The sequence below is a fragment of the Gobius niger genome (genome assembly GCF_951799975.1).
Source record: "Gobius niger genome assembly, chromosome: 18".
NCBI lineage: Eukaryota > Metazoa > Chordata > Actinopteri > Gobiiformes > Gobiidae > Gobius > Gobius niger.
The window spans coordinates 21,373,996-21,619,689 of NC_136869.1; the positions used below are offsets into that span (position 1 = coordinate 21,373,996).

The 245,694-nt window shown below is 43.0% G+C and overlaps 1 protein-coding gene and 1 long non-coding RNA gene across 3 annotated transcripts; both read right to left on the reverse strand.

Moving 5' to 3' along the window:
• Window positions 1–86,404: 86,404 nt before the first annotated feature.
• On the reverse strand, window positions 86,405–210,940 carry LOC306977557 (MAGUK p55 subfamily member 7-like). Of its 2 annotated transcripts, XM_079575934.1 has the most exons (18): window positions 210,858–210,940; window positions 192,386–192,504; window positions 177,524–177,601; window positions 169,700–169,780; window positions 159,418–159,549; window positions 140,652–140,733; window positions 139,392–139,477; window positions 138,093–138,167; window positions 136,055–136,251; window positions 135,060–135,127; window positions 123,866–123,886; window positions 123,070–123,102; window positions 115,544–115,714; window positions 107,473–107,553; window positions 101,387–101,480; window positions 97,629–97,737; window positions 93,990–94,133; window positions 86,405–87,510 (listed from the first exon to the last, which is right to left on the reverse strand). In XM_079575934.1, exons 1-18 carry the CDS (start codon window positions 210,892–210,894, stop codon window positions 87,331–87,333), a joined length of 1,788 nt encoding a protein of 595 aa, XP_079432060.1. In that variant the 5' UTR covers window positions 210,895–210,940; the 3' UTR covers window positions 86,405–87,330. The 2 variants fall into 2 exon arrangements, with proteins under 2 accessions (XP_079432060.1, XP_079432061.1); XM_079575935.1 differs by lacking the exons at window positions 123,070–123,102; window positions 123,866–123,886.
• On the reverse strand, window positions 210,932–238,322 carry LOC306977609. Its single transcript, XR_013793843.1, has 3 exons — window positions 238,219–238,322; window positions 221,583–221,766; window positions 210,932–211,047 (listed from the first exon to the last, which is right to left on the reverse strand). It is a non-coding gene; the product is annotated as an uncharacterized lncRNA (long non-coding RNA).
• Between the last annotated feature and the right edge of the window lie 7,372 nt (window positions 238,323–245,694).

Sequence of the window (245,694 nt, forward strand, 5' to 3'; positions counted from 1 at the left end):
ACATGAAAAAAAAAAAAAAATCAATGCTGAGGTACTCAAGGGCAAGTTTGATCCATCTCAACCAAATGTTGCTACCACTGCCTGGTTGAAAAACCCGGAGGAGCCGCCGATATCTGGGTTATCTCTGAGTTATGGTGAAAGTAGAAACTATGACAAGATGGAGAAACATTCTTGTCAACAGTTCCTTATCTTATTTGCTTATTTGGAAACAGCATCAGGATGTAAATGTTACAAAAATGCTCAAAACTGTTTTAGTCCAATAACAAATGACATTAATTACAAAACCTTTAGCACCATGCATTTGGACCTTTTGTATAATTCAGAGTGCAATGTGCAAAATGAAATTGTCCGTTCTGAAAGTGCAGCACTTGCATCTTATTGTCCACTTTGAATTCTCCAGAAACTGGATCCGTTGCGCGCCGAGAGCCTCGCGGCTCGCAATCAGCCGCAGGTTAACGTGGGACGGCCCGTAATGCCTTGCTGCTGATTTGTTGATTTGCTCGCTATTCCCCTCCGCGCCGGTGATAACTTGATGAAAAGAGCTTGATGAAAACTCTGGGATAATATCATTTTTGGTGCGGCGCCATGTGCGGAGAGCCCGGGTCGGCCGTGGGTCCAGCGAGAGGGAAGCCCGCGGCCCGACTTCTGGCGCGCAGCTGTTGCAGGAGCGGAGCCAGTGCCGATTCATCACCGTCTGCCGCGTTAGCCACTTGGCATCCGGGGGGCGGGGGGGGGGATCTTTACGAGACGTTATCCCGTGTCTGCCAGTGAACCCGACAAACTGCTGGCTATCACTTGGGTGTCACTTCCAGCGGAGCGTGACGGCGAACGGCGCGGTCTAGAAACCCTGTGAACACCGGATTAGATTATGTCACGTTAAAGCTCTGCTGCAGCCTTTCCTCGTCGTAATCCTCGGAGCGGCGGGTCAGAGAGTGGGGATTGCGAGATGATTTCCACAAAACACAAACAAGTCAATCCTTTAGCCCAAAGTCAAGTGTGTTAAAAAGTCCTACAAGTGGCACCTCATCATCCTCATGAGGAGCCCTCACATGTGAAGCGCTGAGTTTTAATATGTTCTTGACACTGCAGTGAAGACAAAACATCACCATGACTTAACATGGCCGTAAGTTTTGCGTGGGGGACCATGGGGACCAACTTCATGTGGAGATCTTCCCATTGTGCCATCTTTCACAAAGACTTGATGTAGCTGTGAGGACTTTAGGCACGGAGAGAGGACGATCGGCATCACAACACTTTTAGTTTCGTGTGGATTGGTCAAATATATTTGTCGTCTCGAACCAGAAAACAGAACAATGATGTGTGGAAGATCTGCACATGTACAAGATCAGTGCCATTGCCAGATTGTCACCGTTTCGCGTTGCAACTGGGCGAAAACACGCTTTGTCTGTATAGCAGAATTACTTTTTGATTAGATGCTTTACTCAAAAACACTCTGAAAATAGTTGGGATGCTCTTTCCATCAAGGTAAAGTGTGAGGGGAGAGTGACATGCTTCTGTTTCTTGGTTTCTGAGCGTCGCAGAGAGGGAGGGGCCCAGGGTTGCCAGGTCTCAACAGCAAAACCGGTCCAAAATGATCTGAAAAACCACGCAAAATCCGCTGACACTCAGCACGGCTGGACTTTTCAATGTTTTTTTTTACCATTTTACAGAGCCAATGCGCTCCTGCTGAGAAACCGCCGCTTTCTCCCTCTCTCACTGAAAAAGCAGCTCTGAGAGTCTTTTATATGAGATTTTGTCATTCGAAATTGTGATCTTTATCTACGTTATAAAAAGCCAGTTTTACATTGTAAACAGCAGGGCAAACAAACGCTGACAATAAATAAAGCTGCCCAATCCTGGAGGGGCCACATGGCTGACTTTTAAGTGTCAAAAAAAAAAAAATCAGATTAAATTGTGGACTGTTAAAGGAACCACCCAACGTTTTCCCATTATGATATGTTCTTACCTGAGCTTGGACTAGTTGATACGTACCTGTCTGGTCTTTGTGTGTGCCCGTAAAAGAGCGTGGTAGCTTCCAACTTCACCCCCATTTGGAGCTATAGGAATATACTGGGAGAGGCTAAATGCTAACAACATCTTTGGTCGTTGTGAGTGACTAAACTCATGCAGAAAGACCAGACAGGTACGCATCAACTCGTCTAAGCTCAGGTAAGAACATGTCTCAAATTTGACAAGTCTGAAGGCATTATCTTCTTAGCGTTTTTATTGGGAGAAGGGTGTCCCCAAACCTACATAACACATGTTTTTACACAGGCATGGGGTCGGAGCTAGGGATGGGCAGATCGATTTATTTATTAATTATTTTATTTATTGGTTTATTTGGTCAGGAGAGTGCATGTTAATGAACATACATGGGTCTCATGCATGTAAACACGCCACGCCGGATTGTAGCCTAGCGCTGATTTCCATCCGTCCTCCCCCATGCGCACTCTCAAACACACGCTCATTCATCCTGGCCTGTTGTACAGAACATCAAACTCCACACAGAAAGGTCCCGTCCAGGCTGGAACTGAACCCGGGACCTTCAAGCTGTGAAGCACGAGCGCTAAGTTTGACCAGTATTGGCAACGGAGGATTCCAGAGAACAGAAAACATGGCTCAGACCCGAACTACACAAGAAAACCACCACAAACAGCTTAGAAGCTCACAAAACAATATATCACCTTTAAAACCATGGGGTACCACTTTATGACATCAGCAGGTGGCATGGCAAGGGTTTTGAGCTCTTGAGAAAGGCGACAGAACAGGATCTCAAAACCTTCCTTTGAAAAATTTATGTTGAAAATCAGTGTTATTGTCCTAAAAGGCTTCGATTTCACAATTTCCTCAATTTTGTGTAAAACAACGGGGGGATCTGTTAATGTGTCTGACAGGCATGGCCCGCGGACGTGAGCCTCAGCAGCACATGCGGAGGAGACAGCTCCGCAGAGTCCGCGTCGTTCATTAAGTCGTCTCTGATGTTGAGTGGCGTAACAGACCGAGATGAGCCCATATGAGCAATCAAGGAGAAACAGTCCTGCTCACTATCGGCCCGCGCTTATTCATGTCAGAGGTATGCAACACAATACACAGGCAAGTGCGGTTAGGGGGGCGAGAACCTGGCTGCGTTTAAAGCCAGGTCATTACAGAGCTGAAATAAATGTCCTCAGCGAATGATCAGGAGCAAACTCTGGATTCATGCGATCAGATAGAGTTCTGGATATATCGTCCAAAGACTCATATTAGGTAAAAAACATCAAAAGTTGTAGTAAAATAGTTGAAAGTAATATAGAGACAATATCGATTCCATGTTCCGTACAGCCGAGCGAGGAGCATGTTTCTGATCAAAGACTCATATCCAATCACCTGTGTGTGAGTCGCTGACAGGTGGGCATGTTCCCATCATGCACCGGGCCAGAGCCTCTGCAGTTGCTCTTGGGCAAAGGCGTGCTGGGTAATAGGGTGAGTCAGGACGTTTCCCGGTGGGCCGTGGTGCTTTCGGACTGCCAGAAAAAAAAAAATCTTTTAAAAATGGACACTCACAGTTGTATTGTCACAGGTCCATAAATAAAGTTAGTTTTTTGTCGTGTAAATCAATCAAATAATGATCCAGGTGTTGAAATCAGATAGAAAGTTTCACATTGCGCTTTGCATTCAGTGCGATGCCATTGGACGCTCGTTTGAGTTTTCTACCGCCACCAACGAGGTCCCAGACTGATGTCCTTCTGTATAAAAAATAATATAAATTACAGAGGGATATCATTCTGTTCTCACCAGGCTAAAGTTGCACACCCTTGCGAGTTGGTGTTGAGTTTAAGTTGGTGCAGTCCAGCGGAGATAACGCTGATGGGTCTGTGCGAGTAAATAAGTGTCAGAAAAAAGGCAGGTGAGGAAAAAAAAGATTGCATAAATCAAAGTAAACTGTGGAGATGTGTCAGGCAGCAGGCACAGATTGTGTGCGGAACGGCCGATGTGAAAAGAGGGGGAACCGATCGCGCAACTTGCCGTACTCTAAGCTGATGGTGTACGTGGTGATTTTTTACATATCTGGAGATATGTGGCCCAGTTGTATAGAATGATAAAACTCCCACATGGGCCTCCGACAACAACCCGACGCTCTGTTCCTCCCCAACAAAAATACGGATCAACTCTATTTTCTGCTCCGTCAGAGTCTGGCCGGATCAAGCTCCAAAGTACTGTGGGAATCAGATGTTTACACTACGTATTTAAAAAGAAACATGTGCATTTTTTTTGTCACTGTCTGACATAAAACCAGAATTAACTTTTACTTTTTTAGGTCAATTAGAATTTTCAAAATTACTCATTACAAAAACACACTACAAAAACAAGTCAGAGGTTTAGATACACTAAGATTTGGGAAAGCCCAGAGGACGATGTCATGAAAGCACAAGTCTGGTTCATCCTTGGGTGCAATTTCAAGACGACTGAAGGTGCCAGGTTCATTGGTTCAAACAATTATACACAAGTATCAAAAAGATGTAAATGTCCAGTCATCAAACAGATCAGAAAGAAGGCGGGTTCTGTGTCCCAGACATGAACTTGTGTGAATATCAACCCAAGAACAAATGCAAAAGACCTGTTGAAGATGCTGGCTGAAACTGAGAGTGAGTCATTGTGGACTGAAGTGGCGGAAGTGTTGATGTTGCTGTTATACAGAGGCGTCTGGAGCGGAGTGGAGCTGAGGAGGCAGAGGATGTGGAATCTGGGGGTAACCAGCCTGCACCTTGCATTTGCAGGCGCGATCGAAACTGAACCCTCTGGCTCATGTTGAACAATCCTAGTGCTATAGTAAAAAAAACCTTCTCCAGTGTCCCGACTCTTCACACGATGAGCGGGACTAGGACCTGCAGGGGGCACTGAACGCTCTGCTTCGTTTTCTTCAATACACAATAAAAGAAAATAAGATGGCATCCTGATGTTTGGCACAGTCTGCAATTAGTCAACTTTCTGATCAGGTCAAGTAGTTGTCATGCCGGTTTGCACTTAACTCTGCCCGGGAGGATTAACGACGCCTATGAAAGCGTTTTTTAAAAATATCCCGTGACACCGAGCGGGGCTGTAGTGAGGACGTCTGAACAGAAGCCGTGTTCAGCCCTGTGAAGAGCTGTTGTGTACATGCATGTTTTTAATGGCAGCCCTGCAGGCGAGCCGTGCGGCCGCGGTCACATTTTATATTAAAAAGCAGTCTTTACACTCGCTGGGGGACGGAAAGCCACTTCTGATATTTGGAAACAACTTTTACTGTTCATTACGGAGCACGGCCGCCGCGTCGCTGTGGGAACGCTTCAAATGAGCACAGTTACAGTTAATATCGCGACGCAGCTGTCATTGCGGAGGCCGTCACGCCATAAAGTAAGTGAGATATAGAGTTATGTCCACCAGAGACACTCACAAGGCTCGGTTTGCACGGCCTTTTTCCACATTTGAGTCATCTGAAATAAACCTTCATTTGTGTGGAGGATACAGGAGTAAGCCAGACTAAGCCAGACGTTCAGTGATTTGGCAGGTTTTCATCCTCACGCTCGAGCAAAAACAACAGCCTCGAGACGTGCACCCCTCCCCTTTGAAAAGTGCTGCCTTTTCTTTCACAAAACACTTATTTCAGACTCATTGTCATTGCTATATGTTCCAACGTGTATATAATGCTAAAATCTATAGCCGAATTGGGCCCATTTAGCTTTAAAGCAGTGCCAAGTAACTCATGCCCTAGAGGCCATAAGCGCCACTGCAGGTGTCGTAGCATGTTACGTTTTTTTACTCATTATTTGTCCTTGAGAGTAAATACTACGCTGACAGAAAAGGTGAAGGGAGAGAGGGATATTGTTCATCCAATTACACAATGGAGATAATTTTTTTCACTCAAACTTGGCTGTAAATACTGTTTAAAGTGGCGCTAGCCTGCAGTTAGCTTTGCCCGTTAGCCTGCTAGCTTTTTTGTGATTCCATTAGTGTGTATTGGTTGCTCCGACCCAGTGGCAGAAAAGTTGCAATTGTGGTTTTCTGGCCAGAGACACCAGGGGGATATGAAAGACCCCCAATCATCCCATTAACACTTAAAGTTACTTTGTACTGTTTTAAAAGACGAAGCGTGCTCCAGCTGTAATTATGTGTAAAACCCAATAATGTAGTTTTTATTATCAATGTTCATAGGGTTGTGTTCAAGGGTTGTGTTTTTGACATGGAGGCTGTGCACTGCTGGGTAACAGAGGGAACAATTCCAGGCTAAATTCAACATTTTGACAGGTTAACTTCTTGATCACCTTTAGTCTACAACTGTTTTTAGGCACATTTCACAACCTGTGGGGTCACTTTTCAAGGTCACTTTGACAGAAATGGCAGAAAACTAGCCTGTAAGTTCATGAAATAGACACAAATGCTTTATCATTAGATGCACTATGTTAATGCACTATTCACAGTTTACAAAAAACAAAGGAGAACAAAACAATTTTTCCAGTACTAGAAAAAAAAAATCAGGTACAGTGTCTGACTAGTTCAGTCTCACGAAAACATGACCACATTTTTCCAATTCTGGCTGTACTGGCTCCCAGTCCGCTACCAAACTGATGTTACGACTCTTTTACTCACTTCTAAAGGCCTCACTGACCCTGTGTTATCTGTCTGACCCGCTGGTGTCACACCGCTCCGACTCCCGAGGCTTGTTATGCGCTGCCTTTTTTCCACATCTCGCCTTTGTGTAATCTGTAATAAAGCTGGCAGAGAGCGGTCACATCTATCAACGGGACACATGGACACACGTCTGAGGTGGGACGGGTTGAAGGCCAGGTCAAAGGACGTCACCCCCCCTGCAAAACAGATGCGACGACACGAGGGATATCCCGGTGGCTATTCCGGGCACGATTCCGTTACGCGATGAGAAGCATGCCGTGTTTGACTGGTGACCCGGGGCTGGACGTAATTGCCGCGTGTAGTCAGTGGAACCTCTAATTTCCGATGAATAATGTGCCCGCGTCAGACAGCGGGGCCAAAGAAAGTTGCTTTTCTCAGAGGCTCTGTGGCCCGACTAATACACGCTTTATGAGCTATGGGCCTAAGTGCAGGTCTCCACTTCCTCGGGCCGCTCCCAACGCCGCTCCAGGTTCAACGACGGGGCCACGCTCGGACACAGCATTACCTCCTCAACATCTGAGTGTTCGCATTAACACAATGGGATGTGATCTAATGCAGCTTTCTTGGAAGGCTATGGCCATTTCCAATATGTCATCTTCACATGAACTCCTATTTGCCCTTCTCTTATTGTACGTTCAACATCCAGTTTTAATAATGTCCGGGTAAAAAATGTGCTTTACATTCCCAAACTATGCATTAAATATACTGAGGGGACTGTAACCACTGCTGGTGTTTGAGATTCGGAACTGTGGACCCCAACAAATGATGTCGACACACTGCAAAAAGTAGTGAAGTAGATTAGTATAAATATATATAAAGTATCAATTTGAGCATAATAATCCGAATTTGAGATGTTTTGACAATGAAAGGTGTAGGTGGGCTCCTGACCCAGATTATTTCACTTGTTTTGAGACGTTTCTGACTCGTTTCAATACATTTTGTCCTTATTTCAAGTAATCTTATCTCATTGGCAGTTTTACTTTCTTATTTCAAGTGAGATTTACCTTAAAATTTGTCACAAACGTCCTCAAAAGAGCAACATAAACTTGGTCAGATCAGGAATAAAGTCTAAATGAGATAAAACTGCTTTAAACAAGAAACATTTCCTCAATTCAAGACATTTAAGCCAATGCTTGATATTCACTTTTTGCAGTGCAGCCGGGTGTAACTGCCGTCTTAAAGGAACAGGCCCCCGTTTTTTCATACTGAGATTATGTTCTTACCTGAACTTACACTGCAAAAAGTGAATATCAAGCATTGGCTTAAATGACTTGAATTGAGGAAATGTATCTTGTTTTTTGAGCGGTTTTCACTCATTTAGACACTTTTCCTGATCGGACCAAGTTTACTTTGCTTGACATTTCAGACCAGTTCTGAGGTAAATCGCACTTGAAATAAGAAAGTCAAATTGCCAATGAGATAAGACCAATTTTCTTACCCCATTGGCAAAGAAAATGACCTGAAATAAGGACGAAATGTATCGAAACGAGTCAGAAACATCTCAGAACAAGTGAAATAATCTAGGACAAATGCCCAAGAACTTCTTAACTAGTCAAAACAGCTAAAATTGGATGGATTATTGTGCTCAAATTGAGATGTTTATACTGATCTAGTTAATTACTTGTTGATGCGTACCTGTCAGGTCTTCGTGCATGCCCTCAGTCATGCAAAACGACCGAAGCTTTGGCCTCTCCCAGTATACTCCTATAGCTCCAAACAGGGGTGAGGTTGGAAGCTACTACGCTCTTCCACAGGCACACGGAAAGACACAGACGGGTACGTATCAATTCGTCTAAGCTCAGGTGAGAACATATCTCAGTATGGAAAAACGGTGGCCTGTTCCTTTAAGACCTGCCGTGATGAGGAAACTCTTGAGTCGTACCTCGTGCAGTGAGTCAGTGACAAAGATTAATGAGTCATTCCACGAGAACTGTCCACGTTCTCGCAGCGGTGTTGATCTCTTATCAAGCTTGACATGAAAAAAAACACGACATTTTTTACTTTCCCTGCACTTTTCTGTGGAAATAAACACCGCTAACAAGCCGCTCCGGTCTCGGCGTAACACATGTCCGGAGCCTGGAACTCGATCAGAACAACGTTGGTCGTAGCTGCAACTCACATCTTCGAACCATTGCCCTGGGGAGATGATTGCTGACCATTTTGCGTTTTAAAAATCCCATAACATACAGTAAGTTCTTCCGGTGCAAGATCTTCGAGTCAACAACAATAATGTCGCCCATTGACGTTGCCCACCTCTGCTGTACGATACATGTCCGGGATTTCCAAACTCTTCTTGTAAAAGGGAATTGCTGCCTGTGCTCATTTAACGCAGCAAAACATTTCATTTAGCAATCCAATTTAGGATTGTGTAATTCTGTGCATTCTCATTGTTCCATTTTCATCACTTGGAAAACATCTTGGGACGACCTGCTCCGCGCCTGCCCCCAGGGGACGAGCGATAGACGCCAAAAAAACCCCAAATGAAACGCAGCTGACAGAAAACATTAGCGAATAACAGGAGGCGAATGCCGTAAATACACAATGGGAGCGAGAAGCTGAGCTCATAGCGCCAGGTCCGCGGCCAAAACCAACCAGGATGTTGATTTCGCCGCCGCTGAATCATCTCCTCCGATCCGCCGAGAACAGAAGCCCCGTCGCTTTCTGCACGGAATTAAACCGCTATTAATCAATCCAGCCGGCGATCGAAGTAGAACTCTTGGCTTCTCCCCGTTTTGTTTTTTTCAGAGCTTTGTTTCTGAGTAATCAAGTTAGCGCTCGCCCCGTCACTTTCCATCCCGCGCTCCGCCGCTGACCCCTCGCGAGCCAGCTGGGAGCGTTTAGACTTCAAACGGCGACGCAGATTCTCCACCGCATATTTTCAATGTTTTGCTAATTTTCTATTTTAGCACGTGGCCTGATATTAATGATGAAAGTCCCCCGGGGGTTTAGGCGGGCTGCGCGGCTCGAGCGCCCGGGAGCTTTAACGAAGACCAGGACGCGCGGATCACGGAGAAGGCGAGGAGACCGCGTCCGACATCAGCGCTCGACATGTCTGTTTGTAATAAATAGGAACAGAGGACAATGGGGAAGACACGTCCAAATCAGCGGCAAAAGAGGCCAGATTCACGAGTGATTGCTACGGCTGTCTCGGTGCGACGCGGCCATCGGCATCTGTTGCGCATGAAGCGATAAGGAGCGCGGCCACGGACCGTTACGAATGATGCTACTATCCAAGCTTTGACAGGAATGAAGCTGCAGCCGTGTTCAGGCCGACCGCAGTTTCATGTGTGCGCTCAGGTCACGGGTTTACAAGAGCTCGGATAACTGGAGGCCTTGTCACCATTCAAAAACTTAATTGTTATATTGTAGTGTTATTTGTTGACATCATTTCATCATTTTGTACCTAAAGTGTTTGTCGTCAAAAAAGGCCAAGATTTCTGGGATCCTGAGACTCCAATTTCATATTTAGAAACTTAGTTAAAGGGGCTAGATGCAATTTGGCCATTTTATACTCACTACTGCCACCTCAGGTCTTGCGCGTAACTGCAGGTTCTATATTAAGCTCGTGCATGACGGCATTTCGGACCCGAAGTAACACATTTTTGAGTGACAGTGCAGGATTTTAGAGGCAGTTGTGGTGAACAGGTCTGAGCTCATTCTACACATTAGGACATGGCTGGAACATGTAGGGGGAGGAAAATACATAATTTTGACATTTTTAAACTCTGTATAGTCCCTTTAAGAAGAAGATCATTATTTATAGTGCCTTTCACAGACATCACTTTTTAGGTTCGTTTTGCCAGACACTAAGGTTAGAGATGTTAAAGATCTTTTACCTTTACATGTTTCAGCCGCCATCTGCAGGCCGTCATCAGAAGCATCACCGGCGTGCGGTGACGTGTCACTTATCAGCTGTTCTTACTTCCGAGGCGTGACCAGTGTAAAGGTAAAAGATCTTTAACATCTCTAACCTTAGTGTCTGGCAAAACAAACCTAAAAAGTGATACTAGAACACAAGTAGACACAATGAACGTTACGAAACTTTCACAGACATGGTCACAAAGCGCTTTATGAGAGAATTATACATTCATTCCATTCTCGGTGGTGGTAAACTACATTTGTAGCTTCAGTTTCCCCTGGGGGAGACTGACAGAAGCGCTGCACACGTTTGCACCAACGGTCCCTCTGACCACCACCATACATGTACGCACACACATCTTTCATCCTGGCCTATTGTACATGTTTTTAGTGGTAGGGGAAACCGGAGTACACGGAGGAAACCTACGCAGACACACTTGAAAAACAACAATGAATAAGTGAAGTATGTGAATAACTATTCATTATGAGTTAGGCATTAACAGTAGTAGTTATTAAGTGTCAACTAATAAAATGTTCATGATGAATTAGTTAATTAGTGTTAACGCTGGAACAGTCTCTCCACTGTCACCACACACTTAACTTTTCTCTCACATGGAATCAACAACGATCTAACACTCCGGGACCAAAATCTTGTTTGCTTCAGACCTTGGATTTACATTAAGGATGATGGAAACATCACAGAGGAGCACAGATGAGGCCAGGAGTAGAGTGGAGCTACCAGAGGAGAGGAGGGAGAGGACGCGGTTTTGCAATGTTTCTGGAGATGCAAGGAAAACACTGAGCATTGCCTAAAATAGGAATCGGGAAACAAGCCACTATATTTGAACTCAGAAAATAAGCGGATGTATTTGGACGTGGCGTTTTTCCTCCACTGTTATGTTGCCGTCGTCACACGATCAGTCGACTCAACTTAAACTACCTGGTGAACGAAGTCGACCTTCAAAAATCTGTGGTCGTCCAAGTCCTAGAGGTAAGCGACTTTTGTGGACAGAGCTGCCCATTGGGATAGACTGACGGAAGCAAGCCTGCCAATCTGTGCTCTTAGTCATTCCTTCTGGCCTATTGTACATGTTTTTGTGGTAGGGGAAGAACGTGCAAACTGTACACAGACCCTCTGGTACTCAGACCGCTGACCTTTGGAGCCACTGTTGGCATATTAGCAGCACAACCATTGGTAATACAACGTCCTGTGCAGCCAGCTTTAAGTAGACTGGGTTTATATCAGCTTGTGTTTTTAGAAGTTTAAGATAAGCCAAAACTACTGCAGAATACCGGATGTGTGTGTGACAAGGAGAATATAAAACCACGAATGCACGAATGAAATTATTACTGAAATTGAAAAGTGAAATGAAAGTCATATCGGCCAAAGCAGGCTTGTATCTTCATGTTTCCCCCCCCGATGTTTACATTCATGCCCTAAAGTTAAACAAACTGCAGGAGGGCCCGGCAGCCGCGCAGATATACGGTTTGTGTTTAGAAGCTGCGGTCGCGTGGGGAGAAGGTGACTCTGAGACTGCATGGGCTGTTTGGCTCCAGATCAAACACAAACAAGAGAAAGTATTTACTCCCACGTCACGCCGGAGCGGAGGGTGCTCGCGAGGAGACGTGCTTCCTGAGATGTTTGGAAGCGCTCCTGATGAGGTCATTGATGTGGCTGCACAGCGCGGGGACGGGCCACAGCGGAAGAAAGCTGAAAAATAAACATCCAGTGCTCGTATCAAGTTAAAACGACACAACAGAAACGTTTCACTCTCATCAAACCTCCTGGCAAACTTGTTGGGTTCAACTTTGGATTATGGCACACATAGATGGGTCTGCATGTTGGCTCTATGCTCTGAACCCTTGCCGACTTCTTCAAAACATCTTTTAAACGTGGTCCAGACTGAGGTGTGAACATGGAAGGCACATTTTTGTAGAATTCAAACACTTTTAAAGCCATTTCACCCAATACATAGAATAAAATACAAGCATTTATTTCTTTACAGATATTTCTCAGCTCTCCTTAGACCTGGCTGGCTGCTAACAGTGCTTCTCTTAAACGGTGCAGCACCTCCTGAGTTTCCCCCTCTACAGAGCGTGGTGTCCTGCACTGGTCAGCTCCTCCATCTCCTCCTTCCTCTTCCTCCTGCACAGCTCCCTCCGCGCCACCACAGTCTTTCACCATCTTCAGGGAAAAGCGTTGCAGATGAATATAATCTGTGTTATCGTCCACTGAACGAACATTTAGTGGACGATATTTAGAACAATAGTAGGGATGGAAGATTTGTGTGGGTTTGCTGCAAGTCTTGCCCGGATACCTCCTCGTTTGTCCCTTTTTTGTTTCCTATAGCATTTTCTGTTTCGACATTAGGAGCATGTTTTGTTTTGTATTGTTGGAAAGATCCAATCCAACATGTTACTCGGTGTGCCTTTAAAAATCTCTCAAATAGTAATGCAAATCAAAATACAGAATAATGTGTATAACGTCTTGCCCAATTTGTACACAAGGCAATTCAAAGTGCTTATATCAAATTACAAGAAGGCTGATTAACTCAATCCAAAAAATCTAAACATAATCAGGAATTCCTTAGAATCGAAGAATGCAGAGAGAATACGGTCAGTGTCAGACCTAAACTGTTTTCAACCTGGATTTGAACATGGTAAGAGTCGAGGCCTGTCTCTCATCTTCTATCTGGAAGAGCGTTCCAGATTTTAGATGCGTTAAACTGAAACACAGCCTCAACGTGTTAAGTCCCGACTCTGGGACCACCATTAGACCTCTCCCTGAGGTTCTCAGAGCTGAGATGGTTCATATGGCTCTGGCACCAGAGCTGTTTTAAAGTCTCTTCTTGGAGTGACAGAGTAACCGTGCAGAGACCTGAGCACTGTGAAATGTGCTCACATTTCCTGGTTCTGGATGTACTGCAGCTTTCTGCTTTTTTTACAACACTGTTTTAGTTGTGCGAGGAGTCTATCATCAACGTAAAAACCAATGACTCCAGTGCATTTCCCCCAATCTAACTGATTCCAATGTTTGATAATGAGACACAGACCATATCCAGTGATCTAATTTTTCAGAAATTGCTGCTTTTACAATAAACACTATGGAGAAAAAGAAGACTTTACTCGAAGGAAAGAAGTCTGGCACAGGTGCTTGACATATATATTTCCAGTTAACTCTTGTTTTCCATAATCGTACGTAGTTTGCTAATCTGACAAACAATCCATGTTTGAAAGGCTGCAGCTCACGTCCCTTTGCATGTCTGAAGCGTGGCTCTGCTAAGACCTTCCAGCTGCTCCAGCACATGTTCTGAGCTCCTCCACATTCAGAGCCCCACTGCACAGGCTCCGCAGCTCCAAAGGTCACACCGCAGCCCTCTGTTAGCGCCTTGTGTAATAGTCCCCCTTTAGATCTTACTGTAGAAGGTGTTTCCAGAAGTCTGCAGCTTTCCAGGTTTGGTGGGAGTGGACGTAAAGTTGGTCAATATGCAATTTGAACAGCTAAGACAAGGAAGTCACACATTGTTCCCACGTCATGCACTTATGTTTCGTAGTCTGGAGCCCACAGTCCATCACTTTGAGCAATTCTGCGCTCAAAGTGTGTTCATCGCCGAGAAGAATGTTCTGAGGCAAACCATCTTCGACTCTTAATGAGTGGGTAGTGGGCGAAATAACACCCTGAAATCATTTAGCTTAAGGTGAGACAATGCAGGAGACATGTTTGGGATCTACATATCAACATAACGTAACACAAATGGCGACCGAGATGACGCTGTAATCCAAACATGGTCATTTCCTTTCTGGGAGACATCGGCAGTTAAAGATGGGAGAAATATACACGCGCAGACTTAAGAAAAACTTTAGAGCCTGTTTTCTCCAAATCAGATTTTCATTTCACTCTCACTCATTCAAAAACTAAACAAGATCCAAAGTTCCCTCCGAGAAAATCTTTGTTACTAATATTTCAGCAAAATAACATTTAAACCTGGTTTTAAATGTAGCAAGCATACAAAATATTTAAGAATCCTATATATATATATTGTATTTCCAAAGGATACAGGCTGAAATTAGATAAATAGAACAATTCTTAAGATAAAGTACAATAAAATTCATCCTACTTTGGTTCATTTCCTCAAATGTGACTTACAGATTCACTCGCAGTGGAAAGAGTAATAATCTATCATTCGAGACGAGTAAGTGCACTCTGACTTCAAAGCAATATTACTCAGGTAGAAGTAAAAAGTACTGTGTAATAAAACGACTCCAGAAATATGTCCTATATCCTTGTATTAGTCCAACATTAATTACCAAATTGCTCGGTCCTGTTGTAAATGGAGAATTACAAGCGGGAGTTTTGTTTTTTGTTCACATTATCTCCGGGGGCAAAATCACTCCATTATGTCTGCGGCCGTCTGTGAATCCAAATAAGTTAATGCTAGCGTAAATACTCGGGTGCAAGCGATGGATCTAAATGTGTTCAATGTGTGCTGCAGGGAAACACAATGGTGCGGCTGAGGTTTCCCCAGCCACATTGGCAATTATTGGGACTGGTCTTGTTTACGTGTTGAATGAACCGGCGGCTACAGAACAGCCTCCGCTCAGCGCTGAACAGGCGGGACCTAAACACCGAACACGGCGGGGACAAGTAGCCGTTTGTTGATCTGCTGTTTGCTGTGTTGATTGGCTCGTTCCGCTGCAGTGGCGGTGCCTTTGATAAACTGCTGTGAAAGTGTGATCAAAAACATTTACGGATTTCCTACAAAGACAAGAAGCCCCTTTTGAAAATGGAAGACGAAATAAGAGATACTTGTTACTGTTTAAAAGGTAAGGAGTCAAAGTAACATACGATATATTCAAAAGGCTGGAGCACGAGTCTTTACTATAGGGAATAGGACCATATTAGTCCAGTGCTCAGGTCTCTGCACTGGCTTCTGTCGCTCAGAGAATAGACTTTAAAACAGGGAGATGTCTACTGCTGATCCCAGAGTCGGGACTAAACACGGTGAGGCTGCGGCTCAGTTTTATTTGGCTAAAATCTGAAGCAGCCTCTCGATGACGAGGCGATGCTAGGCAAGCGTCTAATGTGACGATCTTTAAAGGAACAGGCCACCGCTTTTCCATACTGAGATATGTTCTTACCTGAGCTTAGACGAGTTGATGCATACCTGTCTGTTGTGCGTGCGCTCAGTCACGCACAATGACCAAAGATGTTGTTAGCCTTTTGCCTCTCCCAGTATATTCCTCTGGCTCCAAACGGGGGTGAAGTTGGAAGCTACCAAGCTCTTCCACGGGCACAAAGACCAGACAGGTACGTATCAACTCGTCTAAGCTCAGGTAAGAACATGTCACAGTATGGAAGAACTGTATGCCCTCAGTCATGCAAAAAGACCAAAGATGATGTTAGCATTTGGCCTCTCCCAGTATATTCCTATAGCTCCAAACGGGGGTGAAATTGGAAGCTACCAAGCTCTTCCACGGGCACGCACAAAGACAGACAGGTACACATCAACTCGTCTAAGCTCAGGTAAGAACATATCTCATTGTGGAAAAACGGTGGCCTGTTCCTTTAAGACCTGGTTAAAAAAGGCACTGTTTAGCAGGTGAAACATTTTATTATTTATTCATTTTAACGACTATAGATTGTTTTTATATGACTGTTCCAATTGTAAATCACCTTACTTATTCTTTTGTATAAATAGTACTTTACAAATATAGTTTAGATTGATTTAGACAAAGTCCTATTCAGTCCTGATGTGATCTGTGTCTGGATCTGGTGGCACTTGGAAGGTCAAAGAGTTGATGAGGTTGTACTTGGTGTGTAAAGTTTTGCTCGTAAGAATGCTAGTGCTACTGGACATATTTACTACACAAGCAGAGAACTGAATCATTAAAATCAGCCCAACATCACAAATTATCGTCTTCCTGTCTCAATTAGTGCCATTTAGTGTGAATATCATGGTTCAAGCCTTGCCCAAAGACACAGCAACAGTGTCCAAGCGGACTAGTATGAACTTCTTATCCTCTGAAAGAGAACTCCAACATCTTTATAGTGTTACCCCCCGCTCTGTTTCCAATCACACTCTATGTTCCACCTTGTCCTAACTCTTCTTACTTAACCCGTCGCTCAGGTCCAACTAAATTCTCTTGAGCGTCTTCGTCATGGAAAGAGGTGGATTTTCTGGAACGTCTTAAACCCAACATAAGATAAATAAAAAGGTGAATCTCCAAACAAAGGGATTGTTTAGGAACTCTTCAGGACAAGGACTGTCTTTGTGTCCACATACTGCCTGGATTATCCGCTTAGTTTTTGGCAGGATGTCTGTCCAAAACGTCTTTAAAAGTTGGATATGCAAAGTGAGTCTTTTGACTTTGCACCAAATTGTAGTGTTTCCTCGTCAAAGTGAGGTCTTGATAAGTTAAAATGACTGTAATAAGGAATATCTTATCTTTACTCATGACGGACCAAGTGAAAATCTTTCATTTAGATAATGTGACTATTTTCTCCCACTTTATCTGGGGTCATTGTGCCAGCACAGTCCCCCGACGACCTCCCTGTGTCCTCAATCCTCTCAGCTCCTCAGTTGTGATCCAAAGATGTGATCCAAAGGTGTTCCTTGGCCAGCTGGTAGACAGGGGCCGTTTCTCACTTCCTACACTTCCTATGTAGTATGCATACTCCAGACTTGTGAACTTGAGGGACATGTGGGTGCAGATTCGAAGCACAGACTTGAGTGTGGGCTTGGTTTTTGAACTTTTGAGACACACCTGTGCAATATACATACAGTCTTATCTGCGTCTTGAAGCACCACACCAGTGAGGGGGGATGGTTTGACATATCCTTAAACCTCAGCTTTCTGGGAAGCCCGAGTCCGTCTCATGTGTGTTCCAGACGTTTGATCCTGCTCAGCTGTAGTTTCATCAGCAGAGATGATGATAATTCTCTTCTCACAGTTTACACTCTGTAACATTTACACATATCTCTATTGTTCTAATCTGAAACAGCAGAGTTGTGTCTCTTTTGTGTCATCTTCAGTCCCGACTCTGACTCTGACCTCTGTCCATGGGTTGTGTGGTCAGCAAACAGCTGAAGACACTTCAGAACACATTCCCATGGCTGTCAGAGAATGGATCAATGCATGAGCGATGAGCTCGTGTCTGCCCGTGCTAAGAAAGAAAATGACATCTTGGTCTACAATCATAAGGTAATATCATTTCAATTCTGGCTCTTTCACTCGTGGACACCTCTGCATTGGCGTTTTAGGTTTTCTAACTTAAATTGTATATATATATATATATATATATATATATATATACAGTATATATATATATATTGCATTAGCTTGCCATTATTGAGACAGAAAAATATGCTTTGCAAACTTTTTGCAAATTCTCGAGTATGATTTTAGCATGCCAAAGCTCGGGTGACTGCTCGATGCTGTCGGATCTCAGGACCCACCGAGAGTGAGGGGGCTGGTGGTGGTCAGTTGGTGCAGCCGCACTTCTGTCAGTCTACTCCAGGTGAAATATAGCAATACAGCCTCTCCTCTGTCCCCTACCCTGTACTTTAGAACCCCCACTGTCAAACAGTCTTCGGTGCTTAGAATATCAAGCACCAAAATGTGAACTTTATTCACAAATCTGTGCTGTTTTAAATCAAACTGTAAATGTGGTGACAGTATCAGTATCTTTTGTTTTCATGTCCTGAAATCATCTTCCCGCTCAGTGCCGTACGACCCCCTGAAGGGTCCCAACCCCCACTTTGGGAACCACTGCTCTAGAGCACACTAAAAGCTCAAGTCAGTGAGAAGCTGCCACAGCTCCTCCCAAAGCCCCGGAGTCAGCGAGTGCGGCGTTTGACTCAGGGGTTTTAAAATAGCCCCCGAAACAGCGGCGCGAGCAAACCTACAGCGCCCGCCGCGAGTAAACCTGAAAACATGTCGTCCGCCAAACAAGTGGCTTTTGTGAGCAGAGAGGATGCTTGAGGAGTGCCAGGGCCCGCGCTCTCGCCAACCTCAGAGCGTGTTATTCAGCCCAGGCCAACTGCGCTCCCCCAAAGCGCCAGGCGGGGTTTGAGATAAGCGCGTGTCTCTTTCGCCTCTTCCCTCCCAGCTGGGCCGCCCCAGAATATAATACGCCGCTTGTTGGGTATTCCTCCAAACACTGACCCACATGTTTGAAAAGCCATGGGTGAGTTTTTGAGGTTAGTGCACTTTACAGGACTCCAGCGCTCCCTGACCTCCGAGGAAGGAGCGGCCGCGGTGGAGACGTGCTCCCTGGGAGGCCTCCGTGTGCTCCAAAGTAACAAGTACCACTGTATATTACTGCACTTTCTACAACACTTTACTGACACAGTTTATGTTGCAGTTGAAGGATTTTCATATTGAATCACACAGTACAGAGTAAAAGAGGTGAAAAATGGAGAGACTTTCAGCAAATTGTCCAAACTGGGACTCAAGCACACAACACATTGTATTGGCACGTATATGTTTTTAAAATTATGTAGATTTGACCTTTCCCCCAAAGCAGGCATTGTCCAAGTACAGTATACAGTAGAGAAGAGTACAGCAGGCTGTGCTCAGAGTTAATGTCACCACTTACACATTTACAACCAACCATTAAACACATTTTACAGACAATTGTTCAATGTATAAGACTAACATTGTGTGACAAGACGAGTGGGGGAGGTAGGTGGACCCACCACTCAATTATTTCAACTTATAAACATCCTGAGACAACGCCAGGGGCATTTTGGCAACAAAAAAAAGAAAATAAAATAAAGTTAACCCATAGGCAACGAAGGTTTGTTAAAATTGACAAGGCCAAGGCAAGTTACAAAAACATGGATTTATTCTCTTTAAGTTAAGCTAGGTGGTTCAGTAAAATATATTTTGACAAGTTCAGTTCAGTTCATATTAGGTTCACAATCATTTGATAGTCCAGCATCAGTCCAGTTCGTAGAATCCATGTGTGTAAGTTGTTACACACGTTGAGAAGAGTAGAAGTTATCACAGCAGTAACAAAAAGGTACAATCAAAGGGGAGGTGGGCACGCCATCAGGACCCTACAGTGGTAAATTACTGTAAGACAAAAGCTACATGACGGAAAGACTATTATAGCACAGGCTACGAGCTACATACCAGGTGAATGTTGATTGCGTTGCGCTCTCCGGACGAGCCATTCCAGGACCAGGAGCAGCCGACCCTGCCCATCTACACAGAAGCCTCTGGACCAGCGCTAGCAAGCGACAAAATATGACCATCTATTGACGACCACCCAATAACGCCATTGCACTGCTTACCCGCGATGCACCGTGGAAGTCGACTACACCTCCAGCCACCGGCTTGACGCTCCAACATGACTTGAACAACACGTAAGCAGCTCGTCCACTGCAGGGCCAGCCCGAGTGCTGCATGGCGGACATGACGTCGGAAAGAGGAGAGGTACGGGTGAAAGGGCTCCTTTTATAGCGTGCCCCCTACACCTGACTGGTTAGCTGCAGGACGCTAAACCCCAACTCACTACAATAGGGTTCACAAATTCACTCAAGTCAAAGTTAGTTTTACGTCGGGGATAATATTTTTTATTACATGGGGTCCCTAGACAATGCTTATCCCGTGTGAATAGGGCTTTAGGAATGATGAGCAGTGTATATTTTGCCAAGCAGGAAACTAGCTACTTTGTTAAATGCTGCTCCACTCGACAGCTGAAGATGGGAAATGGCCCAGTGTTGTTAGGGATGCACAGCAACACTTTGCAGCTTCACTTAAAATGCAGCTTTTGCTCTCCCGGCAAGTTCCAAAACCCCATGTGGCCCTTGATTCAAAAGATGGGCCCATATCTACACAACTTGTCTTAATACATTTCTTGGTTGTTCTTCATTGAATTTGATGGTCCAGTAGTAACTGTAGGGTGATCAGATGACGGGAGGTATGTGCGTGTACTCCTGAAAATGGTTAATTTATAACAAGCAGAGGAGAGATTTAAACGTCATCTGCTGGTCCCCAACAAAATGTCGACAATGCGAGAGGCGCGTCGCGGTGAGAGAAGGGAAGGTGGCCGTTTAAGCAGTAAAGTTGAGTCGTTTACAGACAGAAAGAGAGAAGTCCCAGCTCTGAGCGCATTTGGGGGATCTTCCTCTGCGCAGATCTCATCTCTGTCCTCAAAGTTTACAGCGGTTCTAATGTCTGTCCCAGACCAGAGAACTGCCCGGTGCCAGAGGTCGTTTTCAGCCGCAGCCGCGTCCAATGAAAACAGGTTTGAGGATGAGGGGAACGGGGTTGAGCATCGCCGTGAACCTGATTATGTGTCGGACTTTAATCAGGCGATGACAACAGCTGATCAGGGGTGAGGATCCCTGACATCGTGACAAGTTGAGCTGAAATCAGTCTGGATTTCGGTGTTGTTCGGTCATGGTTTGAGACGTCTGGTCAGCCCTCACCTACAAGAGTAGCCCTGATGTTTGCATTATGTCCCAAAAATAGAATAAAAAGTTCCAAAATGAGCGAGGTGTCAACAATACAGGGAAGAACGGTTTGGGGTCGCCCAGACAGTTTGATGTTTTCCATCGAATCGCCTTCATTTATGGAATTGCCTTAAATTTTCAGCTGCGCAAACATAACTGCACGAAGGTTTTCTAATCATCGATCAGCCAGCCTTTAGCACGATTAGCTAAAACACAATATACCATTAGAACTCTGGAGTGACGGCACATCTACCTGTATTTATTCCTTTAAAAATCACCCGCTCCCAGCTTGAATAGTTTATTTTCTGTGACCCCAAACTCTTGAACAGTGTTCCAACATGAGACGTTTCCTCGTCACTGGGGAGAGGTCTGGTGGGACGACCCAAGCGAGGGCAGCGAGGGTACAGTCTACACGGCAATCCCGCACCCTTCATTCAGCCACATTAACAATTCGCATTAACAATTAAATTTGCATTAACAGAACAAGAATGAATGATGGTTTTCACAGATCAGACCTGTTGGAACCGACGGTGCTAAAGATCCGCTCACAGACTGCGGAGCGAGGGGGTTGTTTGGTGGAACAGCAGATAAACAACGTTCCCCTGAGCCTTCCAGTGCGCCCGGGGTGAGACAGGGCGGGGCAGGACCTCTTCAGTTCCCAAACCTCTAAGCCCCTTAAGCCTTTGACCTTATAAAAGAGACGGCCATGAGCTCCGGTCACGTCAGCGATGGTTCTCCGTGGCCAGACCTCAACATTCACTTATAGCCTTCGCGGCCGTGTTAAACTACAGTGGACATGTGCGGACAGGCCGACGCCGTCATGAACAAAACATAAACACCTGCTAATTCCTGCCCGTACATCGACGTAATTACAGCTGAGCAGAATACGGCGGTGTAATGGCAGCACAGTCGGCCTCATTAGTAAGGGAAAAAAAGGCAAACTGCTCAAGGCGTGGGCGTGTTAATGGGCCACTCGAACTCGGGGGAGATTAACTCAACCCGTTTTCAGCCGGTATAAAAAGACTATCCCGAGGAAACATTTCCGTTCATCAACCATGTTCGAAAGCGAATCCGCAAAGTCTGCCATAGTCTGGTGAAGCTGGAGTCACTGGTGTAGGTTCTTGTAGTGCAGTAATATTCTTTTTCACATTTCAAAGGTCAAAACATGTCAAATAAGGTTCGATTTGATCTATCTGTGGCGGTCAGCCCTGATTCACTTGAGCATTTGCGCAATCCACATGAACAATCAGGATGTTTGGAGGGTGTTTTGAGAGCTAGAAACGAGTTGGGGCAGCAGCAGCTAGCAGCATGTGCAGGCAGAGGCAACATTGATGTTTGAATGTTGAGATTTTTCGCTAGTTTTCTCCCTTAACCTCTTAACTCCCGCCCTAACCGAGTGCATTTTCTCCAGTTTGGCTTTACCCCAATCTGAAAGTGTCTGGACCGGCGCTTAAATGAGGAGTCGTAGTCCAGAGTAACGCCTCATTTGAAAGCTAAGACCTACAAAATTGATCAGGTGGCGTTTTCATCTTCATTTACGTCTCGTTTTTTGTTGCTATTTTGACGCGTTGTTCAACAGGTTCTAGTTTTAATGTCAGTAAAGAAAGACCAAACTCACCCTTTCCGATTTTTTCCGAAATGACGCTGTAATCCAAACATGGTCATTTCCTTTATGGGAGACAGACAGAAGACTTACTATGCTCCCCCTGATCTTTATTTCGGTAATCGACAAGTCCACATCTAGCTCGTCCACAAAACTCAATGTTGGACAATGCAAGGAGGTCAGACCACAGGTAAAATGTGTTAAAAATGGAGGATCGAGATTATAGCCGTCAAAGTATATAGGAATTTCAGTTGTTGGGATTTTTAAAAGAGTTTTGTGAAGAGTCCCGGAGCGAGGTCGGTCAAACTGTCCAAAACACTGTAGTCATAACAAAGTCTGCCGTGTCATCTGCTCCCCACACTCGCCACACTCCCCACCTGCGCCCATGTTTCACACGGGCCACAGGAAGCTCCGTGTAAACGCTGCGCGCTCGGCCCGGCCGCACATCCACGGGACGAGGCCTAAACACTCTCCTGAACATGCCCGGGAGACGCTGTGCAAACAAACACCCGCAGCATCAGCGGAGCACGAGAGGCCCACGCTGCAAAACGGAGCATCCACAGGCGGGATCAGGGCTCAGAAAGATGCAGGTGTTCACGGAGATGTCGCAGGAATATTATATTCCACGGACGAGTGAGAAATGCTGTCGGCGGCATATTGAAACTGCTTCTTTTATCACCCAAGATGAAAAATGACTTCTCATTTCCTTGCACAATTTGCCTCACCTGCAAGGATTTTCAGCTTTTATAAAAGGCAAAGGGCGTTTGACATTCCTGTAAATAGAATGGAAAACCATCAGGAGTCACTGAATGCAGCAAGAAATGACCGTTTCAATGCCAATGTCAGAGTTTTCTGCTCATTTCTATACATGAGCGCTGTTTTTGTGGAAAAAAAACAACAAAAACCTCAAATCATAAGTTTACAACAAGGTTTATGACTGTAGCTTGTGATTTGAGCAATTCTACTGTTTCCACGTTTTGCAGTTGTAGTAGTAGCGGCACAAGGGCTCATGAAATAAAAAAATGACTAGTGGATTCTAACTGTCTTTGCCATTTACTACAAACCTACACACACGCACGTGCAGTTTGAAGTGTTTAAGAACTTTGGATTAATCAAAGATAAATTAGTATATTCCCTGCCAACACTCAAAAGGCAGCGCTGATAAAAGATACTCCATAATATGCCCGAGGAGCAGTCCGTCAATACTGTCTTCATGAAATAAGTGAAACATTTGTTCCGATGCTCTTAAACTTGGACCAGACCAAACCAATAGTTCATGTGTACTAGGGCTGCACGATATTGACAAAAAAAAAAAAAATCACTCTTTCCCAGGATCTTAAATGGATCCATTTTTTGGAAAATTGTTTCGATTGCAATTCGATTTGTGATTTTGACATATGATACATTTGATTGATTGTTTATTCCAAGTTCAATGTACATTACATACACACACGACTTTTTTCCGCATTACCATGTGCAGCTTTTAACATACCGTGACATATAAGCAATACAGTACATAAATGAACTGGAAAATGAGTGGGAGGAAGTATTTAAATGATAAACTGCTAAAATGATGAGTGAAAGAAGTTACTTTTCAAAAAGATTTGGTTTTATGTGGACAGCGCCCTCTTTTGGAGGAGTTTCTCCGACGATCAGAGTACCTCTGGGGGACAGCCATGTGACTAAAATAAGTCCAGGATGAGTTCACATAGAGTCTATCTAAACACTTTAGAATCTGCTTTATGGAAACTCAGACCTTTTATCTGTTGCAGCTGAACCGGGGATCGAAGGCGCCACAATTCTGATCGCTGAAAATCTGTCACTCAAATAAAAACCTCAGCCTCTTATTGCAATTGATTACAATTCAATATTGATAAACATTGCAGTCCTAAGTCGTATACCATTACACACGTTTTACTTTGAGTCCTGACCTTCAATCAAATGTCTCTTTTGGGGGTCTCACATGTGACACAGTCCGTGGTCTCTCCTCATGGGTCGCACTGGTCAGAATGGTTTGGTCCGTGCACTTCATTGATCTTGTTTTGAAATGGGCAAAGGTTTGAGACTCCTCCGGTGTGTCCCAGGCTGAGCCGTCTGAAGCCGGCTACAAGGATTTATGGTTTGAGCAAACAATCTCCAGTGAATTGCAAAGTAGCAACGGGTGGAGTGTTAGGCTCTGTGTTCCTCACAGCTGAGGTATCTATGAGAAACTGTCAGATACCAAGACTACATGTCAAATTACACAGGGCCATTTATCTACAGTGGACATTCTCCTTCTTCCTCTAAGATGGACAGTATGTGGGCCGGCGGACACAGAAACTGCTGGAAAAGGTGCTTCTAAGAAATACCAAGAATTTCTCAGCTCCTGAAGGCAGCTGGTCAGGGCAGTGTGGGAAGAAGAGTGGACCAAACAGTTCTGTCGGACATTACAGAGCCCTTTCTTCAATTGTTACACTATTTATTTGAAAATCTGACGGTATTTTAGATCCTAGAATCTAATTCTTTACTAGACTTTGAATTGTAGGCATTTGGTTATGGTGTACTTCACTGGAAATTAGAAATCCTTCAGTGTCGCTTGAGCTGGTCAGGACTACCTTGATGGATGATTGGCCTATTGTGCATGTTTTGGGCTGGTGGAGGATTTGTAGCACCTGGAGCAAACAAACCGTTCATTTAAAAGAGCAGTTCAAATATTGAAACTTTAAAAAATGGACAGAAAAATAGCGACAGAAATAAATTGACATAAAAAGATCTGTCTGAAATCCACCCGCCAATGGACAGCAAAAGGTTCAGTAGAAGCACGAGCTAACATTGGCTACATTTTAATTTGTTTTTATGCTACTAACCTTTAAAAAAGTATTTCATTAAATAAGATTGGCCAATAATCCATCAAACAGAGAGATGAGGACCTTTCGATATTTAAAAGCACATTGGACACAACAGGCAACTTTTAAGGGGTATAAAGTAAAAAATGTGCACAGCTTCAGCCAAAGCTGCTGTTTAAGGTGTTTTGAAACATGATTTCTACACGCTGATAAAAATAGTTGAGCAATGTCATTATTTTCCAAGACATGTTGAAAACCGAAGCCTTAATAAGGTGAACTGCTTGTCTTTTCCTCTCCACGTCCCTAAAGTGTGAAGTTTCCCAGCTCTGGCCCGGTAATGCAGGGAACAATGAGGCTGCCTGTGTGCGTTTCCACATCTGAGATTAAGCTCAAATGAAACAGAGCCGTTGCGTGGCCCGGGTGTAATTAAGCTCTTTAGAGGTCCCAAAATACACGACGGAGGAGTGTTGCAACTCTTAACTGCCGTATTAATGAGGGCAATCGCAGACACAGATTAAAAAGGGGCGTGTTGTGTTCGCTCCAGCTACATTACAGTGAGAACAGAGCAGCTGCCACTGCACGACCAAAGGAGCTTAACCACTTCTGCAAAGTGAACATAATTCTGTGGAACAAGCAGAGCTCCGTCCAGAGGACAATTATCAACCGCACTCACTCACACAACAGCTATTTAATGAACATGGGAGAAATAAATCTGGCTGCAGTGTTGTGTCAACTGTCAGAGGCGTATCCAGGCGGAGGTCAGGGACAGACTGAGCATGACCACCATAAAGGACACCTCGCACCCTTTCACCAGGCCTGACCAGAGGAGGAGCATGTTCAGCAGCAGACTGTGGCCCCAGTACTCAACACAGACACTCAGGAAGCCCTTTCCTTATTCCACTGCACAACTCTTTAGCATAAGAATGACTTTCACATGTCACCCAAAGCGCTTCACACAGTGTAGGGGATTGGTACTTCCTTGTGAACAGCTACGTATGCATCTTCAGTTGCCCCTGGGGCAGACTAACAGAAGAGTGACTGCACACACAAGCTGGTCAAGAGGGCCAGGTCTCTCCTGGGCTGCCCTGGACTCTGTGGAGGAGGTGAGGGACAGGAGGGTGTTAGCCAAGCTCACCTCCATCATGGACAACACCTCCCACCCACTGCACGGGACTGGAGAGGAGCTGAGCAGCTCTTTCAGGGGCAGACAGAGGCACCCCCAGTGCAAGAAGGAGCAGGTCCTTCATCCCCACTGCTGTCAGACTGTACAACAAACAAACTACGTGCAATAATCTCTGTATCTACGTCACTTTATCAACCACATTGCACTGACTGTAAACCTTGCACTACCGACATTTTCTGACCATAGCCATTCCTTTATTTTATCTTATTTGACATTTGTCCATTTTCGGGCCTATTGTACATGTTTTTAGTGGTAGAGGAAAATGAAGGAAACCTCACAAACAAGGTGTGATTTTACACACGGAGTACATGCAAACTACACAGATTTCACAGAAAGGCCCATCCGGCTGGGATGGGCCACTGTGCCACATTCACTAAGAGGCTTCTTTACATTTTTGTATAATTTTAACTGTATTTTATATTCTAACTTATTTATTGTGCTCAGTCCCCATCTAGTACAGTCTGGTATAGGAGGTCAGTAACAACTGTCATTCAATTTGATGTATAATACATCAGACCTTAACAAATATGGCCATGGCATAAATAATGTATATAAATATGTTCAAGTTTACCATCTTATTCACGTTTGAATATATTCATGTTGTTTTATGCAGTGAACCGAGAGACTCAACCCAACCCTGTTAGACTCTGTTTGGGCCAATGTTTTCATCTGGTTCACTCCATCAACCAAAAACATGCACAATAGGTTCGTCCTCCAGGAAGGTACTCCTGACAGTCTTGCGCTGCAATCTGGTTTGGTCCTCAGTGTAAAAGACTAGAGCCGGGCTCAGAGCCTCTGGTGGATCAGACGATTTGCTCGAGTGCTTGTTTAACTATGTTCGGTTGTGATTGGCTAAAACGAGGTGCACTTGATCCAATCAGCAGCAAATATGCCAATAAAAGTCCACCCTCTTCCCAAATGATTGAAATTGGTGTTTAATTGGTCTGTCCAGCTTGATATCGCTGTGCTAATGTTACTTGAGCTGTAATATCACTCTTTCCCAGGATCTTAAATAGATCCATCCAGTACAAACGCACAGCTGTTTTGTCTGTAGAAGCCCAGTTTAAGAAGGGCTAATATCCTAAATGTGAGCCCCTGATCATCTGCGCCAGTACATGGGCTGCAGCTCACTGTCGGCCCAGTCCTTTGTCATTATCAGAGGCAAACGTAAACATTTTCCGGAGCGGCTCGTGGAGACGGCCCGACAGGCCGAACACGCCAGACAACACAAAGCTTGTTTCATTTCCGAAGAGCACACACACCAAGCCGACTGGCGGATGTAAGCACCAAACATGGTTCCTTTAGGAGTTCCTGACCCCGGACCGTCGCCTCTCACATTCTCGCCTCGCGTCCGGCGACAGCCCTTAGCAACGGTCGCCCGCGGGAACAGCCTTTTGACTCTCAGCAGCAGAGGCATCCCGGGTCTCAGCAGAGGAGCTGCACGGAGCCGCTTGCTTTGGTGGATTCACATGACGGCCCGAGTGTGGAGTCATGTTTCCGCCGGCGAATAAAAAGCCACTCTGTTTCTGCTCCGTCGGTCAAAGGCTCTGAAAATAGTCGCAGCTTTGCAGACTTTATTGCCCCGGCTTTTTCACACATCACTAAAACAGGGCGGTCAGAGGGCAGAGAGGAGGGTTTTTTTTTCCTTTAAACCTCAGAAACACCAAATAAAATCAACTAAATAACAACTTTGCGAAATATTGGGAACATACATGGGCGGGAGAAGAGCAGTCTGTTCCATGTTGTTGGCACGGTGGCCCTTTTGGTTAGCGAGAAGGTCAATTCTTTGATCAGCTGAGGGTTTTTCTGGGCAGCACTTGAGAGTATTCTTTGAAACAGTGGTTCTCAAGTGGTGGGTTGCCAGGGAACATTTCTTTTAATATTCATTCAAAACAAATGTTAAAAAAAAAGATCAAGGCCCTCCGTTTACTTTTATTTATTGGACAGAAGCCAACATATTTTGCCCCTGTATGAAATCTGTGTCAGGTCATGATCAAATCCCGATTCAAAACATGTTTTAATCCAGTGCGTTCTTTATTGTATCTGCGTCCTTGTTTTTATTGAAGCGTATAATTCCTCTGATCGGAATGCCTGGGCTTGGGAAAGGCATTTCAAACCACAGCGGCTGCCTCCTCTTTTCAGGTGCTGTTTCTTTTTCACTTGTGTCTTTATGATGTAGTAGAGGTGGTGATATTCCTCCAAATTCAGATGATGTGTCTTCCTGAATGTGTGTGTTTGGACTCCACTTCCTCCTCACGCCTCGTTCACCCGCTCTGAACAGCTGATCCGAACAGTGCACGGTCCACACATTGCACCTTCTGCACCTGCCACCCTCATCCACTGTGGGATCCGCGCAAGGTCTGAGTTCAGCTTAAGCACACGGAAGATCTTAGTGTTTCGGGCCCTCAGATCTCAAAGACCGACCTGTTTGTCCTGCCTAACCTTTCAAAATATTAATTCATTTTGATCACCGAAAACAAGCAAAACTGAACTAGCCTCAGCCCTATAAACACAATGGCTCGCACATCTGGGTCAGTCTTACATAGGGGAATGGCCAAGATGGCAAAAGAACAATAAAACTCTCAAACTGTGATGCAAGAACATGAACAAGGTAGCTCCCTGCTCCAACGAAACAAAAATCATTCCTTCCTACAGAAAAATCTTCAACTCCATAAACGATCATGAAGATTGACCAAAGTTGAGTTCATTGCACGGCCCTAGAACTTCTTTCGATGCCTCTCGGAAAACTGTGAACCCACAAACAAATGAGAGGAACGTCGAAATGATTTATCTGTGGATCGGAATGACTGTTTTTTTTTTGTGTGTGTGTGAAGAACAATAAGATCAGTATCCAAACACGGCGCTGACATGGGAGTCAGTGGGTGCCCGCTTTAACGGCGCTGACCCCACTTCAACTGCAGCCACTTAGCAAATATACACAGTCAGTCTGGTTTATTGACAGTCTAACGGGCTCAAACACGGCTCTGTAACAGACTCTTGGCTATTTCCCCCGGTGACACTGGCAATGCTACTCTCATTACCTGAATTTATGCTGCAATAAAGCCAAACACAGCGAGTAAACAGCATTGTAAAGGCAGCCATTTGAACGCCAACAGTAAGAGCAGTGTTCTCCCGCACAGGCCTGACGAGGAGCCTTTGCCAGCGCCTTGTTGTTTGTCGACTTGAGCGGATTCCGTCGCGTCCCGGGGCAGGGGGAGATTGGAAACACGGTGCTTCCATCGGTGCCCAGTTGTGATTGCGCTGATTGGTGGATCAAGGTTTTACCCTCACAACGACACGCGATTTCAATACTGTAGGAGTTACTCACCGGTAAACGGCTAAAGACAAAGCACTTTGCAAATAAAATGTTTGGATTATCATATGAGCTTGTTTTGCATGTTGCAAAAACGCTAAATCCCAAAAACCTGGATGCTTGAAATTCCCAAAACCTGGACCTGTAAGCGAGCGTGTGTTTTGATTTCACCAAGCACCATTTGGCTGGTGCTTCTAAAGGACAAGCTGGAGAGGGCTGTCCTGGCGAAGTCCAGCCTCACGGCGGGACCAGTGATCAGTCAGCGCCAGCATCAACTACATCTCTAGAGCGGAACATAACACGAGCAAACAGGCAGAGTAAACCAACCAGCGAAGGGTGAACGAGTGTTGCTGTTGTGGATTATTAACGGTTCTGTCAGAGCCGGTGCTGGCCCTTCTGGGGCCCTAAGGAAAAATCCACACTGGGGCCCTACAGGACGCATCCCATGGTTATTCGACGAAAAGTGAATCCATTTACGATCAAAAACGGTTCCACTGTGCAGTAACAGGGCAGAGGTGGAACATAATGACCTCAACTCAGGCCCCGCTCCTCTGTGTGAGAAGCACTAACCACTGAGCCACTGTGAGACTGGGATTTAAGACGACTAGAGTCTATTTCCCAACTTTTTAAAATGTTAAATGGTCCCATTCTCTCATCTCTGGTCCCTGACCCACAGTTTGGGAACCACTGATTTAAAACTAACTGAAACAGTTATTTATGTCTGACCAGACTGTGCACATTCAGAGAACCAGAGTTACTGCAAGTAACTGCGCGCATGAGAAACGTCTGGATTCAACTCATCAACAACGCGTTGATTAATCAGTGAAACAACGCCGTAGTTTGACTGAGATGTGGGGCCCTAGCGGCTGCAGGGGCCCTAAGCAACTTACATAGTTTGTCTATAGCATAAACCGGCTCTGGGTTCTGTGTTGATATTCAAACAGGGTTATGAATCACAAAAGTCAAGAACTGTCGATGTGTTTTTGGTCATAACAGCTGATTGGGAAAAACGCTCTCAGCTCCGAGAGACATCCACAGAATGTTATTCCACCAGCAACACAGCCAAATGCAATATAGCAAAACAAAATTAGTACAATAAAAGGAACACTAAAAAACAGAGAAAGCAGCAGATGAAGAATCAGTGCAAATTAAAACATGAAGAAAAAGCGGTGTTTTTAACTGAGACTTAAGAGTCGTGAGTGACTCGGCCTGTTTAATGTGTGGCTAATCCCGAAATAGCGCTGCTCGGTAACAGCACATGACTACAAATAAACAAATCTGATTGCATGGGTCCGTTGAGTTTGACTTGAGCAGCGAATGAGGGCGTGGCCAGACTGATCTCCCTGTGTATAAAAAGAGACCTCACAAACTGGCCTCAGATCCTCTGTGGATTCAGACACAACATACACGTCCGTGTCCTGAAGTGCTCTGATCACACCACAGGAGACTGGTCCTCTGGAGTGAAGTCCTTTAAGGACTCTATGGTTACATCACAGGTGGGATAGACAGTGTCAGGCTCAGGGGCAAAATCCAGTCCTCCAGTCTCGAACTTCTGCCACACAAGATGAGATGAGAGATTACAGCTCAATTCCTTCATAAAACTTTACTTTGGGCAACTGGTCTTTGGAAGAGAAGCTGCTGTGGAGAAGCTTCAGTGACAGACTGATCCACCCTCGATGTTTGAGGGAGGGTTCATCCTGTCGCTGTCACTATGAACATTTAAAGTGCAATATCTGTCAGTCACCTCTGCTGTGCAATACTGTAGAGGTGTCACTTCGATATACAGGTGCTTATATAGCTGTACATACTGTTTACATGAGCGTCTATCATCGATACACTCTTTGTCTGCAGCGTTGTGATTAAAGTGCACTGCCCGTGAGCTGCACAGTCTGGTTAAGTTTAAACATCCAGCATATTGTGTTCAGCCTGGACAGGTGGTTTGCGGGTTTTTAGGCCGGCTGGAATTCAGAGTTGAGATAAACGTTTGCCTGTAAGCACATGGGGCAAAGGGGGCTCTGCAGACCCACATGTCCGACAGTGTGGACATCAGTGTGACCTGAACACACACACGGCCAACGACGAGGTCCCTGTGCCCTGTGAGGAGCCCAACACAGCTGTGTGAATGTAGTTGTTAGGGAGACAGGCCCCATGTGGTTCGACTTACCCGCTCCAGAGTGGATTTATGACAACGGCCTGGTGTACGGTGCAAGATCGCCCTGCACAGAGTGGACTATATGTGATTCGAGCATGTTAAATGTTTAGAAAGAATTATAATTCTTCTGGCAACAACTGCAAGACACAGCAATGCTTATATTATGACGTTTGTCACAAGATCCGCTGTACAGTCGTGCAGTCTATTCATCATTTGTTTTATTTTTGTTCATATTGAAGAAATATAAATGAAGTACAAAGTAGATTCAATATAGTTAGTTACATAGTTCACTCCAACTCCCCACCGACCAAGCCCTTCCAAACCCTCCCACCCCACCCTGTCCAAAATGTCATTCCATAGATACTGGCCATCTCAAAAGAACTTATCAGTCCATCAAATAATATCTAAGAAACAGGAAGTACAACAAACACATGTACTAAAACTATAAAGAGAAAAAAAGATACAACAACCATGCTCTCTCCGAACTTCCAGTACCTAAAGAGTTGGAACAGCGTCGGCCTGCTGAAGGCCTAAATACTTGAATCATCCAGTTATTTCAGTCTTTAATCAAGAAGTGGAAGCTCCTCCTAATGGAGTGTGTCATCCATGACCCCAGGCCTTTGGACCTGGTTGTATTTTCCTGTGCTATAGCCTGCAGGTTGTAAAGCCCCGACTGCCCCCATGAAGGGTCGCGGTCTGCCAGATAATGTGTTTTCGATTCCACTTCATCCCAGTTAAGTGAAGGGAGGGCTGGGATGAAGACAGAGGCCTTTCGTGCACAGCCTCGTAATGCTGTGGTTTTAGATATGGGGGCTCGTCCGGACCATGAAACAGACTGAGGCGAGTCTGCCGCAGCTGGCGGCCTCAGAGCGCTGCCTGGCAGCCGCACGCATCAGTATTCAGCGGCAGGGCTTCCTGTGTGCGGGAGTGGGGCAGACGGACACTGACTGTCTCTGCATGCTCTTCACGGAAAAAGGCATGTTAAGTTTGAGGTCTGACTGTCCTCCTGTCCCTGAGTGTTTTCTAAAGATGGAGTGAGTTCTGATGTTTATTATTGCCTGGTAGCCACACTTTGGGGCCATTTGGTCCAGGTTGGTGGTGGCACCTTTGGTACTTGAGGTGCCTTAATTGTGAGCCTTTGTAGAAGATTACTCGCTTTTCTAATCCTGAAATTGACAGGTCAATTAACTAATCCGAGAACAAAACTCAAACAAAAGACTAAGAAATAGCGCCATCTTCAGTCAATCAACATGCGAACAACAGTTTTAACAACAGGTGAAAGAAGTTCATTACCAGACTCTCCCCGTTTTTGAAAGCAATATTGGCTCCCTGGCCAGGCTCGTGGCATGCATGTGCTTGGAGATGTGAGGACGATGCAGGCAGTTCAGCCGCTGAGCTTTAACTGGAGTCTGGCAGTCATAACTATATAGGGCTCATTCTGCTTTTTTATTTATTTCATCATCTTTAGAACCAGAATAAACAGAAGTAAATTATTATTGTGATTATGAATAAAATCAATATGTGATTTGAACATGTTTTTTAGTAAACATATTCCTCACAAGTGTAAAATATCGATTCAGCGTATTGAACTCTGCAGAACACAATGTGGGACTCTAACATTTGCTGTAGTAAGGACATTCCTTCAAGTTTCAGCGCGATGTTTTGGAGGAGCCGGTTGCCTGCGTACACTGTGTGTCTAACAAGTAGCATGTTGAGAGAGGATTTTGCGCCTGGAAGTCAGAAGCCATGCCACAGGATATTACTGGCTCTGTGCGTGGGTTTGCCAGGGAGCTCCTCTGGTTCACATTAGCCCGGGGTTCATGTAAGCCTGCCCTGACACCGCTGTGCCCCTGCTCACCCCAAAACAGCCGCGGCTTCAGACAGCCGGCCGCCGCACGGTGTCCAGACGCAAATCCAACACAGATAAGCCTTCAGTCACTCCCCGACAACAACACGAGGAGTGCAGGCTTTTCACATTTACACGCAGTCACTCCGCAGACTTTCACCAAAGACAGGATGTTTTGGAAGAGGATTGGCTTGTTCACCGCGATGGAACAAAAGCCGCCTTTCCATGAGTTCCCGAAATTCTCGATTAATGAATGAATTGAATGAATTATGAATGTGAATAGGAGATTTTTGATGCTGGAGGACTGTCTTGGCTTTTCTTTTCTCGCCTAAGAGAAAGGAAGATGTGCTCGGCTTGTTGTTGCTACAACCGGGTCTGAGGAGAGGTGAGGCGCTCATGGTTTGTTTACAAGAGGACGAGAGGCAGAGTGTGAAATAGCAAAGAATCTGCTGTATACGAACCATAATAAAACTTTAGAGCCCATTTTAAGTAAGTCACATGCTTATATGTTCATTTCTCTGGTATTTTTTCAACAATGAATGGATCTGTGATGAAGTAAACGCTTGTATTTTCTCTATATATTGAGATAAAAGTAAAAAATAAGCAAAAATATCAGATGAGAAGTATTCATTATATATTTTTGAATACCACTTTTTTCCATTTATACAGAAGAGACTCCATTACTGTGATGTTTCAGATCAACTTTATGGCGTCTTCTAGATTTACCTGCAGTGTGTGAAAAATGAGATCACTAAAGCAAAAAAAAGGCATTTGAAGCATAATTCAGACAGGTTAAAGCAGCACTAAATAACTTGTTTACCTTAATAAGTCCTATTCGTAGTCCCTCTGGGGTTAATACAAGTGTTAATGGGATGATTGAAGGGTCTTTCATCTCTCCCTGGTGTCTCTGGCCAGAAAACCACAATTGCAACTTGACTGCCACCGGGTCGGAGTCACCAATACACACTAATGGAATCACGACACGCTAACGGGCAAAGCTAACTGCGGGCTAGCGCCACTTAAGCATTATTTACAGCCAAGTTTGAGTGAAAAAAAAACACCTGCAGTTATGGCCTCTATGGGCAAGAGTTACCGAGTACTGCTTTAAAAAATAAAGTGAAGAAAGAACAGATTCAGGCTCAAAATGAAGTAAAGAAACAGGGCGGATCACATACTGTTACAAAACTTTAGAGCCCATTTTCCAAACTTTCCAGTCTTTGACCTCCAAAAATATTTTTAATATCCAGTTCCTGTCTAATTTATTGAGCTTTGAACCTTGAAGCTTTCCCCCCCTTAGCTTAGTCAAAAACAAAGCAACATCCAAAATCTGTGCAACTAATATATCAACAAAATAAAACCATACATTGAAACATGGCTCTGTCCATTATATAGATTTCAACTGCAATTTTAGCCATTTTTATGCACACAATTTCTTGTTGTATGAAAACATAAAATGACAGAACACTTGCATTACATATTCCCTCATACTTATATCTGTAATGCAAACTGATATCTCTAAATGTATTTATTCCCCCCTGTTCCCCTGCAGCGTCTCGCCTTAATGTGACCAAACCGATGCTGACAGAACATTCTTTCAGCCTCCGCCTCGCTCCTCTGACACGAACCTCCCGTCCGCCGCTCGCAACCAGGGATGTCCGCTCCCTTACATGCATCCCCTGTGCCTCCCCGCGCACTCCCGGCTAAAAATAGCTGGCGAACACAAACTCGCACTGTACGCCGGCGGCTTGTTTTTCGAGGCCCTCTTTCCAAATCAAACACAGCCAGAGACAGGTCGCTCTATATTTCACGGGAGTCCGAGTGAAGTTTGCTTAAGCGCGCGCCGTATTTCATGTCCTGCCCGTCTGAGCGCGGCGGGAAGCGAAAGAACTATACGCCACTGTGTTGTCCCGGATAAACAACGTGAAAACCTGTTCTCCATGTGCGTCGCCCTCCACCGACAAGGCCGGCATTCAGGCGAAGTCGTGATTGCTTTAACACTCGATAATCAGGAGTATCTCGGCGACTGGTAAGCTCTCATCAGGGACGTGCGCGGGGGCCATACGTCTTCCCTTCGGTCATTAATCAGTCTGGAAGGATCATAACATCACAGCGCGCTCTGAAGGGGTTTGGAAATTAGGACGCACAACTTAAGAAGCGCCGTCGCGAGCTGCCAGAAGTGGAGCGGTGGTTTTCGAACAGGCTGGACGCGAAGTTGAAGCAGACAGTGACGGATGTGCGGAGGGGGTCCAAAGAACCGCGAGCCATGAAACAACAAGTGTTTGCTTATGTGGCTGAGCGGGAGTCAATGGAGGATGTTAGACGGAGGCTGCCAGGTCATTAGAAAGTTAAACACATTATTATTCTGGAGCCCTGACCTCGGGATGTGCGATTCCTGAAATGTTCGAATCAATAGCAAGTAAATACCGGAGCCAGTGTTGCAGATTCCGGTGCCAATAACAAGTACGTCTGTTTATTCAGGCGCACATTTTGAAAGAGTTGTGGTCCAAACTCATTCTCGGTATCCTGATCATTCACAGGGATGAAAATAAAAGCAGTTTTCACAAGTTTCAGGGAGTAAATTGGACTTTTTTTATTCAAACAAGTAGCCTGCTAGATTGACGATTGATAAAAAATTAGACAATCAGATAGAAGGCATTAACATTATAATGTCTCTTCCAGATAATCCAAAGACATGCATGTGTTATGAACAGTTGACTTGACTTTCCTACAGTTGAATGGAATTTAAAGGTGACATGTTATGCATAATGACCTTTTGTGAGGCTTTTAAGCTGGTTATGGTGGTTTTCCTGTGTGGTTAGGACTTTTTATGAGTGATTCATGCACGTCTGAGGAATCCTGCACTGCCCTGCCTTTGTGTATCCGGTGTTCTGGAAATGTTGGTTTGCAGCCATCTTATCTAATATAAATACGCTAAGCCTGACTGCAACACTAATGTTACATGTCTCATAAAAACAACACGATTGTTAAAAAACTCTCCTCATGTCGCCATTTTGTCAGTGCTTTATTCACCAGGATACGTGTCCATGTTTGACATCCATGGCGACTGGTTGTTCGATGCTTTGGTTCGGGTTTTGAGAGATGTTTTGGTGACGACTGGGCAGCACAGCGGTAGAAGGTCCCTGGTTCAACCCCTTCACGGGCCTTTCTGTGTGGAGTTTGCATGTTCTCCCCATGTCAGCGTAGGTTTCCTGCGAGTACTTCGGTTTCCCCAGCACAAAAAACATGTATAATAGGTTAATCCTCCAACTAGGTGATGCTGACCATGAGCCTGGCTCCACATCTGGATGAGTCCCTGGGCTGCCCACTGCTGCTGCAAGTCACCCCAAAGGCACTGAGGATGGGTCAAATGCAAAGAACACATTTCCCTATAGGGGATTAACCTCTTAACCCCCGCCTGAACTGAGAGGATCTTTTTCCTCATGTCATCAGAATTTTTTTCCATCATTATTTTGTTGGGTATTCAACATTTTTGTCACATTTTTGTCATTTTTTTTTAAACATTTTTTGCCACTTTTTTGTCAACTTTTTATCAAATTTTTGTCATATTGTTGTAATTTTTTTGGTCACATTTTTTGTCATTTCTTCGTCAATTTCTTGTCAATTTCTTGTGACATTTTTGTGACATTTTTGCCACTTTTTAATACATTTTTCGTCACTTTTTTGTCAATGTTTTCTCACTTTTTTGTCACATTTCCATCATTGATTTTTCTCTCAGTTTTGTTGCTATTTCCACAGCTTTTTTCCAGAAGCTTTTGGACTGGGGTAAAGCCAAACTGGAGAAAATATGCTCGGTTCAGGTGGGAGTTAAGGGGGTTAATAAAGTTTGACGAGTTTGAAAGTTTGATTAGGGCCAGGTCTAAATCTAGTCCGCAGGCTTCGGACGAGAAATAAATGGTTTCTATTTTTATGTCTCTTAGGTCAATATTGACTCTTGCAAAGATTAAAGTATTAATAATGACGATGTGTGTGAAATAGGTTATCACAAAATGCCAGAAAAAAAGCACATGTGAACGGGTGCCTGTGTACTGACTTAGACAGACTTTACAAGCGCTCTTTTTGTCTCATCATTAATCATGTAGCTATAGTCGACGGCAACATTGGCACATGCGACTTCCCTTAAATTGCAACTGTGTGAAACAAGTCCTTGACATAAACACAGGCCAGTGACCGCTGGATTCTGGAAATGGCAATCATGACAACAATCCATCCAGAGATGTCAGGTCCCTGTACACATCTAATCAGCGCTAATGTGAAAAACAGATCTGGCCTTGCTAACTCCTCGCGCTGATACGGCCGCCTGTGAATTACGCTGATTACTTTGCAACTCTCAATGTGGCCCTCGCCGCAAAACATGCAAAACCCCACCGTGTTTAGTTAAAACCTCCGGCCTAAATATAAATTCTGTGAGAAAACATGCCACCGCACTTTTATGGAGCCCAAATGTTACAAGCTCGTAAGATAGCATTAACAGCTAGCAAACAATGCGAAGTCCAGCACTCGTAGTCTGTAAGGGTCTCGTAAAACCCGTGGAAGGGACCCAGTGTTCGGCCCGAGTGTTAAATGAACAAAAGGCCGTTTGGGAGCTGCGGTCTGGTGTACTTTCCCAAGCGCTTGTACTTCTGGACTCATCCGCGCAGCGACCACACGGCCCGGGGTAACAGACTGTGAATCAAACCGCAGCCCTGTTTAACACAGCAGGTACAATAAACAAAAGCCCTAAATTAAGTCGTCGTGGCCAGGATGAAAGAGAGGCCATTACCTGGAATCGCCAATTAAAAAGACATATATTTCTGTTAGCATCAGGCTAGGACAGGCGTAATGATAGTGTGTAGCGTGCTTAGCCAAACATATGACGACAGAGCATGGGTGAGTGTGTTTTGTTGGAAGAGATGCCTTGTGTAACATGGTGCCTTCCAGAACACACAATTACTACATCCTACATGAAACAAGATCTTCTTCCTTACATGACCTATGGCCTGGAAGTGCAGGGAAACACTTATAAAACCACTCTTCATCTAATGAGCATAATAAAAAAAAGAGCTGTCTGCAACGTGAATAAAGTGGCTTAAATGGGACATACAAACAAAAGCATTAGAATTCAAGGACTGGATTACCCGTGCATATCCAGGGATTGTTCCAAAAGCAAGACTGTGTTTATCATTTCTGAAGTAAAAAAACAAAACAAATGTGAGAACGAGTGCAAAGCAGCATTGTGTTTCTGTTGTTGGGATTAACCCCCGGCTCACATTAACTCCGGTCCGGGTTCAGATCCAGTCCGGGTTTGCCCCAAACTACCGCTCACAGTGAGTCCGGCGGACACTGTGGCCAGCTCTGCCGGCTCCGGCGCCAGACACAGAAACGGCAGAACAGAAGTGCGTGTGGGTGCGAGTTCACGTGATAAGTAGCTCCGTATATAGGTCTTTTTTGTAAACAAAAGCCGTATTTGCCAGTACAACGACTCTCAGTGTCCCTGTGTCACTGGTAATGAAGAAATGTTTACATTTCCAGTGTTACGCTCATGTACAGGTGCTAAACGAGACCAAATAAGTAGTGAGCAGACAGATATGATTTTGAAATACACCGCATCTTCTTTCCTCACAAGACTTGACTGTTTGGCTCGTGTTTTTCTGTCAGCTTGATCCGCGGGGCAGTGTGAGTGTGCAACATTGGTTTTAATGACTTTCTAAGTTCGCGGAGGCCGTACTGGATTCAAGGTGAGCCCGACGTTAATGCATTATTAAAGTTTGACATGAGACACTTAAACTTGTGCTGATCATCAGTATTGATGATTGTGCTGCTATAGTGCATTGTCCTGAGCTTAAGTTGTATTTATCTTCTTGAAGGGAAGGGTCCTTTAAGATGCCATGAACAACTGGAAAATGTTTAAATGTCTGAATTAGTTGAGTCTGAATCTAGGCATAAATCGGTGAGTTGTAGATGTTAGGTTGGGTCACAGAAGACGCATAAGACACATATTACTGCAGAGGACTTCAAAATTTTGCCAAGATACTAAGTATTCTAAGCACACTCTCCAGAACAAACATATACCTCTAAATAATGAGGCTTTCATATTCAATAGAAAAAGAAAAATACCAATTTTAATTAGAGAGAATTTACACATTTGAATCAATGCACGTGCACGTCATTGACAGCTCCAGCTCCATACAACCGGCTCAGTTGCAGTCATAGTGCAGGCCTCATTCCCACGGGCACTCCGCACTGTACTCCGGGCCTTTGCTGTGGCTTGGACGGGGCTGCCTGTCATTTTGCCGTGAAGGAGCCTTGTTTGCTGCTTATATAATGTGAGTAAATTCAGTCACCATCCAAAAGGGATACGCTGTGGTAAGGGAAAGACCTCAGCAAACCTCTCTTGTACAAGTCAGCTCGTATTCACAGTTACGGTCGCTGGCAGTGTCATCTCATTGTCCAGGGCCAAGGTCGTTTGGTTTATGGGCAAGGTCGGCACAAACAATGCTAATGAACGGGGAGGAGCTGCCAAAGACAACTACTAAGGCAAACTGAAGGAAAACTATGGATTTCCTCTGTCTCCACTAAGTGAGTCATAGGAGATAAAGAAACGAAAACTTCTTTCAGAGCACTTGCCCCATATTATCTGAAGGCTTGGATTAACTATTCAGTCCCTGTAAGATTTGGTGGGCAATTATTTTTAGATTGTTGGGGGTTAAAAATGCCTTATTTAGAGGGCCTTTTTTTGTATAATTGCATAGAGCCCATAGAAGTCAAAGGGCTCTGAATTGGCTTTTATGGAGCGCTGAGTAACACATCCTACAGTATATGCGAGAGGGTCCTTCAGCAGAGAAAGCCTTCCAAACAACTGATTTTGAACAATGACAGTAAAGATCTGTAACTCTCTGTAAACATAACTGGTAAGATTTTCCAATCCAATATGGAACGAACATTTTGTCTGAACTGATTCATACAAGTGACAGGGTGAGTGGTGATCCATCTAAAACTATGGTGACATGTGGTAAATTATATTTCAAAGAAATATTCCAGCCTTCGCACAGACAAATACGTATTACATTTATTATGTTAGCTTTGACACTTGATTCACAGTACATTAAATAGTAGTCTTGACCGTTCATAAACAAGTCGATAATTCTAATGCCTTCAGGGAGGAGACTGCAAAATCCATGGGCCAGGTCCAGTCGACTGAAGAACAGTTTCATCTACCATGCTATCAGGAAGCTGAACTCCCTCCCTTCCCTACACTCCCTGTGCTTCCACCCCTCACCCACCACCCCCTGCCCCACACCCAGGACTTGAGAGAAACAAACATTTCATATGAATTGACAATAAAACAAAATGTAATCTTAATGAAGTAGTTAAAACTCATTGTTCCAGTCCAAGGCAGCCGGGGACACCGACACAGGCAGAGACATGAGCAAAACCCCTCCATCCAAGTTCCCAAAGTTTGATATGGGTTTTAAATTATAATTTGTTGTCCAGCCATTTACCAAGATAATAAGGGACCTTTTCAATGATGCCACTATTTTAGAGTGTGTATGGGATTATAAGAATCAACGGTATTGATTCTTATACCATTATTGGAAACACTTATTTAAGTGTTTCCCTGCACTTCCAGGCCATAGGTCATGTAAAGGAGAAGATCTAAGTTTTTTTCATGTAGGATGTAGTAATTGTGTGTTCTGGGAGGCACCATGTTACACAAGGCATCTCTTCCAACAAAACACAGAACTCTAGTACAGTGCACACCTTTGGTCTTTGATGAGCTTAAAACTGGTTTTAAGTTGATGTACTGTGTGTGGAAGAAGGGATTATTTGATTTACATATAACGTAAAAAGTATTGGGCCAAGGACTGAACCTTGAGGGACTCCCTTTTCTATTGTCAAAAGGGATCATGTGTGTCCGTCAGTGGTTTCTAATTGTGATCTGTTTGAGAAGCAATGCCTACATGCTTGTATCAGAAGCCAAACTATGTTCTAGACAACTCATTTGCAAACATCTACAATATCTGCCAGCCAGGAGATGATGCACACCCTACATATAGGCTGGGCGACTGGAAGGCGGAAGTAACAGAAAAGACAGAAGGCGAATGAACGAATGAATGAATGAATGAATGAATGAATGAATGAATGAATGAATGAATGAATGAATGAATGAATGAAGGGCTTTTATGCTGTTTTGTTGGGTTGGCGCCACAGCTACAGCAAACCGGACAGAATTGGATCATTGTAAACACGTTGCATCCATAAACCCATACAAGCTCACAGCATACATAATATCATACTCCTCCCCAAGCTGTGGCCTTTCTATAAAATCTCTGGCTCGGATTCTACCTTACACTCTGTAATATTGGTAACGCTGCCGATGACAATGCGGTCTTTTAGACAAACACGCCAATGTTATGAATGCAATTACACATGTGCAGCCATCAATCATCTCTCCGGCTGATGCCCCGTTAATCTAGAAAATGGGCCTCGTTCGCCAAATGGGTGGCTATCTTTGACATACTATACTCTACAAACACTTAAAAGGAAGAACAACACGCAGCCGGTCGCGGCATCGGTCGACTTGACCATGCGCCGTGCCTTTCATTACCGCGAGCAATAAAAAGCACGACCCAGCGCAATTTTCTTTTCTCCACCGGGCTCCAGTTATGATTGGTTTTGAAATGCTGCAACCGTTAACATTAGCGGCCCCCTCCCCGGCCTCCTGAAAGTAATGGTTTGGTCGTTCCGTTTCCAAGCCTTGGCGTTTCGAGCGATTCAGAAAATTGCCCCGGGGACGGCGAGAAAACAAATCTGCTTAGAGATTTAAGTGCGCATTAAAAACATTTGGCATGAAGCGGCGCTGCCCTCCTTTGAGTGGAGGTGGCGGAGTGGCACGTTCTTGCTTTTCACACCCGCTGGCCCAGAGAAGGGAAGAAAAAACGGAAAGCTAAACCGCTAAATAGGTGGGGAAATTAGACCGGCCACACACACTAGAGCGATTCAATTTGGGGGATTCTAAGTTTAGCAGCGGCAAATGGAGGCAAAGTTTCAGGGGATGTTGAGTGACGGCCAGCGCAGTGAAGCAAAAAAAAAAACGAGGAATGTAAAGGCGGCGAAGGGGTAGTCGGCGAGGCAACCTTTGTGGAACCAGAGGGAAGCCAGTCGGATGTCTGTTGGCGTATTCAGCTGTCAGCGTGTTCCAAGACAATTGAGATCCATTATCTTCTATCACAGCCAAAGAAGGATGTATAGGGTAGTTGGAAGAGGAGGTCAAAGATAGTAATCGAGAGTAAACCCAATATCCGTTGGGTGCGTGTTGAACACTTGGCTAGTCTATGAAAGAGTGGCCTGTGATTGTTAAAATAGCCAAAATAAGAGGCCACACACTACGATTTTGTTTATCCATAACAAGACAAAACCAGATCGTTCCAATTGTTCAAGGAACCAACCACCAGCCAGGACTTCCAACATCGTCCACCAACCCTAGGCAAGGACCACGCCAGCGAATTTACATGGTGGGAAAGACAGAATGAAGCCACACATCTGCATAAATTAGACTTTAGACATGGAGCCAAAACACAGATCATTTGATACTTATCGCGATGGCGCTGTTTTATGTGGTGATTGTTGGTAAATGGTGGATCCCAAAGAGTTTAGAACGGGGTCTCCAACCTTTTTTACCTGGCGAGCTACTTTTACACAACCAGAACGTCGGAGAGCTACTCGTGCTTCAAAAACACTTGTCTAAAATGCAACTTAGGTGGACTACACATTGGAGAACTAGTTGCCACGATAGAATTTCAAAGAAAATGACTTGAGTTTAGTGCTTATAATTGTACTAAAATGCATCTAAAAGTTGAGTTATCATGTGTATAGAGATGTAGAAAGTCTTTGGCGAGCCACCTTTAAAGGCCTGGCGAGGCTACTGGTTGGAGATCCCTGGTTTAGAAGGACTGAAGTCTTTAAAGGCCAGTGACGATCGATCATCATGGACAGAAGCAGACATGGCGGCTTACGTGTGTGCAAGAACAAATGTTGGTAAAAGGAAACACTGCAGACTTTTGAGCACAACTGTCACTTTTTCCAAGCTACTCTTTTGCAGTGATTTCAACTTATTAAACCTGTAATGCTGATCTAATTCAGTGTGGCTGAAGGGGCATGTACGGCTGTGGAAAGTGGAAACCAATCCTAAAATGTTGTCATGTCCAAACGTGTGCCCTCGGACGGCACTGCTCCTGAAATGTCACGCTTTAAAGTCAGCAACCTGTGTGATTTCCAGCTCGTCCAAACGGCCTGTCACTGAATGTTCCTTACACAAGAATAATAGCGTCATTATAATTGGTGTTATTATCAGAAGGAGTTAGCGTTGTTAAACATAGCAACGCTTTGACACTTTGTTTTACATGGCGCACGGTCCGGACTGGCAGTGGCGGCCTTATTACTCACAGCAGTTTAACTGTTTATGCCACGCTTGAGTCAGAAACTTGAAGTCCCAGAGAGTTACATTTTCAAGATTCTTTCAGTCTAGATTTGACTTTGATGGGGCTATTGCTGTTTACTTTTAGGAACTCTTAATCATTTATAATGTGTAATAAAACTCACCTAGAGGCGTGTTTAGTTTCATTCATACAGATGTGTGTTGAAATGGGGGTGGGATCAAATGAATAAACAAACAATTGAATGTCTCAGCTCCTTCTTCACCACGCTGCACTGATCCATCTGTCAATCTACATACATGGCAAGTCAGAGCCATCATGTTTTGTGAAGTTGACGTCTTCTGAACCGATGAAAGCGCTCAGCAACAAGCCTTTCTTAGTAACATCATGTCACATGTTCAGCACCAGTCAAAAGTTTGGAAACACTTTTTATACATCAGCTATTTACATTGTGTGATTCTCATTGAAGCGTCAAACTATGAATGAATACATGAGATTATCACTGTGATGGAAGGTAAAGACACCATGCTGACACTACAAGCCACTACAAGGTCAAATATGCACAGACATCAACTTTTCCCACCACATAAAAAGTTGCATAATGCAGCTTTAAAGCGTTGGCTGATGCAGACAGAAGCCCTTTGGAGCTGCAGTAAAGTCGTATCATCTTCCTGCTTCTGCTGTCGTGCAGCGGCTCGGCGCTAAACTCGAAGTGGCAGCTCCAGTTGGACAGGCCTCATGCAGGATATCTGTGTCAGCTCGCATTTATAAAGCGAGAAGCGACGAGTGCTGCTTTCAGGGGATCGTAACCTCTTTGAGTCGCGATGCCCAGTGTAGCAGCAGACCTGCACAGAGCACGTTTTCCATTCAAACCATGCAGAAATCTGGTGACCCCTGGGTGACCTCACGACACCCATGAGAGGTCTTGACCCCAGTCTTTTTTTGGACTTCATTTTGTCCTGGTTTATACAGGGTTTTAATGTTAAAGCAGTCTAATCCGCTGCTTTAAACATGAATACAGGCTTCAAAATGCCTGAAGTCCTGATAAGATCTCAAACTACGGCAACCGCAGAGGGCCAGAAGTCCCTATGCAGCGTTCTTAAAGGGGTTCACCCCAAAGTCTGCGTACATACATAACTTCTCCAAAGTGCATGTACATTTCGGCTGGTGAAAGACGCTTTGGCAAATGCACTAAAACAATAAATACATCTAAATCGATCGCGGGTAATGGAACTGCTTCACTCTGCCAGGCCATAACGTAACGTGTTATTTATTTTTCAGGCAAAGTTACTGATCTAAAAATCATCTGAACGTGGCAAGTCCAAAGCTATTCCGAGAATGTGGAGCGATCTGGACTGAAGGATGCTCAAATAAACACACGCCGTATATAATAAATGATTAAAGGCATGGTTTTAATGCTGCCAGGACTGTAGCAACAAATTACCGGCGGCTGTAAAATCAGCACGTTTAAAGGATGGATTTAAAAGCGCTGTTCGCCACATAAAAGATCAGAGCTAATGGAGTCCTTCGAAAAACGGCCCACTTTGGCCAAATAATCACTTCGCCCAGACGCACTAGTAAAAGGCGAAGAGATACGGGCTCATGGAAAACGGAATGATCGAGCACCGCCGTAAACATATGATAATCTCATTACACAGTTCACACGCTTTTTAATAACTTGTTTTATAGACTTTGTCTCAGGATTTAGAAAGAAAGCTGTTTTAAATGTACGTTTTTGAGCTTTCGAGTTTGTCAGCGCGTCAATGATGCTTCCTTATGATGTATGGCACATGTTGGAGTAATCCTCAACATTCATTAAAGGTATCAGTCCTTCATCTGTTGATGTCAAGAGGTGGAGCTCATGTCGGGGGGACAGAGGCTCAGTTAGAGCATTGGTCTATAATCCATCAGTTTACTTGAATGGGACAATGCATATGAATGAACTGACTGTAAATATTCCCCACGCAGTCCCACATGAGGTAAACAACACCACCAATGTTACTACTGTACAGACTGAGCTGCTCCTCTGTTATCAGGCCGTACACATGAGTGACAGCCAGCATGACTGACACAATTATTAGCCAATCAAAATTCGACGTACAATGACACTCTGCCTCCCAGGCTCCCTCTTTGTTTTCCTCGTCTGGGAAAACCACTAATAACAGCGCATGAGCGAGATCCAATCAGAAGTGCAGTCAACTAAACCCAATAAGGACATATTTCTCTTTTGAAAAGTCCAAACAAGGCAGTCAGTTTATTAATCATGGATGAAGACTTCGATAGCGGGAAACTGCAGGACTCAGAAGTGTGGCTCCCCCGGACAGGAGAAGAGTTTCCCTGCGTCAGCTGTTCTGGGACTCGGGCAGGGAACAGGTACAACAAGCACAATAAAGGCATCCCACAGAGCACCAGACTGTAAGTTTAGTATCTTTTTATTACTTTGGATTTTGCATTAGAGTTGATGAAGTAAGTAAGTAAAAAACATCTCCTATAAACAGCCGCCTGTTTCCACGTTATATGCGCTCGTCTGCGCTGTCATGTGTCGTGACTCGTGAGTGCATGAATGTTCCCGAAGGTTGTTGTTTGGGGCGGAGTCACCGCTGCTTTGGTTTACGTTGTTCATACATCCTTTGGCGCACAAATGTCACGTAAAACAGCTGTTTTATCCATACGCCTTTATATTGTTGATTTATTTACATAAATGCGTTTGAAAGAGTGAACCCAGGCCCTGACTGGAACCCCGCAGCCCCCACTGCAATTCACACAGCAAATTATACAGCACAAACAAAACTGAACATTTATCCCTAAAGTGCTACAGTGCTCAATTATAAATACAATCCACAGATTACTCACACACACATCACACCTGCTCCGAAATCAGGCTGTGCTGAAGCTGTAAACCACGGCGGGAATTTTATTCCTACAGCTGCCAGCAGGAGGAGCTTCTCCAGCCCCAGGGCCTGCATTTCATTGTTACCATTTCATTCTTACAGAGACATCATTTGAAATTATAAAGCGTAAAATGTCAATGGTTTAAAGTCTATTTTAAGCCCCCACAAAAAGCACCATTTTCCCCCTTCTTCTTTGGAGGGTAAAAGAGCCGGTCTTGGCCTCATTAGGCGGCTTTTGCCATGACCAGTGATCTGTCAATGTCCCTCCAATCTATTAGGCCTAATTACAAACATATTGATAGATGTTATGTTTTCTATGTACGGTATGCTGGACGTGAGCACACTGCTGTAGAAGCCCATAATGAGAGGTAATAAGGTGAGACCAGGCACACATCGTCACATTCTTTTGCCTGAGGAAACATTACCAGATGGGTTTGAGTGCCCACATCAGCAGAGGAAGTTAGGACTCCTATCACTAAATTACTTCAGTTCCCTTATGAGGCTTTACATGACACTTTTGAGGCTCTCGTGGGTCAACCTTAAACTTTAAAAACATGATCCTGCACTAGTTTGGACGATGAACCCAGCTCAGATCTGCTTCCACATGAAAAAGTCGGAAATGATGACGTTATTAACTTATTACTAACAACTTCTTGACCTGCCCAGGCCGATGAGACGGACACAGACATGTCCTGTTCTGACAGACAGACCACACACGCTCCATGTCTAATCCCCTGTGACTAAGCACAAAATCTCCACAAACTCCACATTAATTCAAGGCCTGCACAACGGTGATAACACAGATGGAAATAGCATGGATTTGATTAAAGCCGCAGTTAAAATTCTATCACCGCCGCATGTAGAGGGATGAGAAAGCCAGTGATGCAAAGCCCAGTGTTACTTTATAGTCATTGTCTTCAAAGTAGCAACACAAATAATCTCCCTATAATCTCATAACGCTAACATTTCTGCTTAGGGCACCAAAATGGCCCTGCAAATGTGTCCTTTTGATTTTGGGCCAAAATGGTAAAAGAAAAGCTTCATTGAAGTTGATTATTTAATCCAAGTTTAAATTCCCCATACCTGTCACTCCATGTCCCACCGAATCACATGACCTGTCCCACTTTCACTACGATTTGAGGTGGTCCCCCTAGTAATAAAAAACAAGTAAATAAATGGGAAAAAAAAGTTTCAAATGAGGAAAGAAAAAAGATCCCTTCCAAATGACATCATGAAGAAGTAAAAAAAAAATGCCGTCTGGAAAGTCCAACCTCTTCTAAAAGTTACTCAGTTACATTTATTGAGTAAGGGATTACTGCCCCCTCTGGTCATTAGTCAGACGTGTAATGGAGTTCCTGTCCCGGTGAGACAGAGCAGGCCAAGCCACCAGGCCACGTATAGTTCAGAGGCGGTCCTGTCCCGTGCCGTCGTAGCCTCCGTGAGTTGCTCATGAGCAACTTCCGAATCAGAGCTGGAGAAAATATACACGGCATGGAGGCTTTAATCACCGCTCGCTCCGTCAACAAACAAGGGACGCGGGTCAGAGCGCGGGGCAATACTCTATCTGCTGTTCGGGAAGTGCAAAACAGGACGTGCTGCCCACTGTCGAGAGAAAAGGGAGGAAAAATGGGTCTCTCTCCAAAACCTGTACATAACTGTTAAAAAAGGACTTGAATTTGTGATAACTCTGCATGACCCAGTGAACTGATCCGATACATTTATATCCACTTCAGAGACTGGTATGAATGATGAACAATCCAGTGGGTCAAAGCATAGGACACCACAAGAAGGGCATGATACATACACAGATATTCCCCTGCAGAGCCAAACCGCTACAGTAAACAAACATGAAACCAGGCACTCTATTTCAGAGGCAGTGCTTCAAGCACTGCATGATCATTCTTGAGCATGCGCAGGTCAAGAAATTAATAACAATAAAGTCCCTGTGACCTTTGGTGACCTACATGAGTCTTTAGTCTTTAGGACGGACTCCACTACTGCTGTGTTTGCTGTGGTTCACTGCTGTCGGCCCTTGACCGGTGGTAGGGGCTTGTGAGTAAACCTCGCCCTCCTCTGCTGCCACGTCATGTGTGTCCCTGGTGAGCATTTTCCTGTTGCTGTTTATCGTTAGGAGTGAAGTTGTGTCTGGTGCCGTATTCAGCGTGACTTTTGTTAGTCAAACTACAGCCGTTTTTCTTTCTTTCTGAATGGCTCTGCCGTGTTCGGCTTCCCCTGTTTTTGGTTAGTATTATTGGGGATCTGCAATGTTTTTGTTACTGCCTGCTCGCTTTGTCTTTTGACTGCACCAGTGGCGTGTTCGCTCGTGTGGTTTGATTTTTGTGTTTATGGGTCATGAGTGGCGTCTACCACTCGACCTGACCCGACAACATGCTGGGCTCTCCCTGTTGTTTGGCCCTGCTGGCCTTAGACGTGAGGACGTGGCATCGATTCACAACAAGGACGCCTTGTCTGTTGCAGTATCTGACTCGCATTTTCTGGATGCTGCCCAGCGTTCTCCTGAACCGGTGGACCTCAATACGGAGGCGTCTGAACCGGACACCTGCGCTTCCTCGTCCTGCTATCTCAAGACAAGGTCCAGGCTTCAAGGTCTTTCAGCTAAACTCTGCTTTTTAGTTATTATTGTGATCTCAGGATATTGAGAAAAAAAAGGAAAGACAAAGACAAATAAATTGAGGATTTGTTGTAATGAATAATGATTTCCTTCTGCTGTGTTATCCTGGTCAGCATATGCTGAGCATGTGCGAGATCACAAAGAAATCAGATTACATCTGTCAGATAACGTATGTTTACGTCACTTCAATAATCGGAGAACTCCAGAAATCAGCATCTACACACAGCCTGTGAGCCACACAAAAACATCTGACAGTCGACAGACAAGCACCAGAAGTGACTCATCCCATATGCGCCTCAAACATTCAAGGGAACACTTTAACAACACACTGTAGATCTGAGAGAGATTCTGTTCATCACATATTGGAATGTGTTTTGAACAAAATAACATAAGACTAATTCATGAAAATGTAAATCCTCATTCTGTGGAGGTTTAGATTCAGAATCATACTCAGAATCAAAGTGGAAAATCAGAACCTGAGAGCCTCAGTATACAGTGTGTACACTCCCTACAACACCTGGACATGCCCCTAATGAGACGAGACGTTCTCCTGAGAGCCAGACGTTCTCCTGAGAGCCAGATGTTCTCCTGAGAGATCTCCTCCCAGACCTGGACCAGAGCATCCGTCAGCTCCTGGACAGTCTGTCTTGGTGGATGGGCGAGACATAATGGCCAGCACAGCAGGGGCTGAAGGAGGAAAACAACCCAGCAGCAGGAGCGCTTTCTGCTTCTTTGTGCACAGAGGAACAGGAGGAGCCAGAACGCTACAAAAGGACCTCCAGCAGGTCACGAATGTGCATGTTACTGCTCAAGCGTGTTTTGGCAGGTTGGGTTGTTGGTTGGAGCAGGTCTGGGAGGAGATCCCTCAGAAGAACCTTCGTCGTCTCATCGGGGACAGTGTTCTCTTATATGTTTTTGAGCAGTGTACATGTATCTCTCGGAATTTATTTGGAAGGTCTAGTTATTAGTCACCCAAAAATATGTGGACAGAGATATATCTTTGGAGAACATTTCACCAGCAAACACACCCCTAACAGAGAGTACACACACGTTGAGTCGTACTGAGAAGTGTTGCCATCCTGCGTCTTTGAAGGCAGCGCCTCTCGCCCAGGGGTCATCCAGACCAGCTTTGGCCCAGGATCCTCCTCTGCGAGTGATTTCCTTTGTCTTCAGAACGCAGAGGAAGACTTCAGACACACCTAAATCCCCGTTGCCCCATTCGTTCCTGTCGCAAATCCCAGCCCTGCCAGAGAGAACATTTGGAAACGATATCGTCTGCTGTTTGTTTTGTATAGACCACAGTAGAGCTGCATTGGGGGAGCGTGATATTAAAAACAGTGCACGGATTGGAGAAAGTGCACAACATGTTACAAACCAGTGAGGAGGCAGCAATTATAGGATGAAAACAAGAGCAGGTGCAACACTGTTTTGAACTCTTCAGGGGGCCTAGCACTGTGGGTGGGACTGTGGAAAGATTTGCAATTTCCTAAACTCCCAAAAATCCATCTTCTAAAGCTCCTGGTTCGAGCCAATCGGGTGGCAAGATTTTAAAAAAGTAGTGAGAGACATTTAGTGTTCAGGAACCAGTTATGTAGGAACTGCTGACCATAAAATACATCATTTAAGGAGATGTGAAAACCTTGATTTTTCAAACCGTGGTCAATGCTGAGAATTTTAGCAAGATTTTTTCCTTAAAGGGACTATACAGAGTTTAAAAATGTTAAAATTAAGTATTTTCATCCCCCTCAACAATTTCAAAAATGTCCAAAGGTGTAGAATGAGCCCAGACCTGTTCACCACAACTGCCTCTAAAATCCTGCACTATCACTCAAAAAAGTGTTAACTCGGGTCCAAAGTGCCTCATGCACGAGCTTAATATAGAAGCTGCAGTTACATGTATGACCTGAGGTGGCAGCAGTGAGTATAAAATGGCTGACTTTCATCTAGCTCCTTTAACATCTTTTTATTAGTAAAAGTAAAAATAAAAAGACCAAAATCACCCTTTACTGTACTTATTTCATGACATTTTGTTGAGTATCGTGGATGTTACAAAACGTTTTCTCAAAATGAGGTTTTCATTCCACTCTTGCAACAATTTCTCAACAAACTTTGTTTTTGCAGAGGATTTTTCAATATCTATTTTCTGTGCAATTGATTCGAGCTTTGAATGGCAAGGTTATTGACGGAAGTGAGCGGGGGAAGTGTTTAAGAGTTACTGCGCGGACGTTTTCCTCCTCGTATCATTACGCCTCACAATATAGTCCCCCTTTTTATTTGCTTATAAAATCGACATGCTACATTTCTGTGTAAATATACTTTGCTTGAAAACACTTCACGTAACTTTATTTAAATAGGGAACACGTGGAAGAGCTTGGTAGCTTCTATTGTGAGCTTTTTTGGAGCTATGTGACATGTGGGAGAGGCTGCGTATGTGCTCCGTTTGCGTGACAGAGCGCACGGACAAAGACCAGACGGGGATATATTAACTCGGCTAAAGTGAGGTAAGAGCATATCTCAGTATGTAAAAACGGTGGCCTATTCCTTTAAGATATCCATCTTATATCTAAAGTTTGGCATCTCTAAACTCATCACCCAGATTCACCGCAAACTTTACAACCCAAAAAGTTATACAAGTATTTTACGTTTTCTTTCATGTACAATATATTACATTATAAAACCCCATTAGCAACATCTTTGCTGTGATTGGATCAGGTTTCTGCAGTTTCACCATTCTCTCCTCTTCACAAACGATTTACATCATTTTCACGTGATTAAAGACTGAAAAAAAAAAGGACTTTCCCGTCATGTAAATCACTACGAGCGTCGGCTCAAAAACCACAAAACAAAACTTGGCTCGGAGAACGAGGTGCGACTCCATTGTCTCCATCCCTCCGAACAGAAAAGCCATCCTTAAGTGATCCCCTTCTGCACAATCTGCTTTTCGTTCCCCGTTTTCCCCTAAATTGAGTCTGCAAACACTTTCTCCTTAAACCCACATGACGTCCTCGCCGGGAATGGAAGATGACAGCATTATAGTGTCCCGAGCTAAAGCGCCAATCTTCCGCATTTACGCTCTGAACCGCTCAAAGCCCCGTCCCGACGCTCCACTGCGATGCTTTTAAGAAGACTAAAGCGGTTGTTCTTTTCTTTTGTGACCTTTCAAAGTTTTGTTGACGTGTGATAGACTTTATCGCCGCAGAATAAGGGACAAAAGTCGGCCGCCGTAACGAAAGACGTCCAAAAGAGTCCAACGCTTCTGGCAGGGGAACAGTCGGCAGTTGTGGTGGACTTTTTGGATAAGCCGCACGGATAGATTTCTCAGTGAACAGACTCAAGGCTGCTCCTGCCGTAAAAGATGCCGCGGAGTTTATTAGTTGCACACTTCGGCAGCAGTTTGAGGTTGCGGGACCATCCTGAAAAGATTATCCAAAGTGAGCGCAACACAGATGACAACAGGCGAAGATGGCTTTTAGAACGTGGCCAAACTGAGAACAATGAGTCTTACAAGTTCAGCAGGCAAACACACACATGTACAAGTCAGAGTGTTGTACAAAGAAGGTCGTCGTTTTCAATCAAGTATCAAATCGGAATGTATTAACCCTCTTGTTCAGTGCTTTGCTGATGGGCCAGGACACAAACGAGGGTTTTGTTAGTTTATTTACCCTGGTTCATCGATCAATTCCTTTAACAAAACTCCACCGGGGAATTCTGACATTTGGATATTCATTGATACAGCGCTTGGCCTCGGGAACTGGTTGGGATTGTGAGTTTGGGGAATGTTCGTGCAGCTGCAGAGACTTGCACAATATGAAGTTTTGTTATAGTGTTGTTTTGTCTTGTTAAGGTGAGGACCAAATGAAAAACTGCACTGGTCCCTGTCCGGCCTTAGAACCTGTGTGACCTTCTGTGTGGGGAAAAAATAGATCTTTTACCTTGGACCATAAACGGAGGGTGGCGTTGTTAATGATCTTGTTGACCTTAATGCATTAGTAATGGTGTACAAGGCACATAATATACATAAAATCTTCTCCCTCCTCACATCCAGAAGGTCTTCGAACTTCGGACTAAGTGTTATTTTCAAAAAAGTAAAAATTAAAACAAATACAAAAGTAGTTGTATTTCTGTGAGAGGTGTTAATCTGTGGACCTGAACGATCAATTCAAACAGTCTGAAATAGTTAAATCTTTCAAACAGATTTATAAATCAACTGAAATTCAAAAACATATAAGCTCAGGATGACCTAAGTGAGAAACTACTGAATAGACCTTAAAGCTCCTCTAATCCACCCCGTTTTGTCGGACCGGCAGAGTCGCATTCCCACATTGCATCACTAGATGCGCCACATTCGCAAACAACGAGCGAACTTTGTACCACAGGAGGAAAACGGCGCCGGACCTTCCCCGTACCACACGCCTCACACCATGTAAACACAAACACGTGGAGAGATCGCACATGTTTGAAGCAGCAGAAGCCACAACAGTTTGGGCTACACCGTCAGAGTTATATTCTGAGAGACGTTTACAAAACATCGTCAACTGATAAACATCTGACCGACCTGCTCCGAGCTGGAAACCTCAGGAAATGTCAGTCTGTTTATTAATCCAACATCTACGGGAGCTGTCAGGTCTTATTCCTCCTCATGATTACAGAAGGCACTGGTACCTAGGTGAGTTCTGACACTGTGCACACGGAGGCAGTGTGGTGTTCAAGGGTTGTGGAAAAAAAAGTTCTACTTAATTCAACATAATTCTAAATGCCAAATGTTATGTATACACACAATGTATACATATTTATACATATGTATATGAAGTGAACGTAGCACATCTGTCTGTGGCCTAAAGCACCACACACTGAGCGAACAGCAGATGATGTCATGAGCAGATTGACCAGCACACTCTTCACTACACTGAGGCAGTGGTTCAGGCCAAATGAGTTCTGAGTATTCTTGAATTCTATAAATACTAGGTTTCAGATGACCAAAATTACTATATATTTTTAAATGAATAAATGAAAAACGTAATTTTATGCACAAAACATTGCCAAAATTGCCTAAATCTTGGCAGCAAAACCTACATAATGGATCAAGCCATGTTTAAATGTGGTTATATTTTGTTGATGCATCACAAAGATTATAAGACATGTATTTGTAAAAAATAAATCTGTAAAAATTCATATACTACCTTGTTTGTTGCCGTTCAAAGCTCAATAAACCAGGCAGACATTAGTTATTTTTTTCAAAATCCCTTTGCAAAACCTTCAAAATATTGTTAAAGTCCAACACTGGAATGTTTGGAGTCTGTAGGCGCCACTAAAGTGGAGAAATTGTTGCAAGAGTGGAACAAAAAACATCTTTGGAGAAATCGGGCTGAAAGTTTTGTAATGTACCTGTGCCATTTCTCCAGTCTTTAGCTACTGTCCATATTTGGTCTACAGTGTCATATCGGTTACCTTTCTCTCTTCACGAGGATATTTGTGAATGAATACACACGGGAAACCATCCGGTGCGCCGCAATGTTCTAATTATTTTCTAGATATCTCCAAAACATCATTAAATAAGCAACACAAAGGGTGAGCTTAGTCTTTCTACTTTTTCTCTGACACTAAAACTAAGACGTTAGGGGGAAAAAACTAGCTAAAAATCTCGACATCGACCAGTGCATTACCACTCTTTGCCTGCATATGAGAAAAAAACGACGGTCGGCAGAAGAATCCCACCTTTCTGCAGCTCTTTACAGAGATTGTCTCATCAGTGTGGGCCCATTCCCTCTCGCAAACATGGCCGCCACATGTGTTCTCCATATCAGCTCCAAATCTGAAACGCTCCCCATTAACAGCACTGGATCTACTGCTTCCTTTGTCTCCTCCGCCCGCTCTTCAAAGGAGCCGGCACGCTCGCTTCGTACCTTGTAAAAACAGACGAGAAAAAAAACACACACAAAAAAAACGTCTTTTCGCGGCGATAGCTGGGAGAACAGAGGCCAGATCATGTGCTTTCATTTTGTTAGCTTTGGTCTTGAAGGATTGGAGACATTCTTTAACACACTGACAACATCTGACAATTCTTTATGATGAAAGATCTGGGGCGCTTTTTGAACATGGTCAGAACAGATGCCTAAAGTGGAACAGTGCGAGGAACAAGAATGTACATTACTGTAGAAGTCGACGGTGGTTCTGAATGTTAGGCATGTAAGTGGATGAAGACGCTTTCTCATTAAAGAAGACTTTAAGCATGTCATAATCCTGTAATACTCCCAAATTATGTGTATGACGGTGCCATTGATTTGTTATCAGCCATAACATAAAGGAGCTAAAAAGAGCGGTCCTTAATCCAGTGTGTTTTCCAATACATCAATTTAAAAATATCGATTTTTTTTAATACTTTGTCCTTGATATATTAAAAAAAGCATGTGTGTAAAAGAGCCCTTCCCAAAGTGCAGCGCATCACGGCTCCTTTTGTAGATCCAAAGATTCCACAGGGCCTCAAACAAGAGTAAAATGAGGAGAGCAGGAACAAGACTTTCAAAAGTCAGGAAAAGGTCGTCTCATTGGTCAACACGGGAGGATGCTGGACTCTGATTAGTTGCTGATATCCGAGAAGGAGGGATATATTTGTATATTTTGCACATTTGATAACATTTGTAATACATTAAGACTACTAGACTATCGCTTTTCAAGAAATTGTCATGTTTTCTCCTCATACATATCTCATAAGCTTTCAAATAATGACTATTGGCTAAATACAGATTATCATTAGACAATATAAAACTCAACTTACTTCATGTGATGATGGCGTGGTCAACCTTTGGGACTTTGAAAACGCCCAGCATATCGGAGTGTGGGCTGGCGGGATAACTGAAACAAAAAAGAAATAAAACATCACTCCAAGCCTGTTCATGACGAAGAAATAACTCTATAACATTGGTTAACATTGGAGCCAGGCTAACGGTCAGTGTAGGGGAAACCAACGCACATGCATACATACATACAGAAAACATGCAAACTCCACACAGAAAGGCCCCGGATGGGAGTTGAACCCGGACCGTCTCTCTGTGAAGCAGGAGCGCTAACTGCGGTGCTACCGTCGTGTTTGAAGGAGGGCAGTGATAATGTAGATGTATGTTCCAAACTGCCGGGTGTTAGTTTGCTGGGAGTCACTCAGTAATGCCGGGCTCTCCTCTGCTCTGCGCTGCAGGTGTTTGGGCTGAATGGGCGGTTTATTCCAGCAGCAGCAGACAGTCCAAGCTCAGGCTCATAAATCACGGCGTGCTGTGGAGAGGCGCCTGATAACACTCACAGCCACAGCTCCATCCCTGCGCCTGTGTGGGGCTCACGTGTCCTCTAACTGCACGTCCAAACTGTCACGTACGGCTAAGCTTTAACTGATTCATCCGGTCACCCAGAAGGTCAACATGTACAATAGGGCAGTGGAAAGATGGAAATTATCTCATGGCACCGGCCCGAACAAATCAGCAAATAATTCTCTTTTCATTGATGCCATAGATACAAAAGAAAGGAAGGATTTTTAATTGTAGAGCGCCTTTCACAGACAGGGCACAAAGTGACCCTCCCACCACAACCACTCTTTCACACCAATGCCATTCATTCTGGCCTGTTGTACATGTTTTTAGTCGTGGAAATTGGAGCAACTGGAGTGGGGAAACCCGATCAAAGTCTGTCGAAGTCAGACAAATATTTAGAACTTATGTTCGGGCACGGGTCAGACACGGACACGATAAGAGGGACCGCCAAGCAGTAGCAGTAGTATTTTGTGTCTTCTCTGCTCTCTCCCCTCCCAGTGCCGCTGCCTGTTTTACCCTCATTACGCACATGTTTTGGCCGTCAGACTTTACGCATGGCATCGTGCATGAAGTCTGTTCATTTGTCAGGCAAACGTAGAACGACCATCAGCAAAAATAAGTTCAGATGCCCCGAAACTTCTCGGTGATACATCTGCGTCTTTGGGCTATAAATAAGTTTCAACACATTGATCAATGATCAATGATAAAGGAACGGACACAGGATGGAGCAGAGCGCATGATGCAACGCTCTTCAGAGGCAGCCAAGTGTGTGAGATAGGTTCGGATTAGACACTGTTCTGTCGGACGTGGGCCGCACTCGGACAGAAAAACTCGATCCCCACTCTAAACTGGAGGAAACCTACGCCTTAACAAAATTTAAAGCTTAAGTGTTACTTTCAGAGGAACAGGAGACACAGATTCATCATGTTAGTGATTTTCTAATTCCTCCCGCTCTCTCCTCTCTTGCACCACCGCTCCACTCCTAGTTTCTGTGCTGATGTCCACTGGACTAGCCGCGACGTGCAGCGTGGAAAGTGGAGCTTTAGTTTGTAATGAGGGGCGTGTGATATCTCCAATTGTGGATCTGCTGTCACAATGATTCTGCTGATGAAACTCTTGAGCAAAATGCTGTGATGCATTGTTTCCCTCTCTCTTGTGCCGCCGCCATATCAAAAACCACCAATGTTGAAGAGCACATAAGTCATTTCTAATGCAAAATGGAATGGAATAAAACTTTCTCGTCTCACTAATAGCTCATTTTTCATGAGTGTTGATTCTGTCGTTTGGGTCACTGGTATTTATAGTGTAGATATTTCCGTTATGAAAACACAGATAGTTTGTAGAACATGTTTAGCCGCACAAAGCCCACAGCCTCATGAACCGTCCCATGTCTTTGCTGAATGATCCGTCATGTTCACTGAATCAGCGGCTCTCTCCTGTACACATGTCCACACAGAGCATGTGGAGCTCTGCGTGTACATTTACAAGACTTCCTGTCATTAAATCTATAAAAAGAGCAACATGTACGAACTCCTAAGCAAACGCTTCTACATAAATATCCTGAAAACCCAACCCGGACCATCCGATGTATCGCGGCGTTAATCGTCCTCAGCACAGTGGCCTGTGTGTGATGTGAGAGGCGCAGGGAGAAGGGAGGGAGACATGCCTTCCTAAAATAAAGCAGATATTTAGCTTGGCTCGCGCTGGGTCTTGTGATGGTAATGATATTATAGAAATGACTTCTGGAACCAGCCCGTATACTATAACTGCACTGTGGTTAGCAGCAGATACAAAGGATCAGGACACGCTGGTCAGACGGAGCAGCATCTTGGAGAAACCGACAAAACGAACCAGAGAGACCACTCTCTTCATATCATTTACATCTTTCGGTTTTTCTGCTTTCAGAGCGGGGGATTTCCTTCCATTATTATTTGGAGAAAGCTAAATTTATCCCCAAAGGCTTCGAGCAGTCGTTAGTGCAACATAAAGGCAGAAATGAAATGAGGGCAATGAGGACTATTACGGCAGAACAATATAATCACCGCACTTATTTTGATAATGGTCTATTTTCAGCAAGTGCCTAATCCAACCCATAAAGTACAGGGCAACATGTGACTGCAGTTTCTGTGCAGGAACACAGTGCACGCAGTGTTAATTTTGACAACATATTTTATTTTAGTTTTAGTCTTAGTCTTTTGACTAAAATGTAATTTAATTTTAGTCGAGATTTAGTCAAAAAAAGCTTTTCAATTTTAGTCTAGTTTTAGTCGACTAAAATTGCATGTCAATTTAGTCGACTAAATTTAAGACTAATTTAGTCGACTTTGCATTAATAATATTCATTATAATCATATTTAATCAAGGTCCTTGACTTCATGGAGCTGCTCCACATGAATAAAGCACAAACCTGTTCATTTGGCAGTGAATTTACATGATCTGAGGCTCTTTCAGACGGTCAATAGAAGTTTGGATGATTTTAGTCTCTCCCTTTCATTTTTATTTAGTCTTATTTTAGTCGACTAAAATATCTGGACATTTTAGTCATAGTTTTAGTCTCATGAGAAACTTTTAATTTAGTTTTAGTCCAATTTTAGTCGTTAAAAATATCACTTTGACTAAAATTAAGACTAAATATTTTAGTCGACGAAATTAACACTGAGTGCACGTCGCTCTAAACCAGGGATCTGCAAACACTTTTAACCCGTGAGCTTCTTTTACATCGCAAAAATGGGCCTTAGGTGGAATTAGTCAGCCAACATGATATTACAACAGAATTTGAAGGGGCTAGATGCAAGTTAGCCATTTTATGCTCACTGCTGCCACCTCAGGTCATACATGTAACTGCAGCTTCTATATTAAAGGGGGGGGTATTATGCAAAACTGACTTTTTCAAGCTTTACATCATGTTATGTCATTCCCTCATTAAAAACATGCCTGAAGTGTTGCCTCGACACATTCACGTATTTTTGAGTAATCTGTAAAAACTCTGATGGCGGCCATTTTAGGGATAGCTTTGCCTGAGTCCTCCTAGGAACGCCCCCACCTCCTAGAGACGCCCCCGAGCTTTCGTCACCAGCCGAGTAACCAACCACTGCTCCTCAGCAGAACCCCCTCCCCACTGATGCCACAGACAGCATGTGGAGGGGGCGTGTCTGAAAGGGTCAGAGGTTCTTAAAGAGACAGAGGCCTATTTCAAGACATTCACTACAGCCATTTTGAGAGAGACATTTTATACAAGGCAGTTATTTTAATTTACTGCATTTACAGACCAACAGAAGGTTTCGTCATCATTGTAGTTTAACATTTTTAAACTCCTTATAGTCCCTTTCAGACAATGAAGTCATGCTTGGAGATTGTGTTCAACTTGCATGTAAATGTCATCGCTTTGTTAGAATTCGGCTGACGGACTTTGGCCTTACTCAACAACAAGGCTTTATTTTTTATTAATAGAAACTCCTTCCTCTTCCAAACTTCACACTGTATTACTGCCTCATTTGAACCTCTGTGGACCTAGTTTAGATGCCAGATGGTCTAGGGACAACTTTAAAGGAAGTTACATGATTGTTTCACCTGTTTTCTATATTGTATTCTAGTATTTTAGTTTAGGTATTGTCAAAAAGTATCGTCAAAAACCACGTATTGGTATCTGATCATTCTTTTCACGATACCCAAAAAAGTAAAACCATTAAACTTTCTGGGAAAAGAAACAATCACAAAACACTCAGTAATCTCTGCCACCTACAGTATAAATGGCAACGATCACATGGGTCAAAAGACTAGATTACAGCCCGGTAAATTCACCTCTCGATCACAATCCCAGCAGCCATAGCAGATGATAAAAACCTGGGCGAGAAGAGGCTCTCATTCTTGCAAAATGAGAATTTGTATCTACAAAACAGCAATGCACCAATTAAATTCTTGGGATAGCAGTGCAGCGTTTCCCAATTGTGTCAGCCCAACCAGGATTTCAAAAGAGGCCAAAAGAAGACAGCAGAAATAGCTAATCATCTCCTCACTAATAAGCACCAATGTCTTCCTTTTCTCTGCTGATATGACACAGCCCTGGATTTTTGGCTTTCATTCCACTCCTCTGCCTGACAACAAAAGGCTCCTCTAAAGTGGACGGCGTGTTTTGCATCTTTCTACCCAGAGGGATCGCCTGATCTTGATTGTCTCATCCTAATTACAAAAATCGGCTCTTCCTAATAGTGTCCAGCTAACAGATAACAGTCCGGGAGTCTTTGGGTGCTAGTAAACCCATCCCTGCACTTTCTCCTCCGTGTTTTGACACAGTAATGCTCCCCATATGCCCTGTCAGGCCTGTTCCGAGGCGCGCTGGGTTTCTACGCCAATGCGGTGAGGTTGTGCTCCTGTCAGACAGCTTTGGCACTTGTAAAAAAAATAGGCAAAAAACAAAAAAAAAAGGCTGTGTCAGAGAGGAAGAATCCGGCACACTGGCCAAAGCGGCTCCCGGCAAAGACCACTTCAAATGTTCTGGTTATCTCTTTGTCCATGGCAGTGATGTTGGAACTGGTGTCAAATGGCTGAGGAGCAGTGATACAAACCCCAGGAAGAGACCGATGGAAGTCTACGCCATCTGACTCTCCGACCACCGAATGTACCGCGGTTTCCTCTTTTCTTTTTTGGTGGCACTGGGAAACAGCGGTCCTTCCATGTTCATACAAGGGCAACTGCTCACCACGTACTCGTAGTTTAATCATAACAATACAATGGGCAAAAATCCCTCAATTAAGAATTGGAAATGAGGAGGAGGCATCAGTGAAGACCTATAGGACACGGAGGGACATTGGCCCTTTTTGAAACCCTCAAACGCTCAAAATGCACATTCTGAAGAAGGAAAGATCTAAAAAAAAAATGAAAGCATCAAAGGCAAAAATGATGAAATGTAATGGAGATATCTGACCTGTAACTGGATGCCTTTTGGAGATTATTCCATCTTCCGTTTGCTTCCCTGTTCACATAAACATGACCTGGACCTCAACTTGTAGCACATTATCCTCACCCAGGCACATGAGCGTCTGAGCCAGGGCATGGCAGGCATGAGGGCCACCTGTTCTGCACAAAGCCACCTGTGCTGGTTTAATTGCAGAACACGTTCTTAGCATTAGCACTTTTAGTGTAACAAAGTCCTACTGTGTTACGCTGTGTTTCCAATCGTGCGTCACTCGATGTTCTTTTAAAAGCAGGTCTTACGAGAAGGGACTGGGCCTCGCCTGCTTCAGCTGGCGCATCTTAGAAACTGCAGGTGTGTGCGATTACGGAGTGCCTGCAGTGCCCTCACATGTGCGGCGTTGGCTTCACGAACAGGCCGTAAAGTCGGCGAAAAGTCCTTCGGAAACAGAGCGCTCGACACAAAGGCAGTACTTTGCACGCGCCAACTGCACAGCTTTCGGTTGGCAACGGCCGAGGACGATTAAAGTTTTCGATATTGTTCGGCTGATTAGCAGAACGGCCTATTATATTCTGATACCTCATAAAGTCAGCAAGTGTTCCATGTTCCGTGTGGTTGGCTAAACTCGGTAATCGTTATTAATCTGGAGCTTTTCGTGCGAATGGCGTTTGCCAAGACTGTCGCGCAGCATTTGTATGTGTCACAAGAACGACATGTGGCAGAAAATGTGGCACATGCTGGTTCTGGTCAATGTGTTGGATGATGAAATGATCATGGTGAGAAGAGGTGAAAAATCTTTCATTAACCTTTCATATTTTAACTATAATGTGGTTGACGGGGAGGATAGTCTTTAAAGGGCCTTTATCTTAATAAAACAAATCAGTTTTTTTTTAGCTGTTCACCATATTCTTCTTCTGTGTTATATCCTCATCAAATGCCTGCCTGGACAGGTTCTTGTTTCAGTAACCCTGCATATTTAGCCTGTCTCCGTATTCCCCTCTCAAAAGGCCAGCGCTCCGCCTTTATTGGTGATCAATTCCATAGCTGAACCCACCAGATGTACACCAGCTGTTTGCAATTCATGAATTTCTAGACAGCAGTGGATTACTGTGGATGTATTTGGTATTAAAACCATCTATCCACTGAGGTGAATAAGAATAAACAGCCTGACTGCACTTTGTCATAAAGGTAAAGGTAAAGTTATTTTTTAGGTTGAATTTGGGTTTTTACAACTGCATTGGTACTGTTTTGTACCAGAGTGTGGGCTGGCGTTTTGAGTTGGGAACAGGGTTAAGGAAACATCTTTGTTTTTTATTTTCGGCTCCAACCTGCCTAGTGCAGCTTTACAGACCTTTATTTACTGTATGAAGAAATTAGTGTAAGAAGTGCAGTTTCTTGAAAAAGTTGTAACTAAGTACTACCCACCTCTACTTTTTACTAGTAGCACCTGGACTGATATTATATATAACATGGTCATTTTAGGCCAGTGGTAAAGTCCAGAGTATATATTTCTTATATTACAAATAATACATGTTTCTTTCCTCTTTTTTCTTTGTAATTCTACGCACATAAAAAGCCGTTCCGTTTATTCTTAGCCTTTAACTTTATACTCACTTCATTTGACCAAACCCCGCATTTGGAGCATAGCCCCAGCAGTCAGCATAAATACATGGTTATTGTGGTCGGGTATTCCATCTTAAAAAAAAATCAAATGAGTTTTGTGTGGAAACTGTTTTATCCCTTTTACAAACAGAACGGCCCAAATCTCTCGCACATGTTTCTGTGATTGATAAATCGATGGAGCGTGGTCTGAACTCTTGCAGCTGTACGCCCTGATAACTCTTTACCCGTTTGAGGAAACTGGCTCGCGATAAAAGCCTTTCCAGAAACTGCCTCGAAAAAAGCCCTGTGCCCGCGGAACCCTTGTCTGGGATTGTTCGGCAACTATTATGTCGGAGAAATAATCGGTTTGAAAATAGGAGCAGGCATAATGGCACTTATTTCATATCATTATCGGAAAATGGGGGGGGGGAAGGGGATCCAGGGGAAAGAGAGACGAGAAGGAGAAGAAAGTCCAGACGGAGGAGGAGAGCTAAGTGTCCTAATGAGTTGTCCCGCGTCAGAAGCAATAAGCAGGGTGTTCCTAACAATGCGCAGAAACAAACGGGGATTTGAGACGCAGACAGGAGCAAAGCAAGGAGCTGTTAAGATAAGCTGCAGTAAAGTGGGCCAACCAGCATTCTAGGTACAAGGTCGGGAAAGCAGAAGGAGGATTTTTCCCTTTCAATGGTAATAACGATAATGGATTGTGTTTATATAGCACTTTACAAACTGGACAAGCTTCTCATGGTGTTGTCATTATTCATTCACCTTAGTGCACTGCGTGGTTTTAGCTGCTTTTGTATTTACAGAAGCAAGGCTGCCTAAGGTGAGCAGACAGTTCCAGTTTTTGAATCCTGTTTCCCTCCAAAACTATTGAATTGGCCCAGTTTTATACGTTTTATAAGTGTATACCATTTTGTCCCAACACACAACGTCTTTTGGAAATGCAAAGTATAAACCAATAAAAAAGCTACCTGAATGGTCATTGACATCCAAGATTCACAATAGGGATATCCTGATGTGATATTCAGTATCGGAAGCCGGATTTATTGAGGAGTCAGAGTTCCCAAAAGACGACCAAGAATCAGTAGTACTGAATATGCAGCGGCTCCAGAATTCTGGTTTGCCAAGGTGCAGTGGCAGCCACTAACAATAAGTTTCTTCACTGTCGCCATTATTCATTCACTCCATACTCAGTGGTGGTAAGCTTCTATTGTAGCCTGTGGTGGAATAACAGAAGCGAGGCTACCCGTCTGTGCCATCGGCCCCTCCACCAACCACTCACTCACTCACTCACTACATTCAGCCCAGGCTTCCTAGTGTTACCAAACGGTCTCCCATCCAAGTACCAGCCAGGCCCTTCCCTGCTGAGCTTCCCAGCCATCTAACAATTGCTTCTTAAACACTCACTGAGGACAATCAGCAGCTGCTAAAACATAATAATGGTAAAGAAAGTTTCTAGTTCCCTTTGCAGAGCTGCCATTAGATTGTAGCTCATAGGTGTGCTTGCATGCAGGATAATTGGCCATGTGGTTCTATAGTGATTGTGTCTTTTTCAGGCCCTAAACATAATGCAATAGACCTGAATGGCCTGTATGCTGCAATTATAAACTTGTTTTTGTTTGAAATGTAAAATGCCCACTTTAGCCTGTATAAAGTGGGCAACATTGCAGTCTAATTTAAAATTGAAAGCTAAATCCCAAACTTCTTGCATGTTTATGAAAATGCCAACTGGTGAAATTACTGTAACATCCAATAGATGTAATATAAAATATGTTAATATATAATAGACAGAAAATAATGACATAAAAAATATAATACAAAAAGACTGTATCAGCATGAAGTGTCAATACACATCAGGAGCTCAAAAAAGCGCGTGAAAAGAAAGTCTCCTCATTTCCGTTGTGCCTCCATGTTTAAAGCACCACTGCCTGAATTCTCACGTTTTCAAACTGCGAAGGTCGAAGTTGAGTCAAATCTCTGAGCTGCTGCACAAACACGATTATAAGACGCATGTTTCCGACTGAAACGGTGTTGAGTGAAGTGAATTGGGCCGAGCGCCAAAAAGTAAATAAATCTGCACTGATTTAGGCTCTTACTTCCACATTTGCAATCGATTGAAATTCGCTATATTTAGACAGCACATGTGGTCTGTTTGTTTTTTTCTCACAAATGCTGTAGATCTGTGGTGGCAAAACAAATTCACTTCACAGCAAGAAAATTAATTTATTACAACACAAGGAAAAGAAAGTGTGGCTGCTTCACTTCTTCTGCGGCGTATAGAAAAGAAAAACTCATTTTAGACGAACGGCTAATAAAAGCAGCAGGTGGGGGCAAACAAGAGGGAAAGTTCCGATAGAGGGCGAGTGTCCTAATGATGCTAATGTCCTGCGTCAGAAGCAATGAGCAGGATTGGACTCACAAAACGCAGCACAGAAGGGGGTTTAAGGAGCAGACAGAAGCTAAGACGTTGGGTCGTAACTATAAACGACTGCAAATCCCATTGTCTCAAACCTGGAGAGAACAGGTAAAGTTATCAAATGGACTCACCCAAATAGCATTTTAAACCCTGGGATCATTATGTCATGTATGTTTCTGAGCTTAGAGGCAAAAGCCAAAGGAACGGGCTACACATAGGCTACAATCACTGCACTTTCTGAGTTTATAGATGTATTTTTTCAGATGACAGAAGGCCAGACAGAATGTAGCAGTGTTCCCTTCTCCTTCACTTCATTGGTCTCTACCTGCACATCAGCCAATGTAAACAGAGTCCTGGCCTCGTATCACTCCATTCTCCTGGCGCTGGGCCTTTACAGCGGCCTTGCTAAGTGTTTATATCCTCACGCTTCCTACTGTCATCTTCTGATGAGCTCTGCGGGAAATGCAAACTCTTTGGAGAGTTGGTTGCGTATCTGACCGCTGTTAAAACAGGGTTCAACCCAGAATCAAAGGTGTAGTGTCTAAACCAGACTTGGAATAATCCATGTCTTTGTCTCCAGCAGGTTCGTCTACTGTAACGACTGCTCACTGCCAGATATCTGCAGCACATATAGAACCAGGAAATATGATCATATTAGTCCAGTGCTCAGGTCTCTGCACTGGCTTCCTGACTCTCAGCTCTGTGATTGGTTGATCCATTCTCGTGTCATCTTGATACTTAAATGTCAAAGTTGATTTTGATACTGGGGGAAAAAAAACAACTTTATACTCAAGACTGATTTCAATACCGAGGCAAAAAAATAAATAAACATACACTATATTTACAAGTATTTGAGTAAACCTTTGTACCTTGTTCCATCTGTGTATGTGCTCTATCTATTAAACAGGATTACTCAGCGCTGTGGGATGTCTTTGACGAGGGAACATTAGCATGGTGAAAAGTCAATGCTGCATGACATGTCTCCTTTTATTCCTCCCTGTCCCTTCAGCGTAGAACCCTTGACTCTTGTGCTGTTGCAAAGAAAGTCAGCGTCCTTGTTTTTTTATCTCCTCACTTCCTGCTGCCGTCTAATGATCTCCGCTGGAAATGCAATCTCACTTTACCTGGTTCCTGTCTCTCGCGCCGACCGAGTTTCATTGCTCCGCAGTGTCTAATTTGTGCCGGCATCCAAGTGTCCAGAAGCGCTCGGCGACGCCATCTGCATTTCCTATAGGCTTAAACTACTTATGATGACCCCTCCAGCTCCTTTAGTATTGTCCTTCCAATCCCCCCCCCCCTTCCATTCTGCAGACCTTGATACGATTAGCTGGAGTCAGATCTCCGTGTGTGGGACGGCCGGATTGTTTTTGAGTTCACAGGAAAAGTCATTGAGTGATATCATGTTCCAATCGCTTTCGGGATGTCTGTCATTGTGTCTGCACCTCCGTAGGCTCTGTTTAGTGAGAGCGGAGCCAGGCCAGAGGGAACTCTCAGTGGGAGTTCAGCAGAAAGTGAGGAAGAGGAGCAGACTAATTTACTGAAAAAACAAAGACCACGGTAAACTGCTGTACAGAACAGTACAGTATAAGTGTGGTTTGTAAAGTCGTCTGGGTGATCTGGGTCATGAGCTTAGCCTTTCAGTGACAAAGACTGTGAAAAGTGACCTGGCCAGGTCGAAAACATGTTCAAATCTGTTGAGAAAGTTAAGATTTTTACGTCTTAAGTTAAGGGTTTCGACCACAACTGACATTTATTGTTTAGAACCAAAACAATCAGGTCTTTTAATCTACTGGAGGTTTCAAATTTACATCTTTAAATGATTTCTATTCACCGGTAATGTCTCACTTTAAAGCCCCACTTAACAAAACATATCACCCCATTCCATTTGCATTCACAAAACACAAGCATGTGCGATATAAACGGAGGCAGAACAGTTAGCACGCTAACACAGCTCGGAACCATCTGACCTAGTTCAATTGCAGATGAAATCCTCATGAAATGTTCACGTTCCTCTTTTTGATAATCCGTTACTGTCCGGTCATTTTTGTCGCTGGAGTAGCGAACACGAGTCAGCCCCTTTAAACTATGTAGTAAGATTTTAAATTATAGCACAGTAACTGTAGCTCTTCATCATGGAACTATTGGTTCTAAATGCCAACAAAAACACAGACTCGCACAGCTATTCTAGTTCAGCAGATATGCATTTTCTAACCAACAAACTGTAAGATAGTGAGCGAGATGTGTTGGACATTATGACCAAACACCTGCAAAAAGCATAATCGCCGCTCTTTTAGTGTTTTCGCTGGTGGATTGCGTGATAATGAGTAATGAGTAATGAGTAATTTTGACAGGTCTGAATGAATCTGCAGCATTTCCATGACGGCGTGTCGTCAGAGGCAGCGCTCCCTCGTCTGCAGCTCCCATCAGCCTGTCAGCCCCGCTCCGACTGACAGGAGCAGCCATGTTTACAGAGGGGATAACGTTATCTTTGGATATCACCTCAGCTCTTTTGGATACGAGGAATTCAGCGAAGAATGGGAGAGGATGGTTTGACTTGACAATGCACCTTGCATGAGTAAACGTGGGATCAGCAACTGGAAGGATGGAGTTTCCAATGCTGTTGTTGCTTCTTCTGGAAAGAGACTTTACGAACTTGCATCTTACGATAATAAACACAACATTACAGTCGTAGTGAAGCGACACTTAAGACAGTTTGAGCCACTGTGGGACTGAAGTGCCTCACCAATCTTTGTAACGTCTTTCATGGTAATGGTAAAAACCCAGTTGAGAAGCTGCTGTGGCACATTTCTGTAACAGCGCTGTCGGGTTGTGATTGTCCGAGGAGCACAGTGTGAATACAGTGTGGAATGCATGAGAAGATAACGCCGACAGTGATTTATGTTCGCGCAAACTGGCTCACAGCAGCTTTTACTGGGGCTGTCCGTCAACTTTAACATCTCCAAATGTGAGGGGCATAAAACTTAAAGCCGCATATGGGATTTTTTTATCATTCAGCCAGACCTTTCTGATCAGTATATTAAAGACTCTTCAAACGTTTCGGAGCAGTGCGAAGTGGTCAGCCGTAAAAGCGCACAGCCCAGAAGGTCACAGGTTCACATCCCTGACCATGCAGAATCATGTGAGGAGTTTGCATGATGTCCCCATGTCTGGATGAGTTTCCCACCGACTCCCACCAACGAAATCATACACGATCATTCGGGTTAACACATAAGGTCCACTGGAACAATACAGCTGGACATTCCTAGACTTAGACGGCCCACTTTTCAAAAATCATCCAATTTTTTTCTTCAGGATGAAAGATCTTTGCCCTTGAAGAAAAAACTGGATGAGTAAATTCACAGGGTCAGGACTTGATCATACAAAGCTGAGGAACAGTGATACATCCTATGTGCTACTTTGTGTTAAATACATGCACTATTGTTGTTCCTCATATAGACTAAACAGGGGGGTCTGGAGATCCACCCCCAGAACATTTTTAAGTACCAGAGAATCTTTGATTTGTATTCATTTGTATATTAAGGGTGCTTTACCAGGAGTTAAGATCGTGGTAGTTTGGAAATATGTATTTCTCAAAATAAAACCATGCACACTAGATTAATCCTTTGGCTTGGTGATTCTGGCCAATGACTTGTCTCGACATCAGGAGACCATGTAGTCACCCTCTGCTACATATGGGTTGCTCCGGTGGCATCCCTACAGGGACGGTAAAGGGAACCTCAAATATACATAAACCTAAATAATCTGGAGGACCCCAAAACAAATGCTGAAGGGCCAGATTTGGCTCCCGGGACTGATGTTGCCCCTGCACTAAACTGGCTGTGCACATGGGTAAAGTTTTAAATGGGTGTTGGCAGATACTCAAAACATCTTAATGTTGGAGCCACAAACAGCTGGTGTCATCCGCCATCATATTCATGACCAATGTAAACAAACACTGCAATGAACTCCAAACTACAGCTCTCGCCACAGTCTTCAAGCAATGAAAGAAAAAGAATAGGCCTTTAATAAGATACAACCATGAGATGTTTAACTTTTAGAGCGGTCACTGTGGTCTTGTCATCGTCCAACACTCAAATCACCCCTTTTCTTGTGTGTGAGCAGCCGCCGATGTTTTCAGGCCTTCAGAAGCAGCCGCTGATGACACTTTTTCCTACAAACAGCGTCCGAGTGAGAGAAGTCACATCTTCAGAGCAGGCCGCAGCTGGGACGGATTAGCGAGGTGATTTGTTATGTCGTCCAATTACCAAAGCAGGAAATAGGCCTACCAAACAAATGACATGTCTCTGCAGCCTGGAAATAAGTGCGTGGACGAGGGGGGAGGGGAGGAGGAGGCGGCGGTGGAGTGCAGGTTTGAGTGTGGTGACAGGCAGACACTAGCTCACAGGGGCAAACGTGACTACACAACACCCAATATGTTTATGAGTCATGGGCCAATCAGAGGCAAAGGAGCAGATACGGTGGTGTATGACGGTAAGGGCCTCTGCACCGGCTTCCTGTCGCTCAGAGAATATCCGCACTAAGCTCCGCAGTTCAGATCCCAGCCTTTTTGTTGTCCCTTATTACTTGCACTCGTATTGGCAGGTTCCCTCTATAGTCTCAGCTGTTATTTACTGCATAGCTCGGCGTGTGTGTCACCGGCGGACTCCGCGGCAACACGGCCGGGGAGCGGGACCGTCTCGTCAAATGTTGTTGCAATAATAAAACACGTGCATCCACGCGACCGCATATTTGAGAGCCTATTTCCTGCCGCGCTCCTGGTTTGGCATCGCGTCCGAGACAAACATCAGGAGGTGAAAAGACCTCTCAGACGCAGTAAATACATAAAGTCGAATTCAGGTTGGAAATGACAGCTTTTAATACGCGGAGGACTGGAATAAGCCCTTTTCCAACCACACACAAAATATCGCGTACGTATTTAGTCAAGAATGCACCGCTGCATGTATAGTTTTCATGTTGTTTTGGCAAGCTGACCGCGGAGATTGGGGGGTGAGGCCGGCCTTTCTGCAAATATCTTATCTAGTGCAGATCTAAGTTGGTTTTCCGGGGGTAGGCTTTGTGTAGTGCGAAGACCTGAGCGCAGGACTAACGTATGTATGCTTGTATTTCCTGGTCTGACCATTGTTCGTTCACTGTTGTGACAAATGCAGTACGTACTGACATCACTAACTCAGCATACTCACATGTGGACAGCGTTGGTGAAGAGTCTCGACAAAGGTATGAACAAATAAGATCTGGATTGGTCTTTTTCCCATTACTACATACAGACTTGCAACCCCAACCATCTACTGGAGGAAAACTACAACACAGGAAGAAGAAGGCCTGTCTAATTCTCTCATTACAGCCGTATTACGCCTGTTTAAGGTGATGAAGTGAGCGTGGGACAAACGAAAACAAACAGGCACCTGCTCGGGCTTAGATCTACTAAACCCTATACCCCATAATAAACAGCGCGGCTCATTTGGGCGACGGTTCAGTGATGAAGAGGCCTGGAAACGCACACATGACACTGTAAAGGTAGAGCAGACGGGCTTTACAAACAGGACATTGATTACATCCGCGGCCAACCCTCCATTAAGCGCAGGATTAAACACAGTGATGAGAAGTGCACACTACTGTTCTGCTGGAAACTTAATCTGTAGAGCACAATGATGGGACCCTGCTCGGAGCCAACATGGACCCCATCCAAACGGGCGCAAATGTGGGTGTTGCACTAATGTGGTAGACATGCCTTTGTATGGAATATCTGTCCGACCAGGCTACAATTCAGCATGATTATCAAGGCCCATTTGAGTTTTGATTGTTTTCAGCTCAACAAAATGTAGTTTAGTTGACACTTGAGCTATTTTGTGGCTTTATAAAACATAATAGCATAAGAGGTGACTGACATGACGCTGTCACCCATGTATGGTCATTTGGCTAAAGACAGCAGCGTTACACCTTACAAAACTTTAGGGCTTGCTTTCTAAAAATGAGGTTTGATATCACTATTGCAGCAGCATCTCTTTTTTAGCATCCTACAGACTCCACATTTTCCAGTTGGGATTTCTGAATTTTCAAGTCTTTTCCGGAGGGATTTATTATATATTTTTGTCCTGCCTAATTTATTGAGATTTGAACCCCCAAAAAACAAGGCACAATTAAAGCAGAACTAAGAAACTCATGCCCCTAGAGGCCATAAGCGCCACTGCAGGTGTCGTAGCAAGTTGCATTTTTTTTACTCTTTAATTGTCTGTGAGAGTAAATACTACGCTGACAGAAAAGACAAAGGGAGAGAGGGATATTGTACATTGTGCCACAACTCAATTACACAATGGAGATATTCTTTTTTACTCAAACTTGGCTGTAAATACGGCTAAAGTGGCGTTAGCCCACAATTAGCTTTGCCTGCTAGCTCCATCTCTGTGATTCTCTGTGATTAGTGTGTATTGGTGGCACCTACCCAGAGGCAGCGAAGTTGCAAACGTGGTTTTCTGGCCAGAGACACCAGGGGGAGATGAAAGACCCCCCATTCATCCCATTAACACTTGTATTACCCCCAGAGGGACTATGAAAAGGATTTATTGAGGTAGTTCTTCTTTAATATATTTTTAAAGTCTTTTTTCTTTTCAAGATACTAAACCATACATTTAAACCTGGCGTGGAAATACATTTGCATTTATTTATATATAAAGTGCCTTATTTTAAAAGAACAACAACACATAAATGACAGAAAACTTATATATTATATCCTTCTATATTTGTCAATAATCTACTGCAAAAGTTTCAAATCGATATCTCTCTCTATTTTTTTCCCCTCTTCTCATCTGCAGTGTCTCACCTTAATTGTTAAAGCCAGAAGTTAAACCCACAACACTGAGGATATATAAGTATTGCCCACTACTAGACTATCAGCTGCATTTAATTATTATTTTTTAAATATTACAAGACAGGTTGCCAGATTCCACACAATCAGTAAAATGGCAGCTCCATCCTCTCGGCACATCCCTCCAGTCTCATCTTTCCTTCACTGGCTCCCTGTATGTTTCAGAATGAATTCAAAGATCTTACCGATCACTTTTAAAGCTCGTTTAGGTCTTGTTCCTACTTTTAGCTTTTGTCATGCACACACACAAAGCTTCGTCACTGAAGCTATAAGAATAAGAACAGGAAAATGTCACTAATAAATCGCCATGTTCTTGGTTGTAAAAAAAAAAAAAGCTTCACATCTGCCCATTACCCACAATTCTTAGCTGTGGAATGAGTCAGGCTCTTTTATATTGGACTCAGCCTGTCTGATGGACAGGATGACTTCATGACGCTGTAAGTTTATTCAGAGAAGGGTTTATGGTGGACATGTGGAAGTGGGCTGCAGCTAATAATGTTAACTTGATTTTTTTTTGTTCTAAAGCTAAGACAAGAAGCACGTGGAAAATGACTTCATGCTACAATTGGTGCCATAAAAACATGAATAACCCTTACGTTTCTGCTTCTATGTCATCTTTAGAACCAGCAGGATCGAGGTCTAGTGGTCCTCCAAGATGTGGGCCCCCAGGAACTAAACTGGAGATTGGCACAGCAAGTATCACTTTGAGGATGGAGTCAAGGTTGCCCTCTTTCTCCTCTAAAGTTTTTGGTAAATTTTAAAGCACCACAATGGCTTGCAGTGGCCCTGGTCACTGGCCTTAACTCCTTACCACATCGTGCACAACTCTTTCTGTCTAAACAGACGGATATTTGGAACTAAAGTGGCACATGCAAGAGCCGCCTAATGCTGTGTGAAGGTGCTCTCTCTTCAGGTTTGACACAAGCTATCACCCTGTTGTTAGGTCTGTGCCCTGCTTCATTCAAGCTGCTGAATAAAGTATTTGCAGCCCATAGTGTGTGCTGGTAGCCGCTGTCATTGTGCCATAATAAAACTTACATCTAAAATTCTCACACTGATAAACCACGTGCATAGATATTTACCCTACTAACCTGAAAATTAAACAAACAAAAGCCTACTTTGTGCATGTTTGATGGATAAGGATGAACTTTCACGCTGTATCTCCACACCCTGGCCCACCAGAGTACGGTACAACACAGGTGGAACTCATCAGCTCTTTATTGCTCCCACCCAGCTCACCAGGGTTGCCAGGTCTGCGGTTAAACTGTGGAATTCGACGTCCGCTGTGATGTTCTCTATGTAAGGTAGGCAATATTTAGCCTATTTATTGATAAGAATCACTTTCAATTTTGACTGACACAATCTCAAATTCCAGGATCTCGGAGCCACTTGTTCAGTGAGAGGATTTTCACATCATCAGAGGAGCACCTAGCCTCTGTAAACAAGGAATATACTGAGAAAATCCAATCGTGCTGTATGGATTTTGGGTGTCTTTTCGGATATTTTTATTTATTTAAATCTAACAAGTTGCAACCCTGCAGTGCACCAAAGACAGAACTGCTTCTCTGCACTCTCTTTTCGGCGCACAAGCCAAGAAGATTTAACTGAAGATTTAGAAGAAGCGAAACCATTGAGTAAAAAAGAACTCTTTAAAACAAAAAGAACAGTGACTTTTTGTCTGTTTTGGGCCGACCTGTGCATCACAAACTCCTAGTATTACTTGGTATCAGATTGAAGAAGTGATGGGGACTGCGCCTCACTGTTCATGCTGGGCTAGGGGCCTATATACAGTATCTATGCCACTCTCTCGATTCTTTAATGCTCAGTTTAAAAACGTTATATGTATGTCTGCATTCAAGCAAAGACAAAGAGGCCATCTACGCTCAGTAAAACATGCTCTGTTTACTTAGGTCACAGTTGTGCAAAGAGATACTTGGCTGCTTCTGTTTGGAAATCTCTCACAAACCTAACAAGGCTTTATGCATTTCCAGAACCGCTGAGTGAGCACAGAGGACCACAATACATGTCTCTGAAAACTCTATCATCGTAAAGCTGAATTTTCCCAGCCCCTCCGTGCGGTGCAGGCGTGTTTGCTTTGAGTCTGCAACTTGTCATGTCATGTAAAAATAGAGACACAATGGTGCAGTCATGTTCGCATCATGCAAGGGGCTGCTCTGCCTGGGGAGAGGACACAGAACAGCTGTACCGCACTGTGTGTTTCACATGAGGCTGAAGCGTGCCTCTGGGACAAGGACGCTGTGATTGCACTTTTGGTTTGTACAGAACGGGGGCGTGTCTAGGGCAGTAGTAACAAGTTCAATTCATTTCAACTTTACTAAAAAATATAATTTCAGATATCATCAGGCCCAAATTACCATCATGTGGTTATTTGTGTGAACTGCATGGACATTTAAACACAGTACACACCTGAGAGCTCAGGAAGAGGCAGGTGGCAGCGGCAGAGGAGGCCAGAGGAAGCCCCAGGTGATGGAGAGGCCCTGGGCTTCTGGACTTCAGGCTCAGCTGCTCTGCTATGACAGTGTTGACACATATGAGCACTGGTCAGTCTGGACAGAACAAAAAAGTCTATTTGTGGATTCATGTATGTACTGTACCATCTCTGGCCCCCCATCCAGGCCTGATGTAGCATTGGCAAACACACCCACCTCATCATGTGGCCTCAGAACCCCCTCCAATGGATGGGACACCGTCATATTCACTCTGTAGAGTCTGGCGTGCGCTGTCTGCCATGTCCACGAGGCTGCCACGCAGATCACGTCCAAGGGGAACGTGAAGGGACACAAAGAGGAGATCAGACTTACAAATACTCACCGTGTGTTGAGTGAAAAAACCTTTGGGACAAAAGACAGGCAGGAGTTATGGCCAAAAGAACCGGCGTCGTAAGGGAGAGCCACTTCAGGTCTGTCTGGTCCAAAGGCTCAAATGGGGAACCCTGTTGGGCTTCCAGCACCATGGACAGGTCCCATGTCAAAGCCACTGGGCGGCAAGGTCGGCACCTTTCAGGAAAAGCATTACACTTTTGTCACTAAGAGGGGATCAGAGTGAGTGCCCGTAAAACAGTTCTGGACAAAGTTAGCATTGACAGCGCTTCAATCATATCAGTGTTGATACTTTGCTCACAATGTTACCCACCAATTTCAGAAATGTCAGAAATTCAGGCTCTACATTAAGCCAAGCAAAATAAGCCTGCAATTCCATTGTAAATCCGTGGTAAAGCTTGGACCTCCCACACAGGTTTGATGGAACCATCTATAGCACTTGTTACATACAATCCAACATGGATCCTTTTCGAGCTAGTCTGTTTATGGCAAGTTAAGAGTAGGGGACGCAGTGAGTCAATTCAATTCACACCTAAGCTCCATTTTTAGCCTTTCCTTTTGATCATTTATCTCTTACACACTTCATTTTTCACTTTGTGTGCCACCTTTTTGATCAGACAGCACCACAACACTCTGAGCTTACCCAGAATCCTTTGGTTCTTCTTTTCCTCTCCTCATCACTGGTGCGTCCTTGAGGGGGTTCAGTCCAGGATACGTGTCCTCACCTTGACCTGTTGAGCGCACTATCCTAGAGCTCGGCGAGAGGACATCAGCTAGAACGGACCTCTCTGTCTCTGCCTCGTCCAAGCCTCGAGATACAGCACATGGTTGTACTCATCCCCAAAGTGAAAACACTCTCCTGTCTCTCCCGCTTCATGTCCAACGCTGTAATTATTATTTGGAAAGTGCGGTCTGAGAGTCCGGCTAGAAGCTCGCTGGCTCCGAGTCAGTCGGCAACATCGGCGGAGAGCGCGCTAATGCAGTTTGACTTTCAGAGCGCTCCAAGAAGACATCGGGGCCGCTTTGTTCCTGCTCTGCGCCGTCCAGGGATGGGAGGGAGGAGTCGCGCTGTCCTAAACGTCAAAGAACTGCTCGATGTTTCACGGAAAGACAATGTAGATGTTTGAAAGTGGAAACTTGTCTCGTCTTTGGCAGCTCTTTTCCCTTAAACTAACACAAGAATCCTGTGCACTTCAGAGCATGTTTGTAGAGCTGAACTACAGTTACAGAGATTCATGGTAATGCAATATAGTGAACAGTGCAAGTAAAAGCATGGCCTTGACAGCTGTTATCTTGATGTGTACGTAGTTATTTTATTGAAAAGTTTAATTTAGTAAGGTTAAAATAAGCTATAAACCAATGATGATGCAGTATCACTAATGTACATTATTGCGACATTTGAGCTTCTTTTCTCTCAGTTTGTCATAATTTTAGTCAGTAATATGTCTGCTGACTAAAATTAGATTCAAACTAAATTAAATGAAACTAAAACTATGACCAAAATGTCCAGATATTTTTGTGGACTAAAATCTGACTAAATAAAAATGAAAAGACTAAAACCATCCAAAATTCCAATGTCAGTCTGTTTCACTTTGGCGATACAGTGCTTATGTTGACATGTGCCAGTCAGTGTCACCCTGATACCGATCGGCCCCCCCTGCTGGGCCCTCGTGTTAATGCACAGCGGGGGGGCAGCGCTACATCCTGACAGGAACAGAGGCCTATGGTTCAGCATACATCATCAATGACCTACACCCCTCAATACACCCATTCATGTGCCGCGTTACATTCTGGAGGGGGATCTTTGATCTAAATAAATACAAATGTTAAAAGTGTAACTGCCAGATTGGGTTGTGCTGATGTTGGTAGTTGTAGCCAAAATTTGTTCGGGAAAAAGCAGATAAGACTCTGTTCGTGACACACTGTACGGTTTCTTCATTATTCACAAAATGTGACCTTTGCTTTCAGAACCTGCCTATAAAGTACCTATAAGTTAAACACATATAGGCCTAAGCAGGTCACATGGATTTGGACTAAAAGACTTACATGGGATATAAACCTTCTTGCCAACTGACCATATTGGTAAATTTTCTTCACATTTTCAAACTCCAAACTGTTGGGCGATGGCTGGCGATGTCAAAGCAGATCCACGTTATCATTAATGTGCAGAGTTATTATGCAGCTACTCTCTCTCACGCAAATAATGGGACGTAATAAGTGATAGAACCTTTGAAAACTCTGTCTTTAGATCAATCCTGACCCAGTCAAACATCTTAGCTTTAGCGCCCTGGTCAATAGAGGTCGAGTTTACACTTTTCCCACATTGGCGATGCAAGCACTGAACACCTTGTACTTCTGGACACTTCAGATCGGTTTCAGTCGCTGAAAATGACCACACTGGTAGATAATGGATTCCTGGTGGCTCAATGCTTGATTTCTCTTCAGTCTTTGACCATTGTCTTTGGTCTTTTTCATACCATCTCACTTCTGATGATCCTGTTGGCTATAGGCAACAAAACGGCTCGTGGTTCTGTGTTCCAATGTTGCTGAATCCTTCTAACCAGGTGTTGTGTGAAGGAAAAAAGCTGTATAATAATTCTGCACACCGGATTCAGAACATACTTTGACCACACTTCCTCTCATTACAAACATCGCCATCACATTGGACACTTCAATCCAACAGCCTTTCAGCTCCATAAGAGATGGATAGAAACCATTGACATACCTTCACACCGTCTTCTGGCCCAGGTGTTGTTGTCGTTGCAGGCCCACATCATTGCACCGACACTGCTGGCCTCACTTTTGCTTATTAAAACCTTAGCGCCTCAATAGGTTTTTTGCTCCCGACGGTGCTTTCGTGTTGTGTTGCCTGGACAGTTGGTTGAATGGTGCAGTCTTCTCTAAATGAAGTGTGTTCAGAGCTAGTGTCTCTCTCGTCAACATTTCCATGACTTGTTTCAGGCTGGAACTCATCGAAGACACCGACACAGACGTAACTTTGTCAATAGCGGCCGAGTGTGAGGAGGACCGCAGCATCCCTCACTCCTCCAGCACTAAACGCAAGGTCAGTCTGTGTCTACGCAAAGATGCAAAGATCAGATTGGGTCGAAAACAAACTTCTCTGCGTGAATGAGTTCCCATATGCTGCTGCCTTTGATACTTCCCAACAACCTTTCCAGTTCAGCTTGAAAAACTGTCATTCCTCGACTTGGACTCCCGCACATGTAACAACTCATACTAAAACGGCGGATAAAATGATGGACTGTTTTATAACACTAATAATAAAACCACTTAGACGTTTCTGCATGTATCGGGTTCTGACTGACGTGCGAGTGCCACCTCTGGGACCGGTAGCGGCGCGAGGAAGGATCTCATTCTTCCAACGCAAACAGTTCGCCGCTTTTTCTAATCCCCATCAATCACGCGCCGACACCAGTGCGACAATATTACCGTGTTGTTCCTAAACAGTAGTCCGCCGGTCGCTGCTTCTCTCGGGGACCACTTTGTGGGCTTTTTTTTTTTCGCGATCAAAATTGGAAGAATTCTGGGAAAGTCGATATGTTTTCTCTACAAGTGCTAACAAGCCGAGACAAGGCCATTACAGTGTTCCAATGCTAATAATGTCGAGTAATCACAAAGCCCGGCGGGATAATCAGTCTGTCTGCTTGAGCGCGGCTTCGATCGTGCCTTCGACTGGAAGTCTCAGAAGAGGACTCGTGGAGAAAACGGCGGAATTCTTGGGTCGACTTTGCGCGTACAGGTGGTTTTAGTTACAGAGAAATGGTGTTTAAGTCGTGTCTGTGGAGCATCAGTCATTACAGGCCATTGCCCACAGCCAAAAGTCATCGGAGCCATCAACACCTGCTCACATATGACACACTACCACTGCGGGGAGGGGGGGACCGGCTCAGGGTTGGCTAACAAGGCTTAAAGCAGAACTCGCTAACTTGTTCTTTCATTGCGGCTTTGGACTCATTTCCCTGTGCGGCGTTTTTCCGACGGTAAAGAACACCGAATACAGTTGATCCATCACCCGATCTCCACACATTCTCCACACATCCTTATAAATACTTTCCTCTTTTCAGTAGGTACAATTACCATTTTGTCATTTGCGTGTAAACTTGATAAGCCAGGGCAAAGTCAATGGTTTTCTTTCTATCTACACCACAACAACAATCATTTTGTCTTATGGAAAAGCAGCACAATCCAGTTGGCAAGCAAGGGATCACACCGAGTATTTACACGGATTACTGGTAAATGCAGGGGGCGCTCTACAGGCAAAACTGCAGAGCAAGCAAAAAAAAACAAAAAAAACAAGACAACTTAGAGAGGAGCTCCTGACACTGGATCCTCGATTTGGATAATTTACCCCAAATTTCAAACTTTCAAACCTTTTTTTTTTTTCCCAAAGTTGCATAATGCACCTTTAAGTAAAGTAAACTCTAAACTGGACATGCTAAAAAAAAGAAAAAAATGTTTTTATTAAATCCCTTGCAAATTGTTCATGTTATTTTTTGTTCATTTACTTATCTAACCAAAAAGTTTGACACAGGACTCTCAACTAAAACAGCTTTCTGGCCTCGTGTTACTCATAAAACAGTAGCTCATGTAACCATAGATCGATATTTGATCATCTGATTTGATCATGTCCCAAGTGGACTCGGGAGGAAGGATCCTGTGCCCTCAGTTTAAACACCCCTCTGTGACCCTGTGATGCACTCTTGATGAGAAACACCTCTGTGCACAGTCGCCGCCTGGCCTTCCGGATGACGAGGTGTCAAAACACGCTCCGGGCTGTTTCTGTTAGCCTTCGGGACGGCGCTGGAGGTACGCCTGTGATTGTCGTGTTGAGAGTCTGGCCCTCGTGTAACCTTCGGTGTTGATACAGACGTGCCACGGGTTCCTGACACGTAACATCTCAGCCGTGTTCAGAGAAACTGGGTGACAAGAAATACAGCCTCCTCATACCGGGGTGATATACAAGCTGCATGTAGGTTTTTACTGCTCGAGTAGACCTCCAGAGAGAGCTTCTGTACAGATCATGTTTAGTTTGGCCATCAGGGCGCGAACTCAGAAGTCATCGCCCAAACGCAGCTGCATGTGACGGTCATGCTAATCTAATACACGCTCATAGAACCGTAGTTACATCCTGTCCGGGCCAAACATCTGGATATATACATTTAGCATGCACTTTTCAGTCTGTTTGGACGATTGCAAGAAACTTCAAATGCGTTATGTTTGTTACAAAAGGAAAAGTTGTTTAACAGATCCTTGCCCTATACAGGTCCATGAAGCGAAGGTTATTCCTAGAGCGCTTTACTACAATACTTGGCAGGCCAAAGAGGTTTACATAAAAAAAAAGTGAATGAAATACCTATTGGCTCGCATAGATGCACGAGCCATCAGGAACAACGGGCCTTTAAAAATGTCTCCGCGGTGATGGAAATGGACAGGTTTGGACAGCGGGTGACGTTCCTGTTTGGCAGCGTGACCTCAGGCTCTTTTGCAGCAGTCACAGAGCGAGTCGTAACTCTTTAAAGATCCGTATAATCAAAGCGGAGGCCAGAGAGGGCCGAGGGGAAGGACGCGGGCAGAGTTTAGGAAAATACAGGCAGACAGCTTCAGATTAGCATGGGCCCTGGGTTAGCTCCGTGTGTCAGGGCGAGGAGGAAGCTCGGTTCACTTTCACAGAGAACAAACAGAGACGATAGTGCTACAGCGGCGTTAATGAGCACTGCGCCTCAGTCACTGCAGCTATTGGGCGTAGGCTGTGAAAAAGGATGAGAAGGCTGTGCAACAGAGTCCATTTGGCCAGTTTTTTCAGGATTAAGGCCTTTACCAAGGGCCTTCAAGTGGCAAGACAAACTTTTTAGTGACTGGGTACTATGATCAATAATAAAACACTGGAAGGAACTAACTGTCCCCTGACCTACAACTCATTTGTAACGAGAAGCTGCATGAAGCGTCTGGGGAGAGGGAGCCCCTGTGCCTTCAGACATGAGGTAACGGCTGTGTCGGGCCCCTGTCCCCATAGCGCATGCAGGGCCGCAGCCGGGGGATGGAGGAAACAGAGGGAGCGGATCATCTGTGGCACCACATGAAAGGGCAGCAGCAGAGGGAAGAACCATTACAGAACAAGATGGCTGCTGTCACTGTGGCCCCTTACCCTCTTACCCCTCTGCCCCATTTCCACATTACAGGCTGGAGCTGTTCAGGATATTGCACTGATGTCATTACAATAGAGAAATTGTTAAGATGGACGCAGTGGAGTGAAAATAGTCCATCAGATAAATGTACAAGCAGACATTTATGTGGCGTCCAGCTAATTCTAAAGCTGTGTTATTGATGGTGAAGTAGATGCTCGTCTCTGTGACAGTATTGCTCTCTCAAAGTAAATGTGTTTATCAACTCATTCTGTGAAAAATTGCTATGTTAAAAATGCTATTATAAATTTGAAGATGGATATCAGCTTCCAGCGCCAGACTGACCACAAGAGAAGAAAAGCTTTTCTTTCTTTTCAGCTGGACTAAAGGCGGATTCTGTATATGAAATACAGAACTGCTGCTGAACTACCAAGCTGCTATAAGACAACACGCTTTTCATACTTTTTACAAAGACGTGTAGTCTGGGACCAGGCGTAATTTAATTGAACTCCCAAAGGGTTTGATTGACAAGCTCATTCACCAATCAGAGAAAAGCCAGATATTAGTTAGTGGATATAAGATGGCATCGGCCAGCTGGGCAGAGACAAATGTGAAGCATCTGTGTGTTTTTTTGCCACAAAACTTAAGGATACAGAGAGTCATTAACTCGGCTCAGAGTTTCTAATCTAAGGAGAATTCCAACAGGTCAACACAAATGTGCTACAGCGGTTTCAATGTATGTTTGGAATGGGATAAAAATACTGGCAATAGATGACAACAAGAAGAAGAAAATCCTCTTAGAGATATTTGAAGCATCATCTTCTGAGAGCAATGAAACACCACCAAAAGCATGACAGTGAAGTAGATTTGTCATGGGTGCTCACTATAAGTTACCTCCTCCCCATATGCAGGTACATTCTTCAAAGAGTTGGCAGAAACTGTAGTGCTTTAATTCTGGCAGTGCAGATAAGTATCAGCAGTGTGAGCAGTTGTACTTTTCCTTTGGTTGGGAAGTATTTGCAGTATAGGAAGAAAACCCACACACTTCCTCTAACAGCTCATGAGGCAAAGTCATCGATGAAAGCGCCCATAATACTCCCCTGGAAAAGCGTCCTGGTGCGTTGTTGCAACAGTTGGTGGTTGGGGGGTAAATGCTTTTGATTAGCGCTTCAGAGCTGGAGAAGCCATTGCTGGGGTTTGGAGACGTGACGTCGACAGATGCAGCGGAGGAGTCGGTCTGTTATGGTAACTCGGTCGGGGGCGCGGGCGGCAGACCAATATAAAATATATGGTGAGTTATGAGCATTTCAACTAATGTGAAGGAGAAGGGATACTTTTACATTACTCATTCAGAAGCTCCACATAAGAGTTTTGGCATGTGTACAATGTTAAGGCTTATAAAGGGCCCAATGTTGAACACCGTCAACATCACAAACTGTACGGAGCCTATTCCAATTCATTCAAATTAAAGCAAAGGGAATGGCATTTAGGCCTGATATTGGGATTCGATTTGTGTTATTTATACATTTGTTGTGTATTTTTCAAGCAATTACATGCAAATCAGCAACATATATATATATACAATGGGGAAAAAAAGTATTTGGTCAGTTTCACATAGACATTGTATATTGGTTTTTGGCCAAATACTTTTTTTCCCCACTGTATATATATACACCCCAATCCTAATTTAATGCTGCGCAACATAAATAGTAAAGACAAAGTCAACTTAAATCAGTTCAATAAGTCTCTGCTGCACTGCGAGTTCAAGTGAGAAGTTGAACACACAGTAGCTTAACCGTTAGTGCTGCATTTTCTATTACTCATCGATCATATGCAGTATTTTTGGTTTATTGCCCACAGGCTTAAACCTTAGTATCTGGCAGCCTAAAGCATGGGCTGTGGGCTTTCTGATTGGATAATTGGCAGTGGGTTGACTTAAGAACCAACACCAAAATATAAACAGAATCAACTTTTACATCATGCAGAGTATGACCTTTATCCGTCTGTCACACTTCAGACGTATTATTGGGATGGTTGAGTGCACGCCGGTCCTCTCTGGTGTGGCTGAACATTTCTCCAGCATTTATCTTCACACTGCTCAGACGTTGAATGGCACTCCGCGGCACGGCTCCCGGGAACGCTGGAACGCGGCGCTCATACCGATGCGGCTCAGTGCGCAGAAACTGGCCCGCCAAACGCATCCATTACCACCGAGTCGACACCTGGACAGAGCTCAGCTGGATTCTCTTTAATACAAAACCTTATCAAGAATATGTCGTTCCACACACTGTGCCTCGTCAACACACGGGCAGCTCCACGTTTGTGCAGACTGTACAAAAAAGTGATTGGATCATTAATACAGCAGAGGTGCGAGCCACAGAGCTTTACAAAACAGTGTCGAGATACAATTCAAACAGAATCAAGTGTCTCTTTAAAAAGAGTGATTCCGCCCTGAAGGAACCAATAACAATCATTTTAGATCATCCACTCATTTTAAACTGGTCTGTGGAACATATGACAAAAGCTTTGTTGGAATCTAAGCATACTGTGTTGAAAATGCTTAGTAAAATATCACATTTCTCATACCATTCATCCACAATAAACATATTTTATCAGATAATATCCATTCATTGGCAAAAAGGCTTCAAAAACAATTGGCTCGTCTGTTACATTATATTATTGGCCTGTTCTTACGTTACTGCCTTATTATGTTATTGGTTCCCACACAGCCTTAAGACAAAGTGACATAAACAAACATGTAATGCGATTTCAGAAAGTTTTCATATCCCCTTATTTCATCAGCTGGAAGTCTGACTCAGAACAAATTACATTTATTATAACAAAAATCTACTCAGAGGCTGTTCCTTTCTACATCGTGGGTTCGTCTGCTAGTTCACCGTTGAGATAAATAGCTCATGCCTATATTTAAATGTATCATTTCAGCATCAGATTGCTACTTAATAAAATAAGGTATGAAAACTTCCTGCACCCACTGTACATTTGTCAAAGTGAATTCTCCCACATGTCCATTTAAGTACAAAGGTATACAGTAACTTTCATTAGTGTTAGGGAAGATGCATTGAGTAACCACAGTGTAGCCTTAGGCACACCTGCTAACTGCTGCTACATGCTAGTTCATGCCTACACAACATCATGTACTGCTATGTGACAAATGTTATTGCTCTAATTGTGATAATAGTGCGTTCACTTCAAGATGTGATCAAACTAAATTAGTGTACACGAAAGACTAGTATTACTCTGATAGGAACATACTGCATTAAATACATTTGACTAATGTGATCGAGAGTTTACATAAGAACATGTGTGGGGTTATGCAAAATTGACTTTTAAGAGTTTCTTCCATGTGACAATGTTGTTTCCTCATTGTTTTGAATCATTCACAAGTTGGAATAAACTTTGAATCTCCCGTAGTAATCATTCAAACAACCTTGATACACAGTTTTCCTCCATTTCCCCCCCGAGCTCCTCCCTCAGCCCTACGTAACCAGGACGCTCTCTGCTGACCCACCGCCCCAAAACACAGCTCACCCACAGAGCAGTGAGAGGCAAAAACCTCCACCAGAGCTTCACTGCTACAAAACAACACACTGCAGCACCTACGGAGACTTACACTGTAACGCAACGTCCACGGAGCCGGAGAGGCAGTGGAGGTTTGTTGTGATGGGGGGCGTGCAGGTGAATATGGGAAAAAGTACATTAAGAGATCAATTGGAAACTTTTGCTGTACGTTACTGACAATACTATTTTTATTATTTGATGTTTTCATATAAAAATAAGGCATTATAAAGCGTACTATAATCTCCTATAGTTATGCATACATTAAACTCTACATAATGGTAGATTTATGGTTCTATTTGTTGACATAACAGTTATAACGTTTTCTTTCATTGGATATCTGGTTTAGTTTTTGAATAAGCTAGTTACTAGTAAAATAAAAATCTGTAAACCGTCAAATGTTGCTTAGTTTTTTTGCCAGAATTAGATGTTGAAAAACCCTTCAAAACTCTTCAAAAGTATTGTGATGTACACGACTGGAAAATGACCACATGTTGCACGAGTGTAATTAAAAGGTCATTTGGAGAAAACAGGATTGAACGTTTTGTAATGTGTGCGTTACTGAAAAAGATCCCCCTGTTTGGAGATGAAACTTTGATGTTGTAGGAAGTTGGAGCTCTACAAGGACTATCAGGCATGTTACATTTTGTGATTGGGACACGGCGGCGTCCAGTAATGTAGTGCTTTCAATACAATAACGGAAGGCAAAGTAAAATAAAATAAAAATGGTAAAGGGTGTGTTAGGTCTATTATTCAATTTGATATTAAAATAAGATTGTTAAAACCAGACAAAAATCTCAAAATTGACCACTGCATGAAAATGTACGCTTTCAGAGACTGTCGAACCAACAATATTTAAGACATCAGTAATCTACATGTGTTTATGAAGCACAAAGGAGTTAGTGAAGTTATTCTCATACCTTCTGCCAACTGTTTACACTTGTGTCATATCCAGGAAATCGCTGCATGCTAATCTGTTTGGTTGTGTGTGCATAATTCATTAAAGGTTCCATTTCACAAGCCTAAAGTCGACATCATGTTTAAGCAATGGATGACAAGTGACAAAGCGTGGCTGGAATAGTAGCCTCCAGTTAGTCATAAACTCGTAACTCATAAAGCTTCAACGGCTACTTAGCGTTTCTCGAAAGAGGGATCTAGGCGTCTATTAGCGGCCACACTAAAGCCATTTTACGTGACTAAAAACACAGGCCACACCCTAATAAAACACTATTGTGAACTCTTTCTCCAGACCACTGCCCAGGAACGACTTTTACTGACGCGCAGTTAAGTTGGGCACCAAAACTTAAAAGTAAAAACACTGGATTTGAATTGACATCTGACTGTGATATGTATAAAAACAACCATTCAAAAATATATTAATTTCTCTTAAATAGAAACACACTCAATGCCCTTTTTTTTTGTACCTGGTCGTATTTAGTTTGGAAGCGTGCGGTAAGACAAAACGTAGTGAGACTTTTCTCCGCTGCCCATTTTCCCCTTTAAGACTTGTGTTACGTTACAGAGAAGAAATCTATCAATCACTTTGGTTTCTAGTGGTCTAAACGCATAAACAGAGCTTGGCGTTGCGGTCGACGTACTGGCAGGATCGCCCCATAGTTTTTGACGGTCCAAGGCGGGTTCCACTTCTGTGCTACTTGACTAAACAAATCCATATTGCGACCCAGATATTGACCTGCGTTTGTCGTCCCAGGGCTGGACGGGGGACAGCAGTGAGTATGAGTGAGTCAGTCTGTTGTCAGTCAGATCCCTTTCGTTTGGACAGCAGTGGGTTTTGTCCCGTGACGTTTGCCTCAGGAGTGGGTCCAGCTGACGGGAACCCAGTGCGCCTCGCCCTCGATGCGTTTCAGGGCCAGACGGAGCTCGCTGAAGGCGGCGGACAGGTCGTCGTTCACTATCACCTTCTCGAACAGGTGTCCGTACTGGGTCTCCATCTGCTGCGCGACCCGCACCATCTCCTGGAAGTCCTCCTCCTGCGCCAGAGAACAAGGGATACCTTTAGGTCACATTGCACTTTTTAATACAGCAGTGACAGTAACTACGGCTTGGAACAAACGGATCATTTGACGTATGAAATGGGAGCATTAGTGAGCCTATACACGCTGCATCATGAGCAGCAGACGAGGCAAAATCGGGACTAAACCGGGACTAAGCCAGGACCTCTGCCTTATATTTTCAAGTCATGGCTATGTTTTAGTTTTGTAATCATAGAGGGTCTGCACATACGTTTCCATTTTAAACAGAACCCAGAACATACTGTCAACGCTGTTACGCTACTCGTTTGTTTGTTTTGGTTGTATCAGACCCACAATGACCCACCCTCTCTGGCTCTGTCGCGTTCAAAAATCAAATGATCCAATTCAGAGTTCGTCATAACCGGACCGAGACCCACGTTTTCAGCCGGACCAGGGTTCTCTTCTTTAACCCGGATCAGAGTCCGTTTGCGCGTTCACAACACCTCAAACGAAACCATACTATCCGAGCAAACCATGATTTGAATTAAGAGGGGGTTGTGAATGCGACCTTAGTGACGTGAGTCTGACGGCATCAGAACTCCTCCGGCTGGGTGCTCCTGACTGCCAAGACGACTGTCAGTTGACACACATTTATGTCCATTCAGTGTTCATTTTAGTCAATTATAAGTATTATTTTTGCTGACGAAAACACATTAAAAGTAGTTAATGAGACTGAAACTAGGAATAAAAAGTCCAGATAATTTTGTTGACTAATAAAACACAAACATACAGTATATGGAAATAAGTGGCTTAAAAACATGTGAACTTCCAGTGACAGTTTGAAAGACCTCCATATGGCTTTGAGTAAATGCAATAGGAAGAACTCTACCTCTGTTCTGAGTCATACATAACAGTAATAATAAGTTTAAATAGTAGATTTCGTCTATACAAATCCTACATGCTTTGTAGTGGAGGCTATTTGAGTACTGCAATGTCCAGAAGAAGTCTTGTGAAACGGTCTTGACATCAGCAGTTGGGGCAAGTGTTTTTGAACTCTTGAATGGGAAACAGGCGGAATATGGCGGATCGAAAGCCGTACCCTTTGTATGCCTGTGCCTCTGTGTGTCACACTATGAGACAGTGGCCGTGGTAAACAAGGGCAGACATGAGTTCACACAGTGTAAACACTAATTACATGGCCTTGAACACGCAAATAAACAAAGGAGGCCATAGCGTCCAGAGTCCCCATACATGAACCCTGCATCGCTGACCGCCATCTCGAACAGTCCCGGACCGACACCGACCTCAAGGAATTTTCATCATTTCCTGCTGCGAGGACACGCACTTATCCAATTCGCAAGAAAAATAAAGTAGTCCTCAAAAAAGCAGCGCGACAAAACACAACCGTCACTTACAGCGCGCAGACATGTTAGTGCCAGTCTGGGTTTATGTGTGATAGGCAAATGACAGCGTGCACAATGGACCGAAATACAAGGGCGGCCATGTGAACCAGCCGCGGACTGCAAATATTACACAAGTCCACCACGTTCACTCATAACACATCATTTGATAACAAGGAAATGACTGTTTTACATCCATTTGGTCACTTTCTAAAGAGTATTTTCTGCACTTGGCCTAAGTTGACTGTGCTAACCACCAGTGGCAACGACTGCTGCCAAAACTCATTAGCATGGGCGTGTTCAGGCAGCGGTTACCTGGGGGCGCCAGAGAGTGCAGACACAGGTAACGAAAACATATTCATCTGAATTAAGAGCTTATTGGCAATCATTTGTTGAATGTTTTGTTCTCACCTTATTGTTTTGTCCCTCATTATTGTTTGTGCACAACACTGTAATTATGACGCTTTTTTATAGATTGTGAGGTTGCCGACTAGTATTTACTGTGACAAAGAAAAGTGCTTATAAACGCTTCCCTGTGAAGAATTAGAGGGAATGTTTGGACATGAGTTTGGACAACAACAAACAGTTTATTAACTGTGAATTGTTCACATTTGCTTTCTCTTTAATAGTTGTAAACAAACACAAAAATAAATTAGATATGGGGCCTTTAGGGTAGTATCTTTATTGATCCTGTCAATGCTGTTTAGCCAGTATTGCAATATATTACTGGCCACGGGCCCACCGCCATGTCATGCGTGCGGTTTCCTTAAAGACCGGAAGAATAAACTGATACGAAATATACAAAACAAACATTTTGACTATTATTAACATTAAATAAGACTTAATCTCACTCTCTTGCTTAAGTTGGGGACACACTGGGGGAGTTGTAGCCTGATTTTGAGAGAGGTGTGGCCAGATAAAACTTCCTCACAAACGATAAATTGGTCATGGTGCTCCTCATGTGTGGAGTGTCAGTGCGATTTAAGCCAAAACTCAAGAAACAACCATGATTATAAATTGTGGAAAAGTATCTTTATGTCTGTGTTATGTACACAGTCCTGTTTTGTGTCCCAGGTTTTATGGAGATATCTGCAGTACATGACGGAAGCTGCTGTCCGTGCTTATGTTTATCTGGAGCAAGAGGGAAACAATCAACAAGTCTAGATGAACACCTGGATGAGTATGAATTGAATCATGCCTCTTACAACTCAGATTCTAATCAGATCATTACACATTTTAGCCGAAGCCTCCTCCTACTGCCACGGAGCAAAGGGGAGAACAGAGCATTATTGAGAAGCCAAAGTCACGTTACATAACATCTTTAAACAGCGACTGGTTTGGAGTCTTCCAAGTCACTATGCAAATGAGCTTAACAAGCCAAGCCACTGGAGGGGAAGCCAGCCCAGCGTCCATGTTTGTTGGAGGGCGCAGTATTCTTGGACGCAGCGCTCTGAAGTGGCCTGTGCTATCTCCGGCTGGTGGGCCGACTCTCCCGGCATTGTGGTCCTGGCGCGCAGCTTTATATCAGATACGGAACACATTTTTAGCCTTGTGTTTTTGCTGAGAATGCTCCTCTTTAGATTTCCGGAGGGATAGAGCAGTCTTCACAGTGGCTTCTTTTGCCAAACACGCAAATATAAATACACGCGTAGGGCGCATGAAAACAACCTTGTTAGACGTGAATGCTGGGTTTGTAGAGAGCAGGAGTCACTGGGGCTTTTCCACTTCGCTGAGGATTAGCAGCGGAGTTAGGTATAATCATCCACTCACCAGGACACACAGACAACTACAGGAGTGGAAATTAAAAGCCTAAAGTAATGCAACCCATTAAATAAACTTTCATAATGACACAATAGTCCCCGGGATTGTCTTATCAAAACGGCTAAGATTTGTGGGATTGGAGGAAGGAAAGCCAAGAGTCTTTCAATTCTAGTTTGAGGGATCATTGCCACTTCTTCCTTACAAAAATCTACCAAACTCTTCTTGCACATTCTGCTCTTTGGAGGTCTATCCACAGATCTTCAATGATGTTAAGGTCAGGTGACAGTGAAGGTCAAGGGAAAACCTTCAGGCTGCACCTCTTAATGTAATCTGGATTTTGAGGTGTGTTTACAACCATTAGCGTTTGGAGAAGCCATCTGCTCTCTCAGATGGTGTGACGCTTTCTTCACGAATTTGTTGGAATTTGATTCTTCATTCTGCCCATGACACGTTAACTGTGCTACTGGCTGCAATACCAATGGATGATGGATACAAAATCAGATGTGGTTGTTTTCTGATCATATATTACCTGAATAACTGCAGCTGTTGCCATTTGCTGCTAGCGTTAAAATGGCCATTTTAAATATTACATCTTTTCTCATATTGTGCAACTCTAAGTTCACATTTGGGAGACACTGCTGTAAAAGAGGATGTGATGGTTTTATCAGAGCTGCTTTGGGAAGGTTTGTGTGTCTGTGGACTGCAAGGGCTGAGTGCCCACAGATGACCACATGACAACCCCGCTGACCTCTCTGGAAATAACTCACGGGCCATTCCAGGTAAAAGCACTTTCAGGAGAAGGGACACGGTGTGGAAACATTATAGCAGGGTCAGAGCAGTCGTATCAGAGCGGGAGATGGGGCTGGGAGGAGAGGAAAGCTTTGGAAACTAATAGGATCCCCACTGGCTTTGGCGACCAGCGCAGTGGCACCGAATCACAGGCTCGTTTGTGAACGTGACGCTTGATTACCACATTTCCGCCTTGGATGCAGCAGCACGGCCTGCTTGAATACTTAATGGATAATGGATAATACGTAATGGAAGCCTCGTTTACCCTTTAGTATTAGTTGAGTAAAATGGAACTATAACTACAACTGGTAATGGTAGTCATATGACAGTCATATCAAAGGTCATGAAATCCCACATAGAGTTTAATTTCCGGATCTTCCACACTATCTCCAAATAAGCCCCGTATACTGCCTCCAAATAACTCCACTTTGCTCGGCCGTGTGTCTGTAGTGATGGCGAGTGTTTTCACTTCTTGATTAGAGGATTAAGCTTAGCAAGAGATTGAGCAGTGAGGAAAGCACTTCCTGGACACGTAGGAGAAAAAAACGTGACATACCTCTAAAATGTTGACTTTTGTACACTAGAAAAAAATAAAATAATCCTCCCATCTGTTTTCCTGTACAATGTGACTCAGTCGGTACATCAACAGATTCGTTTCTCTCCTACCTCTGTACAACACCCCAGAACAAACATGGCGGCCCCTCCCTGAGTTTTATAGAGGCCCATTTGTAAGACTTAGGAGAGCTAATAAAGAGATGCTGAGCTCCTGGACTGTCAGTGATAGTGAGTCTGTCGTCCAGACTCCCACAGGATGTCAGTGTAGACACAGCCTGATACAGCGCCATAAACGCACAGGCTTCAGAGCAGTAAACCTCGGACAGTCGGATTTGTTTTTCACCACAGGGACTTTCAACATGTGGTGTCATTTTTTAAGAATGACAATTTAAACTTTCTGCTTTATGAGCAGATAAAAAGGCCCTTACGCTCAAATCATATTTAGTAGAAAATAAGTGACGTTTCTCCCCATACACTTTAGCAGAACATGTCCAGAGATTGTTCAAAGAATCCATAGAGGCATCATATCTGCACTAGAAATAAGTTTAAAATGTAGGCTCATCTCACACATGTTCTTAATAAGGACAGAGCATAAAACCAAACGTCTGCCCCCCTCAGATTGATCCCAGGACAGTGTGAGAGCGGGCCGCGGTGAAGTCGACATGCGAGTGCACATATAGTGAGACAACTACCACTGTTCTGACCGCAGCAAAGATCCACACGGCCTGATAGGTTTCATATGCATCTCCCTCAGTGCAATGTAAAGTCTTAAGTCACTGTTTGGGGAATAGTTGGTGCAGGTCCAAATACATTAATCTTTCATCTATATAGATTGGGTCTTCACTGAATCAAGACCTGAACTGTCGTGTACTCCAAGTGCAGTTGGACAGGATAACAAAATCATAAAAACAATGTGGTCATTGTTGACTCGTGTAGGTACTTAGGCACCATATTTGACTCTCAGCTGAAGCTAAGTAGATCTACGTCACTGTCAGCCTAACAATATTTAAGTGCTTGTTTTGGTATAGGTTTGAGCCAAGAATAGGTGTCTCAAGTCATAAATCTTAAGTCAAGGTCCTAAGGGTCTATGTCCTCTAGTCTGCTGGTGTTTCTCAAAGTACGGACTAAGTACTGGCTCATCAGTGGCGCGGATGGTAGAGCAGGCTGTCTCATGATCGGAAGGTTGGGGGTTCGAATCCCGGCTCCTGCAGGAGTGAATGAAGCCCTCTCCCTTTCATGTGTGAAGCGCTTTGTGAAGCGCTATACAAATAAGATTCCCTTCCCTTCATCTGTACCCAGCCTTACGTCCATTATCTTACTGTGTTGGGGCGTGTCTTTTTAAATAACATGCACATTGCACTAAAAATAAATTTTACATTTACATTTTACATTGTAATGTATAAATTTTATACATTACAATGTATAAATTTTACACAGCCACAGCCAGCGGTGACTGGCTGTGGCTGTGTGGATGCTGTCCTGTGGGTGCCCAGGTGGAGGTGTGGTGTCTCTGCCGTGCCTCCTATTGGGACCCTTGTATCGGCGCCCGGGCAGCCGCAGCTGGTCTGCTGCTCCCGGGGAGAACGGCTCCTCTGATGGTGTTTCCTCACCTTGGTCATCTGTACCCAGCCTTATGTACTTGATTTTGATTCTGTGTGTGAGTGTACAGTAAAGTGTAGGGGTGTAGGTGTGTGTATGTGTATTGTGATAACTGTATATATTGGGAGGGTTTGATGGGCGATAATGTTTTTAATGTCTTTTTAAATGTCAAAGCACTTTGCGATGCACCTGTGTATGAAAAGTGCTTTATAAATAAAGATTGATTGATTGATTGATTGATTGATTGATTGATTGATTGATTGATTGACATACAGCGATCAATACATAATCATTACTTTAATTACTAGAAGTAAACAGTATGATGACTCATTACTGAGTAGTTGCTATTTTCTGAATGAAAGCCTGGGAGAGCAGAGATGGTGCTCAACTCACGGTGAAGGTCCTGCCGCTGGCCTTGTCGTCTTTGCCGGAGATGAACTTGGCGTGTTTCCTGGTCTCATGTAGCCTCTCCACAGACGGGGGTTTGATGAACACCACAAAGGGCTTGAACTCTGAGGTCCTCAAGTGTTTTATCGACTGATAAAAGAGAGACAGGGAGAGAGAGAACTATGTCAGGTGAAAGAATGCAAACACAGTCAGGCTTAGACAAGTTTGATCTGGGGAGGAAAAATACTGGACCTTTGTATCAGTGGATCACTGCATTTTGACTGTTTCTGCACAACATTTAAGTTACGCAGGGACACCACATTTTTTGTGACTCCCATTGTTCAACCATCAAAACATAACCGTCTAGTGCATTGTGGATAAAACGCCATATTCATTACGGACTGGGATTTTGAAGTTTATTAGTTATTGTAAACTGTTTTTTATTCATATGCTCTGGCAACCCAGTGTGACATTCATTCTGCTTTCTGGTTGGATAAACGGACAAAAAAGGTTTACATCATGTCAAAAAAAAAAAAAAAAGTTTATAGGTACAATATTCACAGTACAACAAAACCTATTGGTTCAAACTGGCGACAGACAGAATAAAGGTTTACGCTGCGTCACTGGATGAATGCTATATCTTTTCCTTTGAGTGAGAGCAGGCTTTGGCTACACGAACAACAACCTTCTGGACTTTCCTCATGAGGTGACAAATCCACAGCAGACACTGAGACGCGGAGCTCAGACATTTCCCCGTCGTGTGTCAGAAATGTCAGCTGTTGTGGTATATGCCGTCTTTGTTCTAAACTTGGCCTCCAGCGAAGATCCCCTGCTGCTTTTTGAACCAATACGTGTTACTAAAAATGAAACGGCTTGTTCTGGAGCTGCAATTTAAGCTGATGGAAGAATGGGCGTTTGCCAAATAGTTGAACAAAAAGCCTATTTCTGGCACGAGGGTGGTTTCGCGCGTTTGAAAGGTCTTGAACTCAGGCGTTTGGGAGCTTCTGGGTAATGTATAGGCTGAGTGTATGTGTGGAATTCCTATATTAAAGGCATAGTTTTTTTGTGTTTTTGTTTTGGCAACAGTTGCTTAAAATCACATTGCGTCGGTTGAAGAGGTAATGGGGAGGTCATAGGTGGTTAGTGGTGGCGTCAGGCTATGGCCTCATGCAGCGCTAAAAGACAGTTAGTCCAGGCCACAAGAGATAGCTCCGTATGAACATCACCCAACAGGGAAACCATGGAAACTCCTATCATAAAGCTTTGTAGCCTGGGTCCTCTCAAACATACGTGAACATGGACTGTGTTTTTAGAGAGTGTGGTAGCAGAGTGGTTAGCCCCCTGCTTAACAATAAAGAAGCTTCATCCCAGGGTGGGCGTCTCACTGACTAAGCAGAGTCTACATGTCTTTTTAATAAATGGAATCATGTTTGTGAATGTGAAATGTAAAGTTAATATGAGGATATCTTGAACAACAATTTTCAAATGTTTAAGAACATAATCAACAAAACTAAACCCTTTAGTTCAGACATTACTCACTCACAAAAAAACAAAACAAACTGTAAACTACAAGACCCAAATCTTAGCAACTAAATACATACAAGTCCAACCAAATAGATTTACAACAGCTCTGCTTGTGGACATGTTTCTAAATGTCCGAGTGCCAAAGTACATCTCTGACATGTTGGAGTCACAATCATAGGAGTGATCTCCTGCTGGTCTCAGAGTCAGGACTAAACACGATGAGGGGTGTTTCAGTTTTAAGTAGCGAAAAAACTGAACATACACCAGAGGATGTGACACAGGCCTCGATCTGACAATGTTCAAATGCAGGTTTAGTATTTTTACCCCACTCTTCACATTGACATATATATTCATGCTTTATTGATCTTATCTTCTTGTTATAGAAAGCACAATTACTTTGTGTATAAAACGTGCTGCAAAAATAAACCTTGCCTTGCCACCTGTGTAATTTATTTCTTTCATAAACATTGAATCACCCTCGAGTCATAGGCCCCTGCCTTTCATCTGAAATGAATCCATTAGATTCCAGAACATGATGAACCCAACTTATTAACTTATTGTATGCATAGCCTGGCTGATATCTTTGTTTAAAGTGACTAAAAGTAACGGGAGACATTTATGTAAACAATCAGTCAACTGTTGTCCATTTCCTGTAGTAAGTAACGCAGGCAGGAGTGTGTGCATTACGACTTTTGGAGTCTCACACTGGCTTTGACTGTCAGCACCATGTACTTGTTCCAAGAAGCCTGATTTCACATGTGAACTTGAGCACAGCCACTTGATCCTCTGCAGACTCTGTCCCGCTCCTTATCCCAGGGTGCGGAGGTTCGGCCCGGGCGCTTTGACACCACGCCAGCCCCTTATATATACTGCTGTGTTTGTGCCTGGGTCATTATGCTGTGAGTGAAAACAAACAGGCCGGCGGCTGGGCACAGGCTGACCAGTGCAGCTCCCAGAGCCGGTAATGGGAACGCAGCTCCCGGCTTTGTTGGGGCTTAGCAACAAGCCACTGGCCGTTTGAGAAGTGCCCGAACGGACGCCACCACCCAAGACACATAAGCCAAAGAGGAAATCTTCAAATAGAGGAAATTAGCTGTAATTGCTGCTTCAAAACAGACCCCTTTAAAGCTAGGTTGGGTAACTGACGCAGCCAAGGCCTTTGGAATAGAAATGTGCGAGACAGTAAATAGAAGCCTATAGGAGGCTAGTGGAGGACACGCTAACCATAATAAACACTGATGGCCTCCAAGAACATTCAGACTTGGTCTGAGATACTGTCAATAGGGCTCTTCTACAGTAAGACATGTTAAAACATGTCAAATACAGAATATTGTGAGAGGTTTGTGCCAACATATGTCATAAACTGTAACTTCATATTCCACTATTCACGTTTACATACAGTCATTCAACTGCTTTAAAATAAAATGTTAAGCTCATACAGATAAGAACAAACAGCTAGGTTGACAGTATAATATTTGTCTCACTTTTGCCAGCCTATAATGCCTAATGCCTATAGACAATGTACATCTTATGCATATGTGTCACCCATGTTTACATGGAGTTTCCAGAATAATCCTGGATAGCTCTTCTATAATGGATATTTTCTGTCACAACCAGTCTATTCGCTAAACAATATGGCGTTGCGAGCTGTCATCGAAGAGACTAATATTAATCTTCCAAATACCTTAAAAAAAAATCAAATTCCACTAAACCAAAGCTTAAGAAAATCTGTACCTTTTTATCTATTGATTTTGAAAAGTCGATCGGGAAAAAAGCTCTTGTTAACCTCGTGTGCAGGGCTTTGTAGTTCCAGATTACGTTTTAGATTGTTGGTGCAATTACGAGCACAGCAAAAGTTGTTTTTCATCATTGTTTGGCTGTAGCTTCACTCGCACTCAAAGGCCTCCAGGTCGTAGCTAATCCCCAAGGCGCAAAGCATTATGGATCATGTGCAAGTAGTGAATGACCAAACACAGCAACATTAAAAATCAACTCACTGATCCCCTTTTGTCCTCATAAAGCTTTGACATACAGTGAATGGATGCATTCAGCAGATCAATTAAATGAGGTGGTTAGATGATATGACGAGTGCATGTGTGCATTTGTGCTGGTGTGACCTACATGTGGCTGGATATCGATGAGGCACACTTTGTTCTTGGCCATGACGGAGCGGATAGAGTCCAGGCTGGTCCCGTAGTAGTTCCCCTTGAACTCTCCATACTCGATGAACCTGTGACACACAAATTTCAGACATTTAAAATGTGGTTACCCTCAATTTAATATTTTTGTATGTTTCTGTGTAGCTTCCATAGAAGAGCATCTCATCTTTTTTCCTTGCTGGAACCACTGATAAACTTTCTTTTCCTACTTTGCTTGTTTCAAAACTTGTATCAATATTTGAGAAAAGATTGAAGACACTGGACACCCTGCAAAGAGACATTGCTGGACACATGCCCCTTCTACCACTGATTGATCTTTAGTTAACTTTCATTAACCCAAATGTTTTGGCTGCAAGTATTCCATATAACGCGCTGCATTCCGACCCGTAACACCTGTTTGTTCCACCACTGGCCTCAGAGCCAGAAGCTTCTCCTGAAGATTTACGTCCCCACAAACAAACGCTTTTCCACACGCATAATCTGCTCGTTCGCACCAATCCCAATAAGGGCCTGGTATATTTTGTTACAACACAGGAGGGAAAAAAAAAAGATGGTTAGTGCATAAAGAGTGGAAAGAATTCTGGTGGTAATATGCTACATGATGAGTGTCAGACAGGCTAATGCCATGTAAAGCAGGTTTTATGGTAATTGCCCATGTAAGAACGGGTTTGTAAAACGCAGAGCAATCTTTATGAAAGCTGGATTTGGTTAGGGAAAATTATTTAAAGGCTTTTCTGCGGCCAGTTTTTAAAGTCACACCTAGGGATTAGTGTGTGCTCAGTTGCTGCGTTTTGCACATGGCTATTTTATACACCGCTTGTGACAGAATACCGTAAATGGTGATGATAAAAAGTGATTTATAAAGAGGAGAAATTCAAAAAGAGAGAGAAAAGGGAAAAAAAAAATCCTTAGACCAATTAATTTTGTGGTTTGCACGCTTTGTAGGGTACTATGTATTAATCCATTATTCATTCACTTTCAGTTACACTCTGGCAGTGGTGAGCGAATAAAGGACAGACTGACAACTGCTGTTTTGTGCCAACAACCTTTTTCATTGCCAACAAAATAATCTTATAGAGCAGTGTTTGTCCCCAAGAACAACCTAAGGAAACAGTTGACTTACTGAGACAGGTTCTTTATCAATCCAATCACAGAAGCTAATTTGTACCACACCTAATCCAGTCTGTTTGTTAATATAGTGCATTTTTAAGTTGTATGACACAAATGTCAAGGCTAAGGTGTCCAAATGTAGTATGAAAGCCTGCATACAGCACAATATAAGCTTTAAACAGTTGAACTTTAAAACAAAGCTTTCTGAATCAAATCAAACCCTGCTGACCTCATGTACACAGACTACAGTAAGGCTGAGGCACTGGACAGCATCCATCTTGGACCGAGCCTTCCCTTGGGAAAGTTGTCGCTGCTAAACACATGTCGTGGCCCGAGCCCTGTGGACCTTTCACTTACTGTTTGTGCATTGTTCCTGCTGCATGCGACGGGCCAGAACACAAACAAGTCCCTCTCACTCCTCAGCTTTCCCCTGCCTTGTAATTTGGCCGACTGTCCCACACAGCAGCCACATCACAGCGCCCCACTCGCCCCTCCGACTGCACCAAAACATCCTCGCATGCCTTCCACTGGCCCCTCCGCACGGAGCGCTGGACATCCCCTCTCCCGGGAACCATCACTTACTACAACAGCTTTGGACTGACGTAAGTGTTAGGAGCAATCCACTGGCCCAAAGTTCAAGTTCAAGCTAAATTTAAATCATATATTTTTTAAGTATGTAGTTTTCTAACAAACACAACAACATGGATTATCTAGATATTAAAAGTCAGAGGATGTTTTCAGGAATAAGTAGCAGTTTTACCAAACCCCAAGCCTTTACACAATACAACAGTAAATAAAGCACTGTAAGGAGTAAGGTCTATTTAGGATGTTTGTGTATTATATGGTTCATACAGGTAGCAGCAAGTTGAATTGGCAAAAAACTGTTTTTGACAAACGCAAAAAAAGGAATAAAATCTTAAGATTTGCAAACATTAAATCAAACAGAAGAATGAGGGGAAATGTTGATATTAATCTAGTGTAGTATCCCTGTTCCCTCAGAGCTGCTCAAAGCTCTATAGAAACCCCATTGAAGCTCTGCTTTTAGAAAGTGGACTCTGATTAGCTAACTGTGAAGCAGAGCTTCAAAGCAGGAGGTGATGTTGTAACATCCACCAGCTGAATGATGATTGGCTGCCTCAACAAAAGGCGTAAAAAAGCTCTGACTGACAGCTGTTTCTCTGTGTGTCTGTCTGAGAGCACCATTGGCATTAGCTGCTGTTACTGTGAATTTCAAGACTCTGATTTTAACTATGAGTCAAAAGTCTAAATAAATTGTGTTTGCACAAAAGGGTGTGTGTTAAAATGCAGGGTACAATGTTGGTACAGGTACATGCAGGTCCATGATAATGAATTGAAAATATCAGGAACTTCCCCTGTTTCAAAGACCTCCAAACTACATTTACTTAGTTTAATTCTTCACTACTAGCATCAGCAAGATTGCGGTTACCTACAACTGTCCAGTAGGACGTAAACTTGCTGAAACTCCTCTCTTGGGTTGTGTCTGTGCGTGACCTCACTGTGTCTCTCTCCAGAAGCTTGTGTGAGAGCGGCGCAAAGGCATCCATCATCCCCAGACCGTTACCGCACATTTACATGGGCGGCCGCAGATGTGGAGGCGGACTGTGGCTGGAGCGGGGCGCCCCGGGGAAGAGGAAGCCCAGCAGGCGGGAGGAGCACAGAGCTGGGGCTGCTGTCTGGAAGTGTGCTTCAGTTGTGGGCTGGGCCTGTCAGGTTCTAAAAATGACACTATGAACCATGTCATCTCAAGTGCAGATTACCAGTCATGTAGTGATTGTTGGTCACTCATTCTTCCTCAGCTTTAACCCACTCCAACAATCCCCAGTGTCTTACACAGCAGTGTTGGTATCCACATCAGGGTCTTCAGTGACGAAGATCTAATGAGTTTCTCCTACAGTGCAATTGAGGATTTGGCAGGGCCAAAATGAGGCCAAATTCTAAGTCAAACAAAAGTGAGTTTATCTTTTTGATGAAATGCAATTACTAACCCTGTATTTGAGAGTAACTATAATCAAATACATTTTTAACATGTACCCAACCCCGGCATACACGCAGAAACAGTATGCAAAGCTGGTTGCACAATGCTACACAAAGAACAACATCGGCCCAATTTTGGGGATGTGAAGCAAAGCAAAGAGGCTGTATGTCACGGGCTAAACAGCACACAAGCTCTATTTCGGTGACCATCGGTGAAGAGTGCTTTAGGTTTTACATTATATTCAATAATTGATATCCAATTTTAGAAGATTTACTTCTTTGCAAAGCCTACCCACAGAGACTCAAAGCTTTTCTTTCCAAGAACGGGGTTTTACTAGCTGCAAAACAGTCATCCTTTTACACATTTACGTCAAATTTTGCGATGACTTGTTACATCTGAATGATGCCAATCCACTACAAAGGCTCAGGGATGTAGGAGATAAAATACAACCGCTCCCCACGCAGACAGTGAAATCATGGTTCCATCACGCCATTTTCCACTCTTCCTCATAACAGAATGATGATGTTTTATGTGACAGGGAGAGGCCTGACATAAATCGGGTGCAGAGTCACAGCATGTGTCCGGGCCATGACAATAACTCCGGTCGCTCTTACTTGTTATGTTGAATGTCCGTCTCAAAGAGATGCTTGGCGATGAAATGGTACTCTACTCCATCACTCTCCTGGTTCTTTTTGGGCCGGCTGGTGTCTGGAGGAGAGAGAGAGGGGTGGTTAGGCTTGAAAATCGGGTCAAAAATATCTGATTGCAATTGCTGTTAGAGTTGCAATTGTAAGGTTCAGTTTGCAGTGTAAATACTAATAAAATAATAAAATGATGGTTACTGCACATGTCCAGCTTGTAAACATTGCCCTGTAGGCCCCACATGCTCACGATTGTGTCTCTGAACCACAGTTTTACAGAGACGTGAATTTGTGCACGGACTGATTTTGAGAAAGGGCCGTTCGTCTGAGTGGAGGTTCACAATCTCCTCTAACACTGGCTCGAGTCGCTCGTGTAGAGTCACTGACAGATTCTTCCTCAATGAACTCATGTATTGGTGGAGAGGCCAAACAGTGTGATACTTTGTATGTCAAGCAGGAAGATTTAAATCATTTACAATTTGAGAAAGGCAGTACATTAAAAACAGACCATGTGCCTGTTGTGTTTCTAGAGATACCACATTATCCTAGCCAGGTGAGACCAGAATGATTCCCCTCTATATTTTTTTTCATACAGAAAAAACTGTATGAAACTTTTATTTTATCTTATATTATTATTAATAATTGTACCGAGTGTTACAATTATTAAATTACGATGTTGAAGCCTTTTAGGGAATGTTTGTAGAGATGACACTGCAGATCTACAGATCTTTTGCAGTTGCAGAGCACATTAGTGGCATAATTGCAGCCTTTGCGATTTGCTTATTGCGACCATAAAATTACGATACAACTGTGATTAATCCTGTAATCCTCCAATTAAGTCCAAGCCCAGACGTCCTGACTCACCGTTGGGGCAGTGCATGTGATCTTAGCCCCTTATTAATGCGAGTGGAGCGTGCAGCGGCGTGCCAACCCTTGTGTGTAGGATTGTGCAACAGTCCAATAAAACTCAAGCTCGACTCGACTGACACAGGCTTTTTACGGGGTAGAAAAGTAGCGCACGGCGTCCTGTCAGGTAATTGAGTTCTCGTTAACATCAAGCCACGGCGTCTATAAAGCTGAGAGTGTGTGTGAGACGGGAGGCGGGGCAGCGCGTGGAGGGAGCGTGTGAGGTAGAGTGAGGGGAAGGTGCTCAGAGAGGTCAGGGAACATGCCCAAAAGGTCAGAGGTTGTGAAAAAGCAAGCCAAAAGTAAACGGTTTGACAAGTGTAAGGCACTTGCAGAGGACTGTGGCAGGAGTACAGCCTGACAGAGACACTGCCCTCCATTGGCAAGTGACTTAGATAACAAAACAATGAGTTGTAGGAGACTTTATCTTGGAGACTTTGTGTCCTGTTCTCAAGAAGTCAGGTAGACCATTTATTTTGTTCCATTTCCAGAGTGATTCAGAACACATCCAGTTCACCTATGACTTTAATGTACTATCCTGATATGGGAAAGTTCAGTTGTTTTGTCCATAATTTGACACCCACATTACTAAACAATATGAATTATAAATATAAAAGGTAACTTTTCCCCTCTAGGTAAAGTCGTCCTCCGTATTTGTCCCATCTTTTTATGGGGCGGGGGTTAAAAATGTCTGGAGCAGCTTTAGCTCGGCTCATGTGCAGGTCATCAAACTATTCACACTATACTCACATAATATTTAACCTTCACCAGGCTTAGACTAAGAGCAAATCAGGACTAACCAGGACCAGACTAAATTGGACAAAATGAAACTTGGCATAAATATAATTGTGTTATGTATTGCAAAAAGCATGAATAAAATACTTGTTGCACATCCATTTTCTTGCTTGTTTTTTATTTATCGATGGAGTCTTTATACCGGCAAAAACATCAATAAACACAATTTGGCAGCCATGTTTCCATCAGTTAGCTCCAGGGCAGCTGTGGCTACAGGTGTATGGCTACTGAATAAATAATGATAAAAGTGCCTTGGGCGTTTTCAAAGGCACCGCGTTCCATAAAATCCTCTAAATAGGTTTTTATGAACTGTTTTAAGTCGAGTGTGGAAACTGCTGAAAATACATCGTCCATTTCAGCGTACACACATTTACTTCTGCGTGAACTCCAGTCATAGTGAAAGAACAGCAATATAAGCGAGCAAAAGTTCGAGGTCAATGGTTGGACAATGCAACTTTCCCAGTGCTAAATCTTTCATCCCTCGACAGCGAAGGCGAAATCACCGAGGCAGACTTTCCTCTCGTCTGCATGCTTGGTTTGGTGCTGCCGAGGCCTTGCCCCGGCAGTGCGGCCGTGCCTTCCCTCTCCGCTCTCCCACACTCGTCCTGTGGGCTCCATGGAAAACCAATGGAGTGATTTATACTAAGTGTCACCCGCTGGAGGGGGAGAGGCGGCCGTAAATCCAAATGTGGTGGAGAAGACAGTGAAGAAGATCAATGCCTCGCTGTCATCTGAGGCAGACGACAGTAGGAAAAACACGCGGGCACGGCCAGAGCGGGACAGGCGAATAATGTGCCTCTGTCTCCCATTCAGACTGAGGAGCAGTGCCCAGGACTCAACACTGGCTGTTGAGGTTACATGCTATAGCGGTACATATGACAAAAATACTGGCATTCTCATGGCTTTTGAGAGACCATGAGAATATCATGTTTAGTGACAGCGGAAGGAATAACATTGTAAAATAATGTCTACAATAAAATAATTGCAGATAACCTACAACACCCCATGACAGTCTGCTAAACCTAAAAAAAAAAGTCGTCACAAAAAAGGTCACAAGCTCTAATATTGGGTTGTAGTGCCTTTTGGCTTTTAAGCTGCATTCCCGGATTCAAAAAGCTTTTGCAATGTCAAAAGATCCATTGTTGTATTCATTTTCATGATGGGAGAGTGTGACCACTGGGCAAAGCCTTCTCCAGCACATCCCAACGATTCCCATATTTCAGCATTGTCATCTTGTAATATGCCCGCGCCATCAGGGAAGATGAAATCCATTGATGGAATAACCTGTCATGTTCAGTGGGCTGGTCTCATTCTTTGGGCGCATAGTGTCGCTGACACTGCAGCAGCCCCAGGTCTGAACACTGCCCCCTCTGGCAGGTGCGGGCAGTGTGTGTGGTCATGCAAAGTAAAAACAAAATAAAACAATAGCATTACCTATAAATAAGTGAGTAATGACACAAAATAGAAAAACTTGACTATGTGTTTTTTGTTTTTTTATTCTTCTTCCAACTATGCATGTCAGTCCCTTTAGACTCAATGGGCTCGATCTTGTGCATCAAAACGGAGACGATAGCGTGACATTTTGCGCTCAGTCGGGGCGCACTTTGTGATCTTGCCACTCCAGACTTGGCGCATTTAAGTGGGTTGAGACACACACATTTTCCTCCAACCAGATCGACTCCGCGTCCAGGAGAGTGGTTGTGTGGGAGTGGGGGGTGAACATGTGCTTTTGTTTTGCTTCGCGTTCACGCCGAGCACGGGCCGATCCGCGCCACAGCGGACGCTGTAGCTCTTTTTCTCTCGAGACGTGAACATCGTTTAGCTCACGATGGGGTAAATAAAGTTTTTAGTGCGACCTGTGAGAGCCTAAAAGGCTTAAGAAAGAACGCAAGACAGCGCAGTGTAAACGAGGAAGTGAATGTCAGCCGTGTTTCCATCAGTGCAGTCTCCTCCTCTTGTGACGCCCCCTCACAGGTGGCGGAGGCGAATGGCACATATAGCTCCGCCACTCGGAAAATAATTCGCCAAGATCTGGCCCAATGTCTCATTTGCAGGAGAGACGTGTTTCAAATGTGTCCATGAATATGAGCAGCTGAGGATCAAAAGAATATCATATCATTTATATCCATCATGTACAAAATCACCTCGATGCTAACACTTCAGTCTCACTGTGACCACCTGTCAGGAGCAGTGGGATCTTCAGCTATGCTCTATGCTCTGGAGCACCTAGCCAGAGGATTGCCCTATTGTGCATGTTTTGTGTGCTTTTCAAACTTTCTGCACATTTTCTCCATGTCGACTCTGACATATTGACATTGTGGAATCCTTCTTTCACTGCTCTCAGTTGACATCATTTTTAAGTGCGCACTGGTCAGAAAGCGTCTGGGCTGCATTAAACGCTGCAGCTCAGGTCACATTTGAAATCAATTAAGCCTCCCAGTGGAAAAAGTCTGCCACAGATTGCACTGTAATAAAAGCAACATTGCGAGTGTCGGCTCCGTGAAGCTAACAAATCCATTACAGCGCGTGGCATGTTACAAACACCGCAATTAATATCAGGGGACCCGAAATTTCCTTAAACCTATTTACAGTTTGACTTGAAGCCCCGCATGGCAACTCGCAATTACTGGTGCCACTGCCCAGTTCCCCGTGGAACGTGAAAGATTTATTTGTCTCAGCGGGTTGGCTGTGGCGACTGCTAAAAAAGTCTCAACGCATTTACACTGAATCAAGAGCGAGCGCATTGCCAGTGAAGCAGTGGAGCGGCACAGTCCATCTGTCCATCACTAGAACTGAAGGCAGGCCTAGTACCTGTCCACTTTATTAGGTACCTCTGCGCCACTCATATAAGACGAGACAATCACTTAGTGGAAATGGATGTGCAAGACTTAAAGGGACAGTATTATGCAAAACCTGTTTAAGCTTTTATCCGTGTTATAATGTTGATTCTCAAGACAAACGGTTTTGCTTCATCCATACCATGATTGAGTCATGTGAATATTCAGTCAGTTCCCTTCTAAATCCCTCAAAATACTTGCTCCCTGCCTGCTGATGGGATGCAACTCAGAACTCATTCTTATTATTATTTCAGCACTAATTTGCCTAAAGCTGGCAGCTTTAGGCATCTTTCAACTTAAATTGGACATGTCTTGCATAACTGAAAAACAATCTTTGGGTGCCTCAGCACTGATATATTACTTTTCTAATTTGAAACAATGCCACTGTAAAGATAAGACAATGACCCTGAAACACAGGGACAGGGGCAGGTGAGGAGTTTGTCTGGAAGAAGCTTTCATCATACAGCGTGGTTAGCAGCTTGGATTGGAGGACAGCGTTTTATATGACATGAAATGCATGAACCGAGGAAGTACATATCGAAGCTACTGCAGCATAAAAAGTGAACTGGAGAACCTGAGGATTACTCAGCACTCTTTTTGTCTCCTTTAATTCAAATCACTTTTTTCTTTGCCAGTCACAAAAATGTTAATTTAAAGCAAGATATCTATTTTCTTCAGACACTTTGGACCCCTGCTCTCGACACACTCTGGATCCTGGTCAAGGGTACCCAGCTGAAGGATTAGTATAACTGTCTTTCCAGATGCAGAGAGAACATGCATTCGAGACATGAAGCAAGAAGTGCCACAATAATCAAGTAATAAGAAATGCTCCGTTCATGACAGGATTAATCCCACTACTTGAGAAGATTTCATGACACCTTCAAAGGTCACATAACTAAAATGGTGGCTTGTAGCTTGGCTTTCTCATGGATCGAGCAGTGAGGTGCCCAAAGGCAGGTTCAAAAGCCACAATTATGTATGATATGTCCACTTTAATTAACTTCTATGAATCATGAAAAGTCCAATAAAGAAAACCCAGAGTGAGCGGGTAATCGAGACTCCCATCACTAACACTTCGAGAGGTCCACTCCGGCGTCACGACTAAACATTATTCAGCTTTAAGTGCTTCTGTTGATTTGTTGCTCCGAGCTCGCCGTGGGCCGCCGTGTGTCGGAATCTGATCTGGCATGGAGCGCACTTCTCTGGGAATGTGTTTGCCTGGTCCCTGTGGAGGTTGTTCTGGAGTGTGAACGGATGCAGACAAGGAGGCAGTCAGCAGAGATTCCCCTGACGACCCAGCTGGAGGGCCCGGTACGGAGAGAGACATGGACCAGACCTGCGCTCACAGTGCACCACTCGGAGCTAAAAACATCCACAACTCAGACTTTGTGTTTCAGTTTGTTTACAAAATATCGTCTAGGCAAGTTTCTTATCTTAGTGTGTGGATAAGGCTGTTAAAACTGTTTAAACAGAAGCTAATATCACTGAATGCATCTGGTGAAGTGAGGAGAGAGGACTTACGGGGAATGGTGACACTGAAGTGCTGTGGGTCTGAGATGAGCAGTTTCCTCTTCAGAGCGTTCATCCCCACTCCAGTGGGACCTGCCAACACACACACAAGCACATGTAATGAACTCCTCAGTGTTATATTAGTCAACTTTAAGAGCTCTTAACCTGCCTTTATCATGCTGTTTTATATTTTACCTACTTTGAGCTGAAACAATACTCACATTTTTCTCTCAAAGTGATAAAAAGCAGAACAAAACAAACAGTTCGTAGGATGCACTCCTAGTGATTTAAAAAGGCTCAACAACTGAATCTGTGTCACCTGAAGCTTCATTAGGACACAAGCAAAAGTTAAATTGTATGGACACATCATTCCTCATTTGAAAGCGAAGAACAAAATTTGAGCTTTGACTACTGGAGGCTGCTCTAGCACTAATCATGACCTGATCACGGGACAGCGGCCGGGATTGTGGATGTAGTATGTTCATTTCCCAACTGGTTTTAGCCTTTGAATCTGGGAGAGTATGGCTACAACAAGTGAACATGACCCTCAGATCTGGGGACATAGATAGTTTCATAAACATGACCTAAGAGATGACCTGATGAAGTGTCTGTAAATCCACCTGCTCTTTTCACAGTGAAAAAGACAAATGAAAGTTCACTCTATTGCAATCAATGCACCACATCTCACAGTTATTTTAAGTGCACTTTGAAAAAGGTCGGGCCACACTCAAAAGCCAAAGCACAAAGAATCGATTAAGGCTTTTCTTCCATTTTTCCATTCCAACTGAACTGTACACTGTGTTCAGACGCATGTCACTTACAAACTCGCATCTGGGATTTCCATTAGTTACAAAGCTATCGACTGTATAAGAGCGGCTGCCTTCCACTTGTATTAAGACCGCCTCTGTTCATATGTGATACCAGACAAACATGTCAGTCTGTGTGTCTTTGACTCAAATGATTCTGTCTAAAGCCAGACTCTGTGTGAGCTAATAGGAGGCACAGTCATGCTAATCTGACATCAGTGTTAAAGGTCCTAGAACTAGGATTTTTAGACACTTTAGCATGAATATTTCACTCTTAATTTACTTATAACAATGCATGGAAAACAGCTCAAAGTGATCCAGCCCGAGCTGGCTCTCAGTATGCAAAAGGCCTGAACTTCTTGAATTTCTTAAGCATAATAACATCCCTGGCCACAAAGTTTACCACTAAAATAAGAATATCAAGCTTTGTTATTCTAAAACTAAGGCCCTGTACCATATCTTTCCCCATTTTCAAACAGAAGCCAGTTCAGCTTCAGTTGTTAGCTATGGTCCAAACTCATCCCTAACTTTCCAAACACATTATGAACAATCCGTAATCTTTGCGTGAAAGGGTTTATAAGCAAGTTTTACACCTTCCAAGGAACAGAGCAGCACAGTAATGTTTACAACTGCCAAGCTAATTGTTTATAGCTCATTCCAGGTTTACAGTCGCTACACTCACTACACACACTGCGCTCTAGGGATGCACAATATTGAAAGAAAACTTGCAATATACAATATGGGTCAGGTATGCAATACTGTGATAACAATATCAATATTTTACAGGTTTCATTCAATTTATACAGAAAGTTATTTGTTTTTAGAACATTATAAGTTCCACTGTTTTTTGTTTTTTTTAAAGCTCTCAGACAGAAGACTTTAGAGATTCGCGAGCTATTGTGGCTTCTTACAATACAGATATTGCATGTCATGTCAATATCAAAGTGTAAAAGGTGAGAGTGGATGGTACGCAGTATTGTAGCGTACATGAGCCGGGCTGAGATTCCTCGCATGCCGAGCGTTCTGGCCAGGCTCTACAATCACATCAAACTACTGGAGAGCAACGGGTCCAGGCAGATGTGTTTAGCAGGCCGCGGACGGACAATGGGTTCACTCAGCGAGGTGGAAAGAGGGATGAGGGATCGAGGGAGGGTTTAGGACAGAGAAAGTGCTGCAGCGTTCTCCAGTGCCTTTCTCCACATTTCATCAGCTCTGTCCAGGGAATACAGGTGGAAAGGTCGTATTCTTGTTAGAAAGTTTGAATTTATGTAACAGGTGGATAAAAGACTGGGCCATCGAGCACTGTGCAATGGACTGTGTCTGTTGTCTCTTTGTGGATGCCCCGGCTTTCTAGGCAGAAAAGTGAAGCTAATTATTTCATCTCTCCAGATCAACCATCTCTCCACATTGGTTGACATACGCAATTCCTACAAGGGATTCTATTCATTAATGTGAGTAATGAAGCGAGTGAAGATGAGAAGGCATAATGTTACAGATGAGACATTCCCATCAATGTCTTTTACATTTTCAAAATATCATCCATCCATCCATCCATTTTCTTCCGCTTTATCCGGGGCCGGGTCGCGGGGGCAGCAGTCTCAGCAGAGATGCCCAAAATATCATAAAAGGAAAAAAGGCCACAGCAAAGGTTTGGGCCCTGCAGAGTTGATATCTCATAGTTGCCCAATATGGCAGTGTAGAAGTATCACAGCTTTCAACAGGCAGCCAAGAGTCTTTCAATTCTAGTTGTGCTTTCTTCCTTACAAATATCTTCCAGAGCTAAGAGATTTGTGGGCTCTTTGAAGATCCATCTAAGGTTCTTCCGATCACGGCAAAACCTTCAGACTGCACCTCTTGATTGTGAATTTTGAAGTTTGTTTACGATCATAACCCGTTGTTGAAGCCATCTGCTTTTTAACCTCAGCTTTTTCCACAGATGGTGTTTTCCTTCAGAATTCGATGGAAATTAATTGAGTCCATGTTCCCCGTGCCACTGACTGGGATGATGGATCCACCCCCATGAAGCTTAACAGTTTTTTGTGCTTCTTTTTCTCCAAACGGACTGCGATTCATTGTTACATTTTGTTATGCCTAAACCTTTGCATGCCACTGTTGAACGTCTTGCTACAAGGTGTAAACTCTGCGGTGTGCCAAATATTTTTCCTTGGCGTTTTTTTATGACAATAAAACCTGATTTTTTTTTATGTTATTGGAATGTCTCCTCTGTAACTTTTGGAGAACATTTGATGAGATGGAATTCACCTTGAGGTTTTCCTACAACAAACTGAACAAACTTTGACACAAATTTCAAGAAGCATGCAACAGTCTGAACAGGCGACATGAAAGACCCTTTGACAAATTGACACCCTCCGAGACGTGCTCGGCCATGTTCAGATCTATGCTCACCGGCTGGAAGTGATAAAGCCACTCTCTACTGCTCTCACCCTGCCAAGCATTCCGTGGTTGTCTCACATAAACAAGCCCGAGTGAAGACAGCCATCAATCTGTGCAGCAAAAGGACTTTTCCACCAAAAAGTCAGTAGCAGTCCGCAGTCGTGGGGCTCAAACGCCTGTGATTTATAAGGACCAGGAAGTGTAGGAATGTGGCGGCGCGGTTCGAACAGTACCGCGGGGGCAGGAGGTGGCAGAGCGTGCTAATACATGCTTTTATATGAGGCCTATCCAACAGGGTTGGCTCGGCTTGATCCGTGCGGGACAGAAGTGCGCTGGCGTACCCAGGGGACCAATGAGGACGCCTCTCATGGGGCTAGTAAAACCATTCTCAGCTTGTTCAGGGGCCCGCAGAACATTTGGGGATATCAGTGACGCATGGTAATGGGCCCCCCTCAAAGACAAAGCCACACTGTGGAACATTCCAAGTAACAAGTTGCTTTGATACCAAACATGACCAACCATATCCAAAGTTCTAATCTAATTTACAGTTGTGTTCAAATGTTTGCATACCCCGGCAGAATTAATTTTTTTTGGAGTATTTTTCAAAGGATATGAAAGATAACACAACAAGTTTTCGCTCATAATTAGTGGTTATGTGAAGCCTTTTATGCCTCTTTTAAAATCATAATGAAAAGAGAAGGTACCACAATGACTCTGATCAAAGTTTACATACTGTATTGCTCCTTTAACATCAGTGGCAGCTTGGATTCATTTGTGGTAGTTGTCGATGAGGTTCTTTATTGTTTCTGATGGTACAGAGGCCCATTTTTCTTGGCCTCCAGTTCCTATAAGTTCCACGGCTGTCTTGCATGAACTGCAGGTTTGAGCTCTCCCCACAGTGGTTCAATGATATTGAGGTCAGGAGACTGAGATGGACACGAACGGGACCTTCACATTATTCTGCTGGAGCCAGTGGCAACAGCAAACTACCTCCATATTTCACAGTAGGTATAGTGCACTTTTTTGTTGTTAACAAGGCCAATGATGGCCTATAATGAAATTCTACCAAGGTATGTAAACCTTTGAGCACAATGTAGTTAGCTGGGGATGACGTAGGGCATTCTAATCATTCTAAAGTCCTAGTCAGCAATTAAACAAATGTTTTACATACATTTCAGTGGAATCTTTTAGAATTGAATATTGTACTATTTTCCGCTTTCAGAGAAACAAGAGGACACCCTGACAATACAGTGTTTATCTCTTCTGTCGCTACTATCCCGCCATGTTTGATTGTGTTGCTCTGCCTTTATCACACCCTCTGATTAGCTACCAGTCATAAGTGAAGCTTCACTGGGCTTCATGTCCAGACTACTCTCCCATTTAGAATAAATAGAGGAGAGGTAGGGTAGCTAAAATGTTTACTTAAGAAAAATATTGCTTCAAAACAATTTGGAGAACTAAGCAACTATTTGAGCTGTTTCAGTGTTGACGCAAAAGCACAGGCAACACACCATAAAACACTATAAAAATAGTTTCTTTTTTACAACAATCACACCTGAAGTGAAATTAAAGCTTGTATTTTATTTATTTTATTTATATTTATTTATGGATTGGATGAAATGTTACGCATTGTGGCTTTGAGACCAACTTTGAAGTATTAACTCCATGTGACTGTATCCAGACTGCACTTCTCATTCTCATTTATTCATTTTCTTGTAGCAGTTTGGGAAAATAGGAAAACAGCAGCACAGGGTCGTGTAAAGCTCTGTAAAGTCCCCGGGAATTGGCTCCAATTAGCAATTGTGAATTCAATTCAATTCACATCAACATTGCTATTGTTATTAGTAAAAAAAAAAAAATCATTTGAACTTGTTGACCTGAAATCAGTGTACACCGATAAGTAAAGTTTATAAAATATTATTATGTCCCTGGACTTGTTTACTCAAAAGCAACCTCACATTCCTCCTCTAAAGCAATAATGAACATCCACACAGAGGAGACGCATAAGAAATATCATAAAAATGACAATAAAACAGTGCATAGACCAAATATCCCATGTACTGTAAAAGTGAGTTTGAAAGCTGATTGTGAGTGTTTTCCAGTGGCAGACTCCAGCAGGTCTTTACGAGCAGATCACTGCGGCGCGCTCTGACCGTCTGACCCTCAGCCTCTACCACACTTGGTGCATTAACAACACTGGTACAACAACTACTTCGTAAATGTGTTCTCTCCATTAGGGCCGCCATAACTCCGCTGGTGTCAGGGAAAGGTTTTGGCGTTTACCGTTGTTTGTGTGTTTGGCCTCCCTCTGTCTGTCTGTGTGTGTAAAAGTGTCAGACTCCATCAGCGTTATCATTAGAGTCCATACAGTGCTAAACTCTCTTTGGACTTGTGCGGATTATTTCAATATATTACAAAATATAGTTTAGTTTCACCAATTGCACTAGAGACAATTACCAAATGAACTCTCCTTTTACCCTTAAATATTTATCTTCTATCTAATGCTTCATTTTTCAGCATGGAATACTTTGTGTTACCACTAAAATGTGATTATATGACACGTTTGTACAAAGCAGTGAGGTCAGCTCTGTTCTCCTGTAACCGAACACACTGAACAAGACTCAAATGTGCTGAAGGCGACGTTAATGTATGCTCTGAATGTCTATAAAAGGACCTCCTGGAGATGGACGTATGGCAGCTCTGAGGATATAAAGTGTGGTTACTACATTGCAGCGCTGTAATGTAATGTAATGTTTGCATTTGTGGTCGCGTTACGGCCTCGTCTGGCCTCGCGCTCGGATGCTGCACGCCTCATATGCTGCGCTATCGCTGTCCAGAAGCAAGACTTTGGTTTTCTAAATAACAGCTTCCATATTGCCTTTTTTGTTTTAAAATCCTGGCCGTGGAATTTCACTTGTTATACCTTAAAAAGTGTTTGAAAATGATGACATTTGAAGTTCTTTCACTCGAGTTTTTGAACATAGTTGCCTGTCTACTGAGAACAGATGAAATGGAGAACAATAACACTGCAAACTCGAAAGGACAAATGTTACCTGAACAGAGCATTAGAACTTGCCTAAAAACTGCACAATACAAAATGAAAAGAAATCACAGATGAGACGAGAAATGCTCCCTCTCTTCTGGAACTAAACAGTCAGGACTTTTGGTAACTTTACCATCCTTAAATACCATCACTTAAACAATTAAGACTAAAGGCAGGTGCAAACAACGGGTGAAGTCTGACAGTAAAGTAGAACTCACTTATTGAAATACAATACTGAAAACCAGCCTTGTGAATGAGCTACAAAGCCCCGTCTGTATCTGTGCATATACACTGTATATATCTACCTCCATGTTTTCTGATTTTCCTCCCCACGTTTCCCCAGCTGTTGTAAATGTAAATTCCATACTGTATGTGAAGCAGGAGAACAATGTGTGAGAGCAGAGAGCTACAGAAAGCGCAACATAAAGCAGATCAGTCCCTGGGACTCCGCTCGGGCCCGAGTGAGCGTTCGTCGTCCTCCAAATGATGCAGGACAATTGAGCGTATTTACATTAGGCTGACAGGACGTCCTCTGTGGAAGCTCGCCTAATTACAGGCCGCCTGATCACGGGCCGGGCTGCGTGTGGCGTTCGAGTGCACCAAGGCCGACCGGAACATTCGCAGACTTGTTTAGACGACAGAATATGCAACACGGCTTTCTCTTCCACTCTGGTTCCTGATTAGTGAAACTAGACAGGATGATGAACTTTTACATTTGTCTCCATAAGAGGCTTTTCATTTCACTCTTGCGACATCATCTCCACTTTAGTAGCTCCTACAGACTCCAAACTTTCCAGTGTGGGATTTAACAATATTTTCAAGGTTTTTTTTTTCACAGGGATTTCATAATATCAAATTCCCAGCCTGATTTATTGAATTTTTAACCACAAAAACAAGGCAAAATTTGAATTTTTTCAGATTTTTTTCTCTTTTAAATGGCTTATTCAAAAACTAAACAAGATTCAAAACCCCAAACTTACCTATTAATATCACTAATCTACAGAAACAGTCTCACTTGCTCTGTTTTGCCTTAAATCAATTAGAGTTTATATCATCATATCGTACCAAGAAAAACTACAGGCTGAAACTAACCAACGCGGCACCCTCTTTATCAGGCACAGCAGTTGTACTAACTCCACTTCTGCACCTGGCTTAGAGACCGCTGGCAGCAAATGAAGCCCAGCTCTGCTACACACATTTCAATACTTTGGAGGCCTATTAAACCGGCGTTAACAATCGAATCAGCTCTGAATATTAGCGGCACATGAAGCGATGGAAAAGGGTCTGATTAGAATGAGCGCTGCAAATGAAAGTCTAATTTTAAAAAGGTGTGATCGTGGGACTTGGGGTCGTGGCAGGGCAAGGGCTGGGTCACCCGAGGCTAAGACGCTCTGAATCACTGATTGGATCGTGTGTGTCAGCGCGGTGGAAAGGAGCGATTTTATTAAAATCTATGCCGCGTCGGGGCCAAGTCTGACAGTTGCAGAGTTCCAGAGAGCTGTGTGTGAGGTGGAAGGTGAGGGAAAGCGAAGCGGAGCAGTGACAGTCAAATGGAGTGGATGAAAGCATGTCGTTTTGTCACCTTGTAGAGCTAATGGAGCTTGAAGTGTCTTATATTCCTTTATTATTGTCATTGCAGCCTGTCCAAGCACAGTTTGGCCAGACGACTGGAGTGGAGAGAGTCAGGAACCTCTTCAGGGATTGGACCTAATTTACGTGTTTTTGGTTAATGAGGAAATGCAGATCAATCCAGATGCAAGGAAATGTTGCAAACTCCACACAAAAACAATGAAACCCAACTGCCCTCTATGGCTTGTGTTGGTTGATTGATCGATCTTACCCACAAGTACGACCAGCCGGTGCCTGGCTCCACTGGGCCGGCGGTACTGCGTCACCTCCTCGTACGTGGGAACATCAGCAGTGTCGTACAGCTCACTCTTCTTACACTCGTACATGGACTTGTTGGTTTTCTTGTCTCTTCGACTCAGACGGAAGCTCCTCCTGAAGCCAGCTGCAGACAAGGCAAACCGAAGAGAATACATTAATCCAGCTGTGAATTTGTAAATCAGAAGTTAGAGGAACACTTTTGGACCGGTGTGGGGAAACGGTTTGGTTTGATAAACACTCAGCTCAACAATCAAATGAAACACTGCATTAGTAACATACATGCTAAAATACATGTGAAACCCCACATAGTGCATGTAGGCCCAATGTGGGGCTCAAATTTACAAAACCACAATGTTCCCCTGTATGAGCGAGACCTGTACTATGACAGCGATCCGTTCTGGAGGTGAGAGAATGACCCTGCCGTCTCCAACAGTTTCCTCACTTTTTCCCCCAGTGACATTTGGCTCCAGCCAAATCTGAGAAGGAGCTGAAGGTTTGAGAAAATGTGTGCACTAAAGTTTTCACCACTTTTATTACTTTTAATCAAGACACAGTATTGGTGGTACAATAAAATCCATTCTATTAAGAACCACAACTCCACGGCTGTACGCCTTTCCAGCTTGTTCTCAGCAGGTCCACATCAGCCATCACTTTTACAATCGAGCAGGCCTTTACTCTGATTTACAGTTTGAGGCCAGAATTAAGTCCACAGGGCTGTTCCATGAAACAATCATACTCCATAAGCTTGACTCATTTGGATACAAGCATGCAAAGAATCAAGGCAGGGTGGCAATAAGACTTAAACTATTGCGCTACTACCACCCTGTCCTTAATTTATGTTTAGACACAAAGCCCTCCACACTCAGAAGGTTTGAGCATGAACTATTGTGGGAGTCCGGGCTATAAGGGCACTCCCCTCCAGTCACAGGTGGCGTCCAAATCTTTGGGCACCCACTGTAAAAAACATACATTTATGGTCACAGTAATGTCTGGTTACAGTAGGAATGGTGTTCAGCAGAAACATTTTTTTTGGGGGGTTGCAGGTGACAGGAGTCTAGCACAGTATCTTAAAATTCTTTAGTCTTTTAGGAATATGACATTAATTTAAATCCAGGACTGTCAATATGGAACAGACCATATAATGTGTCTTTTATTATCACTACAATGGAACTGCTTTCATATTACAATCATGTTGCCAGTTTTAGTGCCTCATTAACCAAGTATATAACAGAAAATGGATAGCCAAATTAAAAGAGCGAGAAGGTGAAAGTTCAAAACAGTCAGACTTGAATAAAGACGCTCACTCTCTGTAACCTGTTTGGTATTTCCACATTTCACAGGGATATACCCAGTTTAATCACGGCTAATGATAACCTATACAAACTCTTTTTTCCTTCCTTTGTAATGAGCAATAAATGAAGTAACGAAAAGCCTGGACATACGATCCTGGATGGCACAGTGGATTAAGGAAACGTGAAAATGACTGCGCTGAGATGAATCAGATGCCGTTACCTTCCTATTTTCCACCGCTCTTCTGTGATTGCCTCAGCTCGGCTTTCCAAACCCGGCCGTAATAAGCGGCTGAGTTACAAATGCGAGGATCTGAGTGATTTTGCATACACATATCCGCACGCGCCGCAGATCGTGTTACGCCCGACATTTGGTCGTTTCCACTGTGGGCACGCCGCGTCTCGGGAGCCCCGTGCCAGTTAGCGGTGTGGTTAATCCTCCTTCAGCACCTCACCTCCTCGCAGTGGAAAACACACATCAAAGAGCCACCGCGTGCGCAATAAACAGAGGTGGTCATGGCCAAGGGAAACCAGGAGAACAATATGGCCGATCATTTATCACAAGACAAACACACTGCAGCTAATTAGGCATTACTAATTCTCCCGGGGTCATTCATCCAGTGTGTCGGCTGCTAGGCTCGTTGTCAGAGTCAGCAGGTGCTTTCATGCACTTGAAAATCTACCACGTTCTCCGAACTGCAGGACTCATTTACTTCCAATATAGAAGTGTATAGAAGTATAGAAGTATTGCACAGAGTAGGAAATAAGGGTGGCTTAATTCATCTTTGAGGAACACAATGGAGTCAACTGAATTAATGGTGTCTTACATTGGAGTCTGGACCCAAACCTTCAGTTTTGAGAAATTAGAATCGAATCTATGTCAAATATTGTTCTAGAAAATCTTAATTAACATTGAAATTATACTAGAGTACTTTTCTGTCAGGTTGGAGAATGTTAATGATGTGTGGGTTCTCACAGAAAATGTTGGGAAGCACTGAACTAAATCAGTGGATGGACACACACAATCTCCCATTAATTGTTAAAACAACGGTCTTAGACCTCAACATTGCACACCAGAAAAGCCTATTGACGGCTTGAACACCTGAGTGCAGTAAAGTGTGCACAAACACTCGCTATGACAAGATACACAATAAATCAACTGATAATGTGTAGCGCTCATGCTAGCCCACTCTCTGGTCATATCCTACAGCTGCGTTGGGAAACGAGCGCAAACAGGAGAATAACCTGCCCACGAACATCCTGAGACTCCACTGTGACCCCGCGCCGTAAAAGAGAACATAAAGACAGAAAACAGAGGAGTAAAGACAAATGTCCATAAAAACACAGATGAGGCCGAGGAAAGAGGAGACGCCTGAGAACATACAGCCCTTCCAGACGTCAACGTGTAGGCGACCAGTCACATGACCGCTCAGGAACAGATGATGGGGACCCATCACAGTTGATGTGTGCAGTGGGAAAGAGTTGAAGCCATTATCAATCTCCTGATGTAAGGCTCCTGCGTTTGCAGAGGAGGAGCGTGGAGCAGGTAGAACCAAAATACACCTTCTGCCCCAAAAGGTCACCACCAAATACAGGTCACACACTCTAATATTTGGTTGGACCACCTTTAACTCTACAATGCACACAATGTGGAATTGTTTGGATAAAGAACCACTCACCCATTTACACTCTCATTGACCATGTTTACTGATTGAAGCCAACCTTTGTGTCAGTGAACGCTCAAGCAACTGACCGACTGCCATCCAAAACAAACGTATGATCTAAATGCTAAAACCCAAACTTCAGTCTCCAATGCAAGCCCAAATTAGTGCTGGTGCTGACCTCCATTTAATTCTGGATGGTCTTTGCTTTCAGCTGAGGCGGGCCCACATATACTATTGAGTGTAAATAGGTAAACTTGCTTTAGATATGTAAGGACCACACTGCCAGTAACCATGAAAGAGTTAGTTTCCTACGGCTCCACACACATCAGAGTCATCCTCCTTTTGTTTTCAATAACCAGAGCTGGAAGCAAATCAAGTAGAAAATTCTTTGTTGAAATCCAGGTCGACCACTCACTGTGCCTCCTGAAATCTGGAGCGCTTTAACTTTATAATGAAAGCATAAATTCGATTTTTTTTCCCTTCTACATTAATACAACCAAATCTTAACTCCAGGCTGACTTGGAGCTCGAACAAAATGTAAAATCCAATAAGAAAATCAAGAATGAAGCCCAAACTAGAAACTCCAACTCAGTTAAAGCTGAAGAGAGGGGCATCTGGAACATCGATCATGTGTCCACCACCAGCAACATCCAACCGAACGGAGAAGTGACATAAAACGCTCCGGCTGTTTCTCCAGACCAATAATCTATGGGATATAGTGACCCAGATTGAAAATTAATGTGTTGTGTTTGCATGTAAAATCAACTTTCTAGGCCTTCCATCCATAAAAAGGTTTTGCAACTTGACTTTGGCATTGTTTTGCAGCGTCTTCTCCTCGGCTGATGAGAGAAGCAGGAAAGCCGGCACTTAGCCTCACAAATCCTGGCTTAAAAAGAGATTCTTGGCACGTCGATGGCAGCGTCAAGGACTTTTTAGCAGAAGACCAGCGCGCACCAGTGTGTATTTAAGTGGCTTTTTCACCAGCGCATTAGAAATCAGACATCATGACATTCTCCGCAGCCTGGAGCGCAGTGGGATGAGATGGAGGGGAAAAACAAATGCCTGCTCCACACAAACGGACCCCTGGCAGCCAGAGGCCAGAGCAGTGTTCCATGGTATAAGCCTGTAACAGTATGTTTGGGGTAGCACGCTTCCAGCGCCGTGTGGAAACTGCACAGACGGCGGCCTCAGCACAGATGATACAATGTTTGAATGTAACAATGTGCCCAAGAAGAAAAATATAGAGCGAAAGGGAATATTTTATCATTTTATCAGTTGTTTTTCAGTATAATCCTTTCTTAAAGCAAGGATTGCAAGGATTAAAACAAAATCGAGATCATAGAAAATAGCATCATGTACAGAGAACCTTTCCTGGTCCACAAACACTTCATCTCCGGCTAAAAAAGGACAAGCGTCTATACTTTCTCCGCAAACTGAGACGAGCGAAAGTCCCAGCTCCCATCATGTGCACGGAAGACTGTGTGGCACAGTGAGTGCTCATGGGAGTATCCTCTGTCAATCTGCTACACCTTTAGTAAAACAGACTGTGGTAATGTGGCAGCCATGTCTCAAAGAAAGACGGTTTCGAAAACATGTGCAACAGGCTTATGCTCTAGTTCTGAGCATTAATCTACTTCAAGATCTGGAGAAAGGTCCCCTTGTTCATCTTCACTCCTGTCAGGTTGGGGGACGGGCCAAATGCAGAGGTTCATAAAGTGTGCTTTACTGCAAAAAATTAACCTTGACACTGCCCAATCATGCATAGTATGTTCTCCTCACTGTAGGCTCCTGGTGTTGTGTCTACTCTGTGCTGAATGTTGATCTGCATTTGCCTCGTCATCCTTCTTTCAAATGTTACAATGTTCAACCACAAGCTGTAAACCAGTGTGAGGCTTCCCTAATCCTCAGCTGCCATCGCCACTATATTCCACTGCAGTCATCTTCATCAGGCCTCAGCAGAGTAGGTACAGAGTGACATGCCGTCTTTCCAAATCTAAGAGGCATTAATGTTTTGCGGGTAATCCTGCACATTCAGTCCGTCTCCTTCTGAGTAGCTTAAAACAATTGTCCCCACATGCTGATGTCATGAGGTGGACTTCCTCTGTCTTTACGCCTTCACTGGACTCTCATTATTTTACCGATCAATCTGCCTCCATAAGCTTGTTACGAGGTCACAACAATCGTCTTGAACCTTTTAACACTGCATTACTCCTCTCCTAACTGGAGTTGTACTCTCAGAGAAGAGTAAATTACGGTCACCAATTACATTTGCTAAAGAGACTTTTTTTTTACCAGCCCCTATAGAGCCAGAAACAACATTTTCTATTTATAAAATGGAACAGTGTTTTGCAGATCCATTTTCCTCTTACATTAAAGCTTCATTTGAATAAATATAATTCTATCCTATTAACTCTGTCCATCATCTGTGTCGAGCATAGCATGTAAAACCATAAACTGGCAATGTCCAACAAAACTATGAACAAACTATGAATGAACATAATGAAAATATAGATTAAACTGACCTTTATGAGCCAGATGAGAGCTCAGAGTTCAATTGGTGATCATTGGTACTATACAAACGTATAAAACATTAACTTCAAGGGCTAATGTCCAAAATATGTGTGTAGGCCCTTTAACAAAGCATATGTGCAATGGTACATTTTGAATGATTATTCTTTCATCATTTATGCTAATAGAGTAGGTATAGAGAGTTTGTAGCTGCACCAAGATTTGAGCTACGTCTTGGACAAAAAAACAAACGCGTCCCCTCTAAACTGACACTGGTGTGATTTGTATTCCCAGTGGAACTATAAACCCTGTACTTCTCATATTAAGTTGTAAATAGTGTTTGGCTAAAAGCTGATCTCTGGGCGCGAGCACAAGCCCAGTGAAGGTTAGCTCCTGGCAGCGGCATGCGCAGACGTTGCATCACTGAGAGAAGCATGAAGGAAAAACAAACCGAATACGAAGGACAGCGGCGGCCCGCCTCAGCGCCCGCTCCCGTTTCCTCCGCAAACTCGGGAGCAGTGCAAAGGCATCTGCGGAGTCTAAGGTTTCAGGCTTTTTTAGGGGCGGCCAACTTTAAATCATACAACCACATCCAACGTATTCATATTTAGTCCTGTTGCACATCGTCTTGGAGCTTCTGAGCTGTGGACATCGTCAGGGCAGTGTTCCCGGGCAGTGAAAGCATGTATTCAGGAGTTTTGGTCATCAACTTAAGTGGTTTGTGAAGTTATGTTGATAGAGCATCGCTGGCTGATCCGAAGGTCATTGTGTCCATGGGCAAGACACTTCACCGACTTTCCCTCAGTTCCATGCAATCTGGCATATGAATTTGAGTGTGTTTGTGAGAACTAATGTGGGTAAATGGATGCAAATTACCGAAATCCTTCTACAAGCATTTGTGTGAAGCTCGCATAGTGTCTCCTCAGGATTCTTCCAGATGCTTCAGTTTCCTCTTCCTCTAAAAATATTTATAGTAGAATCCTCTCTGGTGCAAGGATTCCCCTGCAAAAGGTAATTCTGATTCTTAGTTGGACTGGTGGCCTCACAAACACACTCATTCATCCTGGCCGAGAGGATCTAGTTAATGGTAGGAGAAATCAGAGGATGTGTGTCCAATATAGACCTGGTCACTAATACAGGCTTACACTTCTGAATACATTATATTTCTCTGACTAGAAACGATAAGAGCAGGCCATTGTGTCTAAATAAAACAATGCACTATACAATGCCGGAGATTTTGGGTTTCCTCCCAACTTTCCCCTCATTGTAAAAGCAGCTTTGTTCCAGCTTTTCCAGGACATGTGGAAACACCGTGAGCTGATTGAGCTTGGCAGAAGCAGCTCAAAGTCGGTCTGAATAAACCTGCAGAAGTGGACGTGCTGCAGTGGAAATGCTGTAGAAGTGAGACGGCCTGACCTCTGCGCATAATGTCTGAATGCAGAAATATAGACAGAGAGACAAAGACCCGAGACACGAGGAGACAGCAGTGGACATGGACACACAGGGAGTCTTGCCTGCAGCCAGCTCAGACGGACCGGAGCTTATGATTTGCGAGTAATAAAAACATCATGGGAAACTGCTCGTGCACCAGCCGTGGATTCGGAGGCGGCTCTTTGGAGCGGGCCGCAGCGGGAATGGTCATTGTCATTAAAGTCTGGCCAGCACCACATGAATGAGACCATCGCTCAGAACAAAGCGCTAAACCAAGCCACCCGTCCAACCCCAATCTACAGGCCGTCCCGGACCCACAGCGGAGGAGCAGCGGGGTAAGTAGTACATTCGGCAAATCCGTGACATGGTCTGCCAGGATGCTAATGCAGAAATAGTAGCTATAGGACTTTACATGGGAATCTAAGACAAACCAGAACACGATATATCAAGGAGATTATGGGAATATGGTGGCCACAATTGCAAGGGAAAGGATGACTAGGGAAGACACGACATTTGACCACGTCCGTCCATGTATGATAAAAGCGTAACATGAGGATGGGCAAGGGTCAAAAAGACAACGCTCTCACCTCCCGCCTGGAATCCACTGGAGTCAGCGTCCTCTGGAGATGATAAGGAGCAGAAAGCCACAAGAAATGCACAGAAAGAAGATTTAAACCCAATAAAGAGCATAAAGACTAATAGACAGTCAAAGCAAAAATGGATTTTAATTGTGTGTTGCCTTTTAATACTCCCACATCAGTTAAAGAACAGAGGACCATGTCAGTATGAGCCAAAGTTGATCTTTCTTTTTACTAAGTGTTTATATAATAATACCAGTTTTACATGGAAGCATGGAATAATATGAGGAAGAAAAAACAGTTTGCGCTAAAACGTAAAGGGGTGATGCCTGATTAAAATGCTTGTTACCAAATTCCCAGCGCCTGCCTCCGATCAAGTTCTTATATAAATAAATTTCACACACAATTCCTTCTACAATTTTGCGGATATTCTCCATACATTCTCTGTCTACATTCATATTTGTTTTAACTTCCTGAAGCGTATTTTGCTTTAAAAATTGCTTTCCTGATCCACATGTTGTTGTACCTTTGCAGTGAGAGTAAGAAAGAAGTCTGTCCAAAAAATCTCAGATAAATAAATAAATGATAAATGATAGGACATGATGAATTTATCCAGCAGATTATTGTAAAAGGTGAAAGAAGTAAACTTTAGATTGCACACAGGTTATTCAAGTTATGATTTAAATGGGTCCAAAGGCAGATGAGTTCCTTCACTCTCAACAATGGTAGTGCTAATAGCCAGGTATAAAAGGATGTTAGAGAGAATTAATCAAAGTCATGGGAATATGAAAGAAAATACACCTACCAAGCTCTAGCTCCACATCGTCTTTAGAGGAGCAGAAGACAAAAATGACAAAAACAATTACATTCAGCAAATACTTGAACTTTGCATACACATTTCGATAAGCCATATAAATATAGTTTAAGCACTAGACAAGAGCCAATCTGAATATCTAGTTTTAGATCTACTTCACTACTTCCTACTACAACTGCGCAAAGTCCTCTATGTTGTTACCTAGTGAAAGTACACAGCCAGATGCACAGGTGTGGGGTGGGTTCGCTTTAAAGAGAAATACATCCAGTTACATAAGGCATATAAGGCATTGGGGAATAAACTAGATAGTACTACTACAACATAACTGATAAATGACTTCATGTGCAACGCTGTGAATGAGGCTAAACATTCATAATGATTGAAAGTGACAAACAACAAAAAGGTTCTAATACAGACTCCAAACCATCCTTTGTATTTTGTCCTGACTTTGCAGACTTGCCCACTAGAGTCCCTCGAGCATGTGCAGAGGAACCATAACCTCAAAAAGAGGATTTTTCAAAACGGCTGTCAAAAGTTATTACATTTTTGAAAATGTCCCTGATTTTACAACTGACTTGTTTCACGGGAAAGTCATAAACAGTTTACTCAAGTCTCCTCATCATCTTTTCATCTCCACCACCAACATTATCATCTAGGTCCTGGTGCTATAATACTTTTCAAAAGGAATCAATTTCATCATTAGGCACGGTGGTTAGCTCTCTCTCTTCCCGGCAAGAAGGCCCCAAGTTTGACTCCCAGACACGCTGCCCTTCTGCGTGGAGTTTCATGTTCTCCCTGAGTGCTCCGACTTCCTCTACCAATAAAACCAACCCCTTGGAGGAAAAAGTATTCACCTTATACAGCCCCGTCCACTTTGGTTGTGGAAGCACTTCCGATTTGTGGTAGCACTTCCTGTGAGCAGGGATTCCGATCGTTGTCAAACAAAGGGATGAAATAAAAGAAATAAAATGGGAATAAACTGAAAATTCTCAAAGTAGCTCAAAGAAAATAAGCTTGCCTCGGTTCAGGTTTAGACCGGTATGAAAAATGACCTCAGATTAATTCTAGCAATATTTTTGCGTACTATCTGTTGTCCCTCTGCATTGATGAAGCCAATATATTTACACAGTGGTTTGTCGTAAATGCTGAACAAGAGCACGTTTGACCATCCATGTACCATTGGACATAGATCAAGATCAAATAGGAACTAAACCAGGTCTAAAAAGATCCAAAATAGACCTCATTAGAATAATAATACTTCTAAAGTTTGGAAACCATGTGTAAAGCATATAGACATCAAACTTTGCTGAAGCAATAATGAAATGATTTGCAGAAATGTTTTCATTCCGACTGTCTCTCTGGGTCTACACTCAAAGACTGCATAGACCATGGCTACATTGCATGGCCTTGTTTAACCCGTAACATACAATCCAAGCTGACAACAGTAGCGGCCTGCCTCGTGCTAGTCCGCCAGTCCCTATCCTTCCTGACAGGAGGCTTCACGGCCCACTGTATCCCTGGAATACACCGCGTGCTCCGGGCCATATCGCGTGTCAGCCGCATACCCAAAGACGCACCGCAGACAGTGACGGAGGAGGTGAGCGGAGGGAAGACAACCCGGCGCGGACAGCAAAGACTGAAATACGAGACCGTCCTCAATTTGTTCAAAATCACAAGCATTTTGGGCTTGTTACAAAGTGCGGCCGAGTTCTACAGTCAGCCCTCTTTTTGATCGACGGACAATTACAAACGTCGGGATTCCTGACGGGTGATGACGTCAGCTGGGAACGTGAGAGTGGCTAAACAAACCCGCACAATTAGGAAAATCATTTGTTCAGCTTGGATAGAGATCAGCCAAAACAAAGGAGATTTGAATGTTGTTTTTATGAAGTAACGTGAGAGGGTTTTGGACAAGATCTTGATGATGAACCTGCAACGCGGAGACACAGAGTACAACCACAAATCAGGAAAAGCAAAGTGATGTGTAAATCATCCGCTCTCTGCGCTCCATCCAAAACAACTGCTATTAACTCAATGTTAAGTGTCACTTGCTTTCCAATTTCTATCACTGATCCATCTGTAGTTTGAGTTTCTGAAAGCATGTACTTGACAGAAAAGTCTGGCTTGGCAAAATACCTTTAATCCTTTATTTCATAAACTAAATTCGAGCTAAACCTACAGCTCATCTAATCTAATGAATATCCAAGTGATAATTCTGAACACATTTGTTAAACTAAAGTTCAAGGTAAAAAACTATGTTATGGCTGGCAATGACTGGCAAACTGTCAACTGTAAATAATAAATATACATATTTTCAGTGGGTCGTGAGCCTTATCCACAGCACATTCCTTTCAATACTCTTCAATAAAAGTAAAGAAACTCAACATCCATCCATTACTGTATGGTGGGTGTCAGTTGAGAACCACTGTTTTAGAGCACTTATCAGGTATTTGATCTTTGATGTAAGACTATTTCACAAAGTCATCTTGGGGGCATCTCTGCTGGAGGATTGGTTTGGACCCGGGCCTGGTGTTGCCTTTCTCTGCTTTATGTGGTTTGAAAATGTGAAGGACACCTGCGTGAATGAATCAAAGCAGTACTGCAGGTAATGGCGGATTCTGACTTTGTGTGTGTGTGTGTGTGTGTGTGTTGGGGGGGGGGGGGGGGGGGGGGGCATTCATGGTGTCAGTAATTGTGAAAATCATAAAATTCCATTGTTTCATCTCAAAAATAATCACAACAAGCATTACAGTCTGCAAGTGATTTACAAGATTTTTGCATCACATTTTTTCCTGATTTGTCGTCGGTGGAAAATATTGTGAAGCCTTGTACAGATGACATCACGACTGAACGCTTCAACTCCTTTTAACAATCTGCCGCAGCCTGGACGATAAGACGCTCTGAATGCGACTCAGGTCTGAGTTTTACATGCTCCGCGGGCCTCTTCAGCGGACACCTGGCTTTTGTAGAAGACACCTGACACAGGGACTCCCGCTGCGAAGGCTAAAGCTAACGCCGGCCGCGCGGCGCTCCTCTCCGCAGCCTGTAAACGGGCCTGAGTTATGGGATGATGTCAGCGCGGTGGCCCGGGTTACTTGCAGCTGGACGCCTCTTTGTCTTTGACTTGTGATCTCTCTTTCTTAAAGGGCCTCGCGGGGCCAGTAGATCGTCCGCATGACACGGGCGGAGAGCGGAGGCATGCGCCTGCTGGAGCGCAGCACCAGGCTTGATTATTTAGAGCGCGGGCTGTTTTTTACTGATGGACAGGTCTAGGATAAGACGAGCTACGTGACGGTAAATGCAAATGGATAGCTAGAGTATGAGCTCGAGTGCTTCTCTGGCACGAGGCAACAAAATGACAGCCTGAATGTGATATGTAATTTGACAATATTGAAATTTCTCTCCACTTCTATTTATAACAGCTGCTGAAGACCGAAGCACAGTAAGCGATCAGGCTGTATGTTATTCAAACTTTTGGAACTTTTTGATATTGCACTTACGTAAAGTGGACTTTTAATAACAGTGGTGCTGGCTTATCAAAAGACACCCTTGGAGATGTGTTTTGGAGTCATTTACACATTAGAATAGTCTTTGAATCTCCCACGAAAACTAGCACCTTATGGCCGACCGCAAACTATACATTTATGCACGGAGCAGAAAAAGGAACACGTATAAACTGGACTCGAAGCTGCACTACCTGAGTTATAACATTTTCAAACCGTGTAAGGTAGAGAAAGTGGAGTACAAAAGCTCTCACAAACCCCCCCACACATCCCCATCGTTCACCTGAGGTAATCAGATGCACATTCAGGCTGGAGCTCAGACTCAGACAGTGTTTAGAAGTGAAACAAGGTGGAAAAAAACGCTGACTTTTTTTGTCTAGGACTTATTTACTGCACCATTCACCTACTGCGTTTTTAAACCAAATCTCAACATATTTTTATCATTAGTCAGGCTTAAACATTTTCTGGTATAAAAGTATAAAGCATATCTTATCAAATTTAAAAATTCCTAAAACAATTACTTTTTGTTTGTGATACTTATAAAGTGGATCTTGCTTAAAGAGACAACATAGTATTTCTATTTTCTCCGTGGCGACTAAATCATAGTGAAAACCGCCCTAATATAATAAGAATCCTTTGCGTTCACTGACGGGAAAATTTGATGTGTAATATATGTCATATGATATAATGGCCCATAATGTTCGTCCTGGGTTATCTGCGCGTAACCTTTGTGAATATAATTGAACATTTCTCCTCCGAATCCCCCGCAGTCTGAAAGCATTTAAGTCAGAAAATGAAATGGATAGAAAAATTGTGCACAGGTAAGGGGTCAGGACCACTTAGGAGCAATTTCAGGCGCCGTTTTCGAAATGCTTCAGTCATTTTTGTGAAGTGGGAGAGGGGTTTTGTCATGATGTATACGGTAAAAGATGGAGGGAGACCCCAAGGTGAGCGCTAACTGTGTCCACGTGTTGGACGGGCTGCGGACCAAACCAGTCAGAGTGAGATGTGCGTGTCTGACAGCACAACCGACAGGCTGCACGAGGGCCAGCGAGATGTCAGGAGGCTGGAGGGATGCCAGGGACCGAGGGGAGAGCCGGGTTATGAGGGAACGGGGAGACAGGTAACAGTTGTTTGGCTGTGAAGGTTCATATGCCCCGTGGGAGATGAATTTTCCAGGAGGGAGTCCGGTTTTCACGCCTAGGTATCCTGCAAATATATCCCCGTATACGGCTAGTGTTTGTCAGAAGTACAAATGTAGACTTTGTTCTAAATCAAGTCAAGATAATTTAGGCTATGCATGGAAGTGATCAAAATAGTCAAAGTCAAGATTCTTCAATGGGATTCTGTCCATTCGAGAGTGCCCAAATACTTTATGATGCAGGCTTTATGTACGTCCCATCTGGCATGATGGCCTGCTTCAATCAGCCACACATGTTTACTACATTACAGGCAATAAATGTTATGCAACTGCCTGAAGTTATACATTTAGTGGTGCACAAGCAAAACTGTTCTGATTGGATCTGACTAGACCCAGACACAACCATTTTATTAACAATCTAATAGCAGTACAGTGGCCTATAGGGCAAAGAATATCACATTTAATTCAGTGACAATTTAAATCATCATTCAACGTCAACTCATCATTTTTAACAAAACACGGCAAAATCTAACATTTGAGGAATGAAAAAAGTCAAAAGTATATCCAGTATATTTAATTTGGTAACTGTCACCTGAAAGCGCACTTAAGGGCACTCATTAAATACATTGCAAACTAACATGTTTAATAGGCCGGGGGAAGACGATTCCAAAATAAGCCCTGATTGGCCCTGATCCAACACACAAGCAAGTCAAAATGAATCAAGGGTAGATACGATGTGTAAAACTGGCATTACTGCTCCTGACAGGTTGCCTTCATCAGTGTTGACACGATGGATAAAAAGCAGGGGTGAACTTTCCAACAAAGACAATAAAGTGAATATGAACTATATTAGGGAGATTAAGATAAATGCTAATGTCAACTGACTTGAAGCCGTCTAGTGGGCTAAATACATAAGAAGAGCTAGCATCGAGGATATCTAGGAGGTGGGCAAAGGCAGAAAATGGATGACAGAGTGTTGAAGAACGGCCTAACTAGGTTGTTTGGCCAATTAAGTGTTGCCTCACGGAGGAATCGAAGCACTTTGAATCCATATCCCGTGACCGCGGAATGCTGGGAGGAATTCAGCGGCGATGGCGACCGTGAGGAAAAGATATAATTTATGTCTTTGCGAGCTCACGGTGAAAATGGACACGCTTAAGCAACGCGCGCCGCAACCATTCGCCAAGACCAATATTGTTGCAGCCGACGGAGCTCCCGGGCTGGAAAAGGAGAAGAGAGGGGAGACGCAGGCTGTACGGGACCCCCAGCTCAATCACCACCCGGGCCCAGCACAGGGGAGCGCAACAGGGTCTCCACGGTATCCTCCAATTAGACTGTAGTTTATGGCCCCGGGGCCCGATCTCCCTCCACGGCTCCTGACCCAGCCATGGCCGCTCCACTGGGCCGCATGTGCTACTGAATCTGACCTCCATGAGAACACGCAGCCATCCATAACCTGTCCCCCCGTACAGTAGAAACACTTTCCTGGCCCACTTTTCCTCCAACTTTTTCTCTAATTGAGGTTTTTGGAGTACAGAGGGTGAATTGTTATCATTCCTGCAGTGATTCGTCAAGTCCAGGCAGCGTCGTGTCAGGGGACTTCCTACTACAGCGGCTAATCCCTACAGTTACAATGACGCTACAGAAATGTGAAATACTGTCCAAGTCTGAAAAGAATCAGTCTTAAGACAAGCGTAAAAGCGTTTAAGAGCGTTTGAAATGGCAGCAATTACTCTTGGTTGGACAGGGACACCTGCTCAGTGCAACATACAGCAGGGCCGATGAATCATACTGAACAGACAGACCTGCAGGACTCGGTTTAAATCAATGTGTTTTTGTCCCTAACAGTGTTTTATACAAGACCATATTCTCACACCTACAATCTATTGTCTCAGCTGTTGGTAAAACAAGTTCATCCACAAATGAGGTAAATCATTATGTCAGACGTTAATGCCGCAAATATTCTGCTTTGAAAAGAGTATTCCAACATTAAAATTCATTCCACATTGAAAAAAATTAAACATTTTGGTAAAACGATTGTTGTCAAATCTTTATGTTGCAAGCAATATTAAAACAGACTTTATATGTTGGTTGTTTGCTTTTGTCTATTTGCTAATGAGGCAAAAATCTCCTTATCATTGTTGGTGTAAAGCAGGGGTGGGTAATGTCACATCCGACCCCTCAGGATAAACACTATGGCCCTCATGGTTAAAATGTGTAAATCTTTGCCTGATCAGAGCTTATTGTATCATCTCCACTTGAATTAACCACCTGGATGTGACAATCACATGTCTTTATCATCTCAAATCTATGCCGGATTCTTCAAAGTGGGTCCCGGATCCTTTACCTATAAAAACCTAACGAAAGGGAAATGTTTTCCTTGCAAACGAGAATCAAATTATGGACCGCTCCGGCCCAAATCTGTTAAAATCCTTAATATACAGTTTATTTCTTTGAAGATTTCCTGGGCGTGAACCCCTAGACCCCCCCTGTTTGTTTAGTGTATATGATGAGCAACGATATTTGCACAAAGCGATGCTTGAGTTTGGGCCACAATCTTTTCTTAAATGAATTCTGCCATTCATGGTAATACTGTATATGCTTTCCCTGCAACTGGGAATGAATATTGACTGATAGACTGATTGACTGATTGACTGAGTGCATTGCTATTCTCAAAGACATAATGTGATCAAATATCTGTATAGGCTGTAATTAGGTAAAGAAAGTTGGACCAGGCCTGATTTTTTCCATAGACTGTGGGCTAGAATGAACTCCATGTTACACCTGCCCTCACAGCCTAGGGAGCGCTCCCTCAAACCCACCGCTCCTCAGAGAAACTGGCCCATTAAAGTGAAATAGTAGCACAACAGTAGAGCACTGTCTTTGTAGCAGGATATTTTTGGCCCTGGGCACCGCATATGCCAGTATGTGGTCGAACATAACCAGGAAATGACAACATCCATAATTCACCCGGGCATATTGCTAACTTTAGCGCGGCTCATTGTAAGATCTGTTGGTTATTTTAGTGCTTTTATATTGGAAAAGTCACGACACATTAAAGGCGGGTTGCAATGTTGGGGTAAAACGTCAACTGGATGGACATGTCCACCTCAAAGTAGTAATCTGCAGTCAAAATATGGACCAAATTAACTCGCTGTTGGTTCAATGGGGTCGCTGTGTGCGCGCGGCCAAGTACATGTGTAGTGTAGTGTACTCTGATGAGGGTTTATATGTTCGAGGAAATCCACAATGAAAGAGTAGGAGAGGCGGGACAGTTGAGGTTGGAATCATACCGAGGTCTTGGTTACACGTTGAAATAAAAACTGAAATTCAAAAAGATTGGTACAATCTAGTCTTTGTGACAGCGGTGTAATAGTAGAGTTTCAGTCTGTCAGCACGGTCAGAACCGCAGAGTATTTACCTATTAGACATGTTTTGGGTTGATAGGGAAAACCGGAGCAGGTTTTATGGAAAATACACTTTCTACAGCTTTTTATAATGCTTATTATAACTGAGCACACTGAGGCAACGGCTCCTAAAAAGCTCCTCCTCAAGTCCTATGTATCCAGATAATGCTTTCCTCACATCTCAGCCTCTCATCGCTGAGTGAAAACACTCACTCTATCTTCACTATAACCACAAAGACCAAGCAGTGTATTCTATTTTGTTTTTCCTCTTTATTGAAGGACAGCAAGGGGGCGGAGTAGGAGGGGCTCATTGTTGTATAATGACAAATAAAGCACCCAAACCATAACCTTATTTTAGCTCACCTGGACAATCAAGAACTGAAACTACTAGATATTTTGTTTCTGTTTTGGAAAAATATTGCATTAAATTTCCAACCAGCAAAGTGTGTTTGATATTATAATTATTATAATTATTTTTATTCATATACATTCCAGTTAAAAAGGGATTGCATATCCAAAGGAAAATGTGGATATTCAAAAGCACATCTTTGAGCAAATGTAAAACAGGCAGATATTTTTTAGCCAAACCAATAAATGAATGTACTTTGGACCATGTGTTTTGTATTTCGCATTTTCGAAGAAATTTCAAAATTAAGCCTGATGGAAACAAATTGAAGACTTTTTATTATCACTTTTAAAAAGTGCATTATGCAACTTTTATGAGAGAAAAAAACAAAGTTGATCATGGTGGTCTCTACAACGCTCCAGGATCAATTGTTTAGTAGGTTTTCTGGTGAGAGGCTCCATCAGCAGTGAAAACCTTCCAAACAATTGATCCTGGAGCGTCTTAGAGACCACTGTGAATGAAAGTAAAGGCGCCACACTGACCACTCACACAGCCGCTTTGAGTCACCTGTCCACTGTGTGGTCCATGGTCCAAATCAGGTAATAACCGGTAGAATAAGACAGCACTGTATAAAATTTGTAGCAACAACCAGGTGCTTACTTTGAATTTACTTACAAGTCAGGTCTATTACATTGCCCTCGCATTGAAGCATAGTTGGCACATTGAGATGGCGGCCTAACGAGTGTGTGGGCCTATGTCACATGCTGGCAGGTCTCCTTCCCTGCTCCAGGCCGGTGCGATCAGATTGGAGGTCTAGGTCGGTGCCAGCTCCCTCCCATACTATACAGTCTGGCTTCATATATACAACGTAAAGTGGAGTCTGGCAGCGTTTTGTGTGCCTCCAGTCCAAGGCGAATCACTGAACAGGGCTTTTCACTCAGGTGTGGAGAACAGTTATGGCAGGATTAGGCCAGACGCTCACTGCGCTCCTGTGGCAGCTGCTTGGAAATGGTTGGCACTGGCCTCGAGCGGGATGGACATAATACTGATGGATATTACAAGTGCTTATATTGTCCACAGTGGGGCTGCATAGATACAGGTTGCGCCTCGGTCTTCATTAAAAGACATATCATATACCTTCCCCCTCTCAATCTCTCAAATCTGAAAACTTTTTATACATCATTTGTAACATGCCGTATGTTCTTAGATCATTTAAACCATGAGTAAGCTCAACTAAACAACAAGCTGCCTGTATTCGTCTTGGTAAATATAAGAATTTTTAAAATTGCCTGGCCATTCCACCTTGCTTGATTGACTCTAATCGCAGATGCTAAGCAGGTTGAGCCTGGTTAGTTCAGGACGGGAGGCCGTGTGTCTGAGTGGATGGAGAGAGAGTGGTTGGAGGTAGGCAGAGAGGCTGATGGTGTAGATTGGTGCAGCCAAGCTTTTGTCTCTCTTCCTCAGGGCACATCTTCAGTTCAGGGATGCCAAAGTTCATGGAGGACACTGTACAATATTTTCTATTACTGCAAGGTGTGGAGTAATTTTCACCCTATTGATTAGGGAGTAACGGTTCAGCTATCTCATGGCTTGGTTCAAATCACGGTGCAGCACGGAACCAAGAGAAGCACTGCTTTTTTCAATGAGGAAAACATTAAATTAATCAGAAATACAGTCTAGACATTGTTAATGCGGTGAACGCCTATTCTAGCTGGAAACAGGTGATTTTTAATGGAATACCTACATAGGTGTACAGAGGTGCATCGCTCCAGTGTCCTAAATGTATATTTGTATATTTTGTATATTATAATCGTGTTGAAGGGTAATTGATGATTAGAAAAACCTCGTGCAATTATGCTAGCACTGCTGAAAACTGTTGAAACTGCTGATTAGAGAAGTTATAGAACTGGCCTGGGTGACCCCAAACTTTTGAGCAGTAGTGTAAATGAGAAGTTGGTTTTGAATAAATGTCCATTATTAGGCAGTATTTATAATCTCAGAATAAAATTGGCAATGAATTGAAGAGAATGAGAGGGATGCACTCTGGATCAGCAAAGTAGGTATTTTTATTTAAAGCGTCACCAATGCGTTTCGAGTTAAGTAGTCCGTCCTGCTTCTCCTCTAAAAATTGGTAATGCTTTCACATTTTTCAAAGCTGCTTCATAATAAAAGGTGCCTCTGCCTTTTCATTCTGGTTTTCGTTGCTATTTTGACTTTTTTTCAAAAAGCTTTTAGATCTGGGTAATGGCGAACTGGAGTATATGCTCAGTTAAGGTGGCGGGCAAGAGATTAAATGCATTATAGCTGAATGACTAGACATTATTCTTTAAATATCTATACTTGTCTTGGATATTCTTGAATAAACAAACGTGAAAATAACTGCGTGACAACAGACTTTGATATTTTTTCCAACTAAAAGGTGACTAGGTCTCGGGGCTTCATTCAACATATGGTTAGACAGTGGCAGCGGAGCCAGCAGACTGTGACGACAGACATGAAACATGGAGCAGACAGCACAGTTTCTCTGATGACAGGTGTGACGCTCTAAAGCCGTACAAATGATCCAGGTGAGAATGAGGAAATGTCATCTATCAAGGCTTTTATAGTGAGTAGTCCAGTCGGATTTTTAAAGAAATATAAAAGCGAGATGCATTCAAAAGTAAGGGCTGAACTACATATATAGGAAACTATCTAATAACCCTATAGAGACGGGACATTAGTTAGATAGACTTTTGGCCATGAACTTACAGCTCTAATTGAGAGTATGATTGAGGTAAATGGGGCTTACATGATCGGCGGGTTGAGCTCCTGAACGTGGATGGGAGCGTGGCCACGGGCTGCCGCAGAGCAAATCGCCTGCAGGAGAGAGAACGGAGAGACACAATAAACCCATCAGATTTTACGACGGCTCTGGGAATAATAAACAGTGAGTGCTTTGGTCGAGTCCGCTTCAGACAAGAGAATATAGAGACGTGAGCGGATCGAGGAAAAATGTTTGTGGAATTTTGGAATGAAAGCGGTTATTAACTGCCAATAAGAAGACAATACAATGTGACATCACTTACGGCTGGAGGTTATCTAATGGGGATGTAATACTTCATATTGGCTAAAGCAAAACTCTCACAAACTCATCATGACATAATGAAGGTATACAATGCCTACACAAAGTAATAGCAATACAGAGATGGTGGTCACACTCTCCCATCATCAATAGAAGATCTTGGTGAGAAATGAATGCAACAGTAGATCTTTGGAGATTGCAGAGGCTTATTGCCAATATTGCGGACAGTGCTATCATGTCAATGTGGGCCAAAGAGGAACATGGGCTAAACACGCAAGAAAACTACTGGTATGCTTAGGCAGAAGGAAAGTCAATTTAGCACAACAAGGAATAAGGTGAGAGTCTAAAATTGGTTGGAAGTTGGATTTTCAAAAGATTTTGAGAGTATAATTCAGTGGAGCCTGTGGTGCTCTGTTTTCCCTGATGACACAGGCATATTCCAAGATGAAAACGACCAGGATTCACCGGGCTCAAATAGTGAAAGAGTGGTTCAGGATTATGGAACATCATTTTCGCACATGTATCATCCAGACCTTAACTCCATTGAGGATCTTGGAGAAAGCTTTGTGCAGTGGTCCCACTCTCCATCATCAATCCAAGAACCTGATGAATAATGGACCCAGATTGGACGGAATCCTTTTTGTTTGGTGGCGACTTGTTTTTGGCAGTGTACATCTCCACAATTGGAAACAGAGAGTGACGTTTGGGTGTTGGTCTCTTACCTCTCCTGGAACTGTTTGGAGGGGATGAGGCCTGCGCGGGGGTGGGCTTCTTCCTCGTGTTTGGCCTGCCACCAGGTCGCATCGTCCTGGCTCACTATGTGAAGGATGGCGCCCTTCTTAAACGCCAGACCGGCCTCTTTACATGGGATGGCTTTGTCTTCCATCGGAGTGTAGTCAAAGAGCGCCTTCATAAAGACCTGTCATACACAACAACAAGGTAAGGGAAGCAGTGGAGCGCGGCGTGAGAACTGCTCAGGGGGATTACTGTACAAAGGTCAGTGCAATCACAGGTTGGAACTTCCATGTTTTTGCCAAAGTGGCTCTGGCTCAGTGCGCTCTTCAACTGTAAGAACCTTTGTTAACTTCCCCTAAATCATCCTACGACAAATTATTAGATATACTCATCACAAATGAATGGATTAAGTGTTAAGATTGTCATTAGAGCTGTAATGTCTGCTTTCAAATCAAGATCCTGTTCACTGTGCACATTTAAACTATGTTCAAAAGCATTTACATTTCAGAGATCTACATGCTTAGCTTCCGAGGTCTGACGGGATCGGGCAGAGCACAGGGGGTATGTCCTAGATATGAGATGAGTCTTTCCCATGGAGTCCCAAACTAAAACTTTGATAAATAATAATAATAATGCTGTTCACCGCTTGGACACATTATGCTTCATGAAAAAACAGTATCACAGTAAACAGTTTTTTTGTAATCGATTGTGAGCAGGCTAGTTGGTGTTAATATTAAAGTGACAGAGACCCTGAAACCTTTTTTGCTTGTGACATAGATCACACATTTCATAATGATATAACACGGTTAAAAATATAAATGGTCAAAAAGCATGCAGTTAAAAAATGTCTACCTCTACACATGTCACCATGACACCTGCCAGTGTCCAATAAGGAAGTGAAAATAATAAACATGACAAAAATGTAAAACCAAGAAAAACATTTTTTTTTGTTTTTTTGTATAAAACTATGTTTTATACATGTGCTTTAAGAAAGTTTGGAAAGAGTTCGGGACACAACATCCAGACAGATGCTAAATAGTGAGCGCAAGCTGGAAAAAAACAAGTATTTTGTGGGCATGTTGCATCTAACTAATTTATTACAGTACTGGGGTCCCAAATCTGACATGTAAATATGAGCTGATGTTTGTAAAAAATGTGTAAAAGACTGTTCGAGACCCACTTTTGCATGCTCCCTCTTTCATTGTTTTTAACAACAACAAAAGCAGGTATAGGGCCTTTAACTATGTGTTTTGAAAGTGGCGGTGGAAAATGATTCCTCAAAATTCAAAACTAAGGATCATTTTTATAAATAAAATCAATATATGGGTAAAATGGACCCCTTTGATCAGGCAGGTGCAGCCATTTTGATCCCCCAGGTTTTCAAACTGAAGTTCAAACAGCTAATTCATTTGGATGGGACAAGTCAGTCTGTCTCTAAAACTGATCCCAGAGAGCAGCCTAAATCACCTGCGATGACTCTGGTCCAACACGATAAAGGTCAGGATGAGAAACGGCTCCTGTGACGGCTCAGCATGTGGTCGGAGAGGAGCGAAAGGGAAACGGGCCAGAAAGGAACGAAGATAGGAGTCGTCTGGGTGTCACGTCAAAAAATGTGCAATATTACTCGTTATTTAGGCTTCAAAACACCTTTTGCACACCTCAGCCTCTGTATGTCCCGTGTGATACTATTGTTGGGCTTCCAACTTACACACAATCAAGCACAGTTTTATGGTTTTATCTGTCAGATCTCGAAGAAAACTCCCAAGTGATGCTGCTGTGATAAAGTGTGTCTTTTGTGTGTTGAAAAATGACTTTGACCCCAGAGCATAAAACATGAATTGGATCCAGTCTGGGTTTTCCTTCTGATAGATGAGAAGATGAGGAACCGTGCGTTAGCGGCACAGCGGGAGGCAGTGGTGGGATGCTGGGTGAGTGACAGCCAAGCTCAGTCAGAATGGATGGAGACAAGATGACAGAGGCTGTTTTGAAGTGGTGCAAGTGCAGAGGAAAAACCTAAGAGCTGACCTTAGGCTCTTTGATGGGGGCTTCCTCCTTGGCTCCCGGTACAAGTTTAAAGGTGATGGCGCCTTGGGACTGGGCCTGTGTTTGAAGGAACAGAAGGTGGTTAAGCAGGTGGAGTGAGGGATGAGGGAAAACAATACAGGGCAGAAAGAGAACCAAATGAAGAGCAGCCACAACTGTGTTTTTAAAATAATACAATTAGCAATGCTTTCCAATTTTACAGTAAAATAATATAGACAAAATTACATTATTACAATAATTTAAAAAAAAATTGCTAAAAATAAACACATTTGTTAGGTTTTTGGTTTCACTTTCAATAGAAAGCTGGACAATGATGTGCTTCTACATGTTGGAAACAAAGCTTTGTACAGTGACTTGGACATGTAGAGAAGGAGGTTTATGACCAAGATCAGATCACATGCATTTGTCTGGAGCTCGGACAGTTCGCTCTGTACTGGATCTATCATTCACCACAGCCTGGCCCCCCTAAACTAAGCCATGCTGACTTCATGTGTTTTTCGATGTAACTCTCTTGAGCCTCCACAGCCTTCAGTTTGGCGGTAAGTGATGATGACACACATGCGCACTGTTTGGTGAATGCACAACATGTATGACACGCTGCCACTTTTAGAAACTAGAAAACAAAGGCTTAAATTTACTTTTCACTCTTTTATGCATATTATCACATATTAGCACTGTGATGCATCGTGGCATGGTGCAGTGCAGCACCCATACTTCACTTCTTTATCTAGTTTACATTTTTTATTCTTCATAATATTCATTTACTGGTGTGCTGCTACAACGTGAATCTATGTTCCATGGATTATCTTTGGGCAGCAGTGACTCTGTTATGCCATTGTGTCCTTGGGCAAGACACTTGACGACCTTACCTCCAGTGTGTGTACCCTGATGTATGAATGAGTGTGGTTTTGAGTGTAAATGCAAGACAGCAGATGTAAATGGGCAGATGGCCACAATCCAGCGTGGCGCATTTGCATGCGTGAGTCTCACATGTTTACATTATCATGCACTGCTCAAAGTAAAAACATGAAACATACTATAGCATCACTGGTTTAAACCAAGGTCTGGGCACAATACACTTTACAAATGAAAACAGGGAGCCTTTTGTTACAAAGACTTCCAGTACATTCTAGTTTGTTCCACTGTTGATTGAGCCCATGCCTTTAAGCGCTCTGATTGTATTAAAGGTAATCTCTGAATCCTTTAGAAAACAGCACTCTTTTCTCTGTGCATGCGAGGCTCAATAGAGTTAAAAGCGGCTTGGACAGCGTAGACACACACCAGAATACGAATGATCTCCTCGGGCTTCTTGTCGTCCACTGGGATCCCATTGACCTCCTTGAGTTCATCTCCGACATGGATCAGACCTGAGACACACAGCACACATTTTCTTCCAGTGGAGAAATGTCACGATGAAAGCGGCCAAATAAACTCCATATAAACGTGTGCGCTACTGTAGCGCGGCCGCTGCCTGGGGTTGTGTACTGGAGGAGCAGATTAGTGTTTATCGTCACGCTGGAATCTGGGATTGGAAAGGAACGCCGCTGTTATTGTGGACACGTGTGGAAATGTGCCGTCGGGTAAGTGCGCTAGTGAACATGTGTGGATGTAGAAAGTGCGGAACACAAGGTTTTTATGTGTTCGGTAAGTTTCGAGCTGAAGGAAACATTCAGCGAGACTGCAGCTTAATAACACCTCAGATCTGTCCAAGACCAAAGCAGCACACACAATGGTTTTGCTGGGATGAGTACTGAATTTCACTATGTAGTTTGACTTAAAGTAGCAGTGTCCAAACATTTGTCACATATTGGTAAATATTTGAAGCAGAAGACAATCCTCTAATGAAGCCATTCGACGACTGCAATTTCCTTCTATAGGTCTATTATGCAGTGACTATTTCAAATGGTTGCATTTAGCTGGTATTATAGTCGAACATTCAGTCGCTATATTTATTTGGTTTGATGTTAAAGGCACACTGCGCTACATTTTGGATCATACTGTTACTGGCAATACAAAATAAAGATAAAAGATAAAAAAGATAGAGGTAATTCTGCAGTAGGTAATCAAAGAATGGATTTGGATGAGGACCTAACCTATTCAAATCTCCTATCTGCCTACTTTTAGTCAACATCTCCATGGAGACGAGCAGGAGACGTCCCAACTTTAAGTAAAGCTACAGTCAGGTCTGATGAAAGCTGAGCCCCTCACACATTTTAGACTTGATAGGTATTTTTCAACAATAAAATGATCTGTAATAGAATAAATGCTTGTATTCAATTCTGTTTATTGGGTGAAATGTTCCACGGTGTGGCTGTAAGTCTGTATTCATGATGTTACTTTGATCATGGTGATACTTTTAGACAAGACACATTTCACCTGTGTGTTACAGTTTAGAGATGACTCAGGGTGAAAGGGGGTGAAGAGGGGGTGAAGAGGGACAGACCAGGGCTCTGCCACATGCACATTAGACCATCGGCTGCTTGATGGTCGAATAAGAACACAAACGTTGACATTATTTACAACAAGTTGATCTAAACTGACCACTCCTGTCGGCCGCTCCTCCTTTCATGATGCGAGCGATCAGTATGGCTCCAGTGTGGTCATCCTGCCTTATTGTCGCTCCCTGCAAGACAAAAGACAAAATACGTAAACTTCAGAGCCCAACACATTCCTGCAGCGTCTGTGTCATCTTGAAACACGTGTCCTCATCTTGTTAAGCATTCCTTTTGACGAACCTTGTCACTTTCTATAAATAGACCGATATTTCGCTACCATTGATTGAACTTCTACTGCTCCAGTTGTGACACAGAGCATAAATACACTCCACCAAAGTCTAGACAGAGAGATAAATTGTACCAGGCCCAAAGCACACAGTCACTCGAGCCTTTCCTGTCTTCTCCTGTGCTTTTCAGCCAGGAAGAAGCGCCCGGACCCAAATAACCAACCCCTCTGTATGTCAATGAAGTATTTAAAGAGCACAAAATGAGTTTGTTTAGTAGGGTGCGTTAGCAAAAAATAGCTGCCCCAGTTTAGTGGTACACGGACAAGAGCCAAAGCAAAAGACACGTACATTGTCAAAACAACACAATTATTATTTTATCTTTGTAAATGAGCCGGTCTCCTCCTAATTTTCTCAAATGTATTATCAATTTACTAGTATGCCATTTATGCAGTGTTGTTTTTGTCGTTGCTGAAACCTGCATGTTAAAGCAATCTTCCCCATTTAAGAGAAACGGCTCACAACGGCAAAACAAGATGCAAGCCAACAAAGGCCTTGGTGATATAGTGTCCCGTCCATACTCGAAACGTTAAAAACTATTTATTCTGAGGTCTCTCAAAGCAGGTTTATTAGCCACAATAATGCATGCCCACGTAAAATCCTCAGTAAACTGAAATTGTCATTCTCTTTGCCAAGAACAAGCGCTTTAATGAGTGCCAACCTGTCACAGTATTTCCAAACTCCATTCGGCAACCGTTTGGAAGTTGGATACTGTAACCCAAAGTGCCGTCACATCCTTGCTTTGGCAGAATATCCCAAAACCAGACAGAATTGGACGTCTGGCCGGCACAAAGTTTGTCGCCACTGCTACTCATCCTTCCACCATTTTGCACCTGCTTTTCCCATTATCCAACCCGAGAATGTTTTCATTTCTGGGGTGAAAAAAACGAGGACGAGACATGTTTTATTTCAACTGTCTGAGGTCAAGTTGGATACGCACCAACACCTGACCGAGTGTCACTTTCCTGTTTGCTTTAGTGCGGGCGAGATCTAAAAAGAGCTGCTTTTGAAGAACAAAGATGTTGCGAGATTGTGCCACTTAGCTTGTCATCGCAATTGTTTGGATGACCCTTCGGCGCCTAATGGTTTTTCTCCCAGATAATGGTTCCCTGAAGGTGTTTGAGGAGGAAAATGAGGAGCGACGTGGATATAAGTCAGTGGCCGGGGTGCGCGGAGGAGGTTGGGGAATCATTAGGTTCATTTCAGAAAGGTGAGAAGAAGCAGTAGTGCAAAGGGGTTGGAGAAGGTCAGAGAGAGGGAAAGTAGCATCAGCGTTACCCTTTATTTCGTTAATTTATCTTGTCAAGCATTAATTTCTCTCGCAATTATGTTACTCCAAAGACAAGACCAGCTCATAGTAAACTCATAAATGCAGCAGCACTTAGCAAACCTGTTCATTTATCTTTTAATGTGCCTTTAGTTGTCAACTCTCCCCTTTTGTTGAACAGCCCTGTACTTCAGGCCTGTAGTGTCAATATAGTGTCTGCACATATTTGTCTATACTATTATCTGTGGAATCTGCTCACACATGGAGCGAAGGCAGAAGTCCTGTTGTGGCACATATGGACCACATCATGGACCAAAATGCACAGTGCCATTAAAAACACTCCTGTAACCACCTTTATGTAAGTGGTACAGTGATTATGGAAGTGCGGTATGAGTCTGAAAGTGAACTGAAACGGGTTGGGATTGTCCAAATAAATATCAAAAAACAACAACAAAATGTCCCATCTTGGTGAGACTATAAGGTAGAAACCCTGTTACCCTGGGGTCACCCTGTTTCACTGTACTTTGTGTGCAATCGTCTAAGCATCCATTTGGGAACCCTTCAGGTCAACAGAAGTTTGGACTCCCACTCATTCTAATCAGCCGTTTGATCCTGAGGTCACTGGAGCCATTTATACCCCCCCAATGGGAAGAGAGGATTTTGAATCTGGCTTACCCCACTCTGAACCCTATAATAGTACAGTAGCCAAATGAGCTACGCCTGATAAGAAAAACTCAGAGGCCAAAAGTGAACATGAGCTACAGACAGACACATGAACCTACTGTGTGGCAGCTGCTAAATCAATTTCAGTATTCTACTGTGCATTCTCCAGGCCTTGCAAACTACTCCGCACACCTTGGCCAAGTATTTCTCCAATACATTCAGAATAATAACACCAATAAGATGCAAACATGGTTAAGTCGTAGTCTTCTCTAAAATGTTAACACCCAACTTTTCTACCAAAGTCAACAGTATATACTTCCACTTATTCTTCAAGAAGGATGTTTTCTAGCCCTTTCCACAGTCTTTAAAATACAATACATTTCCTAATGCGAGGCAGCTGAGTAGTTGTACAGAAGAGCTTTCATTTCCTTTGGTCTGAAATAAAGAACAAGCTGTAGTGGAGGTGACTGGTGCACTCCATCAGGCTGTGTATGCCTGCTGTGTTATTAACCTGTACTGAAAAGTCCAATCGCTTTTCTAGGGACTGCTTTCATGTCGCCTTCGTACAAATCCATCAGTGGGAATATTATATGGCTATATTAAATGTTAGCCTCTCGCGTTCTGTTAGCGTTTGTTATTTTAAAGACAGTTATAGGCTATTAGGTTTTGACTAGACAACCCTTAGACCTCAGTAGTACTTGGCTTTCATCTATGAATCTTACAAACCTTTCACCCATGTAAAAGCTAAACACTTCGCACAATACTTTAACAATGCCAGCTCTGTGGCGCCATGTTTCAATCCATGTTTACTCATAAGGTCAACTTCACTGTTCTAGAGAGGAAATGTGTATACAGTGCCACATTAGCTGCATTAAGGGGAAACAGAGAAACAAACACGCATCAATAATCCTTTTAATGATTAAATGCAGGCCAGATCCAAGTCTCCTTTCATTAGAAATATGAATGACCCACATACGTATAAGAAGCCAGTCCCTGATGATGGCACAGCTTTCCCTTAGCACAAACAAGGCCAGTCCATTTACACGGAGCCTTGGCCGCCCACTGGCACATGGAAGTGATTTGAGCCGTTTCCCTGAGCGTGGACTTGGAGCCGGCGCAGGAAGCCCGAGAGGGGATGTGTGATCTGTCAGACAGTACGCATGAGTGGCAGCACGAGTAGGTGTGTGACTGAGAGGGGCTTGTACCTGAGCGAGAGCCAGGCCCAGGGCCCAGGGAAACCTCAAAGCCTGGATGATGGATGCTGGACAGTGGCTAAGCCTGATGAATGGGGCGCACTATGTTAACAATTAGAGACGAGGCGCCGCGCCACTTAACCATCAAGCGGCTCCTCTCCATTTGCGTGGAAAAAAACGGGATGGTGAAAATATGCTGTTAGCGACGGATGGCCTCGACTTGTTGTCAGATCCAACTGCAGATACTGTCAAAGTATGTAGTCAACTGAAGTCAGTGCAACTAAGTATGTTGAGACAAAGTAAAATGTACTGTATTACTGAGCTACAGAGTTATTTACATAGCACATATTATGTAAGTTCGTAGGAAGGTCAGACAAAACTACAGTATCTTTCTATTTTATACAAAAAAAGATCTTATATCAGAGTTCAGAGATGAGCGAGACGGAATAACCAATAAGAGAAAAACATGGATCGTTCATTTCAAAACATGGCAGTTACAGACCCTTTATGGAGCCATTTGACCTGGTCCTCGATAAGTTTCTCTTACCCAGGCAGACCGGCACACACATGAGCATGTCAGGATAAGCGGTCTTTCTACTTGGATACACCAGCGAATCAGTTTTCATTTCAATATCACTGATTAAATACACGCGTAAATTCAAGACAGATACAACAGCGCCACGACTGCTGTGCGTCTGTGAAGATGTGAGATAGGTGTTCATGGCTTACACATGTATTACACTTTATAAGCTGTGTTGACAAGATTTCTGAAAGAGCTACACTGTAGTCATTATGCATTCACTCCATACTCCATGATACTAAAATACTATATTGTAGCCAGTAGCCACAGCTGCCTTGGGGTAGATTGATAGAAGCCAATCTATGCTCTTGCCCCTCTGATAACCAACCACTCTCTCACACACTGAATTCACACAGGTTGTGTGAAAAACACATGACAGTCTGCATCTCCAGTTTAAGGACTAGACACTTCTTTTGTGGTTAGCACTTCAAGAAGTGGCTAGCACTTCAAGAACTAGAAGAAAAATAACTTCATTAACTTCATAGCCTGTTTTCCCTACCATGTTTTTAGTGGTAGGGGAAATCGGAGTGCATAACATAAAAACTCCACACAGAAAGGCCCCATCCAGGTGGGAATCGAACCCGGACCGTCAAGCTGTGAGGCACGAGTGCTAACCGCTGCTCTTCTGTGCCACCACTAGCAACATAGGGTGAGTGAGAAGGCTTTTCCCTACATAGTTTTTCTGTACGTACAGTTGAATCAGAGTCTGGCCTTTAAAAAGACATTGGTTTCCGTGACTGACCAAACGAAGTTTCTGTAGCTTGTGCTGATGAGGAAATGCAGAAATAGAACAGGTCTGATGAGAAATCCGTGGGTATTGGAAATGATCAGAAGAAAGAGGTCATCTTGGTTGAAGCGGGGCTTTCAGGCTGCGGTCAATTAGTCATTGGTAAGGCAATCCAAGCCTCTCAACCTGACCTGATCAGCTCCATATGTACTGCTCTGCGTATTCCTATTCCTAGCACACCAATGCCCTTGATTGTTATTGTTGGGCTGGCTCTGGCCCGCTGTGTGATGACGAGTGTCCATATCGCGCCATCGCCTCTGCAGAACACATGGCCGCCACAGTTAGTATGTGATGACAAATGGCTCACACCTCATAGAGTCCACAGACTGTTGCCCGAGATTTGGATCTGCTCATGTTTTAAGGGCGAGCGTAGATTAAACACAATGTCATGGAAAAGGGGAGAGGACCATCCAGAGAACTGTCAGCGAACAGTAGTGCCATGAAACTTTAGCAGATAAGACGCTAGCACAACGTTAATGTCCCGTTAGCTTGGGAGGGAATTAGCCGCAAAGAGGGTTTGGCATAAGCTCGGTGGGGCAATTAGGAGAGCCCTCTGGCTGATGGGACGGATGGAAGACGAATGCTTTAGTTGTGCAGATGACGAGGAGGTTGGCGGCTCGTTCTGGCTTGGCGCGTGCACATGTCAAGGCCAGGGCAGTGCTGTGTGGCCCTCGTCCTGCCACAAATCAAGACTGTTACTGATCGTCACCAGGTCCTCTTTGAAATATCAAAACCGGCCCCAGCTGTAATACAAATCATAGGTCCAAGTTATTGTTTTTCTTTCCTTCTTCAAGCTTTCAATAAGTGTCCATTTTACTTCACAGATTAACAGCCAAGTGACTATAACTGGAGAGCATCGGAATAATAGCAATAAAAAAGGGAATATTAACACAGTAAAAAGTTATATTTAATCAAAACGGCTTTGATTAAATCTCCATTATTAACTAAATAAAACAAAGGGACAGAGCTAAAAAGAACAAGAGCTCTTAAGCAAACAATTTGAAATTCAATTTAAATTTCTTCCTGTATTAAAAAGCCCCACATGCAAGCCACCAATTCAAAGAATTGAATATTTGCAATTTTTCAATGGTAACACCAAAACCGATATGCTAAAAACTATACCCTGACTAAAACTGAACTAGAACTACAAACAGCAGTTCTGTCGAAAGGTTAAGACTGTTAAAATCTGTCAAAAGTAAGTTTAAGTTTTAAAAGATCATCTGCATATCGAGATCTAAACAATATGTGAAACAATCAAAGTTATTGAAAAAAGTCTTTGACATCTCATGCAAGCCACATTTCAGTGATTCTACCCACACAACTTCCCTCCTTTTTTTGTCGTATAATTGAGGACGTATAATTGATCACTGTCAAGAAATGTTTTGACTTGAGGATGCATACTGTGTTCTTCTGACCTCTATCCTTCAGGCAAAAAGCAAAGTCTTAATCTACTCCAGGAAACAAGCTTGCGGCTCCACGTCATTCCTAGCCCTCGACCTGTTAGTACTAAACTCCAAACACTGCCCCTGAACCCAGGCCAACACTGTGGCATTTAACAAACATTATTTCACCCTCCGAATTGAGAGCGACAAAGGAAAACAAACGCGAGTGTGGAGCCCATTTGTTTTGGCATAAAGTCACTTAGCAGGCAAAGTGTGACGATGACAATAAACTCCTGCGCACTGTGGCGTTTGGAGCGGTGTGGTGAAGTGTAGTAGAAACACATGCCGGCCTTCTTCACACCAGATGTCCAGGAGCCAACGGGCCTCCTCAACATTTAAATACAATTACCTCGAGTCATATCTGCTGGTGGAGTCAGTGTAACTTCACCTGACCTCACCAAGATGGCCTTGAGCACTGGGTAGTGCTGTCTAAGTAAGTGCACCATGAAAGGAATTAAAAGTCAGTCCACACAACAAGCAAAAAGTTCTTAAATACTTATCAAAGATCTGAAGCAGTCTGAGGGTTTTGCCATGGCCTTCACAGTCTCCTGACTTAAAAACCATTGAAGTTCTGTGGATAAACCTCCAAAGAGCAGTGCGTGACAGATAGCCCAAATATCTCTCTGCTTTGGAAGACTTTTGTAAGGAAGAAAGGACTAAAATCCCCCAAACTAGAATTGAAAGACTCTCGGCTGCCCAGAAAAGTGTTTAAAGCTGAGATACTTGCCATATTGGGGGTCTACGAGGCATTCATTGGAGACTGATTTGGGGTACCTAAACGTTCGTGCAATATGATATCAAAACTTTAGGATTACTGTCAGAAACAGACTTATTGCTCAAGGTATATTAATTTGAGGAAAAACTAGAAAGCAAATAACCTTTAAACATTTAATGTATGTTTTGTGCAACTGTTTCAAATATAACAAAAGCCACAGTGTTGAAGCAGTTTTCCCCAATGTATCCACTGCTGCCAATTTGATCTCCATTGAAATCAATAACATTCCTTAAAATTTATAATACGTTTTAGTCATACAATCCAATATTAAAGGGGCTAGATGCAAATTCGCCATTTTATACTCACTACTGCCACCTCAGGTCATACGTGCAATTGCACCTTCTATATTGAGTGCGTGCATGACGGCAAATCGGGCCCGAACACCTTTTTGAGTGAGAGTGCAGGATTTTAGAGGCAGTTGTGGTGAATAGGTCTGAGCTCATTCTACACCTTAGGACATTGTTGGAACATGTAGGGGGAGGAAAATACATATATATATTTTTTAATTTTTAACCTCTGTATAGTCCCTTTAAGGACATTTAATTTCGACAACTACAAAGAACAAGAAAAGTGCAGCAGGTAAAAGCTAGATGCAGTATATGGTCCTCATAAAACGTATAGACTGTCCTGTCCACTGTTATGTGAACACAATCACCCTTCCTAGAACCTCCTCACAGCCCCCGGCTTCCTCATACCACTGCTGTGTCTCAAACTGGCTCTGGTTTCACTTTTATTTCTTTAACCCTGCTCTTGACCTTCAGTGGTAATTAACAAGTATACTGAGAAACAGGAAAATTGTGGCTCATAATGACCGTGATTATGGAGGATGCCGGTGGGAGCGCTGCCAGGTAATGTAGTGCAGAGGTGGCTTCCATTTGTCTCCTTCGCCCACTCATCCCCCCACGGGCCAAAACGCTTTCTTCATTACCCAGTGACTAAGAAAACAGCCTTCAGTGCTTCAGACAGGTGGATACGCCGCGGATCTGCCCCACAAGAGCCGCTTTATTTCCCCTCTCTCTGCACTGAATCACCGCGTTGACTGCCGTCTCGTCGCGAAACGCCGGACAGTGCCAGATATGTAGTCATCGAGTGTCTAGGAGCGCCTACAAAGAGACAGTTGTGTCACGGTAAGTAGTCCCATCCCAGAGCGAGAGAGGGTTGTTTAGCGCTAGCCGTGTTGCAAAGAAAACAAGCACTTTCACATGTCACTTCTCATTTCCAAAAAGGCGGTGGGAAGCAGGGCCCGCGGAGGAGCTCCCAGAGGCCGGCGGGCAACAATGGCAACATTCAGCAGAGGCAGAGTTGACTTGGCCGTACGGAGTGTGTGTCCGCGATGCTTGTGATTACACATGATGAGAGGGAGACGCTTGATTTTTAGGAGGGCTGGAGATTAGGATCGGGGGGAAAAGGTTCGCATGTGGATTTGGGAGCGGAGTGACTGTTTTCACTTTGACAAATCAACAGCAGAGAAGTGTAACAGCTCAGAGTGTCAAACAAGAAAACAGCTGTCAGCAGAACCGCGCTGGCATCAAGGCCAACGCAGTGACAAGTCTGTACTGTTAAATCACAGAAACGTCAGGATAGGTTGTCATTTTCACACTGGTGCATTGTTCACCAGACAGATGCTTGCTGTTTTCATAACTGCTTTACACCGAGGCCCTCTTTCCGATACACACCGTCTGTTCAGGCAGAGCCTTGGCCACTGATCCAGAGACTGATGGATCCATTTCAGCTCTGACCAGTGGAAGCTGCTGTTGTGTCCTGGGGCAAGACACTTAAATCCACAGTCTAAGCAGGGTGACAAAGACAATGGGCCCGATCTTGTGTCTCAAAACGCAGACGATAGCGTGACATTTTGTAATCTTGCAACTCCAGACTTAGCGCATTTAAGTGGGTGGAGACACACATTTTCCTCCAACCAGATCGACTCCGCGTCCAGGAGCGTGGTTGTGGGGGGTGAACATGTGCTTTTGTTTTGCTTCGCGTTCACACCAAGCGCGGGCCGATCCGCGCCACAGCGGACGCTGTAGCTCTTTTTCTCTCGAGACGTGAACATTGTTTAGCTCACGATGGGGTAAATAAAGTTTAGTTTGACCTGTGAGAGCCTAAGGCTTAAGAAAGAACGCAAGACAGCGCAATGTAAACGAGGAAGTGAATGTCAGCCGTGTTTCCATCAGTGCAGTCACCTCCTCTTGTGACGCCCCCTCACAGGTGGCGGAGGCGAATGGCACATATAGCTCCGCCACTCGGAAAATATTCGCCAAGAGCCTGCGCCGCCCCGTGCGCCGCCACAAGATCTGGCCCAATGAGTTTGTGAGGATAAGCAGGTGAATGACAAAGAAAAACATTGATGGATGTATTTGAAAATAAAAGGTTGTGCATTGAAAGATCTACGAGGCATGATATGGAATATTCATTATTTATTTGACTTAATCTACGTTACACAGACATTACGAGTCTTGGCCCAAGAGGGCAATCTATTGTACATGCTTTAGTGAAAGGGAAACCAGAGCACCTGAAGGAAACACAGACATGAGCTGAACAACTCCAGAAAGGCCGGGATTATGGGCAACTACCAAAATCATGCAACATGGTAATGCTCACATTTTGCTGCACATAAATATATAAACTCCCTCTTAGTATGTTTGTGACGTTTCTGAAAAAGAATGCTGTTCTCTGTGTGCATTGTTTTTGACCTCAGAAGAAGCACAGTTGTTTAAACAAGTAGCCTGGTGTAGGGTAATAGCTGTAAACATCACTGCACCACTCTACTCTCTGAAAGGTGTGTGGCCTATGAAGTCATAGAGGTCAGACAGCAATACACACTTTCAATTTAACTAGCATCTTTTTGTGGTTTGAAAACTGAACAATTGGCTACAATAACATCATGTAGATGAAATATTAAAATACACAACACTAAAATAAAACAAATTCACAAGTTCAAAATACAGTATATCCTGGTCATTGTCCACAGTGAGTCTGACAACTGAGCCATCCTCTCATCCGCTCATCCACCGCTGGGCTCCCAGGACACGGCCTGTTCATCCATCAGTGAGAGATGGATTGCTTCTAAAGCACACGAGCCCGTGTATAAACACTAGCATGTGTGCTGTCTGCAGTAATCTCATTAATCCAGCCCTGCATGTGTCACTGCTCGGCCTCCTCTTTCCAGCGCTGATGTAAACAGACAATAGGCCAGTCACTTCTAACATGCGGATCCATCTGTTTTCCTACGCTCAATGCCATAGTTTATGTTTAGACTGACTGCAACCATTTTAATCAATGCTAAATGAATGGCAGAAAGTTTTGCTCGAGATGAGAAAAGCACGATTGAGTCAAACTGCCAATACGCCATTCCAGTGACTGTCCTTCATGGAAAAGCTGTCTATCACCAAAACAATCAGCGCAAGTCACTGTCGGATTGTTATAATCAACTTGGAAGTGTGGCTCTAATTGGAGTTTTGCATTCTTTCAAACCAGCACACTGTTTGCAATTACAATGTCAGTATTTATCATTTCTGTAAAGATAAACTTCACTGTGCACATTTCAAAGGTGTCAAGGAGCATTTACATTTGATTGCTGACAGGAATATTATCATAATTTTTATTTACTGAATTTTTTGTCTTGCCTCGGGTTTGCCTTCACTAGACATTGTTCAAAACTGTTCTCACCAAACACCTCTCCAACGTTAGTACAGTAAGATTTCCATCTAATATGTGACACAAAGGACAAGGTGGAGAAACCGTCAGCGCCTCGCCTGACTTTGATGCACTTACAGCCTGTTCCCACAATGACAAAACCTATAGGCCTGTAGATTTACTTCCAGGAAGTTGTAATCTCTTAAAAGCATTACTGCCTCCATAAATCCTGCTCTGCGCGTTACATACAACAACAGAAATTGGGATGAATGGCTCAGCAGATGTTGAAGATGAAGTGTGTAAAGTAAATACGGGTATGGAGACGAGGCGTATGCTATTGACATCTGCATCCGAGCGTTCAGATGAGAGCAGCAGAGAGGGCTCCAGGGCTCTCACACCGCGCCGCTGTCGAAGCTCTGTGGAGCTCATTTAGATGGACACAACAGAGATGGAGTGACAATCATCAGTATCAAACAGTAAGAAGTACTCATATGTAAAGGATTGGGTACAAACATCACAGTCTCGATCATCTGAACAAGGACTTTGTGCCCGTGTCCTATAATGGATACTTTTTCTTTACTAAAACAAAACTTGTGTGAATGGTATAAAATGTAGACCATTTAGCAATTGGAATTGGCTGCAATCTAATATCTGCTACATCCACTATATTCAATTGAAGTTTATTGTGCATGGTCTAGTGTTATTTGCCTGGTTTTGTGAGTGGTCCTTTGCCTCACAGGCCAAGTACTCCTGGCTGGGGGGGCATCACTTGTGTAAGACCGGTACGTTGTTGATTTATGGCCAGAGGCCACGCGCTGCAGTCCTGATGTGAGGCTGCTCCAGTCCAGACCCCCACTACAACTGTGTGGAAACATCATCCAAAACAACACATTCTTCCAATAAAAGGACACGGCTGGGCTAATGTCTGTCCAAACCTAATTATTTCATTGTCCCGACACTGGAGCTAATACATCAGAGGCTTTGGGAGCGCAGCCACGGTGCACTGTAAAAAGAAAAGATGGGCTGATGAGAAAACAGTCAACCTATGCCAACTAGAGTTAAATAAAACTAAATAATGTCATACTTTTATTGGAAAATTCATTTTTGCTGGTGTGAGTTAAAGCCAGATTGTAAGTAAATTTGTTCAAATTCCATTAGCCCAGTAACAGCAATCAGGAAAGGCTCCGGTTTAAATGGTTCTGGAAAAGGATGGACTTTGGAGGATATTTTGCTACATATTGGATCAAGAAAATTTCATATTCAGAGAAAAGTCTCAAACCACAGCAAAACAATAACAAAAAAAACAAAAAACAAAACATTTGTAAAAAAAATAAATAAAATAAATGTTACTCGTGCTTGCAAGTCGTTGCAATTATTAGTATTATCAAAAGTGTGGTTAGCCCTCTCGCCTCACTGCTAGGAGGTCCAGCTTTGATTCCCATCCCAGGTTTAGGTCTTTCTATCTCTGCGTTTGGGTTTCTCATGGTTCTTTCCTGGTTAAAAAAGAGACAAGACTTTACTGATATCACAATGGAGAAATTCACTTGCTACAACAGCTCCTAAAAACACCAAGGGGCGCATTTATTCAAAGCAGAGATGTTTTTGCGATGGTAGGAGTTTACGGGTAAAAGAGAGACTGAAGCTGAATAAATGAGAAAGCAAACATGAGCGTGCCATCTCATCTGTGCACCTAATCCACTTTTTTTTTATCATAAAGTGCCAGGCCTGGACATAAGAACAGAAGCTCCACAACGACACTTTCACCTACAACCTATTCCAAAGCAGTGATGATGTTTGCAGTGTTAGATTGGATGATGTGTTATTGTTTCAGTGCACTGTGCTGTGATGTCATGCTCTTATAAATGTTAGCAATTAATCAGCTACTGAGCACTCTCCGTTCCACCAATCGTCATTAACCAAACGGGTGAGTCACTGTGTGAAGAGCTGCGCATGCTAACTCATAATTCTACAACTTTATAGAAAAGGAATGCACCAGCAGAGAGGAAATCTGATATTTTACAAAGAGTTAGTTATAGGGCACCATGATGCACGCAGTTGGAGCAGTCAGGACACGGCAGTGAGGAGCTGAAATACTGACCACTACAGTATAGTAGCGTGCTCTCCACAATTCATTAGGATTCATCAGGCTCAGATTTCCCTTTAACACAAACCGGATCACGATGTGCGCCATGTTTAAAGGCCAGCGGCACTCTGGCAACAAGAGATAGATGACGTGATGTGTCTCTGGAGGTAAAAACTGTGAGCTACCACACTGACTAGAAGCCAATAAATGATTTATCTACCAGTCTTGTTAATATTTTAATCTATTTTGCAACCGCATGAAACAGTACAAAACAAATTTCACCAGATTTTTGGTATGTTTGAGCTGTTGTTCTTGGATGGAGGATACAGGACTTTAAAAGACAGAACCAACAATGACAATTATGCAAAAGTCTATTGTAGTGTAATATTAAAGTGGATGTTTTGTGCATAGTTGTGGATTAGAAGCATTCTTTTGAGTACTTCAGCATTTATATTTTATGTTTTACAATTTGAAATAATGTACAGTAAAGAAAAGTATAGAGTAAGTCCCAACCGATATGGATTTTAGGGGTCCGATACTGATACCGATATGAATGGGTTGGCATGGCCGATAGCAGATATATTGGCCGATATTTTCAGTAATTTAATTTAATGTAATTTTTTTTAATTCCTCAAATAGCTTATTGTTAAACATTTATTATTATAGTGAAGGTTTCAATCACAGAAATATATAGAAATATATCAGAGGTCGACTGGGTTTTCCTAAAGCCGACGTTGATATGCACCGCCGATATTTTTGTTCATATTTTTGAAAATGTCGTCTATTCACCTTATTCCGGAGGCTTAAGGTGAATTGCGTGGGCGCCGCCATAAATTGTGCCCGCCCCTTTTGTCCTATCTGTTGACATGGAACTGGAGAAGTCCACATAAAATCAGTTACTACACAAAACAAAGCCGTTTTTCGGCCGCACTGTGAAACGGTGCAGGGTTGACATGTTGGTGCAAATGAACATTGGCCATTTTACACAAATCAATCGACTAAACATCAGATTTGAGCGGAGAATATTTCCCCTCGTTCTCCGTTTAAATGAACGGGCTTTGCGCTCAACCGGTCTGTACAACGGAAGTGCCGAGACAAAGCAAAAAGTGGCAAAAGTGTGCGGGGTGGAATAAGGTGAATAATCCTGTGTATGATGCTTCTAAACGTCTTGAACTGTGACAGCAGGGGTCGCTGCATATTCATGTTTAGTAGGTACTTCAGAGGGAGCCCATTTGAATGACAAAAATCAGTAGATTCCAAAACATAAACAGGTAAGTCTCGGTCTCTTATGATTCTGAAATCATACGGAAAAGTAAAATAAAATAATATAAAATAGGTGTACAAACTTATGAGCGATTTTCACCGTGATGTTTCTCCGCTCCCCTGAGGCCTAGAAAGTTGTGGGGTCATTTTAAAGCTCTGACTGAACTCTTTCTGGTGCAAAAACGGGAAGTCTCTATCATTTTTGATTCCTGAGATATCGGGCCTTTTTCTGAGATATCGGCTGAACCGCTCAAAGGCCTCCGGTGATGAGTGTTCAATGCTGTTCAATCTATTATGCAACAAACAGGATTACCCAAAATTGCATGAATGAAGTGAAATTCTAGCTGTTTTTGCCGATGTTTCCAACTGTAACAAAGCTCTTCTCAAAGGCTCTTTCAATTTTGTCAGTGCACAGCCTTAAAGGCCATTTTCATCCCGCACAACCATGTTTAAAAAAGAAGTCTGGACAAAGCTCTGGTTCCTCGGGACTTTCCTGGCAACATTCTTTCGATTCATTTCCTAACGATAAAAAGTCCAATTATACCGTGTGAATTAGTTTGCACTTGTATAAGAGGCTGGCCACAGCTACACCTAGCCTCCGTGCGTTCATATTGTCCATGTCGGCGGTTGTAAAAGTCCCACAGTCCCCAGTGTCGCTCCATTTCCCAGAGGCTCTAACTATAGTAGGCAAGTGTGAGCCTCTGAGCGCATTACATGTGGGCACGGGCGAGGTGTTAATAGAAGAGATTTGGGCTTGTGAGCATAAACAGAGGAACGGACAGAGGAGAAAAGCCCTTTCAGAGCTGTGTCTTATTAAATGAGGCCAGAAATCGTCCTAATTGCAGTTCTCGTGTGTGCAGTGTAATTATGCATATATTGCGTTCCCACAACTGTATGTCTGTGGACGCGTGTTGTTGACGCTGGGCAGAAAAGCAGAAAGAATAAACACATGTATGGCTGATGTCCCGCTGCTGTCCACACACCACAGGGCCATAGGAGCCGCGGAGCTGATCTGTGGACTGTCGGGGCAGCGTCCAGTGTCCCGCAGAGAGGAGAGCGGACTTGGCTTTCAGGCGTTTCAGTGTTTGTGTAAAGAATAAAAATGATAGAAAATGCCTTGAACAAAGCATTGGACTTAAAAGTTAGACTTACACTTGTGTCCAACTCTTACAAAACATCTGGATTCTTCACGTATTACAATTTTCAGACTTCCATTACAACCTACTTTGTTTCCTCAAGGCCCAGCTGTACAAAATACTCATTATAACCACATTGTGTTTGCAGCCCATCACAGCATGTTTTTAGAATATAGAAGTCATACTGTAGGCAAGAAACATTGTTCTCATATCTATTACGAGCTTCCAACATTTCTCCATATGAGATACAAACATGAGCTTCTCAGTCCTCTCAATGTGAATCTTATTTGTTCCATTTCAAACATTTATTTATAATTCTGTAAACCGCATGTTTCTTTAGACATGAAACAGACCGCCTTTCATTTTCAATCTTTGGAACATCTTTGTATACACAAGAATAGAGGACAATGCTATTCAGAGAGGGTTTGATTACCCCAAGAATCATTGGAACAAGCTCAAACCAAGCAAAAGTAAGCAAAGATACAAAATAACCAAAATGTCATTGGCGATTTTGTGTGTGAATATAGCTTTGTCACTTTTTCAGTAGAATTCTATTTAAAAGTACATTATTAAAAGAACCGCCCGGGTGTTAACCTCCCCAGAAGACCGCAGCAGAACATCTCTTTAAATGTCTGAGGACTGTGCACGCACAATAAGCAGATTGTGCCTTAAACCAGTCAAGTCAAATATATGGCCATTTCTATAGTCAACATCTATAATTAACACTGTCACACGTCGTAAATGCGCGTTCCACGTGTTCATGAGCGCCAAATCACTGAATGGCTTTACGTCACCGAAACCAATGCCAGCCAAATGATTAAGCTAACCGGGCCCAGTATAAATCACATTCTGGTCTGGAGTTAAAGCGATCCAGGGGCCGGGCCAGGAAGCGGCCTCGACAATGTGCAGCATTCCTCAAAGCCACATTATTGTGTAGTTCCACTGAACATGCAACACAACGGGCAGGGACCCAAAAATGGCTTAGGTGTGTTCTGGCGTCCCTCCTGGGGTGTGGTGTGGGCCGGAGCCAACATGGCGGTTCAGAGCGGGACCGCAAAGTGAAAATAGAGGCGGCCCGGGGTTTGGGAAATGTCCGGCTTTGATCAAAGAGAGAGGCGCACAACAAAGAGGGGCTGATGACAGAGGGCAGGGCTGTGACAGGAGCTGAGGTCACTCCGGAGAACGGGAGCATTACCGCCGCGATAATCACGCACACAAACTCCAAAATAATCACAGGTATGTGGCGCGGGTCAAACCGACAACAATCAAGATTTGGTGTGGTCGCACGGTTGACACGAGCAGGGAATGTGTGGAATGGCTGTCCCCGAACGGAAATACACCCTGGTCAGTGGCTTACAGAGCTTAGTTTTATCAGTATATATTTCTGATCAATGGAGAATAGACCTTTTGCATGTGACATAGTTTCAATTGTATCTAGAAAGATAGACAAGATTTTGAGTCTGAATATTACATGTGTTGCTTCAATTATTCTTTATTATTTCACAGCATTTGCCGAACTAAGCTACATGTAAATCCTTAAAGTAAAAAAAAAAAAAATCTTGATTTCATAGAGTTGTATTTGTTTGTGCCTCATATGTATTATAACACTCCCCCACACAAAGATTTGTGGAATTCTGCCAGTTTACTTGGGATGTTTCTTCTTCTGCTAATGAAAACGCTCAGATCTTTATATCCTGGATTTGATTGCATAACAAATATAACCCAAAACAATCAACAAAACCTGTTCTAAGGGCATAATTTACTCAGCCAGGTACTAAATTGCAAGTGTTAATTAATTCTGTTCAGTTTTTAGTCCTTTTTAGTTCTTTTAATCTTTTTAAGTTCTTTTAGTCTTTTTTAGTTCTCTTAGTCTCTTTTAGTTTTTCTCTTTTAATTCTTTCTAAAATATCTAGGCAAATAGGAACTCTTTCTCAACAGATGCGTAGCAGAGGTCACGCGTCTCCAGCTCAATGTCAATCTTGCAAAAAGCGACAACTCCCTCCTGCCAACGGAAGATGATTAAAAGTCTTATTATATGTCCTTTCCATACCCATATTTTCTTTAAAATTATAAAACATGAAATATCAAAGCTGAAGTCTCCAAAAGCCACAAATATGTTCATTTTAAAGGATCGTTTGCATCTATGAGTCATCCAATGGTCTCTCCAGGATGTGTGCTTTCTATTATTACGCCTCTGACCTCAACTTAAGATGGTCAAGCTGGGCTCGGAGACGATATGAAGATAATCACATAATGGCACCGAAGCTAACTGAAGATTTGTGGTGTGGCCAAACCAACAAGCACCAGTTTGTCGTGGAGAATGTGTGGAATGGCATCAGGTCGGCACAGAAGAGAGGGCCGAGATGGGTGGGGTGAAAAGGCGCTGGAGACGCAGTGGCGAATGTTGATGTCTGGGACTTCGGACATGAGAGAGCGAGCGGCGCTGACCAGCAGAGGACATACATGAAAGCTTCAGTACCGCTTCAAAAATACTCAAGGTAAACAACATGGCCCTTGTGGTCGGGTTTGAGGTGCTTACAACTTCAAGGTTGTGGGTAAGATTGCCACTAAGCAAAATGCCTTGAACATGTGTCTGATGTGACGAAGATGAGAGGTATTTGGGAATTTTGGGATTACGCACAGCTGGAGCATTTTCTCTTTTTAATATCGCATGTATGGTAATCTCATCATGTCCCAACAATATGGGGACTGGAAAAGAAGAGATGGGTGATGTGCCGCAAATTAGACGTGTAGAATAACAATGGGCTAAGTGAGGGTGGCTTCCCCCATAGCGTTCAGCGCGGGCTCATTCATGCTAGCAATTTAGATTTTTAGGATAGAATCCAAATAGCAAGGAAAAATGATAGGACTGTGTTCCACGTCTTAAGACAAACATGAGGTGATCAGAATAACAAGCCTGTGTTTAAAATGACTTAAACAGGCTTAACTGTTTCAATGTAAAGTCCATTCCAGCAAGGAACTTTTCGGAGCCAGTCCTAATTTCCCATTAGACTTCAGCAGCTGATAGTGATGCTATGTCCATATTTACAGCCTACAGTTTATGAACTAAACCCATCTGCTGTCTCTGAAAGTTGCTTGGTTAAATTGGTGTGTCACTCACTCAGCTCATAATCGAGGCTGACCCGTAGGAGGAGTGAGTAGAGAAGCATAATGCAGACATATCCACACCTTTCATGATCAGCGGCTGCTCTTTTTTTTTGTTGCGTGATATTAGGCAGATTATTTTAGGCAATTGTGATGGTTCATGTTTTTTTTTCGCACAAACAGATTTGGACTTAAACAACCTCTGATGCTTTGACCGCCGCGGTACAGTCGTCCCCTAGACACAATTGTGCAATTCTTTCAGAGAGGTCAAATTGTGTAACGATCTAGTTGCAAAATGTCTTGGATCTGACAGTTCTAGGTTTCACATCTGCGCAGTGTCAAAGCAGATGAGGGCTGTTCGACAAATCCCCAAGTCGTACACTTAAACTCCTGTGTCAGATAGAATTAACAGACTTCGTGATACACTACATGTGTAAAACGTATGCCACACCTGTGCATATAGAGGTTCCAATGTCTCCACTTCCAGACCCTTTTCCCAAACTGTGTGCTGCATATTTAGACTTCCTTCCCATTGCAGTGGAGGTCATACCTGGGTTTGTCCAGAGGTTTCTCTGTAAAGTTGTGCCGAACTTACCAAAGGCTCTTTGTTCTTCACCAGGCGGATGATCTTGACTGAATCCTCGTCGTCGTCCAGGTCCTCGGGCAGTGGAGGTAGTTCAGGGTCATAATTCTGTTGTGCCACCGTGTCGTGGACTGAAAGGAGGCTCTGGTAAAGAGAAAATGGTTACAATTAGTTTGTTATTGTTCTTTTCTATTTTATACATTTATAACCAAGTGAGTGATACATTTATTTTAATTGACTAAAATGTTATTCAAAAACCCTAGGCTTGACTCCAGTTGCTTTAAAGGAATAGGCCACCGTTTTTATATACTAAAATATGTTCTTACCTCACTTTAGCCGAGTTAATATATCCCCGTCTGGTCTTTGTCCGTGCGCTCTGTCACGCAAACGGAGCACATACGCAGCTTCTCCCACATGTCACATAGCTCCGAAAAAGCTCACGATAGAAGCTACCAAGCTCTTCCACGTGTTCCCTATTTAAATAAAGTTACGTGAAGTGTTTTCATGCGAAGTATATTTACACAGAAATGTAACATGTCGATTTTATAAGCAAATAAAGAGGGGGACTATATTGTGAGGCGTAATGATACGAGGAGTAAAACGTCCGCGCAGTAACTCCTAAAGGTTATTGACGGAAGTGAGCGGGGGAAGTCTTTAGGAGTTACTACGCGGACGTTTTGCTCCTCGTATCATTACGCCTCACAATATAGTCCCCCTTTTTATTTGCTTATAAAATCGACATGCTACATTTCTGTGTAAATATACTTCGCATGAAAACACTTCACGTAACTTTATTTAAATAGGGAACACGTGGAAGAGCTTGGTAGCTTCTATCGTGAGCTTTTTCGGAGCTATATGACATGTGGGAGAAGCTGCGTATGTGCTCCGTTTGCGTGACAGAGCGCACGGACAAAGACCAGACGGGGATATATTAACTCGGCTAAAGTGAGGTAAGAACATATTTTAGTATATAAAAACGGTGGCCTATTCCTTTAAGATCATAAACATTGTGAACTGCATATTGTTCTTTGCCCTTAGACCTCGATTCTCTGCCTATACATACATCTCTGTGATTAAAGCCAGCCCCTACGACCCAACAGACCCCATAGCTCACCGGGAGATGGGGGAAATGTGAGCTACTGTTCCCAAAGCTTTCCAGGATACAACAAAACCCTCAAAGACGATGTTCAAGCATATTCTGTCACAGCAAAGTAATGGAGTTCTCATCCTCCTCTGACATTTCACAAGTTCACGGGCAGACATCAGAAACGGACGAGAATGATGGCATCAGGGCGATCGTTTTTCAAAACTATTTAACGTCTGCGTGCGCGGACAGAGATGCAGCTGGACGCGTGCTGCTTTTTCCGTGGTTTCGCAGGAGCGGAGTGTGAGGGGAGAAAAACATGTTGTACTTGGTGAGGCCGGACGAACGGAGAGGAGAGAGCGATAGAGGAGTACAGATGAGGAGTGCAGTGTTTTATGACAGGGGAGCAGGCCTTCAAGATGTTCCAAAGTGAGAGCAGATGAGAGGAGGAGACCGCTAAGCCCACATACACTGGTTACTGGATACTGCAGACAAGACACAGCCAAATGTGTCTGGAGATAACAGGCTTATTGTCCCAAACCAAGATTCCAACAAGCTGCAAGGTGCAAAGTCAACACTTATTGGCAGCGGCTTATGCTCTTTTTTCTGTTCACAAATTAGGCATTAATGTTGCAAAGGACCTTATGTTTCAGAAAAGCCCCTCGTCCGTCCAAAAAGCACAATATGAGAGTTTCCAACTATGCATGTACTGCAATCAATAAGTGCTGTGATATTATTATAGAGTTTCCTTTTCTTTTTAAAACTGGGACTGTCCTTCATGTGAGGCAAGATTTCTATAGAGATCAACTACCTTATTTCCATGGGTGTATTGGCTCCATATGGAGACTGTTAGAAATGGTTTTGCTTTGGCTATGCACAATGACAGAAATAAACGTGACAGTGTTGGACAAAATGTTGCAATTGGCACTTGTATTACTGTGTTGTTGCTTGCCGTGAAAACTAAGGCCAACATAAACCAATATTGTTGTCCATCTTTTGACAGAATCTTGCTCATGCTTCAGTCAGTAACAACGGTTTGGAAGAAACAAAATATGCACGGAATCTCGGAGGACTTCAAGTTCTGTTTGTTTTTGCATTATTTCAACAAGGAATTTGAGCCGCAATGAACCAGTTATCCTCGTATTTTCTTTATCATGAGGCACAGATCCATTTCCAAAGAAAATTGGACTCCTAGCTTTAGTCTATAGCGAACATAAACACAACCTTTGTATGTCTGGAGATGCAGTCATTAAAGGATTGAAATATTTTCTTGGAAAGGTTGAACCCAAAACAGTTTGCAGATGAGAGAGATGAAGATTTCAAACATTGTCGGAGTTGAGCATAAATTGTGGGAGTGAATGAGGTGAGCTGGACTTTCTCCACGATGAGACCTGAGGAGAGGTGCTGTGTTGCATTGGAAGACACAGTTGAGCGAGGACATTATTCGTGGTAACAGAAGTACATGTCCCAGCTTATCTGCTTTCGACACATAGAATTTGTCTAACAGCCTGAACGAACGTATAAAGTCCATTGATGGACTGGATTCACAGTGCTCCTAAAGGTGATTGAGTGTCCGTCAAAACTCGATCTGGGTTGTGACAACACGTGGGTTATGCAGACGTCCGGCAGGCCTCAGCGGGGCACCTACAGGACTGACTGTTCCAGAGAATGTGCTCCTTGTGGCTGAGAGGTGATGATAGATGCATGGGACACAAAGGTTGACAGAACTGACAGGGAAAATGTGCATATTGACTTTTAAAGCCATGAACAAGATTTAGTTCAATCATCTGATTTGAAATTGAAAATCTCAGAGGTATCAAGAGGCTGCGTACAGGAGACGAGACCAGCCCTCTGATCTGGACAAGCAGCGAACAAACATTGCAAGTTATACATTACAATTACGTAAGCTCAAGATTGCCATAAAAAAAAGACAATGAATGAAAACTGTAAAATGTACACTGTAAAATCTTTTGCAAGCTAGGCCTGTCATGAAAACAAAATCTAAAGTTCAATATATTGTGGCAGGAAACTATCGCGATAAGCGATATTGAAGACCTTATAATGCCAGAGAAACTAACTTTAAAAGTTAAAAATTTTACGTTTTGTTCGAAAAGTACTTTATCTTAAAATATCTCACAATGAACATGAAATACAATGAAACCCAACTAACTGGGTGAAAAATACAGTATTAGATAATAAATATTGAGCCAAAAATGTATCTGTCACTTATTGAGCGATGTCGATATAGTGATTATTCTACTTTACTCAAAGAGAAGGGTCTCACTTTTTTGGTTCATACTGATACAATCACACAATAAAGGACAACAGGACCTTTAACACTTTCTAAAACACAAAATCTTTTCATTTGAGTTATAAGATACAAGCCAGAACAGACTTTCCTTCAGTCTTAACTTTGCCACAGTTTTCCCACTGCTGTTCCCTAACCTTTGCCTTCTCTAACCAGCGCGATCTACAGTTTCCTCTGAGCTCCATCCATCAGGCTAATGTCCCAACCTGTTCTGTCCTCTTGTCCGTGGCACCCTCTTAAAGCCTGCCACCACCCCTGCCCCTGCTCCATCCCCCACCATGCCCGTGCCTAACAGTCCGTAACACGACCACGGCTAATTCCCTGTAAAAACGTTGGGAGGAAGTAGCAGTACCAGCTGTATGCTAATCGGTAGCACATGGCAGGGAGCCCCGGCTGCTGACCGCTGACTGGGGGCGGTTACACAGGTACAAATGTCTGCCGCGGTTCACTTCCTGAGGTGATGTGAGGCCCTGTTATGGACTGGTGTGGGCGGATTAGCTGCATAATCAAATCTAGAACTGTATCCTTGTATCCTTGTATAGGCTTAACCCCGGAGGCTCAGCTGGGACTACAAAAATATTGTGATGGAAAGAAAGGTAGAGAGATCGAGTTCATATGTTTTCGGGGGAATGGCGTAAAGGTACTAAAATTTCGGGCTGCACAATAAAAAAAAAAACACAATATTTTCCGAAAGCATTACAATATTTAAATAAATCCAAAATCAGGACCAAAATGAGGATGGAACGGGATTAATTTAGGAACATTTGGCGTGTTTTCAAGATACCATCTGTTTTTATTTTGGGCTGCTTTAGCAAAAATGATGTAAACCTCAGTCAGATGAAAGATTTCAGTGATTTTGTGAAAGTATCATGGCTTTCCTGCGACAAGGATAGTATGACTTCTTTGCATTAATGATAAGTTTGATACTTCTTTAAGCGGATATATCATGCATATGGGGCTTCAGTTTGGTGCCTCAGCTTTGATATTTTACGTTTCATAATTTAAAATTATGTTTGCAAGAACTAAATAGTAGCAATGAAATACGCTAGTGTTGGAGAACACTTTGACTGGGGCTCCTCCTGCTGGTAGCTGTAGGAACCAACTTATCAATAACTAACTTTGAGTTTCAGTTTATGATGTAGTTTACAGCTTAAGCACAGCCTGATAAATACTCGCCTCAGAACCAATATAATGTTGATTATGGGCTTTAACAATGTGGAGGACAGGTTTGGTTTTAACAATGACACAATTGAATCCAGGAAATGATTAGTCCAAAGATAACTCAAAAGTGTGCAAATGTAGTGAACTACTACTCAAGGTCTGAGTGTCTAAAGCTCAAGAAAGTGGTTTTAGCAAAATAACAAAAACATACTGGTCATCTGCAGGACTCAGAGAAACCTTTTCAAAGCCACACAGATTTCAAGAATGTAACTTTACAGGTGTGGAGTCTGCAGCCTTTAGTTTAGAGGTAAGTGATGATAACACACATGCGGTCTGTTCGGGTGTGCGCATGTCACGCGCCTCAGAGCTTAAATATTAGGATATATAGACTAAATCCTGCCCCGTCACTTTAGAATGGTGCATATCGTCAGTTTTTGCACGGTGCATTGTCACACCCCAAATGATTGTCATTGTAATGTGACAATCATAACAATGATGATCATACTGATCATACTGCTTGTGTTTGATCATACAAGCTGATACAGTAAGATCAAGCACAGAGAAAGTGTCTACAGCAAATGGACCTGCGATATTTTGTGCGATTTCAGCCATCTTCATAATTTCCCTGAATGCGGCGGCGGCGGGTTGAGAACAGTAAAAATAACTGCGTGAAGGTGTGCACTGGGTCAAAGAGAAGCAGGAGTAGCCTTGTTTTTTGCAGCTCTCCATTCATTGGGAGTTGGCGTGTTTGTGTTCATTAGCCATAATAAGGATCCTAGAAAAACAGATCAGTGGGCTTGGCTAAATAAACGCGCCCTGTACATTCCTGGCAGTGCTCGCTCATTAAAGCCCCCGACCCCGACAGCGGGCTCGGTTTTCAGTTTGAGCGTGTGGGGTGGCTGCCATTGGCGGTGGGTCCCCGCTGCTGAGACGGTCAATACACTTACAAGGATGAAGAGAAACCCGGATTAATGCCTGATAGTAACAGCATTTCTAAATTGTGAACCAAGAATACAATTTAGGTGTTTATATCGCACAACACATTATTCAAAGGGCCAATTTGTCGTCAGGGAGGGTCATACATTCTTATTTAGACGTAGATTGGAAGGAGGCCCCGGCGAAAAACTAGGACATGCTGTAGGATGTTCCTCCTTGGGATCGCCACAGAAAAGCTGGAGGAAGTGTGCGTGTATCGGGAAGTCATGGGCATCTCTGCTCAGACTACAGCCTCCACGACCCAGCCCCAGATAAAGTGGGAAAAAAGTGGATGGATGGACATTCTTATTTTTCCAGTTGTCACTTGTACAGTGAGGGCCGTTAAATGTAACCGATCGTACACCCTGAGCCCCTCCATCGTGAACGCTGACTCTACTAGAAGACCAGAGTTGTCCATTTTTCTGAAGAAATCCAACCATAAGACTATGTAAAAGTACTGACTGTGATGTAGGCCACACAGCCCAGGAGCCTTGAACCAGACGAAGCTTCTACACCACTATTTGTGCAGGAAACAGACGGCCATCCTAATTGGCACTTTGATCACTGTCTATATTAACCTGTGTGGGAGGTGGGCTAATGTAGCTCAAGTTGTTTTCTCATGTGTAAATTGTGCAGGTTTAAGCAGGAGAGGTTAGTGTAAAAAGGGGCTAATTTGCGCAGGAACGGATCACCTCGGGGCTAATTAAGAGTGATACAGTTACTATGGAACAGAGACGCCATTCAGCGGCCCAGCAGCCATCTGCTTGTGTTTTACACAGTTACACTAAGGCCGGGCCGCTCCAGTGAGCCGCAGAATACAAGCACACAGGAGTCCATACAGTCTGGAACACTCGCATGCAAACACTGTACGACTCGAAAGATGGGCAAAGGAAACAGCGCTTCTCAAACTGTGGTTTGTGCACACCTGGTAGGACTCAGGCCTTTTGGTATCTGCAATTTTTTGATCGGTTGAATTTAATTTATGCTTAAAACCTGTTTACACAGTTTGGTCAAGATTTATAACAAGTCTAGAGGAATTTCTGTCCCTTTATTTCAGTTCCCTTTGAGACCTGAAATAAAGGGTTTGGAAGTCCATACTAAGACGTTGTTGGGTGAATAAACTGCCCTGACATCTCTGAGTGAGTAAACAGTGTTTCTAGGTTCTGCTGTAAAGCGCAGTTTGGCGTTTTGCCAAGCTAGCATAAGTTTACTCACCGTGCCAGAGCAGTAGGGCTGAACAATTACCAAGCAATTAAAGTAACAAAAATGGCTGATCCTCTGACACGTTCCATGAATGTGATGATGAAATTGGCTATAAAAACATAAATCTTGAATAAAATGTCAGCTGCAAAACAAATACACATGAATGTTTGACCACAGTTTGGTCCACAGCTTGTATTCATTAAAGGTTGTATTAATACACAGTGGCTGAGTGGATAGCGCTCTACAACTCCCGCGTGGGCCTTTCCGTCTGGAGTTTGCACGTTCTCCCTGTGAATGGATGGGTGTCCTCCATCACAACAAAACATGCACAATAGGCAAATCTGATTCGTACCATTAGCATTGCTCGACAGATGAGTCCCCAGGCCTTTACATTAACCTGGCAGTGTGTTTGAGCGATGTTGAATGAAAAAAGTGGATGTACAATTTCTGTTTTCACTTGCGTTTATACAACCCAGAACCCCTTGGCAGGTTGAAAAAGAGTCTTGAATTAGCCGACGTGAAAGTAATTCAATTTCGTAACTAAAGACCCGGACATTTCTCAGCAGTGATTTGTTTAGGAACATAGAATGAATTCATGGCCCTATAGAACTATAAGATTTGTATCCACATCATTGAACATGAGCCACAATAGATCTGGTTTGGACAGCGCCGAGAGGAATGATGTTTTTACAACCAGCTTCATATACACACAGATGACACGCTGCTATGATTTCTTGTGCGGAACCCTTAAATTGTCTTGTTTTATGGATAATTCGTGGTTGAAAGACGACCTTGTCCAGTTTGGTTTTGTAAAAACATTTAGGTTTCTGTTTCACTCCTGCGTGTACTTCCCGTCCACCACAAATCACTTAGCTTCAGAAATATCCCATTACACTTGAACCATGAGTGTTGTGTATCAGAAATGGAAGAGATCCCCCGCTGTCGCACTGACTATGCCTTTGTCAAAACAAATAACTGGTTGAGTTTCTTTCTTTGAACAGTCCTTCATGGTTGGACCACTGTTTGAATTAAAGCCACTGTGTCACCTTCCTTCTGTTTTGCTGGTTTTTGGATTTCAGCAGGACTCTCGAGGAACAAACGGACAGTATTTCGGTAATTTGAACTTTAAAACAAAGTAAATGTGGAAGCCAAAATATAAGGAGTTCAAATGTATTCACTTTTAAATTGGAATTAAATTTGAGCATCATAAACAACCAGTGAATTTCGGTTGTTTTAGTGGTTTGACAAAATAAAGTTGCTCATTATTGTTGAGTTTTAGGAAATGTTTCCTGCTCTGTTTGTTCCACTACAGGCAGAAGCAAGTCAAATGTAATGCTTTGATGCACACAAACACAGAAAACAAACCGGTGCATATTTCATTTCTTAAGATTTGCAGATTTTACCAGAGGAAAGAGAACTGGACAAAACGAACAAATAAATGTGGATAAATTCAGCTGTAATTGCAATGAATACGTTTTAGATCATAATTTTGGAATTTTGAACTTCTTGATAATTTTTAAGGTATTGATTTTGGCACAATTCATTTCATGACTTTTAATACCCTGGTATTATAGTTTAAATTGTGTTAAACATTTTCTAAAAGTCCAGACTTTCCAGGCGTTGCATGGTCAGGCCCCTCAGTTTACTGCTGACTTGTTGTGACCCTCCTCGTCAGGGCGCACCCTTCGGTCTTCAGGCCAGGGTCTCCTCATTTTCAAACCCGGGGAGATCTGGTCTTTAAGGCTGTAGTCCACAGACTCTGGAATGGTTTGCCCCAGTCCCTCCGTGAGCTTGACTCTGTAGACTTACTTTACTTCCCTTTTCCATCAAATTAGGTTTAGTGACTTTAACAATACTGTATCTAAATTCAAATTGATGCATTAGCTCGGATCCTGTCTTCATGGTTACTCCTGTTCATTTTTGTCTGGTTATACTGTATTTGTATCTAAAAATATACATTTTCTTAAATAGTTGTTGCTTTGGTGTAGCAGAAATATTAAAAACTATTTGCAACAGTTTGTCAAGTGAAGACTCAGTCCATCCTGCCGCGTTCTCCGCTGTGTCGAGTAAAGTGTTTTCACTGACTTGAAGCTCAGCGCATTGATGAATTGAGCTCATCTAGAGCATGTTGAATGACAGGAATATATTCTGACATGGACTATCGTGATGGTGAGCGTGTGACTTCGGCCTTGACCAGTCACTTAAGTCAGAAAAACAAGAGCAGACTCTCAGGGATTGAAGCCGCCTTTCTCTCTGTGTAATGAGGGATAGAGCGCTGAACTCCAGCGACCTCATTTTCTCACCTCTCAGAGGTTACATTCACCCGTCTGTCAGTCTTTACATGCACTATTTTCCAAAAAAGATGGAAGCCAAGAGTCATTAGGAAGGTGACACTCATTATAGTCAAATCCCTCAGAGCCGTGTTCCCACATGTAGGTTAGGACCTTAAACTGAGTCACGCTGGAAAAGGTCACCGTTACACTTTGACACGTTATAAACATTTAGAAGGGTGTTTGTTATTACTCATATGCAATAAAAATATAAATAGACACTGAAATTCATTCCAGAAGGTTATATCCGAAGCTTTAACGTCAGCTGTGTCAATAATCCTGCTTAAAACACGTGCCTTTGTAAGGGAGTCATCACAAGTTGAGTTGGAGAAAAGTTCATCTAACTGTCAGAGAGAAAATAAATGAATAATTTAAAGTTAGGGATGTACTAATGTTGACTATATTATGAGTCTTACATTGGTTCTGTGGAATATTGCAATAAACAACAGAAGTTAAAAGTAGCAGCAAAAAGTAGTAGCAACAACTAAGACCCTGACCCTTTGCTCCATTTTAGAGTGATGAGATGATGGTCATAAAACACTTCAGTGTGGAATAGTTGCCATAGAAGATTCAAAGATTACTTAAACATGTAATGTGAGAATGGTTCAAAACGCAGCACCAGGTATGTTTTTGATGAGAGAACGCTATTGTAATGGTAAACAGCATAATAAAGATAAAGAAGACTGACTTATCATTATATCCACGTTCAATACAGTACTACTACTCGAAATCTGGTCCTGACATTTGTAGGGATAGAGTTTGCTTAATACCACAAATTTTGGAAAATAATTATATTTTTCGAAAAATGACAGGAGCTTTCACTTTATTATCCGGCACTGTACATGTTTCATCATTTGAAGCTCAAACGTTTAAAACTTAATATGATAGAATTTTGAAACAACGAGGTGCTACTGTTTGACCCCATTAGGTTTAGTGCACGTGCAGTTTCGAGAGCCTCCTAAACTGAGCTGTTGTTTCTGGCGTGCTCCAAACAAGCATGTCCACAGCAGTTTAACAAAGGATCGAGTCCAGCTGCGCTTCGATCCCCCTGTCAGGCCCGGCTTAGACACCTGCATCTCCGACAGACAGAAAATAGTAATGTGTAAATTCATCCTGTCTGCGTCTGGCTAACAAGGCCCAAGCGAGCGGCCAAAAGCGAGGAGAGGACAGCGAAAAGACATGCGGATTCTATGTGAATCCAGCAGAGACAGTAACAAGGATTGAGGAGCTTACCTTCACATGGGGCCTGGACAGCAGAGCGAGCAGCTCTTTGATTTCTCCATTGGACGACTGCCCCTGGAGCTCGTCAGACAGCTACGAAAAAAGAGACATATTGGTCACAAAGATGGATCATTTTGTTTTATCACTTCAGCAGAAGAAAATAGAGGTGAATGAGAATATTCCCAAAGCCTGTGATGTTTGCTTGTCACCAAGGATTTAGTGGAATAAAGTTACAGAGGCAGTCAATACTGTTGCCAACTACACAACTCTGACTTTCTCAAAGGCTTTTGTGAAGGCATGTTTCTGTCCTTCTTCAGGCTAACTTTTACCTGCCAGGTTTGCTCCATCTTTAACCCACACGAACAGGCCTCGCCCCATCCCTTTCGCAAAACCCCTCCCCAAAAATGTGATTGTCCTCATTGACCATCATACTTCATAGCAACTCTTGCTACCAGGCACTCTCCAGACCCCCTGCAATAGAAAGTAGTATAGCCTTTTCTAGTAGACAACTTAAGAAAAAAAAAAAGAGGAGTGCCTGCTAATTGTAAGCCAAGGTAAGACTTGTTTACCATCCGTCTTGTCATTTACAAGACTTTCATGAGCTGTCGCTGCTGGACATCATCACAAAGGTTTTTGCCGCTGCAATATCTGGTGCCTTCAATAAAGTCCTATCTTACATCTAACTCAAATGAGAGTTTCCCATATTGCTTGAAAATGATGATCTGCTTAACAATGCGGAACGTCCTTTTCAGTAGTTTTTCCTCTCATCTCAACTACTCATCACAGGCATCTGAGATTGACATCAGTGATTCAAAGAGCCCTGAGACACAATACCATCCATGAGTTTCATCGAAAAAGTTTTTTCTTTACCTTTATGGCACTGACATACAATTTGCATAATAATTTGGAACACAGTGTAGACTAAGATAAGAAGAGCTTACCCGGTATTGTCAGTGCATGACTAGTCCACACGACTGTGCTGGTTGCATTCAAGGCCTTTCTTTTTTTTCCGATTGCCGTAGAGACTGGAGCTTTAGCCTCGATATTTGGATTTCAAATATATTCCTCCACTACACATTGTATCCCATTTGCCTTGAAGAATATCACGCTGTTATTACACCAAAAAGAGTCACTAACATGTATTTCAAAATTGACAAAGCCTCCTGAATCAGAAGTAAAACATCTACTCAAGTCCATTGAAACCTTTTTAAAACCTGTGTCATTCATGCAGTGCCTTTGTTACTTTTCTTACAAGTGTTGAAATTCAGACAATGCACAGAATGTATAAAAATCAAGTTCAATAATCAAGCAATCATTGGAGAAGTACTTCAGAGTGTGGTTATACAAGAGCTCATGGAGACAATGTTTTGTTAATTAAAGAGAAATCAATACCTAATTTAAACATAATTATGTTTGCACCTCCACAAAGAAAGGCCCATGCTCGAAATGAAGAACTTCGCGATGATCTAATTTCAAATGTTTTTAGACTTTTTTTACTGAGTGCAACTTCAAGTCTCTTCCAGTATTTATGAGTGGAACATGCACCTGTGAGATCCTCCTGTGTTTTACTCTATCAGTTCTTACATCAAAGAAATAATGTGGAAAGATTTGAAAGATCAGACCACTGCCAAGAAAATGGCAGGAACAGACCTCAGACTGTTGGATTCCTTTACAAAGGTCTCGCCTGAGGTCCTAGAAGACAGACTAGATGTTCAACACCGTTTTGAAAGCAAATACAGCAATGGGAAATCTTGAGACAACTGATATTATGTGTTTTGGTTGCAACATTATTTGAGGCCTGTTTTTCAAAATTCAGACACTGATGGTATGAAACAAAAACTGAAAAGTGAGTTGAGCCAACCGCAAACAAACGACAATCAAACATTTTGAAGATTTATGTTCAGCGATTTCTTTGAAAGAATGTGCTTCATTCATAGTGTATAAGCAATAAACAAGTGAGTTAGCAAGTAATCTTGATTTCTCTCTCATTTTTCAAGTGTTGAGAGCAATACAAAATGCTTTTGTTCTCCGTAGGCAACTAATGATGGCAATTGTCATTAAGTTTTTTCCCTTTTCTTGTAGTGTCTCCTTGATCGTTACCCTGTGTCGATTCAAACTCCTCTCTGTAGGCGCACTGTCCAACAGAGCGCTTTCGCTCAACATTTCCATGTTAAATGAGCAGCGGGAGCATGGAGAGATGCATGGAGAGATGCATGAATCACTGCGGGCCCATGTTTTCAACACGCCACAAATAAAGCCGACAGAAAATCCACAGCCTTAAAGTGTGACGCGCTGGCCGGGGATGACAGCGGCTGGAAAAAAGCGCTGCGTTTGTTTGAGTTAGCGGCTGCAGAGGTGAGTCGGAGGTAAACTCTGGAGCGAGTGGGTCACGGCGGGGTCAGGCTGGGGGTAATGGAAGGGTTAGGGAGGACGTCCATGTCACACACAGCCCCACACGGCCTCACACAAGAACATGTGCTGCGGCCCGGGGGGAGCTCTTTTACTGTGTGGATTAGCTTTGGGCTCTCCAGAGACAGAAAGGACTCTAATGAATAGTCGCAGCGGTCAGGGTCGCCCTAGAGTACATGCCAGTCAAAGCAGCACAAGTGGATTTTATTAGTGTGATTAGTGTGGAAAGAATAAGCCCATCCCCTAAACTGGAGTTATGCATTGTTTCCAAAAGGGTGGATAAGTGATAAAACACATATTCATAAGGGGAATTAGTCATTTTAATAAAAACAGATGTGCTAGATAGAGTAAGATAATAGACTCTGGAGAGCATTAGCCGAATGACAACAAAGCTAATCTACTGGGCTAACAAAGGCTATTGAAGAAGAAAAGACGGGGAAACAAACACAAAGTCAAGCAGTTATTAACCCACAACTGAGAGTGTTGTTGTTTTTTTATTTAGGAAAGTGCACGGATGAAAGCCTTTGAGAAAACACATCAGGTTTCTGCCAATAACACAAAAGGCCACAGACAAGTAAGATTGATGATCAAAGTGGTAAAAATAGCTTTGATTAATATTGTACTTTACAAAGCTTTCAATGTGTTAGTGTAGTTCTAACTTATTGCTTCCACACAGACTTCTGCGGTAGACATACGTGGCTGCTATTCTGTGCTTCATCGCCCCACACTCCCATCCATTCAAACAGGCAATATTGCCAAAAAGCACAAAGGTAGTAAGACCTGAAGAGAGCAGAATTTGAACCACCAACCATAATTGAACAAAATAGAGATCGGAGCAGTAGAGGAAGAAATGTACAGAGTGAATAAGCTATAACTCTGGCCCATTTTGCATGATACGTTTTCATTTAAAGCAACTGCAAAAAGTCTTTGAATTTGTACTCAAAATGGCGAGTAAAAGAGTAACAGAACTCTATGTATAAAAGCAGAAAAACCTTTCTACTCGAGACAGTGTGGGAGTGGCAGACGTACAGGCAAGAGGAGACAGGAAGTGAAGGATGAGCCGGGGTCAAAGTCTTTAGTGAGGGAACATCTCCTCCTGTGATCGCACTCGTTCATCACCCCCTCCCTCTCTCCACGGCAGGGGCCCGGGAGTCAGGACAGTAACTTTCCAGCCTCATACTGTCCCATTACCGCGCCTTGTCCCATAACTCAGTGGCCCCGGACAGATGTCTCCTTGTGTTTGACAACAGCCTTTACCATTTTCCTTCTGCACATTTGTTAAACGTCACTGCGGGAGCTGCACTGTTGTTTGGATAAGCCCGATGCTGCCATGTCACTTTATGCCGCTCATTTGACCCCACAAAAAAAAAACAGCTATGATGATGCATGACCCAATATACATCATGTTTAAAAACTTTTATTGAGAAATCACATCACAGCCAGTCATCTATCAGAACAGATGGATACAGAGCAATTAGAGCTGATTTATTGAGTAAGCCATCGCTAATATGTTCAGCATGCGGCGGCAGTAAACCTTGGACCCGGACCCCAAAAATGGAGCTGATGTGATTTTACACAGTTACGCACGAGGATGTTTTCCCATTATTATGCTTTATGTATGCCTGTAAAGATTTTAGCGAGTTGGGCTATGATCACTTACTAAAGCACAACCTAAAGTGTCGATTCAAAATAGAAACACAGACTTTTGGTGCACAGGTCAGGATGCGATGGAAAAGATTGAAAAATGTCGTCATCATAACGTGACCTCCTGCAATAAAGTCGATTCAACAAATACTTGACAGGTACAGAATGTAAGAACTTAAATTCTAAGTAATCCCCCTTGGCAAGTTCAAAAAGTCCAATGAGTTTAAAAAAAAAAGTGCCCATAACCTAAAACTGTTTGCAAATGGGGGTTAATCCTCATTTTGACCTAATAAAGTCCTGATTCACAGGTTCATTCTAAAATAAAGAATAACGCAGAAATTACACTCATCTGGCATCTGTTGCCATGATGTGACACCACCTGCATACCCTGGGCACAACGAGCTGCTGCTAGTGAGAAGAGAAAAACACTTTGAAAAAAGAAAGTTGAAGGATGTTCGAAAATGGCACCATATGCAGCCCTGTAGCCTAGTGGATAAGGCTACAGCACATGCACATTGTTATAAAATCAAAGTAAAGAAATAATGGCTGGCTATTCTTACGTTAGGTAACAGCCCCACTTTTACTCGGCTAATAGCTTGTGAAGGTTTAAGTGCGAGTACATTAGTAAAAGTGTTGGGACCACAGACATGTCTTTATGTGTTGTCTATGTAACCTGTATCCCTGGGCCGAGCTCTGTGGTGGCTTGTGTTTCAGCCGGCGTGGTGCAGGGGCAGTCACCTGCTGTGTGCACCAGACAGAGCCGCGGGGGCAGGCGGGCCAAAAAACTCTTATTTAACGCACGCCAATAAATTCAAGCTCCATTACCCGAAACATGAGCCCAAAATGAATTTCATCTCGACTGTAGATCTTTCCCCCGTTGCATTTCTCCTGGAGACACCACTTCAATAGCCTTCGTTTGGAGCGGTGACATGGCTGAAAACCAATCCGCTTTCAAAAACACACAGCGCTGTTCGGACTGGGAAGATTTGCTTTTCCTTGACCAAACCAATCAGAGCTACAGGGAGCGCAGTGGGCACTTGTACCCTTTGAAGGCGCGTCAGAGGGGCCTATAGTGATACCTGATAATCCCGCTGAGACGTTTGGCAGGGCAGTTAGCAGGAAGCATACATTTAAAAGTCTGTAATTTGACAAAGAGAAGGAGAAAGAGTATCCGTAAGTGGGAGGCTGGGGGTCCGTTCAATGGTCTGCCGCCTCTTGTCACAACCCACAGTAGCAGAGTACAGGCTGAAAAGACAGGCCCCAGTGGGGTTGTGTTTAAGAGAAGAACGCTTAACCACTCTGACATCACCTGCTGCTCTGTGGTGTACTCTTACACGACTGGATTTATTAATGCTATTAATAATTACACAGGTCCAAAAGTCAGGGATTTCAATTCAACTGAGACCATTAAAGCACTGGCAATCTTAATTTTTTAAGTTTTTGTTAACAAGTAAAAATGACAGTTATTGCTTCAATTCAACTTCATTTCAAAGTACTACTGATTTATGTAATTTAGGAAGCAAAAAGTATATTTTCAATTATATTATAATTCTGCATATTACCTTTAGAGTATGGGGGAGAAAACTGGCCTACGGGGGACTCCACTTAGACTTCTCTATCAATAACTGCCATATTTCAAAGCGAGATGTATAGGGATCTACAAGTTTTATAATATCATATAACTAATGGAAAAAGTATTTACTGGTACTACTCCTAAATGTCTGCCGACTTTGAAAATTGTACTTGACTTGTGGTGTATTCATGTAACTTTAACCTCCTACCTCTTGTGAATCCTGCACAAGAATAACAGTGTGCATAGACTCATTGTTTGTGCACCACTGGCAAATAAACTTGATACATTTAACATGCTGTTGCTGTAACAGATGCTGATGTGTGAATTAATAGAAAGTGTTTGTATAGAATAGTAAGAACAGTATAGAAAGATATATAATATTGTTCATCTGCAGAAGGCATTAGAACAGTTGAACTCTGTGCCCACCCTCACCCCCACACCTGTGTAAACCCAGCGGCAGCAGCAGCAGCCTGGCACGGGCTCTACCGTGGAGAAGCCGGCCTGCCTGTCTGTGTGGTTTGGTTTGAAATCCACCGCTCTGTTTATTGTAATCAAAGTCAGTCCAGCCCCTTCCAGAAGCCCAGAGCCATATATCATCCTAATTAGCAAAAAGTCCGAGGCTCGGAGAGAGGGAGAGACAGTCCTACGTTGTCACGAGAGGAAGCCTTCTTGTGGTGTGCGCAGCTTTACTTGACCCAACACTTGGGCGAACTGAAATTTGAATGGACACAAATAGCGATTAATTACGTAGCTTTATTGTGAATATAATTTGTGTGTAGTAGTGGGATTGTGTAATCACAATCCCACCACTTGTCAGAAAAATCTATTGAGAGATATTTATCCAAATTCATGCAGCCGTACCCAACAACAAAGATGACACAACTTGCCATAATTCCTCAAAGTCATACCAAGACACGCGCGCCTAAATCTGCGCAGACGTTAACCCAGAATAGACTTTTATTGCCCCCGGTTTTGCCTGCTGTTGTTCCTGGCAAAGAACATCCCCGACTAGATCAGCGACCACAGCTGGAAGTGACGCCAGCGCACATGCATGTAGACGGTAATATAACTGACAGCTGCCCTTGGTGGCTCTCTACACTGGCAACTGCTTAGTCATATAATATTATGGGCTCATTATGTTTTGATCTGAAGATGGTAACCCAGTGAGTCATCTGAGAGGCTCTGATGTGGGTGTAGATGAACAAGTGGGATTGATTTAGCCAATTCTAGAGCAATTTGCTTTTAGCGTTTTGCTCAACCTTGATAATTGTACGTTTGAAAGCCTTTTACAAACATGAAGTTTGAGCCATAACTGTTACCAATGAACTCATATGCCCTTGTTTCAGTTTTCCATCTGCTAATCTACAATTCTTTAAAAGTCCCAATATATTTTTGAAAATATTTTTGAACAGTGGTTCTCAACTGGTATGGCACCAGGACCCACTATCACCCAAAATAACAAGCTGTAGCAAAATAAAATAAAATTCAGCATTTCCCCCAGAGAATATTATTTACTTAAGCATTATATTAATCTATAAACCTGAAATGACCAAAATAACTCCAGAAAGTGTAGGTAGCTCATGTGGCGTTTTCATAAATAGTCTAATAGGTAAATATGGGGAAAGGTTTCCTTGGAAAGGCTCGCCACCCAATGAAAATGGTTGCAGGACCCTCATTTAGGTCCGAACTCATCAGCTGAGAATCACTGCTTTAGGACATCTTGGCTCCCAGTATTTAGCATAAGTGCTGTTCAACAAAGCTAAAAGGCATTCTATCTGTGCCCTGTGATCCAGCGAGCAGGTACATGAACCACTATTCCAGTCTCAGCAGTGTGGTTTGCTGCATGTCTTTCAGAATCAAAATCAGAATCAGAATGTCGTTCCCTCTCTCTTCACTGACTTTCATTTTGTAGCAGCTTCTCCAACCACCTACGACCACTCATTCACTCTCATTCACAGGCAGGGTAGGGAAAGAGTTTTGCCCATAGACACAGGGACAGTTTGCACTTGTTGGACCCAGTATACAAACCACTGATGTCTGGATACATGGCAGAATGCTCAAACCACTGAGCCACAGTCACCAAATGACATCAGCATTGATCTCCTGAGGAGACGGACTCTTCAGCAGAATATTATTGGGCCGTTAGTAAACAAATTAAAGTTTAAGTAGCAAAGACGTTGCGTAGTGTGTGACTCCATGCAGACACTGACCTCAGAGACCAGAGAGACAACACTCTTCAGCACAGGCGCAGGTCTGCTGTCCTCGAAGTGCTGCAGCCGAGTGTGGATCTGAAAACACACATTTGTATCATTTAAAAAAGGCGTACAGTTTGCCAGAAAGTTTGTTTATAAAATCTGTTGAATACAATGTTGGTTTATGGTTTATTACATTACATATTGTGACACTATTGCAATATGAATAGAAGTCAATGAACATTGCATTGTAATCTGGTTCATTTTATGTTTTAAGACGTTGTCGTATACCTCATGGTTGTAGCAAAGTTTGTGCAAACACAAAGTTAGGTGCACAGTTAAAAGCGCCCTCTGTGGAGTTTGACAAGTGCCGTTTTGGTCATGTTTGGCAAAGACGAACATTTAATTTAATCAATATATTTCCATATCCCAGTCCTTTACAGTTGAATGATGAACAGCAGTTTCTACCAAAATGAGTTGCAGTCAAAAGGCATTGACAAACTGTGTATTCACACTATTGGCCTCCTGCTGCACATATTGTACACAGACAGACTTTAATAGACAGCTAATGTTCCCTTAGCCACTGCACAAACAATCCCTTTTTTCCATGTTACATTTGATACGCCCAAGCGGCCTGCCGAGGCTTCCAAATCATTCCAACAGTCTGGTTCCTCTGGCTCAACATTTCCTTATCAGCTTCAGCGCTGCAACTGCTCCACGCGCCGGCACAAAGCAGTGTCTCCGGAGACTGCGTAAAATGGAAAGTTTGTTCATTTAGGCGCACGAAAACTATCTGTCAAAAGAGAGCTAGGATACAGAGCACAGCTGGAGAACCCTGCGCAATTGTGATGATGGGATGCATTATGCAGACAAGGAGCATCTGAGAGAGGCCCTGCTGGGACCAGGGCAGGCGAGGAGCAGGATCGCAGCCGTATGGTGTTAATGACGGCAGTGCGGCTGCTTGAACCTGACAGAGAAGCTCCAGGGCCGACTCCTCCATGTGGAGCACAGACCACAGCAGTGACAGCAGTGACAGGAAGATCATGACAGTGTAGTTGCTTGTACAGGAAGCGATAGAGCCAAATTTTTCAGAGGAGCACGTCCCAGTCCAATAGGAGGCAAATCTTCAACTGATCTCTATGATTAAAGAGGATTTTTTTGGTCGGATTTACTTGAATAATGCATTTTGCAGCCTTGTTTCCATCTTATTAACAAGAAAATACAAACCGCGTTTCCTGTCTTCATACCGAGTTATGGTTAGGAATATTCATCAAATTTAAAAATAAGTGTGTGTCTTGGTTCTAGATCATAGTAAATTGAGTTATAGTTGAACTGGGCGCCATGCACAAACATGTAAAAAGGTGCAAGGGTGGTAGCATCTCTAATATGAAAAGGCAGTTACGTAGCTGGATCACATTTCTAGCTAAAAGATTACATACTGAGAAACAATTTTCTTCAAAAAAAATAAACTCATCAAACAAGGGTGTGCAATGCTTTATCTTTGACTCTAAAACAATGGCATCAGGTAGCGCGCAACCCGGGGTGTTATGATAAATCTGAGGCCGTCAAAGTGGAGGGACTGTCCCGGGTCAGTTTGAAGGTTCAAATCCTGGTGTAAAGCCCACACCGGTGTGTCATAAAACACCCGGCATTAGGCGTGTCAGGAGCTAATCTACAGGGCTGAGGGGGGCTGAGAAAGGCTAAAGACCACAGGCACAAGCCCCAGATACAGTGGGACCAGGGGGAGAAAACTGGGAGGCAAGAAGGAGAGGCCTCCACATTCAGAGGCAGGCAAACGATACAAAACAGAAGAACAAAGAACTACACGTGGGAGTGACTTTTCTTGCTTTCTACAATGTTATAATGTTTTTCTGTTGTCAGAAACATACCTGGACTTGTATTTTGATTTATGAATGCAGTTTTGAGTAATCCCCTTCACTTTTTTTTCTTCTACAGTAAATAAGCTTCGATTCGTCTTATCGCGGCACCATGGATTTGTTAACATGCCATTGGCCAACACAGTCCTTGGTAATTGTCTCCATTCCGTAGCTTGACAACGTAACATATCATGTCCACATTAAGCAAGATGAATCAGATCTTTCCCTGTGCTTAATGCGGCATTGGTATTTCTATCAAACTGGACACATTTGCACTAGTATTTGAGAGAGGCCTGTCTTGTTGAGATTCTTTTAACAGCATTAGACCGTAAAAGGACAGGCAGCCCGCTCATGTTACCTAATCCACCCTTGTCGTCTTTGTAACCAACTCGCTGCCAGTCGTTTTTGGTTTTTCCAACATACCACGCTCCTAGTGACATCTGCTTAGGTACTTCAGCCCCACCAGCTCGGCTTACTCACCGACTGTGGAATTCGTGCTCCAAAACGTAAGATTTGAAATGCTTTTATTTACAGCGCGGGGCAGTGTCCAAGTGACGTGTTTTTAAGTCATTAGCAGGGCCAGCACAGCGCCTTCTGTGTCGCCTTGGCAAACGGTGCGAGCGGGCTGGCTGGTGGAAACAAAAAATACACAACAGAGGCAGACAGTGTGCTGCAGCCAAGGAGGGCGAAGAGCAAACTCCACATGGACAGAACTGAGTGCTAATGAGTAACATGTACTTAAAATAATGTTTTTGGAGAAATTGTACTTGTAAAGAGTATAGTTTCATCACATTTGATACTAAAACCATGAACCTTTTGGATGGAACCGTTCCAGTGCCTTGCCCCCCGTGTCTGCGTACAAAGGAATAAAGGGAAGGTGCTTTGAGTGCCCAGTGGAAGTGGAAAAACACAATAGAACTTAAGACATTTAACATTTGCATCAACTAACAATTCCTTAGCACCACCAAAAGCACTTTACTTCACTCTGCAAAGTCCACAACTGTGATGGTCTGGTCTTTGTAACACGTGGCTGCCAATAGGCGCCAGCATCTCCAACTACCATCAGTCACTCACAGCGCATTGTTCTGTAGTCTGGGTGGGTGAAGTGTCAACATTGCGGTTAGAAGATCTAGCTCTACCACACACACTGTCGCTCAGTTTATTCGAATAAACAATACACATGAGAACGTTTGATCTAATTTTGACAAAAACTGGTTCGTTGTACCAGATGAGATGTATTTTTTTTTTTGTCATAGTTTCTAATTAGCTGAATATGTCATTTTTATTATTGGTTTAATATTCAAAAAATAACTCAGCACTTCTGCATCTTGATCAACCTGCTCACTTCCTCTGACTTGATTGGCTGGCCACTAATTACCTGCAGATAAACTGAAAGAAGACTGAAGCACTGATCATTGATGTGGATCATGAGATTTTGTTGATTTAACACTTTGCTCTATTGGCTCCTCGGTCAAATCCAGCCTCAGAAACTTTGGGGTTGTATAGGACCAGGCCATGTCTTTGGAGACACACTCATGAACATCTCTAAAATGTGCAAGATGTTGTCAAAGAAAGGAAATGTTTATTCACGAGTTCATATCAATGCGGCTTGACTATTGCAACTCTGTCTTTATCTGTCTGAAGTCCGCTCTGAACAGGCTTTCAGAGCCTTGAATGGTCAGGCCCTACAATAAATGTTGGACCTTTTGAGCCTGGTTCGCACTCTTTGGTCCTCTGGCCTGAACCATGTCCAAAGGACTCATTAAGACTTAACGGGACCTGTCATTTCGGTCTGTGGCCCCCAGACTTGCCTGTTCGTGCGAGTGGCAGCCTCTGTAGACTCTTTTTAAAAGGAACTGAAGACAGTCTTATTTAGGATGGGTTTTCAATGGTGTTCTTTTTATTCTTATATATTAATGTTAACTCATATTGTTGTCCACTTTACCTTCTTTTCTAGTGACACTATAACTTTTGACCACTCTATCCATCTCTGGACACTAACCAACTTCCCCAAAGAGCAATGTGCCATGACTTATAAACAAACCAGACCTGGAACACTCAAACATCCACAGGCAGAAAGACGTATGACCGAGCACCTTCACTAGATTTTTTTACGCCACAAAAGAGCAGTGTGCACTCGGTCTCCATCCGGTTGAGGACCATGTACTTCCAGAAATACCCTGTGGGCCCTAAACACACACCGACATATGAAGCATCAGACACAGGTGAATGGGAATGGACTGGAACCAAAACAGAACATCCATCTTCATCACTGGACGGACAGGACGCGGAACTGAGGCCATGGCTCACAGTGGGGGTCAGGGGTCAAACACATCAGAGGGTTAAAGAGTAAACTGTGCTAATGTCTTCTCTGTGATCAAAGCACTCAACATGTACGACAAATGACTGCAAAGGCATGGCGTGCAGGAACAACAGCACTGAACTTTTTTTGTTTTGTTTTTTTGATAAGCAATGTGACCAATTAGAAGTTTTAAATAGTCTACCATGTGCAGATGATTTTACTTGGCAACTCAAAATTACAAAAAATTGAGTTGAAATATTCTTAGTTTGTGGAGTAATTTAAACTTATCAATGATTTCCTGTTGAAGTGGTGCACAGACAAGAGACTGCGGTATCTGCAGCGTAGAATAAGCTTAAGCTTAAGAATAAGAATAACGCTTAACCAAAGCAGCTCTAAAGATAAAAACTATTAACCTAACACTATTATGAGAGTTGGCCAGTAACAACTAAAATGCTGCACTTCAGTTGACTTAGAGTTTTTGAGGTCTGCACTTTACTTGAGTAGTATTTTTGTTGAAAACTTCTCTATGATATTTGAAAGATGAATATCATTCTTTCTACTCCACTTCATTTCTCTACAGTAATACTGTAATATAGAGGGTAAATTTGGGTGCAAGCTTTATATTTTAGAAGAAGTTACTCTTTTACACTTATTTAAACCGATTTGTACTTTACACTTTGAATACATAAGTATTTTCTGCAGCAAATACTTACTTAATACACTACGATCATTTTGTAATATTTGACCAGTAGTATCAGTACTTATTTTATTTATCTATCTACATCTTTATTTGGTCATGACAGTGCATGTTAATGAACATACATGGATACATGCATGTAAACACATCACACTGGATTGTAGCCTTCGGCTACTTTTCATCTGTCATCCCCAATCGCACTCTCAAACACACTCTCATTCATCCTGGCCTATTGTGCATGTTTTTACGCAGACATAGAAGAGAACACGCAAACTCCACACAGAAAGGCCCCAACCAGGTGGGAATCGAACCTGGGACTTTCCAGCTGTGAGGCACGAGTGCTAGCAGCTGCACCAATGTGCTGCCCATTTCATTAAGTGCTTTCACTCACGTAATGAAATCAAGCACCCCCACCTTATGTAAACATGACCTTGTCACTGTGCAGTCTGCAAGCTGTGAAATTTGCTTTTCTGTTTAATTTTAATATAACCCTGGGAAGACGTAGGACATGAGAAATGTGTTTGGAAATGAAGGATTATGTTTGGATCACATCTGCCAATTGAAAATGAACACGCTGTGTATTCCACATTTAAATAATGGGCAGCTGTGATTGATTTTTGATGTGGCAGTTCCCAGATGCTCCTCCTGAAGATGGCTCAAGTTCATATCGTTGATGGCCATAACGGATCAACTATTACCACAAAAATATCTCTGTTTGAATTGGTAGAGACAAAGCAATGTTATCTCAAACCCTTCTGCCCTGGTAACACGCTAAAGTGCGTTTGATCGATGGAGAGCTGATCTGACGGAGGGCGAGGGAAAGCTCTGGGATGGTTACAGCAGATTGAGTTTCTGCTCCTGCGTTCAGGCTTGGGCCTCTGGTTAACGTCCACGCTTCAGACGGCTTCATGTGGCTTCATGTGGCACGGGCTTAAGGGCTGATGTTTTCTCCATGGGCCTTCCCGGAGAGGATCTGGTGTCATCCGCCGGGTCTCATCTCCTGGACAGACCCCAACACCTCGTCTAGGAAGGTTTCTGACGAGGCGATGTGTTTACTCAAGCAACAGGAGGAGAGAGTTGTTTTTCTCGTCTGTCATGGCAGAGTCCGTGTGTTTTTTGGCTGTGTGCGGGATGGCATCAGGGCAAGCGGCTACAGCCTGGGAACGATTAGGATGATGCCACGATTTTCCGTCAACCTTTCAGCTGGACATTTCCACAAGCTAAAGTGATCAGACTTGTGCTTGCATGGAGCGGCGTGTAGAACAACCAGGCTCATAAATCAAATGCTCTGTCAGTAAAGGGCTGGGTACGGTTAATGCCACTGTACAATCAGAAAAAAGGTACGGAACTTCTGGTTCTTAAAGATGGTCTGACAATTTGTGTTTCTTTTTGGTAACACTTTATTTTACACTACCCTTGATACATTGTACCCAACTAAATTTAGTACAATGTAATGGGCTTTGTAACAATGTGTAATAAGTTGTACCTATGGGTTAGATACACAATGGAATAGTATGTATTTGTAGTTTGTAGGCACATAATGTAATAAGATATAATTCTAACTCTAACCCTACCCTTAAGCTTTAAGCCTAAGGGTCTCGTGTCCTTTTACATTGTGTACCTACAAAGTACTAATACAAGTTATTCCATTGTGTACATAGTACATAGGTACAAGTTATTACAGATCGTTACAGAGCACATTACATTGTACTAAATTTAGTTAGGTACAATGTATCAAGGTAGTATTAAAATAAAGTGATACCCTCTTTTCTTTGTTTTGACTAGTACAAATAATAGATTTATATAAGTCGATATTTTTTTATTGAGCATAGCCCAAAAAGGAGGGGCCAAGGGTTTTCTAAGGGAATTTAACATTTGTGGGCCGATCTCAGTGAAGTGAAGCCACTTTGTGGTTTAAGGAATACGCTTAGCAAGATCTAGAGGTGGAAAAGCATTTCTTGGATACGTTCACTGTTAAAGGGGGGTGTCTTTAACAGTTCTAATATAGATCATAATCTATGCTAGATGGAGAAAAAATACTGTCTGGGTACCCATATTGTCAATCAGACCAAAAACTTGTCACAATACCAAATTGCAATGTTCCAATTACAGTATATAATTACAATTATTACTATTATTTTGTTAACCTCTTTCAGTGAGATGTGTATTGTCATACCATGTTATATTTTAAGTATGGGGATATGGAAGACCTTTCCAGTCAAGACAAGTAGCACTAGTCTTTCTCAACTCAAAAAAGGTGGTATTGCTCCTACCATTGGGAAAACGAGAGGAACAGAAATGAATGAATCTTCTTGTATTTTCTGGCTCAATACATTTGCTGGATTTTTCTCACTTTGGCACTTCATGTAAGCCAAGTTAAAGTCTTCAGCATGGTGACAAAAAGCGGGAGCTGATGAGAAACAGCGTCCTTTGTTGACAAGCATCACAGACAGTCCAGTCTTTCTATGAGCAGCTCAAAAGGTTGTTGTGGGAAAAGCTGCTGAGTGACTATGCATTTACGACTGGCATTGGGTCCAAGATGTGACAAGGAGCAAAGCTTAGTTTATGTAGGCTAGCTGTATGTCTACAGCTGTAGGTCATCTACGCTAGTGGGAATTCAGCTAATAAAAGCCCGGGTAATTCCATGAAGAGTCTGGTCACATACAGTTGGATTTCTGTTCAGAAATGTCATAATGAATGTGTTTCACTGACTGAAGTTGCGCTCCTATTCCAAGTCTACATGTCGGGAGCATCTGCTAATGGCCCAGGTGAGCCCACGATCTATTCAGGCAGCTCTCAACTGGGAGACATTATGCACTTTACAGCAAAGTGACCTCCATTTTCCACATTTAGAGCACTACTCTGCGTGTCCCTCTAAGATTGGCTTTGTCTTATTTAGTCCTTCAGTTTGAGTGGAGGGATATGGAGTGGACCTGGAGTAATGGAGAGGGAAGACTCCAGAGATTTCCCTGATTACCAGTTCAGACATTTGACTGATAAGAACAAGGATCACGGGGGCTGCAGACCTCGCTCTCACATGTGACATAATGGTCCGAGACAATTGCATTTCAGGCACATTGATCAACAGGTCGTGTGTGCGTGTGTGCGTGTGTGCGTGTGTGCGTGTGTGCGTGTGTGCGTGTGTGCGTGCGCGTGATTTGCTGACGTCCTGTAAGGCTATCACATCTGAAAATGCAATGTCTAATATTCTAACATCATGAAAGGGAAGATATAGCTTTTTGGTGATAATTTCCTAAACATTTTGTTGGCTGGAAATTACGTCCTTAATGTTCGAACTATTGAGCACATCTGAACAGAAGCCGCACATATATATATATATATATATATTTTTTTTTTACATAAATAGGCCGCATTTGTCTATAAGCCGCAGAGGTATCCATGGTGGTACAAAGAGCAGTTGAACGCGCCATCTGCCCACTGAAAATCCAGGACTTCGCTCCATGCCCAGTTACATATTCCAAGAGAATGGTCTCTTCAAGGTTATGCCTTCAGGGAGGAGACTGCAGAATCTACGGGTCAGTTCCAGTCGACTGAGGAACAGTTTCGTACACAGGGCCATCGGGAAACTGAACTGCCCTCTGTCCCACCCCTCTTCCCCCTCCCCCTGCTCCACAATCAAGGATGAGAGAAACAAAATTTCAAACCATTCACATGGTGGATGCAAGCATTTTGAAGCTGCTTTCAAATAAGGGTCCTATGTTAAAATGTAACTTGACCTATGAACGCTATGAGGGAAGCCTCGATCCCTCAGTCCATTCTTAATTTTACAGCATATGGTCTGTGGTGAATCGTTTGATTGACTTTTGATCAATTTAGCCAGTGCTGCGCGGGGAGAGAATTAATCGCATTTATGTTGCACCTGAAGCCTCGTTACAGATGCGGGAGGGTATCCTCCAGGTCCTGCCCCGGTGGGCAATCAACACCGCGGGCAGAGCTGAAGCTTAGAGGAAGACAGTTATTGTGCAGATGAGTTGGGTACGTCCGAAACGAACCGTGTGAGCTCTCCACCATCTCCATGTGCACCACTTTATGTTTTGATTTCATGTTTTTGCGTCTTGCTTACATCGGAGTTCTTTCATTATAAATGAGTGTTTTTGGACACAATATTCAGTATAATGGTAAAATCTGTAAATCAGCTGCATCGTTGTAAAAGCCGGGTTTAAAAAGTGTGAAAAAAGTTGCGGCTTATAGTCCGGAAATTATGTTATATTGATGTGAAAGTATTGAGCTTCCCTTCGCTTTACATCCAGTTCGACTCAAGCTGCCTCTGTCGTTTTTAGACTCTCCCCACCTTCACATCCCACAAAAACAAAATGACATATTAATTTGTAGTAGCAAAGCTCTAATGAAGGATTTGCCTCATCTCTTCTGTAGAGAAGAAGAGATGCCATGGAGCGCGGCAGAGAACTTCCTAGTCACATAGTGCTGTGGAAGGAGCTTGAAGGGAAATGGAGGAGCAATGTATTGATTTGTGTAGACCTCAGGGCTTTAGTTGGAGACAAGGTTGAAGATGTTGAAGGGTGCAGAAACACCGGTAACGTATGTTTTTGATGAGGGAACAGCATTGCAACATGGTAGAACACTAGAAAAACGTTAATAGTTATCGATAAAACCGATTAACACTGCTATGTCGATGAAGACTATTGAGAATTGCGACCCTAAACAGGGTACATTACTGGCTTGAATGAAAGCAGTTGATACAGAGGTTGAGTAATATAATATAGTGTTACCCCGAGTCTGATCCAGGTATTTAAAGAGAGAGAGAAAGTCTGCAACTACAGTAACTCTGTCCAGTTGGTCCAAAACGAGGCCATTCATCAAAGCGGCCAGCACTTTCCATTTGGACACAAGCCTCACCTTTTACATGGCTTTAAAGGAACCTACTGGCACCACAACACGATTTTTCTGTGTAACATCAAGTGCAGAGCCAGGCCTATTAGCAACCAACAGTGGAGGGATTAAGAAAAGAAATGCCTGCCCACAGACTAGATCCAAGTGGTTGGCTGAAAAAAAAATGAAGCTATTCCACCTGAAGCAGGTGGAAATTAAATATTGGATTCGTTTTCCTGTGGCTTTTATGGGCGGCTAGTAGCATTTGTGCAACAGTAAAGTAAATGTAGTGGAATTTATAGAAACAGAATAAGGGAACATTTAGGACAGTTAATACGTACAAGTCTTTTTGCATCCTTTCTTATAAAGTGGTCATATCCTGCATGGCTGTGGCTTATAAACCTGCCTTTGGCAACCGCAGCATTATTTTATGTTTCAGCATCTAAATTAATGTATGTCTATGGAAAAGACCTTGTTGACTGCTCTTTTATTTTTTTATTTTTTTATGGTTTATTTGGTAGGGACAGTGCAAGTTAATGAACAAGCCACACCGGATTGTAGCCTTAGGCTAATTTTCATCCGTCGTCCCCCATGCGCACTCTCAAACACACTCTCATACATCCTGGCCTATTGTACATGTTTTTAGTGGTAGGGGAAACCGGAGTACCCGGAGGAAACCTACGCAGACACGGGGAGAACATGCAAACTCCACACAGAAAGGCCCCGTCCTTGGTGGGAATCGAACCCGGACCTTCTAGCTGTGAAGCACAAGCACTAACCGCTGTGCTAGAGCACCATCTGGAAGCAGTAGGGGGAATTCCACACAAGCCACCATATTTAGCTACCAGCATGCTAAAACCCAGAAAGTACAGAGCAGAGCGCAGAACGATTGAAGAATAACCCTACTACAGGTCTGTTTCTGACAAGGGAACATTATCACATTGCTAAAAGCTCATTAAAGTTAGTTTTGCTAGATACTGTATGTGCTCTATAGTTGGCAAAGGATGTTCTCTTGCACTATTCGGGACAAGCGTAGAAGAAATCAGATCCCAGTCTCCTGTGACAGGCATGAAACGAACCACTGTACCAATGTGAGTCTTAAGGAGAAGATTAAATCGATGCATTTTAATTTGATTTTGTAAAGTCTGATGTGAGCAGAGCGCACTACTGTGTGAAGAGCTGGAAGTATGAGGACAAAACAAGAATCTGGCCCGTGGTTTTGGTTATCTGATCCCTGTTCCCTCTTCACGCAGCCTGAGGAAAGTGTAGCGCAGAGCGGCAGGTGAGGTGAGCGTTTCCATATGAGCGTGCCTTTACGAGCCTGTCAGATTAACATGATGTGTGTGCTTCCTCTCTGCCCTCTCTCACAGTAGAGCGGCTGAGATCTGCCTGTGCAAGGGGCTTTGGAGGAAGACGACAATTACGCCTTTTATTAATGGTGTGCCACTGATGTTAGCCATGTTTTGAGCCGAGTGTATGGGCCGCGGTAAGACGAGAGGGTTGTTGTGTCCGCTTGTCGAGCTTTGGATGGCTTTAGACAGGCTGAACACAGTACCAGCCAGCTCAGTGTGTCTGGACCAGGCATTTCCCTTTGTGTGTCTGTGCTAACAATAAAAAATAAAAGCAGCTCCATGATAGACAAACAGGAAACATGTATAATGGTCTCGCTGATGGAGCAGAGATGGATTCTCTGCTTTCTGTTTGAACGGGATCACTGTAATTATATTGAAAGAGCTGAGTTACAAAATTATACTGACAATGTCTTTCTAGGAAAAAGTTCTCAAACTTTTGTGGCCCAAGAACAAAGACAAGATCATTGTAACATTCAAAGTAATGTTTGCTCAATGTCAAGCCATTTCAACACAAAAACTCACCTCACTCTCTAAAACAAATCCGTTCTTGATTAATTTGATAACACTGTGGCTTTGTTTCTTTGTTAGTGTCAGCAGTAGTCATCCAGGCATTTTCCAACTAAGTAGAGGTTATTCAATCTCGTTCAGTCTAGTTGACTATCCATCAATTTGCTTACACTTTATCCAGAGGCAGCGGTCTGAGCAGGGCTGTCCAGACTGCTATATCCAGCTCTTCTGGGGGACCCTGAGGCATCATCAGGCCTCCAAAGACACATAGTCGCATCCAGTATGTCCTAGGTCTTTCTTGGAGCCTCCATCAGATGTGATGCGCCCAACAGACTGTACTAACAAGGCCTTACGTCATAACTTGTTGGAGTGCAGTGCTTCTGAACACATTGAGACAGTGATAATTTTGTAAGATACGTTGTGTGGTTCTGTTTTGGAAACCAATATTGCATAAAACAAAAAGCATTACATAAATGAATGAGGCTCCACTGCTCCACTGGTTTCAGGACTAAAAACAGTTTAACATTTAGTTGTGACTTTTGGAAACCCGACTTGTGCTATTCTTTCTTATTGTATTGCAACTTCATAAAAGGAATATCAACATTGTGTCAGCCCCTAAGTTTTGTGGCTAAAGTCTCAACACTAACATTCATTGTAGACTATTGAAATCATAGACTATTCTCATGGGATAAAGTTCTCCGTCGCTGTGACAGATTTCCATCATTTTGACCAATTTGGGAAAAATGTCAGAAATAAATCAATAAAAATAATGTTTAAATGGCGCATCTGTGGTGACTACATTGGACTGCTGGACCAAAAACATCAGCTCCTTCGAAAGCTAAAGCGTTCACTTCAATGGAATCGCTCCTGTGTCAGCGTGGACTGGACTCAGTTTTTTGATGATGGAGGTGGTGTCCCGCTCGGGCACAGCAATGATGCAGCGAGAGGAAGTCAAGAGGCAATGCTCCTGTGGTCAGGGCATGGATTCAGGTGACACGCACAAATCCTTCTCCCAACACTTTTATTTAAGTTTATTTGAATAGAGACAAGTATGTCACATAAACGTATGTTACATACTACAACATTTTAGCCAAAGCTAATTCTCAATGTCTGTCCCCAGTTGGGCCTTTACAGAAAAAAATTAAACAATACATAGTTAAAACACATATCATAATAATACAGCACAACACTGCATAAACGCAGCAGAGCAGACGGTCAGTGGTCACATTTCTGACCTCTGATTAAAAAGTCTTCAAGTTTGTGTTTGAAAAGGACCCAGTTTGACTTCTTAGAACAATCTGATTATATAGGTTTTTTTCAAGTTGATTATTGACCATTTAAGTGTGGCTACAGTACAGATACCTCACGATTCAAAGAACTAACGAGATGTCCTAATTCTCACTCATCTTATCATGAGCAGTGGGGGAGCAGTGTGTCTCTTTAGGCATGTTTGGTATGCTTCATGAAACCTGTCCATGTAACCGTCTCCTGAGGTTCAGTCCCTCCAAGTACTATGATACTGCAGCTTCTATCAAGTTCTCTTGATCATTTCTGTTTTAATACAGCAGCCTGATACTAAAATAATACACATGTATTTTCGGTTGGTAAAACTACCGTCATTTCCCTTCAATTACAAACCTGCAAATGTGAACACTTGTATGCATTGCATTTTGGAGTGTCTCTGGGTTTTAAGGCTTATGTTCTATGACTCTAGGAAGAGCATATTAGGGAAACAGTGGTGCGAGAATATGTGTGCACTCTGTTGCCCCACATTGATGTACCGTCATATCACATTACATTTTTTCTGAAATATTATTATGGCAGTTGTTTGTGATTGTCCAGGGTCTTTTAAATTGAGAGAATGAAATTAATTTTTAAGCTTATACAAGAATTTTAGAAAATGTTTGTAAAGGTAAAAACTACAGAACATGTTGTTTACAAAGGTACAACCTATTATAGTCATTGCTATTTACTAACTGTGATGTTACATTAAATTGTGGTTTTCATCGTTTCCCTGAACCCAACTTAGCCATGAGAACATGTGCTGACGGTGTCAGAGCATTCCTCTGGTAGGATTAACCAGCCATATGTGTGGTGGTGAGGAGAAGGTAAGTGGGGCACCTCCCTCATGTCAGCACAAACATCTAAGAAACTCAACACCAGCTTCATTAGCACCAGTTTATCTGGGCCACACTACACTGTTTTCTTTGGGAGGCCCGGCCCATTATTATCCATGTTCAACATCCTTACTCTCTAGTCATTCAGAACAATCCAAACAACAGAGCCTCTGGTTTCCTCTGGTCCAGACATCAGCTCCAGCTCAACAGTAGCACCAAACACTACGACAAACGAGACTCGAGACAAAATCAGCTCAGTGACTTATGTTTCTAGTCTGAAACAAAACCTACCGTACTAGTGATGTTATAATCTCAAAACACAATCAGCCACAGAATTTTACAAAAGGCACAAGAAAAGGCTCATGTTCGTGTCTTTGCCACAGCATAAAATACAGTAGTTTGCAGCTGCAAGGCTGGTGACACAGGCAATGTGTGAGACAGATTTTGTTGTTGTTGTTGGAGGTTGGGAATTAGATTTGCTGACAGAACAAGCAAGTGTATGACGTCAGGTATGCTACTTTGTGTTTTACTACCACAGAAAAGGCTAACTGATACTTTTGGTAAAACAAGCCAAGCGGGATCCAATTTCTTATGAAATAACCTTGCCTACAAGCTGAATTCTCGCAGTAATTGTGAGTTCACACACAAAAATCCTTCTTGGGCTGCTCCTGCCGATCTGTTTGAGTTGGAACCAAAAATGGTGTGAACTAAATGGATATTAATTAACATATTGATTAACCTCATACACAGTAAGATGAATGCGTCTGAATATCTGTAGAGGCTAGACTGGCCATAGTACGCTGTGACCTGAGACAGTCCAGACAGACTCAATGTGTTGGACTCATTACTGTGTGCTCATCCTCAGCTCAAACACAGTATCTGCCTCCGCAGTACAGCAGTACAGCAGTACAGCAGTACAGCAGTACAGCAGTGCAGCCTGGCACACAGATTGTCAGAGGATCTGGGTGGAGAGTCCAGTGGAATGACAATAAACTCCCTGATGTACAGGAGAATTACACAGGAATGAGGGCGGACAAATGGAAGATTTTGAGCAAAGGTGCAACAAGTGCATTGGTGTGACCTCAAATAATGGTAAATGGTAAAGGTTGCTAGTTTGATCCTCCTAGAAGATGAGGTCTTTCAGAAGATTGAAATGCTAAGTTTCTGCGGGTGTTACCTTGATGAGCGAGTGCAGGCTCCTCTCCCTGAACATGTCATGGAGAAAGCTGCTGTCCTCCGGACGGCTGACATGAGGCTGCAGCTGTGAGGGCAACGCTGCCAACAGTTCATAAAGGCCTGGACAGAGGAGAAGAGGAGAGGGTTACTGTGATACAGGCAGGCTAACACAGACAAACAATCAAAACTGACAATCTGAAACGAGAAACCCTTTATGAGTAGGTAAATTGTCCTACAAAATGATGGAGAAAGAAGTGCTTAGTGGGATTTGTTCCAAGAGCATTTTCTGTTTTTACCGTACTCCCTGTACCCCGGGGTCTGTTTAATTGAAAGGTTAGAAAGATTTTTTTGGCCATATTCCATAAATATGGCCTGTTTGTGTGTCCAGATATGAAGTAAACAAACAGTGAATTTATTGATTAAATTTAATTCAAGCAGCTTTGTCAATTCTACAACCCCTGTTTCAAAAAGTTATTTCTCTCATTGACGAAAAAATGAAAATAGTAACACTATATACAGAACAAAATCAAACACTTATGTTTACAATAAGGACAGGCTACGCGATTGTTGCAGTCTTAAGAAGTCTTCAGCCAGAATCTGGCCATGCTTCTCCTGTGCCTCAAAAATTGGCCTTAAAATTCAAACATGTTTGATTTACTACAACTTTAGTCATGTCTTTCTGCATTACACAATTCGAACGCGAGTCGAGTTGTGAACCCTCCATACAACGATTCTCTGCGACTGTCTTTCAACTAATCACGACTCGGGAATTATAGCAAAAAAAAAAAAAAAATCATGTAGGGTGTGCTCAGCTTATGCAGCAGAAAATGGAGGGAAGATAATACTGTATTTTGTTGATTTAATCACATTCAGAAAGCATTTTACTTTACACGCAATTTTCTTTGTTAATGCAGCAAAATGAGCTTAACATTGATATTGTATACTTCTCAAACAGCAAGTAAGACTTTATTATATCTATACTTTAACATCCACATTTGTTGCTACTCTGGCCATCAATGTTCAGAGAATGTCAGAAGTACCAAGTTCCAAATACGTTCTCATAAGTCATTGAAGCAACTTTGATCATGTTGAATAAAATGAAAATACCTTTGCAATGGAGTTATTGAGATGTCAAAACAAACTGGTGCACTTTGGCTACTTTTCTGAGAGCGTTGTCTTACCCAGGACACGGGAGGAGAAAGATCCCCAGAGGCAAGAGGGGCAGACTCAACATGACTGTCTGAAAACAATGGTTGATGGCAAGAACTGGACAAGAGAAGCAAAGCCGCGGTTTGGCAGATGCATTTGAAAGAAGCATGAGCTGGCATAGGAGGGCTTTTGGCAGCAGAGCGGAGGCTGGCTGAGCTCATGACATAAGTCTCCAGTGCTGTTGTTGAGCGAGTCAGACAAATGGATGATCATCTACCAGTCTCCCAAATGGATTTCCCATTAGGAGGTCATGTGTCCAGTTTTAGCATTACCACTACATCTCAATTCTTACTTGAAACAAAAGGTAGAAAATCTAGGGCTGTAAACTGTAAACAAGAGAGCTGACAAGAATGGCCTGCTTCAAAAGAATTTGTATTTTGTATTGGAAACTTTACTGTCCCTGTATGGACGCTTGTCCTCTGCATTTGGCCCATCTTTCAAAGGAAACCCGTCAGGAACCATGGGGGACCACAGTGCCCATTTTGTAAAAGGCATTCAGGTAGCACTTCACAAAGGCTCCGAGGCACTTATAAGGTCCAAGGAGATTGTCCATGTAGTCATTGCAATAGTGCACATCACCATGCGAGGTGCAAATGTCCACGTCAACAACAACGTTATCCACCCAGGCAGTAAGGGCTGACAAGACAGCGTCCATACAAACTGTCTATATGCTGTAGTTCAAACAGTCCAAAGAGAAGAGTAACATCTAATGGCCTAAATTTATTTAACATCCACAATCTAAGCAATTATTTGACCGGATTGAAAACATTCTTAAGGCAAATCCAAGTTAAAATCCAGGGAACAAGAGAGCGCACTCAAGTATTCTCTGGCTGTAGCGTATTCATTCCTGTGCAGGCGTAGGATAACTTGCTCGGTATGTGTCGGTCTGATGCAACAGACCTGGGGTCCTCATCAGCGCTGGCCCACCTGAGGGCGGCCGGCCTTCTGAGCCTTTACAACCTGGATCTCCCGGCTGAACATCGCACATAATCTGTATAAAAGATGATTCAAAGAGACACGGGAGGAGGTGGGGGCCGATGAGAGTCAGGGGGGTGGACCTGCAAATGTCATTACAGCGAGCACAGAAACAATACCAGTAGGTGGAGATGAAGTGAGCTGGGTTTGAATGGAAGAGGAAAGCCCACGAGTGTAAATCATTATATTCAATACTAAGCTTTAGTCTGGCATTTTAAACTACATTGAACGCCTTAGTGTTAGTATTTCTTGGGAAAGGCTCAACTGAAAATGGTGGCTGATCCATCCATTGAGAAACACTGGTTGATAAAATACCTCCATGACAAAGTTGTGATAAGACAACAAAAGACGCCAAACGAGGTTGCTCAGCTGCAAAATGGCATTCAAAATGAAGCCAGCAATGGTAGAGAGCAAGTCTGATGAGGAATAGACCTCAGTAATTTGATGGATGTGGACACTGTGACATAGACAGAGGAGGCCAAAGTACTTGATTTCATTACTTGAGTAAAAGTACAGATACAACTGTTCAAATATTACACCAATAAAAGAAAAAGCAATTCAGTCAAATTATTACTTCAGTGGGAGTACTGAAGTATTCAGAAAAGTGTGAATCTGTGTATATGTGTTATGTTAGTGTAAACGAAGAAGGTCTGCACAGCGCCACCTGCTGTTCTTGAGTGTGCATTATAGCCAACTTTACTTATTACTTTGAAGCCATTATAGAAGTGTAGTGCAGAAGACTGTATCATGTTTATCTTTGAAATGTAGTGGAGTAAAAGCAGGAAGTTCTCCCCAAAATACTTCTCATGTAAAGTACAGATCCTTAAGTTAATTTACTTCGTTACTTCTTTCTACCACTTCTGGACACAGACCAGACTCAGCTCTGTCGCGGAACGTTGCACTGGAGCATGATGCGAGAGTTCCAGCTAACTTCCCCTGTTCATAACCGTTTCCTGTCCTATGGGGGGATAGCTGTGTCACAACAAATAAATGTAAATGCTACTTGGCAGAAAGCAAGAAAACGTGCAGCTGGCAGATTCTTACAATATGTAACAGGCTTGATTTAGACTTGAAACTACAGGCTAACTATTTAGACAATAACAATAATATTTATTAGCATGAAAACCAACCAGATTAGCTTTTATTTAGTTTAGTTTAGAAGCTATTCTTTTTCCTATATGAGCTTGCTTGCAGTTTGTCTTCTGTGTTTGCTTAACGTACAAACCTTACTTAACAAAGTGCTATGTTAAGAAAGCTTAGACCAGCCTGAAACATTTCCCACAGACAAGTTTTTCCCAGAAGTAATTTGTACATAAACAAAGTAGGAGTCATGGCTGGGATCATAGCAGAGTTGTGCAGTAAGACCTTTTTCCTTCTAATTTTCTTGTCGTACAAAACCATCTGAGGCTGTTGACCTAAGCGACTAGCAATTTGACGTGCATCATGTTTAACGCATTTCAATTGTCGGGGATTTACATATAAACTCCGGGAGCGCCGCAGAGGTGAGGGGAAGCGTTTACAAGTACAAGAGCAGACTTCCTCCTTACGGGAAGGTTTCACAGACTTGATTTGGTTAGGGATCTCTGGGCCGGGCCTGTCCACAACAGAACCTCCGTGGTCCGTTGGAAGACAGTGCCAGCTCCACTCCGGTCTGCCCGCAGCACGGGAGAGAGGCCGGGAAGAGACGCGGTCCAAAACAATCAAATCCACCCTTCAGCGGTGCGCTCCCTGTTGCCCTGATGCATGGACACAAGTGAAGGCGTCTGGCGCGGAGCTTTCCTTTTTTTGAAAAACAGTTTTATATCAGATTTCATCCCTGAGTGGACGCTGTTGAGATTGTGGCTGCGTTACAACTCTTTCTGTTGCTAGAAACTAGACCTTTTGTTCTATTCGGTCAAAGGGTTCAATTTGACCTTGTTCTCGATAAGAAAGTAAGACGACAGTCACTTATATAGCAGTTTATCGCTTATATCAAGGTACCCTTCACCTATTGACATTAACATCACCCTTCATAACTGTATTCTTGTATTTCTTGTATTTTCTCTTCTGGCAATGAACGAACATAAAACTGTAGAACAGTCTTGAATGTTACTTTCACAATTCCAGGTTACATAAACCACACTATACTTTACATGTGAACAGGTATAAATTGCATGTAGGTTAAAGTAATGTTGTGGTTTGGCGTAACAGCATTAGAAAACACTTTGCAACACCAAATGAACACAAAGATAACAAGACGCAGGTTAAAAAGTAGGTAGTGATGGCTTTATGAAGCGACCATGAAGAAATAACAACCCCAGCGATGATGGTTCCCGCATCAGTCCTGCACACCGGGAGAAACCTCAGGCAAACACAGAGAGGGATGAAAGATTTAGACTCGGAGCGTGCCAAAGAAAAGGAGAAGTGCTTCAGACTGGAGATGCTCACGGCCAATAACGGGACTGGACAGCACATGTCATGGATGCACTGCCCCCTGGCACCACAATGGACAGACGGATTTCAGGAACAATTATTTATGCTTTAAGTGTTTGAATTTTCTGCAAGTTTCAGTAAAACATTAACCTGGCTAACGCCAGAGTGCTGTGTGCACTCGAATCATTTGGAACTAGCCTGGGGACCATGGCCGAGATTTTCGCATGGATTTGAGAACCAATCACAGAACGAGGAGGGACGGCAAGACGATGACGAGCTATTTGATATATGGAAGCTTGTACTTTATTTACGGATAAAAAAGAAAACGTTAATTTATGGATCCAACATGACAGCAGCAGACGCGATGGTATTTTTCGATCAAGCTTTAGAAAAAAGTTTAGCTCAAAAGTTTACGTCATACGTCATTTCATACGATGATACGATTGGCTGTGGCTACGTGCAGACGCATGATAGACATTCGTAGCGCCCAATAAACGACTATGGACCATCGTTTTTGTCATTGACAAACAACTTGTGCAGCAAAAGTAGTGAGCAATGTCAATATTTTCAAAGAAAGTTTGATAAAATGCCAGTTAAAATTCAATATGCAGCCTTTGTGACCACTTTACTCTTCACTACAGTAGCAGCAGGCACTGGTGGATAACAAGACTTTACGGCCTATACCAGACATGAAATTATAGTGTATTAGCCATTATATTAGGCGAGCAGAGGCTATGACCTGAAAGCTCGGCTTCCAATGCAGCGTTCTCCTCAGGATGGCAGTGGTGGAGCGTGAAGAGAGGTAATATTCTGTGGAGAGCTGGCTGGAGAATAGAAAAGCACTGCTTTGACGTCTGTTTAGAGCCAAGAGAGAGAGACAGCTCCGACGACCAAACCACTGTGCAATAAAAAGGCAACGGACTCTAGAATTGATACAGTGAATACATTGAAATGGTTCTAACAACAGAAAAACTGCATTTTAGCTGCAATTCGATTTGTGATTAAATTATTACATGCTTGAGAGAAACAAACAGCTAAACTTTGTCTGTAGAGGTTTAGTAGGTTTTGTACAGTAGACCTAATGGTACGTTTTTGTTTGCAAAGAAATATACAGGCTAAACAATTAAAGTCTATGAAATTTATTTTGGCAAATGGCACACATGTTCCAAGGATGCAAAATCCATTTATTTGAAATGGCATGGATTTGTGCTTCCATCCACAATGTGGCTGGTGATGATCTGAGCCAAAAGTGGCTGAGAAGTAACCTGGCTAACGCCAGACTGCTGTGTGCGCTCAAATCATTTCGAACTGCACAGCAGGGGACCATGGCCGAAATTTTCGCATGGATTTGGGAACCAATCACAGAACGAGGAGGGACGGCAAGATGATGACGAGCTATTCGATATACGGAAGCTTGTAGTTTATTAACGGATTTTCAATTTTTCGCTCGAAAAGTTTACAGCGGGTACGTCATACGTCATCGGATACGATGATACGATTGGCTGTGGCTACGTGCAGACGCATGATAGACATTCGTAGCGCCCAATAAACTGCTATGGACGATCGTAAACCACACCCCACTACATATCACTTGTGACTTTAGTCTGGCGTTAGCCAGGCTAGCTGAGAAGTAAAAATGCAATGCAGTTGTAACACTTTTGCAAGCCCATGTAACATATTCAGTGAGCCGTCTCGTTCAGATCTGTTTAGGTTCTTTTGCAAAGATACTAGGATATGAAAACAGGATCCAAAAACTAAAAGGTAACACAAAAGAACCTCACTGCAAAAGGAAGAATCTGTAATGGACTTGGAGCGAGGATTGTGGGGACAGAAGAACACAAATACAGGAAGGTGTATTTGTGTTCTGGGAGATGATTGCAATCAGGAAGCAAAGCAAAATAACAACAAGTGCAGGTCCCTTTGACCCTGGCGTCCCGGAGACCAGCACACGGGTCTATGTCATTTGTTATTAGTAGCGATAATGCCTTGGGTCGCAGACTGTCATTGTAGGCCTCAATGACAGTACCAGGCCCTAACTTCCAATAACCGCGGGACTAAAGAGGACTGGACTGTAAATGAATCACAATCCTGCCTGGTTCTGCTCTTTATGATGTGTGGAAATGGCCAATTTGGATGCCACAGTTGCTTAACATACTTTGGTCAGATGTAAGGGCATGGAAAATGACTTCAAGAGGAGTCGAGCAGTCCAGGTGCAATCAGCCGCTGCGTGACTTCTGCCGAGAGCGCGCCGTAATTAGCGCTCAAGCTGGTCCAGGTCGAAGTGACGTGGCCGAAAAGGATCGTTTTAAAGCAGCTCTTTGACAAACTAATCCCATTATTGAAAAAAAAAGTGTTGCCTGCCTGCTCCGTCAAATAAATGAAGAATCAGATAATGAGTTATTAAAATGGCTTCTTGAAATCATGAAAAAAAGTCAACGATCCCCAGAATTTGGCTCCCATTAAAGACCCACACTTCCATATCGTCCAGCGCAGCCCCTCTCCTCAGCACTTCGTCACACCTTGGTACTTCAAAGCCCTGTCAGCACAATGAGACCAGAGCTGCAGACAAAAGTACAGGCCTAATCAACGGAACGGGACGTGTATCGTCTGACGGCCGTGATTTGGGAGAAAAGTCATCCGCCCCTTTAACAATCACGCTGAAGACAAGCGAGGTCGGAGAGGAAGCACCTGCGCCAGCCCAAACGTCTGCTGGAAGACACACAGGTAGCAAAGGCCAGTCGTATAAGATCAAAAAAGATAGATTATGGAAAGACAGACAAAAAGGGAGAGAGTTCCAATGCTGAGAGGTTAAGAATATCTGGGCATAGGCAACACTGTTGACATAAAGTGTGTTTTACAGACAGATATATGAGCTGTGAAGAAGAGGAGTGGAGGACAATGCCAGTCTCATTGGAATGCTGACATTGAACAAAGGGGGGTTTGTGGGAACCAACCATTAATAAGTTGCATAATATCCTCTAGCCTTTTATACATCTAGCACTTGTGAAACAATATCAAAATGAAGGTCTCTAACACTAAACCTCTATTTGGCTTTTTTAATCATGTTACAAGTTTGAAATGTTTGTTGGCAGACCAAAAGTTATATCAACCTTCAATTCAAAGAGATTAAAATCATAATCGTCCAAAACATTGTGTGCTCTAAAGCCAAATCATACAAACGAACTGGTTTTAAATGTTAAGACAAAACACAGGAGCCACTCTGCACCGGCCACATTTAAATGACCTGCCACCTCGGTTTACGGCGCCACTGAACAGCGGACAGACCGGAGCGCTCTGGGCACAGCTACAGCAGAGCTCTCACAAGAGCCGCACTTTCAAACCTCATCCACAAAAGCACTTAAGGAAATGACTGCTTCCATTTGCTCTGTGAACGCTAATGCTTGACACTGTCTTCTTGCCCATGAGCTTTACATTTCTCCTTAAGAAACATAAGACAGACCCAATAAAGCAATTTCGGTACTGGAAGGGCACAGTACAAGCCGATCAATGTAAGTTTGATTCTGTTGGTAATTAGTTACAAATCATTCTTTTAAAACATATGTGACTTGTGACGCAAGGATTTTGGTTCCCGACTTACAGTGCATAAAACCTGCATAAAACCTGCATAAAACTGTCGCTTACAACCGGAATTTAGATTAAATCATCAAAGATCACACAATTTCACCTCTGTACTGGAACAAACACTTGAGTAATGACTGCTATTGGAGCCTGCCTGGAGCTATTCGTATGATAAAAACAGCATATATGCCCTAAATTTTAGCAAATGGAGTTCTAACAAATCAATGTTGCCACATTAAACGCAGTTTGAGAGAAGAGCTGCTCAAAACATCCCAGTGATGATTCAACGTTAGGACATGAGTAAATACTCAAAAAGGTTGATGTGACCCTGATGTGAAGCGATTTGATTTCCGTGTAGATGAGTCACTCTTTCAGACACAAGACACAAATCTGAGCCATGAAAGATCTGTAACCAAGATCTTTAACCAAATAACCATATCACTCACTGATCAATACATTGGCCAATAAGAAGTCTTATGTGCCTATTATCAATGTTACGAGGAGCTTCTCACAGATAAACGCAGTGGACAGAGAAATTTGTCTCCTGTCTTGGATCCTTCTTTCAATATCCCTTGGTACCTGGCTGGACGATTAGTCTGCAATACATGGTTTAGGTTGATGTGGTAAACCGAAGGAGGACAGTCTGGGTACTGCGCAAACCACCGAGCCACCCTGCCATAAGAAGCAAAAGAACCGAAAAATATCTGAATCAGAGAGTCAGACAGGAAGAAGACCCATTCAAGAACGCTGCACACAATCCTGGGTCAGAGAGACAATCCTTAAAAGTGATCCAAGTTTAAAGCATATTATTCCAAGCGCTGAGAGCACGTCCAACTTTCATTGACCAACTTTGCACTCTGTGTGTACTTTGGAACAGGGAGATAGAAAATGTCTCAACAAACCAACACCATTTCTCGTGCGTCTTTCAGCTGCACATACTAAATTTGAGCCTTTTACAGGAGTTTCGAGAGGGACGTGAGTGGAAACAGGGAGCCGCTCCAGAGCAGAGGAATCCTTGTGTTCTGGTAAACTGGATTGCATGGCACTCAGCCGGATCCTGGTCCTCCGTCCAACAGTCATCCTTAACCACCGCGGTCCCAGTCCAAGGCCGGATACTCGGAATTCCTTACATCCGGACTTCACTTTACTATTACAGGCATATTATCTGGACTAAGGCAGCTCAATGAGAAAAACATGTAACACTTCATAAAGATGTTAAATAATCTCTTAATCATTTTTATGAAATCTTTTTGGGGTTTTTTCTTCGGAAGGACAATGAATGATCCACAAGTAAAAGATTCAGTTTATTTGGAAGCATAGGCGCCAATCCCTTGGGTGCTACGGGGCTGGAGCACCTACTCAAATCTTTGGGCACCCAGGCGAATTTGCCCTATTACAAAATGATTCACTAAATATAGTCTAACCTGTAAAGCCATTACTCGTTTTTCTACGAACATAGGAGCGTGGGGAGGTCCATAACATTAATGTACGTGCTGTGGGAGTCCATTGCTCTGCTCAGCTCGATCCATAGGGAGAGCGCCGGACTCATGACCACGAGTTTGTGAGATCGATCCTGACTGGGCACCCATTGGGAAGAACATAAATCGGCGTCTGTGGTTGGAAGTATGTCCATTTTCTTAGTCTTAAAAAGTTTCAACAAAAGTCGGATTATGGATGCGGTGCAAGTGATTTTGAGGAGCTTGTTTTCATGGAAGACAGCATGGTGTAAAAACAGGGGACAGCAGAATGGACTGAATGATGCAGAAGATGAGGGGCGACATGGAGAGCACTGCTTTCTTTGCTGTGAGTGTTGATGGAGGTCTCTGATGTGGTGTTATTGCCCGAGGTATTCAAATGTGGTCACCTGTTGATGGAAATACGGATCAGACTGGGAGTGGGTGAACTAATAACCATTTCCTTTGTTTTGACAGAGTTGATGTAAAGATGATTGGGTGTGCATATTGTGCGAAGTGGGTGACGATGCTCTTCCTCTGGTGTTCCCAGTTGGGGTCTGAGCCTGAATGATCCCATTGAGGTCATTTGGCTTCTCAAAAAAGTCCTGTTCACTGTTAAGGCATGGTCGGCAGCACACACACTTGTTATATCTACCACAAAAGTGCAAATTATACTCGTTTACACTAAAATGGCAAAATTTGGACTGGGATCAGTTTACAGCTAAGACGTACAGACCTTTAGGATTATGGCCGCATCTTCAGACTCATTGTTATCCTTATGTTCAACTAACCCTTCTCAGCACAACCTTAATCTGCACTTTAATCTCATCAACGTCTTTTTGATTTACGGGAGCAGATGTCAGTAGACAGAGAGCAGTGGATCCCATTAATCAAATCCTATCACAGGAGAGAACAAAATGTCTAGAATCACTCGTCTCTCTCACACAAACATGCAGGGCCTTCGCCAGTAGGTTATTAGGCGATCTGGTAAACTCGTTGGCGTGTTGAAAGGTTTCCACGTCGCCCACCTCCTCCCCATGCAGCTGCGCACGGCCGCTCTAACCTTACCTTTAAGTGCTGTCCGGGGGCAGTAAACCCTGATAGGACATGCAGGTACAGTTTGGAATAACATAGTAAACTTTAATGAGGTTAATAAAAGGGCAGGAGTGCCTTAGAAGTGCCGGGTTGGGACAGGTTTACTGGGAATGGTTTAAGTGGCACCATGCTGAGATGGCAGCGCTCAATGATGCTGAGGGGCCGAGGAGTTAACACAGCAATTGCCAATACATACCCAATTATTACAGGTCCCATAGAGCTTAATTCAGGCTTAGTAAATGTATTTTCTTCATCTTAGCCTTGTTTGTACGCTGCAGACGCCAAGCAACAATTAATCTTTCCCACAAATGTTTGCAAACACATTGCACTAATAAGAAATAAATAAAACAGAGGTGGAGGTAGGTAGTTTCAGTCCAATTAGAAGATGGGACAAATTCCACAGGCGGAAGCAGAGAAATGTGCCACCACTGAAGAAACATTTGCAGGATAGGGGAATATTCCCACGGTGAAGAAAAAGTGGAAGTCAGCTGGACAGCATGTAGGTCAAGTATCACTCAGTTACCTGGTCACTCATTTAAATCACTATTTATCATAGTGGTGCAGTGGTCCAGCTCCGTAGTGCAGCCATAACCACAGTTCTATGGTAAATAAACAGGTTAATCGCGACGCTAATGCTACCACGGCTAGCCTCACATCCACAGCAGCTTGTACACTCACTGAGGAGGCTCTGCACCTGCTAAAAAACACATTGCAGAGAAAGAATGTCCTTTGCAGTGCAGACTTTACAGTAGAGTCAGAACTCTGGTAGAATTGAGCCCAAAAGCTGTAATCGGGAGCCTGTGTCTGCGTAGGTTTCCTCCCACCACTAAAACATAGAAAAAGGTGAATCCTCCAGCCAGGTTGCACTGAAGGATGGGTCAAATGCAGAGGACAAATTTCCCTACGGGGATCAATAAAGTGTACCTTACTTTAACTTAGAGTCAGATCTCCATGGAAACATATTACACCTTCTGCTTTAGAAATTGAGGATTGTGCATGTGCGAATTGGAACAGGGGTAAGTCGGAGTTGGATTAACGATTTTTAAAAAATTAAGAACAACACATTTAAAAGTGTCTATTTGAAACATAACCAAGAGCAATTAACTTTTCAGAAACAATTTACAAGAGCAAATAGAAGAGTTCTGCATTTCAGAGCATGTTCGCAGACTAAACTGTTTTACACATGATAAAACACGATGGAAAAAGGAGATTTTATCGCAAAGAATGTTGTACTACTAACCAAAATGCGACCATTAAATTTGTGATTTTGGTTCGATTGAGATGAATGGAAAACCAGTAAAAGGTTATTCAGCTACAGTTTCTGAGTGCAAAACAAGCCTTGACCTGGAAATGATTTGTAGTGGAGGCATTTTGAGCACAGAAAAGATCAGAGCGTGTCCAATGAAGCTGTCTAGACTTTTATAACACAGAGACATGACATCAGCTGTGGGGGACAAGCATTTTAAAAAGGATACAGACTGAACGCAGTATTATTCAAACATGGATGAAACAATACACAACTGCAGGTCTGTTTTTCATGAAGGAACATAAGAGTTCAGAAAAGTCAGTTGAAGCATATGTAATGTCATGTTAAATGATTCAGTGCTGAACTGAACAACTTGACTACAATCGCAGGAGTGCAGAGCGAGGGAGGAAATGGGACTACAAGGAGCAAACACCCACTCTCACTCCAGGAGGCAGACTGACCTCAGATTCAGAATGTAGCCCCTGTGCAGTGTCTTAGGCTGTCTGCAGCACCAGCTACTATGCACTACCACAATGGATATATAGCTGTGTTTTTTAAAATTTAATATAATGTTGGTATCACTCGTAGATAAGAAAACCAAGCCATTGCAGAGAGGAGCGCAGACCAGGCCACTGTCGGCCTCAGGAGGCACTTATGCTGAGCACTGGATCTTGAAAGAAAGCTGTAAAGTGGATTGGAGCATCTCTGAAGCTTCAGTTCCTGTTCCCAATCTTTAATGGGCAGTAAAAAGAGAAAGCATTGAAGCCATCAAGTAGAAAAACAAGCACAGCGTCTGAGCAAAAACTGGGAAACACAGGAGGAAGGATAAGATTGATTACGTTTGGATTCATCGCTTTACAACAAGTGGTGCCATGTAGGAAAGAAACAAAATGAATAATTGATCGAAAATCAGTGGTCAATTCAGAAGAAATGGATATGGATTCCAAATATCCTCCCAATTCTGCAGGAAAACTGGACCTGGCAACCCTGGATTTAAGTCTTAATGTATTTTTTTGCAAATCGGTTGGCATCTGGTATTGACATTAATTGAAACCTTTATCGGTATTAGAAGTCTTAAAAAAAGCAATCAGTGCCTCTCACTCTATTGGAATGACCACTCTAAGTATTTCCTTCTGCAGTAAAGGTAGACAGTGCATGAAAGCAGTCAAACAAAACAATCCTGGACACACTAGTGTAAGACTAGAAAAGTAATATGCCTCCTCTCTGCGTGAGCCTGCGGCGAGTGTACTTTGGTGGCAGATAAATAGTGTGCAGCAGACAGTACTGTGGGCCGACCCAGTCATAAAGCCAGACGAGCTGAGCCGAGGCGAGCAGGGGCGGAACCGTTATCTGTCCCCGAACGAGCCCACAACAAAAGTCCATCACGGCGGAGCGCGGGGGAGGCTACAACAGCAGCTGTCCAGAGAAGAGAGAGCAGAGCAGGAGAACTCATCTCATCCTCAACATTATCTGCTCCGTGCTGATATCTGGCTTTGAAAAGGTGGAGGACAGTTTGGGGTTTAATCTATGATGCAACAAAAGCCAGGAAATTCAGATCGGAGTGCTTCAAGCAGTAGAAGAAGAGCCAACTAAAAAGAAACAAGAACTCAAAACTGCATGCATGAAATGAAATGCTACTCAGGGTATGTTTTTGACGAGGAAAAAATTGGTTAAAAGCTCAAAAAAGTTGATTTTGAATCACAAAACTTATAAGTAGTAGAGTGTTAATGTGAACAATGAAGCAAGGGAATGATGAAATGAAGTTACAGATTAAAAATGTTAAAAAACAACAACATATAAACAATGTTTTTGGCTGGATTGAGCACAGGTTTGGAGACAAAAGGAATTTCATGAAAGGTTAATCTGGCCAATCATCGATCATGGAAACAATGGAATAAATTAAACTGCAACAAATCCTCGCTTTAGAATTAATCTGATATTTTTGTCGAAATTGAGTCATTTTTGTACCAGGACCTCTTCTACACACTTAATCAAATTTCTGCAGAGTCTTTAAGAGCAAAAACACGTTTCCATCTAAATCCACGATAAATGAGCTCAATAGGCGCAGGTTGAAGATTTTGCCTCAAAAGAGTCTCTCGAAACTGTTTGAACTTTAGAAAGGCACAACGGGCAAAAATCCCTCTACGTAGAATTGAAAGACTTATTAAGTCTAAAAAGCGTGTACAAGTAATCTCAAGACCCCCCATTCCAGGGCCTCATAACCCTCACTTTGGGAACTAAAGGGCTGCCGCTAAGGGATGTTTAAAGCAACACTAGGAAAAGCTGTATGGTTTTGTAATACAACATGAACTGTTGAACTATGAATTGGACATATCTGGTTATAGTGCCGTTCTATGCTCTTTACATTGGGGAAAGAGCAATGGTCCTTGCATGTAAATCTCAATGTTAGCAGCATATGTTTTTTCATCCTGTTGTGAAGATTCATGTCTAAGTGTAAACAGCCAACAGACTCTTTAGAACCACACTCTTTATTTCATCGCTAGCATTAGTATCCCAGTGAGTAGGAGCCAGTGCGGTCCCTGTGGTCGTATCGCGCAGCTCGCCAAACTTTGATTGTTTTTCAGCCTTGTTTTCACACTATTTGGTTTCCTTCATTAGCCTCTCACTCACACAGAGGCCTGCATTGGACCGAGCGTCTGATTTCACATTTGTCTGCCTGCGGTGTTTGTTCACAAAACACTGGGTAATGAGCTCTTCATATTCGCAGGCATACACTCGGCTGCATGGCCGTATGAATGATAACACTGAGTCCATTAGGCTGCAGTGCTAAGCCTGTGTGTGGTGAGTGTTGCTGATGGCTCTAAGACACTGACAACATGGCGTAATGTCTGTGTGATTGTTGGCTGGGCTCGCGGTTCGATGGGATTTATGTTCTCGACTCGAGGTGTTGCTACTGACACACAAACCTCCAGTCTGTAAGCACCGCTCCTGCTGAGGAGAGTATAATGTGCTGTATTACTTTTATCGCCACCTTTCTCAAACTGGGGTCCTGAGTCAAGCGTAGGTGGTCCGTGAAAAAAATAAAATCGACTTATATAAGAGTAAAATTTGCAAATGTCCATCTAATGTTAACAATTGTTTATGATAGAATAATCACTGAAAACAACTCTCACTTAAATGTGGATTTAAACTACTTGAATGTTTGAATTCATAATCAGCCAAACGGTTTGTTGAGTTGTTCTTGGTTGAGTTTGCATGTTCTCCCCGTGTCTCCGCAGGTGTCCTCCGGGTATTGCAGTTTCCTATACCATTAAAATGTGTACTATAGGTTCCCCTCTCAGGCCAGGACTCCCCTGTTAAATAGATTCTTAATCTCAGTGGGACTGTCCTGGCTAAATAAAGGTCAAATAAAATAAATAAATAAAAAATAAACAGTGTCAGAGGAGATGGTGTCCATCGTCTCCCATGCGCCTCCTTCATTGTGGAGCACAGTTTGGTGGGAGATTATTTTCCTTCTGCGCACATAGGAAGTCTTAAAAGCCAATGTTGCATCGCTGACATTTACACAAAGCTGATTTACTGTGTTTCTTTCTCATAATGTCAAATAGACTTTAGTCACAAAAAAACTTCAGTATATGCACCACAGTGAATGATTTTTATTTTTGCCATAATATCTTCCTCACCAGAAGAATATCATTTGTTCTGATTCTATGATGTGGTTTTATTATTAGTATGAATGGATTTTCCAGTTCTTATGAAAATCACCACGTTCTAAACGGGACTACGTATGGTCCAGCCTCAAAGCAGAGTTTAAATGGTCTCCTCTATGTATATGGAGGTTTCTTCTGGGTGCACCAGTTTCTGTCATCAATTAAAACATGTCAATATGAGCCTGCAGAGCCTGAACTCTGAAAACGTGTTTCTGAATTTCAGTTGGACGTTCCTGGTTGAATAAAGAAAAAATCTTGTGCTTGAGGGACTGGACGTTAGCTCTGCTGTCTTCAGCCCAATCTGCAGAGGGATTCCATCAGCTGGCGTCTACCTACAGCTTGATTGTCCAAGGAAGTCGATCTTTCTGTCAGTAGTTCTACTCCAGGTTTCCCTTTTCTCCCACTGTGTTTTTGAGTTTTCCCTCGCAATAAAGTGGGGTTTGAGGACGCCCAGGGCAACTATCCATCAACTGCTTCACTGGTGACAGTTCATTTGGACGTTACATTTGTTAATCTGTTTCACTGTTGGATGTCTGTGCCATTGCTGGTTTCCAAACTGTTCTTCTGTGATATTAGATTTTCCAAAAACAACTTGATCCAATATGAAAACCGTTCATTCCTGCTGCTTATTCGTCTGATTATACAGTTGAAACCACTACAGTCAAAGGCCACCCTCGGAGCCTGTAGCCCAAGATGACACGCATTTTCCACACTCCTAATCTATCTGTCCCATCTGGTGCACTTCCTCAACACCAGAGGACTGGCAGCGTTCCGTTAAGGATCCGGCTGGTGCTCGTGCCAGCCTGGCCCGCAGTCTGTGAGCTCACCGGGGCTGCAGAGGGCTTCATGTTCCACCTGTGGACCATCACGCAGGGACGCACTGGAGATGAGCCGCAGGACTGTTTTATCTGGATACACACAAACCATCGCTGGCAATTACCTCAAATGACTCTAATCGTAATTGTCGATCTGGCTTTCTACTTTGTGACTGTTAAAAGTCTAAAGTGCACACACTCTTTCTCCATCTGAGTTAACGCGTGTCCTTTTGTCCCCTAGCTGTCCTGGGGAGTTGGGGACGTGTGTCTGGGATGAGGCAGCCGCCCGTTAAACCGGGCTTTTAACTGCGGAGCGGAGCAGAAATCTGGCAGCCGCCGGGTGTTGACAAGCCTGACGCAGCGCTAACACAGACACACTTACATACTGCTCCCAACAATGAAGGAGCGGGACATCGGCTAAAACATTTCACTGTTGTTAAACTGGACATTTGTGATGGTGGATTTCTCGTTATGGTTGACACAAAGAGTGGGGCAAAAAAAACGGTTTTCTTTTGACTGCAGCTTTACAAGAGGCAGTGATTTCCAGAAGACTAACCACAACTGTAACACACAGATATCTTCAGAAAAAACTTGCATATTTTTAACAACAAAAGATTGAACAATGGTGTATTATTCTTCTTGGATGGCAACAACAACATGCAAACTCCTTCACAATTGTTATTGACCGATACAACCCCACAGCTAATCATTTACTCCAAGCGTCACTTACAGCAACTAACCTACAAGTACAAGCAGTGATGTGCGGTCAGGGGGGGCAAGTGAGGTAGTTCTTCACAAATCAAAAACAAATTAATACAATCATTTCTGATGAAATGTAATAGACAAATGACTGTAGTGCAAATGACAGCTCTGATGGAAGCTGTCTGCTCAACAGTGGGAAACATGAAAGGAAAGTTAGGAACGCAGCCGTGGTGCAGAGATATAGATGCTTAAAAACAGTTCTCTGATTCAAGTTTGTGTGTTGAGAGAGTATTTTCAGCTCTTGAAAGATGGTGGTATCAACATTAGGGACTACTCAGCATGAGTGCAAAACACAACTCCAGCAATGTCTTATTAAAGGCTGTTTAGGGCTCTTAGTGGGTTGTAGACCTGGATTCCCTTAAAGCTTGCGAACATGCCATACTTAAAGGGATATTTCAGGATTTTTGACATAGGGCCTCATTTCCTAGTTATCCAGAGTGTTGCTGGTACCTGGAGATATTTTTTTTGTAATTCATGCAGTTCTTATGTTTGAAGAGTTTCGTGGCGCTAGGCTAATGCAAGGCTAGTGCATTTCTATGATGTCAGCTAGCCTGCATTAAAAACACTCCACAGTGCACCTGAGGCAAATCACTTATAACGCCAGACTAATGATATAAATTAATTTGAACCATTTTGCATGAAGAATACCTTATATTTGAGCAGCATCAGCTTCGTGGTTGTATAAGCTTTGCAGCGGCGGAGTGATCTGCTAGAAAATAGTCCCTCAAAATGCGATCATTCATGTGATGCAGGTCAGTTATATTCCAAAAATTATTCTATGGACACAGACATTTATATGGTTAGTCTGGTGTTATAAGTGATTTGCCTCAGGTGCACTGTGGAGCGTGTCAGACTGTTTTTAATGCAGGCTAGCTGACATCGTAGAAATGCACTAGCCTTGCATTAGCCTAGCGCCACGAAACTCTTCAAACCTAAGAACTGCATGAATTACAAAAAAAATATCTTCAGGTACCAGCAACACTCTGGATAACTAGGAAATGAGGCCCTATGTCAAAAATCCTGAAATATCCCTTTAAAGCTTAGAACCTCCGGAGTTCAGTCAGTGAGCTTTAATGACTGGAGACTGCACTTGATTGGGGACGGAGGCGGGTATTCAGTAGTAACTAATACGGATTTCTCTCTTGAGGATCAATAAAGTATTTTCGGATAGAAGTGCTCATGGTTAAATGTTTAAATGGTGACATGAGAGCGTATGTCTGTTAGTCTGTATCGTGTGCTTGGGGCATCTCCGTACCTGGCTCGTGGCCCATTGTGGTGGACAGTGCTGGCATGGCCCGACCCTCCTCTCCCTCCTCTCCCTCCTCTCAGTCCTCTTCCTCCTCTCGCTCGTCTTGCTCCTCTCCCGGGGGCTGTGGAAAATGGCAGCGGGGCGTCAGGAGCGGCGGAGCAGCTGAATCCACGCCGCAGGTTTATGCCATAGAGTCCTGCAGGAAAGACACATTTTAGGAACTACTTGTCAAATGGCACAGCGGCCGCATGCTCGTGTGTGTCGGCCCGCTACTGTACATTGCACGGCTGTGTTTGAGGAATGTTTTGAGATATCGGAGTGACACGTTCCCATGGCGATCAGAGGTAAACGTATGTAAGTGAGTGTAGTGAAGCCAGTTTTCTGTTGACAGCCAGGTAAGACTTGACAACCGAGCGCTTTACGCCTGAACGTCTTGACATCTTGCTTTATATCCCAGCCAAAAACCACCTGTGAACACCCGACGCGGCAAATATCACAGCGGAAACAAGGGGAATATTATACGCAACACAGCGGACAAATCAAACCGGTTCACACAAGTCCCAGGTGTAGACTGAAGAGGACTTTAATTCCTCTTATAATATGAATGTGGCCTATGCATCAAAAGGAGCAAAGAGGCATAAGTGAAATAAGTCCTAAACTTTCCCACTCTGGAGTATCTAGCTGCAGGTTTTAACCCACTTTGCATGTTTTGGGTCAAAGAGACGAAGAACAAGGAAACTCCACACACCTGCCCCAGAAACTAAACCGAGAAAAATCATCACATACTACTTTTAAAAAGGGGTTATGCTTGTTCAAAACGATGAAAATGTGTGTACACAGTTTTTCTCGATCAAGACAACACAGAATCCTGCCCCAAGTCACCAACTGATTGAACTCATTCCTCAAATACATCACTCCCTTGTCAAACCTTGAATACAATTCAGACACTGTCGCTCTTTTGAACATATTAGTCATTCACAGCACATACGATGCTAATAATCGTTCACACATCTTTACAGTATTTGCTATCGCAGGTTTAGGTGAAAACACATTGAGCTGTGTTAAAAAACAACACCCATGTTTTTTACAGGAAAGTGACCCAAAAGTGCAAATGCTTGTAAATAGATCTGTCACCATTACAAAATTTAATGAAAATATCGTGACCCTTTCACTCCTACAAAGTTAGAGCATAAAAAATGTGCATGTATCCAACACACAAGTTGGAATAAACATTTCACACAATTTACTTCAAGTAATACATTGGAAAAGACCAAAAAAGTAAAATAAACATTGAGATGGTAATTAATACACAGTTTATCTTTCACTTATTAGGAGATAAGTCAATATAGGAATTATCGTGACAGACACTTCTCTCCTAAGCGTCTCAACATCTTGCTTTAAATGAGAGCCAAAACCACCTGGTCGGCCGTGAGCACCCTCCGAGGCAAATATCACAGCGGAAACAAGAGGAGCGTTTATCCACCGAGGGAGCGTGAGGGAGCGGGCCTGTGAGAAATCAAACAGGCGTAGGAAAAGCATTGCTTCGTAAATAATGGCGCTCAACTGGAAAGCCAGATCGGGCTGGGACAGGAAGCCAGGTGATGTAAAACGCAAATAAAAAGGCAACGGTTCATTTAAACGTCCCGCAGGAGTGGGGTCATGCATCAGAACGTACACAGTAGCTCACAATAAAGTCTTAGAGGGGAAGTTGAGTGGGATTTGGCATTTTCTACAAGGAGAAGGGCTGGGCTTCATTTTTCTTAGTCTGGAAGAAATGCCTAAAAGTCGGAAGAAAAAGAATTGGTCAAAATGAAAACTGCCAAGAACAAAACAAATATGTTTTAGGTCATTAAAATGAAAATCTTAAAGTCTCCCCCATCCTTTGATTACATTGCCATGCACTGTAGCGTTTCAATGGAAAAGATCCAGTGTTGCATTAATTTTTACCCCAAGATCTTGTCTTGATGATGGGAGAGTGTGGCCACTGCACAAAGCCTTCTCCAGCACATCCCTAAGACTCTCAATGGGGTTAAGATCTGGACGCTGTGGTGGCCCAACCATCTCATGCTCCCTAAACCACTCTTTCACAATGTGAGCCCAATGAGTCCTGGCATTGTCATCTTGGAATATGCCCGGATAGTCAAGACAGAACAAATCCACTGGAATAACATTCAGTGTGTACAGGTAGATGATCTCATTCTTTGGGCTCAAAGTGTTGCTGAATCTAGACCTGAAGAAGAAATACAGGAGAACAACCTCATGACTTCATCAAGAGTGAGTTCTTAAGAAGAACTCAGAGCCAAACATTGAATTTAAGTCCAGGAACAAATCTGTGATTTAAGTAAGACCATGAGGCCAATACAATACACAGTCACTTCTTGTGTACTACAGTATTCCTACAATGATCCTTTTTCGCTTCGCTCTTTACTTTAGGAAAAGCTGAGCTGTATCTGACGAAGTGTCTATGAAATCCGCAGCTGTTGATGAGCCGAGTATGTTGTCAGCCTGTGGTTTTGATGGAGCGCAGTAAACACCTGCTACCTCTGAGCCTCTGCAACATCCGCCCAGTCAAAGTCAATCGGCTGAACAGCGAGGCCGCGGGGTCCCGTTAGCTCCTCTCTTCACAGCAGCGCTCATGTTGTCTCCATCTCCATCTCCCATGTTAGAAAAGCGAGAGAGAAAATGAGTCAGAGTTTCTATTTAGACAGAAGCCAGCGCACCTGTAACTTAAGCTCATCAGAACCGCCAAAAACAGTAGTAATTGAAAATAATTTCAACATCTGAGGCTACATTTACACTAAAAAGGAGAGAATAAAGCAAGTCTGAAGCTGTTTTCAGGTATTTGGTGATGATTCCAAACATGATGTACATTTTGCTGGATAGAAAATGCTGCCTTTCCTTTTGCAGGTCCTCAAAACTAACCCGGGGTAAAGAGTGCACTTCCTGGTTACATGTGGCAGTTGTAATAAGCTCTAAAAAGTCAATTTTAGAATGAGTTACATGCATTAGAGGAAGAAGCCCCCAGTTCCCACAAAGTTCAAGCTCCTAAATCAGATTTCTATAGTTCTCAAACAGCAACAGAGTGATGACGTTGCGTCCACAACTCGTTTCTAGCGGTCACCCGGTCAACCGTTTCTCACATTACGATTATTTCCATGTAGAAATATATAGGCGTGAAGTGGTCTGATTTGTTCAGATTGCCGTTTTTACAATAGAATGTATAAGTGTGGTCATTTTACTGCACTACACAGAAAAATGTTAGGTGCCGTGCAGGAGGCAGTGTTTGTTCGTTCAGTCAATTTCAGTTTCTACATTTTCTATCTGCACCTTACTTGAGTAGTGTTTTTGTTAAATTACTCTTACTTCTCTACATTTCAAAAATACTTTCTACTCTACTACACTATCAAGGCTCCAAAGTAGATGAACATTAGGGGGCGATGTGCCAGTGTTACGATCAATGCCACGAACTCTTGACAAAGAAGAAGGATTGTCCATGTGATAAATTCTTAAATTGGAGTCATGTCTGACCAGTAGCATCTTTACTTTCACTCAAGTAATGAAGCCCACTGATCCTTCCTTTGCACGTTATCAAGCAGACGTCTGGACCTCTGCTAACTCTGCGAAAGTCATACAGAATGGGAGTTGTCTCGTCTGTGTGAACAAGGCCATAAACTCTGGCCCCATGGAGACAGCAGCACAGGAGAGAAAATATCCTGGACATCCAAACACGCGCGGAGGCGGAAAACACAACGCCAAAACAACCCACGTACAGAGAGCCCAGCAGCACGACCACGCCCTGTCTGACACACCGCGACGTGAACTCGGGCCTGTGGAGTGCAGTGGAAAAAAACATACAATCCAGCGAGATGCCTGAGAGGACAGGTACGCAGGATGCCATTATTCTTCTGGATTGACTCGCAGAAAGAAAGGTTCATGCATCAGAGAAGGAAAGAGAGCAGCGCTGTGGACTTTAATCATAAAATGTCTAACTCTGCGTGCAACCAATAGTTTGGCGGTTAAGCCTGCTTATGTGGCGGAATACAGTCCTTTCCTCATCCAGAAAGAAAGAAGAACACACACAAAACAGTTCAGAATAGCCGTTATGAAGATAAAGCTCAATTAGAAAAATCTACAGCTGTTTGTATGGGGATAAGAATCCATTCTCCCGACCTCTGCATGCGAACACAGTCGAGTTATCGAAACGTGATGAAAAGGGAGCTGAGGACAACCAAAACCTTTTGCAGGCTCCATGAAAGGGGTTAAGAGGAGCAGCAGGAAAAGGTCGTGTTCCAGCAGACCTCAGTGAGCTGATGCCAGGAGAGGTGACCCATGCTGCCGCGCCTCACTGCTCCTGTTAGGAGACACGCTGATGTGAACCACAGGCTAATGGAAAGACAAGGGACACAGCCTGCAGGCACGGACACGACGAGGGGACGGCAGGCTCTGACATCAGCCGTCTGTGGAATAATAATGGGATTCATGGCTCTTTAAATGGGAGCCAAATGTTTAGGATCTGTTGATTTCAATGAGACACTCTAAAGACAGTGAAAATTTGAACAAACAAGTTTAAAATAGCATCTAAGAATTAGTATTTACACTAACAGCAGGTCTGGTTTTTACTTTTTGAAATATATAAGTGTTGTTGCCGGAAATTTGTCTTCTTCCCACATGGGCCAGATTCCCATTTAACAGTGAGTGTTTTTATTCATTTATTATCATAAGAATAGCTATATTGTTAAAAGGGACAGCTTCAATTGATGCGATAAAGCTTTCTTACTTTTTTTATTCATCAGGATCGTCAGTGTCAACATTTTATAGGAAATATTGTGTAAGCTAAAACCTTTGGCTGCGATTACAGAAAAAAGCTACAAATTATTGGGTGATGTTATGCTTTTTCTGGCGTTCCTTCAGCTCAAAATGCATAAAACACAAAGAAAAAGGTCCGGCTCCTTTTACAAAGGAGATCTGTTCAATATGTTCCAAAGATTCTGTGTCACTTTCTAGGCCTGTGGGAGCGAGCACATTGTCCCCAATTTGAGCAAAGATCCATCTTTCCGTTGGCTCCGGGACGGAGGGTCAGGAAGCGTGTGGCGGTCGCAAAGACACCTGGGAAAGTTTACAGGCGTCAGGAGAGTAGTAAGAGAGCGTCTTGAAGAAACATTCCCCTCTGTCAGGAAGTCTTCAGCGTGTCTGCTCACATCACACTGCATCAGATGGACACAGAGAGCACAGGCAGCTCACACAGCAGAGGGGAGAGAGCAGCTCTTCTCAGCGGTTTACACTGTCAAATGGCACCATCTAGTGGCCAAGATGAAGAAGCTGCATGTTTGGATGGATTTTGGCATGTATTCTTGCAGAATAATGTTACAAAAGAGTGGATTTTAAAAAAGGAACATAAAACAATTATTGGAAATAATTCTGATTTTGAAGAAAGATAAATAGTTTATGGGATGGCTGAGGGCACCATTGAAGCCTTCAGCTCTTTTCGGAGCCCCTGGTATTTCTCTAGTTTCTCTCTAGTTTCAAATGTTGAAATCGCTTGGTGCTTGCTATGTCAACCACAACGGCTTTTCCTCTGCTCTTTGTCCACCACCACAATGTCCAGTTGGATATGGATATGGATATGGATATGGATATGGATATGGATATGGATATGGATATCGATATAGATATATCTTAAAGGATCCAATTTTATTTACATTTTTTTTAGATGGAGTAAAAATGCTTCACCTGAAATGTGATTTATTTGTAAAGCACTTTTAAACTGATAAGCCACCCAAAGGGAGGTCTCTCTGTAGCCTCAGCTGCCCTGAAGTAGACCGACACTGTGGCTGTCAACCTGTGCCGTCACACTCTCCAGCAACCAACCAACCACTCACACACCACTCACCCAACACAACTGTCTCCTATCTTGCTTTGTTTTCTGTGATCAGACGAGATTGGGCATTCACAAGGTGCTGTGCGTGAACCAATACAATGAAAAGCCCAAACATAAAATGAAAAACTACCAAACTGAACACTGACATATTGCTTAATGTAAAATCTAAGTGTTGCCTGAATGTGGCTGCTCTAATCGGGTGCGAAACCCGAGGTGGGCCGAGTATTTGAAGAGAAAACAGCCCGGAGTGATGGATGGATGGAAGGATGGAAACCAGGAAGTGTCCGCTCCTGTTATTCTTCCTCTGTTCAAAAATAAGCCTGCCCCGCACACAGCTGGAGGTCTGCAGCACTAGCTGTAGCCGCGGGGGTATGACTGACAACGAACAACACCCGGAGACGTGCTTACATGTCGACAATGTGGATCTAAGCTTTCAATTCAAACTTCACACGTTCTGGAGACAGCCGAGAGACAAGGAGCAGCTTTGGGAAGAGGCCGGAGGGGAAACATATCGCACTTCAAGGTGTTCAGGGGTCAGTGAGGAGGCTGGGCCAAATGGCTTCCAGTAGAGCGCTGTCACGACTCACGACAACTCAGGATACAGACTTTACAGGCAATACAGTAATGCAACGAGAAGATGTACAGAACAGGAGGAAAAAACACCCAAACCTGGCTGACTAACATCGAAGTGTGACAATCATCAGCAAAATTCAGCTGAAAGATTGAAAATTGAAAGATTTTTGTCACATTGTTGTTGAGTTTTTGTAACTTTATGGTTGCGTTTTTACAGTTTTTGTTGATTTTTCCAACACTTTTTTTGTAACTTATTATTTGTTTGTTGCGTTTTCATCCTTGTTTACGTCTTGCTTTTGCTGCTATTTTGATACTTTATTGCAAGAAGCTTTTCTATTTGGGTAATGCCAAACTGGAGGAAATGTGCCCTGTTAAAAAGGGGGTTAAGGAGTTAATTACTCAGGCTGAAATAGTTAAGAGGATGGACTTTCAGAGGAAAACGAGTTGCTGTTGCGAAAGTGAAAAGTAATGAAAGTAAATGAATTAAATATTTATATACTTCACCAAAAGTGAAACCCACCCACTCACTGCAATGCTGCCACCCGATTGGCCTGAACAACCCCTTGGATTTGAGGCCACCACATCCGTTTGAAACGTTCAAGATAGACTTCTGTGTGGTTGCTCAAGCACTGAACAAGCTACAATCCATCATGCTGCCAAAACTTCTTCACATGTCCCGCCCAAATTATTGATAAACTTGTATTATGCTTTATAAACCAGTGTTAAGTGCAAGACAAGTGTTAGTTGAACCATCAACGCCTCAGGTATTGGAGGACCTGCTCTACTGTCTGAGCCACTGTGGGCTACTGTGACTCTTCTATTAGCTACAGCTCTTCTATTGCGCCGGTTCTGAGGTTTAAAATGAAGTATGGCACATCCACAAATAGGGTAGTAAAGTAAGACAAGATCTGTAGGGTCTTTGTAACCCATTAGGAGAACAAACATACGCTGCCTTTACACTCTTACATTCTTACCAATCCTGAAACGATTTGCAATTTCCTGCATTTTCCTGTTACTAGAATGTTGCCACCTGATTAAGAAACCCCAAAACATTGAAAAAGGATTAAATGCCTGAAAAGTAGGGAAAAGAGCTTAACCCTTCCTTCCACAGCATCGTGCTGCAGCTCTGGCTTGTCTGTTCTGAATTGTCCCACGTCCCGGACTTTTTACAAGGCCACCATGACCGACACTGATCCGGCCTCCTGAGGTCCGACGCCCGCCACCTCGGTCACACTTTCTTGGGTTACAGCGCTGCGGTCCAAAACTATCCACCATCCCAGCGCTGCACTTTATCTACGACGGAGAGGAGCTACCAGGAGACCGGTGACACCTTGGGCTTGTGAGACAGAATGGAGATCTCAGTTCACTCGGCGATCACGACCTTCAGTAAATTGAAGGAGATCGAGTTTTATGGCTTCCACCGCGGCTGCTTTTGTCGTCTAATCTCTGGACTCGGGACAAAACTTCTTCAAAAGCTGTTAAGTTCGCACACAGCGGAGGTTCTGGTTAATCTCTTAATCCCTGCAGAACTTTAGAGCTTGCCGTTTGAATCCCTCGCCTGCCAATGAAAGGATTTCTTTAAACTGTGCAATCAAACGGTGTCTTGTACAACTCCAAGTCTGCTTCAATATCCAGAAGAATCCAAATCCTCTTCATATGATTTCTAATCAAACAATGTTTCAAATGTTGCTTTCTACTCATGTCTTATTACATTGATTTTGTCCATCTTACATAAAAACACTGCAAGTTTTTGTCCCCAATATGCAAACCTGTCGTATTTTAGGGGTTGATGATGGACAAAAATGAATGTCTCAATATTTTTGGGAGATTTTCTCCGTAAATCAAGTGATGCTTTTACAAACTCTAAGAAATGTGCCCAAAACATGCATTTTAGTTTAGGTTTTAGTGCACTCAAAAAGTAAACTGACTTTTGAACATACTGTTCACCACATTTTATTGTTGGTCTCTTGTTGGTTTTGTAATTTTGCATCTCCAAACAACAATTTTGATAGTGTCTTGTAGACAGGGGCTGGTAAGTTTACCTGTAAGGCCAAACTTCTCAATCGCGGGGCAAAGAAAGCATTACTCGTGTCCCTACAGTGGCAGCAAGTCAAATTCCATGTGTTTTCAATGCCATTAAAAATAAATAAAAAGGCTGGACATGACGGGCAGATTATGAGTTAATATTATATAAAACTGAACAAAAATGTATAGCAAAACCTGCATTGGAACGTAGCCTGGGGATACCCATGCTGCTGTGTGCGCTCGAATCATTTCGAACTGCACAACATAAATATATACATTAAATGTAAGCGGGTATGATGCTTTTTGCAGGTATTAGTGACACAAATGTGTTTATTACCCATTTTAAACTTTCTTGGTTAGAAAATGCAATAGCATCTAAAACAGCTGAAACTAAATATCTAGCAGCTTCACTTCCTGATTTTGACAGGATCTTTGCATAAGCCCCTGCCACCCACCCCGCTCCTCTGAACTTGTGAAGTACATAAAGTCGATTACTTTTTAAAATATATATAGACATGGATTTAATGTGCTCTTCAATCAGCTTCAGTGCTTTTGTATGACATTTAGGGCCTTAATTTAGGCGCAATTCATTTGAGAGCTTTTAATGTTTGCTAACGCCCCACACAAACCCCGTTACTACAAATTCTACCAGAGTTGCACATCTTGTGAACTAACAGGGACTTTCAAGACACTTTTTAAAGAAACAGTGCATTTACAGCATTTTAAAGTACTTTACACACAACAGACATCAAAGACCTGTTAAAGGTCTCTTGAGGGGCCTGATCCAAAACATTTTTGGAAAAGGGGCATTTTTGCATCAGACTATAATTCCCACAGCCGTGCATTACAAATTTCTTTAATTTCATACAACTGTCTGCAATGCAGTAACAATAACACTGCTTCACATTTTGGCAGTATATGTACTGCTGATCATTGAATTTATAAAATCCAATGCAGAGTAAACTTGTCCACACCAAAAAGACGAGAAACCAGAGCCGTATTCTCCATATTTCAAATGAGACACGCAGCATAGAGACTTTTCCACATTTGCCTCCTATTCTTAATCTTTCCACAAAATGATCCATCTGATGGCATACGTACACTGATACTAATCTAAAAGGCCGGCCACTCGAACATCTGAAGACATTTAGAGCCTCCAGACACAGGCATCAAGCATTTCACTGCTGCGACGGAGAGCCATTCGTTTCATTTACAGCAGAAATGGAAAGATCCCGCTCAAACGACCGTGCGGACTGCAGTGGAAAACATCAGATAAGCTTCTCAGGAGAAATCGCAAGTGACGCGCAATGAAACAGATATACAGCAGACTTATGGCAAACATACGTCTTATTCACAGGTGGAGATTACACACTGACAATGGAGGGACAGACAATTATTGCAGAAGCGGTTTGATTTGTGTTCCCTGGGTTATGCTGCGCACTGGATAGAAATCAAAACTGTCCTCTGCATTTTTAAAGCCCATAAACAATGACCCGAAGACCAAAACAAACGAAAAAACAGGAAGAGAGTTAAAATGCACAAAACAACCAAGACAGATCGAAATCCTCATACTGTATGTGTTCATTAACATGCATCATATCACAATTAAACAAAGCCAAAAACAAAAATAGAAAATCAGTAGACAATGGACACACAACAAAAGCTAACAATGTGTTCCATTCCACAGCAGGTGAAATCAACCATTCAACCAGGACATGTGTTTACCTTATCCTGGGGACTCTGACAAACCTTTATTTGATGAACGCTCAGGTTACCTCTGATGTGGCAGACGGGACAATTCTCATGTGAACCTGTTATACTGTACAGTCACACACCTCTTTCATGTTGGTCAAAGACGGGACATAAAGTGTAAAGCCAATAAAGCCCGAGTGCTCACATCAGTGGACTCTGGTGACTGTCCTGACTGTAGAAACATGGCAGCTTCCCCAAATTCAAACTGATAGTACATTTAAAGTTCCTTTATTATACTTCCTTACAGAAAATGATATTCAAAAGAAAAATAGATCAAAGTAATTCAAGCCTTTACATGTTTGCACACACACACACACACCCTCCTGTGACACCGACATGAGGGAAGAAGATTAACCACAGATAAAAACAATAGCAAGCACCACTTTCACTTTGCAAGAACGCCAAGTGATCTTAGACAGCTGTTGCCATCGGCCCAACAAAACCAAATCCAAACAGACATGAGAACAGATGATATCTAGGCTTAAGTATCTGTCCTAACTTACCGTGATAAAGGCTTCACTTGCAGCAGACACTCCCACTTCGGCATCCAGGTCTCCACAGCTCTGTGTGCCCGCGCACAAATGCTGCACGGAAATCCTCCCAAACAGGAAGAGCCCCGCCCCCCAGGAGCGGCTCACCTGGACCGACCGGAAACTCAGGTTCAGCTCGCCGCCTAAAACCACTTCACTCTGGAACAAAAACAGGGGGAAAAAAAGAGACCGCCGTGAATTGAATTGACCTGGTATAACTCCAGTCCAAGCTGTCAGGTTAAAGGCATACTCTGCTAAACCTTTTAACCATGTCATAATGCCATTCCTTCCTTACATGCATGACTATGTATTACAGTAAATTGCCTTAAAGGTGGAAGGTGAGACTTGGGATAAGCCCAACTATTCAAATGAACAGTCAAAAATGACCAAATCACAAACTCTGCAATCACAATATCATTTAGAAGTGGATGCGGTCTTGGGGTAACCAACACTTTAAGACTTGGCAAAAATGTTGTAAAATGTCTTCTTTGAAATGTTGATGTGTTTGTGTTAATATGAGCACCATGCAGTGAAAGAGGGGTGTCCAAACATTCAACTGGCTGCTTTTAGCAGAGGCTTTAATTGAGGCGATAACCTTAATGCAGCTCCAGCTCTAATTAAAATTTGGGAGATTAAATAATCGTAAAATTATTCAACTTGTGTGTGCCATTTCAGTAAGAAGCCTGTAGGCCAACAAAAATTGGTCCTATTTGGCTCGTGGGCCAAATTTTGAGCAACCCTGGTTTAAAAACATAGGGGCCATGTTGCACCTGGTTTAGCATGTGAAATGAACTGTATTACAATACTAGGTTTACAAATCTGATGTAATATTGTGGCTGGGACGATCCACTTTTGTCACGATCCGATACGCATCACGATACTCCGGGACCAATTTGATACGTATTGCGATACAGTAAGCAATTATGATAATAGGTGTACCTTAAAATGTGTAAAAAGAAAAGAGTCATGTGTCCAAAGTCAATAAACCTAAAGAGATTTCACATTTATTAAAGTGTTCAAGTTGAAAAGTGCATTAACTCAAAATGTAACATGAAGTGCTGTGTAACTGTATCTGGAAAACAAAGTGGTACAGGATAAAATGCCTCCTAACACAAGTATTAAAAGAATTGCAATACTTGATAAAGTATCGATACAATCTAATAGTTTGACCCAGCCCTAATAAATATGCCGATGACTCTGCTGCTGATTTACTTTTGCACATGTAAAATATTTTTTCCAAAATCGTGCAGCACTAGGATCACACTTTCGGCAAAATTGCTGTGAAATAATGTCAACATAGCCAAAGGCACATTATCAGGAAAACAAAAATATAAACATTTTAGAATGTAGATGCAAACATTGCATTATTTAATAATTTCACATAAAAAATAAAAAAAATCTTTGACATTGATGCAGACAGGTTAGAGTTTGAACAGTAGTTTTACAGTCTCACCTGGGCAAACTGTGAGCAGTGAAAAGTCTCATGATTATGTTGTAGTAGCGTAGCACTATCTGTCCTCTAGATGGAGCCTTTGTAATGCTGTTTTATTGTAAGTTGGCTGACACAAAGAATTACGCAGTGAGTCCCAGTGCCCCTGAGAGAGACGCTCTCTTTTCAGACAAACCCATTTTGTTTATCGATAATGTGTTATTGCAAGACTCTATGGTGCAGTGCTTTTGCAGTCCTTCCTTGTGGAAATTCTGCCCTTTAGGTTGTTTGAAATTCTGAAATTATCACAAGACCGGTGAAGCCGCCCGGAACATCAACACAGCGGAGCATCACCTTAAATCATGATATCAACACTTTTGCTGAGACCACATCTGCATTATTTGGGGGGAAATCAAAGCAGAGCGTGCCCCACATTAAGGGTTGCCAGATCCTGTGGCCCAATCCATCTAGAGAAACAAAGGGATTCTCTCCTACTCCCACAATCCAAGCACCGGTGCTAGAGCAGCCTCAGTTAACAGTTAAAGCTCGGTGAATGAACTCTGGAGGTTCTTAGCTTTCAAATGTTCATATCGTCAAACGTCTACTACTGTTAAAGTTATTTAGCAGAATATGGGTCCATTCTACAGTAAACAATATGGTACAAACCAGTAGAAACCTCAATGCCAATATCTCTGTGGACTCTGCAGTGTTTTAATGATAAACTGAAGCTCTGATGAGTGTGATTGTGTGGTTCCCATGAACACAGTGGTCTTTGTGTGTGACCCACAAACAGAGAGGCCACAGTCCGGACCACGGCGCATTCCACTGCCCCTACCACTGCCACAGACAGGACCGAGACGATCATCACAACAATACACAACACTCACAGGGCTTTTGGAGAAGTGGGAAGCCTGCAGCGACCGGGCTGAAGGATGGAGAGCCCACAATGGAGGCTCATTCGGTTTACCTTCTTTAATCTGCTAACCTTTCACTCATGGACATCCCGACCATTGAAAGAGGAGGTTTGACCTTTGACCCTTTGACGCTGTAAACTGACCCCATTTTTGTTTTCTGTTTTATAAAATTGCTCCCTGCAAGTGTTTGAAGTGACCACAGATACATGGTCGCAGCAGTGAGCAGCTCTCTGGGCAGGGCTTACTGTCAAGACCCACATTCATGTTTTGGCTCAACAAACATGAAGCCACAGCCCGTGCACCAGTGCGGAGTGGTGATCTGCCCCTAAGCTGCTTATCACACAAAACAAACAATTACTAGATGGCGCCCAGATGGAGACGTGCTGTCAGTGCATGACAGGAAGAAGACATCAGCTCATGGTGGCACATGTTCACTGAGGATATACGCAGAAACATCACAAAAGTATATCAATAACATTTTGCAGATGTATTAAATAGAGTAAACCACCACAGCGGGCTAACAGAATATCAACAATTGTAAAGAGTCACGGAGTGGCTTAATGCGAGCTGAGAAAGACATGTATTCCAACTTATGCGGGTCATGTACAAAGTAGGGTTGTGCCGATGGACGATATCATCATCCATCGTGATGGATGAGCAACATCACGATGGAGAGCCACCATCGTGATGCCACGCCCCCTCCTGTCAGAAACACGCACTGGTCTTCTGTAGGTCTTGTAAACCTACACACTTTGCAGGGATTGCACTGTAAATTAAATCACGGATGTAACTAATACGTGCGCTAGTGTCAGTGGCCTGCCAGAAGCCACGATGTGTTAGCCGTAATTATTAACGTAAAGACGCAGCGCTGCTCTATTTCTGACGCGCGGGGCTCTCTCTCTCTCTCTCTGCAGCTCAGAGTTTAACAGCTCGTGGTTTTGCTTTGCTGCGTACGGAAACTTAAACCGTTTTAAAATGACGAGATGGCTCTCACATCGGTGCTAGCTGAGCGCGCGGACTATTCTCACGAAGGACCGAGAGAGGAGAGAAAGAGGCGGTGCAGGAGGTACGAGGTTACGAGCACACGGACCGGGCGGCGCGTGGAGCAGCTTCAAAAACGTAAGCTACGACGCAAACTTCTAAATATTGTCCCGTTCACCCACGGTTTCTTAAACATTACGTTAAAACTGAGCAAATGCAAATAATAAGCTCCGATTTACATTTGAATTAGTGTGATGAGGGCCTTGGAGTTGACGCGCTGAATGAGTCGTTCTCCTCTCAGACTTTACGCACGAGTTTTAACACATTTCTTTTGCAAAAGTCGTGTTCAGTGACTCTGTTCAAATCATGTTTAGTTTAGATCCATTTATCCTGCAATCTCACATTTTCCTAGAATACGTAGTAATATGCAGCATATATATAGGCTATGTAAATGTCTTTTTTTTTTTAAATGCTTATAATGAGAAATGGACGATATCATCGTCCATCACGATGGTTCACTGTAAACATCGTCAACGGCCAATTAAGGGGACATCGCCCAACCATAGTACAAAGCCTGACCAAATAGCACATTACCGTATATTTTTCAGCCTGCACCCGCTATTTTACATCTGCCTTGATAAATGACCTCCTTACTGTGTTCCAGTTGCTATGTTGGAAAGTCAGTGAACCAATAATTTAAGCTATGAAGCTGCTAAAATCTGTCAAACTCTGGCCCTGACGATGCTCTTTTATAATAAAAGGGTTATATTTATAATCAATGTTGTCATTAACCTGTTGTGGACATTAGCATCTCAAGCTTTGGCAGCAGTGGAAAATTAAAGGGTCAAGAACACAGTAAATGTAGAAACATTGTAATGGGTTGTTTGTGAATCGTTCCAACACAGTGACCCAAAAAAAGACACAAAAAGACCATAGTTTTGAGAGGAAATAAAGCCTCATAACATTTTGCCATGCTTCCCTGTTGCCAAGGTGGACGAAACACATACCATGTAAAGCAAACAATACTTTATAATATCCTTGTCCTGCTTCAGTAAATCCCACAAATCTCAGCTCTCCCCATTTAGCAAACGGGAAGCCATTCAAGGCATTCCCAAACAAAAAGGATGTTATTTTGGGGTTAGCGGTTTTGGCCGTGGAAGTGCTTCTCACCCAAAAACACAATTATCATTTATCCCAAACAAAGACACACAATCCCGGCCTGATCTCCATCCAGTTCATAAATTCTGGCACGTCACTGGGGCCGCGGTGCGACAGAGAGGCACCCTTTGTACCACCCTGGGGGCCACTTCCTCCTGAGGCCGTCACACACATAAATCAGCCAGACCGGTCTTCCTCATTTAAGCAGGAGAGACAACAACAGACAAGTCGACAAAATGCAACCACAAGAGAAAGGTCAAAGATCCCATCCTGCACTGTCATCACTTACTCCCCTTGATCTCCAGAAAGCTATGTTGAAATTTAGGTTGATTTTATAGAACTCTGTAATCAAAACTCATTATGTCTCTGAGTACATTGCAATGAGATATATTTTCCAGAATGGTCCAGCTCTAACAAGCAGCAGGATGTAACATGAAAGAGTAACAAGATGCAGCTCACACTGGATACAAAGTCATTCACTGGTGGATGCACTTGACTTCTGAGTGTATCGCTGGTCTTTGAACCACCTCCCCCCACTCCAAAACACAATACACGCTCACTCCCCCATCATCTCCATGTACCAGGCACCCCTTTGCACTTGGGACATATGATCCTCCAGAGGACAATAAGAACTGACCTCCCCCCGGACCTCCCCCCTGACCTCGAGTAGCAAAGCCACGACCATGAGCCTGATGTGAGGGTAGCAGCTGAGGCCCGCCCTTCACCCCATCCATGCTAATACTAGTGATAGTATTGATAGTATTAGCCACAAGGTTAAGGTACTTGCCGATACCTGGAACATCGAAATAGTCAAGATATCTGTTGATCTGTTGGAGGGTTGCTTTTGTTTTGTTTTTTACCCAATTACCTCATGACTTTGAATGCTCCACAAAAACACTGCAGAAGAAGAAGATGACAGCGTACTTTTAGCTTGCAGGGTTTGGAAAAAATAAAAATAAGACTAAGAATTCCACCTCACCTCAAGAATATTTCATTTTATTTGGCAGCCCCCTTGTTAGTAAGAGACAAGGCAAGATCTGGCATAGTCTGATCAGCTCCACTTTGGCACATCCACTGAGCTTGCTGAGGCTCCAAATTCAAGAAACAAAAATGATATAATTTATTATGTCACATGAAATCAGAGGTATCTTCCATATAACCAAGATTAGACAATGTGGTGGCAAAATTGGTTTTCGAACGATCTCATGGACATAGAATAACGCAGGCAGAGCAAATCCTTGAGTCAGTTGTTACACAATAAGACCCACAGTCTCATAGAACAATAAAGCCGTGGATCCTGCAAATCCTTTTACTGGAATACTGTAATCTGATGGTCTGTTGTCATGGAGACCACTATGGTTTCTGGTATGGGCCATCATATCATTATCCATTTAATAAAGCATGTCTATTCCAGTTTGTGAGTGCAGGGGACAAGAGGGCAGCAGATGGAATTACAGGTCGCTCAATGGGTTAGCAGTGATGCCAAATGTACTTCGCTGTTAAAGCTGCGACAACGAAGAATTACACTGTCTGGGATTAGGGGCGTATTAGGTAATCATATTGAAAATCAGTATTAAAAAAAAAAACGTTATGGAGTAACCGGAGAGCCTACAATGTTCATCACACAGAAAATGACCTCTGACCTTTAAGAAATGCTAACAGTTGAAGGTGTCACACAGCAGAATGATAATGGGGCAGCCATCAGCAGCTCAGAGGTCAAACAGGGGCTAATGGACTGTAATGGCAGAGAGGGACGGGTCAAAGATGAAGTGGTGGTCATCCTCATCATCATCATCATGTGAGAAATACTTTGTCCGATTGGCTATGCAAACAACTCACCTGTGATGACAATAAAGCAATCTATTTCATTGTGGAAAAAAGAAACCTTGAATCAATCCTTGTTCATGTTTTAGACCAACGTCGTGGATCCAGAGGTGAGCTGTTAATCTCTTTTTAATAACTGTCCTTTGTCCTCTGGTGGTTCTGATGGTGAGAAAGTACAGCTCAGATTCTTGTCCAGAGTTTGATCAGATAAGTCTTTAGCTGCAGTGAGACACTTCGGGGGTTTGCGCACAACTTGTCTGAGCTAGAGTGGGAGATTACTGCAACACTTGGCACGTATCAAGCGCAAAAGATCAAACCGAAAACTCCACCAGCGTTTGTCTGCCTCAACAGGACCGGGGCACATATAAAAATCTATCCATAATGTTTGTGTCTAATGGTTCTCGGGCTCTTGGTGATAAAGCGAGGCCTTGTGGGGTTCGGGCGCAGCACACAGGAGCCACCGGGAGCTCCTCTCAATAATCTCGGAGACAATAAGACAGCATTCCAGGCCAGTGTAAAAGCCTCCCTTTCCTGGGAAGCTTTCCACTGTTCACACAAGAATGAGACCGACACACACAGAACGTGCCATGGCATGCAATTAGCTCACAGGCTCAGCGAGACGGTCCAGGTGAAGTCCCAGAATGTGTTTACATAAAGCTACCGGACAGTTTGTGGAGGTAAAGGAGGACTGATGTGGGAAAAGGTTGGTTACGAAAGCAAACCTAAAAAAAAAAAAACATACACGCAAAAATGTTTAATGCTATGGAATGTGGACATCAGCAAATCTGAAAAGCACCATTTATGAATGTCAGCGTGTTGAAGCACAATTATTTCACAACTGAGAGACAATCACAAATTTTCATTTCACAACGTTTTAGCCCTTCTTTAGTTTAATACATACTCTACATTTCTAAACCTTGGAGCATTAACATTTGAGATAAGACTTTAAGATAAGATTTTTGTCCATAAATAAAACAGAAAATAAGCAAAGGGGGAAGTTTTTATTTTTTGTTGACTGATCAAAATTATAAATCCTGAAAATTGCATATTGTTTGATAAAAAAAAAAGGTTGTTCATAGTTTTCATGTTGATTTGACACACTCTTTGCTGTTCTCACTCTAATGTATCACACAGAGATTTCCATGATCGGATCTTGTCAGTGGCCAAACTCTCTCTACTGCAATTTGAAAATCCAGCAATTCAAAAACAAAGCCCATCCATACACAACTACAGTGTCCGGAAGACCAAAATGGGACCCCTATTTACCAAGCACTCTACATCTCTACTTTCTTCCCAAAAGCCAGTATCGCGTTCACCAATTAACAAATTCCATGCCTTTGCGCTGCTGAACACTAGTTGACTGGCGTGGACAGAGCTGTGAAGCCTACTTCCCGGCACTCCAGTCCTGACTCATTCTGCGCCCGGCATTGGTTGCTAGGATCAAACGCTCTGGCATGAAGCGGAACAATAGCTTAATTGAGATGTCCGTGGGCCGGGCCGTGTGGTGCCCCAAATGTAAATGCTGCTAACCTCATTTAAATACCATTAGTCTTTAGGAGCAGCAGGGCCACAGTGTTCTGAAAAAGGGTCAGGAGGGGGCTTAGAGGACGAATGTGTCACCGACATTCTACAAGGTTCAGGCCTTTTCATGGGGCCCAACATAAGTTACTGTTGCAATTTCTCCATCCTCCAAAAAACACTCAGCTTCTCCAAAAATGTCCTTTTGTTATTGCTCTTCATCACGATGTAATGTCCCCACATGAACATAAAAATACGTGGGCCTGTTTTGTGGAATTCATCTGTGAGTAATACACAGTGTGTCTCCCCAAAATCTGAAAAAGCTCTCTTCCAATCCAACAATACCAATGTCATCTTCACATTTCCACTGGATTCATTCAATTCACTGCTATGTGTTTGCCAGTAAGACGAGTCAAGGTAATTTTGTTGAAAATGATTTGTGCACGAAAAAAAAAAAAAAAAAAAGTTCTAATCATCTTACGTCTTAATTTAGTGTTGTGTTGTTGGTCTTGTGGAATATCACATTCATACTGTCATATTTGTCAGCCTTACTTTGAACCACATTGTACCCTTGTCACCGACACAATGGGAAGTGAGTAGCACTTCCGCGTCCATGGGAACACTGTAGTATCACTTTCCTTCCACAGTCTGACTCTCACCTCTGGGCTTTGTCAGGGAAATCTGAACAGAGGAAATAAAAAGTGTCCACAAACACAGCGAGCGGTTTTGGTTTCTGTGAATCGTGCGGCTCATTCCAGATCAGAGATAAGATATTCTTGGAAGTGGCTATGTTCAGGGTCAGATAACTGAAGGGAGGTACGGAGGAGGCACTCGGTGGAAGGCAGAGATGGGATGCCAAGGCAGTGAACACATATTAGAAAAAAAACAGATCAGCAACCGCACAGGGAGGAACAATGTGAGGAGTGAGAGGTGAGCGTACCAAATAACAACCTAAAGCTCTAAAAAATACACACTACACTTTGTTTTGCAATGTTCAGTGAGACAAATGTTTCATGTCCTATATGTGACTTAATTTGGATAATCCAGCCAGCTTTTTAAACTTTCCAGCAAATTACTAATTGGCTAACTAAACAAAACAACTAATAACAAGGAATATTAGCATTTTCCAGCTAAACATGACGGTGACATTTTACTGTATTGCAACACAAACCTCTGAAGCCCAGCCAAACTCTTACTTGAGTAACTCATTCATTTCTCGTTGAAGCTTGAAGTGCATCCTTGATGGTCCGCAGTTAAGTAACACATGTCATGACAAGATGAATGGAGTTGTCCCGTTAATGCTTCCTCCTCGTCAGCGCATAATTGGCTGAAATGGGCTCGGGTTAAGAGCTGATTATCAATGACCCCGGGTCGCTTAGGTCCGTATTTCCGCATTGATTGTTTCCTCTTTTGCCAGTCCTCTGTGTGAACTATTGACCTTGGAAAAACGTGAAGGATCAGAGGCTGGGTAACTCCTTGGTCCAGGGCCTTGGTGTTGTCCTGCGTGGTGGTTAATCTCAGTGTTTATTGGTTCCTCCCTGAACCGCAGCGATCAGCGAAAAGCAGCTGAGACTCTGTTTCTTTGGGGGAAAGTCTGCGGAAAGTCAAGGGAAGCAAACAGAGGGAGAAGTGTTTGGAAATAAAAAAAAGAACTTAACCTCTAACCTGTATTTAACCTCTGAGCTTCTCCATGAAAAATGGGGACCAAATCACATTATTCTAAAAGGACATTTATGATTCGGAGGGACTTTTGCCAGAACAGCAATATCAAAACGTGCCAAAATATTACATACCTTTTAAGGGCAATATGTATTACTTACAGCCCTCAAAGCCAGGATTTGTCTTAAGTAGTGTTTGTATCTTTTCTGTTGGTTTGATAATGCCTTTAAACACTCAAGTTTGCTTTACAAATCTTTGCATTATTGACTCATTCTGCCATGCAACCTGCACCATCAGCCCCTCTGACCAGCCACACACACACACACACACACACCAAGCTAAGCTATCAGGTGTTCCTCACAGTCTCCCATCCAGAATCTAACCTTGCCTGACCTGCTTAGCTTCTGAAATCTGACGGGATCTGCATTCATAAGGTGCAAACAACATTTTCAATATTGTCCAGTACGGCACACACCAAACCGTAGGACTTGTCATCCAACCTATCTGCCTCATTTATGTGTCCAATGAGCCTGCTGACCAGTGTGTGTCCTTTTCCTTCTCCTCCATGTGCACTCCTGTCAGACTCATCAACACATACCTCAGTCATTTCCTATGTTTGGATAAGGGCCGTTGCCCTGATGCGACCGACTCAGTCACAATAAGCAAATCACAAGGGCAAGTCTTTTTTTTTTCTTTTTCTTTTTACAAATGGTGATACATGTTGGCGATACGGGCCACCTTGTGTGCTGCTCAAGGTCTACTATTAGTCTTTATAGTAAAACACAGGACTTGCCCGGGCCATGGTTTAGTTTACCCCAGATTTTGGCCAGTATTGGTTGAGAAGCTGATAAAGCCTTCTGTAGAAAACAACCACTCCAACCTTGTAGTTTAGATCTCTGTGTCATTTAAGTGTTCTCTCAAATTCTTCTATATGATCTTATAGCAATATCTGGAATTGTTCTTCCTATCCATCCTGTTAAAGCAGCCGGTGCCAGTGACCCAGTGGCACACAGTACTCCTCTGTTCAGTGGACACCAAAGGACAGTCCTGGCTCCTATGGCACCGCCCCCTCTTCCTTTGTCACTATGAGCTGAAGCTGCTGATGCCCGCGCAGATACACGCAGCGGACCGCTTCGGAAAGACACAAAGAATGAGCCACTTTGTGACACTAGGGAGGACAGGAAACTGGACAGGAAATCTGAGGGCACAGCACTCTCCCACACTGGTGTACATTTCCTCTATGGACGATAATATTCATATGACATTACAACATCCTACAAGCCTGTCATGTTTGATAGGGATCTGCAGCCTGGCTGGTCAGACTACAGGCTTTTCTTATTCAAAGACATGTCGTCTATGACCCAGCGTCATCTCTGAGCTCCGATGGGATAAACATTTCTTTTGGTACGAAAAATTTAGTGACTAACACAAGAGCAAAGTCATGAAACAGAACCAATACAATTCATACAAAGCTTCAATCAGGATTTGAGTGTCCGCTGTATTTGAGTAACTCACATAACCTTTTTCCACAAAGTCTTGAGCTATTGGATAATGAAACTACCATGCAGTCAATACAAGAATACTGACTCAAAGGGACATCATCACATTCTGGAAAGACAACTATTTTAAACTAGATCAAATTCCTGTGAACCATTGCATTGCCCAATGTTTTACCCACTTTTCCCAAAGTGGTCATTTATGAGTTGTCACGAGAGAACATTTGTAGCAGCAGGTTCCTGTTTGAGTTCTAGTTATAGAAGTGGAAGTGCAGCACATGGGAGGATCATGTGTAGTTCAGAGGCAGCACTAGGGCACATAATTACACACTGCCTCCTCCTGCACTCCCCTGGCAGCCTCCCTTTTATTAAGCCTGGAATGTAAACTCAACTATGCACTACTAACTGAATACAAAAATGTGACAGGAAAAAAAAAATCTGTTCTTGTGTAACAACGTGGCCTAGTGACTCCAGAATAACCTCAAGCTCCACCCGAGCAGTGCCTATTCAAAGTCTATTCAAATCTCCTCCAGTCAGACTCCAACCACACAGCCACTGTGAGACAAAGTCAACTGCACACATGGGCCTGCTGTTATCAAAGGGCCACAATCCAAATACTATAAATAAGAGGCTCTCCTTTTAACACAACTAAAAGCTCACGGTCCCATGCTCTTCCCAAAGTCTGCAATTAGTGGTCGGCTCTGAGCTGGCCTGACTTTGATACAGGAGCAACATGTGAGCGGCCGAGGAGAAGTGGGTACGTCCAACAGATGACTAATTACAACTGCCACAATGTTACACTTTAATTACAAAAGGGCCATTACAGTCATCTCAGTGGACTTTAGGGACAATATGGAAGAGGACCGTGACCATGTTGTAATAGGGCAATGATCTAATATCTCAGGGTTCTCACACATGCACCGGACAAACTGCCTAGTTTGGTTGGAACTAAAGTCTCAGAAGTGAAGTCTCCTGCAGACCGAGGTTCAAACTAAGCAGTATTTGGTGGTAAAATATCAAAGAGATTGGTCTCGGTCTGGTCTGCAAGCCATCGTTCAGAAGTGACATGTATTATAGGGAAATTCAATGTGGTCTGATGAGCAAACAAAATTAAGATTAATAGTTAAGTGAATTCGCCATTTCAATGGTTGCAATGAGCAAATTCTAAGATGAACTTAGCAAGCAGTTTTGTCTGTGTGAGATATTTAGGTGCTCAAAATGTGCACAGGCAACTGAATCGTAATGAGAAGAGAAGAAATGTCAGCATGCTCATTCTGAGCAACATGGCTTTGGCTCTGCGTTTTGAATGAACACTGACAAGTTGAACAATACAACAAAGAAAAGCACGGTGCAAAAGTGGGTTAAATAATTAATAATATAACATACAGTACTAGTTTTACTTCCTTCATGGCAAACTCACGCACGTCAAGACTGTCTCATCTACTTCTCTTTGCTCCTTCTGCATATGTGTTGGTGTGCCTATTTGAGCTCTTTGTGCGCTACCGGCTCGCAACAACAGGTTTTACACATGTTGCTACCAAACACGTGTCACAACTGAATTTAGGACTTTTTCTGAGTGTAGACTAGCTAAAGTATTTAATCTTCTTATCTGATATGAAGATTAAAATGGCCTTTAAGTGATTTGCCCAAAAGACCAAGACTTCTAAGTATTGGTAATTTATATCACCATACCGTTATAGCAGTATTTTGCTGTTAAAATGATAATGTAAAGACAACAAAGACTGCTAAAAAAATATTACAGACTCTACACCAACACACACACACTGAAGAGAGTAGCGTCAAGGCTGCCCTGCACACTTGGTTTGTTTGACATCAACAGGATAAAGGGCATGTATAGTGTTTCTAATAGGCTGTTGAGAAGACCCATTCACACTTGAATTGCTCTAATTGGTCTGAATGAGTGGGGAGGTGCGCACATTGGCCGGGGTGCACACAAAAGCCTGCAGTCACCAACAAATGCACAATCCAGTCTGAACGACCTGCAGAGAGTTTCAAACATCCGGCCGTAGCGACGACAGGAGCGGCTACAGCTGACACTTCTCCAGGTGCTGCACCAATAGAGGCGGCTTTACTCCATGGAAACCAGTTCTGAGGTTGGAAAAGGGCTCTGACAACCGACGCAGAGATAAAAGAAAACTCTGAACACACAATGGACTTGTAAGGAGAGGGAGTTTTGGTGAGGTCAGCTGGTCACGCATGCACCGTGCGCCTCTCGTTCGTGGGACTGTGCTTCTCATAGACTGAAGACCTAAGAACTTAACCAACTTCTTCGTTTAGCCTGTGGTGCAATGAAATGGTCATCTCCCGCTGCTCTTACTCCCCGTGCATCAAACACAGGCGATCCTCGTTTGTTCATATGTAAAATACAGGAGCACTACAGACTTTTTTACCATGTGCAGTAGATCTAGGAGCAGCCACAGTTCAGCATTAATGGCTGAGCAGAGACAGAGCAAAGAAGAAGAATTTAAAGTGTTTTCCACAGCCAACTTTTCCCGATCTTGTTGCAAGCACTTCCACACATTTTGATGCTTCCGATTCATGAATTTAATCAGACTATGTCAGAATCTCCAGAACAGCCACCACTTTTCACTATGGATTGAAAAGAGGGATCACCATAACATCACATGGAAAGTTTCATTGCTCCAGGGCTCAATCAGTTATTATCCTCAAAGAAAGGACTTGTTTCTTCAAAATGCAGCTTTTACAACAAACCTCCACAAAGAGTGAGACCATTTTGAGAAGCTCTCCCGCTAGGTCCTTGTTTACAGGATGCAGACTCACTGAAGTGCCTAACTGTACGGTGTGATTACTTCGGCCGTGCTCTTTATGCAGCGTGCTCAGGTTACAGCGCTGTCATCGTTGCAAGACGAAGGAAAAGGGAAAGGCTGTAGGTGTAAGATGAAAGGGCAGCCAAACCATGCCACATATCAATACAATTTAATATTACACCTATGGAGAGTGAGACGTATGCATACATATGCAGAAGGTACATGCATGCGGCATAGTGAGTATGTTGCATTCAAAATACAAATGTGCTTTCTAAGATCATTCTGCCGACTAAGAAAGAAAATGAAAATTGACACAAAATACGTGAACTCAGTTTGAAAAAGCCTCATACAATTTAATTTCACTACCAAAGCTCCATACACCGCATTCAAGATTATTATGCAAATTACATTTTTGTAAGATTTTGTAAATTATCAACTCAAATGACAGTTTGACAGATTTCTTTGCAAGATGTCAGAGTAGCCTCCCAGAGTTGCTGTTTGGATGAAAACTGCCTCCCACCCTCATAGATGTTTTGCTTGTTGTTGCTCCAAAGGTTCTCATTAAGGTTTAGGTCAGGGGAGGAAAAGGTCCACATCATGAGTTTCTCTCCTTTTATGCCCATAGCAGCCAATGAGGCAGAGGTATTCATTACAGTATGACATGGTGCGTTGTCATGCATGAAGAGGATTTTGCTAGGGAAAGCACGGCTTTTCTTTTTGCACCATAGAAGACAGTGGTCAGTCAGAAACTCCACATATTTTTCAGAGTTCATTTTCACACCTTCAGGGATCCTAAAGGAGCCGACCAGCTCTCTCACCATGATTCTGGCCCAAAACATGACTCCGCCCCCTCCATACTGACGCCACAGCCTTGTTGGGACATGGTGGCCATTCATCAACCATCCACTACTCCATCCATCTGACCATCCAGGGTCACACAGCCTCATCAGTGAACAAGACTGTTTGAAAATGAGTCTTCATGTATTTTCTTGCACAACTGCAAAGCCTGGAGGGTCCTACACCTTGATGTTTGGGAGACCACCACCAGCTTTTAATACCTGTTTGCAGCTGTTCTCTTAATCTGATGCATTTGTCTAGCAGAGACCGTCCTCATTGTGCCTTTATCTGCACAAACACATGTGTGCTCAGAATCCGCCACATTTAGTCGACTAAAATTACATAAAATTCTTGATTTTCTCTCAAATAATGACATTATTCCCCAATCAATTGTTGGAGCATTGGTTGAGAGGCTGTTGTTAGTCAGAAGAGTCTTTCGTAAAGCTGGTTGCAGTCCTAATGAAGACAGCAGTGGTGTCTGATGGCTGGAATGTGTTGGAGCGCAGAGGAAACCTTAGCCCTGTGCAGCCAGGCCGGGGCAAACAGCACAGCACCACAAGGGTCCATGTCACTATAGCACCTTGCTAAATGATGTTATCAATATTTTTGCCAACTATATCAGCAGAACTATACTGTTACCTTTTTCAATTCATTCACCAAGAAATGTGTAACAGCTAAATAATGTTGTGTCTGAATGCTACTTACATAATCAATTCAAGACAGCTATATTTCACTCACAGCCAAGTTTAGCACTGCTGCCAGTAAAAAGAGTTCAGGGCAATATGTCAGGGAAAGTGCTTTGGGTTTAAAGTCGAGCCTGATGCCGAGGCAAAGACAAGTGGTTCTCGAAGTGGGGCTTGGACACCCATTGGGGTCATGAGTGACATTCATTCCAACAGGGCCAGATCATATCAATGGAATTGCGTTATGAGATTTTCCTAAATTGCCATGCAAAGAACTGTAGACCCAGTGTAAAAAGTATTTAGCAGCACTAATAATATTATTAATTGCAGAACATTTATCTGGTAAACAACATTAGGATGAGCATCAATCAAGTAATGAGATGATTTACTTTGCAATTTGACCCGATTCCCATGGTAGTTTCGAGTAATTGTGAAGAGAAGCGCCACGTCCAAAACAGAACGAGATTCAAATGGCAGCAATTGCATTTTCAGCAGAATTGTGGGTAAACCACTGAACATCAACACTAGAAATGAAAACAAATAAGGGCACTTTCCCTTGAGTGAGCTGATAGTGATCCACACGAAAGCCTGGATTATAAGCCTTAAGCCACTGTATTCAAGCCAGCCGTAAGCCTCAAGAAAATAGCCTTGGTGCTGACACGCCGTAATGGAAGCCCGCTCTCAGCATTGTCCCCTGGCCTCCAACCATACACTTGGACGACATGGGCAGACCGGGCCACAGGAGGATTTTGGATTCTGAAACATTTCTTTGACAGTTCCCACAGCTCCTACAGACCCTCCAGGAACCAAAGGCTGGGAATGTGAGCAATGCGGCACCTGTCGAGACGGCCAGCCTCTGTGTGTCTGAGCCCACTCATCTGACCCCACCCCGACCTCCGCTGCTCCCATCAGAGGACTACAATGGGAACGGCGGTCAAAGGGCACATACATAGGAACGGCCTTGGTTCATGTTCTATCTTTCCAGACAATCATGGGCACGCAATGAAAGAAGTGTCCAACAATCCAACTCACTGCAGTGTGATTTGGCACACAACCGAGCTCGTACACTAAATGGCTATAATTCAATTGGCCACACTGAATGAGATACAACTCCAACGTTGTTCTATGAATCTGACATAGTGTCCAGGAAAAAGTCCAAGGCTGTCTGTGTGATACTGCCAGTTACTTTAAAATGAAACAAGAAAGTGGCCTTCCAGCTGATTATAACACTTTCACATTCTCTTATTTGCCACAGAAGTAACATTAGGCCTAAGCACAGGGCTGTGCTTTCAGGTGAAGTTCTCCTGACCTTGAGCCTGACTGGATCGGCAGATAGATCTGGAGACGGGTCAGTCCCTAGGCGATGCTCTGCCGCTGCCCACCGCTCCTGACAGGTTGCCCCAGCGGTGCAGAGGATAAATGTCCCTATATGTGAACAAGAAAGTATGCCTTAAACCTTACTCCTTAAATAATCTGCTAATAATATTACTAAAAATAGATCATACAGAAGCAACTTAAGACTACACAGTGGGGGAAACCTGTAAACAACATAAGGCCCCACGGGATCCCTGCGTCACGCGAGTGTGGACACATGGTCGAGCGGGGACAGGGTGGGACAGGAGCCAAGTGCTGACTGTCCCATTGGGAGAGCCAGCTCAGAGGCGGGTGTAGGCCTGTGACAAGCACCACACTGTCCAAGCACAGGGGCGCTGCACTTCCCATACGGAGGAGGAAGCTGTTATCATCATTAGTCTTTCAATGTAACCATCATTTTTTCTTTTGCCAGACAAAGTATTTAAATTCTAGCCAGAACTTTTAAAAAATCATTTAAACACATTGCTCTCTAATGTGATCTATAATCTATAACATGCAGTTTCCATTGGTTTTCGGCAACATTCCTGTTACAATCACCCAAAACACCTCCACAAATGAAGAGTACGTTCCAGTGACACTGTGAGGAGAGGAAGTCAGTGACACACTCTCTCTTCTATATTTACAAAAATGTGACGAAGACATGACAAAAAACTGAAATAAATGCAACAAAAAAAGTGGAAAAATTGCAACAAAAAGTGACAAAAGCGTGACAAAAAACACTGAAAAAGTGGGATAAATGCAACAAAGACATAACAAGAGAGTGACAGGAAAGCGATGAAAAAAAAAAAATTTAAAAAAAAGTGACGACAACATGGCAACAACACAAGGAGAAACATCCATTTATGTTAGTTTTCTAGGTCTTAGCTTTCAAATGAGGCATTACACATTTGGCCTTTAGGCTGCAAGCTCCAATCAAGACGCTTTTAGATTTGGGTAAAGCCAAACAGGAGAAAATGCCCTTGGTAAGAAATGTACTTTTACTAATTTTGTTCAATTTGACCTTGTTTTGGTTGTGATGTAGTGATAAGTCTTGTTTTGACACAATTTGCTGAATAACTAATTACTTATTACAATTTCTGTTTAATTAGAATGGAACATATCGTGTTGAAATGGTTTTGTAAAATATCGCAATAATATCGTATCGCAATACTGCACAGCCGTATCGCATATCGCAGGATATTTCAATATAGAATATGTCAAGTTTACTGTATGTATACTGTAAATGGGCAAAGAAAAAAAGAATCACTGTAGGCTATGCATGCTACAGCCGTTTCTATGGTTACAGGCACTGCCAGGTGTTGTCCCACGGGTGATTAGGGCGCATGCCAGTCACTTCAGAACGTCATCTCTAGATAGGCTACTATAACTTAATTGACTTTACCTACAACAAAGTGGAACGATATACAACACTATGAACAATGACATGCAAAACCACAAAATTACCACACACACACACAAATATATATATAACAATAATAGAACTTAGGCTACTTGCTGATATCGTGAATGTTTGTGGAGGAACAACACCACGCACAAAGTTCGAACGCTGCCAGTCAGGCTTCGTACTTTCGACACTGCTGTTTTAGCCGAATTTCCTCACTTGACAACTTAAAGATAGATGAAGCGTGTCTGCACTCACTTTTCAAACGAAGGTCCAAGTTTGAGCCGTGTCCCGAAGTCAATAAATCCTCCAAATGCCCCTTAAGTGCACCAATTGCTGACTTCCCCTCGCAGTGGAGGCTGCAAAACCTCTCCAGTCATGCCCGCTTGAAGCGCCTGTGAAGCGAACACAAGCTTTCAAAAACCTCGGCAGTGCCACTCTCTCTCCTGGATCGATAAGGGCTCTTTGAAGGAGCTGACCTGGGAACCGCGTGTTTACATGATTTGGACGAAGCAAAGCGGGCTGAAAGTGCGTGTAAACTGACCTGGGATCGGTTGCGGGCACGAACGGGCTCCAGCTCCCGCCCATCCTGCTAGCTGATTGGCCGACTGCTCCAAAGGCACGCCCAAGCTTGTGTGTAATTGGTTTAGAACGATGTCAGTCACTGCATAAACGCCCTAATCGTAAAACAGCCTCGTGCTTTGACAGAAACAAAAATGGATAAAGTAATAAGTGACCTATAGTAGCTTTTAATGAAATAAAAGTTATAGCCTATAATTATTTCGACCAGCTGCTTGGTAGAGCTGATGTTTTATTTCACCATTCAAATTATTTAGAGACAAAATGCTAAGCAACATGAATGTTATTTCCGGCATAGATTTATATGCTCGATGTTGCCACCTTATTTTGAGCAGCAAGTTAAAAAGTAAAAAAAAAAATCCATACGTTTGTTACATGTTTTATTTGTAGGGAAATAACCAATGACGTCAATAACAAACAGCTATGTGAACTATGAAATGGAACTATATATTCAAGAAATGCTTTTGCTATTTGTTTAAGTGGGGCTACTGAAGAAGGCCCACGGGGCACCCGTGTGTCTGCGGGCATATGGGTTGGTGACGCCTTGTAGATTGGAGATTGTTTGCAATACACCAACCACAATAACATTAAAAAAAACTGTTAAATAACTCCCCCTACAGGCCAAACACTGTAAACACAGCCCCAAGTGAGAGCTATGTCTTGTATTTTGTACAACTATGAGCACCCTTTAAATATTGTGTTGTTTTTATTTAATGATTTGACTGTTAATAGCCTGGCATTAAAGGCCAACTCCAAATCTTTATCCGAACCCACACTGCAATACAAAAAATAAGAGACAACAAACAGAAAATTGATCATCATATCATAATTTCTCTCACCAAACAAAAACGTCTATATCTAGATTTAGTCAAAAAATTTGAGTCATTTGAGATTGTGTGCTGTGGTCAGATGAGAGGAAATATGACTTTGTGCAAATACTCTTGAATTTGACAGAAACAGTGATGCTCATTTGGGAGGGCACCACTGCTACTACTGCTTAAACAGACACACACAAATCATGAGCAATGTCCAGAAAATTACAATGAATAATGACATTAAGACATAAAACTAATAAAACATATTTAAAGTCGACCCTTTTTAGTTGGATGTAACAGAACAGTCACCTTCTTAAGGACAGTGAACCTTTATGCATAAAAATGAACCAAATTTAGTGTATTTTCTGTAAGGAAATGGAACTAATGCATAGGAGTCGGGTTTAAATTTATGATTTTATTTTGTTGGCTTTTTATATAACTTTTTTTTCAGGATTTAATGTAGTAATTTAAGTTGTTAAGTCCAAAACTGAATAATGTGATGTTTGTAGGTCCTTCTAAAGTGGAGATGCTGCTGCAACAATAGAAATACGCATTTTTTTTAAATGGCCCTTGAATTTAACACATAGATCTATGATATTAGTGCAATAATTGAACCGCTTATTGTGAAGATAAGGTACATTTTTTAAACTTTTTTTTTCACAAGTGAAAGTTCATAAGTTAAGAGAACAAACGTAAAATGGAGAAGTTTTTGCCTGCCTTGTCTCCCCTTAAATTCTAATTTTTTCTGGTCATTACCTTACACCAACATAAATATTTTGGAAGAACATACAGGACGGGATACAACGGCAAATTGAAATCCCAAACCCCATAAAACTTAGTCCTGTGTCTAGCCAAATTCTTTATACAAAGAATAACTAAATCCTATTGACTTTGACAGTTATCTAAAATCCTTGAAATATATAAGTACCAAATATAATTTATTTATTTATGAACTATTGAGTAAACTACCCAGAACTGTTTAACCGCTTGTATGCCCTGTATGTACTTTAACCCTTTATACTGCACTATGTGGTGTTTTTTTCTTTGATTGCTTGTTAACATTGTCATTTGAACAGTTTTATTATTGCCCACTTGTTTTGTACATGGAAATGGAAATACATTTTTTGATTGAAAAAAAAAAACTCCAGTTAAATAACTCGTTTGGCCTAGGGGGGAGTTCTGTGCTGTATTTTTCACAGCAAATTTTTGCCCAGCCAATTTGGCGCCCTAGGCAAGATTGAACAAAGTTATATCCGAGAATCTGCGATGTTTTAGATGGTGGAAGCATGGGGCTCAAAAATGAAAGCGCAATTTGGCGCCCCCTCCCGCAGATGGCACCCAAGGGGGCCGGCCTGGGTCAATTAAACATCAACTCCAGATTTTTATCCTAACCACCCCATGCTACAACACTCATTATTACAATCATTAGCATGGCTCCACATCTGGAGTTGGATCCCTGAGCGACCTATGTTGGCTGCTCATTGCTCCTACAGGTTTGCCTAGAAACCAGGCTCAACTGTATTTCCAGAGTGGTACATACACAAGCAAACAGGAAGCAGAGTAAACCAATCAGCGAAGGCCGAGGTCTGCCGTTGATGCGGCGTTATTAGCGATTCTGCCTTAATATTCACACAGGACTACGAATCATGAAACTCACCTACTGTCGAGGTATTTTTGGTCATTTACCGCTGATTGGAAAAACGGAACGTGACACTCAAATAAACAAATCTGATTGCACATGCTCGAGTTTTCTGATGCCGCCAAAGCAGGCGTGGGTCCCAGACTGATGTTCCTCTGTATAAACAAATAGAGGGAGATCATTCTGGCTTCTCCAGGCTACCTACAGGTTGCCTCAACGGCATGAGGATGGACAATGCACAGAAAACATTTCCCTTCAGGGATTAATGGGATGAACTGTGAGGGGAACTACCAGCTCTGAAGAACTGAACTAATGCTGAGACAAGTAAAAGCTATTTAATTATACATTTAAGAACTATTACTGGAATAATTCTCTCTCTCCTGAGAGAAGAGATTTGAAGCATCTGGACCTCTTATCTCTTCTACGCCGTCAACACTTCCCATCAAGGCCAAGCCACGGAGCTAAACCAGAAAAGGACTGAGTTCCTTCGCTTATATTTTGCATAACACTGACTTTCAGGATTGTAAACAACTGCACACGCATAACCCCCCCAACCACGTCCCCGTCGTTCTGCGTCCTGAACACGTTTCCTCGGCCCCTCCTCCCAGTCAATGGCCAGTCGTCCTGATTGTAATTTTGCATATCTTAATAGTAAGGCACAGCGAGCTGCCTTGTGTACGGAATGTGCAGTATAAATGAAGGGGCCTTGCCTTGCCATTAATAAAGTGTAACTTAACTGAACACAAGGGAAAACAGTAAACAAAGAATTATGAAGATTAAATAAAATTTGAAAGTTTAAATTTTACTCTCCCCTGAAATACTGGCTGACTACAAACAGATTTTTTTTCCCACCTGATGCTGAAGCTGAGGGAACTTCCCCACTGCACTGACAGACATACAATCATTACACCTCATTTTAACGCTGGCCAGATCCTCCAGAGCGCGCTCAGCTTCTAGCACTAAGCCCACACTGATTTGTATCACAAACCTAGAGGCTGTAGCATTCTGGTGTTTGACCGGCATCATCCACACTCTCACTGGGACTGCGGTCGTTTCATTTTCTCCCAGCAGTCTAGTCATTTTAGTGTAGGTCTGCACTGCTTCTGTCAATGTGGCAGGCTGCTCTCAAAAAGGAAGTCTGATTAGAATTTCACTTTGAGTTTTTTAACCAGAGATTTTTGTTCTTCAGTCAGGTCTCGGTCATAATCAAAATGAACTGACCAGAAATGAATGTGTATCACTACTTTAACTTTTAGTTTAAACTCTTGAACATCACTTGCCTGTAGAATCTGACTGTCGAATACAAAGAAAGCATAGGCTCCATACTCTATCCCTGTGACCCCATGCGTGGCCAGACCTTTGTCCATCATGTCCATGTTCTGGACCTTCTCCCGTCAGACGCAGCTGCTCAAAGAAATGAGTGGTGGCTTTGTACTGGAGGGTCACTCTGCTCTGGTTCTTGAACTCCTGGTGATCGTGGAGATACTTGTCAGAACCTTCTCCATCCACAGGTCCACACAGAACGCTGGCCTTCAGAGACGCCTGCACCTCCAGCAGAGAGGCCTCCTCTTCAAGGCAGTCTGAGGCTGAGATCCTAAAGTCACTGTGGGGCTGGGGTTTTCTCTGTAACGCGGCACAATTCCACAGAGCACTCCCTAAAACGACGGAAAAACAGGGTTTGTACTGGCAGTAAGTCAAATATAATCTTTTTTAAAGTCACTGGATACCATATATTTAAACACAGATGTTAATATAGATGCATATATAAATATTTAAGATTTGCAAACTTTCCATCAGAGGAATGAAGGGAAATCAAATGTTCATATCAAAAAGCAAAGTGAATGCAATGGGATACTTTTAAGAAAGAAATTGTGTAAATTTTCAGCCAAAACTGCAACTGGAAAGGAAAGGACTTTGTTTGTATAGCAGAATAGCACCTTCCACAGACATGGTCACAAAGCCGCAGTTTTACATTTACTCCATACCCAGTGGTGGTAAGCTACGCATGTCACTTCAGTTTCCCCTGGAGGAGACTGACAGAAGCACTGTCACGACTGCACATATATTATACGTACGTGCGGTCCCTCTGACCACCATCATTCAATCACGCACACACATCATTCATCCTGACCTATAGTACATGTTTTGAGTGGTAGGGGATACAAGAGCACCTCGAGGAAAACTACGCAGACACGGGGAGAACATGCAAACTTCACAATGAAAAGCCCGTCCTGGTTGGAATCGAACCCAGGACCTTGTTCCTGTTAAGCACAAACACTAACTGCTGTACTACCGTGCCACCCGTGTGGTGAATGGTCTTAGACCATATTTTTAACAAACTTGTGCAATAAAAAATGTCAAGCAGATTAATTCAAAACACTGAAGTATACCTGCTTTTTAAAAAGATATTCCACAACTCCAGAATAAACAGTAGGATTCCTATGATCAGTGGAAGTTTGTGATTAATGCAGCGGTAATTATGTCATTACTGAACTGGAATCATAAAAGAAAACAAAAGAAAACACTGTATTTTGGCATTCAATCTATTTTTACTCACGATTGTTGGTTCCTAAGAAGTACCTGTACAAGTACATGCACCTTACAACCTTGGCAGAGTTGGTCTGTCCGGGCATCGTACAACATCCCAGAGCAGCTACAATCACCTGATCTGATCCCCTTTCCACCACGGTGCAAGTTTTTGAGAAGTATAAAGCTGGGTGAGGTTATAAAAAGATTTCCAAAGCTTTAAACATCTCTCAAAGTACAGTTAAATGCACCATCCAGGAATGGAAAGAGTATGACATCACTGCAAACCTACCAAGACCCCAGTCGTCCTCCTAAACTTACTGACCGAACAAGGACAGCACTGACCACAGCTGATACCATACCAAAGCTTTAAACATCTCTCAAAGTACAGTTAAATGCACCATCCAGGAATGGAAAGAGTATGACATCACTGCAAACCTACCAAGACCCCAGTCGTCCTCCTAAACTTACTGACCGAACAAG

Bases quoted from the DNA above. Each gene is read 5' to 3' on its own strand.
- LOC306977557 (XM_079575934.1), bottom strand. From the start codon at position 210,894: ATGCCAGCACTGTCCACCACAATGGGCCACGAGCCAG. The intron at 192,505-210,857 runs GTACGGAGATGC...TCCTCTGTCCAG, and splicing joins CACAATGGGCCACGAGCCAG to GCCTTTATGAACTGTTGGCA. The intron at 115,715-123,069 runs GTGAGAGCGTTG...CCTTGTCTGCAG, and splicing joins CAGTGGATTCCAGGCGGGAG to CTGGCTTCAGGAGGAGCTTC.